Source organism: Hemiscyllium ocellatum, chromosome 28, assembly GCF_020745735.1.
Source record: "Hemiscyllium ocellatum isolate sHemOce1 chromosome 28, sHemOce1.pat.X.cur, whole genome shotgun sequence".
In the NCBI taxonomy this organism is placed as follows: Eukaryota; Metazoa; Chordata; class Chondrichthyes; order Orectolobiformes; family Hemiscylliidae; genus Hemiscyllium; species Hemiscyllium ocellatum.
Genome location: NC_083428.1, coordinates 1,519,875 through 1,808,232, shown reverse-complemented (window position 1 = coordinate 1,808,232; position 288,358 = coordinate 1,519,875). Strand labels below are relative to the sequence as shown.

At 47.3% G+C, this 288,358-nt stretch overlaps 6 protein-coding genes across 14 annotated transcripts; 4 read left to right on the top strand and 2 right to left on the bottom strand.

Annotated features, from left to right (window-relative positions):
- Positions 1–20,297: 20,297 nt before the first annotated feature.
- lsm4 (LSM4 homolog, U6 small nuclear RNA and mRNA degradation associated) lies at positions 20,298–47,521 on the bottom strand. 2 transcript variants are annotated; one of them, XM_060846212.1, is made up of 5 exons: positions 47,376–47,521; positions 33,559–33,600; positions 24,387–24,485; positions 21,653–21,845; positions 20,298–20,555 (listed from the first exon to the last, which is right to left on the bottom strand). In XM_060846212.1, the coding sequence occupies exons 1-5, from the start codon at positions 47,376–47,378 to the stop codon at positions 20,464–20,466; spliced, it is 429 nt and encodes a 142-aa protein (XP_060702195.1). In that variant the 5' UTR covers positions 47,379–47,521; the 3' UTR covers positions 20,298–20,463. The 2 variants fall into 2 exon arrangements, with proteins under 2 accessions (XP_060702195.1, XP_060702197.1); XM_060846214.1 differs by lacking the exon at positions 33,559–33,600.
- Positions 47,522–77,422: 29,901 nt separating this feature from the next.
- Positions 77,423–112,034, top strand: shc2 (SHC (Src homology 2 domain containing) transforming protein 2). 3 transcript variants are annotated; one of them, XM_060845978.1, is made up of 13 exons: positions 77,423–77,964; positions 86,498–86,568; positions 88,207–88,267; positions 88,656–88,775; positions 89,234–89,287; positions 90,000–90,051; positions 92,118–92,244; positions 93,971–94,148; positions 95,742–95,814; positions 96,366–96,542; positions 97,475–97,761; positions 98,106–98,243; positions 111,193–112,034. In XM_060845978.1, the coding sequence occupies exons 1-12, from the start codon at positions 77,479–77,481 to the stop codon at positions 98,235–98,237; spliced, it is 1,818 nt and encodes a 605-aa protein (XP_060701961.1). In that variant the 5' UTR covers positions 77,423–77,478; the 3' UTR covers positions 98,238–98,243; positions 111,193–112,034. The 3 variants fall into 3 exon arrangements, with proteins under 3 accessions (XP_060701961.1, XP_060701960.1, XP_060701962.1); XM_060845977.1 differs by having other exon boundaries at positions 111,189–112,034; XM_060845979.1 differs by lacking the exon at positions 88,656–88,775 and having other exon boundaries at positions 111,189–112,034.
- A 5,113-nt stretch (positions 112,035–117,147) lies between these two features.
- Positions 117,148–123,370, top strand: tpgs1 (tubulin polyglutamylase complex subunit 1). Its single transcript, XM_060846485.1, has 3 exons — positions 117,148–117,275; positions 117,551–117,875; positions 122,113–123,370. Exons 1-3 carry the CDS (start codon positions 117,214–117,216, stop codon positions 122,689–122,691), a joined length of 966 nt encoding a protein of 321 aa, XP_060702468.1. The 5' UTR covers positions 117,148–117,213; the 3' UTR covers positions 122,692–123,370.
- A 12,611-nt stretch (positions 123,371–135,981) lies between these two features.
- Positions 135,982–145,985, top strand: LOC132828913 (ubiquitin-conjugating enzyme E2 R2-like). Its single transcript, XM_060846109.1, has 5 exons — positions 135,982–136,457; positions 137,841–137,927; positions 138,102–138,199; positions 138,360–138,494; positions 143,477–145,985. The coding sequence occupies exons 1-5, from the start codon at positions 136,281–136,283 to the stop codon at positions 143,691–143,693; spliced, it is 714 nt and encodes a 237-aa protein (XP_060702092.1). The 5' UTR covers positions 135,982–136,280; the 3' UTR covers positions 143,694–145,985.
- A 9,753-nt stretch (positions 145,986–155,738) lies between these two features.
- sin3b (SIN3 transcription regulator family member B) lies at positions 155,739–232,003 on the top strand. Of its 3 annotated transcripts, none has more exons than XM_060846622.1 (20): positions 155,739–155,819; positions 163,201–163,409; positions 164,813–164,931; positions 171,777–171,936; positions 174,059–174,379; positions 175,284–175,436; positions 185,207–185,335; positions 186,199–186,288; positions 190,106–190,224; positions 191,722–191,932; positions 199,596–199,712; positions 200,020–200,258; positions 201,975–202,158; positions 203,102–203,696; positions 204,346–204,515; positions 205,377–205,550; positions 206,038–206,130; positions 216,543–216,637; positions 224,223–224,427; positions 225,277–232,003. In XM_060846622.1, the coding sequence occupies exons 2-20, from the start codon at positions 163,233–163,235 to the stop codon at positions 225,505–225,507; spliced, it is 3,582 nt and encodes a 1,193-aa protein (XP_060702605.1). In that variant the 5' UTR covers positions 155,739–155,819; positions 163,201–163,232; the 3' UTR covers positions 225,508–232,003. The 3 variants fall into 3 exon arrangements, with proteins under 3 accessions (XP_060702605.1, XP_060702606.1, XP_060702604.1); XM_060846623.1 differs by having other exon boundaries at positions 155,755–155,819; positions 163,233–163,409; positions 164,825–164,931; XM_060846621.1 differs by having other exon boundaries at positions 155,755–155,819; positions 163,233–163,409.
- An 11,596-nt stretch (positions 232,004–243,599) lies between these two features.
- LOC132828802 (protein S100-A1-like) lies at positions 243,600–283,476 on the bottom strand. Of its 4 annotated transcripts, none has more exons than XM_060845903.1 (3): positions 283,359–283,476; positions 250,446–250,619; positions 243,600–243,876 (listed from the first exon to the last, which is right to left on the bottom strand). In XM_060845903.1, exons 1-3 carry the CDS (start codon positions 283,464–283,466, stop codon positions 243,712–243,714), a joined length of 447 nt encoding a protein of 148 aa, XP_060701886.1. In that variant the 5' UTR covers positions 283,467–283,476; the 3' UTR covers positions 243,600–243,711. The 4 variants fall into 4 exon arrangements, with proteins under 4 accessions (XP_060701886.1, XP_060701887.1, XP_060701888.1 ...); XM_060845904.1 differs by having other exon boundaries at positions 250,446–250,616; XM_060845905.1 differs by lacking the exon at positions 283,359–283,476 and adding an exon at positions 250,917–250,996.
- Between the last annotated feature and the right edge of the window lie 4,882 nt (positions 283,477–288,358).

Below are 288,358 nucleotides of genomic sequence, written 5' to 3'. Positions count from 1 at the left end.
GTTGGGTCACGGGGCAGTGTGGTTGATTGGTGCGGGTGTCCCGGGGATGTTCCCTAAAGCACTCTGCTAGGAGGCGCCCAGTCTCCCCAATGTAGAGGAGACCGCATCGGGAGCAACGGATACAATAAATGATATTAGAGGATGTGCAGGTAAAACTTTGATGGATGTGGAAGGCTCCTTTAGGGCCTTGGATAGAGGTGAGGAAGGAGGTGTGGGCACAGGTTTTACAGTTCCTGTGGTGGCAGGGGAAAGTGCCAGGATGGGAGGGTGGGTTGTAGGGGGGCGTGGACCTGACCAGGTAGTCACAGAGGGAACGGTCTTTGCGGAAGGTGGAAAGGGGTGGAGAGGAAAATATATCCCTGGTGGTGGGGTCTTTTTGGAGGTGGCGGAAATGTCAGCGGATGTAGGGTGGAAGGTGAGCACCAGGGGCGTTCTGTCCTTCTGATGGTTGGAGGGGTGGGGTCTGAGGGCGGAGGTGCGGGATGTGGACGAGATGCATTGGAGGGCATCTTTAACCACGTGGGAAGGGAAATTGCGGTCTCTAAAGAAGGAGGCCATCTGGTGTGATCTATCGTGGAACTGGTCCTCCTGGGAGCAGATACGGCGGAGGCGGAGGAATTGGGAATACGGGATGGCATTTTTGCAAGAGATAGGATGGGAAGAGGGGTAATCCAGGTAGCTGTGGGAGTCGGTGGGTTTGTAAAAAATGTCAGTGTCAAGTCAGTCGTCATTAATGGAGATGGAGAGGTCCAGGAAGGGGAGGGAGGAGTCAGAGATGGTTCAGGTAAATTTAAGGTCAGGGTGGAATGTGTTGGTGAAGTTGATGAATTGCTCAACCTCCTCGCGGGAGCATGAGGTGGTGCCAATGCAGTCATCAATGTAGCGGAGGAAGAGGTGGGGAGTGGTGCCGGTGTAACTACGGAAGATGGACTGTTCTATGTAGCCAACAAAGAGACAGGCATAGCTGGGGTCCATACGGGTGCCCATGGCTACCCCTTTGGTCTGGAGGAAGTGGGAGGATTCAAAGGAGAAATTGTTAAGGGTGAGGACCAGTTCGGCCAAATGAATGTGTGTGTCGGTGGAAGGGTACTGATGGGGATGTCAGGAGAGGAAAAAATGGAGGGCTTGGAGGCCCTGGTCATGGTGGATGGAGGTGTAGAGGGATTGGATATCCATGGTGAAGATGAGGCATTGAGGGCCGGGGAAACGGAAGTCTTGGAGGAGGTGGAGGGCGTGGGTGGTGTCTCGAATGTATGTTGGGAATTCCTGGACTGGGGGGGATAGGACAGTGTCGAGGCAGGTAGAGACAACTCTTCCTACTGCCCCCTTGACCATGACCCCACCCCCCCCATCACCAAACCATCATCTCCCAGACCATACAGAACCTCATCACCTCAGGAGATCTCCCACCCACAGCTTCCAACCTCATAGTCCGGGAACCCTGCACTGCCCGGTTCTACCTCATTCCCAAGATCCACAAGCCTGACCACCCTGGCCGACCCATTGTCTCAGCATGCTCCTGCCCCACTGAACTCATCTCTACCTACCTCAACACTGTCCTATCCCCCCAGTCCAGGAATTCCCCATATACGTTCGAGACACCATCCACGCCCTCCACCCCCTATGACCCACCCTCCCATCCTGGCACTTTCCCCTGCCACCGCAGGAACTGTAAAACCTGTGCTCACACCTCCTCCCTCATCTCTATCCAAGGCCTTAAAGGAGCCTTCCACATCCATCAAAGTTTTACCTGCACATTCACTAATATCATTTATTGTATCCGTTGCTCCCGGTGCGGTCTCCTCTACATTGGGGAGACTGGGCGCCTCCTAGCAGAGCGCTTTAGGGAACATCTCCAAGATACCCGCACCAATCAACCACACCGCCCCGTGGCCCAACATTTCAACTCCCCCTCCCACTCTGCCGAGGACATGGAGGTCCTGGGCCTCCTTCACTGCCGCTCCCTCACCACCAGACGCCTGGAGGAAGAACGCCTCATCTTCCACCTCGGAACACTTCAACCCCAGGGCATCAATGTGGACTTCAACAGCTTCCTCATTTCCCCTTCCCCCACCTCATCCTAGTTTCAAACTTCCAGCTCAGCACTGTCCCTATGACTTGTCCAGACTTGTCTGACCTGCCTAGCTCCTTTTCCACCTATCCACTCAACCCTCTCCTCCCTGACCTATCACCTTCATCCCCTCCCCCACTCACCCATTGTAATCTATGCTACACTCTCCCCACCCCCACCCCCCTCTAGCTTATCTCTCCACACTTCAGGCTCACTGCCTTTATTCCTGATGAAGGGCTTTTGCCTGAAACGTCGATTTCGCTGCTCGTTGGATGCTGCCTGAACTGCTGTGCTCTTCCAGCACCACTGATCCAGAATCTCCACCAATCCCACAACCCTCTTTGACCTCTGTAATTTGCGCCAACCACACACCTCTCCCCAATATCTATAACCTCAAACTATGAACTCCAGCAGTTTCCACATTGATTTACTCCACCAGGGTCAGCTTTGCTTCTCAACTCCTGACCCAGGTACTGGAAATCCCTCATTAAACACCTCCACCCATTTCTACTGCCACTCTGCCTCACCATTTGCACATGGCTCTCAACAGCTCCTTTGTGTCAAACAACATCACATTAAACTCCTGTGAAGTCCCTATTAGGAGGCTATTTTCTATACTGAATTGGTAAATCACAGCAGGGGTCATCGGTGCACATAACAGCCATCAAATTCTGAGTTAAGGTCAACCAAGGGTCTGTATGAAACAGATAGAGAGACAGAACAAGAGGGACAGAAACAGAAAGTGTGAGACAAGAGAAACAGAACGAGAGAAAGGGAAACAACAGATAGAAGGGGAGAAATCCATCAAACTATGGACTGAACTGTGCCTTCAAAAACGCTGACTCTTCTTCCTATTTCCCTGTTGTATAACAATCACATTGTCACACTCTGTTGTGGCCTTTGATTGTAACCGTGTGGGAAAGTTTCACAATGGTGCAATTGAGAAAGCTGACATCATGAGACGAAGGACAGTGTGTGTGCCACACAGTTTAGGTCCAGGCCCTGTGGCAGTTTCACTGGAGCTGACATTATTGTTGTTTCCACACTCCTGTGCTCGGGGATTCCCAGGCAGCTGCTTAATATTCAGTTACATTTCTGTGATCAAAATAGATGTGGAAATTCATTTTTTCACAGGCAATGAGGTGATGGGAACATAGTTCGATTACACAAAAATAAACTCCTTAATGACTGAACTAGATTTGAAATAAAAGTGTGCATTTGGGTCACCTAGACACACACAGACTCTCACTGGGGTATGGAGTCACACACACACACACACACACACACACACACACACACACAGATCTGGGTTCAAATTTGAATTCTCGGGATTCCTGACATTGTTAAGTGACCAGCTTACCATAGTGACTGCTTGATTCATGGGTCTAACAGTAATTTAGTATCACCTTTTAATCTTGTAGTAGTAATGAAAGGATTAATATGGAAAGTTTTCACACGTTGATGATCTGTGCGGTTAATCTGAGGTAATCAGTCATTTCTAACATAGGGATGTGTAACTTACACACCACCTCCTACCCTCGGAGACACGTGTAGCTTGCTTGAAGTAAATGCTGACCTACGCTGTTAATTACACAACGGTTTGATCAGTCACTGATCACCATCAAAAATTATTGGAACAATGAGTAGATCCGAAGATTTGGAGATGCCGGTGTTGGACTGGCGTGTAGAAAGTTAAAAATCACACAACACCAGGTTATAGTCCAACAGGTTTAATTGGAAGCACTAGCTTTCGGAGCGACGCTCCTTCATCAGGTGGCTGTGGAGTATAAGATCGTAAAACACAGAATTTATAGCAAAGTTTACAGTGTGATGTAACTGAAATTATATATTGAAAGAGACCTGGATTGTTTGTTAAGTCTCTCATCTTTTAGAATGACAATGTTGTTTTCAGTTCTTTTGTGTGTAAATTCCAGAACTTTCTTAAAGTGACATTCTCATGTGAACTTTAACAAGAGGTGCCATGTCAGCCCAGATAATGCATTGAAGGTTTGAGGTCCCTGTGTGGGGCAGTCTGTGCCCCAATGGTCAGACTGATTCTAATCTAAACAAGGATTTACAGAACCTTACATGGATTCATGCAGTTTTGAGCAAAATAAAACGTAATTCTGCGTGTACAAATGCACCCCAAAAACTTATATGTGGGGTGTGTGCGCGTGTGTGTGTGTGCGCGTGTGTGCGGGAGGGGGTGGGGAGCGGTATGAATGTCTGTGAGAGAGTGTGTGTATGTGTATGGGTGTGAGTGTAAGGGGGTATAAGTGTGTGAGAGGGTGCATGTGTGAGTGTGGGAGTGTACGCGTGAGCGTATGAGAGAGAGCTTGTATATGAGAGATGGTCTGCGTGAGTGTATGGGTCTGGAGGATTTGTGTGTTTAATGCAGTGGGGTCACCTGTAGTGCGACATGAACCCAGGGTCCCATCTCCATGGATACCGAACTTGGCTATCAGCCTCTGCTTGGCCACTTTTTGCTGTTGGCTGTCCCGAAGGCTGGCTTGGAGGATGGTCACCCAAAGGCCATGGTCGAATGTCCTGGACCACTGAAGTGTTCTCCGACTGGGAGGGAACACTCCTGTCTGTAGATTGTTATGCAGTGTCCATTCATCCATAGCCTCTCCTAGGTTCCACCAATGTACCATGCCTCAGGGCATCCTTGCCTGCAGCGTATGAGATAGACGACGTTGGCTGAGTCGCATGAGTACCTGCCACGTACATGGTGGAAGGTGTCCCCATGTGTAATGGCGGTACCTGTGTCGACATTGTGACATGTCTTCCAGCGTCTACCGTGACAAGGTTGCCTGGTGTTGTCCTGAGAGCCGGGCAGTTTGCTACGAACAATGATCTGTTTGAGGTTTGGTTTAAAGGTGAGAATTGGAGATGTGGGGAAGGTCTTGGTGAGGTGCTCATCCTCATTGGTAATGTGTTTCAGGCCGTGAAGAACATGGCGTAGTTTTTTGGCTCCTGGGAAGTAATGGACAACGAAGGGTATCCTGTCGGTTGCAGCTCGTGTCTGTCTCCTGAGGAGGTCATTACGGTTCCTCACTGTGGCACGTCGGAACTGGCGGTTGATGGGTTGAGCATTGTACCCTATTCTCATGAGGGCATCCTTGAGCACTTCCAAGTTATCTATCTCATACGCTGCAGGCAAGGATGCCCTGAGGCATGGTACATTGGTGAGACCGAGCAGAGGCTACGTCAACAGATGAATGGACACCGCACAACAATCAATAGACGGGAATGTTCCCTCCCAGTCGGAGAACATTTCAGTGGTCCAGGACATTTGACCTCAGACCTTTGGATGACCTTCCTCCAAGCCAGACTTTGGGACAGACAACAACACAAAGCGGCCGAGCAGAGGCTGATAGCCAAGTTTGGTATCCATGGGGACGGTGTCAACCAGGACCTTGGGTTCATGTCACACTACAGGGTGACCCATATACACACACACACTCACACACACACACACATACACACACACACACACACACACACAGACTCTCACTGGGGTCCGGGCTCCCCCCCACCCCACACACACACACACAGACTCTCACTTGGGTACGGGACACACACACACACACACACAGACTCTCACTGGGGTACATTTTGTTTCGATTGACTCACTACGAGTGCACTTCACTGGTTGGTCCAGCATTTATTGCCCATCCCTAGTTGCCTTTGAGAAGGTGGTATTGCACTGCCTTCTTGAACTGCTGCAGTCCATGTGCTGTAGGGACATCCTCAGTGCCCTTAGCAAGGGAGTTCTTGGATTTTAAACCAGTAACAGTGATGTATTTCCAAGTCAGGATGGTAAATGGCTTGGAGTAGACCTTGCAGGGGCTGGTGTTACATGAATCTGCTGAGGTAGAGGTCATGGATCCGGAAGGTTCTGTTGGTTCAGCACTGGTGAGTTATTACAATTCAACTTGAGGATGATAACAGTGTTACCAATGTGTTAGTGCTGAAGGTGGTGGTTAGGCTCCTTTACCCTGGATAATGCTGGGTTATTGAGTACTGGTGAAGCTGCATTCATCCAAGTTGGGTGTATTCCATCAAAGTCCTGACTTGTGCCTTGCTGATTTAAGACAACAAAGAGGAATTTCTTCTTACAGAAGGTGGTAAATCTGTGAATTCTTTACTGCAGTCACCTACTGAAGCTGGCTCATTCACTATAGTCAGGGCTAAGATGGATAGGCATTTAATCAACAAGGGAAGCACAGGTTATGGGGACAAGGCAGGAAAATGGAGTTGAAAATTTTCAGATTGGATTCAATCTCAATGAGTGGTGAAGAAAAGTTGATGGGCTGAATGGCCTACTTCTATTCCTATATTTTATGGCCGACTATTGTTACTTGCCGCAGAATTCCTGATCTGCTCTTGCAGCCAATAGTATTTATATGACTGGTCTAGTTTACTTTCTGATCAATAGAAAGAAAGTGGGGAATTCAGTAACTGTAATCACATATAATGTCAAAAGGCGACGGTTAGATTCGCTGCATTTGAACTCGGCCTGCTTCAGTATCCGAGGAGTGGCGAATCCTGCTGAACATTGTGCAATCATCGGCGAATATCCCCCCTTTTGACCTTAGGACGGAGGGAAGGACATTGATGAAGCAGCTGAAGATGGTTGGGCCTAGGACACTCCCCTGAGGAACTCCTGCAGAGATGTCCTGGAGCTGCGATGACTCTTCTCCAACAATCGCAACCATCATGCTTTGGATCAAAACCAATTGCTGGAAAATCTCAGCAGATCTGGCAGATCAATAGAGAGAAATCAGTTAATGTTTTGGGACCAGTGACATTTCAGAACATTTTTGATTTTTAGAGATTCTCTGGAGCAGATTTGACTCTGACCAGCAGAGAGCTTCCTGCACCCCACAACCCATGTTATGCTTCTCTTACTCAACGTGGGAGCTCAGAGACATGGCTGATAACTCTGATTCATTCACGTGCAGGAAGTGTGTCCAGCTGCAGCCTTTGTTCAACGGCTCTGGAGCTGCAGATGGACTCACTTTGGAGCATCTGCAATGCTGAGGAGGTCATGGATAGCACACTTAGTGAATTGGTCACACTGCAAATTAAGATTGCTGAGGGAGAAAGGGAATGAGTGACCAAAAGGCTGAGAAAGAGCAGGAAGACAGTGCAGGTATCCCCTGCTGGCATCTCCCTCCAAAACAGGCATACCATTTTGGGTACTGATGGAGATGGCATACCATGGAAGGCAGCAATAGCCAGGTTCATGGCGCGGTGGCTGGCTTTACTGTGTGGAAGGGCTATAGTCATAGGGGATTTAATTTATAACGGGAATAGATAGGAGGTTCTGTGGTCAAAAACAAGACTCCTGAATGGTATGTTGCCTCCCAGGTACATGAGTCAGGGATGGCTCAGATCAGTTGCAGGACATTCTGAAGGGGGAGGGTGAGCAGCCAGTTGTCGTGGTACATATAGGCATCAATGATATAAATAATAAACGGGTAAGGTCCTCCAAGCAGAATTTAGGGAGTTAGGAGCCAAGTTTAAAAAGTAGGACCTCAGGTAGTAATGTCGGGATTGCTACCAGTGCCATGTTCAAGTTGAAGTAGAAATGAAAGAATAAGCAGGATGAATGAGTGGCTTGAGAGATGGTGCAGGAAGGAGAGATTCAGATTTTTGGGACATTGAGACTGGTTCTGGGGAGGTGGGACTTTTACAAATCAGATGGTCGACACCTGGGCAGGACTGGAACCAGTGTCCTTGGGCGTGCTTTTGCTAATGCTGTTGGGGAGGGTTTAAACTAATGCGGCAGGGGAATGGGAACCAAATGAGGTGGCTAGTGAACAGTAAGGAGATAGTAACTAAAGCCTGTAAGGAATTGGATAAGAAGTTAGTATGACTAATGGGAAGAGTAGGGAGGGAGCAGATGAACGCAAAGGGACAGGTGGTTTAAGGTACACGGTTTTAATGCAAGAAGGGTAGTAGGTAAAGCAGGTGAACCTAGGGCTTGGATTAGTACCTGGGAGTATGATATTGCTATTGCCGAGACTTGGTTGAGGGAAGGGCATGATTGGCATCTGTCCACTCCAGGATGCTTCCAGTGGATAGAGATGGGGGTAAAAGAGGAGCAAGAGTTGCATTACTGGACAGTGGATATAGCAGCTGTGCTGAAAGAGGGCACTATGGAGGACTTGAGCAGTGAGGCAATATAGGCAAAGCTCAGAAATAGGAAGGGTGTGGTAACAATGTTGCAGGTGTACTACAGGCCTCCCAACAACGAATGGGAGATAGATTATGGAAAGACGTAGGAACAACAGGATGGTGATGGGAGATTTTAATTTTCCCAACATTGACTGGGATTCACTTAGTGTTAGAGGTTTAAGGACCCTCCAAGAGGGTTTTGTAGAGCAGTATGTAAGTAGTCCAACTTGGGAAGAGGTAATTACTAGCCCTGGTGTTGGGGAATGTGCCCAGCCAGGTGGTTGAAGTTTCAGTAGGGCATTACTTTGGGAACTGTGATCATGATTCCGTAAGTTTTGAAATACTCATGGACAAAGACTAGAGTGGTCCTAAAAAGTGCTAAATTGGGGGAAAGGCCAACAATAGCAAAATTTGGCAGGAGCTGGGGAATGTGGTTTGGAAGCAGCTGTTTGAGGGTAAATCCACATTTGATGTCTGGGAGGCTTTTAAAGAGAGGTTGGTGAGAATGCAGGAGAGACATGCCTCAGTGAAAATGAGGGATAGAAATGGCAAGATTAAGGAACCATGGGTGACAGGTGAAATTAAGACTAGCGAAGAGGAAAAAGGAAGCAGACATAAGGTCTAGGCAACTGAAAATAGATAAAGCTTTAGAAGAATATCAAGAAAGTAGGACCAAACTGAAAAGAGGAATTAAGCGGGCTAAAAGAGGTCATGAAATATGTGAAGATTTGTAGCTCAGGTTGAGGTTTAGGGTGTAGGTTTGCTCACTGAGCTGTAGGTTTGATATCCAGACGTTTCATTACCTGGCTAGGTAACATCATCAGTGGCGACCTCCAAGTGAAGCGAAGCTGTTGTCTCCTGCTTTCTATTTATATCTTTCTCCTGGATGGGGTTCCTGGGGTTTGTGATGATGTCATTTCCTGTTCTTTTTCTGAGGGGTTGATCGATGGCATCTAAATCTATGTGTTTATTTATGACGTTGTGGTTGGAGTGCCAGGCCTCTAGGAATTCTCTGGCATGTCTTTGCTGAGCCTGTCCCAGTCGAAATGGTGGCTTTTTTCATCCGTGTGTAGGGCTACGAGGGAGAGAGGGTCGTGTCTTTTTGTGGCTAGCTGGTGTTCGTGTATCCTGGTGGCTAACTTTCTTCCTGTTTGTCCTACGTTGAAGAGAGGTTGAGTAGATTAGGATTATTTTCATTAGTAAAGACGAGGTTGAGGGGGGACCTGATTGAGGTCTACAAAATCATGAGAGGTATAGACAGGGGGGACAGCAAGAAACTTTCTCAGAGTGGGAGACTCGATTATGAGGGGAATTATTTAGTTCAAAGTGAGAGGAGGAAAGTTTCAGAGACATTTGCATGGAAGGCTTTTTATGCAGAGGGTGGTGGGTGCCTGGAACACATTGCCAGCAGAGGTGATAGAAGCAGGCATGGTAGTGTCATTTAAGATGTATCTGGACAGAGACAAAAATGGGCAGGGAGCAGAGGGCCACAGATTCTTAGAAAATAGGTGACCGGTTTAGATAAAGGATCTGGATCAGCGCAGACTTAGAGGGCCGAAGGGCCTGTCCCTGTGCTATAATTTTCTTTGTTCTTTTAATTCCCACTGACTCATTTTGCTCAGGTGTCTTCATGCCACACAGACAAATGCTGCTATAATGTCAAGGCAGGTACTCACCTCATCTCCGGAACTCTTAATGCCCAGAGGGCATTACTTAAGAATACAACTGCATTGGCAGCTACTCAGGTTTACTCAACTAATTCCTCCGGGATGAGTGGGGTTTCTCTCATATGGAACTGCTGTCCAGGCTGGACCAGCATCCAATGGAGTTTATAAGAATGACATGATCTTGGTGTAAAGGGAGAGGAATGAGGGGTGACCTGGAGGGGCTGTTGTGGCACAGTGGTACTGCTCCTATTGCTGAACCAGGAGTCCTCCCTGTTCCAGAGGCATGCAATAAGATCTCTGAACAGTCGCATTGGGAAATACCAGGCAGATGGCCTTGTTGAAACAAATGAGATGTGAGGTGATTTGAGAGGGTGGATACGAGGTAGCTGCTTCCCTTTGTAAAAGACTCTCAAACAAGGTGTCATGGTTTAAAAATAAGGGGCCTCTACCAGGTGCGTAACCTTAACTACGACACACAGTTCCTATTTGTCGACCGTGACAGTTTGGAGGTTTCTCTCAAGACGCTGCCTACCTTTTACCAGGACCTGATCGCTGTCTGGAACATGGTTGAATCACGTCGCGCCTACCCTCCGGCAGGAGTAGCGGCTGTAGTCAGGGAGCCGTTGCTCAGGAATCCGCACCTCCGTGCTCACGGGTTCGAGTGGCTGGGGGAGGGGAAGGGCCGCGGTGGCGAGGGTGACCAGGGTCGGGGACGTGCTGGGTGCCGGGGGCCTGGGCTGGACGTTGCCGCAAGACATAGCGAGCAGGGCAGCGGTAGATGTCCTGTACGTGGCCACCAGAATCCGACACCTTAAAACGGTAGTGCTCGGACCCGACGTAGTGCACCAGTTGGAGGATGCTCAGGTGTGCGGTGGGATCCCGTCCGCGCTCACCCCTGCCCGGACGGAATTTCACATTGGCCCCAAGGTCCCGTACTTCCCGCGGGAGCCTGTGCCCCACAACCTGAGCCGCCTCCGGAATTTTAATTTGGTTTCTTTTCAGAAGGTGAAAAGGCGGGCCCTGTATCGACTGCTGCTGCACACCGTCCACCTCTTCTTCCTCATCCACCGTCCGGACACGCCCTGGCGTGCCCATTTGCCACCGGGCAGTGGGGATCCCCAGTGGAGGGCCCTCTACGCTGGAGTCCTCCCCCTTTCTCTCGGGGATCTGGGGTGGAGGGTGTTGCACGCAGCAGTCCCCTGCAACCGCAGATTGCGGTGGTTCACGGACTCCCAGCCCAACTGCTTGTTCTGTGGTGCTGTGGAGTCCGTGGACCATGTGTATGTTGGGTGTGGGCGTTTGCACTCCCTTTTTGATTTTCTGAAAAACCTTCTCCTCTGCTTTTAGTTGCACTTCAGTCCCACGCTCCTGATCTTCGGGCACCTGGTGCGGAGGAGGGAGGGCAGGTCTGAAGACCGCCTCGTGGGTCTGCTCCTGGGCCTGGCCAAACTGGCTATAAATAGGTCCAGGCAGCGGGCCGTGGAGGGGGTCGTTAGGACTGACTGCCTGCCCCTCTTCTGTGGTTACCTTAGAGCCCGGGTGTCCTTGGAGAAGGAGCATGCGGTCTCCACCAACATCCTGGAGTTGTTCAGGGAGAGGTGGGCGCCACAGGGAGTGGAGTACATCATTTCCCCCTCCACCTCTATTTTGATTTAATCCCTGCCCTCCCCTTCACTGTCTGATCACACAGCATTGCCCTTTGATGTGACGGGCACTGCTTGTCACTGGCCACCCAGGTTTTTATTTTCTTCCTGGTGGTGGAAATTGAATAAAGATTCGCGCACCTTGTTTCTTTCACTGTGTCTCACACCTGCACACACACACACCATGGGTGCTGGGGAATAAATAAGCACTACCGTAGTTAGGCAGCGGTAATGTGGGGGTAAATTTAAAATAAAAAAGAACAGAAAGGTCAGACATTCTGTTAAAAAAAAGGGGCCTCCAGGACTGAAGAAAGAAGAATTTAATTGCTCTCTGCTGTTAGTTTGTGGAATTCTCTTCCCTTGAAAGCAGTTAGCATCACTGAATATTTTGCATTTTGATTTGATTAGATTGCTGAATGACAAGTGAAAGGGTTGCTCAGCGAGTCCAGAGGTCACAATCAGACTAAGAATGATTTCTCAAACAGTGCAGCAGCACTGAGCAGCTGTATATACTCTACACTTGTTCCTAATTTGTCTGTTTGTACAAGGTTAGAAACATTTCAGCCTGACCTTTTGCAGTGATGTGCTGGGCTCACCCATCAAAACAGGGATATTTGGCAGCCCCCTCCTCCCTCCAGTCAATTGTTCACTTACACATCACCATTCACACTGAGCTGGGCAGGATAGCAAAGCTTCGAGCTGGTCTAGTGTGTGATGAGAGTTAGCTCTGTCCTGTGCACATTGTTTCCGACCTTCTCACTCTGACCGGACACCATACCCCCATTCAGCCCCTATCCTCCCCTCTGACCAGTCCACAATCTGAGGAAAGGCAGGGAACAGAGAGAAAGTGGGATCTCCATTTAACTTACAGAAATAAAATTCTCCACAAAAAGGGCAGAAATCCTTGGATCTGATCCTGATGTCAGTGTATGCAGATTCGACGTCACAAAATCACCAGCCTCACGGTTCAGCCAACCTCGCTGACGTACAACTAAAAAATAACCCGGGCCTCAGGCTGTTTGTGCTCTCTGCATCAGCACCAGTTTAACACAAACAGGCCATTCTATCGCTATGGCAACAGTGACATTGTCTGACGACAACTTCCTGCAGCAGGGGTGGGGCAGGGTCTGGAAATCTCACTTTCAGTCAAGATGTGGAATTAATCCCAGATCAGACCCCAGCCTCTGTAATTTGAACTAGAACAGCTCTCCATTCTCCAATTCTGTACCTTTCACAAAATATTTACTTAATTGTCTGCTCAGAAACATCGGTGTCAGGACAATTTCAGCTTGCCAACTCTCTGATAGCACTGGAATCTGCAGGAATGAGTGATTAAACATCAGGACATGGCCTCAAACACCACCAGGAAGAGTACACTTTCTCCAGAAATATAATTAGGTGGTTCTGATTTTATTTAAAGAAAGCTTTTTATGAATCGCAATTAGAAGTGGTCTGATGAACCAGTCAGGTTCATTTGAAAGTGAGAGGTACCAATCAAATCTTATATTTTTCATTGATTTGGCTGTAGGTGTCACAGCATTTATCACCCATTCTCACCCCTGGAGAAGGTTCTGGGTATTTGCTGACTGACCTGCTCAGGTATGTTCTGAAGCAGGCAGGACTCAAACCTGGCCTCCTGACCCAGAGGCAGCACTGTTAGGAAGGGCATTCCAGGATTTTGTCCCAGTGACACTGGAGGAAGAGTGATATATTCCCATGTCAGGATGGTGAGTGGCTTGGAGGGGAACTTGCAGGGGGTGATGTTCTCCTGTATCTGCTGCCCTTGTTGTTGTAGGGGTCATGGGTTTGGAAAGTGCTGTCTAAGGATCTTTAGCAGTGTGTTCTATTTACAAAATGAGTCCAGAAATTCACTGTCACTGTGAAGGAGGTGAATGCTACAGAGAGTGAACACAGTGTCAATCAAATAGGATGCTTTGCCCAGATGATTTCAAGCTCCAATAGTGCTGTTGGAGCTGTACTCATCCAAGCAAACGGAAAGGATTCCATCACACTTCTCCTGACTGTCCCCGACAGATAAGGGACCAGCTTTGAGGAGGCAGCAGTGAGCTACTTACCTTTGACATGCTTTTGTGGCCATGGCTGATATATACTGGTCCAGTTCAGTTTCTGATCAATGGTCATCTCCAGGTGCTCGATAGTAGGAGCATCATTAATGGCAATGCCCGAAACGTCAATTTTCCTGCTCCTCGGATGCTGCCTGACCTGCTGTGCTTTTCCAGCACCACTCTAATCTAGACCCCCGTAATGTCATTCCCTGTCATTCTGCGTTAGAGACATTTACTGGCACATAGGTGGACTGTTCCAATATCCAAGGAGCTGTGAATGTACTGAACTTGTCCTCTGATGATTGCACATCCCCACTCTGACCTTGTGATGGAGCTAATTACTGCTGGGAACACACTTCAAGTTATAGTGCCTTGGATCTTTTGTGCAAATTTAGTTTTAAACTCACTTTTTTTTAAAAAAGAAAGAACTGGAATGCAGATGTAGAAAAAAAAAGGAATTTCACTCAGTTAATTCACAAATAAATAGAGTCAGAGTCCCAACTGGAAGATCCTGTTCAGGGAGTTTGATCTTCCTTGCATACACGCCAACATTTCCCCAGACAGTTAAACTTACACTGAATGAACAAGCTTGCAGCACATGTTCAGATATGGCCATGTCTCACAAGGATGAACCAGGCAAAAGGAAGAAAATATACAACATGTTGAACAGTCACCAAAAAGACAGAAGGATTGAATTTGGCTGGATCTTGGTGTGCAGCAGTCAAGTTCAAAGTTTGCAGATGATATGAAACTTGAGAGAATTGTCAACTGTGAGGAGTACAGGTAGGCTCCTCATAGACAGGTCAGCTCTAACACAACATAAGCTTGTGGAGTGGGTGGACAGGAAGCAGATATGTTTCATGAGAAACAGGATCAGAGGGACTTGGATGCATAGGTGCACTGATCGTGAAGATGGCAGGATAAGTCAAAAGCATAATTAAGACTAGGACCCGTGGACACAGCCTTAAAATTAGAGGGGGTTAATTCAGAACAGAAATGCGGAGACATTTCTTCAGCCAGAGAGTGGTGGGCCTGTGGAATTCATTGCCACGGAGTGCAGTGGAAGTTGGGACGCTAAATGTCTTCAAGGCAGAGATTGATAAATTCTTGATGTCACAAGGAATTAAGGGCTAGGGGGAGAATGTGGGTAAGTGGAGTTGAAATGCCCATCAGCCATGATTGAATGGTGGAGTGGACTTGATGGGCCGAATGGCCTTACTTCCACTCCTATGCCTTATAGTCGTATTTAGACAAACAATGTCTTTGGCTTTATTAACACAGGAAGAGAGTACAAGAGCAAGGAGTGACACTGGATCTAAAACATTAGTTAGTTCGGATTTCTCTCCACAGATGCTGCTAGACCTTTCCAGCAATTTCTGCACTTGCTTCTGATTTCCAGCATCCATAGTTCAGTTTTTTGTTTAGCAAGGTAGTGATGTTAAACTTGAATAAGGCACCTTTGTTTCACGGAATCCCCACATTGTGGAAACAGGCCCTTTGGCTCAACAAGTCCACACCAACCCCCCAAAGAGTAACCCACCCAGACCCATTCCCCAACATTTATCCCTGGCTAATCCACCTAACCTACACATCCCTGGACACTATGGGTAATTTAGCACGGCCAATTCAACTCACCTGCACATCTTTGGATGGAGCACCTGGAGGAAACATGCAGACACGGGGAGAATGTGCAAACTCCAGACAGTTGCCCGAGGGCTGGAATTGAACCCGGGTCCCTGGCGCTGTGAGGCAGCAGTGCTAACCACCGAGTCACTTGTTAGACCTCAGCAGGGATGTTGTCTACAGTTGTAGACACCACATTATAGAAAAGGTGCATTTGAGAAACTGCAGAAACAACTTACAAGAACGGTTCAAAACTGAGAAACTTCAGCTGTGGGGATAGATTTAAGAAGTTGAGATTGCTCTCTTTGCAGACAGGAGATTTGATGCAGGCATTCAAAAGTTTGAGTGAGCATAGATTTAAAATGACATGCAAAATAACCAGAGAAAAACTCTTTCACTGAGTAGTTAGGGTATAGGATGCACTGCTACATTCTCCCCAGCCCCACCCGCCTCCCACTTATCTCTCCACTCCAGAGGCTCCCTGCCTTCATTCCTGATGAAAGGCTTTTACCCAAAAACGTTGATTTTCCTGCTCCTCGGATGCTGCCTGACCTGCTGTGCTTTTCCAGCACCACTTTAAGCTAGATTCTGATCTCCAGCATCTGCAGTCCTCACTTTCGACTAGTTGACTTTAACCTGACTGCGAATCCTCTTGCAAGGATGCCTACCTTGAAGAACCACCTGAAGAAGGTGCGGTGCTCTGAAAGCTAGTGCTCCCAATTAAACCTGTTGGACTATAATCTGGTGTTGTATGATTTTTAAACTTTGTACACCCCAGTGCAACACCAGCAGCTCCAAATCATACCTTGAAGATGTTCTCCTCCACACTCTACAAGAATCTGAGTCTCTCTCTCACTGCAAGCCCTAGGTCATCTCCTCTGCCCTGAAGCTCTTCAAGCATGTCCTGAAACAGACTCACTACCACAGTCACATCTGCTTCCTTCACCACCTGACGCCTGGAGGAAGAACGCCTCATCTTGCGCCTTGGAACAGTTCAACCTCAGGGCATCAATGTGGACTTCACCAGTTTCCTCATTTCCCCTCCCTCGCACCTTACACCAGTTCCAAACTTCCAGCTAAGTACTGCCCTCATGACCTGTCCGTCTTCCTTCCCACTTATGAAGTCCACCCTCTCCTCTGACCTATCACCTTTATACCCACTCCCATCCACCTATTGTACTCTTTGCTACCTTCTCCCCAGCCCAACCCCCCTTCCATTTATCTCTCCACCCCAAAGGCTCCCTGCCTCATTCCTGATGAAGGACTTTTGCCCAAAACGTTGATTTTCCTGCTCCTTGGATGCTGCCTGACCTGCTGTGCTTTTCCAGCACCACTCTAACCTCCAGCACCTGTAGTCCTCACTTTTGCCTGTCGGGAAATCTGGAGGGTTGCAGGTTCAATGGACGCATTCAGAACAGCCATTGGATGATTATTTAGACAAATAGCATGTAAAAGTATAAGGAAAAAGCAAGAGGTAATGATGCTGATTTGAAGAGATAATAGTCATGACAGAGTGAATGGCCTCTTCTGCGCTGTAACAGAAGTAACTGTTCCCAGGCTTTTCCCAAACACTCTTGAAACATTTACCTAATTGATTGAAACTTCTACCTGCATGTTCCCTCAGGTTCAGGAGGAACCATTTGCTTGGTTTGCAGCGTTAATAGATTTTAATCTGAAATTTTCAGCTGGCAGACACGTTCAGGCATGTGACAACACAGCCGATAGCAAAGTACCTTTTAATCTCTGACAAGATGCTAACAATATGTCTGTCAAAGGGTTCTCTCCCCAAACCGGTTTCCCCAGTACAGGCGACAAGGTGGCTGGGAGATTGAGGTCTGGGTGGGGTTTGATGTTCACCACAGGTAGTTTGCAATCTGTTTTGCTCAAATACATTGCAGACATTCAAACTGCTGAACATTTGCTTAAAAAGGGAAAGGGATGAGTTCAAAAATATGGAGAGCAAGCAGTGCACCAGAATCATTTGGAAAAATTCAGCACAATCACATAGAGATCCTTCTTTGCAGTATCATCCAATAAAGTAGCAATAATGGCCAGTTTGCACACTCAGCAGCAGCAAAACACCAGGGATACAGTACTGGTGGGGACAGGTCTGTCCCTGTATAACACTGGGGTACAGTACTGGTGGGGACAGGTCTGTCCCTGTATAACACTGGGGTACAGTACTGGTGGGGACAGGTCTGTCCCTGTATAACACTGGGGTACAGTACTGGTGGGGACAGGTCTGTCACTGTGTAACACTGGGGTACAGTACTGGTGGGGACAGGTCTGTCCCTGTATAACACTGGGGTACAGTACTGGTGGGGACAGGTCTGTCCCTGTATAACACTGGGGTACAGTACTGGTGGGACAGGTCTGTTTCTGTATAACACTGGGGCACAGCACTAGTGGGGACAGGTCTGTCACTGTATTACACTGGGGGACAGTACTGGTAGTGACAGGTCTGACACTGGGGTACAATACGGAGAGTTCATCCCCACTAGGGAAAATCCCTAGACTCTGACCCTAACGAGATTCAACACACTGATTATATGTCATGTTGATTGCTGGGCAGCACGTCTAAGAAATATGTTGTTTGGGTTTAACAATCAAGTGCTATTCAAACCAGCTGAAACACTCAGGGAATAATGGAGTTCAGGCAGTGCCCTGCAGGCTGGTCACTGTAACCTGGAGCATGTTCCAGAATGGGACAAGCTTTTCCCATGGCAGCTCAGGTTATGCCTGGGGTTTAAAAATAAATCTTTGCAGAATGTGGGCATCTCTGATTAGCCAGCATTTACTGCCCTTCCTGAGATGCCCTTGTGACGGTGGGGGTGAGCTGCTTTTGTGAACTGCAGCAGTTCCCCTGCTGTGGGCTGACTCACAAGGCCCTTGGATCTTTCTAGATGGAAGTGGTTATTGGTTTGCAAGGAGCTATCTGAGAATCTTTGGTGAATTCTGCAGTGCATCTTATGAATGGTACACACTGCTGCTGCTGAGCGTGTGGGGTCAAGGGAGTGGATGCTTGAGGATTTAGCGCTAATCATGAGGAGACTGCTTTGTCTTAAATGGTGCCAAGCTTCTTGAGTGGGGAGTATTGCACCACATTCCTGACTCGTGTCTTATAGATGGACGAAGTTAAATATCACACAACACCAGGTTATAGTCCAACAGGTTTCTTTGGAAGCACACACTGTTGGGCTATAACCCGGTGTTGTGATTTTTAACTTTGTCCATCCTAGTCCATCAGCGGTTCCTCCAAATTATGGTTTAGAGATGGAGGATAGGCTATGGGGAGTTAGGAGGGGAGCTACTCACTGCAGTATTCCTAGCCTCGGCCCTGCTCTTGTAGCCATTGTGTTTATGTGGTGAGTACACTTGAGTTTTTGGACAATGGTAACCCCCAGATAGTGATAATGGGAATTCAGTGATGGTTAGGCCAGACCTCCCTGTAAGAGAATCAAACCTGTTCCAGGAAGGTACTGCAGATTGTTCCATGTGGAACACACTGGGATCCTGACTATTGAGACACTCACTGTCTTGTTGGTTTGCTGGTGTTGTGTTGTGTGGCAGCTCGGAGGCTGATTCAGGAACCACACCCTGTGGGTGGAGTACAGAGAATGAAAAAAATCAAAACAGGATTTGCATGGAGCACCCTTGTAAAACACAGCAGACACATTTTGATATGAAGTAGCAGGAGAAAAACACAAAAGTGAAAGTTCCTCCAGTCCCAGAGGATCAGAACTGCTCTCTACTTCATATCAATGACTGGGGGGTCACCACAACTCAAACAAGGTTGCAAATTAAAGATAATTTCAATACCCTTCACGTCCAGAAGTTTGATTACTAACGTGAAACACTGGGGACAATGAAAACACTGATGGCCACACAGTGACTGACAGCTCTGCACAGCCATTCTGCTCTCCCTGCTCAGAATCACCACCAATCTTATGTTTCATTTCAGGTTCAGAATGTTTGCTGTCCCTCCTGAAAATATATCTCTAAGGAGTCAGCAAACAGCAAATCTCAGTTATAAGCGACCTTGAGAGAGCAGAGGCATCATTACAAAACAATGCCTACGGTCTCCTTCTGCTCCAAAGTATGTCGTTTAGAATATGGGAGGCAAGAGTGGTGAACTATAAGCAAAACATGAACTTCTGAAAAACTCCCTCCAATGCCCACTGCCTCTGGATTGTATAGCAGAGCCCACAATTCCTACCTCCTGAATTTTCTCAGCCCCTACACTCAACAAATCCCAACTTACAATCTACCAATTCTTGAAGACTGGTAGCAAGTGAAGACTAATTGAGCCATGACACAGCACTCTGACCCAAATTAACTACTGACCAGGCCAGAATTTAAATTCTATAATATACACGTACTGGGCTCAATGAGAACTTCAACAGCTGGAATCTCCACAGATTGCACTGTTAACTGGGGAGTCAGCTTTCTCACTGCCCTCCAAGCTGTGTGTGTGTGCGTATAGTGTGTGAGAATATGTATAGTGTGTGTGTGGGGGTGGGGTGGGAATTTGGGAGAGCAGGTAGAGAGTTAATGTGGGTGTACAGACTTGCTGACAGGGCTGTGGAATGCAGATTCCTGCCTTCAGATTGAAGGAGTGCATGAGCTCATTGTCAACATTCTTCAGTGCAGTGAAGAACGAATACAACACACCCAGCTGAATCACAAGCTGGCAGCTGCACCATCTAAAGTTCTCTTGAATAAACAGAATGTAGATATTAACAGAGAAGGTGAGATGCCGAGTGATCCCTGGGAGCAGCTATAATAACAAAACAGCGTGTGGTTTACTGCTGCATGAATACTTCTGAAGGGCCAGCCAGAACAGGGTCTCATTCAGCATAGACCACAGACATGGTCACTGACCAGCACACAGATGAGGAGAAGAAATTTCCCCATCTCAAAACCCATCTTACAAACTGTGCACATACTCACTAAACATCATCCTCCGGTCTCACTCTGGGAGCTATTCAATTTCTATTCCAGGCTTTAAACTTCAAACAAAGCTCATTCATTTACCAGTGACTCAAATGACTTTTTTTTTATTTCCCTCCGACAAAATCTATTTATATTTTACAAAACATCTAATTAAACACAACCTGTACAGAAAACAAACAGTCGGAATCTGACACACACACGCATAAACAGACAGTCGGAATCTGACACACGCATAAACAAACACACAATTCCTTTCATGGTTTCTTCATTCCTGATAACTTTCCTGGTTTCTTCTCTTGTCCTCGGTTTACTCCGGCCACTCCACGTCCACGCCCACCAAACACACCTAGCAACATGAAACAGCACCAGGTTATACTGACCCTTCAGCACTGCTGAAACCTCACTATCTGAAATCATTACTGTTTTGCTGCTCAGTGAAGCCATGCCTTTGTCCAGGGGGGTCGAGAGTGCTGACTGTTCTGTGAACAGTTGAATTGAAGGGTCTGTTTCTGTGCTGTATGACTCGAAGACTGAGCACTGAGCTTTACCTCCATGCATTTACCTAACTTGAGTTAGGAGCTTGTGTTTAAAAACTCACCCCAAACACACTAGGCCATTACCTCAGTGGACACAGCCAGTGCTGCGAGATCTCAAACTCTTGGAAGGAAGGGGGTGATGCTCTTGCTTTGGCATCGAGGGTCAGTATCTAGTCCTGAACCACTATCACAAATGAAGTCTAGGAGAAAGTGAGGATTGCAGATGCTGGAGATCAGAGCTGAAAATGTGTTGCTGGAAAAGCGCAGCAGGTCAGGCAGCATCCAAGGAGCAGAAGAGTCAACATTTCGGGCATAAGCATTCCTGAAGAAGGGCTCATGCCCAAAACGTCGATTCTCCTGCTCCTTGGATGCTGCCTGACCTGCTGCGCTTCACAAATGGAGTCTGATCATTTACCATATGACTGAGAAAACTGGCCTTCAGTAAACCGCTGTTGCATTTCCTACAACAGTTACTGCAATATAAAAACAAACAGCCAGAAGTTGTGGAAGGACTATCAAAATGCAATCTTTTTATCCAGACAATTAATAGGGATTTAGGAGCAGGCACCCTCTACCTCTACAGATTCAGGGGCAGGGACACCAGCAAATATGCAGCCCTCGGATGTACACCAACACCTTGAATGTAGGACCTTGTGTTGACATAAGGACAAGGCAAGGCCTCACTCCAACCAGGGAGATTCATGTCGACACTTTCAGATTCTGCCGTTGGCACAATCAAGATGGTATGTTCACAGAGAGGAGACAGGGAACAAAGGATTCACTGTACAACATGCATCCTGCTCAAACATCAGGCTGCAAGCTGGCTAAGTGCACACATCAGAAAGTTCCCCTCCACCTCAAACAGTTGCCTACCCGAGTCACAAGACTATCCAGAGCTAAGCATTACCTCTGCCAGCTGCGCCACCTGCACCCCGGCCTTTTTGTTGTTGCTGTTGCTTCTGTTGCTGAATGCCACGTCCTCGGCCCTTCGACAGTACCTCCTCTTTCACCATGTCGATGATTTCATCTGGGATACGGAGATACTTGATGGTGCTGCCACGAATGTAACATTCCGGCATCTTCCAGAACTTATCCCCGTCCTATGAAGCAAGCAAACAAATGAGGCAGACACCTCCAGTATAAACAATCCACTCGATTGAAGGCTGCTGGCAGCGAGCTGGGTTGGCAACCTCCAACAGTGGTACAATATTTGGCAAAACCTCACAGACTAGACCGAATTCTAACAAGAAGCCACATCAAAGCAGCCAAACCAGTTACTAATGCAGGAAGAAAAAAAATTAACACAGGTCATTAACAAATTGCAATTCATTACTTGCCTAGAGATCTTAAATCATCCCACTTAAAATGTTTCCACATCAACAATACTCAAAATACTGCAGTATTAAACAGCAACAGACATATCCCCACTAATATTGGACCCCAGTGTTATACAGCGACAGCAGTACTGAACCTGTATTTAGTGACAGACCGGAGCTGGTAAGGGGCGATTACTACTCCAGCACTGGATATCAGTGCAGACTCACTGGAATCAATGAAACCAAAGGTTCCTTTGTCAGAGCAGCCTCTGCTGCCACCCAGTGGTGAGTTTGCCCAGCCAGAGGCTTTTGGAGTTGCTCTTGTTCATCGGTCGTCATGTCTCAATAGCCAGGCAGCAGGCTTTGTTTTCTCTTGGACAAGGAGAAAACAATTCTAGGTACCAGCACCTCTCACACACTTCACCACAGTGCCCTTACTTCACAATCTATACAAGTCACTGGCCCTTCCAGTTGTTTTAGTAGCCAACCGGATAGAAATCCTTCCCACTCAACTCTTGCAAATTTTGCAACCTCAGTGTGTTTATGGATCAGCTGGTCATGCCACAAGATGTTACTGCCTGCACAGTTTCACTTGTCAAATGTTTGTCACCCTTCACCTGTGTGGTATGCTGAAAATCAAGCCCTATTGAGATTCCCAGAATCATCACAAAAATTTAAAGATTTTGAATAGTATGCAGAACTCTCCAATTTACAGTCTTTTACACTCAGACTGGCAGAAAATACAGACCAGGTTTCTATACTTAAGGTAAAATTGCTATTTAGTACAAACTAATAGATTCTAACTACAGATAAACAATAAACCATCAATATTTAGCTCTACTAGTTAAAAGTGTAACCCCCTTATGAATTCCCTCTGACACATACACACAAACAGACACAGGATGGGGAAACAAATGGGCGGGATGGACAATGGGGAAGACTGGGACGTCGGTTCAGTACTCCGTCTACAAGGTTTGCTGAAATGAATCTTTTGCTGATCAAACACTGTTTATCGATCTTCCTTCTCCAGATACTTTCACCAGTTCACAGGAAGCACAGATGGCTGGCTCACACTTACACAGGTCTCTAACATATTAATTAATAAGTCACAGTTTACAGCAAGATAAAGAACAGATCTCACTTGTTTCAGAAAATGGTGCTAAGACAGGTCATCTATGATCTAACTGAATGGTGGAGCAGACTCGAGGGGGCCAAATGGTCTCGTCTTGCTCCCATTTATAGTGAGAGGCAGGCTCAGGGGGAACGTGCAGGCTCAGGGGGAACGTGCAGGCTCAGGGGGAACGTGCAGGCTCAGGGGGATACAGATGAGGAACAGAACAGATTGGATTAAGTCAATGCCAGCTCCCTGTAGAGCAATGGGCCAAATGGCGGTCCTCTGAACTGTAAAGTCTCCAATGTTGACGTGAGGTGTTGCTACATTAACAATCCCTTCACTGTAAAATAATTCATTATGCTTGATTTATAAAATGCCTTGAATCAAACTTGTTGACATTCACATTTACGCTGTTAAGTTCCCCAAGACATGCTGGCAAGACATTGTTCACAGGAATTGTTTTCTCTCACGCTTTCCTTTCAACAAAGGGACAGGAGAAGACCATTCTGCCAGTCCCTTGAGGTTTTTTTTACCAATTAGATCTTGTTTGACCTGTATTTAAGTCCATATATCCATCTTGGTTCAATATCACTTGATGTTTTTAAAACAACTGTTCATGTTAGTTTTGACATTTTAATTTGTGCCTAGTTTTGAAGTTTTAGCCCAGGAGGATTCTGCATTTCTATTCTCCACTGTGCAACTCTGTCATATAACCTCTCCTCTCTCTGTCACAATGTCTCCTTAAAGACAAAGTTTAAAGTCACACAACACCGGGTTATACTCCAACAGGTTTAACTGGAAGCACTAGCTTTCAGAGCGACGCTCCTTCATCAGGTGGTAGTGGAGGGCTCAATCCTAACACACAGAATTTATTGCAAAAATTTACAATGTGATGTAACTGAAATTATACATTATAAAATTTTTCAATGTATAATTTCAGTTACATCACATTGTAAATTTTTGCTATAAAATCTGTGTGTTAGGATTGTGCCCTCCACTATCACCTGATGAAGGAGCGTCACTCCGAAAGCTAGTGTGCTTCCAATTAAACCTGTTGGACTATAACCTGGTGTTGTGTGACTTTAAACTTTGCCCACCCCAGTCCAACACCGGCATCTCCAAATTATCCTGAAAAACAAGTACTTATAATCAGCTTGTCACTGCTTTGCACGTTTTAGTAGTTCATTGTTACTCCAAAGAATGACACATACCCTAGATGTACAAATGACCTCTCGCAGGTTGATATTCATCCAGTTGTCACAGCTGACCAGATGACCATTGTATGTTTCTCCGTTCTTCAGCTCCACCAGCTGCAAACACAAACAGGTTTAATTAAACGGAGAGAACTTCTCAGAATATTGATTGCAACATTAGAATCTTGCTGATAAGAGGAATCGATTCTACCGCCCAGTTATTTAGAAACAAATCAGTTAATTTTACATGGAGAGGGATTCCAATCAGAGAAGTTCAGACAAATTCCATCCCTGGACTGACTCAGCCAATTGGTGAGGTCCATCCTCTATCTGGGGGCTTGGGGACAGTGGTATTTGAAATGTACCAGGAAGCAGAGATTATACTGTTCAGGGTACTTATAAGGCAGGCATGTTTGAGATAAACTTGCTGGAGATTTTTGACAGTGTAACTTGTAGCACAGAATGGATGAAGAGTGGAACTGGAAAAAGCAATGCAGGTCAAACAGCAGACATCCTGATGAAAGGTTCTTATTGGAAACGTCGATTCCCTTCTCCTCTGATGCTGCTTGAGCTGCTGTGCTTTTTCCAGCTCCAATCTGATTCTCCAGCATCTGCGGTCCTCATTTACTCCAACTTGTAGCATCGTCAAAGGACAACTAGTGGATCTCATGTATTTCATGTTTTCAGGTAACACTTGATCAGGTCTCACACAGATTAGTAAACGCAGTGCATGGAACGAGAGAAACAATATAAGACATAACAGCAGAAGGCAGCACTTCAGCCCACTGAGTCTGCTCTGCCTTTAGTGAGATTGTGGCTGATCCTCAATTCCATTTTCTCACCTTTTCCCCATCACCTTAGGTTCCTTTAGTGATTAAAAATCTATTTCGCAGCTATGAATATACTTAATGAACCAGCCTCTACAGCTCTCTGTGGTGAAGAATTCCATGGAGCTTTTAAAATGTGTGATTACATCCCGAACACATTAAGTGCTGTTTCTAAAACACAATTTTTTACAACATGGGATTGCACAAGAACACAACCTTCAGGTTATAGAAGAACGACCTGTAACTCTCCTAATCTCGGTTTTGAATGGGCGACCCCTTATTTTGAGATATGCCCTCTCGTCTCTCATAAGCAGAAACAACCATCCGCATCTGCCCTGAAAAGTTCCTCAAAAACCATGAGTGCTTCAAATAGGTCACCTATCATTCTTCTCAATCCCCAATGAGTGCAAAAAAGTACTCGCTTGTAAGAAGACCAACATTAACCTGGGAAACGTTCTGCGGACTACCTCCAACCCCAGGAGAGATCAAAACCTTTCACACTGTACCAGCTATGGTCTGACTAGTAGAAAGTGAGGACTGGCGTCTGTGTGTGTTTCTGTCTGTGTGTGCCGTGAGGGACTCACTGAGATCCTTGTGGAGGGAGGAGGAGTGCCTCATATAGTTTTAGCAAAACTTCCCTACTTTTAAAACTCATTCCCTTTGAATGAAAGGTTAACATTCTAGTTGCCTTCCTTATTACCTGCTAATCTTGAATGAACTAACTTTTTGAGATTCATACAGGAGAACCTCAAAACCTGTGTGCTGTAGCTTTCTGCAGTCTTTCCCATTTAAATAATAATGTCTTCTACTCTTTCCACTGAAGTACATAACCTCATATTTTATCCCATATTATATTCCATCTGCCAAGTTTTTGCCCACTCAAATTTGTCTACATCGCAATGCAGACCCTTTGTGTCACTCTCGCTTCAGACTTTCACCCTTTTTATATGATTCACAAACTTGGCGATAGCACGTTCATTTTCCTCTTAAAATATCTTGTGAATAATTGCAGCCCCAGTACTGATCGATGTGGCACTCCACTAGTTCTAGGCTGCCATCCTGAAAATTTCCCCTAAATCCCAATGTCTTCCCAGTATTGTTAGCCAATTCTTCATCCATATTAATACCTATCGCCAACACCATGAGCTCTTATCTTACTAAGTAGCCTTATGCATGCACCTTGTCAAATACTTTTACCTTTTGGAAATTCAAATATAATATCTATACAGGTTGCTGACTCTGCTTGATTATATCACGTCTTTCTAAATGCTCTGTCATTTCATCCTTTATAACAGACCCTAATATTTCCTGATGACAGATGTTAAGCTAATTGGCCTAGAGATACCAGTTTCTTGTCTCCTTTCCTTGATGAATAAGAGTGCGACATTGGTAATCTTCCAGCGCTCTGGAAGTCTTCCAGGAGTTAAGGATTCCTAAAAGATTACTACCCCTTTTCTTTCATTTCACTGATGGAATGTGGGCATCTATGGCTGACTGGCCATCATTTACTCATCATCTCTAACTGCCCTTGAGGAGGTGGTGGTGAGCTGCCTTCTTGAACCACTCTAGTCCATGTGCTGTAGGTTGGCTCACAATGCTGTTAGGGAGGCAATTCAAGGGTTTTGATCAAGCAATAGTGAAGGAACGGCAATATATTTCCAAGTCAGAGTGGCTTGTAGAGAAGCTTATAGGGGGTGGTGTTCTATGTATTTGCTATCCTTGTCCTTCTAGATGGAACTGCTCATGGGTTTGGAAGCTGCTGTCGAAGGATATTTGGATTGGTGGTGTACCTGCTATTTCTGTAACTATTTATTTTAAAATTCTAGGATGTAACATAAAAAGAGCCCAAATCCTTAGCAGTTTCCCTAGTACTTTTCTTATGGTGGCAGTTCTTGTGTTTGTTTCCTCTACTCTTCAACACCACTCCCACCGCCCACCTTTTACCCCATTTATTATTTAATATTTTTGGAATGCTATTAGTGTTCATTAGAGCGAAGATCGATGCAAATTATTTGTTCAACTCCACTCTTACGTACTGAATCAAACTCCCTCAAAACATTGAGAAGCTAGTCAAGACCCTAACCTTTTCTTATTTTAAAGGTCAATGGAAGATGTTGCATTCCTGATATAATTTGATCGTTCAAACTACCAGATTTACAGCAAATACACACTATTCATCCACTATGGTTAAAACACAAAAAAGGAAGGAATTGGTTTAACTTAACTCTGTTGGAAAAATTAAAAGAATAATAGATACATAACTACGACTATTTAACTGTTCCAATATAGCAACATCTTATAAATACCCCCTGGGTAAAAGGTAAATTCAGGCACAGATCGTCTCACATGGAATTCCCATAGCAGGCAGTTTATGGCTGTAACTGAGAGGGGGAAAAAAATTAGCTTCCATCTCTTGAAGATACCAATAGCAAATATTGAAATCTAAGTCCCTCAGTTCTAAGACTACTTTGACAGTATTAGGCAAGAACTTTCAAAAGCTGATTGGAGGCAGATGTTCGCAAGTAAAGGAACAGCCAGAAAATGGGAAGCCTTCAGGAATCAGATAACAAGAATCCAGAGAAAGTATATTCCTGTCAGGGTGAAAGGAAAAGGTGGTAGGTATAGGGAATGCTGGATGACTAAAGAAATTGAGGGTTTGGTTAAGAAAAAGAAGGAACCATATGTCAGGTATAGACAGGAGAGATCGAGTGAATCCTTAGAAGAGTATAAAGGCAGTAGGAGTATACTTAAGAGGGAAATCAGGAGGGCAAAAAGGAGACATGAGATCGCTTTGGCAAATTGAGTTAAGGAGAATCCAAAGGGTTTTCACAAATACATTAAGGACAAAAGGGTAACTAGGGAGAGAATAGGGCCCCTCAAAGACCAGCAAGGCGGCCTTTGTGTGGAGCCACAGAAAATGGGGGAGATACTAAATTAGTATTTTGCATCAAAAGGATATGGAAGACATAGACCGTAAGGAAATAGATAGTGACACCTTGCAAAATGTCCATATTACAGAGGAGGAAGTGCTGGATCTCTTGAAACGCATAAAGGTGGATAAATCCCCAGGACCTGATCAGATAGGTGTACCCCAGAACTCTGTGGGAAGCTAGAGAAGTGATTGCTGGGCCTCTTACTGAGATACTTGTATCATCGATAGTCACAGGTGCCGGCAGTCTGGAGGTTGGCTAATGTGGTGCCACTGTTTAAGAAGGGTGGTAAAGACAAGCCAGGGAACTATAGACCGGTGAGCCTGACGTTGGTGGTGGACAAGTTGTTGGAGGGAATCCGGAGGGACAGGATGTACATGTGTTTGGAAAGGCAAGGACTGATTAGGGATAGTCAACATGGTTTTGTACATGGGAAATCATGTCTCACAAACTTGATTGAGTTTTTTGAAGAAGTAACAAAGAGATTCTGATGCGTGGACAGGTTGGACCAAAGGGTCTGTTTCCATGCTGTACATCTCTATGACTGATGAGGGCAGAGCGGTAAACGTGATCTATATGGACTTCAGTAAGGCGTTCGAATAGGTTTCCCATGGGAGACTGGTTAGCAAGGTTAGATCTCACGGAATACAGGGAGAACTAGCCATAGAGGGTGGAGGTGGAGGGTTGTTTTTCAGACTGGAGGCTTGGGACCAATGGAGTGCCACAAGGATCAGTACTGAGTCCACTACTTTTTGTCATTTACATAGATGATTTGGATGTGAGCATAAGAGGTAGATAACACCAAAATTGGAGGTGTAGTGGATAGCGAAGAAGGTTACCTCAGATTACAACAGGACCTTGACCAGATGGGCCAAATTGCCGAGAAGTGGTAAATGGAGTCTAATTCAGATAAATGCAAGGTGCTGCATTTTGGGAAAGCAAATCTTAGCAGGACTTATACACTTAATGGCAAGGTCCTAGGGAGTGTTGCTGAACAAAGAGACCTTGAAGTGCAGGTTCATAGCTCCTTGAAAGTGGAGTCGCAGGTAGATAGGATAGTGAAGAAGGCGTTTGGTATGCTTTCCTTTATTGGTCAGAGTATTGAGTACAGGAGTTGGGAGGTCATGCTGCAGCTGGGCAGGACATTGGTTAGGCCACTGTTGGAATATTGCGTGCAATTCTGGTCTCCTTCCTATGGGAAAGATGTTGTGAAACTTGAAAGGGTTCAAAAAAGATTTACAAGGATGTTGCCAGGATTGAAGGATCTGAGCTACAGGGAGAGGCTGAACAGGCTGGGGCTGTTTTCCCTGGAGCGTCGGACGCGGAAGGGTAACCTTATAGAGATTTACAAAATTATGAGGGGCATGGATAGGATAAATAGACAAAGTCTTTTTCCTGGGGTGGGGGAGTCCAGAACTAGAGGGCATAGGTTTAGGGTGAGAGGGGAAAGATATAAAAGAGAACTAAGAGGCAACTTTTTCTGGCAGAGGGTAGTACGTGTGTAGAATGAACTGCCAGAGAGTGGTGGAGGCTGGTACAATTGTAACATATAAGAGGCATTTGGATGGGTATGTGGATAGGAAGGATTTGGAGGGATATGGGCCGGGTGCTGGCAGGTGGGACTTGACTGGGTTGGGATATCTGGTCGGCATGGACGGGTTGGACCATGCTGTACAGCTCTATGACCCTATTCCTGGCTCTATGGGAGCTCAACCGCTCCCAGTCAGGCCATTTCCTCTGTTCTCACTTTTAAAAAAAACCCCAAGGCTTCATCAGCTGTTTATTTTCTGACAGGCTACTCAGCGTGTCTCGTTCAATCGCTTTTTAAAAAATCAAGACAAAATAACCTCAAAGCCACGGCATTGTCACAGCTGCCATTTCCTAGCTCCCCATTATTGTTTTTCTAACCTTATTCTCTAAGGGGCCTATGTTCACTTTGACTTCTTTCTTGCTTTTTATATGTTTAAAGATACTCTTACCAAACACTTCTATATTACTTGCTATTTTGTCCTCAGTTTATTTTTAACCTCTCCACTATTTTTCTCATCGACTTTTGTTGGCTTGTAAAATTTGCACAATCCTCTGATTTACCATTAATCTTTGCCACATTGTATAATTTTATTCCTTTATTAACCATGGTTGGGATATCCCCTTCCTAGAATCCTCCTCCTTTACTGGTAAGCATCTTTGCTGAGAGTCAGGAACTATTTTCTTAGTCTCAACGTCATTGTTCTTCAAACACCTTTGCTGCTAAACTCGTTTCCTTGTCCAATCCAGCCAACTCTGCCCTATTCCCGATGCAATTACCCTGAAGTTCAGCACAGTCATAGCTGATGAAAATTTCTTACACTTGTTATGAAGATGCGGGTGTACTGTACCTTTAAGAGTAGTAAAAGCTGGTAGAGCTACCTGCCATCACAAGTGTTCTCAATGAGGTAACAATGTAACATTTAGTTGAAAGCTAAATTAGCTGGTTGCCTGGAAATTACAAAATAGATTTGAATTAGGCCAATCAATTTAAATTACCTAACTCCAATCCAGTTTGAACTGAGTATACTGACAATCTTAAAAGTATAACAACACGACGGCTGGAGGAAGAGCGCCTCATCTTCCGCCTGGGAACCCTCCAACCACAGGGAATGAATTCAGATTTCTCCAGTTTCCTCATTTCCCCTCCCCCCACCTTGTCTCAGTCGATTCCCTCGAACTCAGCACCGCCCTCCTAGCCTGCAATCTTCTTCCTGACCTCTCCGCCCCCACCCCACTTCGGCCTATCACCCTCACCCTGACCTCCTTCCACCTATCACATCTCCATCGCCCCTCCCCCAAGTCCCTCCTCCCTACCTTTTATCTTAGCCTGCTGGACACACTTTCCTCATTCCTGAAGAAGGGCTCATGCCCAAAACGTCGAATTTCCTGTTCCTTGGATGCTGCCTGACCTGCTGCGCTTTAACCGGCAACACATTTTCAGCTCTGACAATCTTAAAAGCCAAATGACACAATCTGATGCTTCAGGGGTATAAGACCAGGGAAAATTGAACAAATGAGAGAACTGCCAAGCTACCAGCATGTAAAAAGACCAACCGAAAAACAGCTCTATTAAACTAACTGTTATCAGTCAGTAACCTGTGAATGCAGAATCCCCAAGAAGAAGAAAAGTCAAAATGAGAGAAAACGAAAGCTGCCTGGATTTGAGATAAGAAGTTTTGTTTGGTAAATCGTAATCAAGAGTTTTATCAGACTAGGTAAAAGGTAGGTTAGAGGAAAGAATGGTAAATAGTGGTTAGTTAAGAAATAATGTTGTTAATTTTTACTTTAACTAGTTCTTGGCCGATCAAATTTTTACAGATTACTGCACGGGATAAATCTTTTCTGTGTTGCTGGTTTTAAATTAAGCAGGTGAGTTTAACCCATGTTGTGACACACTCAAACCAAATGCTTTATGATCACTGTTCCAGAAAGTATCTTTTATTCTCAGTTAATTTACCAAACTTGCTTCAATACACATGACCAGATCCAGAGGAACCTGATCCCTGATACTTTCCTCAAAGAATTTCCTGGTGAATCCAATCTCAAATATATTATGAAACTTTTGTTGCCACCTTTCAAACTTCATTCTCCCAATTTACATGAAGCTTAAAGTCACCCAAAATTTAATGTACTATCCTTTTAACATGGCTTCACTATCTCAGAATTGGTGAACTGACAGAAGGCAGAGCATAGCAACAAATGAATCATTCTCAGAATGGGAAGCTGTTGTTACTGTGCTAAGACCATAACTCTTCATAATCTAAACAAATAATTTGCATGTCAGAACCAGATGTAATATTTCCAAATTTGCTGGTGATACCAAGCTGGGTGGAAATGCAAATTACGAGGAGGGTACGGGGTGGGGTTAAGACGACTTGGACAGGCTACATGAATAGGGTGGAACATAGCAGATGGAATGGAATGTTCATTGTAATGTCATTGGAGTGAAGAACGATGAGATGACTTGACAGGTGTACAAGATGATGAGAGGCGGAGATAGAGTGAATATTCAGAGACTTTTTCCCAGGGCAGATATGACTATCACGAGGGGGCATATCTTGATGTGAGTGGAAGAAGATTTAGAGATGTCAGAGGTAGGTTCTTTATACAGAATGTGGTGGGTACGTGGAATGCACTGCCAGCAGTGGTAGGAGAGTCAGATACATTAGGGACATTTAAATGACTCTTGGAGAGGCACATGGTATACTGGTGAAACCGAGCAAAGGCTACAGCAACGGATAAATGGGCACCACAGAAGAATCAACAGACAGGAGGGATCCCCCCCCAGTTGGGGAACACTACAGCGGTCCAGGATATTCGACCTCGAACCTGCGGGTGACCATCCTCCAAGGCGGACTTCAGGACAGACAGCAGCGAAAAGTGGCTAAGCAGAGGCTGATTGCTAAGTTCTGGACCCTCGAGGAGGGCCTTAACCAGGACCTTGGGTTCATGTCACATTACAGGTGACCACTATTGCACTACACACACACATATATATTATGTATATATACATACATACAAACTCTCTCTCTCACACTCAACTCCCCACCCCAGACAGATAGACACACGCACAAAAGAAACCCCACATACACATATATGTTTGTGGGGTGGATTTGTACTTGCAGAGTTACATTGTACTTTGCTCAAAAACTACATGAATCCATGTAAGACTATGTTAACTCACTTTTTAGATTAGAATCAATCTAAACACTATGGCACGGACAGGGAACACAGGGAGCTAACACCTTCAACATCTTATGTGGCTGACACCAATTGTTACAGTTAACCTGAGAATGTAACTTTTAAAAAGCGTTTTGTGATTTACACATGAAAGAAGTGAAACTATCATGGTCATTCTAACAGATGAGAGACTCTACAAACAATCAAGGTATTTTTCAATGTATAATTTCAGTTACATCACACTGTAAACTTTTGCTATAAATTCTGTGTCTTACAATTGTATCCTCCACAATCTCCTGAAGGAGCAGTGCTCCGAAAGCTACTGCTTCCAAATAAACCTGTTGGACTATAACCTGGTGTTGGGGGATTTGTAACTTTGTACAGCCTAGAGGAGATATTCAGCCATGATCTAGAATACTGGGGCAGGTTCAACAGTATACTCGTCGCAACCTTCAATAATATTAATGCCGGTGAGTAACACTCAGGTAGGGGCTGGGGATTAAGGCATTTCAGTACAAAAATTATTTGCCATGATTGCTAACTTACTCTTTAAAAATAACGAGTTGTCAAACACGGAGATTAAAAAAACCTGCCTGCTGGCTGAGGGAGTGATAAGTGTCCTCTTGAATCACTAAGGAGCTCAATATATCCTTGTGCCAAAATGAGAGCCCTGCCTGGACCAATCATCGCACAAAATGCAGACATTTTATCAGTCTCTCTTACCATTGGGTGATTCTGCGCTGTCTTAAGTAATGAGAGGGGCAGCTGAAATAAAGAAAAAACATTTGATTAAATCAGAGAAGTAAGTTTAATTTATCAAAACAATCATTGCCAATCAGAACTGACGCTCCCCTATCAGTCAAAGCTGAAATTCAGACAGATCAATCACCTCCAGATGCGAGCGTAAGAGATACAGTTAGTAAGTTTGCAGATGACAACAAAATTGGAGGTGTAGTGGACAGCGAAGAGGGTTACCTCAGATTACAACAGGATCTGGACCAGATGGGCCAATAGGCTGAGAAGTGGCAGATGGAGTTTAATTCAGATAAATGCGAGGTGCTGCATTTTGGGAAAACAAATCTTAGCAGGACTTATACACTTAATGGTAAGGTCCTAGGGAGTGTTGCTGAACGAAGATCTTGGAGTGCAGGTTCATAGCTCCTTGAAAGTGGAGTCACAGGTAGATAGGACAGTGAAGAAGGTGTTTGATATGCTTTCCTTTATTGGTTAGAGTTGAGTACAGGAGTTGGGAGGTCATGTTGTGGCTGTACAGGACATTGGTTAGGCCACTGTTGGAATATTGCGTGCAATTCTGGTCTCCTTCCTATTGGAAAGATGTTGTGAAACTTGACAGGATTCAGAAAAGATTTACAAAGATGTTGCCATGGTTGGAGGATCTGAGCTACAGGGAGAGGCTGAACAGGCTGGGGCTTTTTCAATAGACAACAGGTGCAGGAGTAGGCCATTCTGCCCTTCGAGCCTGCACCACCATTCAATATGATCATGGCCGATCATCTTTAAATCAGTATCCTGTTCCTGCCTTATCTCTATAACCCTTGATTCCATGATCCTTGAGAGCTCTATCCAACTCTTTCTTAAATGAATCCAGAGACTGGACCTCCACTGCCCTCTGGGGCAGAGCATTCCACACAGCCACCACTCTCTGGGTGAAGAAGTGTCTCCTCATCTCTGTCCTAAATGGTCTACCCCGTATTTTTAAGCTGTGTCCTCTGGTTCGGGACTCACCCATCAATGGAAACATGTTTCCTGCCTCCAGAGTGTCCAATCCTTTCATAATCTTATATGTCTCAATCAGATCCCCTCTCAGTCTTCTAAACTCAAGGGTATACAAGCCCAGTCACTCCAATCTTTCAGTGTATGGTAGTCCCTCCATTCCAGGAATTGACCTCATGAACGTACGCTGCACTCCCTCAATAGCCAGAATGTCTTTCCTCAAATTTGGAGACCAGAACTGCACACAGTACCCCAGGTGTGGTCTCACCAGGGCCCTGTACAGTTGCAGAAGAACCTCTTTGCTTCTATACTCAATCCCTCTTGTTATGAAGGCCAGCATGCTATTAGCCTTCTTCACTACCTGCTGTACCTGCATGCTTACCTTCATTGACTGGTGTACGAGAACACCCAGATCTCTTTGTACTGCCCCTTTACCTAAACTGATTCCGTTTAGGTAGTAATCTGCCTTCCTGTTCTTGCTATCAAAGTGGATAACCATACATTTATCCACATTAAACTGCATCTGACCACTCATCTAACCTGTCCAGGTCACCCTGTAATCTCCTAATATCATCCTCACATTTCACCCTGCCACCCAGCTTAGTATCATCAGCAAATTTGCTAATGTTATTACTAATACCATCTTCTATATCATTAACATATATTGTAAAAAGCTGCGGTCCCAGCACTGATCCCTGCGGTACCCAACTGGTCACTGCCTGCCATTCCGAAATGGAGCCGTTTATCACTACCCTTTGTTTCTTGTCAGCCAACTAATTTTCAATCCAAGTTAGTACTTTGCCCCCAATACCATGCACCCTAATTTTGCTCACTAACTTCCTATGTGGGACTTTATCAAAAGCTTTCTGAAAGTCCAGGTACACTACATCTACTGGATCTCCCTCGTCCATCTTCAGAGTTACATCCTCAAAAAATTCCAGAAGATTAGTCAAGCATGATTTCCCCTTCATAAATCCATGCTGACTCTGTCCTATCCTGTTACTACTTTTCAGATGTGACGTAATTTCATCCTTTATAATAGACTCCAGCATCTTTCCCACCACTGAGGTCAGACTAACTGGTCTATAATTTCCTGCTTTCTCTCTCCCACCTTTCTTGAAAAGTGGTACAGCATTAGCCACCCTCCAATTCGCAGGAACTGATCCCAAATCTATTGAACTCTGGAAGATAATCACCATCGCATCCACAATTTCTCGAACCACCTTCTTCAGTACCCTGGGATGTAGACCATCAGGCCCCCCGGGGACTTATCAACCTTCAGACCTAACAGTCTCTCCAATACCAATTCCTGGCAAATATAAATTCCCTTAAGTTCAGGTCCTTCAGCCACTGTTACCTCAGGGAGATTGCTTGTGTCTTCCCCAGTGAACACAGATCTGAAATACCAATTCAATCCTTCTGCCATTTCTTTGTTCCCTGTAATATATTCCCCTGTTTCTGTCTTCAAGGGCCCAATTTTAGTCTTAACCATTTTTTTGCCTTTCACATACCTAAAAAAAGCTTTTACTATCCTCCTTTATATTTTTGGTCAGTTTACCTTCGTACCTCATTTTTTCTCTGCGTATTTCCTTCTAAGTAATCCTCTGTTGTTCTTTAAAAACTTCCCAGTCCTCAGTTTTCCCACTTATCTTTGCTATGTTATACTTTTTCTCTTTTAACTTTATATGTTTCTTAACTTCCCTCATCAGCCACAGCCACCCATGCTGAGAGAGGGTTGCAAGCACAAGAAATGCAAACTTGTGCCCACACCTCCCCCCTCACTTCCCTCCAAGGCCCCAAGGGATCCTTCCATATCCATCACAAATTCACCTGCACCTCCACACACATCATTTACTGCATCCGCTGCACTCGATGTGGCCTCCTCTATATTGGGGAGACAGGCCACTTACTTGCGGAACGTTTCAGAGAACACTTCTGGGACACCTGGATCAACCAACCCAACCACCCTGTGGCTCAACACTTCAACTTCCCCTCCCACTCCATCAAGGACATGCAGGTCCTCGGACATCTCCATCGCCAGACCATAGCAACACGACGGCTGGAGGAAGAGCGCCTCATCTTCCGCCTAGGAACCCTCCAACTACATGGGCTGAACTCCAGTTTCCTCATTTCCCCTCCCCCCACCTTGTCTCAGTCAAATCCCTCGAACTCAGCACCGCCTTCCTAACCTGCAATCTTCTTCCTGACCTTTCCGCCCCCACCCCCACCCCCACTCCCACTCCAGCCGATCACCCTCACCTTGACCTCCTTCCACCTATCGCATTTGCAACGCATCGCCCCCAAGTCCCTCCTCCCCACCTTTTATCTTAGCCTGCTGGACACACTTTCCTCATTTCTGAAGAAGGGCTCATGCCCAAAACGTCGAATCTCCTGTTCCTTGGATGCTGCCTGACCTGCTGCGCTTTTCCAGCAACACATTTTCAGCCCTGTCCACTTGAAGCCACGTCTCAGTTATCCCCACTATATCGTATCTGCCAATTTCCAAAAGAGCCTCAAGCTCATCCATCTTATTAATAATGCTTCGTGCATTCATATATAGTATTTTTAATTTGTTACTACCCTCACCCTTCACATCAACTCCTATTTCACTCAACCTTACAACATGATCCTTTTTGAGTTTTCTGCCTCATTGATACAGTTGTCTTTCTTGACTTCCCTTGTTCTAACTTTCCCTTCAATTTCCTTCTTAAACATTCTGTTTGTCCCCTTCCCCCCCCGCAGTTTGTCCCCTTCCTGCACCAGTTCCCCAGCCACACGTTCAAATCCATTATCTCCCCGTTTCTGGCCTCACCAGCCCGAGGAACTGGAAGCAAACCGAAGATAACCACCCTGAACGTCCTGCTTTTCAGCCTTCTTCCTAGTTCTCCGAAGTCCTGCTGTAGTATGTTCCTCCTCTTCTTCCCGACATCATTTGTGCCAACATGTACCACCACCTCTGGCTCTTCACCTTCGTCCTTGAGGATTTCCTGCACTCCTGTCTGTGATGTCTTTCACCCTGGCACCAGGAAGGCAACACACCATCCTTAAGTCCCGCCTGCTGCCACAAAAACCCCGGTCAGTTCCTCTCACTCTGGAGTCCCCTATTACCACGGTTCTGTGCGATGTCCGACTCTTCCGCTCTGCCTCCACGCCAACTTTTGATTGACAGGCCTGGCCGCATTGGAGGAGGCTGAAGGGTGACCTTATAGAGGTTTACAAAAGTATGAGGGGCATGGATAGGATAAATAGACAAAGTCTTTTCCCTGGGGTGAGGGAGTCCAGAACTAGAGGGCATAGGTTTAGGGTGAGAGGGGAAAGATCTAAAAGAGACCTAAGGGGCAACTTTTTCACGCAGAGGGTAGTACGTGTATGGAATGAGCTGCCAGAGGATGTGGTGGAGGCTGGTACAATTGCAACATTTAAGAGGCACCTGGATGGGTATATGAATAGGAAGGGTTTGAAGGGATATGGGCCGGGTGCTGGCAGGTGAGACTAGGTTAGGTTGGGATATCTGGTCAGCATGGACGGGTTGGACCGAAGGGACTGTTTTCATGCTGTACATCTCTATGACTATGTACAGGGGTCTTGTTTTGATCGAGGATATTACAATCCCATAACAATTCATCAGCAATGTCACCATCCAGGATACACAGCTTTCATTCATGCTGATCACACTAACCCATCCAGTCTAATCCCTGCCCTGCAAACTTCCCCTGAGCCTTCAAACTTTGCTTACTTTACACAATACCTATTGCCACTCATTCTATGGTCTGCAATAGAGTATTTCACACGTTCTTACATAAATACCTGCCTGTCTGAAGTTACTCATGTGACTCAGCCAACATTGTCTATCTTATACGTTGCAGGCAAGGATGCCCGGAGGCATGGTACATTGGGGAAACCGAGCAAAGATTACGACAACGGATGAATGGGCACTGCACAACAATCAACAGACAGGAGGGTTCCCTCCCAGTTGGAGAACACTTCAGTGGTCCAGGACATTCAGCCTCGGACCTTCGGGTGACCATCCTCCAAGGTGGTCCTCAGGACAGGCAGCAGAGGAAAGTGGCCGAGCAGAGGCTGATAGTTAAGTTCGGTACCCATAGGGAGGGCCTCAACCGGGACCTTGGGTTCATGTCACATTTAAAGTCTGGTTGAAGATTTGTAGCTCGGGTGTCCGTTGTTGTGGTTCTGTTCGCCGAGCTGGAAGTTTTTGCTGCAAACATTTCGTTCCCTGGCTAGGGAACATCATCAGTGTTATTGGAGCCTCCTGTGAAGCGCTGCTTTGATGTTTCTTCCGGTATTTATAGTGGTTTGTTCTTGCCGCTTCCGGGTGTCAGTTTCAGCTGTAGTAGTTTGTATGTGGGGTCCAGGTCGATGTGTCTGTTGATGGATGTTCTTGCCGCTTCCGGGTGTCAGTTTCAGCTGTAGTGGTTTGTATACGGGGTGCAGGTCCATGTGTCTGTTAATGGAGTTTGTGGATGAATGCCATGCCTCTAGTCCATTAACAGACACATGGACCTGGACCCCATATACAAACCACTACAGCTGAAACTGACACCCAGAAGCGGCAAGAACATCCATCAACAGACACATCGACCTGGACCCCACGTACAAACTACTACAGCTGAAACTGACACCCGGAAGCGGCAAGAACAAACCACTATAAATACCGGAAGAAACATCAAAGCAGCGCTTCACAGGAGGCTCCAATAACACTGATGATGTTCCCTAGCCAGGGAACGAAACGTTTGCAGCAAAAACTTCCAGCTAGGCGAACACAATCATGTCACATTACAGGTGATCACCATTACACTCCACACACATCCACACACACACACAGACAAAGACCCACATGCACACATATATTTTGTGGGGTGAATTTGTACTTGCAGAGTTACATTGTATTTTGCTCAAAACTGCATACATTCATGTAGAACTCTGAGCTCAAAAACTGTATGAATTTATGTAAAACTCTGTTATCTCACTTTTTAGATTAGAATCAATCTAAACATCAGGTCATTGACAGAGAACACAGGGGGCTAACACCTTCAACATATTGTCTAGCTATCACTATTGTTAACAGCTAACCTGAGAATGCAACTTTAAAAAAAAGGTTTTGTGATTTACACATGAAAGAAGTGAAACTATCACTGTATTCTAACAGATGAAAAGCTTAACAGACAATCAATTTTTCAATGTATAATTTCAGTTACATCACACTGTAAATTTTTGCTATAAATTCTGTGTTACGATCAAGCCCTCCACAATCACCTGATGAAGGGGCGTCGCTCCGAAAGCTAGTGTGCTTCCAATTAAACCTGTTGGACTATAAGCTGGTGTTGTGTGATTTTTAACTTTGTACACACCAGTCCAACACCGGCATCTCCAAATCATGTCTGAAGTTAAGTTTGCTTAATCTCACTGTAGCATTGAAAACAATTGCTCATGGTTCCCTGATCATCAAATCTCATCAGCTTCAGCTGTCTGTAGTCTCTCCACCTTGCTAGCTCCAGTAGCTGTACCTTATGGCAGATTTCTCAATATAATTGTCATAACTTCTTTACTGATCACTGTCCATTGAGATCAGTACAGCAGTGATTCAAAATTTCTGTATTGTTCCTATGTAGAATGCACAGACAACACAGTCAATCAAGCAATGCACAGGATCACAGTAACCTGCTTGCTTCAATACTCAATGTTATAGACACAAAGCCAAGGATCAAGTGCTTTGTAAGGCCCTCTTGAGGCACAGAGGTAGTGTCCCTAACCATGAGTCCCGGGTTCATGTCCCACCTATTCCAGGAGGTGTGTAATAACATCTCTGAACAGGTTGATTAGAAAAATAAGCTAAGCTTCAAGTGCTTTAACTACTTGTCTCAGCTTGTCAAACAACTTTAAAGAGGTATATGGTTATCAACATGTTAATGTGAAGACAATACTGCTTCCACGACAGCACAGTTATTTCATAGCATTAATGACAGAAATCCCTGAATTGAAGCATATCTATTTACATCTCCAGACATATTCTTGATGGGTTGAAGCTGTTAGCCTCTTCAATCAGCTTCCAATGTAAAGATAACACAATCATTTGGAAATAAACTGCAAGAACTATATTTATTTAAACAGGACCCTCACATTTGGTCCCTGCCAATCTGTAAAAACATTGATTAAAGGGAAACAAATTTGTATTACAGATCAGAATAATACCAAATTTAAAAATCCCCCTACCTAACATTTTAAGATTCTTAAAACCAAAGTTTGTGAGAAGATTTGTAGTTCGGGTGCTCATTGTTGTGGTTCTGTTCGCCGAGCTGGGAATTTGTGTTGCAGACGTTTCGACCCCTGTCTAGGTGACATCCTCAGTGCTTGGGAGCCTCCTGTGAAGTGCTTCTGTGATCTTTCCTCCGCTATTTGTAGTGGTTTGAATCTGCCGCTTCCGTTTGTCAGTTCCAGCTGTCCGCTGCAGAGGTCGGTATATTGGGTCCAGGTCAATGTCCTTATTGATCGAATCTGTGGAGGAATGCCTTGACTCTAGGAATTCCCTGGCTGTTCTCTGTTTGGCTTGTCCTATAATAGTAGTGTTGTCCCAGTCGAATTCATGCTGCTTGTCATCTGCGTGTGTGGTTACTAATGATAGCTGGTCATGTCATTTCGTGGCTTCACAGGAGGTTCCCAAGCACTGAAGATGTCACCTAGACATGGGACGAAACGTCTGCAACACAAATTCCCAGCTCGGCAAACAGAACCACAACATTCTTAAAACCGTTTACACTCCCTGAAAACTTTTGAAAGTACAAACTGTATTTTGTAACCAACTGACATTAACCTAACCAATCCAACACACTAAAAGCAGACTGTACAGTTAGTGGGCTAGAACATGGAACATTACAGCGCAGTACAGGCCCTTCTGCCCTCGATGTTGCACTCACCTGTGAAACCAATCTGAAGCCCGTTTAACCTACACTATTCCATTATCATCCATATGTTTATCTAATGACCATTTAATTGCCCTTAAAGTTGGCGAGTCTACTACTGTTACATGCTGTACTACTACTTTGAGTAAAGAACCTACCTCTGACATCTGTCCTTTATCTAACATCAGTTTAAAGTTTGTCCCCTCGTGCTAGCTATCATCATCTACGGGAAAAAGGTTCTCTCATTGTCCACCCTATCTCATCCTCTGATCAGCTTTTATGACTCCATTAAGTTTCCTCTCAACCTTCTTCTCTCTCACAAAAACAGAGTTTCAAAACCTTCAGCCTTTCTTCATCAGGCCTTCCCTCCATACCAGGCAACATCCTGGTAAATCTCCTCCGCATCCTTTTCAATGCTTCAACATCCTTCATATAAAATGGCGACCAGAACAGTACACAATACTCCCAAGTGCAGCCGTACCAGAGTTTTGTACAGCTGCAGCATGACCTCACGGCTCCAAAACTCAATCCCTCTACCCATAAAAGCTAACACACCATTTGCCTTCTTAACAACCCTATCAACCTGGGTGGCAACTTTCAGGGATCTATGTACATGGACACCAAGAGCTCTCTGCTCATCTACACTACCAAGGATCTTACCATTAGCCTAGTACTCTGTATTTCTGTTACTCCTTCCAAAGTGAATCCCCTCACACTTTTCCACATTAAACTCCATTTGCCAGCACTCAGCCCAGCTCTGCAGCTGATCTATGTCCCTCTATAACCTACAACATCTTCCGAACTGTCCACCACTCCACCAACCTTAGTATCATCTGCAAATTTATTAACCCATGCTTCTACACCGTTGTCCAGGTCATTTATCAAAATGACAAACAGCAGTGGCCCCAAAACAGATCCCTGCAGTACACCACCAGTAACTGAACTCTCAAGATGAACATCTCCCATCAACCACTACCATCGTTGTCTTCTTACAACAAACCAATTTCTGCTCTGAAGCTATCAGTGGACAATATCCCTATTATAAATGGGAACATAGGACTAAAATAAAAGTAAAGACAAAAGGATTGAAGTGTGTTGGGAATTACAGCTACAATTATGACCACACTCTCCTCCAGAATCAAGACAGAAACAGGATCAATTGTGCAGGTCTCTAAGCGGAAAGTCCACCAGTAGCACTCAGACTATAAAAGGCACAGTACACTGGATGGCAGTCAAGGAGTTCCCTCCTATCCCCCCCACAACACAAGGAGGATGGGAGATTCTTCCCATGCTTATATTCCTGCTATGCATCAAAAGCATATAAGCATAGGGAAAGTGGAGCCTCTAATTTATTGATATTGAATGCTGGACCCTGAAGGGACTTTATTTTTCTAGCATTCAACCAGTTTAAAAGAAGTTCAACACTGATTCAAATGAAAGTGTGCTTTGGGGACCCAGATATCCATGTTTAGCTCATTGCCATAATTATGCATATCTCCTGGTGCTGATTTCACTAGGTACAGAGCCACAATAGTTATTCAAAAAAGAAAATACACGTTAAATGATAATAGGACCTTAACCAGATGGGCCAATGGGCCGAGAAGTGGCAGATAAATGCAAGGTGCTGCATTTTGAGAAAGCAAATCTTAGCAGGAGTTATACACCTAATGGTAAGATCCTAGGGAGTGTTGCTGAACAAAGAGACCTTGGACTGCAAGTTCATAGCTCCTTGAAAGTGGAGTCGCAGGTAGATAGAATAGTGAAGGCGGTGTTTGGTATATGCTTTTCTTTATTGGTCAGAGTATGGAGTACAGGAGTTGGGAGGTCATGTTGCAGCTGTACAGGACATTGGTTAGGCCATTATTGGAATATTGTGTGCAATTCTGGTCTCCTTCCTATCGGAACGATGTTGTGAAACTTGAAAGGGTTCAGAAAAGATTTACAAGGATGTTGCCAGGGTTGGAGGATTTGAGCTATAAGGAGAGGCTGAACAGACTGAGGCTGTTTTCCCTGGAGCATCGGAGGCTGAGGGGTGACCCTAGAGGTTTACAAAATTATGAGGGACATGGATAGGATAAATAGACAAAGTCTTTTCCCTGGGGTGGGGAGTCCAGAACTAGAGGGCATAAGCTTAGGGTGAGAGGGGAAAGATATAAAAGGGACCCAAGGGGCAACTTTTTCACACAGAGGGTGGTATATGGTGCTGGGGAGACCACATCTGGAGCACTGAGAGCAGTTTTGGTCCCCTTACTTAGGGAAAGATATCCCCATTTCATTGGAGGCAGTTCAGAGAAGGCTCATTAGGATGGTCCTTGGTATGGGAGGGGTTGTTACTTGATCAAAGATTAAACAGGTTGGGACTGACTGGAGTTTTGAAGAACGAGAGGTGATCTCATTGACACATAAAGATTCCTCAGAGGTTTGACAGAGTAAACACTGCATGGGAGAGTCTAGGACAAGATGGCAAAATCTCAGGACAAAGAGGTGTCAATATAAATCTGAGATGAGGAGAGGTTTATAAAATCATGAGGTTCATGGATAGGATAAATAGACAAATTCTCTTCCCAGGTGGGGGAGTCCAGAACTAGAGGGCATAGACTTAGGGTGAGAGGGTAAAGATATAAAAGTGATCTAAGCAGCAAGATTTTCACAAGAGGGTGGTACGTGTATGGAATGAGCTGCCAGAGGATGTGGTGGAGGCTGGTACAATTGCAACATTGAAAAGGCATTTGGATGGGTATATGAATAGGAAGGGTTTGGAGGGATATGGGCCGGGTGCTGGCAGGTGGGACTAGATTGGGTTGGAATATCTGGTCGGCATGGACGAGTTGGACCGAAGGATCTGTTTCCATGCTGTACATCTTTATGACTCTAATTTTCTCTTTCAATCATTCCCCTCGCAATCTACTGGGTATATCAGCATAACGCAGACCCACACACCACGTCACCTCCCATCCCACCAGCCTCAGCATTCTCACTGCTCCCATCCACTTTCCTGGCAGTATATTACTATAACACTCTGGCTCATTCTCTCTTCCCTCACCGTCCATTCTTTCCACCCAACTCCCACCAAACCCATATATCTCTGCTATACCATAGTTCAACGTCTCTTCCCCCCCCCCCCCACAGTATATAACATTAAACATCTTCTCCCCCTTCCCATGTTGCAGTATGTAACACAATAACTCATTCTCTAACCTCTCCCTGCAACATTTCTTTTTATTATTCACTCATGGGATGTGGATATCACTGGCTGGCCAGCATTTTTATTGTCTGCCCCCAGTTGCCCTCGAGAAGGCAGTAGTGAGCTGACTTCTTGAACCGCCGCAGTCCATATGCTACAGGTTGACCCACAATGCCATTATTGAGGGAATTGCAAGATTTTGACTCAGTGACAGTGAAGGAACGATAACATATTTCCAAGTCTGGACGGTGAGTGGCTTGCAGGGGAACTTGAAGGTGCTAATGTTCCCATGTACCAGCTGCCCTTGTCCTTCTGGATGGAACTGATCCTGGGTTGGAAGGTGCTGCCTGAGGAAATCTGGTGAATTTCTGCAATGCAACTTGTAGATAGTACACACTGCTGATACTGAGCATTGTTAGTGGAGGGAGTGGATGCTTGTGGATGGGGTGCCAATCAAGCAGACTGCTTTGTTCTGGATGGTGTTGTACTTGAGTGTTGTGGGAGCTGCACCCATCCAAGCGAGGAGTATTCCATCATGCTCCTGACTTGTGCCTCGTCGATAGTGGACAGGCTTGGGGGAAATCAGGTGGTCAGTTACTTATCACAGTATTCCGAGCCTTGACCACCTTTTGTAGCTACTGCACTTGCGTGTGAGTCTAGTTGAGTTTCTGGTTAATGATAATCCCAAGGATGTTAACAGTGGGGGTTCAGTGATGGCAACAAAGTATCAAGGGGCAATGGTTAACTGTCTCTTAGTGGAGATGTCCATTGCCTGGCATTTGTATGACACAAGCATTACTTGCCACTTGTCAGTTCAAGCCTGGGTATTGCCCAAATCTTGGTGCATTTGAACAAGGACAGCTTCAGTATCAGAGGAGTAGTAAATGGTGCCAAATCCTGTACAATTAATTGGCAAACATCCCTACTTCTGATGTTATTGACGAAACATTTGAAGATGGTTGTGCCTACGACACGAACCTGACGAATTCCTGCAGAGATGTTCTGGAGCTGGGATGATTGACTTCCAACAACCACAACCATCTTCCAATGTATCAGGTATGACTGCAAACAGTGGAGAGTTTGCCCTCTGACACCCATAGATACCAGTTTTGCTCAGGCTCCTTGAAGCCACACTTGATTGATTGCAACCTTCATGTCAAGCTCTGTCACTCTTACCTCCCCTCTGGAATTCAGCTCTTGTTCCATGTTTGAACCAAGGCTGTAATTAGGTCAGAAGCTGAGTGGCCCTGGCAGAACCCAAACTGGATGTCACTGAGCAGGTTATTGGTGAACATGTGCTATTTGAATGCACTGTTAATGACACCTTCTATTACTTTACTGATGACAGAGTATATTGATAGGGCAGTAATTGGCCAAGTTGGATTTGTCCTGCCTTTAAAGCACAGAGCATACCTGGGCAATTTTCCACATTGTCAGGTAGATGCTAGTTTCATAAACATTGCCAGTGAAAGAGCTTGGCTCAGGAAGCAGTTCGTTCTGGAGCTCCAGTCTTCCGTACTTTTGCTGGAATATTGTCAAAGCCTATTGCCTTCGCAGTATTCAGTGTCTCTAGCTGTTTCTGGAGAGCATGTGGAGGGAATCAAATTGGTTGAAGACTGGCATATGTGATACTGGAAACCACTGGAGGAGGCTGAGGTAGATCATCCATTGAATGTTTCAGCTTTACCTTTTGCACTGATATGTTGGGCTCTTCCATCAAAGATGATTGGGATATTTGTGGAGCCTCCTCTTCTAGTGAGTTGTTTAATTGTCTAATTCATGATTGGAATGCAACAGGTCTGCAGAGCTTAGATATGGATCTGTTGGTTGTGGAATTGTTTCCCTCTGTCTATCATTTGCTATATGTGCTGTTTTGGCATGCAAGTAGACCTGTTTGGTGGCTTCATCAGGGTGACCTCAGGCATACCTGGTGCTGCTTCTGACATGCCCTCCTGCACTCCCCACTGAACCACAATTGATGCCCTGGTGTGATGGTAATGGTTGAGTGGGGGATATGCTGGGTCATGAGATTGCAGATTGTGCTGGAGTACAATTCTACTGCTGTTGATGGACCACAACACCTCATGGATCTCCCGTGTTGAATTGCTGTAGTCAGTCCCGTTTAGCACAACATGATGGAGATTATCCTCAATGTGAAGGCTGGACTTTGTCTCCACAAGGACAGTATGGCAGTCTCCCTTACTGATACAGTTATGGACCGATGCATCTGCAGCTGGAAGATTGGTGACGATGAGGTCAGGTATGTTTTTACCTCTTTTGGTTCCCTCACCATCTGCTGAAGGCCCGGTCTAGCAGCGGTGTCCTTTAGGACCTTGACCAACGCCATCACAGTCACAGAGATGTACAGCACCAAAACAGGCCCTTCGGTCCAACGTGTCCATGCTGACCAGATATCCCAACCCAGTCCAGTCCAATGTAACGCTGCTGCCCAGCCACTCTTGATGATGAGCATTAAAATCCCCCACACAGGCCTTGCCATCCTCAGTGCTTCCTCCAAGTGTTCTTTAACACTAGCTGAGGGAGGGAGGGAGGTATATAACATTATAATAAACTCTCTGCCTCTCGCCCCCTGCTTTATAACCCAATAACTCACCATATACCGGTATATAGTAATACATGGACATTCATACTCTCTGCCCAAGGCACCCCCCCATCACCACAGCTCACACCCTGCCCGCACTCACCATTCTCTGTCTCTCTGGGTCAGGGTCAGGGTCTGGCTCGGGGTGTCTGTGTCTGTGTCTGTGAGGGTCACTGTCGGTCGGTGTCTCTCGCTGTTTCCCGCTCCCGCGATTGATGCTGAAACCAAACTTGCGGTGCCAACCTGAGCCCGTCCCTGGGCTGATGGACAAACAAACCCTCCAATCACCAGCCGCGCTCCCTGGCGCTGCCAATCGGAGCGAGCAGCAGGTTTGGTAGTCCACAACGATGCCGTACACTGGATTTGCCAGCGCTACAGATGTCGTAAAGTGAGGCCTACGCCAGGTGGAGCAGCCTGGGATTGAGCTGAGCCCCTGTCCCTGCAGCTTTGCCCCGTTCACGGGCGGTGGGATTCATTCTTACTTCTCTTTCCTGATTATTCTGGGACTTTGTTGTCCTTTTCCATGCCCAGTTCCTGGTGCTCACCCCGGGACCTATCACTCATCGCCCCCCATCCCCCCCTCCCCCCTCCTCTCCCCCCTCCTCTCCCCCCTCCTCTCCCCCCCCTCTCCCCCTCTCCCCTCCCCCCCCTCTCCCCCTCTCCCCCCCCCTCCTCCCCCCCCTCCTCCCCCCCTCTCCCCCCTCTCCCCCCCTCCCCTCCTCCCCCCCTTCTCCCCCTCCCCCCCTTCTCCCCCTCCCCCCCTTCTCCCCCTCCCCCTCCCCCCCTTCTCCCCCTCCCCCTCCCCCCCTTCTCCCCCTCCCCCTCCCCCCCTTCTCCCCCTCCCCTCCCCCTCCCCCTCCCCCCCTTCTCCCCCTCCCCCTCCCCCCCTTCTCCCCCTCCCCCTCCCCCCCTTCTCCCCCTCCCCCTCCCCCCCTTCTCCCCCTCCCCCTCCCCCCCTTCTCCCCCTCCCCCTCCCCCCCTTCTCCCCCTCCCCCCCCCCCCCCCTTCTCCCCCTCCCCCCCTTCTCCCCCTCCCCCCCTTCTCCCCCTTCTCCCCCCCTTCTCCCCCTTCTCCCCCTCTCCCCCCCTTCTCCCCCTCTCCCCCCCTTCTCCCCCTCCCCCCCTTCTCCCCCTCCCCCCCTTCTCCCCCTCCCCCCCTCCCCCCCCTCCCCCCCTCCCCCCCTCCCCCCCTTCTCCCCCCCCCCCCCCCCCTCCCCCCCTCTCCCCCTCCCTCCCCCTCCCCCCCCTCCCCTCTCTCCCCCTCCCCCTCCCCCCCTCCCCCTCCCCCCCTCCCCCTCCCCCTCCCCCCCTTCTCCCCCTCTCCCCCTCCCCCTCCCCCCCTTCTCCCCTCTCTCCCCCTCCCCCTCCCCCCCCCCCCCCCCCTCCCCCTCCCCCCTTCTCCCCCTCTCCCCCCCTTCTCCCCCTCTCCCCCCCTTCTCCCCCTCCCCCCTTTCCCTCCCCCCCCTCCCCCCCTCCATTCCCTCTCTCCTCCCCCCTCCTCCCCTCCCCCCTCCTCCCCCCTCCTCCCCCTCCCCCCCTCTCCCCCCCCCTCCCCCCCTCCTCCCCCTCCCTTCTCCCCCCCTCCCCCCCTCCCCCCCTCCCCCCCCCTCCCCCCTCCCCCCTCCCTTCTCCCCCCTCCCTTCTCCCCCTCCCCCCCTCCCCCCTCCCTTCTCCCCCTCCCCCCTCCCTTCTCCCCCTCCCCCCTCCCTTCTCCCCCTCCCCCCTCCTCCCCTCCCCCCTCCTCCCCCCCTCCTCCCCCTCCCCCTCCCCCTCCCCCCCCCCCCCCTCCCCCCCCCCCCCCCCCCTCCCCCCTCCCCCTCCCCCCCCTCCCCCCCCTCCCCCCTCCCCCCCTCCCCCCCCCTTCTCCCCCTCCCCTTCTCCCCCTCCCCTTCTCCCCCCTCCCCCTCTCCCCCCTCCCCCCTCTCCCCCCTCCCCCCTCTCCCCCTCCCCCCTCTCCCCCCTCCCCCCTCTCCCCCCTTCCCCCTCCCCCCCTTCCCCCTCCCCCCCCTTCCCCCTCCCCCCCCTTCCCCTTCTCCCCCCCCTTCCCCTTCTCCCCCCCCTTCCCCTTCTCCCCCCCCCTTCCCCTTCTCCCCCCCCTTCCCCTTCTCCCCCCCTTCCCCTTCTCCCCCCCTTCCCCTTCTCCCCCCCTCCCCTTCTCCCCCCCTCCCCCTTCTCCCCCCCTCCCCCTTCTCCCCCCCTCCCCCTTCTCCCCCCCTCCCCCTTCTCCCCCCCTTCTCCCCCCCTTCTCCCCCCTTCTCCCCCCCTCCCCCTTCTCCCCCCCTTATCCTACCAACTGCTCACTCGCTTAACCCCCCCCCCGGAGAAAAATAATCTAGCAATAATATCCCTTGACCATCTCACCCCTACCCCTCCACTCACTCCCTATCCCCCACCCCATCAGGCCCCACACTCCCCCATTGACCACTCAGTCCCTTACCCCCCACCCCCCCTGGGGTGGGAAATAGTGTAGCAATAATATCTCTTGACCATCATATGCCCAATAACACTTATGTAAATTTAAGTGCCTTGGGATGTTTCATTCCATACAGGTGCTAAATACAACTTGTTGGTAGTCATCTAATTCCCAAACAAACATTAATAAAACAAAATAATGTTCTATAAATGCTTTCTTTGTGTCCCAAAGGCACTTCCTCAGGGTAGGTGCCAATGAAACCTTGGGGAATGCTGCACAAGCTCTTCTCCAGATTCTTAGCCGATGACAACACATGAACTATATACTGTAGTCCCTTCAAGCATAGTAAAATGTTCCAGAGCACCAACTGGAGAAACATTGCACAGGTAGAGACTATTCAGCCCATCATTACACTTCCAGCTCTTCCAGGAGCTAGCTCGGTAGTTCCAACATCTTGGATCTTACCTCTCAGCCCTGCAAATGTTTCATTTTCACGTATGTATTAGCTTTTTGATTAACATTACAGTTAAATCTGCCTCCCCAACTCCTTTTCAAATGCACATTCCATGTCACAACCCCAACAAAAATAATCTCATGGGGTCATAGAGATGTACAGCACGGAAACAGACCCATCGGTTCAACTCGTCAATGCCGACCAGATATCCTAGTCTCATGGAGTCCCAATTATTAACACTTGGCCGATACCCCACGAAACCCTTCCTATTCATATACCCATCCAGATGGCTTTTAAATGTTGTCATTGTACCAGCCTCCACCACTTCCTCTGGCAGCTCATTTCCATACATCTTCCCCTCATTCTTATGTCAATTACCTTGAATGTGTGTCCCCCTGGGTACCCCTCCTCCTGCACTGGAAACTGTTTCTCCTTATTTACTCTATCAAAGTCAATTGTGAATAAGAATATTTCCAATAAATCTCCTTTTGACTTTTTCTGCTTTAAGGAGAACCAAGCCAACTTCTCCGTTCATTCCACAGACGAAATTCTGTCAATCTGAGTACCATTTTAGTGTAGCCTCTCTAACTGTAATATAATGGCTAAAGCTCCACTAAGGACATGGTGAGATTTTGATACAGTATTGTTGAAGGTGACGTTATATACTGAATGTCCATGTATGGATGGTGTGAGAATTGGACAGTAAGGTTTTATAATAAAAATGATGTTTTTGCCCAGGCTGAACTATTAGTAGGTGGACAGTATTTTGACTTTGGGACGATTGGGTCAACTGGTGATTAGCCTGCAACATTTCTCACTCCGAGATAAGGGACACCGTTGGTTGGCTATTCAGTGCAGCACTCTACCCACCTGTGCAGCAACCTTCAGGGTACAATGGACCTGCACTCCCAGATCTCACTACCCAAGGCTCTTCCATTTACAGCATAGTTTGCTCTAGAATTAGACTTCCCAAAAGGCATCACCTTACATTTGTTGGGATTGAACTCCAGGTTTTGAAGTGAGTTCTGGTGCTTAGGGACCCAAGGAACTGAAGGTACTGCTGCTCATGATGCAGTGATTAAAGTCAAAGATGTACAAGAATTAGAAGAAGTCAAAAAGAAGGACTTTGGGACTTAAAAATATCGAAGGGTGAAGCTGAAAACAAAGCAGATGGTTTTAAAACCAAAATGTTGCTTGGTGGAGAGCCCAGTGAGTACAGGGAGGTGTTCATTATTCATGTTTAGGAGATGGGCATTGCTGGTTAGCCCATCTCCAGTCTGGGTGGTTGGGACACTGTCAATGCTGTCCCGGGAGTTGCAGGATTCTAACCCAGTGAGACTGAAGGAGCAGTGATATATTTCCAAGTCAGGATGGAAAGTGACTGGAGAGTAATTTGCAGGAAGTAGTATGGTAATGTAAACTTTAGACTTGAATTGAAAAGGTCAGCAATAACTGTGTGGAATAAACTATTAAAGACAAGCACAAACCTTTCCAGGAATTGAAAACAGTGAACCATGTTTGGTAGAAGGAGTGAACATGCCAAGAACAAAACTTTTGACATCTGCTTGATAACTGGCTGCTTTTTCCCACAAGGAGAGCTGATTGCCCTGCTGAACAATTTAAGAAGTTAATTGCAAGACAGTATGTGTTTTCAGAGTCTAGATTAGAGTGATGCTGGAAAAGCACAGCAGGTCAGGCAGCATCCGAGGAGCAGGAAAATCAATGTTTCGGGCAAAAGCCCTTCATCACTCTAATCTAGACTCTGGTTTCCAGCATCTGCAGTCATTGTTTTTACCGAATTGATTTTAATCCAGTGGGAGATTAGAAATGTTGTTTTTGCAGATGGGGGAGGGGATGTAGTGGGGGGAAGGGAAGGAGAACATTATACAAACGGTCGCGGAATTCTTGTAGCATGTAACATACTTAAGGCTAAGACTTTAATGAATATAGAGGGTCTTTTAAAGAAAATAGTTTTAAGCTAGGAAATAACTTTAAAGTGTTGTAGTTGACCGCAAAGAGAAGCAGCAGGGGCATTTCACAATAAAGCTTATAGTATGACAAGAGAAACTGGATAAAAGAACAAGCTGTAACAAACAAGGAACAAAGCATGCAGACGAGGACAGCAGGATGGCCAGGTAGGAAAATAACGAACAAGTGAGGTAATCGGCTTATGATAGGATGGGAAAAGGGAGGCGTGATTCTGCAACTTGTAAACTGAGTAAGAATGCTAACAGGCTCTGTTTTGGCGCGCATTTCTGCTTGATTGCAGAAGCGTTCGATACTTGCAAGGCTGTAATAAATTGTTCTTATTTCCAAGGCTTTGTCTCAGACTGATTTATGAGTGAGTTCTGTTTCTCACAATTGGGAGCCTCATTCCAGGATCCAAAACTCCGACCGCTCGACACTCTTGGACAACAGGGGAGAGGTGCACCTCACCGATTTCGGTGATCTCCAACTCCCTTGCTTGTCGTTCACGGTTTGGGCAAGTACAATCCGGCCTGGGAGACCCTGAAAACAAGGCGGGCAGATGCGGCGGGTTCGGCCGGGCAACCCTTGTGCACAAGACCCCGGTAGGGAAAGGTCTTAAAGGATATATCCGGGCGACCGGGGGCAGCGGTATTTGCTGCAGGAATTGCCGCGGGACGGGGCACACCAGAATGACCAGGTAACTCTGTGCACAGACCAAGGTAAGAAAAGAGACCTTTAAGTATTGCCTTGGTGGTCTGGACGTACAAAAGTACGGGGAATTGGCGATATATAAAATTAAGCATATGTCAATGGAAAATAGCCCGTGTCAGAAGGGCTAGTAGCTGAAGGGCTACTGAGGGTGCACTTCGTAAACTAACTTATGGCCAGACATCCAGGAAAATATTCAAAAGCTAGAGGAGTCGTTGCGGGAAGCTCAAAGTGTCTGTGTGACGTGTCTGTGTGACGTGTCTGTGTGACGTGTCTGTGTGACGTGTCTGTGTGTGTGATTGAATGTTTGTGCTTTGTTCCCTGGAGCTTGAGATCTGGGACTGTTTTGAATCTGATTTCTCCTATGGAAATTTTAACATGATTTCTTTTAAGGTTAAGGATTTTCCAGATTATGAATTAAAATGTTAACTCCTGTTCTTTTTACAGGTCATGACTGCCTTACTATCAGTTTCTAACTAACTATCAGTTTCTTTTACCCTTACATAAAAGTGATTTATGGAGAACAGTTGAAGTCTCAAAAAAAAGCGTATAATTGGTCAGATTAATCGGACGAGTGCAGTGTCTAGTCAGGACCCTGAAGGGGGTGTGGAAGAAGGTGACACCGGACCTCGTTAAGATTAATTAAATTAGCAACAACGGGAGGCATGGGGAGCTGCCTAGGTAACGATCGATCTGTAAGTAACGTTAAAGGGGATATATCCCGGCTGACAGTTCTTTGGGGAGAATGTTGGGTAATTGGGAACACAACTCCCGTACGCGGGAGAAAGATGAGGCTACGATGATAAACTATTGTTGTTTCGTTTGGACTAGAGAAAGTATTAAGGCACCTGGGTTTTTTTTGGCCCAAATATGGGTCCGATGAGGATTGGCTGTGTCAAGATCTTAATATATACGTCAATCGAAAAGAACTGTACAGTCAAAAAGAGTCCGATTAAGCGGCTTGTTGGATAGGCAGCGCGGGAGTAAAATTATGTCCCATGAATACGGAGGAATCCGGGAAAGAACAGAATAAAAATGAACAAGGGAAGCCACAATGGGATCCCTTAATGTGTTTGTCGTCCCCATATACTACTCCCCCGAACGAGCCGACAGCTCCCCAAGTAGAACTGAGTCCAGACACAGAAAGGGGAACAGACTCTGAACTAAAAGATGCAGAACCTGGGGGGGGGTCAGAATCACTCGAGCCACCACACGTAAAGGAGGGGCAGAGATAATGGAAAATGTAAAATTATGTCCCTTACGAGAGGTTCCGATTGGGGAAGGGACAATCGGATATGTAAACGCTCCCTTAACTAACAGTGAAGTTAGGGTCTTTAAAAAGGAAATGAAAAATTGGACTAGCCGAACAATTAGATCAATTCCTAGGGCCTAATTTATATATCTGGGAAGAACTGATTTTTTAGGAATGTTATTTCCAGGGAAGAACGAGGTATGATCAGGAGAGCGGCTTTACCGGAATGGGAAAAGAAGCGCCCAGTTGGGGAAGAAGGGGCCCCAGCAGAACAGAAATTCCCAAATGTTGACCGTCATTGGGAGAATAATGACAGAGGATAGGGAGTCAGTGTGGGAACTACGAGCAATGGTAATATTAGGAATTAAAAGAGGCAGCACCAAGATCACAAAACTTTGTTAAGGCCTTTGAAGTACGACAAGAGAAGGATGAAACCCCTTCTGCATTTCTTAAAAGGCTCAAGGAGGCCACAAGGAAGTAGTCGGGAATGGATCCCGATAATCCGATAGCACAGGGACTCTTAAAGGTCCAGTTTGTAACTAAATCATGGCCTGACATACAAAAGAAATTACAGAAATTAGATGGATGGAGTGAAAGACAGATGGAAGAATTGTTATGTGAGGCACAGAAAGTGTATGTGAAAAGGGAAGATGAGAAGCAGAAACAGAAAGCCAAAATGATGGTGGCGGCAGTAGAATAAATAACAAAAAGAAAAATGGGATCAAGGGATAACAGGAAGGGTAGGGGAGGACACGAAAGACAAGGGTCAGATACCCGGGAAATGAGGCAACAGGCAGGGTGTTACCATTGTGGGAAAGTGGGGCATTTTAAACGGGAATGCCGGAATTAGCACGAGAAAGGGAAGCCGTTTCCCTAATGAGCTTAGATGAAGATTAGGGGAGTCCTGAGACCCACCGGGAACCCTTGATAAATTTAAAGGTGGGACCTGAAGGGGAGGAGGCAGTATTTTTGGTGGACACGGGAGCGGCACGGTTATCCCTAAGTTTTAGACCTACCGGCGTTAAATTGACGAAGGAGTATCTTAAGGTTTCCAGAGTAAAAGGCGAAGAATTCTTGGAGCCTATTTTTGAACCAACTCTAATTCGAAGAAATGATGAGGAAGTGATAGGACAATTACTATATTCCTGACATTGGAAGTAATCTATTAGGTAGAGATTTGATTATATTGCTGGGCTTAAAGATTGGGTGGAGGATAGTGCAGTAACTGTAACGATGGTTAAGACAACCCAAGGAAGATGGATCCTCCTGGATGGAAGGGAGTTATTAAGTAAACCAGTCATGAGAAACATCCTAACCACCTTGCACCAAGGCAGTCACTGGGGCTCCCAAGCTATGTGTGACATAGTGTTAAGAAAGTACAGATGTAAAGGGATATACACATTAGTCAAGCAGGTATGTGCAGGATGCCCGACTTGCCAAAAGATGAATAAGAAAGTAACAAGAGGTGGGGGGGCAAGGGGTGGAAGAAACCCTGAGATAAGACCTTTTCAAAGAATACAGACAGATTACACAGAATTACCCCCAGTAGGGAAACAAAAATACTTATTAGTCCTAAAGGATCACCTAACTGGGTGGGTGGAGGCATTTCCAATGTCCTCAGCTACCTCGAAGGGAGTAGTGAAAACACTTTTAGAAAATATAATTCCTCGATATGGAGTGGTGGAAAGTATAGATTCAGACCAAGGTAGCCATTTTACCTCTAAGATCCTACAAGAAGTAATGGTGGGATTAGAAATCTCTTGGGAATTCCACACTCCTTGGCACCCGCCTTCCTCTGGACAGGTGGAACGAATGAATCAAACCTTAAAGAAGCAATTGTCTAAGCTAGTCCTAGAGACTCGATCACCATGGACAAAGTGTTTACCTATCGCGTTGCTACACATTAAGATTGTACCTAGACGTGATATAGGCCTCTCTCCTTATGAGATGATGTTTGGGTTACCTTTCTTGGGTGGAAGAGGGGAATTACCAACTGTAGAGTTCAATGATAAGTTTTTAAAGAACTATATTGTGGCGCTCGGCTCTTCTTTGTCTGTCCTTAGGAAGAAGGGTCTGTTGACCCAGACACCTCCACTTGAGTTCGCCGTACATCGAATACAACCGGGTGATTGGGTTCTGATAAAGACCTGCAAAGATACCAAACTGCACCCAACCTGGGAGGGACCGTTCCTAACCCTCCTGATGATTGAAACAGCTGTCCGAACTGCTGAGAAATGGTGGAGTGATCACACTCGTGTTAAGGGCCCGGAGGACGCTCCTTCCCCTCCAGCAGAGTGGCAAGCACATCCTCCAGACAACCCTCTGAAAATCAAGCTGAGCAAAAAGAATGGACTGAGATAAGAGACTATTAAATATTGGTTAAAAAAACTATATCCCAAAAAAATTTTAAGTGTTGCATGGACTCACTCCTCCCCGGTATTTAAAGGGTTAGGGAATAGACAGATAGGGTTGTGAGCTGAAATGAGTGGTCAGCTTTATGTTGTCATGATAATATTGGCGCAAGCTGCCAAAGGGGGGGGGGGGCGGGGTTGGGAAAAATCATTTTACCACTTTATGTCAGAATTATGCTAAACTAAAGGGGCATACCGACTGTTGGGTATGTGCGGAGATCCCACACCATGGGGAATCCGGAATTCCTCTCACGGTAATACCACTTACCAAAGAAGAAGTGTAAGATGTACAACAATTTGACTCGGGCTCAAATGATACAACGTGGAGATTTGAAAGGGGTAATTATAACTTTGCGGGATGGTTCCCTCAACCAGCCCCGAAAACTCTGAGTGCTATCGATAGCCATAGAGATTCCCCCCTGAAAGGAGCAGTAAATACCACTTGTTTCTGTAATCAGAATGATGCCGCACCCTTCCGATTAGGAAAATCATCTTGTGTCTACACCAGCCAAGCTACTCCCACACCCATTCCCCGAATATTGAATGGGACATATTGGGTGGGTGGCTTAAAGGCCTACCCATTTATCCCTGGCGAGAAGTATGTTTGGAGTGGAAGGTAACGGGAATGGGTGCTGGGACCATCCAGTTCAGACACTACCCCAAAACCAGAAAGGCTGGAGTGGCTGCTGCTACCTCGCCTGTATAATTCCCCACTTGAGGCTGTTAAACAGAGCCCCAAAAATACCTCGGAATAAACAGGGAGGAAGGCGAGTAAGCCGGAAAGTAACCGAAGGAGATCGCCTCCTCTGGACTTTGATACCCATGTATGGGACCACTCAAGCAGGAGAAGAAATACAAAAGTTGGCGGCTTCCCTGGAAGAGTTGGCCGATATTCCTGCCGATGCATTGGCCGAAACCCAATCCCAAATAGCAGCCATAACGACCGAAGTGATTGCCATTAGGCTAACGACCCTTCAGAACAGGATGGCTCTGGATTATATTCTAGCAGAGAAGGGTGGTACCTGTGCACTAAATGGAGAGGAATGTTGTACCTGAGGTCTCCTCGAACATTACTGATATCTCCAAACATGTGCGAGACAAAATCACCAAGGTAAGGGAGGCCGGTAATCGGTACCGGAACAAAAAAGGATGGGAATGGGGGAATTGGGGATTGACTGGTTGGGGAAGGTGTTAGTCAATCTAGCTATCGATGGATTATTGATATTAGTGGGTCTGGTGGTCGGGTTCAATGTCCTAAAATGGATAATGAGCTGACTGATGCCATCCCTTGGGGAAGGAACCCAAATACATCATCAGATGCTTTTATAATCAGCAGGTGATATGCAACAGAGAAAGTCAGAGAATGCTTCTAGAGTTCGAGGGACGAACAACACAAATGTAAAACGTAAGATTGTGAACCTCATCGCCAAAAGGCGTAAGAGGGCAGAAAATAAGAAAATGAATTAAAGGAGACTTAATAAGTGCAGAAACAACAATTTTTAAAAAAGAAAAAGGGGGAATTGTGGGAGATTACAAATGTTATTTTTGCAGGTGGGGGAGGGGATGTAGTGGGGGGAAGGGAAGGGGAACATTATATAAGCATTATATAAGCGGAATTCTTGTAGCATGTAGCATACTTAAGCCTAAGACTTTAATGAATATCAAGGGTCTTTTAAAGAAAATAGTTTTAAGCTAGGAAATAACCTTGAAGTGTTGTAGCTGACCACAAAAAGAAGCAGCAGGGACATTTCCCAATAAAGCTTATAGTATGATAAGAGAAACTGGATAAAAGAACAGCTGTAACAAAGAAGGAACAAAGAATGCAGACAAGGACAGCAGGATGGCCAGATAAGAAAATAACGAACAAGTGAGGTAATCGGCTTCTGATAGGATGGGAAAAGGGAGGCGTGATTCTGCAACTTGTAAACTGAATAAGAATGCTAACAGGCTCTGTTTTGGCGCGCATTTCTGCTTGATTGCAGAAGCGTCTGGTACTTGCAAGGCTGTAATAAATTGTTCTTATTTCCAAGGCTTTCTCTCAGGCTGATTGATTGATTTATGAGTGAGTTCAGTTTCTCACACCCTACTGCGAATCTTCTTGCAAGGATGCCTGCCTTGAAGAAATTTTCCTCCTCCCACTCTAATCAAGACTCTGGTTTCCAGCATCTGCAGTCCTTGTTTTTACCTAGTATGTGTTTTCAAATAGGCAGTGAATGCTAAATGTAACAGGGAATAGGGAAGCTACTTCTGATAAGAAGGCAAGCTGCAGACTTGATGGGTTCATAGGTGTAGTCAATATTTTGGAAGAAAAATTTTAAAAGGTCATCAATAATATCCATCATAGACCTGAAGGATCAAAAAACTCAAAGTTTGTGTGAAGATTTGTAGCTCAGGTGCTCATTGTTGTGGTTCTGTTCGCCGAGCTGGGAATTTGTGTTGCAGATGTTTCATCCCCTGTCTAGGTGACATCCTCAGTGCTTGGGAGCCTCCTGTGAAGTGCTTCTGTGATCTTTCCTCCTGCATTTATAGTGGTTTGAATCTGCCGCTTCCGGTTGTCAGTTCCAGCTGTCCACTGCAGTGGCCGGTATATTGGGTCCAGGTCGATGTGCTTATTGATTGAATCTGTGGATGAGTGCCATGCCTCTAGGAATTCCCTGGCTGTTCTCTGTTTGGCTTGTCCTATAATAGTAGTGTTATCCCAGTCGAATTCATGTTGCTTGTCATTCGTGTGTTTGGCTACTAAGTATAGTTGGTCGTGTCGTTTCGTGGCTAGTTGGTGTTCATGGATGCAGATCGTTAACTGTCTTCCTGTTTGTCCTATGTAGTGTTTTGTGCAGTCCTTGCATGGGATTTTGTACACTACATTGGTTTTGCTCATGCTAGGTATTGGGTCCTTTGTCCTGGTGAATTGTTGTCTGAGAGTGGCTGTTGGTTTGTGTGCTGTTATGAGTCCTAGTGGTCGCAGCAGTCTGGCTGTCAGTTCGGAAATGCTCCTGATGTACGGTAGTGTGGCTAGTCCTTTGGGTTGCGGCATGTCCTCGTTCCGTTGTCTTTCCCTTAGGCATCTGTTGATGAAATTGCGGGAGTATCCGTTTTTGGTGAATACATTGTAGAGGTGTTCTTCTTCCTCTTTTTGCAGTTCTGGTGTGCTGCAGTGTGTTGTGGCCCTTTTGAACAGTGTCTTGATGCAACTTCCTTTGTGTGTGTTGGGGTGGTTGCTTTCGTAGTTCAGGACTTGGTCTGTGTGTGTGGTTTTCCTGTATACCTTTGTGGTGAATTCTCCATTCGGTGTTCTCTGTACCATCACGTCTAGGAATGGGAGTTGGTTGTCCTTTTCTTCCTCTCTAGTGAATCTGATTCCTGTGAGTGTGTCGTTGATGATCCGGTGTGTGTTTTCTATTTCTGTTAAAAAACTGTATAAGAATAAAACACCAGGACAATTCAGCAGCAGAATTTCAAAGAAGAACCCTGCACAAGGACCAAACTCTGGACACTTCGAGTCAGACGCTGAAGTTTGCAATTGTAGATAAATTCCACCATTAATTGGGTAACAGTCAGGTTGAGTTGTGAGGCTTAAAGAACAAAGAGAACAAAGAAAATTTACAGCCCAGAAACAGGCCCTCCGGCCCTCCAAACCTGAGCTGATCCAAATGTGCTCTCTCGACCTGTCGGTCAATTCCTAAACATCGGTATCCCTCTGCTCCCCACCTACTCATGTATCTGTCCAGATGCATCTTAAATGAATCTACCGTGCCTGCCTCTACCACCTCTGCTGGCAACGTGTTCCAGATGCCCACCACCCTCTGTGTGAAGCAGTTACCACGTATATTCCCCCTTAAACTTTCCGCCTCTCATCTTGAAAGCATGACTTCTAGTTATTGAATCCTTCACCCTGGCAAAAAGCTAGTCTCTATCTATCCTGTCTATACCCTTCATGAGTTTGGAAACCTCAATCAGGTCCCCCCTCAATCTCCCTTTTTCTAATGAAAATAAACCTAACCTACTCAACCTCTCTTCATAGCCAGCACCTTCCATACCAGGCAACATCCTCGTAAACCTTCTCTGCACCCTCTCCAAAGTGTCCACATCCTTTTGGTAATGTGGCACCCAGAACTGTACACAGTATTCTAAATGCGGCCAAACCAATGTCTTGTACAATTTTAACTTGACTTGCCAGCTCTTATACTCAATACCCTGTCCAATGAAGGCAAGTATACCTTATGCCTCCTTGACCACTCTATCCACCTGTGCAGCAACCTTCAGGGTACAATGGACCTGAACTCTCAGATCTCTCTGCCCATCAACTTTTCCCAAGGCTCTTCCATTCATTGTATAATTTGCTCTAGAATTAGACTTGCCGAAATGCATCACCTCACATTTGTCTGGATTGAACTCCATCTGCCACTTTTCCGCCCAACTCTCCAGTCTCTCTATACCCTCCTGTATTCTCTGACAGTCCCTTATGCTTTCTGCTACTCCATCAATCTTCGTGACATCTGCAAACTTGCTGATCATACCAACAGTGCCCTCTTCCAGATCATTGATGTATATTACAAACAACATTGGCCCCAACACTGACCCCTGTGGAACACCACTGGGCACCTTTCTCCATTTCGAGAAACTCCCTTCAACTACTACTCTCTGTCTCCTGTTGCTCAACCAGTTCTTTATCCACCTAGCTAGAACACCCTGCACACCATGTGACTTCACTTTCTCCATTAGTCTACCATGGGGAACCTTATCAAACGCCTTACTAAAGTCCATGTATATGACATCAACAGCCCTTCTTTCATCTATCAACTTGGTCACTTCCTCAAAGAACTCTATTAAGTTAAGGCACGATCTCCCCCTGCACAAAACCATGTTGCCCATCACCGATAAGCTCATTCCTTTCCAAATATAAATAGACTTTATCCCTCAGTACCTTCTCCAGCAACTTTCCCACCACTGACGTCAGGCTCACTGGTCTGTAGTTACTCGGAATATCCCTACTACCCTTCTTGTACAGGGGGACAACATGAGCAACCCGCCAGTCCTCCGGCTGTATTTAAGGATGCTACAAAGATATCTGTCAGGGCCCCAGCTATTTCCTCTCTCGCCTCCCTCAGCACCTGGGATAGATCCCATCTGGTCCTGGGAATTTGTCCACCTTAATAACCTCTAGCCTACCCAACACATCTTCCCTACATATGTCAACGTGATCCAGACTAATCAAACTTCTATCTCTAATCTCAACATTCACCATGTTCCTCTCCTCAGTGAACACTGATGCAAAGTAATCATTCAGAATCTAACCCATTCTCTCAGGTTCAACACACAGCCTTCCTTCACTATCCTTTAGTGGACCAATCCTTTCCTTAGTTACCTGCTTGCTTCTTATATAAGAATAAAAAGCCTTGTGATTCTCCCTAATTCTGCTCACTAAAGCTATTTCATGACCCCTTTTAGCTGCTTGATTCCTTGTTTAAGACTTGTCCTGCTCTCCTGATATTCCTCCAGGGCCTGTTCTGTTCTTAGCTGCCTGGGCCTTATGTACACTTCACAAATATTGCCCTTCCTATCCTTTGCCTTCAACGGGACATGCCAATCCTGCACTATCTTTAACGTATCTTTGAAAGCCTCCCACATATCAAATGTGGACTTCCCTTCAAATAGCTGTGTCCAATCCAAGCTCCTGCCTAATTTTGATATAATTGGCCTGGGCTCAGTTTAGCACTCTTCCCTTAGGACCACTCTCTTCTTTATCTACGAGTATTGTAAAACTTACAGAATTGTGGTCACTCTTCCCAAAGAAATCCCCCACCACAACTTCTACCACCTGGCCTGGCTCATTCCCCAGTACCAGGTCCAATATGGCCCCTTCCCTCGTTGGGCTATTGACATACTGCTCTAGAAAACTGTCCTGGACGCTTCTTACAAATTCTGCCCCTTCCAGACCTCTGACACTAAGTGTACCCTAATGCTGAGAAAATTAAAATCTCCCATCACCACTATCCTGTTGCCTCAAGATATTTCCATAACCTATTTACATACATGTTCTTCTACCTCACGCTCACTGTTGGGAGGTCTGTAATACAGCCCCAACAATGTAACCGCACCCTTCTTATTTCTCAGCTCCACTCATAATGCCTCACTGCTCAAGCCCTCCATAGTGTCTTCCTTTAGCACGGCCGTGATATCGTCCCTGACCAGCAATGCAATCACCCCCCCCCCACCCACCACTCCACACTGCCCCCCCCCCCTTTACTTCCCTCCCTGTCCTGTCTGAAGCACCTATATCCTGGAACATTTAGTTGTCAATCATCATGCCCTTCCTTCAACCAAGTCTCTGATGGCAATAACGTCATACTCCCAGGCACCAATCCAAGCCCTAAGTTTATCTGCCTTACCCACTGTACTCCTTGCTTTAAAGTAAATGCACTTCAGGCCACCAGTTCTTTTGCGCTCACCTGCTCTCTGCCTACTCTTCCCCCTATTAATGCTACCTTCATGATTCTTACAGTCCCCAGTTTCCATCTTGCTGCTGACTTGTCTTCTCCTCTGGTTCCCAGCCCCCTGCCACATTCATTTAAAACCTCCCCAACAGCAGGAGCAAACACTCCCCCAACGACATTAGTTCCAGTCTGGTTCAGATGTAGACTGTCTCTTTTGTAATAGTCCCACCTTCCCCAGAATTGGTCCCAATGTCCAACAAATCTGAACCCCTCCCTCCTACACCATCTCTCAAGCCATGTGTCCACCCTGCTTATTTTTTCATTTCTACCCTGGCTAGTACATGGCACTGGTAGTAAACCCGAGATCACTACCTTTGAGGTCCTCCCCTTTAACTTCTCTCCTAGCTCCCCGAATTCTTCTTTCAGGATCTCATCTCATTTCCTACTTCTATCGTTGGTGCCTATATGCACCCAGACAACTGGCTGTTCACCCTCCCCTTTTAGAATGCTCTGCAGCCAATCGGTGACATCCCTGACCCGAGCACCTGGGAGGCAACATACCAACCAGGAGCCCCGTTTTTGACCACAGACCCACCTATCTACTCCCCTCACAATAGAATCCCCTATGACTATGGCCCTACGAGTCTTTTTCCTGCCCTTCTGAACAGCAGTGCCCACCACACTGCCATGATCTTGATAACTGCTGCCCTCCCCTGGTGAGCCATCTCCCCCAACAGTGTCCAAAACTGGTATACCTGTTTCGGAGGGAGATGACCACAGGGGACACCTGCACTGCCTTCCTACTCTTTCTCTGCCTTTTGGTCACCCATTCACTGTCTCCCTCAGCAATCCTAACCTGCAGTGTGACCAATTCACTAAACGTGCTATCCACGACCTCCTCAGCATCGTGGATGCTCCACAGTGAGTCCATCCACAGCTCCAGAGCCAACATGTGGTCAGACAAGAGCTGCAGCTGGACACACTTCCTGCAAGTGTAAGAGTCAGGGACATCAGCCACGTCCCTGACCTCCCACATCAAGCAAGAGGCACATGCCATGGGTCTGTGGTTCCCCTGCCATTGTAAGCCTTAGCTTTATATCAACTAACTAAAACCAAACAATGCACTTAAATAAATAAACTTGATGGGTTTTATTTTGGTTGCTATATGCAATAACATTTAAATCATTGTTTCAGTATTTGATGGTGTGTGAAATTTCAAAAGTAATGTCAGAAATTGAATGCAACTTACAGTGATTTACCCACAACAGTGTTCCCACAAATCTGCTGCCCTTGACCTTTTAGCTGATAGAGTTTGTGTGTTTGCAGGGTGCTGCTTAAACATCTTGGTGAGTTGCTGCTGTGAATCCTGTAGATGGCACATCCTGCTGCTGCTGCTAAAGTGGAGGAACTGGATGTCGATGGTGATGGATGTGGTGCCATTCCTGTGGGCTGTTTTGTCCTGAATGTTGTTGAGTTTTTTCAGTATTGACGTTGCACCTATGCAAGCAAGTGGAGAGTATTCCATTCCCATCCTTGTTTTATGCCTCGCAGATGGTGGACAGGCATTGAGGAGACACAAGGCGAGTCGCGGAGATTCCAGTCTCTGATCTGCTCTTTAGTCACAATATTGATGTGGCTGGTCTAGTACAATTTCTGGTCATTGGTAATCTACAGGATGTTGATAATGGGGAATTCAATGATGGTAATGCCATTGAATTTTAAGGAGAATAGAATGTCTTGTAGGAGATAATCATTGATTGGCACTTCCCTGGTATGAATGTTGTTTGTCATTATCAGCCCAAACTTAGAAATAGACCATTTCAGTATCAGAGCTACAGCTCCCATACACACTGACTCTCACTGAGATTCAGCTCCTATACACACTGACTGTCACTGGGGTACACGCTCCCATACACACTGACTGTCACTGGGGTACACGCTCCCAAACACATACACACACACACATATACACAGACTCTCACTGGGGTATGGGTCCCACACACTTACTCTCACTGGGGTATGGCTCACACACACACTGACTCTCACTGGGATACACACTCCCACACACACACACACAGACTCTCACTAGGGTATGGATCACACACACTGACTCTCACTGGGATACACACTCCCACACACACACACAGACTCTCACTAGGGTATGGGTCACACACACACACACACACACACACACTGACTCTCACTGGGATACACGCTCCCACATACACACACAGACTCTCACTAGGGTATGGGTCACACACACTCTCTCTCTCACTGGGGTATGGGTCCCACATTCACCATGACTCGGAGTTAGAATAAGATATTAGAATTAGATTTTATTGTTAAGTGTCCTCAAGTACAGGAATACAGAAGTACAGTGAAAAGTGTACAAAGTCACCATTCTCTGGCACCATCTTGATTATGAAACCATCATTTTCTAAAAATCCAGCAGACTTAAAAGAAAGCTAAAAGGTAAGAAAAACATCCAGATCTTAAGCTATAATTCTTATTTTCATAAAGTTGTTTGGAAACCACCAATGCACACCCAGCGATCTCACTGGGGTACGGCTTTCATGCTTTTAGAATCTAAACTTTTACAAGTTAAAAGTTCAAGTTCTAAATTGGAGGAAGGCTAATTTTGATGGCATTAGACAAGAACTTGGAAGAGTTAATTGGGTGCAGATGTTCGCAGATAAAGGGATGGCTGGAAAATAGGAAGCTTCAAAATGAGGTAACAGAAGTGCAGATCCAGTATGTTCCTGCGAGGATGGAAGGCAAGGCTGGTAGGTGTAGGGAATTCCGAATGACCAGAGGAATTAAGGTTTTGGCCAAGGAAAAGCAGGAAGCACATGTCAGATACAGTAAGCAGAGAGCGAGTGACTCCTTAGAGTACAAAGGCAGTAGGAGTATACCTAGTGGGAAATCAGGAGGGCAAACAGGGGACATGAGATAGCTTTGTCAGATAGGGTTAAGGAGAATCCAAAGGGATTTTATAAATACATTAAGGACAAAAGGGTAATGAGGGAGAGAATAGGACCCTTCAAAGATCAGCAAGGCAGCCTACGTGTGGAGCTGTATAAGACAGGGGAGATACTAAACAAGTATTTTGCATCATTGTTTACTGTGGAGAAGGACATAGAAGATATAGCATGTGGGGAAATAGATGGTAATATCTTGAAAATGCCCATATTACAGAGGAGGAAGTGCTGGATGTCTTAAAATGCATAAAAGTGGATAAATCTCCAGGACCTGATCAGGTGTACCCGAGAACTCTGTGGGAAGCTAGGGAAGTGATTGCTGGGCTTCTTGCTGAGATATTTGGATTACCGATAGTCACAGGTGAGGTGCTGGAAGACTGGAGGTTAGCAAACGTGGTACCACTATTTAAGAAGGGCGGTAAAAACAAGCCGGTGAGCCTGACCTCGGTGGTGGGCAAGTTGTTGGAGGGAATCCTGAGGGACAGGATGTACATGTATTTGGAAAGGCAAGGATTGATTAGGGATAGTCAACATGGCTTTGTGCGTGGGAAATCATGTCTCACAAACTTGATTGAGTTTTTTGAAGAAGTAACAAAGAGGGTTGATGAGGGCAGAGTGGTAGATGTGATCTATATGGACTTCAGTAAGGTGTTCGACAAGGTTCCCCGTGGGAGACTGATTAGCAAGGTTAGATCTCATGGAATACAGGGAGAACTAGCCATTTGGATACAGCACTGGCTCAAAGGTGAGAGAGAGAGAGGGTTGTTTTTCAGACCGGAGCAGTGGTGTCCCACAAGGATCAGTGCTGGGTCCACTTCTTTTCGCCATTTATATGAATGGCTTGGATGTGGATTTAGCAGGTATAGTTAGTAAGTTTGCAGATTTCAAAGGAAACTTGATTATCCCGCATTCGATTATCGGAATATCGGAATATCCGGCAAGGTTGCAACGTACCGATGCTTAGCTATTCCGTGAGCTGGCATTTGATTGTCTGGAATTCGATTAACTGAGTGAAATTCTCCCACCCGTGTCCTCCGGATATTCGCGGTTCCTTTGTACACCAAAATTGGAGGCGTAGCAAAGAAGGTTACCTCAGAGTAGAACGACGTCTTGATCAGATCGGCCAATGGGCTGAGGAGTGGCAGATGGAGCTTAATTTAGATAAATGTGAGGTGCTGCATTTTGGAAAGGCAAATCAGGGCAGGATTATACAATTAATTGGAAGGTCTTGGGGAGTGTTGCTAAACAAAGAAACAATGGAGTGCAGGTTCATAGCTCCTTGAAAGTGGAGTCTCAGGTAGATAGGATAGTGAAGAAGGCATTTGGTATGCTTTCTTTTATTGGTCAGAGTATTGAGTACAGGGGTTGGGAGGTCATGTTGCGGCTGTACAGAATATTGGTAGGCCACTTTTGGAATATTATGTGCAATTCTGGTCACCTTCCTATCGGAAAGATGTTGTGAAACTTGAAAGGGTTCAGAAAAGATTTACAAGGATGTTGCCAGGGTTGGAGGGTTTGAGCTACAGGGAGAGGCTGAACAGGTTGGGGCTGTTTCGCCTGGAGGCTGAGGTTATTGAGGTTATGAACCTTATCAAGGTTTATAACATCATGAGGGGCACGAAGAGGGTAAGTAGACAAAGTCTTTTCCCTGGGGTCGGGGAGTCCAGAACTAGACGTAGGTTTAGGGTGAGAGGGGAAAGGTATAAAAGAGACCTAAGAGGCAACTTTTTCACACAGAGGGTGGTGCGTGTATGGAATGAGCTGCCAGAGGATGTGGTGGAGGCTGGTACAATTGCAACATCTAAGAGGCATTTGGATGGGTATATGAATAGGAAGGGTTTGGAGGGATATGGACCAAGTGCTGGCAAATGGGACTAGATGAGTTTAGGATATCTGGTCAGCATGGACGAGTTGGACCAAAGGGTCTGATTCCGTACTGTACATCTCTATGCCTCAATGACACACACACGTTCTCTCTCTCTCTCTCTCTCTCTCACTGGAAAGGGACTTATGGATGTCTCGATCCCTCTTCATTATTTTCCGAAAGGTCTGAGGACAGTATGTTGGTAAATGATTGTACCCCAGCAGGAGGCAGCTTGATCAATGCCCATCTCCAGCATTCTTACCTCTCGGGAGAAAAAACTCATCACAGTCCTGGGCTCATTCAGGTACTCACTGTCCTTGAGCCTCTCTGCTGCAGACGTTGCTCACGTTCAGCTAACTTCACTCACTCACTGTATGTCACATCCTCAATCCCTCACACACATTCCTAAGCAGTCGGTGCTCAATGAGGTTCCCAATGTCTGATCTCTGTCTGAGACAGTCAGAAAGGCACATCAAACAGCAATATATACCTGGCCAATGAAGCAAATCAGTTGTTTGTGAAGAAGCAAAGTACTTGGGCAAGTGTTAAAAAATAGCGAGGGTAGTAGTTTGGAGGGGGTGGGGGGTGGGGGAAGGGGGATTCAAGACACTGAGGGCTTAGGCAATGGTGAAGCAATTAAAATCAGTTGCTCAAGAGGCCAGAGCTGAGAAAGCACAGATATTTGGCAGGGTGATGAGGCTGGAGTAGATTACAGAGGTAGGGATTTGGAATCAAGGTCACAGATTTCAAAATTGATGCCTTTCTGGACTAAGAATGAATTCAGGTCAGCAAGGAAACTTTTAAGGAGGTTAAGCAGGAATGTTGATAAGGGTAAGGCTTTTGATGAGGTCCGTCATGGCAGACTGATCAAGAGAATAAGAGCCCATGGGATCCAATGCAAAATGACATGTTGGATCTAAAAATTGGCTGAGAAACAGGAAGCAGAGGGTGATGGCATAGGGATGTGTTTGAGATTGGAAATCTATTTCCAGTGTGTTTCATCAGGGCTAGTGCTGCGATCCTTGCTGTTTGTGGTGAACATTAATGTGGGAAAACTAAAATGATGGGAAAGATCAAGAAGGTCTAAAATGACACAAAAAGTTGGCAGGCTGGGAAATGGTGAGGAGGATAGGTATAAACTGCAAGAGAATGTCAATGGACTGGTCAGGTGGGTCGAGCAGTGGCAAATGGAATTCAACCCAGAAAAATGTAGGGCTATACATTTAGGGAGGGCTAACATGTCAAGGGATTACACAATGAACAGTAGGACCTGGAAGGTACTGAAGATCAAACGAACCTTGGTATGTACATGCACAGATCCCTGAAGGTAGCAGTGCAGGTAAATAACCTGATTAATGGGTTACTTGTTTTTATTACCCAAGATAAAATATCCAGATTCTGCTGGATGTGTACTAGGCACTGGTTAGGCCATAATTTGAGCACTGCATGCAGTTCAAGTCACAACATTATAGGAAGAATGAGACTGCACTAGAGGAAGTGCAGAGGATATTTGCCAGGACACTGCTGAGGCTGGAGGGTCTGCGCTGAGAGGAAAGATCAGATAGGCTGGGTTTGCTTTCCTTAGAGCAGCGAAGGGTGAGAGGGAGCTTGATAGAGGCATATACGATGGGGGAGGGTATAAATAAGGTAGACTAGAAGATACTATGAGGGATCAATACCAGAGGACGTAAATGTAAGGTTTGAGGCAGGAGGTTAAAGGAGAGTTGGGGAGTAATGATTCCACACAGAGGATAGTGTAAGTCTGAGACTCTCTGCCTGAAAAGGAGTCAGAACCTTGTAACATTTAAGCAGTTTTTACATCCTCACTTTTGTTGCTATTGTCTATGGGCCAAGCACTGGAAAATGGATTAATTAGTCAGATCTTTGTCAACCAGCACAGACACAATGGACTGAACGGCCTCATTCTGTGCTCTAAATGTCTATGTGTGTAATGTGTATGTGTGTACAAGAACTACACGGGTGAGAGTTTGAGTGACAGTGAAAGGATTGAGTTGGAGGGGGAGGGAGAGATGGCAATGTTAAGAGGATGGATGAGATAATCTGAAAGGCAATCAGAAAGCACAACAGATATGAATCAAATTGCTGATGACTTGTCAACATTTCAACTAAAGGAAATCCTTAACCATTAACTCAATAAAATAGCCTCAGAAAACAGGTTTAGTGAATCACTCTCCGATGAGGAAGCAGTGATAGTTTTCAAGTCTCATTTAATGGGGTTATTATGGGCTAATTGCTGAAAAGCTGTTTGCACTCATGGAAAGGTTTTTTTTTGCTGACTCTGAACCTCAGAGTCTGGCCTGTCATGGAAGGACAGTGTTGCTCGAATAATCTACAGGGAAGGCTTCCACTGCAATAAAGCAGTGGCTGTTGTAAAGAAATAAAAACAGCATCCATCATATACACAGTCTGCAGTGACATTGTCCTGAATGGGCAGATGGGACCTTGGGTTCATGTCTCACCTGAAAAGCAGCCCCTTGGCCAGTGCAATGCTCTCACCGTGGAGCAGTCTCTCAGTTGTACAATAGGAATATCATAGTAATTATTTGTTCTCATTTTGAACAACTTTTCCTTTAACTCATCTCATTTTCTGTAAGACAAAGGCCATGGGGGTACCCACCCAGGTCAAGCTATGCCTGTTTCTATCTGGGATACGTGGAATATTTTTTGTTCCAGACCTATGTGGGCCTCCACCCAGAACTCTTTCTCCAATAATCAACATGTAATCAGTGCTATTTCCTCCTGTAGTCTGCATTTGGGAAAAAAAATCATCAGCTTTGTTTCTAATTGTCATCCTTGTTTTGCCTTCACCTCTGGTCCATCTCGGTCTCTTCCCTTTCTTGACTTCACTATTCCGATATCCACGACAAAACTCCAACTACCCCTCCTCACACCCTGCTTCCTACAAGGATCTATTCCATTCTCCCAGTTTTGTTCTGTCTCCATTGCACTGTTCTCATATAAAACAAAGTACTGCAGATACTGGAAATCTGAAACAAAGACAGAAATTTCTGGAGAACTCAGCAGGTCTGCCAATATCTCCGGAGAGAAACGTCAATATTTCAGGTCCAGTGACCCTTTGGACATTTCTGATGAAGAGTGACTGGTTTTGAAATGTTAACTCCGCTTTCTCTCTATGCATGTTGCCAAGCTTGCTGTATTCTCCAGCAATTTCTGCACCTGATCTGATGATGCCACCTTCCACTGGACTGTCTTCAACACTTCCTCCTTTATCCTCAAACAAGGATTCACCCTCACTGTGGTTGTCAGAGTCCTCAACCATTGTCTGATCCATCTCCTACACAACCCTTCCCTCCTTTCCACCCCACCTGTCTCCACATTCAAAGGAATGATTGCCATTTCTGACACCTCCTGCAAGATATCAAATAGACCTTCTCCTCCCCTCCATTGTCAGCATTCCACAGGCACTGTTCCCTTTCTGATACCCCCTGTCACTCGTCTGGCACTCCTCAGACTTCCTCCCTTCCCCATGGCATCTTCCCATGCAATTGCAGCAAGTGTAACCCTTGTGTATTCACCTCCTCGTGCCTCACTTTCCAAGACCCCAGTTGCAACTTCCAGGTGAAGCAGCATTTTATTTGAGCTTCTTCTGCATTTACCGCTCACGATGTAGTTTGCTTTACATTAGTGAGACCAAATGGGGTCTGAGTGACTGTTTTGGAGAACACTTCGACTCTGCCTGTATGAATGGCCCTGAGTTGCCAGTTGCTTGCTGCTGTTTCATTAAGCCACCTTGTTCTGGTGCTAACATCCATCCCAGTGAAGCTCAACACAAACTAAGGACCAGCATCTCATCTTCCACTGAGGCACTTCACAGGCTCAAGGACCCAACACTGAGTCTCTCAACTTCAGAGCATGACCTCTGACCTCCCGTTTGGTTACAACTCAATCACTCCTTTAGCCCATTGGTGTTCCTTTGGTCTTTTGTTGTGGACATTTCATAATCTGTTCCAAATGCTCCTCCTCCTACTCTGTTAATAACATGAAAGACAGCATTTCCCAACTCCTTCCATTTCTGAAAAAGTGTCATCTTGGAACGGAAACATGAACTCAGTCTCTCTTTTTACAGATGCTGCCAGTGTGTTGAGTTTAGAGTCATAGTGTCATAGAGATGTACCCTTCGGTCCAACCCATCCATGCCGACCAGATATCCCAATCCAATCTAGTCCCCACCTGCAGCAGCCGGTTCGGTTAGGGACAATGTTTTCACACAGAGAGTGGTATGTACATGGAATGAGCTGCTAGAGGAAGTGGTGGAGGTCGGCACAGTTGCTGGTTTTATTTCAAGGGGCTTGTCAATCTGGATTATGTGTTCAAATTCTTTGAGCCCATGATTTTCTGGCCGAGAGGAGTGAGTGCTCCTCCCGAGACATGGCTGGCAGTTTTAACCCTCAATGTACACTTTCGCACTGAAACGGAGTTGAGTAGATGGGAAGCTGGTCATTGTTGGCAGATCCATGGGAGCAGCTGAACAACAGTTGCAGATCTGCTCTTTCACACAGCTTTATGCACAGCTGTTGCAGGCTCGTTGATGGTGGGGAGAAGGAAGATGCAAATTCTCACACAAATTCCTCACCTTCCACAGAAGTATTCCAACCAAAGTGTTTACACCCTTTCTGTAAATCTCCACCTCCTGTTGCTGCAGTCAAATGGCAGCTGAAGTAGCAAAAAGGCAGTGAGCGGTCTGGGGAAATGTTTCTCAGCATCAGAATGGCAGGAGGTCCCCATCCAGGACTGAACAGTTTCCAAGCACAGAAATGAGAGCCTGAAAGTTACAGCTGTCTGCAACAGAGCAGATGGAACTGTGGCCCAAGGAGCAAAGTTCAAGAGCTGGCACTGTATTGAGGGGAGACTTAATCAGGATTGAAGCAGGATGACTAGGTTATTGCAGAGAAACTATTTCAACTGATGGCGAGTTGGGTGGGGTTGGGGGATGTCGTTAGGAAATGGCCAGAGCTAAAGGAAATCACCTTCTAATTGGAGTCAGGCTGCTCAGGGATGATGTCAGGAAGCACTTCCTCATACAAACCGGACTGGAAATCTGGCATTCACTCAGACTGGGGTTAGTTGGTTTTTGTCAGGAGTGAGACTGAAATTTTGTTGGGTTAGAATCACAAAATGGTTATAGTACAGAAAGAGGCCATTTAGCTATTGAATCTGTGCAAACCCTCCCAGGGAGCAGTGCCATTTACCATCAGTTCCCCGTAACCCTTCTCAAATAACTGTCCAATTCACTCAGGGGGGTCTCAATGGAAGCTGCCTCTGTCACACACTCAGGGGATGTGTTCCACACCCAAACCACTCACTGTACGGAAATGTGTTTCCTCATGACCACAGCATACAGCACAAATCCAACCTGGAAAATTACCGCTCTGTCATTCTGTGCAGTGAGCAAGCAGCAACCTGATGGAGGGGAAGGTTGACGATGCTCAGCAAGTAGCTGCTCACTGACAGCCAGCTTGGCATCTGCCATTCACACAGCTCCTTCCCTCGGCACAGCTTTCATCCAAACAGGGACACAGACCTGAATTCCAGATGGGAGGTAAAAGTGACGACCCTTGAAATCAAGTCAGGAGTGTGATGGAATACTCCCCACTTGTCTGGACGGGTGCAGCTCCAACAACACTCAAAAAATCTTGACACCATCGAGGACAAAGCTGAAAATGTGTTGCTGGAAAAGTGCAGCAGGTCAGGCAGCATCCAAGGAACAGAAGATTCGACGTTTTGGGCATAAGCCCAAAGAAGGGCTTACGCCCAAAACGTCGAATCTCCTGCTCCTTGGATGCTGCCTGACCTGCTGCACTTTTCCAGCAACACATTTTCAGCTCTGATCTCCAGCATCTGCAGACCTCACTTTTAACATCGAGGACAAAGTCCATTTGAATGGCACCAGACCCATTCTCTCCGTGACCAATGCTCAGTTGCAGCACTGTGTACTATCTACAAGATGCACGTGCAGAAATTCATCAAAGATTATTAGACAGCATCCAAACCCACAAAAACTTCTATCTAGAAGACCAAAGGCAGTATCTCTGGGACACATGCACTAAACAACCTCACTGCCCCGTGGCCGAACACTTTGACTCCCTATCCCACTCTGCCAAGGACATGCAGGTCCTGGGCCTCGTCCTGGGCAACTCCCTAACCACCCAGCACCTGGAGGAAGAATGCCTTATCTTCTGCCTCAGGTCCCTCCAACCACATGGGATCAATGTGGATTTCACCAGTTTCCCCATTCCCCCCTCCCGCCTGCACCTTAACCCAGATCCAACTCTCCAACCCAGCACCGCCCTCTTCAACTGTCCTACCTGTCCATCTTCCTTCCCATCTATCCACTCCACCCTCCTCTCTGACCTATCACCATCACCTCCCCACTTTCATGTACCTATCACAATACCAGCTATTTTCCCCCAACCCCACCCTCTCCCATTTATCTCTCAGCCTCCTTGGCCCAGCCCCTCATTGTTGATGAAGGGCTTATTCTCAAAGTGTTGATTCTCCTGCTCCTCAGATGCTGCCTGACCTGCTGTGCTTTTTCAGCACCACACTTTTCAACTCTGATCTCTAGCACCTTCAGTCCTCACTTTCTCCTCGCAGATACACAAGGCCTTAAGATATAAAAGCAGAATTTAGGCCATTCAGCCCATCGGGTCTGTTCCGCCATTCAGTCACAGCTGATAAGTTTCTCTCCCATTCTCCTGCTTTCTTCCTGTAACCCTTGATCCTCAAGAACCTATCTACCTTTGTCTTAAATACACTCAGTGACCTGGCCTCCACAGCCTTCTGTGGCAATGAATTTCATGTATTCCCCACTCTCTGGCTGAAGACATTTCTCCTTCCCTCCATTCTAAAGGGTCTTCCCTTTACTCTCAGGCTGTGCCCTTGGGTCCTAGTCTCTCCGGCCATTGGAAACATCCACTCTACCAGGTCATTGTGTATTCTGTACATTTCAATTAGGTCCCACCATATCCTTCCAAACTTCATCGGGTATAGACCCAACATTCCTCATATGTTGAGCTGTTCTTTCCTGGTACCATTCTGGTGAACCTCCTCTGAACCCCCTCCAGGGCCAGTCCATCCTTCCTGAGATATGGGGCCCAAAACTGTACAGGATATTCCAAATGAGAGCCTCAGAAGTACATCCTGCTTTTATATTCAAGTCCCCTCAAAATAAATGCCATCGTTGTATTTGACTTCCTAACTACTGAGAGAAAGTGAGGACTGCAGATGCTGGAGATCAGAGCTGAAAATGTGTTGCTGGAAAAGTGCAGCAGGTCAGGTCAGGAATGAATTCCTGAAGAAGGGCTCATGCCCAAAACATGGATTCTCCTGCTCCTTGGATGCTGCCTGACCTGCTGCACTTTTCCAGCAACACATTTTTCAGCTTCCTAACTACTGACTCAACCTGCAAGTTTACCTGAACAGAATCCTGGACTAGAACACCCAGCACCCTACACGTTCCTCTCCAAGCCACTCACCATCCTAACTTGGAAATATATCGCCATTCCTTCATTGCGGCTGGGTCAAAATCCTGGAACTCCCTCCCTCAGGGCACTGTGGGTCAATCTCCAGGTGGACTGCAGCGGTTCAGGAAGGCAGCTCACTCCCACCTTCTCAAGGGGGCAACTAGGGACGGGGCAATAAATGCTGGGCCCGGCCAGTAACCCCCACATCCTGTGAGTGAATAAAAACATTTTACAGCTGCTTCTTTTACGAATCACCTCAAATCTCTCTCCCCCCCCCCCCCCCTCTTGTTCTTGATCCTTTGGCCAATGGGAACAGTTTCTCTCCATCTCCTCTGCCGAGATCCCTCAGAATTTTGATCATCTCTCAACCTTCTGTCCTACAGTGTGGACTGGCGCAGCTTTCCCAACAACTCCTCATCACTGAAGGCTTTTTCTGTCCCCTCTCCAATGTTGTGATGTCCTCCCTTCGGTGTGATGCCTAGAGCTGAATATAACGGTGTGGTGGAGGCTGGATCAGTATCCGGTACAGGTTTAAAATCACTTCCTTGCCCCGAATAACAAAGCCCAGATTATTGTCAATCTGTCCTGACACACTAATGATCTCTGCACACCCCCATCCAGCTCCCACTGCTCCCGAACCCCCTGTAAACTGTGCCCTATATTTTGTATTTTCTTTCCATACTTTATACAAAAATAAATTCCGTCATGCTTGTCTGCATTAAATTGTCATCTGCCTCTTGCAGTTCCAAAACCAAAATCACTGGAGAAACTCAGCAGGTCTGGCGACATTTGCCTGAAGAAGGCAGAGTGAACGTTTCTAATGCAGTGACTGGTGGCGTTAGCGGGTTTCCCTCCCCAGACTGGGCTGGTTTTCTATCAGATCTCCAGCTCCCGCAGGTACACAGCCAGCAGTGAAAGCGGAGGCCCAAGTATGAACAGGAGAGATGGGCCGAGTGGTGGTGGCCCGGGTATATATTCTCAGTTTCACTGACAGAGGATTCTGAAAACAATCAGGGCGAGCAAATAAAGTCAGCAAAAAAAAAATGTCAGAGGCAGAGATGTTGATACATGGAACAGGAAAAATAATGCAGGAAATGTTCAGCCCAGACCGTGTGCAGCCGGCTCCCTCACACATTCCTGACTGTGTGTGAGAATGTGAGAGGGGGGATTCTCAGACTCTCTCACTGACTCCGTGTGTGTCAGAGAGAGAGCCCTGACTCTGCCCGGACTGTGTGAGAGAGAGCCTGGACCTCTGTCTCGCCCGACTCTGCCCGAGTGTCTCAGAGAGACTCCGGTCCCGGTCCCGGTGTGTGTGTGTGTGTGAGAGAGAGAGCTGGGACCCTCTGCCTCTCTCTCTCTCCTGACTGTGTGTGTGTGAGAGTCTTTCTCCCTCTCTCCTGACTGTCTCTCTCTCTTTCTCTTGACAGTGTGTGTCTCTCTCTCTCCTGACTGTGTGTGTCAGTGAGGGTGTCCCTCTCTCTCTCTGTCCTGACTGTGTCAGTGAGGGTGTCTCTCTCTCTCCCTCTCTCTGTCCTGACTGTGTCAGTGAGGGTGTCCCTCTCTCTCTCTGTCCTGACTGTGTCAGTGAGGGTGTCTCTCTCTCTCCCTCTCTCTGTCCTGACTGTGTCAGTGAGGGTGTCTCTCTCTCTCTCTGTCCTGACTGTGTCAGTGAGGGTGTCTCTCTCTCTCCCTCTCTCTGTCCTGACTGTGTCAGTGAGGGTGTCTCTCTCCCTCTCTCTGTCCTGACTGTGTGTCTGTGAGGGTGTCTCTCTCCCCCTCTCCCTCCTGACTGTGTCAGTGAGGTCTCTCTCTCTCTCTCTCTGTCCTGACTGTGTCTGTGAGGGTGTCTCTCTCTCTGTCCTGTGTGTGTCAGTGAGGGTGTCTCTCTCTCTCTCTGTCCTGACTGTGTGTCTGTGAGGGTGTCTCTCTCCCCCTCTCCCTCCTGACTGTGTCAGTGAGGTCTCTCTCTCTCTCTCTCTGTCCTGACTGTGTCTGTGAGGGTGTCTCTCTCTCTGTCCTGTGTGTGTCAGTGAGGGTGTCTCTCTCTCTCTCTGTCCTGACTGTGTCTGTGAGGGTGTCTCTCTCCCTCCCTCTCTCTCTGCTGTTTGGCTGTCGGGTAATGGGTGATTAATTCTCTAAATGACATCAGCGGCTGTGCTGGGGAGTGTGGAGCTGATCAATCAGAGAGCTGGGAGCTTTCACTGAGGGACAGCTCCGCTGATGAAGCCCAAGTATGGTCGCTTTCGGAGTGAGTCGGTGAGCAGCTCGGGGAGCGGCTTCCTGCACGGCCTGGCCATGAGCGGTCAGCTCGGTGCAGCTTCTGTGGCCGAAGAGCCGGAGGATTCCACCACCTTCTGCACCCTCATCCCCCGGATCCCGCACTGGAAGTTCTCGGCGTCTCCGGGAGGCAGGAGCCCAGCCAAGGATCAGCCTCCCGGCCGCTCTGGGGGTCTCGGGGCAGCCCCCGGGGGTCCACCTCCCGCTCTGGCCGCTGTCCTGGGATCCTGTGACTCGCTGTGTCCCCCTCCCTGCTCGGGGCAGGCTCCGGGCCGGCTGCCGGCCGGAGGGAGGAGGCTCCGGGTGGAGGGAGTCCGCTTGGCCGGAGGGGAGTGTAATCGCAAAGGCAGCTTCATCAACAAACCATCGGGAGGCTGGCTGCACCCAGATACCAGGATCCTGGGCCCGGGGGTCTCCTACATCGTCCGCGTGAGTGACACGGGCTCTGGCCAGTGGGCAGTGGGCTCTGGGCATAGCTCTGGGCAGTGGGTGCTGGGCAGTGAGCACTGGGCTCTGGGCTCTGGACTGTGTGCTCTGGGCACTGGGCATGGCTCTGGGCAGTGGGTGCTGGGCAGTGGGCAGTGGGCTGTGGGCAGTAGGCTCTGGGCAGTGGGTGCTGGGCAGTGGGCTCTGGGCGCTACACTCAGCCCCCGTGCAGCTGCTGGGGTCAGAGGACGGGGGCTACCCTCAAGCCCTACCCAGCCTCCTGTCCATTCACTGCCCTCACCAAGCTGGGGTGGACTACAGCAGGGTCCCCGCACAGGGGAGGCCAGGGGCACAGGGCAGGTCTCTGGGTAGTTGTGTTGTTGGGAACTCAGTTATTGTCAGAATGTGTCAGACAGGGGTGTATCATTGAGAAAGAGGAAGGAATAGACTCGTTAGACCCTGACATCTGCTGTGTTCCTGCTGTTGGAATCTATAACTGAATTACTTTATGAGAAAATTATTAGCATCTATATTATAGGAGCGAGATGTTGATCGCTGGCAGAAGCTGCTGCAGTTTTGAGAAAGAGGGAGTTTGTAAAGGTTAGGTCTCTCCCAAACTTGATTGAAGTTTTGCAGGAGGCAACAGGTGGAGTGTTCAGGTAAATGTTGCTGGATGCAGTTTGTATGGATGTCAAGAAAGCATTTAATTCAATAATTTTGAATGTGTACAGCAGAGAAACGGGCAATTCAGCCCATCCCATGAAGGAGTAGATGCTTGTAAGGATGTTCCCTCCCATAGGGGTCTCTGGAAGTATGGGGACTAGCAGAGAGTAGATCTGTTGGCTGTGGGATCAATTAGATCTGTTTAACACTTGCTGTTAATGATGTTTGACATTCAAGTAGTCCTCCTTCACCAGAATGACATCTCATTTTCAGGTGCACCCAGTGCTGTCCCTGGCATACCCTCCTGCACTCCTCATTGAACTAGGGTTGATCCCCTGGCTTGATGGTAATGGTTGAGTGGGGGATACGCCTGGCCATGAGGTTACAGATTGTGCTGGAGCACAGTTCTGCTGCTGTAGATAGCACACAGCACCTCCTGGATGCTCAGTCTTTAATTGCCTGATCTGCTTGAAGTATGTCTGTGGTGAAGATACCACCCAACATGATGGAGGTTATTCTCAATGTGAAGACAGGACTTTGTCTCCACAGAGACTGTGCGATGGTTACTCTCACCAATACTGTCATGAACAGACGCATCTACAGCTGGCAGATTGGGAAGGATGAGGTCAAGTATGCTTTTCCCTCTTACATGTTCCCCCACCACCCGCTGCAGACCCAGTCTAACAGCTCTGGCCATTAGGACCCGACCAGCTCCATCAGTAATGCTGCTGCCGAGCCACTCTTGGTGGTGGACAGTGAAATCCCCCACCCAGAGCACATTCTGTGTCCTTTCCAGCCTCAGTGCTTCCTCCAAGTGTTGTTCAACATGGAGCAGTATGGATTCATCAGCTGAGGGAGGATGGTAGGTGGTAATCAGGGGGAGGTTTTCTTACCCGTGATTAACCTGAAGCAGTGAGACCACCGTGGGGTCTGGAGCCAATGTCGAGTATTCCAGGGCAACTCCCTCCTGACTGTAACAATCCCTCCCCCCCAGCTGGGTCTGTCCTGCCAGTGGGACAGGATATATCCAGGGATGGTGATGGTGGGATCCGGGATCCTGTCTGTAAGGTATGATTCCGTGAGGCTGTTGCTTGACCAGCGTGTGAGACAGCTCTCCCAATTTTGGCACTAGGCCCCAGATGTTAGTAAGGAGGACTTTGCAGGATCGATAGGGCTGTTTCTGCCTGTGTCTTTTCTGGTGCCAAGGTCAATGCCAGGTGATCCACCTGTTTTCATTTCTTTTGAGAATTTGTAGAAATTGGTACAACTGTGTGGCTTTCTAGGCCATTTCAGAGGATGAATGATATTTGACCAAATTGCTGGGGGTCTGGAGTCATGTGTAGGCCAGACCAGGTGAGGACGGCAGATTTCCTTCCTTGAAGGACTTAGAAATCCTGGTGGGTTTTTCTGACAATTGGCAGTTGATTCTTACTCACAATTTTGTTAATATTGATGTCAAATTCCAACATCTCTCATGGTAGGATTTCTGGGTCCCCAGAATATTAGCTGAGTTTCTGGATTAATAACCTAATGGTAATACCACCAGGTCACAAATTTGTTGCTTGTGTCCTATAAGCCACTATTGATAAATCCCAGGATCCTATAGACCATATTAACCACCTTCTCAATAGGTTCTGCCACTCTGTAATTTGTGTGCCTGCACCCGAGCTTGCTCTGCGGCTGCTGCACCCACTTTAGAATAGTTTCCTTTCAGTTTGTGTTGTCTCTCTTTAATCTTCTGACCAAACTGATTTACTTCACGAGTGTTGGTGTTAAATTTTATTTCTGCCAAGTCCCTGTCCATTTCACCAACCAGCTCGTGTCCTCTTCGAGTCTATCACCTTATTTCTCTTCATTCACAATATTTCCAAGTTTTGTGCAATTTTGAAATTGTCCCTTGCACATCCAATTTTTAAAAATGTGTTCATGGATTGTGGCTGTCATTGTCTGGGCTAGCATTTAGTGCCCATCACCAAGTGCCCATCTTTGACATGGCTTGCCCTTGAGAAGGTGCTGGTGAATGTCTTCCCAAACTGCTTGTGCTGTAGGTACACCCACAATACCCTGAGGGAGGGAATGCCAGGATTCTAACCCTAGTGACAGTGAAGGAACGGCAATATATTTCATGTCAGGATGGTGAGTGGCTTGGAGGGGAACTTGCAGGGGCTGGTGTTCCCCTGTATCTGCTGCCCTTATCCTTCTAGATGGAAGTGGCTGTGCGTCTGGAAAAGTTGCTGTCTCGGGAACTTTGGTGAATTTCTGCAGTGCATCTTGTAGACAAAACAAACCGCTGCTACTGAGTGTCGGTAGTGGAGAGAGTGAATACTTGTGAGGGTGGTGCCAATCAAATGGGCTGCTTTATCTTGGATGGTCTCAAGCTTGGAGAAAGTGAGGACTGCAAATGCTGGAGATCAGAGCTGAAAAATGTGTTGCTGGAAAAGCGCAGCAGGTCAGGCAGCATCAAAGGAGCAGGAGAATCGACGTTTCGGGCTTATGCCTGACCTGCTGTGCTTTTCCAGCAACACATTTGTAAGCCATGGTCTCAGTGTTGTTGGAGCTGCACTGGTCTAGGCCAGTGGGGAGTATTCCATCACACTCCCTGTGCTGATGGATAGGCTTTGAAGGGTCAGGAAGTCAGTTATTTGCTGAAAGACTTGTAGCCTCTGACCTGCTATTGTAGCCATTGCATTTATATGGCTAGTCCAGTTGGGACCTTCCAACCCAAATCCTAGCCACCCGACAACGGGAGGAAGAAAGCCTCATCTTCTGCCTTGGGACCCTCCAACCGACGGAATCAATGTGGATTTCACCAGTTTCCTCATCTCCCCTCCCCCCACCTTATCCGAGATCCAACCCTCCAACTCGGCATCGCCCTCTTTAACTGTCCTACCTGTCCATCTTCCTTCCCACCCTATCCATTCCATCCTTCACTCCAACCTATCACAATCATCTCCACCTTCACCCATCTATTGCAATTCTAGCCACCTTCACCCAGCCCCAACCCCCTCCTATTTATCTCTCAGCCCCCTTGCCACACCACCTCCCTGACACATTCCTGATGAAGAGTTTATGCTTGAAAAGTTGACTCTCCTGCTCCTCGGACGCTGCCAGACTGTCTATGCTTTTCCAGCGCTGTGTGTTTTGACACTTGTCCAGTTGAATGTCAGATGTATCACCCAGAATTTTGATAATGGAGGATTTAGCAGTGTCAAGGGACAATGGTTCGATTCTCTCTCTTTATAAATAATCTTTGCCTGGCATTTATGGCATGAATACTATTTGCTACTTCCCAGCCCAAGCCTGGATATTGTCCATAAACTGAAATTGCTGGAAAAACTCAGTAGGTCAGGCAGCACTTGTGGAGTGAAAACAGTTAACGGTTTAGGTCCAGTGACCCTTCTTCAGATCCTTCCAGATTTTGTCCAGTTTTTGTTGCATTTGGACACAATCTGCTTCAGTATTTGAGGAGCTGCGAATGTTGCTGAATATTGTCCAATCATCGGCGAACATCCCCACTTCTGACCTTATGACGGAGGGAAGGTCATTGATAAAGCAGCTGAAGATGGCTGGGCCAAGAACGCTATCCTGAGGGACTCCTGCAGAGACTGGAGCTGAAATGACTGACCTCCAACAACCACAACCATCTTTCTATGTGCTAGTGAAGTAACGATGTAGTGGTATTGATTGTGGATTGGTAATCCAGAGACCCAATATTGGGATCCGATTTCAAATTCCTCTGTAACAGATTGTGGAATTTGAATTTTAAACAAAATCTGGAAATAAGTCAATCGATGACCATGATCCCATCAGTATTTGTTGTGAAAGATGGGTTTATAACTAAAGTCCTTTCACAGAGAGGTATGTGCTGTCCTGATCTGCTCACCATGTAACTCCAGACCTACAGCTAGTAGTTGACTTATACCTTTAGCCTCGGAAGTGACAAGCTAACCAGTTTAGACAGGACAAATGCAATGACCAGGGTGTCCAGAACCGGTGGTTGCAGTCTAAGGACACCGGATAATCCATTTAGGACTAATGAGGAGAAATGTCTTCACCCAGCGAGTGGTGAGCCTGCGGAACTCTGTGCCACAGAAAATAGTTGGTGCAAAAACATTGAACATTTTTATGGAGTTAGAAATAGTCCTTAGGCTAAAGGGACCAAATAGAATGGGGGAAAGCTGGAGCCTGGTACTGAGTTGGATGATCAGCCATGACTGTGTTGGATGGTGGAGCAGGCTCGAAGGGCTGAAAGGCCTCCTCCTCAAATTTTCTATGTTTGTTATACCCAACTGCTAAAGATTTTTGATTTTAGGTTGCTACCAAAAAGAACAGTTAACCACTACCCTCTGTTTCCGATGATTCAGCCACCTTCATATCCATGCTGCGTTTGTCCCTTTAACTTTATTGACAAATCTGTTGCATATTACTTTATCAAATATCTTTTCAAAGTCTATTTACATCCCATCAGCTGCAGTTAACATCATCATCATCATCATTCAAAGCTCAGTCAAATTAACTGGACACAACATATTATTAACAAATCTCTGCTGACTTTCCTTAATCAATCACATCTGTTCGGATAGCTCTTAGTTTTGCCCTGTCTAATTTCAAGTATATTTCTAAATGTATCTATATTCTATGGATTTCCTTTTGTGTTAGTTGCCGGTCTCTTCTCATACTCTTTGATCCTTTTCTTTCCAATTCCTCTTTTTGTGTTCTATGTTTAGCCTGACACTGTTGTATAATAACCTGACACCTTTTTCTGCTTCTTCTTGCTGTCTTTTGTTGTCTGGGGAGTTCTGGCTTTGTTTGTTTTTCCTCTACTTCTGATGTGTTTCTGCATATGAGACCATTGACTCAAATTAAACTTTGTGAAATTAAAGACAAAAATAGATCTGGTTAAGAGTGGGTTAGATGGTGAGGACAGGACTAGTCACCGTTGGTATGTATTTGACCTGAAAGGAGGTAATGATTGAACGATAAGGATCAGTGTTGGGGGTCTTACTAGTCCCTGCATTACTGAGCTTAAGTAACACAATCAACAGCTGTTTAATGGGTTTACCAATCACTGAGATTGATGGAACAGTGAGTAGTGTTGACAGGAATATAAATTTACAGAGACACATTAATAAAGTGAGTGAATAAGACTGTGGCAAGTAGATTTCAGTAAAGGAAAATGTCAGCTCATGGTACCGAAAAAGGGGGCAAAATCCCAGAATTATTTAAATACAGTAAAGTTTAGAAACCGTGGAAGTTCAGAGATTTGGGGATCCATGTACACTGATTGATCATTAAAGTGGAATAATGAGATTCTGCAAATAATTGAAAAAGCCAATGGAATGTTTTGCCTTTCGAGGCCCAGTATAGAAAGGGCAAGGAAGCTTCGCTCCAGCACCTGGGGTAACAAAACCATAACCGGGGTCCCTGCTCCTTGTACAATCGGCCAATAGGAACTGCTTTTCTTTCTCTCCTTTACCTAAATCTGGCTGAATCTGGTCCATCAGCAGCAAATCTCCCTTCTTCTCTGAGGAGAACATAATGGTCTTTCTATTCTAATGTTACAACTGAATCCCCACCCCAGGACCATTCTGATAAATCTCCTCTTCCCAATGACCCTCCCATCCTTCCTAAAGGATGGCATCCAGGGCTACACACCATTCTCTCACTGTGGCCTGACCAGAATTTTACAAAGACTTAGCATCACTTGTTGTTTTTGTTCTCGGTGCCTTAATTACGAAGTCCGGGATCCTATTTGTTTATTAAATTTCTCTCTTGATGTACCTGTCATCTTTTGTGATCTGTGCATGTGAATCTCAGCTCTCTGTCTTTGTACATACTTTAGAGCTGTGCCATTAACTGTATATATTTCTGCTCCTTATCCCTTCTTTCAAAAGATATCACCTCTTACTTTTATCTATTAAGTTCCATCTGTCACTATTCCCAGTTCTGCCATTCTCTCTGTTTCTTGTTGCAGTGCATTAATATCAGCCTCAATCTAGGTCACCCCATTGTCCCCTCCTTAAACGTGTTGTTGGGTCAGTGAGAGTTCCCAGTCTACATAGGCTTCTTCTGAGAGTGAGATCATTCTTTTGTATATTGGTTTGTGAGAAAGACACAGTGGGCAGAATCTAAAATGATTCAGCATTTTATCCTTTCCTGGCATTATTGTTGCCCTGTCTGACCTTGCCTCCTCGTTTAATGCAGTATGAGCTGTGATGAGCTACTTAAGAGACCAAAATGTAATTTGAGCAGCTGTGAATTCCTAAATGCAACCCCTCCTCCAGCCCATAGGATCTGAGCAGCCTCTAGGGAAATACCGCCAGCTCTTCTCTGTATGAACACATGCATCTCTCAGACACAGCCCTCAGTACGAAATGTATTTTCTTGGGTTTCAAACCTGATTATATTTGTCTGTGTGTGGACATGCTTCTTAAAAGATTTTCTCTTCTGAAGACCCGTTAACCCAATCCCCTCAAGCAGTCCCTACACTCGGCAGATTTGGCAGCATAGTCATACACATGCACACGGAAATAGACCCTTCGGTCCAACTCATCCATACCAACCAGATATCCTAAATTAATCCACTCCCATTTGCCAGTATTTAGCTCATATCCCTCTAAACCCTTCCTATACCATGTACCCATCCAGATGCCTTTTTAAATGTTTTAATTGTACCAGCCTCCACCACTTCCTCTGGCAGCTCATTCCATACACACACCACCTTCTGCATGGAAAAGATGTCCCTTAAGTCCCTTTTATATCTTTCCCCTCTCACCTTAAACCTATGCCCTATAGTTCTGGACTCCCCCAACCCAGGCAAAAGACCTTGTCTATTTATCCTATCCATGACATCATGAATTTATAAACCTGTATAGGGTCCCCTCAGCCTTAACTGTGCAGAGAAAACAGTTAATATTTTGGATTGAGTGACCCTTCCACAGACCCTTCAGTGACTAGGCAGGAACCCTGGCTATTTGTTCCTGTCTTCAGGTCTCTATGGAAGGGGCTGTTCTGTGTGAATACAGGGGGAAGACATTTCTGTCAAAAACGTGGAGAGAAACGTGGGTTTGAGTACAAAGGAAGGATCTTGAACTGAACTTTCTGAATATATGAGTGTAAATACTTAGAGTGAGTAGTCCCTCAAATTAGTCCCACAATTCTAGTTTTTTTAAATCTGGACAGAACATTACTTGGATCTCTGGATTAACAGTCCTGTGACAATGCCACTAAGCTATCTCCTGCTCCAGAGGAGTGCAGCAGTTCAAGAAGGCAGCTCACCACCACCTTTTCAAGGGCAACACCCATATCCTATGACAGAATTAAAATTAAACAAAATTGAGGAGCATGGATAGAGTAAACAGAAGAAACGTTTCTCCTCAATGCAGGGGTCAATGACGGAGGTTTAAGGGAAGGGATTGGAGGTTTGGAGAAATTGTGTGGAAAAATGTTTTCACCCAGAGGGTGGTGGGAATCTGGAACTCACTGACTGTAAGGTTGGGAGAGTTGGAAATCTTTACAACATTGAACAAGGATTTAGATGTGCACCACTGATATCCACGCAGGCAGTACTTTTGATCAAGTGCTGGAAAATGGGGTTAGAATAGTTAGGTAGTGTTTCTGACTGGTATGGACCTGATGGGCCGAAAGGCCTTTAACTGTGCTGAGGATCTCTGACTTTCTAAAATGGCAGGACAAACCGATTCAATAGGAACTTTCAAAAAGGCATTTGAATGAGCAGGGAAGTGAGCCTCATTGGAGACCTCTTTCAAAGAGCTGGCACAAGCACAATGGGCTGAATGGTCTATTTATAAAATGAAATTTGAAGATTGATCTCTGGTGTATTTATGTGTGACCCTGTATCTTCCTGTTACAGTATATGGGGTGTATTGAAGTGGTCAAATCAATGAGATCTCTTGACTTCAACACAAGAACACAGGTCACAAGGTAAGATGATGTCGTATATTATTGACAGAATCTCAATAGGAGAAAGTGAGGACTGCAGATGCTGGAGATCAGAGTCAAAGATGTAGTGCTGAAAAAGCGCAGCAGGTCAGGCAGCATCCAAGGAGCAGGAGAGTCGATGTTTCGGGCATAAGCCTGAAGAAGAGCTCATGCCCGAAACGTCGACTCTCCTGCTCCTTGGATGCTGCCTGACCTGCAGAATCTCAATAGGATTAAATCTAGTTATGGTCATTGACTGCTACTGAAGTAAAGATGATTAGAAGCCAAAGGAGTCAAAATGTAAATGCAATCAATATTTGGTTTCACTCTCAAACATGGTGTTTCTCAAAGGTAGCGCCTGCTTATTTGATTAGACTGCTTTCTCTTTGACACCGGGACACCTTCCCATCATGACATCCAGATTGAGAGGTTATGGATTCTCCTTTTTATGGTACTCCTCCTTATCTCTCTTTCTCCTTCTCTCTTTTTTTTTTCTCTCACTTCCTTCCTTGTGGAGTCTGTATCTGTTTCTCTGCCTTGCCCCCTGAACAATGTGTGTTGTGAGTGACCGTAGTTTGCACAGGGGCTTGTAGAATGGGATTGACAATTTTATATTGATGTGAACAGTTCCTCTGCAGTGATCAGCACCATAATCAGTGCAGTGATGAGAGTGGGGTAGAAATAGCAGCACCAATCGATAGGGCAAAGTGAGAGCTGACTGCAGTGCTAATCTAATATTGATGATGTTTCTTAAAGAGCCAGCTTGTTCTGAGAACGTCAGCACAGGGCCACAAACAATGAATAAAATTATCTCTCAAATTCGATTGGAAAATTGGAACTCCTTGTTGTAAAATTGTACCCAATATGTTCTTAGTAAAGAACAAGTTGGAAACATAATTTTCCACATCTGATATTAACATTGTTTGTGAAGCAGCTTCTCAATGCAACTGAAATTGTTTTAGAACATAGAAAAGTACAGAACAATGTTGTGTCGAGGTTTAATCCTAACGTAAGATATAACAACTTAACCTACGCACCCCTCAACTCACTGCTATCCATCTGCATGTCCAGCAGTCGTTTAAATGTCCCTAATGACTCTGCTCCCACCACCATCGCTGGCAACGCATTCCATACATTCACTACTCTCTGTGTAAAGAACCTCTATTCCTTTCTCCTAATTCTTTAAAAAAATCAAAAAAATTCTTATATTTTCAATACTTCCATCTGTAAATACTTGGGGCAACAATGATGATGGTCATCCTGAGATGCTCACTCAGCCTCCTGGACCATGTGATAACTTCGATTTCCCTGAGGCAACTGCTGCCAGCTGTGGAGAAAGTCACTGTTAAAAAGAATGTAAAAAGAGCTAAAAAGCTGCTGCTTCTGACTGTGGTATAGCCTGAAGTTCCCAATACAATGCAGACGGAACCCCGTGATCTCTTTGTGTGCCAGTGGGTTAGACGAGGTTCAATTTGGCCTGTGATTTAGAAATGTGTTATTGACTGTAAAGAGCTTTGGAATGCACTGGGTTAATGGAAGGTGTTTGGTCCAGGTAAAGATGGGCCTCTATATGCCCAGAGATGGGCAGTGCCTGTTATTCTAAACTGAATCTTCTCTCACCAAGTTAACCTCATTTTGCAGGGAAGCCATTAATCGGCTGCACGAAACAGTTCCAGGAGTGAAAGGGGCTTGGAAAAGGAAGGTACGAACGATGTCAGGCTGAGCTTGGATCGTGACTGATTTACTTATCTCAGACTGAGCTGCCCCTGCCCTGCCATCATCGGTTCAATGTCGTTGCAAAGTCAGTGTCTCATTCCACCTGCTAGCTGCCCGCAGCCCTGTGCCTCCTTGGACATTGCAAGTCCACAATGCCCATTGCTACAAGTGAGGCAGTCTCCCTCTGAAACCCCACACAGCGAATCCAAAACCCTGGCTCTGATCCCATTGGACGTGTGCGTGTGCGCACACACCCTCACTTTCCCTGGGGGACAGGTTGTGGGTTCGGGACTGAGACTCACTAACTGCTGACCGTTTAGTTCTTGTTGATGTCTATTCTGTGCCTGTTTGCTTTGCACCTTGACCTCCTTTAGCCTTCGAACCAATCCCTGCAATCCATCCTCGGGAGGAGTAACCTGCGGTTTGCTGGGATGAACATCACCATCAACATCTCCATTGAAGGGTTAAACCTGGCACTGCCCACAACCCGACAGGTACCCACACATTGGGTGTGGTCAGGGGTGGGGGATAAACTGGGGACAGGGAGTGGGGTTAATGTGGAATGGAGGGAGGGTGAACGGGGGATAACAGGATGGGGTGTAAGCATGAGACTGATACTACCCAGAGATCGAGGAATCACTCAGCAGCAAGCCCACACTCTCCTCCTCCTTCTCCTCTCTCTTATCCCCAAACCTCTCCACCCAACACATGCACAGCCACTCCCGTCCACAGTCCCCCACAGTCAGGGCAGTTTCAGGATATGGGATGGCAGGATATTGTGTTGGGTCCTGGAGCTTTGACAAAGGAGAGATCAACATAACCAATTCCCCTCGAGTGTGCAGTTTATGCTGGTGTCTGTGGGCCCGGGGACTTCGGGAGTGAGGGTGACTGTTTTTGTTCTCTGCCTGGGGCTGAGAGTATGAGTGAAATGTTTTGTGTGTTTTGTTCCCAGATCATCGCGAACCATCACATGCAGTCCATCTCTTTCGCTTCTGGTGGGGACACAGTAAGGAGTTACCTGACCTGACAACATCACTGTCACCACAGCTCCTTTCTAAATTGCCCCACTGGGCAGCTCTGAGGATCACCGGGTGTGGAGGAACTGCTTAGTGACTAGTTGCTGGGTTTTTGTCAGTGGGTCTATCTTTACTTTGTGATGCAGACAGTGTTCAGTGTTTGTGTTTGGTGACTCCCTCCTTCAGTTGAAGGCAGTGATCGATTGCAGTTTAGTTGATCATTGTGAGGATTCAACTGCAAGATCCAGATGAGCACCATGTAATGACTTTTACTCAGGAGCAGCAATCCTAACAGACTGATTGATGATCAGGTTTCCTGAATTAGTTGACCAACTCTCAGACCACTGGCTGAAGAAAGGACACATTATGAACAGGGTCTCCTGATCCCTTGTGTCCAGATTACCAATTTCTATAAACATGATTTCAGGAAACCTTAACTTGCAGTTTCAAATTCCTCAGATGGCTATTTTAATGCCAGTATTTGCTCATTAATGTGTAATTTTAAGTAGGTTTGTTCCTATATCAAAATACCAGAGAGGAATTATGATATCTGACAGAGCGACTGAATCTCTTCTGTTCAGATTCAGGAGGTGGTTCAGCTTATTCTCCCATCATCCCAGTCCCTGAAATGCACACAGACTGATGTTACTCCTTAATGTGAAGTGTTATTAGAAAGCGGTAAATAATTCATGTCTTCTACAGGACACTGCTGATTATGTTGCCTACGTAGCAAAAGACCCTGTAAATCAGAGAGGTGAGTATTTGCAACTATAGATGGGGTCTCTCTTCACTGGAGTATTATCAAATAAGATTTAAAACTGAGCCATTCAAGCAGCTGGGCTGACACTTACTCATAGTTTAGTTACAGATGGTTTTGAAGGAACATCTTAAAAAGAAATGCCAGAGGTGGTTTATAGTCAAGTGGCTGAAGGTCTGGTCACCAATAGCAGACCAATAAAACTTGGGGAAATGGCAGAAGCTAGAGCTGCAGATGCACCGATTGTCTTGGGATGGTTGTGTGATTAGATTAGATCCCTACAGTATGGAAACAGGCCCATCGGCCAGACAAGTCTACACCGACCCTCCAAAAAGTAGCCCACCCAGACCCATTCCCCTACCCTATATTTACCTCTGACTAATGCACCTTACACTACCGGCAATTTAGCATGGCCAATTCACCTAACCTGCACATTTTTGGACTGTGGGAGGAAATCAGAGCACCCGGAGGAAACCCATGCAGAATGTACAAACTCCACGCAGACAGTTGCCTGAGGTGGGAATTGAACTGCGTCCCTGGAGCTGTGAGGCATTTGGAAATGGGATGGGAGGTTTAAATGTTGCAGGACCAGGAGCCAATGTAGGTAAATGGCCACAGCAGGTGAAACAGGAGGAAGACTTTGTTTGAGTGAACAAAGCTTTCTCAAAAACATGATTTTCTCTTAATTTGGTTAAGATACTATCAATCAACCTATCCCAATGTTCAGCGTTGTTTGTGACTTGTCAGATTCTGAAGCATTCTACATCAAAATGCAGCAAGACCTGGACAGTATCCAGGGCTAACAAGAGGTAAATAACATTCATGTTGCACAAATACCAGGCAATGACCATCTCCAACGAGACAGAATCCAATATCGGCCCTTAATGTTTCAGTGTTACTATCACTGAGTTCACTACGATCCACACCATTGATCAGAAAATGACCTAGACTAGCCATGTAAACACAGTGATCACAAAAGCAAGTCAGAGACTTAGAACTCTCTGCAGGTAACTCATCCCCTGACTCCCCAAAGTCTGTCCACCGTCTACAAGGCATAAGTCAGGGGTGTTATGGAATACTCCCCCCTTGCAGCTCCAACAGCACACAAGAAGCCTGGCAACATCCAGGGCAAAGCAACCACTTGATTAGCACCACATCCACAAACATCCACTCCTTCCACTACTGATGCTCAGTAGCTGCAGTGGGTATTATCTATAAGATGCACTGCAGAAACTCTCCAAAGATCCTCAGATAGCATCTTCCAAACTATCCACATCTAGAAGGTCAAGGGCAACAGATACGCAGGAACAACACCTCCTGTAAGTTCCCTTCCAAGCCACTCACTGTCCTGACTTGGAAATATACTGCTGTTCCTTCATGTTCTATGGTCAGAGTTCTGGAATATCTTCCCTAAGGGCATTGTGGGTCTACCTCGAGTTTCTGGACTGCAGCAATTTAAAGAAGGCAGCTCACCCCCACCTTCTCAAGGGGCAACTAGGGACAGGCAATAAATGCTGGGCCCAGTCAGTGACACCCACATCCTGTGAATGAATAATAAAAAAAATTAAAGAAAGAGCATTCCAGGTGTGTAAATGGGTAAACATTCTGATCTGAAGATACTTAAGTTGTTTCATGTGAAATGATTTCTCAGAGTCATCTCTAGCACTCTTTGTGGTTTACAAACCACTGAACAGCGTGAGACAAATAGACTTGACATTCAAATATGGCTGTAGTCTGTTTAAATCCAAGTCTCTGAGGTTGGGGTCGGGGGAAGGTCAGGTGGGTTGCTGTCAGAGCTGGGAGAGGGATTGGGAGTTTGTGGGAGGGGCAGGGTTGCAGAATTGATTTTGGGATTATGAAGTGACATTTGGATGAATTGAATAGAAACAGGAAGACTGCAACTGACCATTTCTCCATTTCAAATCAATATATTGTCACATGTAGTTTGTTGTAGATCAAATTAGGGAAATTGGCCAGGAAATGGTCTTGGGATTGTGTTGTAATTGCGGGTATTCAATGAGGTACCACACTCGGTAATGGAGTCTCCTGTTAACATTCCACAGCCTGTCATATCCTGGAGTGTTGTGAGGGGTTAGCACAGACTGTCATCAGCACAATTGGACAGGCCTTTGAACTGAGGTTCAAACAGTATTTGCACAGTCCCCCGAAAGTAGTTGCTCCTCTTGACAGGTAAGAGGACCAAGTCTGCGTGAAACAAAATGGTGCCGTTGTGAGTTCTTCAATCTCTTTGGGGAAATCAAATAAAATGAACCTCATCACACTGATAGTTGCTCGGCCTGTCACACTTCCTGCCTTCCCCTCCTAAAGGTGCTGACTCTCACTGGGCTATGGGGTCCCCCTCCCTCTCCTGAAGGGGCTGACTCTCACTGGGCTATGGGATCCCCCTCCCTCTCCTGAAGGGGCTGACTCTCACTGGGCTATGGGATCCCCCTCCCTCTCCTGAAGGGGCTGACTCTCACTGGGCTATGGGGTCCCCCTCCCTCTCCTGAAGGGGCTGACTCTCACTGGGCTATGGGGTCCCCCTCCCTCTCCTGAAGGGGCTGACTCTCACTGGGCTATGGGATCCCCCTCCCTCTCCTGAAGGGGCTGACTCTCACTGGGCTATGGGGTCCCCCTCCCTCTCCTGAAGGGGCTGACTCTCACTGGGCTATGGGGTCCCCCTCCCTCTCCTGAAGGGGCTGACTCTCACTGGGCTATGGGGTCCCCCTCCCTCTCCTGAAGGGGCTGACTCTCACTGGGCTATGGGGTCCCCCTCCCTCTCCTGAAGGGGCTGACTCTCACTGGGCTATGGGGTCCCCCTCCCTCTCCTGAAGGGGCTGACTCTCACTGGGCTATGGGGTCTCCCTCCCTCTCCTGAAGGGGCTGACTCTCACTGGGCTATGGGGTCTCTCTCTCCAATGTCTTAGTGTGGTTCCTCAGGTTTGGTGCCCAGACCCAGACATAATCCTCTAACTGTGGCTGAACGAGTGAGCGTTTTTTACATCACCGTCTGGTTCATTCACTCAATGTCCACATTGATAAAGCTGTGGCTATTATTTGCTTTATGAACCATTCTGTCAATCTGTACGGCCACATTCAATAACCTCTGCCCCGAAGTCCCTCTGTTCCTTTAGAATTAAGCTCTTATGGTTTGCATTATCTCTCCATGATCTTCCTAAGAAAATGAATGACTTCATATTTCTCTGTTTCATCTGCAACTTGTTTGCCCATTCCTCCAGTTGTCTGTGTCCTTTTTCAAGGACCAGTGGGTGCTGGAAGAGCACAGCAGTTCAGGCAGCATCCAAAGTGCAGCGAAATCGACGTTTCGGGCAAAAGCCTGATGAAACGTCAATTTTGCTGCACTTTGGATGCTGCCTGAACTGCTGTGCTCTTCCAGCACCACTGATCCAGAATCTGGTTTCCAGCATCTGCAGACATTGTTTTTACCTCATGTCCTTTTTCAAGTCCATCACTAACTTCCTCCTGGTTGATTTGTGCTCCCAGTTTTAGTTAACTGTAAATTAATATACCTTAGCAAGGGCAGGAGTCCTGACACATAGTTATATAGCACGGAAACAGATCCTTCAGTCCAACTCATCCATGCAACCAGACATCCAATGTGACCTGGTCCCATTTGCCAGCAATTAGCCCATATTCTCTCTCAACCCTTTGTATTTATATACCCATTCTAGATGCCTTTTAAATGTTGTAATTGTACCCACTTCCACCACTTCCTCTGGGAGCTTATTCATACACGCACCACCCTCTGTGTGGAAAAAGTTGCCCTTTAGGTCCATTTTAAATCTTTTCCCTCTCACCTTTAACCTATGCCCTCTAGTTTTGCACATGATCAAAGATTTGACTGACGATCTGCTGCTTTGATTGTAATATGTATTTCTCCGCTGGATGGATGTAGGATGAATGGAGGTGAGGAGTCTGCCTGGGGTGAGGAGGAGGAGGAGGAGGAGATGTCAGAACATAATTACTATAACAGTATTCCAGGAAAGCAGCCACCTCTGGGAGGGGTTGTGGACATCAGGAGCAGACAGATGAACATTCAGGCACAGCCCCCTTGCCCAGCTGGTACTGTGCAGGTCAGTGTCTTCTCCTGATCATCTACTTTGCAGAGTGTAAGATGTAGCAACAGGTGTTGACCATTCAGCCCACTGAGTCTGCAGTGCCACTGAATGAGATCTCAGTTGATTTGGATAATCCTGAACTCGTTTCCTGTCTTTTTCCTCATAACCTTTGATTCCCTTCCTGATTTAAAAAAAGGTCTGTCTCCATTTTGCATGTGACAGGCTTCATGCCCAAAGCCCAAAGTTACATCATTCTCGTTTTGTATCATCATGTTTCCTTCTCTGTTGAGTTAGTACAGACTGCTCACGAGGTTCTGACAGTTAGAGAGTTGGCCTGGGGAGATATTACAGCCAGCAGCGTCCGTCTCTCACCTAATCCCTGGAGGTTGTCGTGTCAGAACTGGCTGGTTTAGCAATTCTTCCAAGGGTTGATGCAAGTAAATTTGAAATGCAAATGACATTCAAAACAACTTCAGTTTCTGGAATCTTCTACAACACAACTAGGATCAGGAGCAGACAATTCAGTCCCTCGAGCTTGCTCTGCCATTTAATACGATCATGGCTGATCTCATAGTTCACTTTCCTGCCCACTCCCTGTAACCCTTCAACCTGTCGTCATTAAAATCCTGAAAATGTGTTGCTGGTTAAAGCCCAGCAGGTTAGGCAGCATCTCGGGAATAGGGAATTCGACGTTTCGAGCATAAGCCCTTCATCAGGAAATAAGCCCTTCATCAGCTTATGCTCGAAACGTCGAATTCCCTATTCCTGAGATGCTGCCTAACCTGCTGGGCTTTAACCAGCAACACATTTTCAGCTGTGATCTCTAGCATCTGCAGACCTCATTTTTTACTCAGTCATTAAAATCCTGTCAATCTCCTCCTCAAATTTACTCAAATGTCCCAGTGTCCATTGTACTTTGGGTTAGGGAACTGCAGAGATTCACATGCCTTTGAGGAAAGTAATTCCTCCTCCATCTCTGTTTTAAATCTTGCACCTTATCCTAAAACCATGATCCCTTCTTCTAGATTGCGGGAAACAGCCACTTTTTCTACACTGTCAATCCCCTTCAGCATCTTTTATACCTCAATTCGATCTCCCTTCATTCCTCTAAATTATAGTGAGTATAAGCCTAAACCACTCAATCTGTCTTCATAAAATAAGCCTTTTGTCTCAGGAATTAATCGAATGAACCATCTCTCAATTGCCTCCAAAACAATTAAATCCACCCTCAAGTTGGAGGACCCAAACTGTACACAGTCCTCCAGATGAAGTCTCACCAATGCCTTGTATAGTTGCAAAACACTTTACTTTTATACAATATTCCTTTAGCAATAAATGGCAAATTTCTATTTGCCTTCCCTAGTACCCGACTCAAGGACAACTGCAGACGGGGACATGTGTCAGTCTTGTTCCCGATGCCCACGTACTGTATAAAAAATGTCAAAGCTAAGCTGATCATTGTCTTGATGTAGTGACACATTTCCAGTCTGAATTCCTGCAGTCACCTATAGACACAGATATCAGTCTGTTCTGAATCTGTCAAATGTTCCTGCACTGGGCGTCATTGCCAACTCCACACTGTCCCTTATTGAGATATCTTTATTACAGCTCAGTGAGACGGATCAGCATGGTGAAGACAACATGGTTGGTCACTGTCAAGATCTGGGACAATCCATGGCAGGTATGTCAGTCATGATCCACTTCCCCTAGTAGCCTAAATGAAGACACGTGCACAGGCTTGAGTGATGTTTCAGAGGGAGCAGATCTCATGTTGTCACTCATTTCCCATTCACAGAGACAGTCCAGCTCCTCCCTCACTCTCCCATTGAGGAGAAACACAGTCTGGCAAAACACTTCAACCAAGAAGCCATTTCTCCTGTTGGAGAATTCACTTAGTAACGCATGTTGGGAGTGGTCCCTATTTTGTTGGCAGGGTGCGACAGACTTTTTTTTTAAACCCCCTCACCCCAATCCTAGGTGCAAAGTGAGAGTTGATTCTGGGATACTGAGGGAAGCACAGAACCACATCATGTTATGCATTTATCCCTGAGACAGTGACTCTGATCAAGAAAGGGATTTTGAACAATGTCTTTGACATTTATGGTGATCATAACCTTAATCAATAGCAACCTCCCATTGTGCCAACACAGAAGCTGAGCAACTGAGACCTGTACACAGTGTATAGCTGCTGCACTGGGCCCTGACTGCAACCCTTGGAATTGTACATTGCAGGTGTGCTGAGTGATGGCTATCTCCGGCCATATGGAAGATCCACTTATGAGGAGCATATGTACGTGAACACACAGGCTCTCGATCAGCAGGACTGGACCAGCAGAGAGAGAAGCATAACAGTGAATGGAGCAGTGGCAGGCAGGATGGAGAGTCCTGAGAAAGACATGTTTGATATGAGTAAGTGTTCTCCATCACAGTCCAACACTGGAAGAAGGTACAGGGACTGAATGGGTTCCTTTAGGCACCTGAAATCTGTTAGCACTGACGACCAGGATCAGAATACGAGACTATTTTACCAAAAATCCAAAAAGGAACGGTTATTCAGATTGGGTTCGATCTGCTTCCTATTTCAAAGCCCTGGCAAACTGTTTCCCTTTCTCTCCTCCCTCTAGCATGCACAAAATTCTCTTTCCAGCTGTTCGGAATTATTTTTCAAGTCAATGTTTGCCCTGCAGTACGGAGGGGAGTGCTGCACTGTTCCATGTTTGGAGCTGGTTGGGGTGCTGCATGTCTCAGGGTCAGCACTGCATGTGGGGGTGTACCACTGCAGGCTCAGGGCAGCGGGTGTGGGGGTGTACCACTGCAGGCTCAGGGCAGCGGGTGTGGGGGTGTACCACTGCAGGCTCAGGGCAGTGCGTGTGGGGGTGTACCACTGCAGGCTCAGGGCAGCGGGTGTGGGGGTGTACCACTGCAGGCTCAGGGCAGCGGGTGTGGGGGTGTACCACTGCAGGGTCAGGGCTGGGGGTGTGGGGGTGTACCACTGCAGGGTCAGGGCTGGGGGTGTGGGGGTATACCACTGCAGGGTCAGGGCTGAGGGTGTGGAGGTGTACCACTGCAGGGTCAGGGCTGAGGGTGTACCAGGGTCAGGGCAGGGGGTGTACCACTGCAGGGTCAGGGCTGAGGGTGTGGGGGTGTACCACTGCAGGGTCAGGGCTGGGGGTGTACCAGGGTCAGGGCAGGGGGTGTACCACTGCAGGGTCAGGGCTGAGGGTGTGGGGGTGTACCACTGCAGGGTCAGGGCTGGGAGTGTGGGGGTGTACCAGGGTCAGGGCAGGGGGTGTGTGGGGTGCATTTTCAGACAGTCAGTGCTGTGTCTCTTTCTGCTGAAGGACCATTTGACGACGCCTTAAAGCTGCACGATGTCAAATCCAGCAAATGTAAAGGAACAAGAATGTCGTGCTCAAACCCCAGCTCGGCCAGGGCCATGGAGGAGGAACAGTTAAAGCGGGAGTCCTGGTACCATGGGAAGATTAGTCGGAAAGTGGCCGAGAAGCTCCTGGTGTTGGATGGAGACTTCCTGGTTCGGGAGAGCATGACGAACCGTGGACAGTACGTTCTGACTGGAATGCACAATGGCCAGGCCAAGCACCTTCTCTTGGTGGACCCAGAAGGAGTGGTGAGCTGGCGTGAGGGCTCTGGGACCGGCGGTAACTGTGGGTTCACAATGGTTCCTCTTCCTAGTGCCTGTGCATTGTCTGCTGCTATCATGTTCCTGAGGGTGGGGGCTGGGAGGGCTTTAGGCAGTTATTCGACCACAGAAGCATATCTCCTTTTGTTCATCTCCAGATGCAGCCATTCAGGGTGCCTCTTGTTCCCCCATATCAGCCCCACCCTCTTGCTGCACCACCCTGCTCCCTCCCCAATGCCCACCTCCCCCCCCCACCGACCCTACTCCGTCCCCACTGCATGCCCCCTAGCCCCACCTCCTCCATTGTGGCTCTGACTCTTGCTTCCTTCCAGGTGCGGACCAAGGATTTACTCTTTGAAAACATCACACACCTCATCAATTACCACCTTGAGAGTGAAGTACCTATTGTAGCGGCAGAGAGTGAGGTTTGTCTGAAACAGATGGTCACCAAGAGGAAGCCCTGAGCTGCTGTAAGTGTCACTAATGCTTGGGTAGAAAGCCAATTGGGAAGGACAGGCCTTTCGCATCCACTGGAACGGTGCACATGCAGCACCCTCGGAATGCATAGCAAGATCCCATACACAGCCAAGTGCTGAGAATGGCTGAACAACATATTTTTGTGATGTTTTTTAAGGGATAAATATTGTTCAGAACAGCAGGTATGATTCCTTTTGCAAAATACTGACCATGTGATTTTTGTTTTATATCCACCAGAGGGCAAACAGGACCTCTGTTTACTGTCTTAGTCACAAGACACACCTCTGACAATGTCGTACTCTCTCAGTACTGCACTGGAGTGTTCGCCTGCATTATCAGCTTTTCCTTTCCTCCTGAGACAACACCCCCATTCCAGACATTAATCTGATTAAACCTTCTCTGAATGCCTCCAATGCATTTATATCCTTCCTTAAATAAGGTGACCAATACTCCACACAGTACTGTGGACACACCAGTGCTCTGTGTAAGTAACATAACCCCCCCACTTCTGTACTCAATGAATGATACCATTCTGTTAGCTTTAATTATTTGCTGTAGCTGCACGTTAACTTTCTGCAATTCACGCACCAGGATACCCAGATAGCTGTGATGTTGCTGTTGTTTACGATGGCAGTCCTCCATGTGGAGCTGATTAGGTGGATGTAGATCTTGGCTGGAGTTTAGAATGTTTTCTCTTTGCAACATTTTGTTAGTGCTCATTTTCTTCTTCTGAGGGCGGTGGGGTGAGAATCTGGCTTGGCTTACAGGCTTTCAAAGGTCTGAATCCAAATTGTGTACTCACCTCAGTTTTGTGATAAACGGTTACTAAGAACTAACCCAGGAGATGTTGCTGGGCAGTTTTTGTTTCCAACACAAAGACACCTGGTGCCAGTTTGTCTCCAAAAGTATGAAACCCGTTTCTCAAAAAAAAATCACATTGTGTAACCAATTGGTGACTACACAGTTCCACTTTCTGAGTTGTATACAAAACTTGTTCATTCTCTGAACACAGCAGTTCAAATTTCCATTTTCTAGTTTATGTGTTGAATAAAATAAAATATGTTGGCCTTACAGTCTAACAAATAGGGTTATCTGGATTTGAACATCACAGACTAACATAAGTCAGGACCAGGTGTCGTCTTCTGCTTTTCCTTTAAATTCTGTAAACTATTGGCAGTTTCAAGAATGTTATTGAAAAGTCTTTTTATATTTACATAAAAGGCATATTCCTAAAACAAAACAATGCAAATACTGAAGATGTGAAACAAACAAATTGCTGGAGAAAGTCAGGAGGTCCGACTCCTCTTCTGAAGGAGGGTCACTGGATTTGAAACATTAACTTTTTGTCTTCTCTCCACAGATGCAGCCAGACCTGCTAAGTTTTGCCAGCAATTTCTATTTTTGTGGTTTTGATTTCTATAGTGGATTTGATCTCTGAACATTTGAGATTTTTCATTTGCTCCTGATCCTGTTGCAAATGTGTCTTATTTAATTCATTCCCTCTGTTTCCTCATTCTAAACTTCCACTTTACCTTCCCACACACTTCCCAAACCATATCCTTCCGAGTTTTCTATCAACCACTCACTTGCGTGAATTCCTACTGCTTTTAAAGTCTGGATCTTTGCTTCTGCATTACATATCTGATTTGTTTTTCATATTCTGAGTTCACAGTATTAATTGCTCTTTTCACAACCAAGTTCATCAATTTTTGATTTAAGACTAACCTTTTAAAGAACATATTTCTACAAGTTTATCATTTAGATGTTTTATATCCTGTGTCTGATGTTCAACTGTTATCTTCGAGTAAAAAATGAGGTCTGCAGATGCTGGAGATCACAGCTGCAAATGTGTTGCTGGTCAAAGCACAGCAGGTTAGGCAGCATCTCAGGAATAGAGAATTCGACGTTTCGAGCATAAGCCCTTCATCAGGAATAAGAGAGAGAGAGCCAAGCAGGCTGAGATAAAAGGTAGGGAGGAGGGACTAGGGGGAGGGGCGATGGAGGTGGGATAGGTGGAAGGAGGTCAAGGTGAGGGTGATAGGCCGGAGTGGGGTGGGGGCGGAGAGGTCAGGAAGAGGATTGCAGGTTAGGAGGGCGGTGCTGAGTTGAGGGAACCGACTGAGACAAGGTGGGGGGAGGGGAAATGAGGAAGCTGGAGAAATCTGAATTCATACCTTGTGGTTGGAGGGTTCCCAGGCGGAAGATGAGGCGCTCCTCCTCCAGCCGTCGTGTAGTTGTGTTCTGCCGGTGGAGGAGTCCAAGGACCTGCATGTCCTCGGTGGAGTGGGAGGGGGAGTTAAAGTGTTGAGCCACGGGGTGATTGGGTTGGTTGGTTCGGGCGGCCCAGAGGTGTTCTCTGAAGCGTTCCGCAAGTAAGCGGCCTGTCTCACCAATATAGAGGAGGCCACATCGGGTGCAGCGGATGCAATAGATGATGTGTGTGGAGGTACAGGTGAACTTGTGGCGGATATGGAAGGATCCCTTGGGGCCTTGGAGGGAAGTGAGTGTGGAGGTGTGGGCGCAAGTTTTACATTTCCTGCGGTTGCAGGGGAAGGTGCCGGGGGTGGAGGTTGGGTTGGTGGGGGGTGTGGATCTGACAAGGGAGTCACGAAGGGAGTGGTCCTTGCGGAACGCTGATAGGGGAGGGGAGGGAAATATATCCTTGGTGGTGGGGTCCGTTTGGAGGTGGCGGAAATGGCGGCGGATAAACTCATCTCCCAATACCTCGACACGGTGCCCCACCGAACTCATCTCCCAATACCTCGACACGGTCCTGTCCCCTTTAGTCCAAGAACTCCCCACCTACGTTCGGGACACCACCCACGCCCTCCACCTCCTCCAGGATTTTCGCTTCCCCGGTCCCCAACGCCTTATTTTCACTATGGACATCCAGTCCCTGTACACCTCCATCCCCCATCACGAAGGACTCAAAGCCCTCCGCTTCTTCCTTTCCCGCCGCACCAACCAGTACCCTTCCACTGACACCCTCCTTCGACTGACTGAACTGGTCCTCACCCTGAATAACTTCTCTTTTCAATCCTCCCACTTCCTCCAAACTAAAGGAGTTGCCATGGGCACCCGCATGGGCCCCAGCTATGCCTGCCTCTTCGTAGGATATGTGGAACAGTCCATCTTCCGCAACTACACTGGCACCACCCCCCACCTTTTCCTCCGCTACATCGATGACTGTATTGGCGCTGCCTCGTGCTCCCACGAGGAGGTTGAACAGTTCATCAACTTTACTAACACCTTCCATCCCGACCTGAAATTCACCTGGACTGTCTCAGACTCCTCCCTCCCCTTCCTAGACCTTTCCATTTCTATCTCGGGCGACCGACTCAACACAGACATCTATTATAAACCGACTGACTCCCACAGCTACCTGGACTACACCTCCTCCCACCCTGCCCCCTGTAAAAACGCCATCCCATATTCCCAATTCCTTCGTCTCCGCCGCATCTGCTCCCAGGAGGACCAATTCCAACACCGCACAACCCAGATGGCCTCCTTCTTCAAGGACCGCAGATTCCCCCCAGACGTGATCGACGATGCCCTCCACCGCATCTCCTCCACTTCCCGCTCCTCCGCCCTTGAGCCCCGCTCCTCCAACCGCCACCAAGACAGAACCCCACTGGTTCTCACCTACCACCCCACCAACCTGCGCATACAACGTATTATCCGCCGCCATTTCCGCCACCTCCAAACGGACCCCACCACCAAGGATCTATTTCCCTCCCCTCCCCTATCAGCGTTCCGCAAGGACCACTCCCTTCGTGACTCCCTTGTCAGATCCACACCCCCCACCAACCCAACCTCCACCCCCGGCACCTTCCCCTGCAACCGCAGGAAATGTAAAACTTGCGCCCACACCTCCACACTCACTTCCCTCCAAGGCCCCAAGGGATCCTTCCATATCCGCCACAAGTTCACCTGTACCTCCACACACATCATCTATTGCATCCGCTGCACCCGATATGGCCTCCTCTATATTGGGGAGACAGGCCGCTTACTTGCGGAACGCTTCAGAGAACACCTCTGGGCCGCCCGAACCAACCAACCCAATCACCCCGTGGCTCAACACTTTAACTCCCCCTCCCACTCCACCGAGGACATGCAGGTCCTTGGACTCCTCCACCGGCAGAACACAACTACACGACGGCTGGAGGAGGAGCGCCTCATCTTCCGCCTGGGAACCCTCCAACCACAAGGTATGAATTCAGATTTCTCCAGCTTCCTCATTTCCCCTCCCCCCACCTTGTCTCAGTCGGTTCCCTCAACTCAGCACCGCCCTCCTAACCTGCAATCCTCTTCCTGACCTCTCCGCCCCCACCCCACTCCGGCCTATCACCCTCACCTTGACCTCCTTCCACCTATCCCACCTCCATCGCCCCTCCCCCTAGTCCCTCCTCCCTACCTTTTATCTCAGCCTGCTTGGCTCTCTCTCTCTCATTCCTGATGAAGGGCTTATGCTCGAAACGTCGAATTCTCTATTCCTGAGATGCTGCCTGGCCTGCTGTGCTTTGACCAGCAACACATTTGCAGCTGTTCAACTGTTATCACCAGCTCACGTTTTATTTCTTTAGTAAAGTTGCCTTTTGCACGTGGAAGTTGATTCTCCACATTAATTAACTGCTCATTCTCAGCAACAAGCCTGTATTAGGCCACAGCAGTAATTGTGGGGAGTTTAGTAATGTCAGGATCAAGCAAATGCTGTAACACAGTCATCCCCATGTTACTGGCCTATACAGGTCAAATAGTTACCAAATAGAAAATCAACTCCTCCACCAGTTAATGAGGGACAATTGCCACAGCAACATCTCTGCTCACTAACTCACTTTGTAAGTGCCCCAGTATCCCTTGAAATATTAAATTAATACTTGTTTTCTTTGAGGAGTAATGAAATACATCCCCCTTGGAAACAAGGCCTCTGTAACCTCCACTACCCTGACTCAGAGTCATGCAGCACAGAAACAGGCCCTTTTGTCCAGCCAATCCAAGCCGATTATAATCCTAAACTAAACTCCTCCCACCTGCCTGCACTTGGCCCATATCCCTCCAAACATTTCCTATTCATGTACTTGTCCAAACGTATTTTAAACATTGTAACAGTTCGCATCCACCATTTCCTCTGGAGGTTTATTCCACAAACATTAGAACATAGAACATAGAAAAATACAGCGCAGTACAGGCCCTTTGGCCCTCGATGTTGCGCCGATCTAAGCCCACCTAACCTACACTAGCCCACTTTCCTCCATATGCCTATCCAATGCCCGTTTAAATGTCCATAAAGAGGCAGAGTCCACCACTGTTACTGGCAGGGCATTCCATGAACTCTCAACTCGCTGAGTAAAGAATCTACCCCTAACATCTGTCCTATACCTACCACCCCTTAAATTAAAGCTCTGCCCCCTTGTAATAGCTGACTCCATACGTGGAAAAAGGTTCTCATGGTCAACCCTATCTAAATCCCTAATCATCTTGTACACCTCTATCAAGTCACCCCTAAACCTTTTCTCCAATGAAAACATTGTATATAAAAGAAAGTTGCCCCTCATGTCTTTTTAAAATCTTTCTCCTGTCACCTTAAAAATATGACCCCTAGTTTTAAACTTCCCCACCTTAGGGAAAAGACATTTGCTATTCACCTTATCTATGCCCCTCATGATTTTATAAACTGTTATAAGGTGACCCCTCAATCTCCTATGCTCCAATGAAAAAGGTCTCAGCCTATAACTCAAACCCTCCATTCCTAGTGACATCCTGGTAAACCCTCTCTAATTTAATAATAATCTTCCTATGGTAGGGTCACCAGAACTGCACACACAAATCCAGAACAGGCCTCACCAAAGTCCTGTACAACCTCAATATGACGTCCCAACTTTTATACTCAAAGGTCTGAGCAATGAAGGCAAGTATGCTAAACGCCGCCTTAGCCACCCTGTCGACCTGTTACACAATTCTTTGAAATTTGTGTATCTGAATCCCTAGGTGTCTCTGTTCTACAACATTACCAAGGGCCCTACCAATCGTTGTATAAGTCTGTCCTTTGTGTGTTTTACCAAAATGCAATACATTGCATTTATCCAAATTTAACTCCATCTGCCACTGCCCATTAACCCAATTGATCAAGATCTCTTTGTAATCTGAGATCATCTTCTTCACTGTCCACTAAATTACCAATTTTGGTGTTATCTGTAAACTTTATAACCATGCCTTGTGTATTCTCATCAAATAGTTTATGTAAATGACAAATGCAAGCCGACCCCGTCCTGATTGCTGTGAAACACCACTGGTCACAGGCATCCAGTGTGAAAAACAGCTCTCAACCACCACCCTTTATCTCCTAACCCAATAGTGAGCTCACCCGGAATCCCATGTGATCTAACTTTACCAATTAGTCTACTATGCAGAACCTTATCAAAGGCTTTACTAAAGACTCTGTATTTAGGGAAGAATTCCCTTGATTAACCGAAGCTGCATTCCATTCTGGTATATCATGAGGGAATAAATTTCAATTCTTCCATCACTACTGTCATAACATTGACTTCCAATTCTGATACAGCCTTTCCTGAAGTATTTCCTAAGATTTCCACTGGTTTACTGTTCTGTTTCCAACAATCTATGCAAAGAGGTTCAATTGTGATGTTGTGCAAGTCCGTGGACTTTTGGGCATCACTCCGACCCACAGGACCTTCATCCTTGGCCCAATTTAAGGGATGTTCTTGCACTCCAGCTTTCTTTTCTTATCCCAGCTGTTGCCTTCCTTTCCTTTCCTTCGTTCTATCCTTGGTTAAAGCGCAGCAGGTCAGGCAGCATCCAAGAAACAGGAAATTCGATGTTTCGGGCAAAAGCCCTTCATCAGGCTTTTGCCTGAAACGTCGAATCTCCTGTTCCTTGGATGCTGCCTGGCCTGCTGTGCTTTAACCAGCAACACATTTTCAGCTCTGATCTCCAGCATCTACAGACCTCACTTTTTACTTCGTTCTATCCTTCTCAGGCATATGGGAATGGGGGTGTTGGTGTGTGTGACACACAAATTGGATTTCTCTTGGAGGAGGGGCATATGGACAAGATTGTAATCATCAACTACCTCAGCTGCTGGTGCATGTTCTCTACGTGTGTCCTTTATAGGGGTAGGGAGAGAGTTTTTAAATTCTTTGCTTTCGAAGACAGCCTCTGTTTAAGTGCCCACATTCATCAAGAAATGGTAGGATACCGGACCCCCTCAAGCTCTAAAGTCATCCTCAGAATGTTATTGGGGGATTGAAACATTTGTGCCCATGAGCTTCTGACATTAGCTCATAAGGGCTGAGGATCAGGTTGTTTAAAGCTGTCTCGAAGCACGGCTTAAACCTCATGGGCTTTGCATGTGAACCTGATTTGCATTTGCAGCTGTTTAATTTGCTTTGTAATCTTCTCAAATTAAGAGAAAAGTATCTCTCAATCCCCTGCTCTCATTTTTTGAGGTTGCCAAGGTCAGTGTAAACACCTTGCACTTATCCTGGAGTTAGGGCAGTTTTCTCCCACGCAGCGGCTTCACTGGTTTTGGAGGATCATCCCTTCTCCAGTCAAAATGTTTAAATTGAGATTTTGTTATCTTGGTTCTCCTGTAATTCCTCCCTCAAATGCTCTTTTCCTTTTCCTCTCTTTTCCCACTGAGACGTTGCCAAGGATCTGGTTTAACCCTGCTCTCTGTCTCTCCCAGTTCAATCCTGACATTGTTGGCCACTAGTTTCTTTCTTAGCTTTGTATCTAAAATTCTACCATTGATGGCAAAAGCTGAAATTTTCATTGCAACCATGGATAATGCTTTGATGTTTTTTAATCAACCACTCAGATGTTAGGACACATCTCTGGAACATGTGGGACTTGTGCACAGGCCTCCTGGCCTAGATATAGGGACATTACCATGGGAACATGGAACAGGGGTAGGCCACTCAACCCTTGTGTCTGCTCCATGAGTCAATAAATTGAGGTTAAATGATTTTAACCTCAACTCTACATTCCTGCCTCCATCCTGGCCAAACCCCCTCAGGATCTTATGTTTTGATTAAATCACTTTTGAACTTTCTAAATTCCAAAGTATACAGGCTTAGCCTGTCCAGCTGTTCCCCTCAAGGCAATCCGCTTAATCAAGGCATTAGTGTAATACATCTTCTCTGAACTCCTTTTGAAGTACAACATTATTCTGTAAGTACAGTGTCCCGTACTGGTATACACTACACCAGTTGCTGTCTCATCAATAACCTCTATAACTGAATTATTACCTCCCTACTCTTGCATTTCATTCCCTTCACAATAAAACATGACATTCTGTTAGCTTTCCTCATTACTTGCTTTACCTGAGTGATTCATGCACTAGGATGCCCAGATCACACTGCATCCCAGAGCTCTCCAACCTCTCACCATTTAGATAATATGCTGCTTTGAATTTATTTCCACCAAAATCGACAATTTCACAATTTCTCACATTGCTAGATCTTTGCTGTCATTTTATAAACAATCTACATCCCTTTGTAAGATCCTTATGTTCTCCTCCTAAGTTTGTTTCTTACCTATTTTTGTGTCATCAGCAAATGTAGCTCCGACACCTTCAGTCCCTTCTCACAGATAATTTCTATAAATTGTGAAGAGTTGAGGCCCCAGAGCTGACCCCTTTGGCACATCACTCATGACACCCTGCCAGCCTAAAAAATGTCCATTTATTCTGACTCTCTGCTTGCTGTTACCAGCCAGACATCGTATCCATTGCAATATCTTACTCCATGCCATGAGCTTTTATTATTCACAAAAACCTTTGTGACACCTTATCAAATGCCTATCAAAAATCTAAACACAGTGCCTCCACTGTTTCCCCTGTATCTACAGCACAACTAACTTCTTGAAAACGCTCCAATAAATTAGTTAAACATGATTTCCCTTTGCTAAAACCATGTAGACTCTGCTTAATTACGCTGCACCTCAAAAATCCTTCAGGGCAATGCCTTTAGATATTTTCTATGGAACCAGTTCAGAGATGGTGTTGCACATCTCTGGAGCAGATGGACTTGAACCCAGTCCTCCCAGTTCAGGGGTAGGAACACTACCATTGTGCCACAAGCGCCCGGTCCAGCCAATGTTTTTAAAACTGTTCCAATTTATTACATTCACCTGTAAAAACGTACTAACCTCACACAGGACCATTTGGATAATAAATATTACTCCAGTACACAAAGCTGTATTGGTGTTTCTAAAACTATGTCCCCATTTCCAATTACACTCGTTTGACTGTGGTTCTTTGCTGCTTGTAAGCTCTCAAATGTTTGATACAGCTTTATTTAGGAGAAGAACTGGCTCCTTTCCCTGTCTCATTCCTTGTCTGGTCTCTCAGGTTGAATGTATAAAGGGAAGAGCTATTGCTGAGGATGATATGGTATGGCATGTTTGCCCGTATCGGTGGGGAATTGAGTACAACAGTCAGAATGTCAAGTTGCAGCTTTAGAAGACTTTGGTTAGGCCATGCAGTTAGTATGCTAGTATCAGACACAGTCAGCCAGGTTCTTGAACAAATTGTTATGACGATGAAGGGAGGAACGCGCTGTCACTATTCCTCCATCTGTACTGTAAGTGTAAATGTGGTGATTCAATCACAAAAATGGCCAATTTTTAAGAAGTCCCTTCAAGAGACATTGGCATCACTAGCCAGGACAGCGTTTAGAACATGGAACAGTGCAGCACAGGATTAGGCCCTTCGGCCTATGATGTTGTGCCAAACATGACGCCAAATTAAACTAAACCCTTCTACCTGCTCTTGGTCCATATCTCTCCATGCCTCGCATATTCATGCGCTTATCTAAAAGTCCCTTGAACCTCTTTATCATATCTGCCACCACCACACCACCCCGGCAGTACCTTCCAGACTCCTAACACTATTTTAAAAAGATAACTTCCCCTCACATCTCCTTTGAACTTTTCCCCTTTCACCTTAAATGCATGCTCCCTTGTATTATGCATTTTAACTCTGGGGAAAACATTCTGACCCTCGAACCTAGCTATGAATCTCACAACTTTGTAGATTTCTATCAAATCTCCCCTCAGCCTCTGCCACTCCAGAGAAAACATGAGTTTTTCGAGCCTCTCCTTATAGCCCATACCCTCTAATTCAGGCAGCATCCTGGTAAACCTCTTCTGCAGCCTCTCCAAAGCCTCCACATCCTTCCTGTAATGTGGCGATAAGAATTCAACACAATTCAAAGTTTGTGAGAAGATTTGTAGCTCGGGTGCTCGTTGTTGTGTTTCTGTTCGCCGAGCTGGGAATTTGTGTTGCAAACGTTTCGTCCCCTGTCTAGGTGACATCTTCAGTGCTTGGGAGCCTCCTGTGAAGCGCTTCTGTGCTGATTCCTCTGGCATTTATAGTGGTTTGTCCCTGCCACTTCCGGTTGTCAGTTGCTGTCCGCTGCAGTGGCCGGTATATAGGGTCTAGGTCGATGTGTCTGTTGATAGAATTTGTGGATGAGTTCAGCTCTGATCTCCAGCATCTGCAGACCTCATTTTCTCCTCTTATACTCAATTGCCCAACAAATATAGGCAAACATACCATATACCTTCTTTACCGACCATCTACGTGCGTGGCCACTTTCAGGGATCTATGGACTTGTAAGAGGTGTCTTGGGGTTCATCAATGCTGTTCAGGGTTCCACCATTAACTGTATATTTTTCCTTAACATTTGATCTCCCAAGTGCAGCACCTCACATTTACCTGGATTAAACTCCATCTGCCATTTCTCCATCCATATCTGTAACTGATTTACATGCTGCTACATCCTTTGACAACCTCCTACACTACCCACAATTCCTGTCACCTTTGTATTGACTGTAAACTTACGAACCCAACCATCTAACTTTTCATCTAAATCATATATATGTCAAACAGCAGAGGTCCCGGCGTGGATCCCTGCGGAACACTACTGGTTACAGACTTCCAGTCTGGCAAACACCCTTCGACCACTACTCTCTGTCTTATATGGGCAAATCAATTCTGAATCTAAGTGGCCAAGTCACCATGGATCTCATGCATCTTAATCTTCTGGGTGAGGCTACCACGAGGGAACTTGTCAAAAGCCGAACTAAAATCCATCTAAACAACATCCCTACCCTTATCAGTCACTCTTGTCACCTCAAAAAATTCAATTAAGTTAGCGAGGCACGACCTAACCCCCACAAAGCCATGCTGACTTAGCCCATGCTTTTCCAAATGCACATAAATTACCCTTTGTTTACACATATCAAGTCCTTGACACTGGGCCAGCTTCCTTAGAGTCAGCTCTCGAGTGTACACAACCTCTGATACTCCTGTTCTTGGATGTGGGTTTGCTCGCTGAGCTGTTCATTTTCAGACATTTTGTCACATCATCAACAAGCCACAAAACGACATGACCCTCTCTCACTAATATCCTTACATAAAGGTAAGGAAGGACGCCACTTCAACTGGGACAACACAACCATCCCAGGACAAGCCAAACAGAGACAGACAAGAATTCCTAGAAGCATGACATTCCAATCGGAACTCTATCAACAAACACATTGACTTGGGCCCCATTTCCCACCCATCAGAAAAAGAACAGGAAATGACATCACCAACCCAAGGAAACCCAAACATTTAAATAGAAAGCAGGAAACATCAGCAGTGCTTCATCTGGAGGCCCACTGAAAATGTCACCTAGTAAGGTGATGGAACATCTGAAAATGAACCTTCCAGTTCAGTGAGCAAACCTTCACCCAGAAATTCAACCTGAGCTACAAATCTTCTCAAACCTCCTGTTTTTGTCTGTCAGTCAGGGCTCCCTGATTGCAGCAGATTAACAAGACCCAATCAGGAAACTGCTATCTATGAGGTTCGCCTGGTAGACCTTGTTGCAACCACGATAATTGGGTTTTCAACTCTCTCACTTTGTGAGGCATCTCAGGTAAAGTATAAAACGAGAGTAGGAAAAGGCTGTTTCACCGATGTTCAAAGCCAATATTTAGTTTGATTTGATTTAATATTGTCACCCATATACAGTGAAAAGTATTGTTTTGTGTGCTCAGCAGACAAATCATACCTTCCATTAGTATATCAGGGTAATAGAACAAAATGCAGAATAAAGTGTTACAGAGAAGGTGAGAGAAAGATCAACTTAATATGAGAGGTACATTTACAAAGTCTGATAATAGCAGAGAACTGTTCTTGATTCTGTTGATGTGTGTTTTCTAACTTTTGTATCTTCTGCCCACTGGAAGACGCTGTAAGAGAGTATAACCAGGGTGGGAGGGGTCTGTGATGATGTTGGCTGCTTCCCCAAGACAGTGGGAAGGGTAGACGAAGTTATTGGATGGGAGGCTGGTTTGTGTGATAGACTGGGCTGTCTTCACAACTCTCTGTAATTTCTTGTGGTCTTGGGCAGAGTAGTTGCTGTGATACATCCTGCATGGGTACTGTTTACGGCAGGAGAAAGTGAGGACTGCAGATGCTGGAGATCAGTAGCTGAAAATGTGTTGCTGGAAAAGCGCAGCAGGATCAGGCAGCATCCAAAGAGCAGGAGAATCAACGTTTCGGGCATGAGCCCTTCTTCAGGGCTAAAGAAAGGCTCATGCCCGAAATGTCGATTCTCCTGCTCTTTGGATACTGCCTGACCTGCTGAGCTTTTCTAGCAACATATTTTCAGCTACTGTTTATGGCAGCTTTCCATCCACAAGGAGTCAAATGATCCTTTCTCTGAAAGTGTTGCAAACTTGGTATCTTTATTCCATCAGCTTGTTCTTTGCAAATGCAACATTTTTGCAGTTGCAATGTGTTCTCTGTGTCCAGCTGATTATATTATAAATTAATAACTTTAGATACATTTTCATAACACTATCAATATTACTGTTGTCGCAATTCAAGCCAGCTTTAATAAATTTTGTGTTTCTCCTGCTCCTAGACAGTGGCTGATATGATTTGAACATGTTCCTGAATTCCAAAGATATCCAGAGGTTTATGATCAGGAATGGATATTTATGAGCAGACGTATTACTTCAGTTTCAGATTGGAGTCGTGGTGTTTGGGGAAGTGATTGAAATTCATGACTCTTACAGCCAGCTCTCTGTCCACTCCAGCTGCTTTACTGAGCGTGTTGCTTGTCGCAGTCAGAGACATCACCAAAATGGCAGCACTTCAGAAACAGGATTCAACTGAACTTGAAAACTAATTGTTACTATGAGAGGATACGTGCAAGACATCTTGTAATGACAAAGAATGGACTGTATGAGGGAACTGTTGGACTCTACTGCCCTGTGTGTGTAGCTCAATGGCAAGTCCCATGCACACAGTGGGTAAAGGGATGACTCACTCCTGATTGGTATTGTACAGCCCCAATGGTCCCTGTGTTATATGTAAATATAAAATTCTTAGGGTCGAGGACAACTGAACCCACGATCTGAGTGAGTAGGGCTGTGAGGTGAGTGCCAGGGAAAGATTCAACTGACACTGTATTTCTGAGATGCTGTCAGAAAAATCAAGATTCTGTCTGGGCTTTCTGTCTACAGCCTCTAAAACTCAATTCACAAACATTTCAGCAAAACTAACTTGGAGCCCAGGGGTACAGACAGTGGTGAGGGGTTTCTCTCTCTCTCTCTGACCCCCTCAGCCCCTCCTCTCTGTCTCTTCCACTCCCTTCTCTCTCTCTCTCTCTCTGCGTCCCTCTTTCTCCTCACCTCTCTCTCTCCACCACATCCCCCTACCTCCCTTTTTCTGTCTCTTCCTCTCACTGTGTTGCTGCTGGTGAAATTTGTCGATTTTTGATTTTGTGATTAAAGTTCTTTTCTCAATCTTTGAAATAAAAGTGATGGTTGGGATATATTTTGTTTTGGTCTTACTGGTTTTTGTGGTGAATAAAGTCGGTTGGACCTGCTGCCTCTGCCCAGGAGATTAAACATCTGGTTTATGTGGAACTGTAACATAGCAAAGGAGGGATGATTTTGTTCATCAACTCCCTGGCCTTCCCCTGCCTCTGTGTTCCCCAGCTTTTCCCTCCCCACGATCAGCCACATCTGTTTGTGTCATCCCAAAGCCTGCCAGTCTGTTCGGAATGTTCTGTTCATGCTGGAACTACAAGGCTATCTGTGGAATGGGGTTTGAGAGTGGGACCCTGTGTAGCTTCAGAGAGGCTTCATCTTAGAAGCCCTGTTGAAGCTCTGTTCAGTCTGAACTTCTGAGTCAAGGAGTGACCGCAAAATGTTTTCATTAAAACCCTCCCTCTCCAAAACCCCATCTCCCTACAAAGGGAGAGGGTCAGCAGCAGCACCCACCATCCCTAGGAATGGACACATTCCCAAAAGGCACTGCTGGGTCCTAACCCAGCACTCCTCCCCTTCCCCTACTCCCATGAGAGGGTACTCCTGAGGATTATCTGCAGGGATCTGTTTTCCACACACAATAATACTGGAGCTTGTATATATTGGATAACCAGCCTGTGGGAAGACAGGAAGACTCCTACTCTTGATTTCAGAGGGAGCAGGTAAATATGTACAAATCCTTAAGGTGCTGGTAATTATGTTGGCCCAAAGATATGGGCGTGTTACTGTTCTGTCAGACCAGTTACCATTGCTGAAGAAGCAGACGTTGCTATTTCCAGAAAGGAGACTAAATGATGCAGGTGGGATAACCGTTAAAAGTATAGGAATGCTCCATGTTATACTGCAACACAATGCACGTAAGGAGGTGGAAAAGATTGTCTTCACTTTAAGCCTGCATGCATGTCTTGACCCCAACTTTATCAGAAGAGCCAAAGGAAATTGACAACCTCTTAAAAACAACCATTGCAGGAACAAACTATTACTGAGCTGGAAAATGTGTTGCTGGAAAAGCACAGCAGGTCAGGCAGCATCCAAGGAACAGGAGAATCGATGTTTTGGGCATAAGCCCTTCTTCAGCAAACAATTACTGAACCAATCAAGTAACGACAGTGTGAGACGGTTGAGCTCCCAGACACTTGGCAGAACCCTGACAGAAGAAAGAATCCAGTGAGATCAATCACCTTGGTATCTGACAGTCAGTTAATGTTGTCAACACGGGAATCATAATCATGAAATGACAGGTGGAAGTGTTCCTTTTTCTTATTTATTCATTTGTGGGATGTGGATGTCTCTGGCTAGCCAGCATTTATTTATTGCCTGTCCCTCGTTGCCCCTTGCGAAGTTGGGGGGGGGAGCTGCCTTCTTGAACAGCTGCAGTCGACCTGCTGTGGGTTGACCACAATGCCCTTTGGGAGCGAGTTCCAGGATTCTGATTTAGTGACAGTGTAGGAACGGCAATATATTTCCAAGTCAGGGTGGTGACTGGTAAATCGCAGGGGGTGGTGTTCCCATGCATCTGCTGCCTTTATCCTTCTAGATGGAAGTGGTAGTGTGTGTGGAAGGTGCTGTCTGAGGATCTTTGGTGAATCTCTGCAGTGCATCTTGCAGATAGTATACACTGACGCTCCTGAGCGTCAATGGTGGAGGAAGTGGATGCTAGTGGATGTGGTGCCAATCAAGTGGGCTGCTTTGCCCAGGATGGTGTCTAGCTTCTTGAGTATTTTTGGAGATACACCCATCCAGACAACTGGGGAGTATTCCATCACATTCCTGACTTGTGCCTTGGACAGGCTCTGGGGAGTTAGGAGGTGAGTTATTTGCAATATCACAACTGAGCATCTGTAAAAGTCTCCTTCACTGTTTGAAGTGCCTCAGAGGGTTAATGAAGACATTCAACCTGGTCAAGAAACTGAGGAGATTAGCTGCATTCTATTCGAATGGGAACTAGACCAATGCTCACAGACACAGGACACAATCAAGAGGAAGAATTCTTCAGTGTTCTGGCTGTTCAAACTATGTAATTCTTCTTCTTCCAATTGGAAAGATATTGCCTGATCCTACAGTCCAGGTGACTGCAAGAAAGAAAGTCCTTGTTTCAACAGAGCAGCCATCTTCCATGATGGACGTTCCCAAGATTCAAGGCACTCCCTGATGATGTTATGTAGCTACCAGTGTTAGTAGGGAAGAGCTCCCCAGAGAGGAAATTCAAAGATTAAGAGTTCTCAGAATTTTAAAAAAGACCAATGATGAGGTCCACAAGAAACAAAGTCTTTTGCAAAGGATATCAAGAAATAAAAGCTCCCTGCTGGAGAAATGATCCACAAACCAGAAGGTCAACAATTCCAAAGTGAAAAATCTATTGTTCTCCTGAGCCTGAAGAATGCATTCTGGAAAATTTCTGATGTTGGGAGACTTTGAGGAGGAGTGGGGAAGTTACAAGGTAATATAATGGATATGATTGTGCAATGAATTAACTGGTTAATTGGAAAAAACTGGAGGAGATGTGCTGTTACAATCTGATGATGTCATACAGTCATTGTGTGGAGATTGAAATTTGACATGAACCTTGCAGGGTGCATACACACTCTCTCCAGTCGCTGAGAATCCTTACTAATTATTGAGACTAGTAATGTGAATTGCACGTATTGCTATCATGCAAGAAACCATCTTGTTGTCTCTGACAAATGCCTCATCTGTTTAGACATCCCACTGAGAGATAGAAAGGCAGCAGACAAAGGATTTACAGCAGTGATCTACTAAAACAAGCCATTCCTCGTGACACATTCTGACAGAGTGGCAGAATCCATAAGCTTGAACTGGAAATCAGGACAAATACCACAATGCTGCAGTATCAGGGGCTCACTGCTGAGGGAGTGCTACACTGTTGGAGATCAGTTCTTAGGGAATGCTACACAATCGGAAGGTCAGGGCTGAGGAAGCACATGCTACTGGAGTCTCTCCCTCAATATCATAACCTCTGAGATGTGAGTGTTATCTACTCAGTCATGACAAGACAAGCTGCAAAAGATAGTGACACAAAAATATCTTCAGTTGATTCTCACTGTAGAGCTCCACCATTTTTTGAAAGTTGGAAATCATTCTAATCCCAATTTCCAACTCCTTGGCTGCTCTCATTGTTGTTTATAAAAACAGCTTTAAACCAAAAGGTAAAGCCAACTGAACAGTTCAATGGATATAGATTTAAAATAAAAGCCTGAAATTTTCTTCATTAAGTCTTTGGTGTCATCATGGACCTGGTCCTTGGCCTCTCCAAATTCTCCACTACGTCATTCAAAGGTACAGGGTTGGCTTTCATGTATGCTGTGGAGTTCTCTCTCTCACCACCACCCTCTCAATTCCTCCACTCTCTCTAAGTGTCAGACTAGGATCTAACATCCGGTGACAGATAAGCAGAAAGTTGTCCCAATCATAAATTGGGAAAACTGAAGCCATTTTTTTCAGTCCTCAATACAAACCCTGCTCCTTGGTTACCCTCTCCATGGCAACTGTCTTCAACGGAATCAATCTGTTTGCAATATTGATCTGTTATTTGACCTTGAGATGATCATTCAACCTTATCTTTATGTTATTATTGCCCACTTTCATATCATATTGTCCAATTTGGCCACTTTCAGCTTAGGTCATTGAATCAGAGAGATGTACAAATAGCAACAGATCTTTCGATCCATACTGACCAGACATTCTAACCTAATCTCTTCCCATTTGCCAGCATTTGGCCCATTTTCCTCTAAACCTTTCTTATATCTTTTAAATGGTGTAATTGAACTAGTCTTTTTTTAACTCACTGATGTGATGAGGGCGTCACTGGATAACCAGCATTTATTGCCCATCCCAGTGAGCAGTTAAGAGTCAACCACATTGCTGTGCACCTGGAATCACATGTTGACCAGACTAGGTAAGGAAGCAGTTTCCTTCCCTAATGGACATTAATGAACCAGATGGGTTTTCCCAACAATGGTTCCCTGGCCATCACAGATGCTTGATTCCAGATATTTATTGAATTCAGATCCTACCAGCTGCTGTGGCAGGATTCAAACCCAGGTTCCCGGAACATTACCTGGGTGCTGGGTTGAGTCCAGCAAAAATATCACGAGGCCATATCCTCCACCATTTTCATTCCATATATGCACCAGCCTATGTGTGGAAAGATTGCCCCTTAGGCCCTTTTTAAATCTTTCCCATCTTACCTTAAATCTATGCCCACCAGTTTTGGGCTCTCTCATCCTGGGGAAAAGTCCTTGTCTATTACCCTATCCATGCCCATCGTGATTTTATAAACTTGTATAAGGTCACCTTGCACCCTCTGACACTCTAGGGAAACTAGCCTCAGCTTCTCCCTATACTCAAACCCTCCACCCTGGCAATATCTATCTGCCTCTCTGATCAAGGTCCTGCTGTACTCTGAAGTAACCTTCTTTGCTATCCACTACACCTCCAATTTTGGTGTCATTTACAAACTTACCTCCTGTGTGCTGTCGAAGCCCTCACTCATGCCTCTTTTTAAACCTCAGGATATGACTCTTCCAATATAAACTTGGCTACTATCCTACCTTTTACCCTTGTTAAACTTGAGACCATTTCAAACTTCCTATTGCACATGCCCCAACCTGACACTAAGTCCTACTTACTAATCACTCCCAATGTTTGCTAACCTACAACGGCTCCCGATCTGGTAATTCCACAATTCTCATTTTGACTTTGAAATCTTTCCTTGATCTTAGCCCTTCCTATCTCTTCTCCTTCCCTACTCCTCAAGAGCTCAATGCTCTTCAGTTCTGATCCCTTGACCATCCCCAATCTTAATAGCTCCACCATTTGTGGCCACGCTCATTCCGAAACTCTGAAATTTTCCAACCAAATCCTCTTTACCTTGTTGTCCTCCTTTAAGGACATCCTTAAATCTATTGCTTTGGTCAATGTCATTTTTTTATTTGTTTACATTGACAATGCTGGTGAGGCCACTGTGGGTTGCTCACTGCCTCACCGCCCTTCCACAGCTGGTGGTGAGCTTCAGCCTTGAATATAACATTGAAATGTCTTGCTCAGGGAACAATTAGGACTTGATCACTTTGCAGTGGGTTTGGGGGTCACATGGAGGCCCAGACTGGGGTAAGGACGTTCAAGACCAGGAAGATATTTTCTAAAACAAACAGGTAATTTCGTCATTACCGTCAATGATATTAATATGATTTTTAAAAATCCAATTTGTTTAAATTCACCGGCTGTTGTGACAGGAATTTAAATCTTGATTTTAGAGCAGTAGTGTAACTCTTCACATTTAAAAGATCACAAATATAACTCTATTTTACCACATTGGATCCTTAACCTGGCGAGGATTCCAACTGTATTCGATAACGCGCCTCAAACAGTTTGGAACATATCACCTTGTGTTAGGTTCTATCTAAATGTAAGTTGTTTATTTTCTCAGAGGATTTTTGTTGAAGGTGGAGACCGGAACGAAAGCTCCAATAACGACGGTTCCGGAACGAAACTCCCGCTCCCAGTTTCCGGGGGGGGCCGCCTTTCCTGGTGAACCAGGGACCAAGATGGCAGCGGCCGCGGTTTCCGGTCGTTCGGGGCCGCATTCGAGGCCTCCCGTCCCGGCCGCTCTCACATCCACGCTCCGGGAGGCGCTGCTCAAGGTCCTGGAGAACAGGCCCGAGGATCCCGTCTGTTTCCTGAGCGAATACTTCGAGAACCTGTCGGCGGCCTCGGAGGGAGCGACCGAGAAACCCGCCCCGAAACAGCAGCAGGTACCGGGCGGCGGGAGCAGCCGAGCCCCAGGCCCCGGTCCTTCACCACCCGGGGGGTGGGGGGATGGGTGGGGTTGGGTGGGTGGGGAGGGGGAGGTGGGGTTTGGGTGGGGGGGATGGAGGATGGAGGTGGGGTGGGGGGATGGAGGATGGAGGTGGGGGGTGGGGTGGGGGGATGGAGGGGGAGGTGGGGTTTGGGTGGGGGTGGGGAGCGAGGGTGGTTTACATTGGAGCCGCCGGGGGGGGGGGGGGGGGGGGCATGGTCTGAGGGCATTGACGGGGGAGAGAGGGATAAACAATACACCGCCCCCCCCCCCTCCCCTCCCGGGAGCAGGGAGCAGCAGGAGGGTGGGAGGAAATGTGAGGAAAATAGTTTTCACCCAGAAGGTGGGAATCTGGAACTCCGCCTGTAACGGTGAAAGGCAGAAACCTCATCCCCTTTCATAAATATTTAGATGTGCACTTGTGATGCCAAGGTGGAGGCTGATACAACTGCAACATTTTAAGAGGCATTTTGGATGGGTATATGAATAGGAAAGGTTTGGTGGGATATGGGCCGGGGGCTGGCAGATTGGATTGGGATATCTGGTCGGCATGGACGGGCTGGACCGAAGGATCTGATTCTATGACTATGACTCTATAGATGTTGGAAAAATGGGATGACAATAAGTGATTATTTGATGGCAAAGGAATGATGGGCCAAAAGGCCTTTTTCTGTACTGTACAGTTTCTATGACTGTGAACCTAAGTGCCTAGATTCTTGATGCAGTGATCTGGTGCCCATCCTTGATGGATTGAGCCAATTGCCCTCATGATACTTTCCCAGAGGATCTCCAGAAGACAGAGAGGGACCCAAATGGATTACTGTTTGTGGAGCTGGAAGACATCACTTATGTTTTAAATGAGTACTTTGCATCTCTACTCACAGGAGAGAAGGCAGAAAAATCAGGGAGGGGAACTATGATAAACTTGAACAAATTAGCATTGGGAGGGAGGCAATATTCACAATTTCAACAAGTTTGAATTTAGATGAACCCCAGGCCCAGAAATAATAGAATCATAGAAATCCTGTCGTGCAGAAGCAGGCAATTTAGTCTATTGGGTCTACACTGACTCTCCCAAGAGCATTCACCCGGACTAATTCCACTTCATACCACAATAACCCTGTATTTACTACGGCTAACCTCCCTCAACACTATGGGTAATTTAACATGAGTTGAGAGTGTGTTGCTGGAAAAGCACACCAGGCTAGGCAGCATCCAAGGAGCAGGAAAATCGACGTTTCTGGCCAGAGCCCTTCATCAGGAATGAGGCTGGGAGCCTCAGGGGGTGGAGAAATAATTTGGAGAGGGGTGGGGGTGGGGAAAAGGTAACTGAGAGTGCAATAGGTGAATGGAGATGGGAGTAAAGGTGATAGGTCGGAGAAGAAGGTGGAGTGGATAGGTGGGAAAGAAGATTGACAAGTGGGATAGATCATGAGAGCAGAGCTGAGCTAGAAGGTTGGAACTGGGGTAAAGTTGGGAAATGAGGAAACTGGTGAAGTCCAAATTGATGCCCTGGGGTTGGAGGATCCCAAGGAAGAAAATGAGGTGTTCTTCCTCCAGGCGTCGGGTGGTGACTTGCATGTCCTTGGCAGAGTGGGAGGGGGAGTTGAAATGTTCAGTCACGGAGTGGTTAGGTTGGTTGATGCAGGTGTCCCAGAGATGTTTTCTAAAGCGCTGTGCGAGAAGGCGTCCAGTCTCCCCAATGTAGAGGAGACTGCATCGGGACCAACGGATACAATAAATGACGTGTGGAAGTGCAGGTGAAACTTTGATGGATGTGGAAGGCTCCTTTGGGGCCTTGGACGGAGGTAAGGGTGCAGGTGTGGGCGCAGATTTTGCAATTCCTGCGGTGGCAGGGAAGGTGCCAGGATGGGAGGGTGGGTTGTTGGGGGGCATGGATCTGGCCAAATGGTCACGGAGTGAACAGTCTTTGCAGAAAGGGGTTGGGAGGGAAATATATCTCTGGTGGTGGGGTCCATGTATATGTGGAGGATGATGCGATTTATGCGGAGATTGATGGGGTGGAAAGTGAGGACCAGGGGAGTTCTGTCCTTGTTGCAGTTGGAGGGGTGGGTTTTGAGAGCGGAGGTGCGGGATGTGGATGAGATGTGTTGGAGAGCACCTTTTAATCTCATGGGAGGAGAAATTTCAGTCTTTAGAGAAGGAGGCCATCTGGTGTGTTCTGTGGTGGAACTGGTCCTCCTGGGAGCAGATACGGCAGAGGTGGAGGAATTGGGAATACGGGATAGCATTTTTGCAGGAGGTAGTGTGGGAAGAGGTGTAATCCAGGTAGTTGTGGGAGTCGGTGGGTTTGCAAAAAATGTCAGTGTTGAGTCAGTCCTTGTGGATGGAGATGGAGAGGCCCAGGAAGGGGTGGGAGCTGTCAGAGATGGTCCAGGTGAATTTAAGCTTGGGATGGAATGTGTTGGTGAAGTTGATGAACTGCTCAACCTCCTCGTGGGAGCACGAGGTGGCGCCGATGCAGGGAGGAAGCGGTGGGAAAAGGTGACAGTGTAACTCTGGATGATGGACTGTTTTACGTAGCTGACAAAGAGACAGGCATAGCAGGGGCTCATGTGGGTCCCATGGCTACCCTTTCGTCTGGAGGAAGTGAGAGGATTCGAAGGAGAAATTGTTAAGGGTGAGAACCAGTTCAGCCAAACGAATGAGAGTGTCAGTGGAAGAGTGCTGGTGGGTTGGGAGAGGAAGAAACGGAGGGCTTGGGGGGCCCTGGTCATGGTGGATGGAGGTGTAGGGGGACTGGATGCCCATGATGAAGATGAGGCGTTGGGGGCTGGGGAAACGGAAGTCTTGGAGGAGTAATTTAGCATGGCCAATCCACCTAACCAGCACATCTTTAGACTGTGGGAGGAAACCAGAGCACCTGGAGGAAATCCCCACAGACATGGGTAGAACATGCAAACTTCACACAGGTGCCCGAGGGTGGAATTGAGTCCAGGTCCCTGGTGCTGTGAGGCAGCGGTGCTAATCACTGAACCACTGTATTGTCCCTGTATCCCATGCTTTTGTTGGAGGCAAGGGAGGAGATTTCAGAGGTTTTGATATTAATATTAACATTCTATCTGGTCAGTGGAGAAGCTAATAAGGCAGTATTATTCAAGAAGAGTGGTAGAGATAAACCAGGAAACTGCATGCCAGTGAGTCTATCAGTAATAGGGAAGCTATTGGGAAAGATTCTAGGGGATAGAATTAATCTCCACTTGGAGAGGCACTAATTAATCAAGGATGGTCAATATGGTTTTGTCTTGGGAAATTCATGTCTGACAGGTTTGAATCTTTGACAAGGCGATTAGCTAAATGAGAGTAGTGCATTGGATGTCTCTTGACATGGTTTCATGTGAGAGACTTATCGAGAAGGTAAGAGTCCACGTGATTTAGAGCAATTTAGCAAACTGGATCCAAAATTGGCTTGATAGCAGATGGAGATGGTCAAAGGTTGTTTTTATGACTGGTGCTGGGTCCCTTGCTATTTATAGTATACATTGATAGTCTAGGCATGAATATAGGAGATTCGATCAGTAAGTTTGCTGATGTCACAAAATTTGGTGGTGTGGCAAATAGCAAGGAGGAAAGGCCAAGATTATAGGATAATATAGATGGGCTACTGAACAATTCCAAATGAAATTAATCCTGAAAATGATGAGGTGACGCATTGTTAGTCCTCCCAAAATGTAAGGAGGTATGTACTGATTTGTAGAACCCAGGAAGTAAAGAGGATCAGAGGGCCCTTGGTGTGCTTGCATGCAGACCATTGAAGGCAACAGCACAGGTGGATAAGGTGGCTAAGAAGGCATATGCATACTTGTTTTTAAGAGTCAAGCCATAAATACAAGAGCTTGAAGGTTTGGTAAAGAGGTCAGGGGGCACAGATTTAAGTTAAAGTACTAGAGCTTTATAGGGGATTTAAGGGAGAATCTGAATGAGCTGATGGTGAGTATCTGGAACACCTTGCCTGGCAGTGCAGCAGAGGCAGGAACTGTCGTAACATTTAAGATATATTTAGATAATTACTTGAATTACCTTAGCATACAAAGCTATGGGCTAAGTGCTGGAAAATGGGATTTGAGTAGACAGGTGATTGATGACCAGCATGGACATGATTGGCCAATGGGCCTCTTTTCACATTGTAAAACTCGATGACAGTATAAACCTCCTTTGCTCTCTATCTGTAGGAGCTGGTCTCGAGAGCCTTGAGGCAGCTGCTGCTTTGTCACTACAGCCGACCAGCCTTCAGCAGGAACCTAGCTTCAGCCTTCCAGATCCTGAGCTCCCCCATTGGCAAGAAGAAGAAAGCTGGCCTGAAGGGTAGAACCTACACTGAGCTCCTGAGACAGATCTGTGCAGGGGCCCAGCTCTCAGCCTGCTCCCTGATCCACAAGCTGCAGTGTTGGGATCACGAAGCTGTTCCTTTTGGTGTCTTCAGACATGGGGTATTGACCTGCCTCATCTTCATGGAGTTTGTGAAGATTTCTGGCCGATTGTTTGATGTGGTGGCTGACTCTGACGAAGCTGATCAGACTGTGTGTCACGTTCTGCTTGAAGCTTTGAAAGATGCAGTTAGCATTGGAGACTCTTCCAATTCTGCCGGCTACCTGGATGCTGGCTCCAAGTTAGCTCCAGACCAGCTCGGCCTGGCCATGGAAAGAGCGGTGAGGCTACGGAAAAAGGAATCGGTCACATCGATAAGCAAGGAAGAGTTTGTCCTGCTCACTGCTCCTCTCTTCATTGAGAAAGTAAAACCCATCAGTTGACTATCAATGTATAAAAACAGGCAGCAGATGTAACCTGACTTGGTCCGTGAAGTTCCTGCTCATTTGGTGGCTTGTTGTACTGTTACCTCCTTGAACAAGCGATACCGTGTCCAGTGATGCTGACTGCACAAAGGCGAGCTTCCTCAAACCCCAGCCCAGCCAATGTGTCCATTGAGACATTGATCTTTTTACATTGTGCTTCTTATACAGGAAGAATATTTTGGATTGCTGCTTGGTCTGTCTCCTCTCCCAGCTCCCATCAGCCAGGGAAAGTCTGAATCTTAATGTCAGTGCAGCAGTGTCTCCTTGTCCCAGACTTTAAACTATTCGTGTCTTGACAATTTGAGGCATAAACAGACAACACATCCAACTGTGGGGATTGTCTTCACCAACTCCCGCAGCTCAAGGCTTCAACAGGGAGTGGGAACATTGACTGGTTTTGATATTCTCCTTCTGATCACAGCAGGGCAGTCCTTACTTGTTCAGTTAGTGTTGAGATTGTAACTGAGTCTGTACCACATGGAAAGTGAGTTCCTACTCCTTGGTATTCTTTGTGTACTTATGAGTTATTGACCATTGTTGACACCTGGTTCATTTAAGGTTTGTAATAATATTGGCATTCATATTCTAATTGAATATGGCACTAAACAGTCAAATTAAACATAACCGAATCCAGTCACCATTCTTGTAATCATTCAGCTTCATTTCCTATGCTCAGTCATTGGATACCCATTCAGAGCCATAATGTGGCTGCACATTTCTTTGTGTGTCCATAGTACTGGTGTTGAAATGTGGTGACATTAGATTATTTCAGTCTGTGCCACTTAGTCAGGTGGAGGAACAGAGGGATCTTGGGGTCTATGTACATAGATCTTTGAAAGTTGCCACTCAGGTGGATAGAGCTTGTAAGGCGGCCTATGGTGTATTAGCGTTCATTAGCAGAGGGATTGAATTCAAGAGTCGTGAAGTGATGTTGCAGCTGTACAGGACTTTGGTTAGGCCACATTTGGAGTACTGTGTGCAGTTCTGGTCGCCTCACTTTAGGAAAGATGTGGAAGCTTTGGAGAGGGTGCAGAAAAGATTTACCAGGATGTTGCCTGGAATGGAGAATAGGTCGTACGAGGACAGGTTGAGAGTTCTCGGCCTTTTCTCGTTGGAACGGCGAAGGATGAGGGGTGACTTGATAGAGGTTTATAAGATGATCAGAGGAATAGATAGAGTAGACAGTCAGAAACTTTTTCCCCGGGTACAACAGAGTGTTACAAGGGGACATAAATTTAAGGCGAAGGGTGGAAGGTATAGGGGAGATGTCAGGGGTGGGTTCTTTACCCAGAGAGTGGTGGGGGCATGGAATGCGCTGCCCGTGGGAGTGGTAGAGTCAGAATCATTGGCGATCTTTAAGCGGCAATTGGATAGGTACATGGATGGGTGCTTAATCTAGGATAGATGTTCGGAACAACATCGTGGGCCGAAGGGCCTGTTCTGTGCTGTATTGTTCTATGTTCTATACTGTGTTTAAACCATGCTACAGATGATGAGAGTTGGCATGTTTCACCATAGAATATTGATAATGAAAGTTGTCCTGTGGAACAGCCTGCTGTTCGGATGCTGCCTGAACTGCTGTGCTTTTCCAGCACCACTCTACTCCAGAACAGCTTGTCTCGTCAATCTTCTACCAGAAGAATGATCTATGTTTAAAATAGTCGAGAGTGTGGTGCTGGAAAAGCACATCTGGTCAGGCAGCATCTGAGGAGCAGGGGATTCGACGTTTCAGGCATAAACCCTTTATCAGGAATGCCCAAAATGTCCATTCTCTTGCTCCTCTGATGCTGCCTGACCAGTTGTGCTTTTCCAGCATCACACTCTTGACTTTGATCTCCAGCGTCTGCAGTCCTCACTTTCTCCTACATTTAAACTAGGAAAAGATGTGGCCATTCAGCCCCTCAGGTGTGTTTGGGCATTCTGAGGTCAGGGTTGATCTGTAACCAAATTTCATATCATCACCATTGCCGAAATCCCTTTAACATTTTGGACTATTAAAGATCTATTAATCTCGGATTTAAGATTAACAATAGATCAAGCTTTATTTGCTGTTTCCAGCAGACAGTTTGAAAATTCTTTTAGCCTTTGTGTGTTTCCTAATTTTACTCCTGGACAGTCTATCTTAAATATTTAAACTTTGTCCGTTGTCATCCTCTCCCCAACCACTGTAAACTTTTTTTCTCTCTATCAACCTGATCTTGATTTCTATTAAAATCAAAATCTTTAAAATTAATCTTCCTGATCCCAGGGAATACAATTCCTAGTGGAACCTCTTGTAATTTAACTCTGGGAGACAGGAATCTCTGATAAGCCTACGGTGCGTTCCCTCCAATTGATTTAAAGAATTCGGAGTGTATTTTTAATCCACGACACAATGGCATAATACGGACATTTATTTAGGATGTACACTGGCAATAGTCCTGACATCACAACACAGATATGCTGTTAGTTTGGTGACTATTCTGCTGTCCTGGAGAGGGAACTCAGCAATGAGGCTCCATTTTTTATTTCAAACATTATATATATGTATAAAAAGATCAGTTATATGAGGCTACAGCGACCTGCCTTGCTGAAGATTTGCATTTAAGGTTTGTTGACTCTTTCTGATCATGTTGGTGGATTTGCAGACCTTGTGGTCAATTTTGACCCTGAATTTGATTTATTTCTGTCTATCCAGCATCTCATCAAACCAGTGTTGTATACGTTCCTTTCCTGATCGCCTTATGGATCTCCTGCGTCGTCCCTCACGCAGCTGCTGCACCCTGGAGAGTTGTGGTCCTCTGGAATCTAATCTACTGTTGTCCAGCATTGCTACTGATGCCCTTGGGATTTCATTTTGTACAATTCCCTTTCTGAATGCTTGCTGAACGTTTTCAATGTTTTGTGTATTCTCTCGTATGGATTCCCCTCCCCAAGAGACTCTGCGACTTGGTGGATGCATTGGAAGAACTGTTGACTCCATGGCCTGCTCAGGGAATGTTTGGGCATATGAATGTAGATCATATTTGTAAAGACTGTCTGTATCATCCAGTTCCAGACCCAGTGAAGCCAGGATGCTATCTCCAGCCCATTCCCACCAAGCCATGAATACATTAGCAACAAATATTTTCCAGCCAGGGAACAGTATTGATATTAAATCCCAAAAAGCCATCCTATGCTTTCTTCATCCATCTAGCGACATGCTGTGCTCCATCATAAGTTCACTGAAGACTTAACATGAATGAGGTGAGATTAGCTGAGTGTGAATGACCATCACTTGCTGCAGTCATAATGTTAGTGTGATGTCGTGCTACATTAAATCATTGCAGGGGAGGACATTACGAAGCTAACACTAACATTAAAAAACTGGAGGTTGATTTGAAAATGTAGGGAACAGAAAGTTTCAGAAACTCAAGAGAAAATGAGAGCGGTAGCATGAGGGCACTTGTACCCAAATTCCCAACAGGGTTGGAATCCCTCCCAGTCACTAAGGTGGAGTACACAATAGGCAGGGTAAATGGAGGCAAGCAGACAATTTTACACCAGCCTTTGAATAGGTTCAGTCTGTAACTGACTCCCAGGTGTTTGTTATTCTACATATAAACACCCTGAACCCTTCAATTAGATTGCAGTCTGTAACATACTGTTGGGTATCTGTTATTCTACGTATAAACTCCCTGAACCTCTTGTTCAGATTCCAGTCTGTAATCCACGCCCAGGTATTTGTTATTCCAAATATAAACACCTCACTCCATGGCTTAAACACCTCTCTGGAGTGTAATATTAGATTACCATCTGTAAGTTGCTCCAGTTAGACATCGTAATGATCTTAGTTGATGGTACCACTAGACATATCAGATCCGACAGTGAAATCTGGCCTGATAACTGATCATTTATTTTTAGTTGACGTGGTGATTGATAAGGCTGCAGTTTCTTTAACAGACAGACGAGAAGTCTATTATTACAGAAAAGATGAAAACAAGAAATAATCTATTATCTAAATATTGGACACCACAAACACAAAGCAAAACAAAGTCTCATCTACTTCCCAATAGCATCACTTTACAGTGATTCAAATCCAGAGACATTAACTGTCTGGAATTATCTTTCACTTTGTTGTGGCTGATTTTCCCCAATTGTTACCGGTGAAGTCTGATCAGAGAAACTGGATCAGTTTGGGTTAGATTCAGTGGAGTTTAGGAGAGTGAGGGGGATCTCATTGAAATCTATAAAATCTAACAGGACGAGACAGGGTGAACACAGGAAATATGTTCCCAATACGGGGCAGTCCAGAACCAGGAGTCATGATCTAATGATACAGGGCAGGCCAGTTCAAACTGAGGTGAGGAGAAATTTCTTCACCTGAAGAATTATGAACCTGTGAAATTCTCAACCATATTTAGTCATTGGGACCAAATACTATTTTTTTTAAGAAGGAGATATGTTTAGTTCTAAGGACTAAAGGGATCAAGGATGTGGGAGCAAGTGGGAACAGGGGACTAAGGTAGATGATTGGCGGGCTCGGAGAGCTGAATAGCCTACTCCTGTTCTTAGTTTCTGCATTTCTTTAAACATTAATACTCATAAAACTTATATGTTAGACTTTTTCAACTTTTAAATAGCTTACAGATTTTTAGCCAAACACTCCTGGTCTGGAAATTAAATTTTCTGATTGATTTTACTACTTTCTGAACGGTTTTACACTTTTCTTTAAAAGTGACCCCATCAGTATTCCTCCAAATTGCCAAAATCTTTTAATCTCTTGGTTAACATAAGACAGGAGTAGGAGTAGGCAATTCTATAGCGTCATCTCTGATCTGCTCTAGGCCTCAACTCCTCTTTCATGTCAGTTCCTCATAGCCTTCAAATCCTGTTTCAAAAATCTACCACCACCTTAAACCTCAGTGATTTTGCCTCCACTACTCTGTGGTACATCCACTACATCCAGGCAAATTGATTCCTTTGTATCTCAATTTTAAATAAGTGTCCCCTTATTTTGGAACTATGTCCTTTGGTTTGAGATTCCTTCACTAGTCGGAATCTCTTCTCAACACCTACCCTATCAGGCCTCCTCAAAACCTTATGTTTCAATAAGATCACCCTCATTCTTCTAAACTCCAATGAATAATGGCTTCACCTTTTTAGTTGTTCTTGCTAAGGCAACTCCTTCATCGTAAGGATCAAGTCTGTACACTGTGTTCCAGATACAGCCTCACCAGCACCTTGTACAGCTGTAACAAGCCTTCCCGAAAGTCTAATCCCCAGCAATAAAGGCCAAACATCCATTTGCCTTAACTGCTTTTTAAAGATAAACTCAACCCTGGGATTATTCTGAATCAAAAATGAACTCATCACCCTCAATGTTTAGACTCACTCATAACCAACACAGTCAGACATCACTTGACACCAGGTTATAGTCGAACAGGTTTATTTGAAATCACAAGCTTTCAGAGTGTTGTCCCTTCATCAGGTGAAGTGAGAGAGAAGCGCACACACAATGTATGGGGAGAGAGATCAAAAGATCATACAAATGGTGTGAATGGGGTGTCGAATAATAAGTCTCTGCAGGTAATCTAAAGTGTCAGATGGTGTGAGTAAAGTGTCAACAGCTGAATAACAAGCAAACTGTTTATAAACTGTTTAAATGAGGCAGAGAGATGGTGGTGCTGGAGACAAACCAAATGACTGGAATAACATGATAGTTATAAGAGTCACTTGCTGAGAGTCTAACCAAATTAGTAATTATTCCAAAGCTGTACAAACTAATATGGTAGGGAGATCATAAACAAGTTATCAAGATGATTGTGTCAAAACAGGACAGCAAGGACAGAACAGTGTGGTAGGGGAACATGTTTGATTAGATTCCCTACAGTGTGGAAACAGGCCCTTTGGCCCAACAAGTCTACACCGACCCTCAGAAGAGTAACCCACCCAGACCCATTTCACTCTGAATGATGCACCTAACACTACAGGTAATTTAGCATAGCCAATTCACCCTAACCTGCACCTCTTTGGACTATGGGAAGAAACTCATGCAAATGCAGGGAGAATGTGCAAACTCCACACAGACAGTCAGCCTAAGCTGGAATTGAACCTGGATCCCTGGCGCTGTGAGGCAGCAGTGCGAAACCACAAAGCCACCGTGCCGCCCCACATGTACCCAAGGTCATGATGAAGGCCGTCTTCATGGGTATGGAACTTGACTATTCGTTTCTGCTAGGCAATACTGCATTGTTGAGTATCTTGAAGGCCGCTTGGGAGGTTGCTCACCCAAAGATCGGAGGCTGAATGTCCTTAACCGCTGAAGTGTTGCCTGACTAGGAGGGAACACTCCTGTCTGGCGATTGTGCTTTCATCTGTTATCATTAGCATCTGCATGGTCTCGCCAGTATTCCATGCTTCAGGGCATTCTTGCCTGCAGCATATGAGGTAGACAATATTGGCTGAGTCTCATGAGTATGTACCATGAACGCAGTGGTTGGTGCTCCCATGTGTGATGGTAGTGTCTGTGTCGATGATCTGACATGTCTTGCAGAAGTTGCTGAGGCAGGGGTTGTATGGTGTGGTTGATGCTGTCCTGAAGGGTGGGGAATTTGCTGCGAATGATGGTCTGTTTGGCGGTTGTTTGATGGTGAGAAGTGGAGGTGTAGGGATGATCTTGGTGAGATGTTCATCATCATCAACATGTTGAAGGCTACAAAGAAAATGGCATTGTCCCTCCGCTCCAGGGATGTGGTGGATGACAAAGGGTACTCTATTGGTTGTATCCTTTCTCTTGTCGTCTGAGGAGGTTGTTGCAGTTTCTTGCTGTGGCACATCGCAACTCTCAATCAATGAGTTGAGCGCTGCATCCCGTTCTTATGAGGGTGTCCTTTGAAATCTTTAGGTGTCCGTCCCATTGCCCCTCACCTGAGCAGATCCTGAGTACACACAGGGTCTGTCTATAGGGAGTGCTTCTTTAATATGTTTAGGGTGGAAGCTAGAGAAGTGCATGATATGAGGTTGTCCGTGGCCTTGTGGTAGAGTGAGGTACTGAGGTGACCGTCCTTGATGGAGATAAGTGTGTCCGTCCAAGAATGAGACTGATTCTAAAGAGTAGTTCATGGTAAGTCTGATGGTAGGATGCAACTTGTTGATATTGCTATGTAGTCATTTCAGTGATTCCCTGCCATGAGTCCAGAGGAAGATAATGTTGTTAGTATATCTGGTGTATAGCATTGGTCGGAGGTCCTGTGCAGTAAAGAGGTCTTGCGCAAACTTGTGCACAAAATGTTGGTCCCTGTGGCTGTTCCATTTGTAGTTGTTGAAGGTGAAAATGTTGTGATCGAGAATGAAGTGGATGAGTTGTAGGATGGTGCCTGGAGATTGGCACTTGTTGGTATTGACTACCGAGGCTGTTGCAGTGATTCCATCATCGTGTGGGGTGCTAGTGTAGAGTGCCGAAACGTCCATTGTGACAAAGAATGTTCCTGGTTGACTGGTCCTTGATGCTGAGTTTCTTAAGAAATCTGTAGTGTCGCAAGAGAAGCTGGGGGTTCCTTGTACAATGGGTTTCAAGATGCCCTCGACATAGCCAGAGAGGTTCTCACACAGGGTCCATTGCCAAATACGAGGGAACATCCAGGTGTGTTGGCTTTGTGTATCTTCAGAATGCAGTAGAATTCTCCTATGTGAGAAGTACATGGGATGAGAGTACGTAGGATACTCTGAAAGTCTGGATCAAAGGACTTGTTGAGTTGACGCCTGTGTTCTTTGGTCAGATTGGCAGGTTGTTGTCTGTAGTGTTTCTGGTTTTTCAGTTGTTGGAATGCATCTTTGCAATAGTCTGTTCTATTCTGTATGACAGTGGCTTCTGCTTTGCTGGTTTGATGACAATGTTGCAATTGGTCTTGAGCATGGATGGCGTTGCGTTGTGCTTGGGTGACGTTCTGCACAGCCTTGTGCGTGCAGCTGATGGTTTGGATGTTAATGCATCTCTTGATGGCTCCAGCATACATGTTGAGCCTAGGACAGCATCTTCCAGAGGCGTCTAATATGACTCTTTAGTCGTTGCACCAAGGATCTCTCTGTCAACTGTTCCGGTTGTCTCATTGGGCTCACTGCCGAGATTTTGGGGTTCATGGAAGGATTCCCAGAGTCTTATTTGCCTGAAGAATTCCTCTGGTCTTGCAGTAGACACAATGGGTTCCATTTTGGTAGTAGGGCAGAAACTGAGCCCTTGGCTGAGAACCCTGGGTGAAGGGTGCGGTTAGACAAGTTGACAATGGTGACCCCTCCACACTTCTGTATCTGAAAAATCTCCCTTGCTGTCCTGTTTTGACATCGTCTTGATAACGTGTTATGATCTCTCTACATTCATTTGTTTGTACAGTTTTGGATTACTTACTACTTTAGTTAGATCCTCAGCAAGTGACTCTTATAACTATCATGTTATTTTGATCGTTTGGTTTGTCTCCAGCACTAAATTTATTTTTAAATTTTTGTAATCATCTCTTTGCCTTATTTAATCGGATTATAGGTCATTCTTTCAGCTGTTGACACTTTACTCACACTGTCTGACACTTTTGATCACCTGTAGACTTATTATTCGAAACTCCACTCAAGCCATTTCTTTTGATCTCTCTGCCTATAAATTCTGTGTCTCTCACTTCATCTGATGAAGGGGCAGTGCTCTGAAAGCTTGTGATTTCAAATAAACCTATTGGACAATAACCTGGTGTCATGAGACCTCTGACTTTGTCCAACACAGACACCTCCACATCATAACCAACACAGTATAAACAATCTTCCAATGGTTGCCTACGCTCTGACACTTATGGAGTTAGGTGAGTGGTCTGGAAAGACTGTCTGAACTAGTCACTCTTTACAAATGTATTTCATTAAAATGCCAATATTAGATTAGATTAGACTTACAGTGTGGAAACAGGCCCTTCGGCCCAACAAGTCCACACCGACCCGCCGAAGCGCAACCCACCCATACCCCTACATTTACCCCTTACCTAACACTATGGGCAATTTAGCTTGGCCAATTCACCTGACCCGCACATCTTTGTGACTGTGGGAGGAAACCGGAGCACCCGGAGGAAACCCACGCAGACACAGGGAGAACGTGCAAACTCCACACAGTCAGTCACCTGAGTCGGGAATTGAACCCGGGTCTACAGGCGCTGTGAGGCAGCAGTGCTAACCACCGTGCCGCCCACTTCTAAATCTCAAACTCAAAATGATATTAATACATACACATATCAGGCATCTTTCACCACAGTGAAGTCCATCTCTGCACTCCCTCTATGGCAATATTATGTTTCCTGAAATAAGGAGACTAAATCTGCATTCAGTTTTCCCGATCTAACCGTGGTCTAACCAAGCTTTCATAAAAGACCTCACCACTCTTGTACTCAAATCCTCTTGCACTATAGGTTAACACTCCATTAGCTTTCTAATTGCTCGCTGCATTTGCATGCTCGCCTTCACTGACTTATTCACAAGGTCATCTTTGTACATCTACGCTTTCCAATCTCTTACCATTTGTTTTTTCTACCAAGTGGATAACCTCACATTTTCCCACAGTATATTTGATTTGCAATCTTGTGGCCCACTGACTAATCCTCTCTAAACTCTTCTGAGAGAAAGTGAGGTCTGCAGATGCTGGAGATCAGAGCTGAAAATGTGTTACTGGAAAAGCGCAGCAGGTCAGGCAGCATCCAAGGAACAGGAGAGTCGACGTTTCGGGCATGAGCCCTTCTTCAGGAAGCTTCTGAAGCTGCTTTACGTCTTCCTCACAACATACATATTCACACTTAGCTCTGTATCATTCGCAAATTTGTAAATATTGTTTTAATCCCCATGTCCAACTCAGTGGTATATATTGTGAACAGCTAAGACCCAAGTACTGATCCTTGTAGTAACTCATGAGTCACAGTCTACAAACATGAGAATGACCTACTTATTCCTACTTTGGTTTCTGGTTTTTGGCCATTAATTAACCCGTGACAGTACATTACCTCCTATGCCAATTCGAAGTTTTGTAACCAGCATTCTGTTGAGGATTTTATCAAAAGACATTTAATAATCTTAAGCATACAATGTCCATTGACTTTCTGTCAGTTTTTGTGTGTAACATCTTAAAAAAAGACTCCAACAAGTTTGTCAAACATGATTTCCCATTCGCAAATCCATGCGGACTGTCCAATTATTAACCAGGTATCTCTTTATCCCATCCTTTATAATAAGTTCTAGTACTACTCCTTAATGTAAAGTTGTTGGGTCTGTAATTCCCTGTTTTCTCTCTTGCTTCTTTTATAGAATCCCTACACTGGGCAAACAGGCCATTTGGCCCAACAAGTCCACACCAACCCTCCTAAGAGTATCCCACCCAGACCCATTCCCCTACCCTATCACTGTACATTCCCCTGACTAATGCACCTAGCCTACACATTCCTGAACACTATGGGCAATTTAGCACAGCCAGCTCACCTGACCTGCACATCTTTGGACTATGGGAGGAAACCCACGCAGACACAGGGAGGATGTGCAAACTCCACACAGACAGTCACACCCAAGCTGGGATTGAATCTGGGTCCCTGGCGCTGTGAGGCAGCAGTGCTAACCACTGAGCCACGGAGCCAACTAAATGGGTGAGATTCTTAATGAGTACTTTGCATTGGTATTCTCTGAGGAGAGGGACATGATGGATGTTGAGGTTACAGATAGATGTTTGATTTCTCTAGGTCAAGTTGGCATAAGGAGGGAGGAAGTGTTCAGTAATCTAAAAGGCATTAAGGTGGACAAGTCCCCAGGTCCAGATGGGAACTATCCCAGGTTACTGAGGAAAGCGAGAGAGGAAATAGTTAGGGCCTTAACAGATATCTTTGCAACACAAGTGAGGTCCCAGAGGACTGGAGAATTGCTAATGTTGTCCCCTTGTTTAAGAAGGGTATCAGGGATAATTCAGGTAATTATAGACATGAGCTTGATGTCAGTGATAGGGAAGATGCTGGAGAAGATACTAGAGATAGGATCTATTTACATTTGGAAGAAAATGGGCTTATCTGTGATTGGCAGCATGGTTTTGTGCAGGGAAGGTCATGTCTTACCAAATTAATAAAATTCTTTGAGGAAGTGGTAAAGTTGATTGTGGTAAGGGCTGTTGATGTCATACACATGGACTTCAGTAAGGTGTTTGATGAGGTTCCCCATGGTAGGCTGATGGAGAATGTGAAGTTGCATGGGGTCCAGGGTGTATTTGCGAGATGGATAGAGAACGGGCTGGGCAACAGGCGAGAGTACTGGTGGAAGGGAGTTTCTCAAAATGGAAAGCTGTGAGCAGTGGTGTTCCACAGGGATCTGTGTTGGGACCACTGCTGTTTGTGATATACATCAAAGATCTGGAGGATGGTATAGGTGGTCTGATTAGCAATTTTCAGATGACAATAAGATTGATGGAGTAGCAGATAGTGAAGGGACTTACAAAGAATACAGCAGAATATAGATAGATTGGAGAGTTGGGCAGAGAAATAGCAGATGGAGTTCAATCTGGGCAAATGCGAAGATCCAATTCAAGAGCGAACTATACAGTAAATGGAAAAGTCCTGGAGAAAATTGATGCAGAGAAAGATCTTGAGTGTTCAGGTCCATTGTTCCCTGAAGGTGTCAAGAAGGCATACAGCATGCTTTCCTTCACTGGACAGGGTATTGAGTACAAGAGTTGGCAGGTCATGTTACAACTGTGTAAGACTTTGGTTCAGCCACAATTTGGAATACTGCATACAGTTTTGGTCGTCACATAACTAAAAGGATATGGATGCTTTGGAGAGAGTGCAGGAGAGTTCAGGAGGATGTTGCCTGATATGGAAGGCACTAGCTATGAAGAGAGGTTGAGTAGATTATGATTATTTTCATTAGAAAGACAGAGGTTGAGGGGGGACCTGATTGAGGTGTACAAAATCATGAGAGGTACAGACAGGGTGGATAGCAAGAAGCTTTTTCCCAGAGTGGGGGACTCAATTACTAGGGGTTACGAGTTTAAAGTGAGAGGGGAAAAGTTTTAGGGACATCTGTGTGAAAAGTTCTTTATGCAGAGGGTGGTGCGTGCCTGGAACGCATTGCCAGCAGAGGTGGTAGAGGCTGGCATAGTAGCATAATTTAAGATATATCTAGACAGATACAGGAATGGGCAGGGAGTAAAGGGATACAGATCCTTAGAAAATAGACGGCAGGTTTAGATAGAGGATCTGGATCGGGGCAGGCTTGAAGGACCGAAAGGCCTGTTCCTGTTTCTGTGCTCTAATTTTCTTTGTTCCTTCTTAAATCGTGGGGTAATGTTTGCTGCTTTCCAATCCACAAGAATTAAAGTATTCCAGAATGTATAGAATTTTGAAAATAATCAATGTGCTAGCCAGCTCTCTAACCACCTCCTTAATACTCTGGGGTGAAGGCCATCAGTTCCTGAGGATTTATTAACTGTCAGCCCCATTCTTGTTGGTAATACCAATTTCCTTCAACTCCTCATTCTCTCCCACATTTTTCAGCTGTTGCTACATAAAGTTAGGAATAAAATAGCTTGTCCTCTAGTTGGCTCCCCCCAATGTGCTGCTCTAGATAAGCATCCCTAAAATAGAGTCCATACATTGTCCTTCTGATCCCACTTGTTCTGTTCAGTGTGTCTCCAATGCCTTTTCCTCCTTATCTGTGCTTGTTAAACATCAAATGTTCTTGAATATTCAATTCCTAATCCTGGTCACCATGTACCTACTTATCTCTATTTGTGCCTTAAGACCACCTACCTTGTTGTGAATGCTGTGTGCCTTCAGAGTGTACCCAACTTTGTCTTTTAACAAGACTTGTTTTATCCATCCAATTCCAGTGCCTGCCTAGTAACTAATCCCTCTATTCTGTTGCTGAGATAAATTCAAGGCTTGTGTAAAGTGGAGAACCTCTAATTACAGCCACTGTCGAATAACTTGTGGAAGTTCCAGTAAGTCAGGTCCATGGGTATTCCCATTTAGGTGCCATTCAGTCCAACGCCGTTGGGGGAATGGTCCACTGGCCGCGGCAGAAGACTACATCTCCCACAATGCCCGGCGCTCCATTATCACGTGATTCCTTTAATTGCGTGGCAGCCCGAAGGGCCGGCTGCCTTCCGATTGGTCAAGCTTGCTACCATTGCTCGTTGACTGGTGGCGCTTGTTGTTCCGTGTGCTGATTGGTTGAGAGCGGTACCGGTCCTGATTGGACACATTGTGATTTGTTACTTTGTGGCGGTGCTGCGATTGGTCGGAGCCGGTGACGGGGGCGATTGTATCCAGAGCGCGGGGTCAGTGACTCGGAGCCGAGTCTCCGGCCACGGGCCACCCCCCACCCCCCACCCAGAGCCACAGCGGAGATCCCCACCCCCCAGCCCCCCACCCTCACAGCGGATACCCTTCCCGGATAGGCCCCGGACCTAGAGCGGATACCCCCCAGGACAGGCCCAAGACCCAGAGCGGAGACAACTCCGGACCGAACCCACAGTCAGTCTCGTCGCAGCCCGGCCCGGGGGCCCGGCTCCGGCTCCGGCCCCGGCGGCCATGGCTCACCAGCAGAGCAGCAGCTCCCAGAAGGCGCTGATGTTGGAGCTGAAGAGCCTCCAGGAGGAGCCGGTGGAGGGTTTCCGCATCACCCTGGTCGACGAGTCCGACCTCTACAACTGGGAAGTGGCGATCTTCGGGCCGCCCAACACTCACTACGAGGGCGGCTACTTCAAGGTGAGGCCGAGGCTGAGGCTGAGGCCTTGGGCTGGTCCGGGAGGGGGAGGTGGTGGTGAAGCTGACGGATGTTTGGGGGCTGTTGGGAGGGGCCTGTGTGTTCAGTGACAGTTTGGAGGGGGGTGGTTGGTGAAATGGTCCCTGGGGTGAAGGGGATAATTCTCCCCCAGATTTAGCTGGTGTTGGGCTGGGTGGGGGTGGGTGTATTTGTTCTGTCTCCAGCCCGGATGGTGCAGGATGTGGGGGTTGGGTTTGGTGCTGATTTCGTACAGACATTTGGAACTCTGGGCTCCGAGTGTGAGCCGCCAATTGGCCTGGAGATCCCTGGATCGGTGGGATCTGAGTCCTCCTCTTCTATAGACTGATTGAGATCTCCTTCGTGAGACACTGTGGTGGAGTTTTATAACGTGGAGAGGCCGTTCAGTCCATTGTGTCTGTTCCAGTCATCAAGCATCTATCTACTGTAATCCATTTGCCAGCACTTGGTCCATAGCCTTGTATGATGTGGCATCTCAAATGATTATTGAGCTACTCTTAAATGCTGTAATAATTCTTGGCTATCACCCTTTTAAGGCACTGAATTCCAGATACACAACTCTTCTGCAAATGAAATAAAATCTGCTCTGGGTTGCAGTTCCTATTAACTAGTTAAAAGTAAATTACTGCGGATGCTGGAATCTGAAACCAAAAAGAGAAAATGCTGGAAAATCTCAGCAGGTCGGCAGCATCTGTAAGGAGAGAAAAGAGCTGACGTTTCGAGTCTAACTGACTCTTTCTTAAAGCTCTTTCTTCAGAATCTCCTGATATATAGTTTGTGCTTCTTCTGGTCCTGTTCATTACAGATTTCCATCTCTACCATCACCAACTGTTCAGGGTGAAATTCTGGAGTTCCCATTTGTCCCCCTTGAAAGACTCCTTTTAAAGCTGACCTTATCTCTCCTGCACCCTCCTGTTTGACTAAATTTCTGATCACCTGCCTTAATATTATGGCTTATGTCAAGTTTTGTTTCATAATCTGGACATGTTAAAGATGTTACAAGAATACAAGTTGCTTTGCTTGGTTCCCAGTGTCAAGCCCACAATCACGCGAATTTACTCGTCAGTGTCGGCACTTATCGGATAACTACGTTTTTCTCAGGAAATTTGCAAGCTAATGTGGGTGGTGTTCTGTTTTAAATTGGTTTAAGAATGAATATTGGTTCCAGGACACGAGGAAGAACTTATTTGTTTTGCAGAAATGTACATAGGATTGTTTACAGCCAGAAGTGACAGATGAGTCTTTGAATATTTCATCAGAAAAGCAGCCCTTTTGGTAGGGGGGGTCAATATTGGAATTTGGTGTCCCTTGCTTGCCTAAATGCTGCTATTTGTTTCCTCTCCCAGGCGCAATTGACATTTCCTATGGATTATCCATACTCTCCACCCACATTCCGCTTCCTCACTAAGATGTGGCATCCCAATATCTATGAGGTAAGCTGAGCCTTTTTTTTGTGTGGGGTGCAGAAGAGTAAGTTCATGGGGCTGAGCAGTGCTTGGACCCTCCACAGGGTGGGAGAAGTGGGGAGGGGCAGTGGGTCAGAGTCAGGAGCTTTGAGATTGTCCTGTGGGAATGGGTGCTGAGGAAATCTTTCTCTCTCCCTGCAGAATGGGGACGTGTGTATTTCAATTCTGCATCCACCAGTCGATGACCCGCAGAGTGGAGAGCTCCCCTCTGAGAGATGGAATCCCACCCAAAATGTCAGGTACAAGCTCCATAAATCAGTGCAATTGTTTTCACAGGAGTCTGCTATAAGTTGTGTTTTGAGTTGCTGCTTTAATGTGCTGTGTCTCCCCTCCCCTGTCTTACCTCTAATCTCCGGTTTTTGCCTGTACTTAACACTCTCTCTTCCTGATTCACGACAGGACAATTCTCCTCAGTGTCATTTCACTGTTGAATGAACCAAACACGTTTTCTCCTGCTAATGTGGATGCTTCAGTGATGTTCAGGAAGTGGCGGGACAGTAAAGGAAAGGATCGAGAGTATGCAGAGATTATTAGGTGAGTCTAAGTCTGTCTAAAATCTGATCGATATGGAATATGATTGTGTGAGTTTCTGTGCTATGGCTAAGACTTGGTGCTGTAGCTGGCTGTTGTGGTTAATGTGATGACCTGGAGCTCTGCCTGGTGATATGTGGAGTTGCTAAAAAGGGCGAGATTGGCCAAAATGTTTCACTATTGCACTTGGACCAAATCAGAGTCAGAGTCTCGGCTACTTCAGCTGAAATAGCTATCATCACGGCTACAAACTGGTACAGTGAAGGATTGGAAGGAAATGGAGGTTGTGCTGGAGTTTATAATGAGTTGTAGTCTGGGGACAAGGGCAGGAGCCAGAGCCAGGATGATTTGAGTGTACTGTGGTATATCAGGAGATGACTGCTTGATGGTGTCTCCCAGGGACCTGCATTAGCTTTTTGTGGTTCTATAAATGGTTTGAATGAAGGAGGGGAGTTTACAGCCAAGTTTGCTAAAGACACAAAGGTAGATGCCGTGATAAAATATATCAGATGCAGCAGGAAGATTTGTTTTATTTGTTCAGGGCATGGAGTTGGAGTTGCTTGTGAAGATGGTAAGCCATAGCCTTGTAAGTAAATATCCGACACAGACGTTTCACACACAATTGACAAATCGATTATATTGCTGTGTGGTGTCTTGAGTAAGGATGACAGATTTCCATCCGTAAAGATCATTAGATGCTGACCTCATTCCAGCCTTGGTTCAAATGTTAGCATAGTTTGAGAAAATTTGTAGCTCAGGTTGAGGTTCTGGATGTAGGTTTGCTAGCTGAGCTGGAAGGTTTCGTCATCTTCAGTGAGCCTTCAAATGAAGCACTGGTGGTGTAACCTGCTTTCTATTTCTATAGAGTCATAGAGATGTACAGCACGGAAACAGACTCTTCGGTCCAACCCGTCCATGCCGACCAGATATCCCAACCCAATCTAGTCCCACCTGCCAGCCCCCGGCCCATATCCCTCCAAACCCTTCCTATTCATATACCCATCCAAATGCCTCTTTCAATGTTGCAATTGCACCAGCCTCCACCACTTCCTCTGGCAGCTCATTCCATACACGCACCACCCTCTGTGTGAAAACGTTGCCCCTTAAATCTCTTTTATATCTCTTTTTCCCCTCCCCTCACCCTAAACCTATGCCCCTCTAATTCTGGAATCCCTCCCCCCAGGGAAAAGACTTTGTTGATTTATCATATCCATGCCCTTCATAATTTTATAAACCTCTATAAGGTCACTCCTCAGCCTCCAACATTCCAGGGAAAACAGCCCCAGCCTGTTCAGCCTCTCCCTGTAGCTCAAATCCTCCGACCCTGGCAACATCCTTGTAAATCTTTTCTGAACCCTTTCAAGTTTCACAACATCTTTCCGATAGGAAGGAGACCAGAAATACATGCAATATTCCAACAGTGGCCTAACCAATGTCCTGTACAGCCATAACATGACCTCCCAACTCCTACTCTGATCAATAAAGGAAAGCATACCAAACACCGCCTTCACTATCCTATCTACCTACGACTCCACTTTCAAGGAGTTATGAACCTGCACTCCAAGGTCTTTGTTCAGCAACACTCCCTGGGACCTTACAATTAAGTGTATAAGTCCTGCTAAGATTTGCTTTCCCAAAACACAGCACCTTGCAGTTATCTGAATTAAACTCCATCTGCCACTTCTCAGCCCATTGGCCCATCTGGTCCAGATCCTGTTGTAATCTGAGGTAACCCTACTCCTACTTTCTTTAGACTCTTCTAAGGATTCACTCGATCTCTCCTGTCTGTACCTGACATATGCTTCCTTCTTTTTCTGAACCAGACCCTCAATTTCTTTAGTCATCCAGTATTCCCTATACCTACCAGTCTTCCCTTTCACCCTGACAGGAATATACTTTATATGGATTCTTGTATCTCATTTCTGAAGGCTTCCCATTTTACAGCCGTCCCTTCACCTGCGAACATCTGCCTCCAATCAGCTTTTGAAAGTTCTTGCCTAATACCGTCACAATTGGCCTTTCTCCAATTTAGAACTTCAAGTTTTAGATCTGGTCTATCCTTTTCCATCCAGAATTATGGTCGCTGGCCCCAAAGTGCTCCCTCACTGACACCTCAGTCACCTGCCCTGCCTTATTTCCCAAGATAGGCCAAGTTTTGCACCTTCTCTAGTAGGTACATCCACATTCTGAATCAGAAAATTGTCTTGTACACACTTAACAAATTCCTCTCCATCTAAACCTTTAACACTATAGCAGTCCCAATCTATGTTTGGAAAGTTAAAATCCCCAACCATAACCACCCTATTATTCTTACAGATAGCTGAGAGCTCCTTACAAGTTTGTTTCTCAATTTCCCTCTGACTATTGGGGGGTCTATAATACAATCCCAATCAGGTGATCATCCCTTTCTTATTTCTCAGTTCCACCCACATAACTTCCCTGGATGTATTACTGGAATATCCTCCCTCAGCACAGCTGTAATGCTATCCCTTATCAAAAATGCCACTCCCCCTCCTCTCTTGCCTCCCCTTCTATCCTTCCTGTAGCATTTGTATCCTGGAACATTAAGCTGCCAGTCCTGCCCATCCCTGAGCCATGTTTCTGTAATTGCTATGATATCCCAGTCCCATGTTCCTAACTATGCCCTGAGTTCATCTGCCTTCCCTGTTAGGCCCCTTGCATTGAAATAAATGCAGTTTAATTTATTAGTCCTACCTTGTCCCTGCCTGCCCTGACTGTTTGACTCACTTCTTCTCTCAGCTGTACTTGCCTCGGATCAATCACTTTCCTCACTATCTCACTGGGTTCCACCCCCCATGACCACTTTACTAGTTTAAATCTTCCCAAGCAGTTGTAGCAAATTTCCCTGCCAGTATATGTTTGGGTTCCCTTGGTTTCACTGGGACGCTTGGACCAACCAACCCAACCATCCCGTGGCTCAACACTTTAACTCTCCCTCCCACTCCACCGAGGACATGCAGGTCCTTGGACTCCTCCATCGGCAGAACATAACAACACGACGGCCGGAGGAGGAGCGCCTCATCTTCCGCCTGGGAACCCTCCAACCACAAGGAATGAACTCAGATTTCTCCAGTTTCCTCATTTCCCCTCCCCCCACCTTGTCTCAGTCGGTTCCCTCGAACTCAGCACCGCCCTCCTAACCTGCAATCTTCTTCCTGACTTCTCCGCCCCCACCCCACTCCAACCTATCACCCTCACCTTGACCTCCTTCCACCTATCACATCTCCATCGCCCCTCCCCCAAGTCCCTCCTCCCTACATTTTATCTTAGCCTGCCTGGCACATTCTCCTCATTCCTGATGAAGGGCTCTGGCCTGAAATGTCGAATTTCCTGTTCCTTGGATGCTGCCTGACCTGCTGCGCTTTAACCAGCAACACATTTTCAGCTTCAAACATCTACTGCCCCTTTGTGTATTTACAGATGTGTGCAACTGATCCCTTCAGAAGCATGCCAATCCTCTGATGTCAGCTGGGGTTTAAATACAGGGTCACTCATTTATTCTTTCACTGAATGTTTTAGGAATTTGTCTTCCTGGGAGAAGTGACAGAGATCTTTCCAGGTGTATCTTTACAAATTTTGTTGGGAAGCTGGCATTGTGAATTGTTTATAGAACTGGAAGTCTAACTGTGAGAAGTTGAGTTGGAGTGGCAGGTTTGTACTCGGGTTCAGTAAATAAATAGTTTCCTTGAATTTTGCCAACTTAATTTCAGAATCCATCATCAGTGAAAACCATTTCCTAATGACCAGTCTTATTCCATAAAGTAGTCCCTGTTTAGCATTTGAGTTTCAGTGCAACATTCAAACAACTACTCCTTTGACTCTGATGGTGTGACCATTAGAATTCTGGTTGAATTTGAAGTGTTTGCACTGCTGTTAACTTGACAAAGCATTCTAGAGAAGTTTTTGTCTGTTGTTTGGCTAGTGAACCACTTTAATCTTGCCTCTTCCTTTGCGTCATCTCGATTCTATCCCTGTCTCCAGCTGCGGTGGAGTGAAGATCACTTTTTCTCTTTTGGTTTCCTTTGACCTTTCTGTCATCTTTTTTGGCATCACTTCCCTCCTCTGTCCTGGTATCACGTATCAGTGCTCCTGTCAGCCGAAGTGTTTCTGAGAGTGACAGGGACCACCCAACAGATGTATGTAGACCTCACCAACTGTTAATCTAAGTAGTATTTCGATGTGCACAGGGCTGTGGACCAAGTGCTGGAAAATGGGGTCAGAATAGGTAGGTGGCTTTTGACGAGTGCAGGCTCTATGGGCCTAGTGCTGTTGACCTCTGATTCAGATGTGACACGTAAACTTATGAATCAGAGCCATCCAATGGATTTTTATTATTAACTGGGGAGTAAACATTGTTCATGGAGCCAGCCCCTGTTTTTCTTTTGAAAAGATCTGAGTGGCAGAACTCTGTTCACCCAGGAGAGCAGGAGGGACAACTGTGAATTGCCTGTTTCAAATGATGGTACTTTCTTGATGGTACCCCACTGACTGTACTCAGAGCTGTCCTGTGTCTGTTCCTCAATCAATGTGGATTTCTGACAATGATACCAGACTGACCGCGCGGGGAGACTGAGCAGATGGAAGTAGCGGGTTCTGGATGATGTGTGACAGGTGGAGGTTTTGGCATTGGCTCTTTCACATTAGCCACTTTTGCAGGAATGCAGAACTCGAGGGTCAGAAATGTAATTCAGGAGAAACCTCATCACTTGGCAAGTGGGCTATTGTGGGATTCACTCACACGGGGTTTAGCTGAGGTGAATGCTGCCAATAAATTGAAGGAGAGGCTGGATTGACATAGGAAACGTCAATTGGAAGGATCTGCTGATGGGGTGACATGCAAAAGGGGTGGGAGGAAGCCCATGGGCTGAATGGCCTGCGTATGGCTTTCCTGGTAAATTCTGTTGAAGCCTTGCTCGTCTGAATCTTCACTGAATCTGGAAAACCTTTTTTTTTATCTTTCTTAGAAAACAGGTTTTAGCCACCAAGGCAGAAGCAGATAAAGATGGCGTGAAGGTACCAACCACCTTGGCGGAATATTGTGTCAAGACTAAAGCTCCTCCACATGACAATAGTTCGGACTTGCTGTATGATGACCTGTACGACGATGATATGGATGATGAAGAAGATGGTGATGCTGATTACTATGATGACGATGACGACTCAGGAAATGAAGAATCATGACCATCATCGGGCAGGAGGGAGGTGACCAGCTGACCCCCTCCTCCCTGCTCCCCCCTCCCGTCCCCTCCCCCTCTCCCTCCCCTCCAGGGGCTTAATGGCTGCCCTTGCTCTGAGCCTGAGACCAGGCTGCATTGCAATATTTGTTGTCCCTCCCACCCCTTCTCCTCAGTCAATATATTTGGGGTCTGTCACGTCACTGCTGTTCCAAAATAAACTGTTTCCTGGCTGGGAGGGGGAGAAGAGGGGATTGGTTATTTTCGTTTGAGGGTTGGGTGGGGGGGGTGGGAGGGAGGGGCTGGTTTGTATTCTTGTTTCTGGCGCTGTGTCTGTTTTTGAAGCCAATGGTGAAAGGTTTATGGGGGATGTGCTGCATCACTCCATGTAACTTGCTGATAAAGATTTGCCTCTGATGATACTAACTTTCTACCTGATAGTCTGGCCCTTTCTTCCCCTCACGTCTCTCCTGGAGTGGAGTCTGTGTCCACTCTAACCGCTGCTGCCAAATCACTGTCCCAGGAGCTTTCCACTCTGATCCGATTTGTGTTGAGTCGCTCTCTTTTTCTCTCTCTCTCTTTTTTTTTTCTCTCTCTTTCTTTCTTTCTCTTTCTTTCTCTTTCTTTCTCTTTCTTTCTCTCTCTCTTTTTCTCTCTCTCTCTCTCTTTTTCTCTCTCTCTCTCTCTCTCTCTCTCTCTCTCTCTCTCTCCTGCGCAGTTTGCTGTCTCTGGCTGCAGTCGTGTAACTCTGCCCCTGAGTAACGTTGAATGACCTTTCGCCAAGACCTGGTTCCATTTCCTCGGGAGGGTATGAATTACAGGTGGCACAGGATAGAGATCCTTTCTCTCTAGGATGACCCTATGCACCCCCTACCCTAGCCCTGTCTGCAGCTTGAAGCTTCACTGCCACTGACCACCTGTTAATCTGTCGGGGCTGGTTCATGTTGGTTTTGGAGGCTGCTTCAGCAACATGCCACTGAGACTGAACACACTGATCTCGTTGCACAATCTGTCCCACAATGCTTTGCTTCCGTTCTGTCACAACGTTAAAGTTGATGTATTAATGATGGAGACATTGTGAGATGCAAGTTTTAAAAGGATGGTTTTTTTTTGGTTAAACCAAAGCCCTTGAATTGCCGCTGTCCTGACATTAGCAACTCTGAGCCACAACTCTCAAATTCCTCCCTCTGGAAGGGGGAAACAGAGAGAGTGCCAGTTCTGAGTCAGCCCAGGCCAGAGGATGAATTAATTCACAGTAATTCAGTTTTGGGTTTGTGAAGATGGCTCCAGGCACAGAAGAGAGGGATTCCTGTGCAACCTGAAAACAGGCCTTGTTGCCAAAACACAAACTTCCTGACTTGGAAGTTGAAGAATTAAGACCTGACTATTTCCATCATAATTCATTTTCAGAAGAATTTCTAAAACTGCATTGCGGGATCAGCCTAAATCCTGATTCTCCACTTGAGTGACTGATCATTATGTTTGTGCATAGCCCTAGACATTCTATGTCTTCACAGTGATTTAAAATTGCAGTGTGAGTCAGCCTGCTCAGGTGCCTGTACCCTGTGCAGAGTCACCATCTCCGGGAGGGAAATCTGCAGTTGTGGTTTTCTGTCCTGGCGTGTCTGACCAGGCTCTGAGCTGGAGGGGTTGGGCTGACGGTCATTCAGTGGTTGTCCTGCACTGGGATGTGAGCAATGTTCCTCCAATCTGATTTGGATAATTGAGAACAATGTGTAACATTGAGCTCCTTGAGAACGCATTGTGAAATGCTATGTGGTAATAGCAAACTTTGGAGCCTTTCCTGATGCCTGGATCTGGTTTCTGCACCTCTGGCTGCTGACTGTCCAAAACCATAGCCCCTCCCACCCCTACCCCCCTGCAGGGAAAGGGAGCGAGGTGGACCCTGGGCATCTGACTTTGGCAGCATTGTCTGCAGAGAACGGTTGCACGTCCCAGTGTCCCACTTGCAATCTTTGCTTGGAGGTTTTGTTTAGGATTGCGATTCCTTCGTACCCAAAACCCTTGGTCTACAATGAGCTTTGCTCTGGGATTACTCTGACTACCCAGGTGAGTGCAAGTCTCAGGTGAGGGACTTCCTTTTGATCTCCAGCAGCTGCTGTTCTTCCTGATGCTAGGCAGCTCGAAGCTAACCTCAATCTGAAACAGGAGGGATATTTATCCAGGAGCCCCGTGAACAGTGGCTTTTGTCCATGTTTGCTGCAGCCGGGAGTTAGCAGTATTTTGATTTTTAGTCGTTATTTCTTTGTTTTGAAATTGAATAAAGGACTTTTCAGGAGCCTGTCTGTGTTTGTGTCACTGTGAAGCTGTTTCTGACTTGCCCTCAGTATTGGGTGTAATCCGTGTCTCCTCCCCCACCCCGATACTGGGCTCATGCTGAAACAGTTACTGTCGTGGAAGCCTCAGGCTGACTGGAACAATTGCTGGATCTAAACGAGGCTTGTTCATGCAAAGCTTCATGTCTGAAGTCTCTAGTTTTATTTGGCTGTCTCTGAAGCCTGGATTAGCTTTTACCCACCCTCTTCCGGTCCCCAAGGTTGTATTCAAACTGAAGGGAGGTGAAGTATTTAACAAGTGGGACTGGGGCTGTGTCAGGCTCCTGCTGGGTGCTCCCCGGGACAGCAGACATGGCCCTGTATGAGAACACTCTGAAATTCATTGTAAGAATGTGCCTTCAATATGTTGCAGGAATTGCTTTGCATTTCTTTGTGTGCAATCTCAATGTCCTGAGTCACTTTAGGGCATGGCAAGATCCCACAGAAAGCCAATGAATGAGGTAATGACGGATCTTGATGTTTCTGGCAGGACTTCACAAAGTGTGGTCATAAGGCAGCAGTGGTCACCATGGAATCCCATGTTGTTTCTGTGTCCTCCGCTTGTGGATTGACTCAGCACTGATAGCAGACTACAATCCATAAATAGTGAGTCAGAAACCTGAGCAAAGCCACCACAGCAGGGCACGGATCCAGGGACGACAGCCCTTGTGCTTAAAGAGCTTGGGGTTGGACTGGAATTCAATTACCAGCCGATAGCTGTTTTGATTCCACCATTCTCTCTGGATTGTAGAATGGGTTCCCTTCCACCACCTCTCTCTTTCTTTCCCCCCCCCCCAAAAAAAAAACAACAAAAGCAATGTGTTTTGTGTGCACTTGGGGAGATGATGGCAGGGCAACATTGGCAGTGCCTATACTCGGTAGCAATTTAAATCTTTCGAGGACCATGCACCAGTCTATACCACCCACGTGACTAAAATCACCTTCATTCAAGAGAGAGTCAGTTCAAAAGAAAGAACTCGGAGGGTTACAGGCAGCGAGAGGAAAGCATCAAACCAGTGCTGTCCAATTCCGATCCAGTCACGCCGAGCGTGAGAGCACAAACCCAGTAGTTGATATTTTCCCACTTCCAAACATTGACTCAATGCGATAGGTTTTTGAGGGTCTGTGGGAAATGCTTGAAAGAGGCCACCTTTGTTGCTCATTCACAATTGCCCTGGAAAAGCTTGTGGTGAGCTTCCTCCTTGAATCAAAGATATGCAGAAGGCTTTTAGGAAGGGAGTTCCAGGATTTTGACCTGGAGACACTGGAGGAATGGGGAAATATTTCCAAGTGAGTGGCTTGGAAGAGAATTTGCCGTGTTCCCATTTACCTGCTGCTGCTGTTCTTCTAAGTGGTGATGATTGTGTGGAAGGATTGTTAGATTCTCTTATTGGAGAAGATCTTTCCCTGGCACTAAACCAAGATATTGTCTAGGTCTTACATTTGGATTTTCTGCTTCAATGTTGAAGAGTTCTGGATGTAGATTTGCTCACTGAGCTGGAAGGTTCATTTTCAGACATCCCATCACTATGCTAGGTAACATTTTCAGTGAGCCTCACGATGAAGCACTGCTGATGTTACCTGCTTTCTAATTATATGTTTGGGTTTCTTTGGGTTGGTGATACCATTTCCTATAATGATGGCATTTCCTAATCTTTTTCTCGGGATGGTAAATGGGGTCCAAGTCAATGTGTTTGTTGATAGAATTCCTGTTCTGGAGGTCAGGCAGCATCCAAGGAGCAGGAGAATCGATGTTTCGGGCATGAGCCCTTCTTCAGGAGTCCTCACTTTCTCCTAGAATTCCTGTTATGTCATGCTTCTAGGAATTCTTGTGTGTTTCTCTGTCTGGCCTGTCCTGGGATGGATGTCGTGTCCCAGTCAAAGTGGTGTCCTTCCTAATGTATGTCAGGATACTAGTGAGAGTGGGTCATGTCGTTTTGTGGCTAGTTGATGTTCATGGATCCTGGTGGCCAGTTTTCTGCCTGTTTGTCCAATATAGTGTTTGTTAGAGTCCTTGCATGGTATTTTTTAAATGACATTAGTTTTGCTTGTTGTCTGTATAGGGTCTTTCAAATTCATTAGCTGCTGTTTTAGTGTGTTGGTGGGTTTGTGGGCTACCGTGATGCCAAGGGGTCTGAGTAGTCTGGCAGTCATTTCTGAGATGTCTTTGATATAGGGGAGAGTGGCTAGGGTTTCTGGGTGAATTTTATCTGCTTGTTTGGGTTTGTTGCTGAGAAATCGGCGAACTGTGTTCATTGGGTACCTGTTCTTCTTGAATACACTGTATGGGTGATTTTCCTCTGCTCTGTGTAGTTCCTCTGCTGCAGTGTGTGGTGGCTCATTGAATTAATGTTCTAGTGCAGCTTTGTTTGTGGATGTTGGGATGATTGAAGTGCAGAAGCAATATTTGGTCCGTTTGTGTTGTTTTACCTGTAGACTGAAGAGTTGTGAATGCTGCTGGGCATTGTGGAAACATCTCCACTTGTGGTGGAGGGAAGGTCATTAATAAAGCAGCTGAAGATGGTTGGGCTTGGGACACTACCCTGAAGAACTGCAGAGATGCCCTGGAGCTGAGATGACTGACTTCTGACAGCCACAATCTTCCCATGTGCCAGCCATGACTCCAACCAGTGGAAATAATTATCCCAGTTCCTACTGATTCCACTTCTGCTTAGGGCTTCTTGATGTCATGTTCAATCACTGTGTGGGAGGCAAAGGAAGAAATTATAGAAGTCTTGACATTAATTTTAAAACTTTAGATACAGGAGAGGTGTCGGGGAAAATAACAAACATGGTAGTGATAAACCAGTAAACTAGAGGCCAGTGAGTCTGACATCAGTTAGGGAATAGTTGGAGAAATGTCTGAGGGATAGACTGTATCTCCACTTGGAAAGAATTGATCAAGGATAGCGTAGCTTTGCCTGATGGAAATCTTATCTGTCAAATTTAATTGAATTTTTTGAGATGTCTAGTTGAATCAGAGTATGCACTGGATGTAGTCTACATGGGAGACTGGTCATCAAGGGATTTGGCACAATTTGGCAAATTGAATCCACAATTGGTTTAGTGACAGAAAGCGGAAAATGATGGTAAAAGGCTTTTAATGTGACCGAAAACCTGTGTCCAGTGTCTTACCATAGAGGTTTATAAGATGATCAGGGGAATAGGTAGAGTAGACAGTCAGAGACTTTTTCCCCGGGTACAACAGAGTGTTACAAGGGGACATAAATTTAAGGTGAAGGGTGGAAGGTATAGGGGGGATGTCAGGGGTATGTTCTTTACCCAGAGAGTGGTGGGGGCATAGAAGGCGCTGCCTGTGGGAGTGGAAGAGTCAGAATCATTGGTGACCTTTAAGCAGTAATTGGATAGGTACATGGATAGGTGCTTAAGCTAGGACAAATGTTCGGCACAACATCGTGGGCCGAAGGGCCTGTTCTGTGCTGTATTGTTCTATATTGTATGTTCTATTTGGTACTGGGTCCCTTGCTGTTTGTCATGGACATCTGTGAATCATAGATTCATTAATGATTAGGACATGAATATTAAACATTTTATTAGTAAGTTTATAGGTGACACTAAAATTGGTGATGTGGTAAATAGCAAGATGGAAAACCTTGGGTTATGGGACAAGTATGGCCAGGCTGATCGGACGGGCAGAGGATTGGGAAATGGAGTTTACTCCTGAAAAATGTGAGGTGATGCATTTTGGGAGGAGTGACAGGGTAAGGTAATGTGTGATAAATTGTGGGACCCAAGGAATTAGAGAGAATTAGAGGGACTTGGTGTGCATGACCATAAATCATTGCAGGCGACAGGAATGTGGAAAGGATGGTTACGAGAGCGTATGGGATACTTGCCTTTTACTATTATTCAAGGTGTTGAATACAAAATAAAGGAAGTTATGACCGAGCTGTGTACAACTTTAGGTCACAGCTGGAGTACAGTACACAGTTCTGGTCACCCTTCTATAGGAAAGATATGCTTCCACTGGAGAGTGAAGAGGAAATTCGCCTGCGTTGCTGTCTTGGCTGAAGCGATTCAGCTCTGAAGAGTGACCAGAGAGACTGGGGCAGTTTCCCTTGGAGCAGGGAAAGCTCACGGGGAATTTGATTGAGACCCACAAAATTATAAAGAGTTTAAAGTAAAGGGCAAGAAGTTTAGGGGGAATTGAAGGAGGCTATGTCTCAGAAGGAGGTGCTAGCTTTGGAGAGGCTCCTGAGGAGATGGACCAGAATGATCCGAGGGATAAAGGACTTTCATATGAGAAGCTGTTAAGGACTTTGGGTCTGTACTTAATGGATTTTAGAAGGATGTTTGGGGATTGAAACTTACAGAATACGGACAGGCCTGGATTGAGTGGGGTAGAGAAATGTTTTCACTAATAAGGGAGACCAGGAGCAAGGGCACAGCCTCAGAGTGAAGGGACAACCCTTTAGAATGGAGTTGAGGAATTTCTTCAGCCAGAGGGTGGTGACTCTGTGGAACTCATTGCTGCAGAGGGCTGTGGAGGCCAGGCCATTGTGTGTATTTAAGACAGAAACACCCCAGGATTTGTCAGGGCATCAAAGGTAACGGTGAAAAGGCAGGAGGATGGAGTTGAGAAATGTCTCCTGGCCAATGACAGTGCAGACCCGGTGGGTCGAACAGCTTAATTCTGCTCCTATATATGAAAGTCTGATCCCTTGTGTTTTTATTTGTTCCCCTGGCTCGATGGTAACGAATGTGTGTGGGATATGCCAGGCCATGAGGTTACAGATTGTGCTGGAGTACAGTTCAGCTGCTGTTGATGGTCCATAGCACCTTATGGATGCTCTGTCTTCAGTTGCTAGACCTGCTGAAGTTATTTAGCACTGTGATAGTGCCATACAACATGATGGAGAATATCTTCAAAGTGAATCCCCACGAGGATTGTGGGGTGGTCACTCTTACTGATACGAGGAGATTATGAGAACTGCAGATGCTGGAGATATGAGTGAAGAGTGTGTTGCTGGAAAAGCGCAGCAGGTTAGGCAGCATCCGAGGGGTAGGAGAATCAACGTTTCGGGCATAAGCTCTTCATCAGGAACCATCAGGAACCATCAGGAACAAGCTTCATTGTTCCACACTCTGATACTGTCATGGACAAATGCATCTGCAACTGGAAGATTGGTGAGGATTAGGTCAAGTATGATTTTCCATCTTCTTGGCGCCCCCACCACCTGCTGCAGACCCAGTTTAGCAGCGATGTCCTTTTAAGACCTGACCAGCTCGGTCAGTAATGCTGCTGCTGAGCCCCTCTTGGTGGACATTGGAATACTCCACCCAGAGCACATCTCTGCTTCCTCTAAGTGTTGTTCAACAAAGTGGAGGTGTACTGATTCATCAGCTAAAGGAGAGTGGTGAGTGGTAATCAGTACCATGCCCATGTTTAACCTGGTCCCGTGAAACTTCCCTGTGTCAGGTCAATGTTGCAGACTTCTCAAGCAACTCTCTCCCAACTATATATGACAGTGCCTGCCCCACCCCCCGGGTCTGTCCTGCTGGTGGGACAGGACACATCCAAGGATGGGCCTTTGTTGGGTTCACAAGGATGGCTTACTTTGGTTCTGGTGTTATGGTTGGTGGAACCAGTCTGTCCAGTTATATTTCTTTCTGTAGACTTTGTCAAAGTTTGATACATATTAGTGTCTTCCTAGGGCCTTTCACAGAACAGGTAAGAGTCAGCCCCATTGTTGTGGGTCTGGAGTCATGTGAAGGCCAGACCAGGTTCTGTCCTTCTGTAAAGGGCATGAGTGAACCAGATGGGTTCTTACATTGTACAACGATGGTTACACAGTCACCATTATACCAACTTTTCATTCCAAATGTTACTGAATTCATATTTCAAACCCCTCACTGTCCCCCACTGTGAGATTTGAACCCCCTTGTCCCCAAACTATAAACCTAGATTTCGGGATTAATCTAGTGAAATAACTACAACACCACAGCTTCTCATTGGGATACAGATTCCACACATTCACTGGAGTTCAGGCTGTGCACACACTGACTCTTACTGGGGTATGGGTCTCTCACACACACACACAGACTCTCACTGGGGTATGGGTCACACACTGACTCTCACTGGGGTATGGGTCACATACGCAATGACTCTCTAGGGTCTCTCTCACACAGCCTCTCACTGGGGTATGGGTCACACACACACTGACTCTCACTGGGGTATGGGTCTCACATACACACACACACACAGTCACTCATTGGGGTATGGGTCACACACTCTCACTGGGTTATGGGACACACACACACAGACTCTCACTGGGGTACGGGCTCTCGCACGCATGCGCGCATACACAGACTCTCACTGTGGTATGGGGGTCTCTCTCACACACACACACAACATAAACCAGGAGAAACTGAGGACTGCAGGTGTGGGAGATCAGAGTGGAGAGTGTGGTGCTGGGAAAATACAGCAGGTAGGCAGCATCCGAGGAGCAGGAGAGTCCAGGTTTTGCAATCAGCCCAAATGGGCAAGATTCATGATGAAAAGCTTATGACAAAACATTGATTCTCCTGCTCCTCAGATGCCGCCTGACCAGCTGTGCTTTTCCAGCACCACACTCCCGACACACACTAGCCAACACTGTCTGATTGGTGTTAAAGGTTCACATTTGAGCACAGAGGATAAGTGCTGCTGTGTGAAATTATACGACATGTCCTTGTCCAACACCTTTATGAATATAGGAACAGGAGTAGGTCATTGAGCCCCTCAGACCTGATCTGCTGCTGCTACGTCTTCAAGAGTTAATCATGGTTGATATTTAGCCTAACTCTATATTAGGTTAGATTCCCTCCAGTGTGGAAACAGGCCCTTCAGCCCAACAAGTCCACACCGACCCTACAAAGAGTAACCCACCCAGACCCATTCCCCTGCCCTATAATTATCCCTGACTAATGCACCCAACCTACACATCATGAACGCTATGCGTAACGTGGCATAGCCAATCCACCCTAACCTACACATCTCTGAGTACTATGGGTAATTTGGCAGCATCGCTAACCACTGAGCTACTACATTTCTGTAATACTAATGTCACACTATAAAAGCTGTCTGTAACTGCAGCTCGGGGAAGAGAATCTTTGACTGAACTGAGTAGAGTGTCAGTTCTGTACCAGTCGGTCGATTTCTCTTCCCCACAATATCCGTGTTCATTAATTTCACAAGATCTATGTAACTGGACAGTTCTCCGACAGTCACCATTCACCCTATTCTGGGGTCGGGAGAGGGATGGGATGGGTGGAGGTTGGGGATCACAGCCCCATTTCGGGTCTCACCGATGGAGGTGGGGGCAGATGTTAGGTCTTTCGGCCCTTCACATCAGCCCTGCCGTTCTATCTCACTCGAGGAAGTTTCTCAATGCCTGTCCCTCCTGCTTTCCCCCCAAGTGACCCTCAATTCCTCCACCCCACCTTCCTAATCAAGAACTATCTATCTCTGTCTTAAATACACTTAACCAGCCACAGCTGTCTGCAACAGTGGGTTCCCCACCCTCCGGCTGCAGACGTTTCTCTTTGTCTCTTTTCCTTCGCTGTAAGGCTTTGCTCTCACATCCTGGTCTCTCCTACCAATGAAAACATCTTCCCAACCCATAGAACGTTACAGCACGGTACAGGCCCATTCCCACCTTTGTCCCATACTTTGTAATTCCTTTGCTTAACAAAAAATTATTTATCTCAGATTTAAAATTAACAATTGATCTAGTATGAACTGACAGCAGGACTTATACACTCAATGGTAAGGTCCTTGGAGTTCAGGTTCATAGTTCCTTGAAATTGGAGTCACAGGTAGATAGGATAGTGAAGAAGGCGTTTGGTATGCTTTCCTTTATTGGTCAGAGCATTGAGTTAGGAGGTCATGTTGCGGCTGTACAGGACATTGGTTAGGACACTTTCGGGATATTATGAGCAATTCTGGTCTCCCTCCTATAGGAAGGATGTTGTGAAACTTGAAAGGGTTCAGAAAAGATTTACAAGGATGTTGCCAGGTTTGGAGGATTTGAGCTACAGGGAAAGGCTGAACAGGCTGGGGCTGTTTTCCCTGGAGCGTCAGAGGCTGAGGGGTGACCTTATAGAGGTTTATAAAATCATGAGGGTATGGATAGTGTAAATAGACAAAGTCTTTTGCCTGGGATCGGAGAGTCCAGAACTACAGGGCATAGGTTTAGGGTGAGAGGGAAAAGATATAAAAGAGACCTAAGGGGCAACGTTTTCATGCAGAGTGTGTGCATGTATGGAATGAGCTGCCAGAGAAAGTGGTGGAGGCTGGTACAATTGCAACATTTAAGAGGCATTTGGATGGGTATATGAATAGGAAGGGTTTGGAGGGATATGGGCCGGGTGCTGGCAGGTGGGACTAGATTGGGTTGGGATATCTGGTTGGCATGGACGGGTTGGACCGAAGGATCTGTTTCCATGCTGTACATCTCTATGACTCTATAACTCCCTTAACTTTCTAAGTTCCAGAGAAGACAAGCTGAAATTGTATAATCTCTCCTCATAACTTAACCCCTGAAGTCTCAGCAGCATTCTTTTAACATCCTGTGTTTCCAGCATGAGACACTGTACAGGAATCAGAAGCATGTATTCCTATCTCGGGCCAACTGTAGCTCTGTTCAGGTTCTCTAGCCGGACCTGCTACAGAAATGAGATTAAACATGGATGTTAATTCAATGTGAACGTTTTATGTTGTGTGTTATTGGATTGTTATAGATTCATTATGGTCAACACCAGCTTAGGGAATTAAACATAAAATTTTATTAAAGTTACACCAATTTGATTTTTAAAATAATCTGACAAGGTCGCTGAGTGTTTCTTAGTATCACAAACCAGGCAACGATTCAGCCTGTTCGTAGATGTTTTACTAACCTCAGTAAGATGACCAGGAGTGGATTTCTGCTGGAGCCACCACAGTCTCAGTGGATTTGTCCCAAATGGGAAACAGTGGGGACCAGAGCAAACCTGTCCATCCACATCACCTCCTGACAGTCCCTCTTCTAGTACAACTGCTGCATTTCTTCATCTTGTCTGGGGCGGTTGGTGAGATAATGACTCAGATTAATGACTAATCTGTGAAGGATTGCTGTGAGAGGTTTTTCTGGCCGTTCTCCCCGGGAGGGTCAGACTCAGGGGGGGGGGATGCAGTGGGACCTGGAGAACCCTGAGGGACTGTTTACCAAAGATCACCCTCAGCTTTAAATTGGGAATGTGTTTGTTGGAAGAATCACGCAGTAAGACAGCCATGGACATTCGGCCCATCGACTGTGTGCTAGCTCGGAGGCAAAGTTATCCCATCTTTCTAATTTCACGTTTTTGTCTCATATCTGCATTTAATTTTGTTCCTGAAGCCGCTTTGGAAGTTACTAAAATCTGTTAAACTTCTTCCCAACCAACTTCAACTGTTTATCAAGGACCTCCGCCTGGATTGCAGTGTTTGTCTCTGAAGCCTGTGCAGGGAAGGGGGGGGGGTGTGTGGGGGCGGTTTATTCTGTATCTCAGGCCCCGCTCGTGGCGCTCACTGGCGGCCTCTGGTCCCCACCCGCCCCCGGGCCTTTAGGCCGCGCGGCCACTGCCCGGAACCATCGAGCGGCGCCCAAAGCGGCTGCCCGGGACCCTGTCTGCGAGGCACGGCCGGCGCCGGGCTCTGATTGGTTACCGGCTGGCGACGTCCCGGGGGATGGGTTTCACGGACGGACCGGAAACGGGGAGCCGCTGGGGGCGCGGAGCCGGAACCGAGAGGAAGCGCGGAGCCCGGGCTGGAGCCGCGGGTGAGGGGGAGGGGAACGTGAGGGGGAGGGGAACATGGGGTGGGGGGAGCGGCACGGCACTGCGGGGTGGGGTAGTGTGGGGCAACTCGGTGTGCCGGACACTGGACCGTCTTCCTTCCCCGTACAGCCCCGTTTCCCACCCATCGCCCCCCCTCCCCCCCCGCTCCCCCCCCGCTCCCCCCCCGCTCCCTCCCCTCTCCCCCCCCCCCCCCCCCCCCCCCCTCTTCCCCCCTCCCCTCTCCCCCCCACTCCCCCCCCCTCCCCCCCCTCCCCTCCCCCCCCTCCCCTCCTCCCCCTCCCCCCCTCCTCCCCCTCCCCCCCCCCCCCCCCCCCCCTCCCCCCCCCCCCCCCCCCCCCCCCCCTCCCCCCCTCCCCCCCCCTCCCCCCCCCTCCCCTCCCCCCCCTCCCCCCCTCCCCCCCCCTCCCCTCCCCCCCCTCCCCCCCTCCTCACCCCCTCTCCCCCTCCTCACCCCTCCCCCCCTCCTCACCCCTCCCCCCCCTCCTCTCCCCCCCCTCCTCCTCACCCCTCCCCCTCCCTCCTCCTCTCTCCCCCCTCCCCCGTCCCCCCTCTCTATCCCCCGTCCCCCCTCTCTATCCCCCCTCCCCCCTCTCTATCCCCCCTCCCCCCCTCTATCCCCCCTCCCCCCCCTCTATCCCCCCTCCCCCCTCTCTATCCCCCCTCCCCCCTCTCTATCCCCCCTCCCCCCTCTCTATCCCCCCTCCCCCCTCTCTATCCCCCCTCCCCCCTCTCTATCCCCTATCCTCTATCCCCCCTCTATCCCCCCTCTCCCCCTCCCCCCTCTCCCCCTCCCCTCCCCCTCCCCCCCCCTCTCCCCCTCCCCCCCCCCTCCCCCTCCCCCCTCTCCCCTTTCTCCCCCTGCCCCTCCCCCCCCGGGTTATTTGGGTTTCCTAATTCTGTGGTCCGTGTTAAAACAGCTGTAATGTTAACATCTAAGACTCTTGTTCTAATAAGATCTCCGTGTCCCCATCGTGTCCTGGATTGCTCATGTCTGACAGTTCAACTACAGACAAAAACTGAAATTGCTGGAGAAACTCAGCAAATCTGAGGCGAAACAGGTTGAGTCCAGTGACCCTCCTTCAGTTGTGAAGAAATTTTAACTCTGCTTTCTCTGCACAGATGTCAGAACTGCGGAGTTTCTCCAGCAATTTCTGCTTTTGTTTCAGATCTTCAGCATCTGCATTTCTTTGTTTTATTTGAACAGTGGATTTATCTCCGTACTATATGGGAGTAAGCAATTTTCTCCATGCAGGCTGAAACACTTTGTCATTTAGGGGTCCTTCTTACTCATTTGATTCACCTTGTTTAAGAAACTGTTGGGTTGAAGTTCCTTTTGGGATAATGAGAAAGTTATACTTGTTGGATTGCAATACAAGGAGAAAGTGAGGTCTGCAGATGCTGGAGATCAGAGCTGAAAATGTGTTGCTGGAAAAGCGCAGCAGGTCAGGCAGCATCCAAGGAACAGGAGATTCGACGTTTCGGGCATAAGCCCTTCTTCAGGAATGCAGGAGATTCGACGTTTCGGGCATAAGCCCTTCTTCCTGAAGAAGGGCTTATGCCCGAAACATCGAATCTCCTGCTCCTTGGATGCTGCCTGACCTGCTGCGCTTTTCCAGCAACACATTTTCAGCTCAGGATTGCAGTACAAAACTAGTTTGCATCATCACAAACACTACAATGCAAAAGTACATAATGTGTTTTTATTTGTATTAAAAGGCAGCTGTTGGCAATATTTTGAAAGTGATAACCATGCAGCAGAAAATTACTATCTTTGAAAAATATACACGCTTAATATTTATCTAGTCATTCATCTGTGTGTAGTCTGACCATAAATCATGGAGAATGGATTTTATAGAAAGCAGTATTATTCAGCTTCTCAGTAAATGCAATACATTTTGAAATGAAGTCTACGCCTAAATTGCTGCGTTTGAAGATCTGTTCCTCAGAAAGTGCATACATTTAGATCTGGCCATTTTGACCAGTGGGTGGGGCCAATGTTTGTTGGTGGAGACTTATCTGGATGAATTTCACTTCAAATTGTGTAAAAGGTTGTCACATATGCAAGTGTAAGTGAATTTGCTGTAACTTGATTTGATTTGTTTTGCCTGATTTTATTTTTGTGCTTGATGTTAGCTGAGTCCACCTGGTCTCTGGTGATAAAGCTGCTGGAATCTCTGCTTGTATGTGACACTGGGACTTTGGTTTCAAATATGATTTTTGGGAATTTTGTTTCAGAAATATTTCTTGTTTGACAAGTGAAGTTAATTTTTCACATAATTTTATGGTTTTCATGCAGATCACTGATGATCTATGCATTTATTAAATTTCACAGTGGCCTGTTTGATCTCCGAGTTCTGTTGCGGGTGAATGATGTGTTAATGGGATTTGAACACAGGTTCCCAGAACACTACTTGCTTCCCTGGATTAACACCACCAGGCCGTCACCTCCCCATGTAGTCTCAACTCCTCTTCACATAATCCTCGACACACTAATCAATCAAAAATCTATCAAACCCAACCTTGAGTACATTGAGTGAGCCAGGCCCCACACTTTCTGGGTTAGAAAACTGCAAAAAGTAATGACCTAGTAATGTATGACTGGAAGATCCCTTAATTTGAAACTCTGCCCCCCACATTTCCTTCATAGTTTCTTCGCAGTGCGGAAGCAGGCCATTCAGTCCATCGAGTTGACACCAACTCGCTCCCAGAACCACCCCTATCCCTGTAACCCTGCATTTTTGCATGGTTAATCCATCTAACCTATACATCCCTGGACACTATGGGCAGTTAGCATAGCTACTCACGTAATCTGCACAGCTTTGGACTGTGAGAAGAAAACAGAGCATCTGGAGGAAACCCAGTCAAACACAGAGAACATGCAAACTCCACACTGACAGTTGATCGACAGTGGAATCGAACCCAGATCCCTGATGCTGAGAGGCTTTGGAGCTAACCACTGAGCCACCCTCAAGAGGAAAAAAAATTCTCAGTATCTACCCTATGAAGCTGCCTCATCTGATTAGCTTGCTATTCCTGCAATTGTCACAAATGTTAAAAATTTTGAAAAGTACACAGAATTATTCAACTTACATGTCTAACTGAGGTCAGCAGAAAGCATAGACCAGGTTTCTGTGCTCAACAAGGATCACTTTGTTTGGATTGGATTACCTACTTTATATGTTATTGCTTTATTGGGGGGACAATGGTGTCGCAGTGTTATTGCTAGACTATTAATCAAGACACTCTGGCAATGATCTGGGAATCCAGGTTTGAATACTGTCATAGCAGATGGTGAAATTGAATTGCATTGATTTAAAAATCTGGAATTAAGGGTCTACTGATGACCATGAATCCATTGTTGATTGTGAGGAAAAACCCATCTGATTCACTAATGTCCTCCAGGGAAGGAGATCTGCCATCCTTACCTGAGCTGTTGAACATATGACTCCAGACCACAACAATGTGGTTGACTCTCAAATGCCTTCTGGGCAATTAAGGTTGGCCAGAAATGCTGGCCAGTGATGCGCACATTCTGTGAATGAATAAAAAATATTACAAATAAACAGACTGTAACTACAGGTAAACAATTATGAACTGTCAACATGTAACACTACTAGTTAATACTCTAACCCTTCTATAAACTTGTCCTAACGCGCACGTGGTAAGAATCATGGATGTTATGGATACTGGGAAGCAGTTCAGTGATCCCTGTTCACTGGATAAGCTGATTATTTGGGGCAGCACAGTGGCTCAATGGTTAGCACTGCTGCCTCACAGCGCCAGGGACCCGAGTTCAATTCCAGTCTTGGGCGACTCCCTGTATGGAGTTTGCACATTCTCCGCGTGTCTGCGTAAGTTTCCTCTGGGTGCTCCGGTTTCCTCCGGAGGTATGCAGGTATGGTGAATTAGCTATGCTAAATTGCCTGTAGTGTTAGTTGCATTTGTCAGAGGTAAATATAGGGCAGGGGAATGGTTGTGGGTGGATTACTTTTCGGAGGGTCGGTGTGGACTTGTTGGGCTGAAGGGCCTGTTTCCATATTGTAGGGAATCTAATCTATAGATTATGGTTCTTGTGCTGACTAGAACGCTGCTTACACTTGTTTAAAAAGAGACACAGAGTGATTGGTTCACACTTTCGAAAGGTCTCTGATACATTAATTAAATGTCACTGCTTACAGCAATTGCTGAAGGAAAGATAATCAGGCTTTCCTCAGGCTGATGGTGGTTTTGACAGAGTGCAGAGAAATTCCTGAGCTTCTGAAGGTATGATGGCTTTTCACATCTTGTTCAATGTCCCAATCCACTCACCAACCTGAGAGCCAATCACGTAGTTGTTGACCGGTAGAAGGTCTTTGACATCAGTAACTTGTCACTGTTCCACAGACCAATCAGTAGTTTGTTGCTGGCTGTGTCTCCATTTGGACACGACTTTTCACTTATTGTTTGAATGAGCACTTGTAGAAATGGTGCTTGCAATGAGTGTCAGGTTACTTATAGTAAAAAAAAGGTCAATAACCTTTCAGCAATTTGTTGATTTTTAAAGCTTACAGTGAGCGATTTGGTACCCTATCTACAGATTATAATCTTGGATTTCTGTTTCCCAAGTATAACACTGGGGTACAGTATTGATGGGGACAGGTCTGTCATTGTATAACACTGGGGTAGAGTACGGGTGAGGACAGGGTCTGTTACTGTGTAACAATGGGGTACATTATTGGTGGGCACAGGTCTGTCGCTGTATAACACTGGGGTACAGTACTGGTGGGGACAGGTCTGTTGCTGCATAACACTGGGGTACAGGACTGGTGGGGACAGGTCTGTCGCTGTATAACACTGGGGTACAGTACTGGTGGGGACAGGTCTGTCACTGTATAACACTGGGGTACAGTACTGGTGGGGACAGGTCTGTTGCTATATAACACTGGTGTACAGTACTGGTGGGGACAGGTCTGTCACTGTATAACACTGGGGTACAGTACTGGTGGGGACAGGTCTGTCACTATAACACTGGGGTACAGTACTGGTGGGGACAGGTCTGTCACTGTATAACACTGGGGTACAGTACTGGTGGGGGCAGGTCTGTCACTGTATAACACTGGGGTACAGTACTGGTGGGGGCAGGTCTGTTGCTATATAACACTGGGGTACAGTACTGGTGGGGACAGGTCTGTCGCTGTATAACACTGGGGTACAGTACTGGTGGGGGCAGGTCTGTTGCTATATAACACTGGTGTACAGTACTGGTGGGGACAGGTCTGTCACTGTATAACACTGGTGTACAGTACTGATGGGGACAGGTCTGTCACTGTATAACACTGGGGTACAGTGGTGGGGACAGGTCTGTCACTGTATAACACTGGGGTACAGTACTGGTGGGGGCAGGTCTGTTGCTATATAACACTGGTGTACAGTACTGGTGGGGACAGGTCTGTCACTGTATAACGCTGGGGTACAGTACTAGTGGGGACAGGTCTGTCACTGTATAACACTGGGGTACAGTACTGGTGGGGACAGGTCTGTCACTGTATAACACTGGGGTACAGTACTGGTGGGGACAGGTCTGTCACTGTATAACACTGGGGTACAGTACTGGTGGGGGCAGGTCTGTTGCTATATAACACTGGTGTACAGTACTGGTGGGGACAGGTCTGTCACTGTATAACACTGGGGTACAGTACTGGTGGGGGCAGGTCTGTCGCTGTATAACGCTGGGGTACAGTACCGGTGGGGACAGGTCTGTCGCTGTATAACACTGGGGTACAGTACCGGTGGGGACAGGTCTGTCCCTGTATAACACTGGGGTACAGTATGCTGGGGACAGGTCTGTCACTGTATAACACGGGTACAGTACCGGTGGGGACAGGTCTGTCCCTGTATAACACTGGGGTACAGTATGCTGGGGACAGGTCTGTCACTGTATAACACGGGTACAGTACTGATGGGGACAGGTCTGTCACTGTATAACACTGGGGTACAGTACTGGTGGGGACAGGTCTGTCACAGTATAACACTGGGGTACAGTACTGGTGGGGGCAGGTCTGTTGCTATATAACACTGGTGTACAGTACTGGTGGGGACAGGTCTGTCACTGTATAACACTGGGGTACAGTACTGGTGGGGACAGGTCTGTCACTGTATAACGCTGGGGTACAGTACTAGTGGGGACAGGTCTGTCACAGTATAACACTGGGGTACAGTACTGGTGGGGGCAGGTCTGTCGCTGTATAACACTGGGGTACAGTACTGGTGGGGACAGGTCTATTGCTGTGTAACACTGGGGTACAGTACTGGTGGGGACAGGTCTGTCACTGTATAACACGGGTACAGTACTGGTGGGGACAGGCCTGTCACTGTATAACGCTGGGGTACAGTACTGGTGGGGACAGGTCTGTTACTGTATAACACTGGTGTACAGTACTGGTGGGGACAGGTCTGTCGCTGTGTAACACTGGGGTACAGTACTAGTGGGGACAGGCCTGTCCCTGTATAACACTGGGGTACAGTACTGCTGGGGACAGGTCTGTCACTGTATAACACTGGGGTACAGTACTGGTGGGGACAGGTCTGTCCCTGTATAACACTGGGGTACAGTATGCTGGGGACAGGTCTGTCACTGTATAACATGGGTACAGTACTGGTGGGGACAGGTCTGTCCCTGTATAACACTGGGGTACAGTACTGGTGGGGACAGGTCTATTGCTGTGTAACACTGGGGTACAGTACTGGTGGGGACAGGTCTGTCACTGTATAACGCTGGGGTACAGTACTGGTGGGGACAGGTCTGTCACTGTATAACACTGGTGTACAGTACTGGTGGGGACAGGTCTGTCGCTGTGTAACACTGGGGTACAGTACCGGTGGGGACAAGTCTGTCGTTGTGTGACACTGGGGTACAGTGCCAATTTTGCATATTTGAGTATGATATTTCAGGCTCTTGTGCCTACTCCTTCATGTAATAAACTGGTGGTTGCTCTGATGGTAACGTCAAATCCATTTGCTGCCTAGCCCTCATAACTACATGTCTCTCACTTGGGTGCTATAGTTGTGGGGTCAGGCTCTGTCAGTTTGATATGGTGATATTGTGGGAGTCAGGAGAGTGTGCTCACTGAGCACAGAAAACTAACCCTATGGTTGATGCAGAATCTGGGCTGCTTGTGCTGCATTTAAGCAGCCATTTGGGATGAGAATCTAATTGGAATGAGGCGCTACAGCTCACCAGCACAACAAAGGTTCCAGTCTCTTGTTGTAATGTTGACTCCTTTCATGCCGAGCTTTATGTTCTACCTAAGAAAAGTACCTGCCTTTGTCTTCCCTTCTCTCTTGATTCCCTTACATGCTTCTCTCTTCCTCCCTGCCCTTTAGTGGAACGCCCTTTTTCTGTCTTTCTCCAATAGATGCCTGGGGTGACACAAGGCTCCGACCTGGAACCTCCACCATCCCAAATACCCCAGCGTGGAGGAGTGGCCATGGCCAAGATTCAGGCCCATCTTCAGCAGATGAACCATCAGGTTCAGGCTCAGAGTTTTGCAGTGCAGAAGCAGGCCCAACAACAGCAGTTCCAGAGGCTCAAGGTAAGACTGACTGTCAGATGAAAGGAATGTACTGACAGGCACTCTGCCAGTGTCTATTTCCCACCATATCCCTGAAATACATTTACCAGGGGCTGCTGTTCTGGTTTTAGAGAGGTCTTCAGCAAGTCCTCCCCGGTGAACGTAGGCAAAGGAACTCAATATTCCGAATTTTCAGGATTAACAACATTCCTCTCAGTTTAATGTTAAATTCGACCAAAATCTTCGACTGTGTTATCCCAGGATAAGAAGCTGTGGTTTCAGCGAACTTGCATCCTACAGGGAGACCTGAAGTGTGCACAGTCGGATGAGTGCTGAAGAGGAGGTCATTCTTATCGCTGTCTCCTGCACTCGGAATAAACACTGAACGAGTAGCTTGGGTTTGTATTGTTACAATACTTTGTAAATGCCAGTTTGGAGAAATCTCCCTGTGGATTCAAGGTGATGCGGTGAATCTAACTGGTGGTGTAACAACCATTATCAGCAATGATGGGAGGTATTAAGTGTGTTGCTGGCTGAAAGGGGATTTGCAATCATAATACTGTTTAAAAACAGTAATTAATGTTTAATTTCAACTCCCTGAGGTAAAGGTGACACTTCCTGCACTCAGTCCCAAAGGGGCATGGAAATGTTGCATTGAAAATTACCGAATATATTGAAGGAAAATGCTTGGACTGAAATCTTTGTTCGACTGTGTGCATGCTGTGTGTGTGATTATGATACTTTTGGTTTGTTTAGTGTTGATAAAGTATGCCTGGCAGAAAAGACAATCCAGTTCATTGTGCTTGCCCCAGCCCCTCTTCTGTAATGCCTGAAGCATGTTCATTTGACACTGTTTGACCAATAAATAGCCATGCCCTGAGAAAAACAAAGGAACCAAATTAAAAATCTGGACAATTCTTCAATAAGCCCTTTGAATGATTGGAATTTGTTCAGGCGATCAATCACTGACTGTAATTTTACAGACTGTTTAAGTATACTTTACCACTCTTGAATATAAGATGCAATGATTGCCACTGCTCACATTTGCCCATATGCAGATCAGCAGTCACTACAAGAGCTGACAAATTGTTCGTTGGTCCCTGAAGAACTAATTAAGTAATAACCTTGTTCTGTCTTCACCTAGTTTCTGCATGTGATTCCTGCTCTCTCCCCAGACTGAAATAATCTGTTAGGTGAAACACAGTCTGGTCCTTTTAACTATTTTATGCACCTTGATGAAACAGTCCTGAAATTTATTTCCTGTTGCAGAAACCAGAGCCAGGTACCAGGGTTTAAGCCTTAATAGCAGCCAACATTGGACAGTTAAATGCTTCTAAATATGTTCTAAGAGTTTTGTACAAAAATATGATTTTTTTTTGTTTTGTATTGAATAGTCCTGTTAATACAACCTCATGCGTTATTAGTGTGCTTTTCAGGTGGAAGATGCCTTGTCGTACCTGGACCAGGTTAAGATGCAATTCGGAAACAACCCAGCTGTTTACAATGAGTTCCTTGACATCATGAAGGAATTTAAATCACAAAGGTATGTGAATAGGCTGTGTGCACCCTCCCGTCAAACCAACAGCAGCCTGGGGATGTCTATCCCACACTCGGAGGCTGCAACAAGATGCCTTTGGCGTTTTGGCAGACTGTCCTGTCCCTTAAAGGTTGCAGGAACTGACAGTCCATGGAGTTTGGAATAAATAAAAATGTGCATTTATATTGTCAGATTAAATGATCAGACATTTCAAAGCACTCAAGTAAAACAAAGAACTATGAGTGCTGGAAATCTGAAATAAAAACAGAAATTACTGGAGAAATTCAAGGCCTGGCAGCAGCTGTAAAGGAAAAATCAAAGTTAAGTTATTGAGTCCACTAACCCTTTGTCAAAACTGAAATAACTCCGATTTTCTTTCTAGAGATGCTGCTGGACTTGCTGAGTTTCTCCAACATTTACTGATTTAATCTCAATACACTCTACAGCCAATTAAGTGTCTTTGAAATGTAACTGTTATTGTGAAATAGGAAACACATGTAGTAAGATGCACCAAACAGCTATATGTTACTGACCAAATAATCTCTTATCTGGGATGTTTACTGAGAGCTAGGTGTTGACCAGGGTACTGAGGCGAACTGTCTCGCTGTTCTTTCAATGAATTTCCTGGGATCTTCAACACAGATGAGATCTCATTAAACACCTCACCATAAACCCATGTTGCACATCCTCAGTTCTTCACTGTCAGCCTGTTTTTTTATATATATACCCCTGAGTATGTTGTTTTTCATTCTTATATGAGATGTGGCAAATTTGACAAGAGCAATATTTATTGCCATTTTTAAGTACCCTTGAAGTAAGTGACTTTCTCGGCCATTTCAGAAGAACTTGAGTCACCTGTCTGCCCGAATAGGTAAGGATGACAAATTTCCTTCCCTAAAGGGCATTAGTAAACCAGTTATGTTTTTACAGCAATCGGCAATCAGCATGGCGAGAGTGATTGTAATGAGGTGATAGAATATGAGTTCCCTGATTGGGGCTGGTAACTTAGTGCAATCAGGGAGCCCTGATAAAAAGGGGAATGTCAGAGGAACTGATACTCTGGTCCCCGATTCTGAATGAGACAGTACTGAAGTCAAGTGTTGTTCACATGTAAATAAAGGCTGACTTGGTGATGATACTGGCTTCTGTGAAGTTATTTCAATGATCACATTAGACCAGTTTTCTCTAATCATAGATTTTATTGAATTCAAGTTTTACTGTCTGCCATGGTGAGATTCGAACCCATAATGCTAGAACGTTATGTGGGGCAGTGATATTACCATGATGTCACTCTCTCCTCAAGCAAGAGGCCCTGAGCTTGTTGTGCCCTTTGCTAAAGTTATGGCTGCTCTGACTGTGGTTTCTATTCTCCTGCCGATCCCCATACCCTTAACTCCCTTGTCAGTTAAGAATTTACTTAACATCGATTTAAAGAAAAATCCAATTTAAAACAAAGTGCTAGAGGAACTCAGCAAGCTTGGCAGCATCAGTGGAGAGTGAAGCAGTGAACATTTTGTGCCTAGTATCATTATTTGGAAGAATGTATTTTATTCAATGTTTAAAATAATCAATAACCCACCACCACTGCTGTCTGGGGAAGAGATTTCCACAGATTCTGGGTTCTCTGAGATAAAGAAAATTTTCTTCAGCTCTGCCTTGAGTGAAGTGCTCTTACTTTTAAACTGTAACTTCTAGTTCTAGTCTCTCCCACCCTGTCTAGTCCCCACCCCAACTTGTTTCAACCTCCCTCCCCCTTTATCTGTTGCTCCAGTCCTGAAGAAAGGTTACACCTGAAATGTCGATGTTTCCACCTCCTGATGTTGCCTGGCTTGCTGTATCCTTCCAGCCTCCTGCTTGTCCATTTGGGTTCCAGCATCTTAAGTTTTATGTTGTCTCTCGCTCTCTCTCACTGTCTCTGTGTGTGTGTCTCTCTCTCTCTCTCTCTCTCTCTCTCTCTCTCTCTCTCTTCCCCCCTACTCCCCCCACCCCCAACAATCAAGAAATTTTGAAACAAATTTGTCAGGAAATTTCAGTTATGTGTAAGAATGATAAGGTGGTTATGGTAGGGGATTTTAACTTTCCAAACATAGACTGGAACTGCCATAGTGTTAAAGGCTTGGGTGGAGAGAAGTTTGTTAAGTGTGTACAAGAAAATCTTTTGGCTCAGTATGTGTGTGTACCTCCCAGAGAAGGTGCAAACCTTGACCTACTCTTGGGAAATAAGGCAGGGCAGGTGACTGAGGTGTCAGTGAGGAGCATTTTGGAGCCAGTAACCATAATTCTTATTAGTTTTAAACTAGTGATGAAAAAGGATAGACCAGATTTAAAAGTTTAAATTGGAGGAAGCTCAATTTTCTCAGTATTAGGCAAGAACTTTGAAAAGTTGATTGGGGGCAGATGTTTGTGGATAAACGGACGGCTAGAAAATGGGAGGTTTTCAAGACTGAGATAACAAGAGTCCAGAGACAGTATGTTTCTGTTAGGGTGAAGGGCAAGACTGGTAGGTGTCGGGAATGCTGGAGAAGACTAGAGGAATTGAGACTTTGGTCAAAAAGAACGAAGCATATGTCAGGTACCGACAGCAGAGATCGAGTAGGAGTATACTTCAGAGGGAAATCAGGAGGGCAGAAACAGAATATCAGAGAACTTTGGCAAATAGAGCTAAGAAGAGCCCAAAGGGCTTCTACAAATACATTAAGGACAAAAGAGTAACAAGGGAGAGAATAGTGCCCCTTAAAGATCAGCAAGACCACAAGGGGGGGGGGACATGCTTAACAAGTATTTTGCATCAGTGGAGAAGGATATGGAAGATAGAGAAAATGGAGAAATAAGTAGCAACATTTTGAAAAATGTTCAACTTACAGAGGAGGACATGCTGGATGTCTTAAAATGCATAACGGTGACTAAATCCCCAGGACCTGATCAGGTATACCCTGGAACCTGGTGGGAAGCTAGGGAAGTGATTACCTGGGCCCCTTGCTGAGACGTTTGTATCATCGATACCCATGGGTGAAGCGCCAGAAGCCTGGAGGTTGGCGAACATGGTGGCACTGTTTAAGAAAGGTGGTAAGGACAAGCTAGGGAACTATAGATTGGCGAGCCTGACATTGAGGTGGGCAGGTTGTTGAAGATAATCCTGAAAGACAAGATTTACATATGGAAAGGCAAGGACCAATTAGGGATAGTCCAACATAGCTTTGTGCGAGGGAAATCATATCACATTAACATAATTGAGTTTATTGAAGGAGTAACAAAGAGGATTGATAAGAGCAGAGCATTGGGCGTGCTTTTTGTGCACTTCATTAAGATGTTTGACATGTTTCCTCATCCTAGGTTGGATCACTTGGAATACAGGGCCGGCTCAGTGGTTAGCACTGTTGCCTCACAGCGCTAGGGACCCAGGTTCGATTCCAGCCTTGGGTGAGTCTGTGTGGAGTTTGCACATTCTCCCCATGTCTGCATGGGTTTCCTACGGGTGCTCTGGTTTCCTCCCATAGTCCAAAGATGTGCAGGTTAGGTGAATTGGCCATGCTAAATTGCCCATAGTGTTAGGTGTATTAGTCGGGGGAAATGAGTCTGGTGAGTTACTCTTTGGAGGGTTGGTGTGGGTTCATTGGGCAGAAGGACCTGTTTCCACACAATAAGAAATTTAAACTTGCCATTTGGATACAGAACTGGCTCGAAGGTAGAAGATAGGGTGGTAGTGGTGGAGGGTTGCTTTTCAGACTGGAGGCCTCTGACCAGTGGAGTGCCACAAGGGTCAGTGCTGGATCCACTGCTTTTCGTCATTTATATAAATGATTTGGATGTGAACATAGGAGGTATAGTTTGTAAATTTGCAGATGACACCAAAATTGGAGGTGTAGTGAACAGCAAATAAGTTTACCTCAGACTAACCTTCATCAGATGGGCCAGTGGGCCGAGGAGTGGCAGATTGAGTTTAATTTAGATAAATGAGGTGCTGCATTTTTGAAAGGAAATCAAGGCAGGACGAGTACACTTAATAGAGTCATAGAGATGTATAGCATGGAAACAGACCCTTCGGTCCAACCTGTCCATGCCGACCAGATATCCCAACCCAATCTAGTCCCACCTGCCAGCACCCAACCCATATCCCTCCAAACCCTTCCTATTCATATACCCATCCAAATGCCTCTTAAATGTCGCAATTGTACCAGCCTCCACCACTTGCTCTGGCAGCTCATTCCATACACGTACCACCCTCTGTGTGAAAAAGTTGCCCCTTAGGTCTCTTTTATATTTTTCCCCTCTCTCCGTAAGCTTATGCCCTCTAGTTCTGGACTCCCCGACCCCAGGGAAAAGACTTTGTCTATTTACCCTCTCCATGCCCCTCTTGATTTTGTAAATCTCTATAAGGTCACCCCTCAGCCTCCGATGTTCCAGGGAAAACAGCCCCAGCCTGTTCAGCCTCTCCCTGTAGCTCAGATCCTCCAACCCTGGCAACATCCTTATAAATCTTTTCTGAAACGTATAAAGTTTCACAACATCTTTCCAATAGGAAGGAGACCAGAATTGCACGCACTATTCCAAAAATGGCCTAACCAATGTACAGCCGCAACATGTACAGCCCAACTCCTGTACTCGATACTCTGACCAATAAAGGAATGCCCCCTTCATGATCCTATCTACCTGCGACTCCACTTTCAAGGAGCTAGGAACCTGCACTCCAAGGTCTCTTTGTTCAGCAACACTCCCTAGGACCTTACCATTAAGTGTATAAGTCCTGCTAAGATTTGCTTTCCCAAAATGCAGCACCTCACATTTATCTGAATTAAACTCTATCTGCCACTTCTCAGCCCATTGGCCCGTCTGGTTCAGATCCTGTTGTAATCTGAGGTAACCCTCTTCGCTGTCCACTACACCTCCAATTGCAAACTTACTAACTGTACCTCTTAAGCTCGCATCCAAATCATTTATGTAAGTGACAAAAAGTAGAGGGCCCAGCACCGATCCTTGTGGCACTCCACTGGTCACAGGCCTCCAGTCTGAAAAACAACCCTCTACCACCACCCTCTGTCTTCTACCTTTGAGCCAGTTCTGTATCCAAGTGGCTAGTTCTCCCTGTATTCCGTGAGATCTAATCTTGCTAATCAGCCTCCCATAGGGAACTTTGTTGAATGCCTTACCAAAGTCCATATTGATCACATCTACTGCTCAGCCCTCCTCAATCCTCTTTGTTACTACTTCAAAAAACTCAAATCAAGTTTGTGAGGCATGATTTCCCACGCACAAGGCCATGTTGACTATCCCTAATCGGTCCTTGCCTTTCCAAATACATGTACATCCTGTACCTCAGGATTCCCTCCAACAAGTTGCCCATCACCGAGGTCTGGCTCATAAGGTCCTGGGGACTGTTACTCAACAGAGAGACCTTGAAGTGCAGGTTCACAGTTTCTTGAAAATAGAGTCACCAGTCGATAGGATAGTGAAGAAGGCATTTGGTATTCTTGCCTTTATTGGTCAGAATATTGAGTACAGGAGTTGTTGCGGCTGAACAGTACATTGATTAGGCCACTTTTGGAACTGAGTGCAATTCTGGTCTCCCTGCTGTAGGAAAGATGTTGTGAAATTTGCAATGGCTCAGAAAAGATTTACAAGGATGCTGCTAGGTTTGGAAGGTTTGAACTACAGGGAGAGGCTGAATAGGCTGGGGCTATTTTCCCTGGATCGTCAGAGGCTGAGGGATGATCTTATAGAATTTAATAAAATCATGAGGGGCACTTATAAGATAAGTAGACAAGGTCTTTTCCCTGGGTTGGAGGAGTCCACAGCTAGAGGGCACAGGTTTAAGGTGAGAGGGAAAAGATTTAGAAGGTGGTGGTGCGTCTATGGAATGAGCTGCCGGAAGAAGTGGTGGAGGCTGGTACAATTAAAACATTTAAAAGGCATCTGGATGGGTATATGAATAGAGGAAGGGTTTGGAGGGATATGGGCCAGGTGCTGGCAGGTGGGACTAGATTGGGTTGGGATATCTGGTCGGCGTGGACGAGTTGGACTGAAGGGTCTGTTTCCATGCTGTACATCTCTATGTCTGTCAACCCTCTGGAAGAAAATGTCTCAGCTCAGTCTTAAATGTTTTTAAACAGTTTTTCTTCCCCTTATGCAATTCCAGTCTCTTTAATGAGGGGAAATATCTTTTCAACACTCACTCTGTCAAGTTCCCTCTTGTATGTTTCAGTTAGACCACCTATCATTCCTCTCAGCCCGGCCTTATTAAACGTTAACCCCCTAAGGCCAGGAATCGGTTGTAGAGAACCTTCTCTGAACTGCTTGTGGAATTGTATCCTTTCTTCAATAAGGCAACCAAAACTCTCCACAGTAGACCAGATGTTCAGTAATGCATGTCTACTTTTACATACCATTCCCCATGCAACAAATATGTTGGATTTCTGGAATGAGACTTAATTCTGTAACCTTGTGATTCAAAGCCAAGAATGCTGAGCCACAGCACACAGCTATCTAATTGGATATGGATATTGAAATTTACAGAGTAAAGGCGGATAATTATGGTTGATCTATAGTTCAACTCCAGTGTGCTGTGAGCTGCTTGAGGGGCTGAATGACCACCTGTTCATTAATGTTTGAGCTCCTCACTGCCACAGCTCCCTTTCTGTTTCCTGTCTCTCTCTCTGAATGATGGAGCAGGCAATAGCTGCATATCAGGTATTGAGTGCTGGTGAGCTATACAGACTGGCATGAAAACATAAGGCCGTTATATAAGAGTATGGATGGTTTAAATAGCTGTTATTGGCATTGGAGGGCTGTGTCGTACCAGTCACTTTGGAACCACCTTGATCATGTGGCTAAGTATTTCTCGTTCTGGATTGCAGCATCGATACACCTGGTGTGATTGACAGGGTGTCACGCCTGTTCCAGGGTCACCCTGACCTTATTTTGGGCTTCAATGCTTTCCTGCCACCCGGTTACAGGATAGAGATCCAGAAAAACAAAGCAGTGAGCGTGCATGGACCCACACAGGCTGAGACTCAGGTATGCACACTGAATTAATTTTTTGTGTGTGATGAACGTCCTCCTGCATAATTAGCTGAATGCTGTCCCTTATTAAAAAAATCACAGTGGAAGGGCCATTCATTAAGTAATTTATCACACAGAAAGGAACCCATTCCGCCTCTCCATACCAGCTGTGCTCCTGTAAGTTTAATTCCCTCAAGTGTCCATCCAATTTCCTTTTGAAATCATTGATTCATTCCGCTTGCGGGGAGTGTTCCACATTATAAGATATAGGAGCAGAAGCAGGCCATTCAGCCCATTGAGTGTTCTGCCATTCAGTGGCATCATGGCTGACCTGGCGATCCTCACCTCCACTTTCCAGCCTTTGTCTCCATAATCCTTCATTCCCTTACTGATTTAAAACTCTGTTTGTCTCAGCCTTAAATATACATAAATGATCTAGACTCTATAGCACTCTGCACGTAAGAATTCAACAAATTCCCTTCCCTCGAAGAAGGAGAAAACAATTTTCGTTAATATCTCAGGATGCATCAAATTAGTCCGGGGGTTTATCAGACTTTAGCCCAATTTCTCTGTCACTTTTCTCTAGTGACAGAAAATAAATACAGTAACTATCTTCCTTTTGTCCCATGCATATTTTTTAATTTTGGAATGTCGTGAGTGTCTTTTACTATGAAAATGAATGGAAATTATTTATTGAACCCCTCTGCTGTTTCCTGATTACCAATCATTATTCATCAGCCCTGACCCTCCGACAGCGCGGCACTCCCTCAGCACTGACCCTCCGACAGTGAGGCATTCCCTCAGCCCTGACCCTCCGACAGTGCGGCGCTCCCTCAGCCCTGACCCTCCGACAGTGAGGCATTCCCTCAGCCCTGACCCTCCGACAGTGCGGCGCTCCCTCAGCCCTGACCCTCTGACAGTGCAGCGCTCCCTCAGCCCTGACCCTCCGACAGCGTGGCACTCCCTCAGCCCTGACCCTCCGACAGTGCGGCGCTCCCTCAGCCCTGACCCTCTGACAGTGCAGCGCTCCCTCAGCCCTGACCCTCCGACAGCGTGGCACTCCCTCAGCCCTGACCCTCCGACAGCGTGGCACTCCCTCGACACTGACCCTCCGACAGTGCGGCGCTCCCTCAGCCCTGACCCTCCGACAGCGCAGCACTCCCTCAGCCCTGACCCTCCGACAGCGTGGCACTCCCTCAACACTGACCCTCTGATAGCACGGCACTCCCTCAGCACTGACCCTCCGACAGTGCGGCGCTCCCTCAGCACTGACCCTCTGACAGTGTGGCACTCCCTCAGCCCTGACCCTCCGACAGCGCAGCACTCCCTCAGCCCTGACCCTCCGACAGCGTGGCACTCCCTCAACACTGACCCTCTGATAGCACGGCACTCCCTCAGCACTGACCCTCTGACAGTGTGGCACTCCCTCAGCACAGACCCTCCGACAGCGCAACGTTCCCTCAGCCCTGACCCTCCGACAGTGTGGCACTCCCTCAGCACTGACCCTCCGACAGCGTGGCACTCCCTCAGCACTGACCCTCTGACAGCACGGGGCTCCCTCAGCACTGACCCTCCGACAGCGTGGCACTCCCCCAGGACTGACCCTCCAACAGTGCAGCGCTCCCTCAGCCCTGACCCTCCGACAACACAGCACTCCCTCCGCACTGACCTTCCGACCATGCGGTGCTCCCTCTGCACTGACCCTCTGACAGTGCGGCGCTCCCTCTGCACTGACCCTCTGACAGTGCGGCGCTCCCTCAGCTCTGACCCTCTGACAGTGCGGCGCTCCCTCAGCACTGACCCTCTGACAGTGCGGCGCTCCCTCAGCACTGACCCTCTGACAGTGCGGTGCTCCCTCTGCACTGACCCTCTGACAGTGCGGCGCTCCCTCAGCACTGACCCTCTGACAGTGCGGCGCTCCCTCAGCACTGACCCTCTGACAGTGCGGCGCTCCCTCAGCACTGACCCTCTGACAGTGCGGCGCTCCCTCAGCACTGACCCTCTGACAGTGCGGCGCTCCCTCAGCCACTAGCCATCCATCACTTTTCCTCCTCAGTCCATAATGGTAAATACTCCTGGTGTTTGTCAGATGATTTAATGGCCCAGACTGAGTCTGCTTTCTCTGTCTCTTTGGCAGCTGCTAGCTGAAGCAGTCCATGACCACACATCTGCCACTCCTACCAGTCCCGCCGCCGCTGCCATCACTCCAGTGAGCCGATCCAGTCCTGCTCAATCTCAAACGCCCCTAATGGGCCACAAGGACGAGAGTGCGGAACGCCGGGTGATCCGGGAGGAACCGACTGCACGGGTCTTGGATCACCATGATGATCCATCCTCCAACGATCCACATCCTGTGGAGTTCGACAACGCAATCAGTTATGTGAATAAAATCAAAAACAGATACCTGGAACGTCCTGAGGTCTACAAATCCTTTCTGGAGATTCTGCATACCTATCAGGTAAAGATCAAAGAAAGTGGTTTCAGGTTTACGATTGTTACATCGCTGTAACAGTTTGTATTTCTAAAGTAGCTTTAAAATGCTGAGAAGAAAACTTCCTGTGGGTAATTATAATGCAAATCCAAACACTGATCCACATTCGGGTGACATTAGCACAAGTGTCCAAACACTTGCTCCAAGAGGTCAGTTTTAAAAGAGAGAGAGCGAAGATTGGAGAGGTTTATAGAGGGAACTAGAGGGCTTTGTACTTAAAAGGTAATGATGTAGTAATGTCACAGGAGTAGTAATCCAAAACCCAGGCTAATGTTCTGGGAATGCCGGTTTGATCCCCCCATGGAAGATGGTCACCTATGATAACCTGGAGAAGAGAGCTGGCCGAATTGTAACTAGTGTTAATTGTCGTACTAACCCATCTGGCAAATCTTAACCTGAGGAAATCTGCCATCCTGACCCTAGGACAGTGTGACGCTCCCTCAGCGCTGACCCTTGGACACAAATCTACCCTCCAGCTTACATGTGACTTCAGACTCTCAGCAATGTGAATTGATTCTTACCTGCTGGATGGGCAATAACTTCTGCTTGGCCAGCAACACCCCATCATGAGAACAAATGAAAAAGAAAGAGGCTAAAAGAGGTGTGTTTGAGATTGACAGGTTTCTAAGTACCAGTGACATAAAGGAATATGATGATAATGTGGAAAATGCATTGTAATGACTAATTGACCACCTTTATATTGAATCACAGGCTGAATGTTTTAATATTCATTTGACTGTGAGAAAGCGTAGATGGAGGAAGGAGTGAAATGTGTCACTCCAGGGTGAGAAATGATTCTTGTAACCTTAAAGGTTTTCTTTGCAGGGAGTGACCAATTCTTATGTCACCATGTATCTTCTGTCCTTGTTAGAAGGAGCAGCTGATAGTGAAAGATACCAAGGGAAAGTCTTACTGTGGCATGACCGAGGATGAAGTCTTTGCGAAAGTTGCCAACTTGTTCAGAGGACAGGAGGATCTGCTGACTGAGTTTGGCCAGTTTCTGCCAGATGCCAAGCGATCTCTGGTACGTGTGTTGAAATCCGTTGTCCTCATGTATCCATTTTTATTATATATGTCAGCAAACTGTGAATATTGTGCCATTTGGGATGGTGTGTTCCATTACTGATTGGTATGTTCAGTTTGCCCAGTGATAGTGGGGTTCATTGTGAAGTTTTTAATCAGTCACTTGGAATAGTTCAGGAGTCACTGAATAGTCAGAGTTAGAACTAAGAGGAGGATGAAACAAAGAATTGGCTTCAGAGAGCATAAGTATTTTTAGCAGACTCCAGGCAGTAAGTGTCAGGAGAAATCCTGGATACATTGGGAGCGTTCAAAATAAGTTTGAGCCAGTAATAGTTCAGTGCAATAACGATTGGAGTTGAAGAGAGCCCATGAGTACCATTTGCTTGTTACAGTTGAGGAAGGTTAGAGTTTGGAGAAACCCAAGGCTGTGTATCAGCTTGGTAAAGTTCTGTATGTAGGTTTGCTCACTGAGCTGGAAGGTTCATTTTCAGACATTTTGTCACCATACTAGGTAACGTCTTCAGTGAGTCTCTGGACGAAGCACTGCTGATGATTCCAGCTTTCTATTTATATGTTTTGAGTTTTTTTCAGTTGGTGATGTCATTTCCTATTCTTTTTCTCAGAAGGTGGTAAATCGTGTCCAAGTCAATGTGGTTGTTGATAGAGTTCCATTTGGAATGCCATGCTTCTAGGAATTCTCATGTGTGTCTCTGTTTGGCTTGTCCCAGTCAAAGTAGTGTCCTTCCTCATCTGTATGTAAGGATACTAGTGAGAGTGCATCATTCTTTTTGTGGCTAGTTGATATTCATGTATGATGTTTTGTAAAGTTAACTGTCCATGGACAAACTATAAACCTGAGGCTAAGTGCTGGAATATAGGTTCTAGAATCCCGGGGAGTGTCTCGGGAAAATAAATTACTGGGACCTGAACAGTCATTAAGTCCGTGACAGGAACTTTTGATGATATTTCAAAGCTAGATCTTTGAGAGAGAAGTATAAGAATCCCTTGAAAAGTTCTGATGAGATCGATGACACACAGTGTCACTAATACCTAGAGAGTTGCTAAGCAATCCATGGTACCTGTCTTAATTATATTTGTTAATTTGTGTGCTGTATGGTTTTTGACCAGAATTAGTTTGTTACCCATGTTTGTTTTGTGATAAGTTTGGATATTCAAATGCAGATTATATACATATGTTTCGTTAAAGCATTTGTCAACGATCTTTGTATGTTCTGTTGAGTAAGTTTTATTTGTTGTGAACAAGTAAGCTAATTGTTATTTATTAGATGCCTGGCTGACCAATTTCGGATACTGAACGGAACACAGTCTGGTACAAATAGAATTGGCAATATCATTTCCGTCTTTAAAGATTCAAACTTAGACATTTGGAGGAATTGAACTAGAGTAGGAATCAGATCCCCCCTCCTCACCTGGCTGTAATATACACAACAAGAAATTGATGATAGTGGATTAGATAGAAACGATGCAGTTGCCAACCCTTCAGGATTATTCTGGACTGAACAGAAATTGAACATTAAATGACATTTGGCAACCCTACCTAAATGGGAAGCAATGGCCTAATGGTGTAATTGGTGGACTGTTAATCCAGGGACCCAGGTAATGTTCGGGGAATCCAGGTTTGAACCCCTTCATAGCTGAAAGTTAAATTTGAATTTAATAAATATCTGGAATTAAGCATCTAATGATGACCATGAATCGATTGTCAGAAAAACTCATCTAGTACACTAATTTCCTTGAGGGAAGGAAAATGCCATCCTTAGCTGGTCTGGCCTGTATACGACTCCTGACCCACAGCAATGTGGTTGACTTTTAACTGCCCTCTGGGCAATTGGGGATGGGCAATAAATGCTGCCTTGGCCAGAGACACTGCCTTGGCCAGAGACACTGCCTTGGCCAGAGACGCTGCCTGCCAGTGAAAGGATTAAAAAAAAGTTTATCATACGGATGTGCAGCTCTTGTTTGAAATCCAACGCCTTTCCTCCTCACGCTGTCACTGTGATGCAGTGACCTAGCTGTCAGGATGATTTGCAGTTCAATACAGGTGAATTTTTTGATGAGACAGGACAGTTCCTGCATGTTGTCAGCCCCAGAGTTCATTTCTGTGGGTGACTATCCTATTGATTGAGATTTAAAACTGTTTAGGAAGTCAAAGGAAGTCAAAATGATTTTATGACAAGTCATGTCACACATGTCTCTGTCTCGCGTTCTCTCTCTCACTCTCTCCATCTGATGTGGAGGCGCTGGTGTTGGACTGTAGTGGACAAAGTCAGAAGTCTCACGTCACCAGGTTATAGTCCAACAGGTTTATTTGAAAACACAAGCTTTTGGTGTGACACCCCTTTGTCAGGTGCAGTGAGAGATCACTAATAGAGAAACGGAGGAAGTGAAGTCACATGGTGTGCAGGGTGTTCGAGCTGGGTGGATAAACAACTGGTTGAGCACAGGAGACAGGGGAGTAGTAGTTGAAGGGAGTTTCTCAAAATAGAGAAAGGTGACCAGTGGTGTTCCACAGGGGTCAGTGTTGGGGCCACTGTTATAGAGATGTACAGCATGGAAATAGACCCTTCGGTCCAACCCGTCCATGCCGACCAGATATCCCAACCCAATCTAGTCCTACCTGCCAGCACCCAGCCCATATCCCTCCAAACCCTTCCTATTCATATACCCATCCAAATGCCTCTTAAATGTCGCAATTGTACCAGCCTCCACCACTTGCTCTGGCTGCTCATTCCATACACGTACCACCCTCTGCATGAAAACGTTGCCCCTTAGGTCTCTTTTATATCTTTCCCTCCTCACCCTAAACCTCTGCCCTCTAGTTCTGGACTCCCCGAACCCAGGGAAAAGACTTTGTCTATTTACCCTATCCAGGCCCCTCATAATTTTGTAAACCTCCATAAGGTCACCCCTCAGCCTCCGACGCTCCAGGGAAAACAGCCCCAGCCTGTTCAGTCTCTCCCTGTAGCTCACATCCTCCAAACCTGGCAACATCCTAATAAATCTTTTCTGAACCCTTTCAAGTTTCACAACATCTTTCCGATAGGGAGGAGACCAAAATTGCACGCAATATTCCAACAGTGGCCTAACCAATGTCCTGTACAGCTGCAACATGACCTTCCAACTGCTGCACTCAATACTCTGACCAATAAAGGAAAGCATACCAAACGCCTTCCTCACTATCCTATCTACCTGCGACTCCACTTTCAAGGAGCTATGAACCTGCACTCCATTAAGTGTATAAGTACAGCTCAGATTTGCTTTCCCAAAATGCAGCACCTCACATTTATCTGAATTAAACTCCATCTGCCACTTCTCAGCCCATTGGCCCATCTGGTCTAGATCCCATTGTAATCTGAGGTAACCCTCTTCACTGTCCACTACACCTCCAATTTTGGTGTCATCTGCAAACTTACTAACTGTACCTTTTATGCTCGCATCCAAATCATTTATGTAAATGACAAAAAATAGAGGGCCCAGCACCGATCCTTGTGGCACTCCACTGGTCACAGGCCTCCAGTCTGAAAAACTACCCTCCACCACCACCCTCTGTCTTCTACCTTTGAGCCAGTTCTGTATCCAAATGGCTAGTTCTCCCTGTATTCCATGAGATCTAACCTTGCTAATCAGTTTCCTATGGGGAACCTTGTCGAACGCCTTACTGAAGTCCATATAGATCACATCTACTGTTCTGCCCTCATGAATCTTCTTTGTTACATCTTCAGTAAACTCCAATCAAGCTTGTGAGGCATGATTTCCCACGCACAAAGCCATGTTGACTATCCCGAATCAGTCCTTGCCTTTCCAAATACATGTACATCTTGTCCCTCAGGATTGCCTCCAACAACTTGTCCATCACTGAGGTCAGGCTCACTGGTCTATAGTTCCCTGGCTTGTCTTTACCGCCCTTCTTAAACAGTGGCACCACGTTTGCCAACCTCCAGTCTTCCAGCGTCTCACCTGTGACTATTGATGATACAAATATCTCAGTAAGAGGCCCAGCAATCACACTGTAGCTTCCCACAGAGTTCTCGGGTACACCTGATCAGGTCCTGGGGATTTATCCACCTTTAAATGTTTCAAGACATCCAGCACTTCCTCCTTCGTAATCTGGACATTTTTCAAGATGTCACCATTTATTTCCCTACAGTCTATATCTTCCATATCCTTTTCCGCAGTAAATACTGATGCAAAATATTCATTTAGTATCTCCCCCATGTTCTGTGGCTCCACACAAAGGCCACCTGCTGATCTTTGAGGGGCCCTATTCTCTCCCTAGTTAATCCTTAATACATTTGTAAAAACCCTTTGGATTCTCCTTAATTCTATTTGCCAAAGCTATCTCATCTCCCCGTTTTGCCCTCCTGATTTCCCTCTTAAGTATACTCCTACTTTCTTTATATTCTTCTAAGGATTCACTCGATCTATCCTGTCTGTACCTGACATATGCTTCCTTCTTTTTCTTAACCAAACCTTTAATTTCTTTAGTCATCCAGTATTCCCTATACCTACCAGTCTTCCCTTTCACCCTGACAAGAATATACTTTCTCTGGATTCTTGTTATCTAATTTCTGAAGGCTTCCCATTTTCCATCCGTCCCTTTACCTGTGAACATCTGCCTCCAATCAGCTTTTGAAAGTTCTTACCTAATACCGTCAAAATTGGCCTTTCTCCAATTTAGAACTTCAACTTTTAGATCTGGTCTATCCTTTTCCATCAATATTTTAAAACAAATAGAATTATGGTCGCTGGCCCCAAAGTGCTTCCCTACTGACAACTCAGTCACCTGCCCTGCCTTATTTCCCAAGAGTATGTCAAGTTTTGCATCTTCTCTAGTAGGTACATCCACATACTGAATCAGAAAATCGTATTGTACACACTTAAGAAATTCCTCTTCATCTAAACCTTTAACACTATAGCAGTCCCAGTCGATCCCTGACCATAACTACCCTATTATTCTTACAGATAGCTGAGATCTCCTTACAAGTTTGTTTCTCAATTTCCCTCTGACTATTGGGGGGTCTATAATATAATCCCAATAATGTGATCATCCCTTTCTTATTTCTCAGTTCCACCTAAATAACCTCCCTGGATGTATTACGGGAATATCCTCCCTCAGCACAGCTGTAATGCAACCTCTTATCAAAAATGCCACTCCCCCTCTTCTCTTGCCTCCCATTCTATCCTTCCTGTAGCATTTGTATCCTGGAACATTAAGCTGCCAGTCCTGCCCATCCCTGAGCCATGTTTCTGTAATTGCTATGATATCCCAGTCCCATTTCCTAACCATGCCCTGAGTTCATCTGCCTTCCCTGTTAGGCCCCTTGCATTGAAATAAATGCAGTTTAATTTATTAGTCCTACCTTGTCCCTGCCTGCCCTGACTGTTTGACTCACTTCTGTTCTCAACTGTACCCGTCTCAGACCGATCTCTTTCCTCACTATCTCCCTGGGTCCCCCACCCCCCCCACCTTACTAGTTTAGATCCTCCCAAGCAGTTCTAGCAAATTTCCCTGCCAGTACATTAGTCCCCTTCCAATTTAGGTGCAATCCATCCTTCTTGTACAGGTCACTTCTACCCCAAAAGAGATTCCAATGATCCAAAAATGTGAATCCTTCTCCCATACACCAGCTCCTCAGCCATGCATTCATCTGCTCTACCTCTTATACCTGCCCTCACTGGCTCGTAGCACTGGGAGTAATCCAGATATTACTACCCTTGAGGACCTCCTTTTTAAATTTCTGCCTAACTCTCTGTAATCTCCCTTCAGAATCTCAACCTTTTCCCTTCCAATGTGGACAATGACCTCCCGCTGGCCCCTCTCCCCGTGAGAACATTCTGCACCCTCTCTGAGACATCCTTGATCCTGGCACCTGGGAAACAACACACCATTCTGCTTTTTCTCTGCTGGCCACAGAAACATCTGTCTGTACCTTGGACTACAGAATCCTCTAACACAGTTGATCTCTTGGAAGCCGACGTACCCCTCATTGCATTACAGCCAGTCTCAATACCAGAAACTTGGCTGTTTGTGCTACGTTCCCCTGAGAATCCATCACCCCCTGCATTTTCCAAAACAGCATACCTGTTTGAAATGGGTATATCCACAAAAGACTCCTGCACTAGCTGCCTACCTCTCTTACCTTTCCTGGAGTTAACCCATCTATGTGACTGTATCTGAGACTTTCCCCTCTTCCTATAACTGCCATCCGTCACATACTGTTGCTGCTGTAAATGCCTCATCGCTTCTATCTGTCTCTCCAACCGATCCACTCAATCTGATAAGATTCGCATCCAACAGCATTTAGGGCAGATATAATCCGCAGTAACCCTTAAACTCTCTTTATACTCCCACATCTGACAAGAAGTGCATATCACTTCACAATCTACAGCCCCAGAAAATAACGTCGTCTTATTCTTCTACAAACACTGCCCCAGGTTAAATTAATAGCTATGGCTTATATTTTAAGTTTAATCAAGAGAGACTTATCTCCAAAAACATATAATCAAGAAAGAATCCACTACACTCACTACTGCAGCCTCTCTCTTGGACAGACTTAAAACAACAAGTAACTTATCTGATTCTGAGCTGTGAACTTTGCCCAACAGTTCCTCCAAGACCAGTTGTAAATTTCACTGTTTGTTAATTTTCCCAGATGCACTCCGATGTCCAGCGATACACGAATTCAAACAGCAAAGGCGGGAACTGTGCAGGTTCTCTCTCTCTCTCTCTCCTGCACTGACCTCACCATGTGCTTCCTTTGTCTGCTCTTCTCCCTTTTAAACTGCTGTTGTTTTGACTTTTTTCCCAAAGTTCCAAAACAATGCAACAGCATATAAAACAGGAATTGCTGCTCCTGGAATTCGAGGAAATCCCCTCCAACGCCTAAAATACCTCAATAAAGGAGCAGCCCTTACATCCAGAACTTTTTCCCGACCTCTGTCTTGGATTACCCAGAATCCACTGTTGTTTGTGATATACATAAATAATCTAGAAGCGGGCACTGTTGGTATGATCAACAAGTTTGTAGACGACACGAAGATTGTTGGAGTAGCAGAAAGCATAGGAGACTGTCAAAGAATACAGGAGGATATAGATAGACTGGAGAGTTGAGCAGAGAAGTGGCAGATGGAGCTTAATCCTGGCAAATGTGAGGTGATGCATTTTGGGAAGTCTAATTCTAGAGCAAATTATACAGTAAGTTGATGAGCAGAGAGATCTGGGAGTGCAGGTCCATTGTTCCCTGAAGGTTGCTGCACACGTGGATAGAGTGGTCAAGAAGGCTTAAGGTATGCTTGACTTCATTGGACAGGGTATTGAGTATAAGAGCTGGCAGGTCATGTTAAAATTGTATGTGATGTTGGTTCGGCCGCATTTAGAATACTGTGTACAGTTCTGGTTGCCACATTACCAAAAGGATGTGGGCGTTTTGGAGAGAGTGCAGAGAAGGTTTACGAGGATGTTGCCTGGTATGGAAGGTGCTAGCTATGAAGAAAGGTTGAGTAGGTTAGGTTTATTTTCATTAGAAAAAAGGAGATTGAGGAGGGACCTGATTGAGGTTTACAAAATCGTGAAGGGTATAGACAGGGGGGATAGAGACAAACTTTTTCCCAGGGTGAGAGATTGAATAACGAGGGGTCACGCTTTCAAGGTGAGAGGTGAAAAGTTTAAGGGGGATACACGCGACAAATACTTCACACAGAGGGTGGTGGGTGCCTGAAACACGTTGCCAGCAGAGGTGGTAGAGGCAGGCATGGTAGATTCATTTAAGATGCATCTGGATAGATGCTTGAGTAGATGGGGAGCAGAGGGATACAGATGCTTAGAAATTGGGTGACAGGTTTAGACAGTAGATTTGGATTGGCTCAGGCTTGGAGGGCCAGAGGGCCTGTTCCTGGCTGCAAATTTTCTTTGCTCTTTGTGTTTGTTTATCAGTGCACATAGAGTTTATAAGCAGAAAGATCAAAAGATCTTACAACTGACATGAATAGAGTATCAGATAATACGTCTCTGTAGGTGACCTAGAGTGTTAGATAGTGTGTAAAGTGTTGATGGAGTCAATGTCAGTACTGTGCTGTCATGACAATCAGGCACAGCAATAGGAATGTACAAAATGTGACAGCTCAGGTCAAACACTGAATTGTACGTGTGAGGTTTTGTTCAGAATCTCCATTAGAGTTTCTCTCTCTCTCTCTGAAGGTTGACAGCTGAAAAGCCACTCCAGATCTTTGAGTCCAATGTCTATAGTAAACTGAGGAGTGCTGCATGATTGCTAGTGCCATCTGTTAGAGAAATAATTCAACTATTGAGTTATTCTCAAGAATAAAGGTTTGCGATGCAATTGGATCAGTGATCCAGGTTTAGAAGCACAAGTTCAAGGACTACCACTACAGCATTAGAATTTAAATTCAATTCATAAGATAAATCCAACATAAAAACCATTGCCATTAACAGTGATCAGATTATCATTTATTACAACTAATAACGTTCTCCAACTTGTTCCAGTTCCAGCTGGTATTCCCCAAATTGTTAAGCTTCCTGTTGAGGACAGATCTCCTGGCACCCCATAGTTATTCATGTACTCCTCAGTTCATCAAAAAAAATTCATTTAGAAAGAATCCCATCCCTTTCTCCCAGAACAAGTGAACTTGTGTTTTAAAAGGAGCAAATGGAACAAGTCCTTCTTGAATTAACAAAATATTATTAATTGTTAATGGTAATTATAAGGAACATAAACTTGAAAAATAGTGATGTAACACACAGTAGAAATGAGAGGTTAGTACAAAAAGATAAAAGTTTTAAAAAGGCATGTTAGTCTCGAAATAGTTTGAGGAGCAGGTATGAAAATGTCTTGCCTTTACTCTCTTGTACTGGTGTTGACCATTTGATTGAAATTTGTGGTTTTCTAGGTTGATTGAAATGCCTATCTCCTCATTCCTCTTCAACTGGTTGAATGAGTCTTCTCCTTTTGATGATCTGCAGCATGTGGTTGTTTAAATTGTTATTGTCAAAGCTGTGACCCTCACAGCACTCTAGTCTACACACGAGGACATGTAGCCAATAACACGGACAGATTAATGTTACAGTAACTGTTTAATCCTGTTGTTTTTTTATATTCTTGGAGGATAAAACTGACAAAAACAACAGACACATTTGCCAGGGGTAGCTTGCTGCTGTAACGTTTGGGGGGGTGGAGAGGGGAGGGGAGGGAGGAGTACTCACTTTGTTAACTCTCTCTTTGTGTCAAGTCTCTCCCTGTTTTAAGTTACTGTAGCACTGCCTTTATTATAAAAATATACTTGGATTAAATGTTGAATAAAAAGACAGTAAATACGTTGGAGTTCTGTTCTGTCATTATATCGTCGTAAAAAGTTGATCTGGTTTATAGTGCCCTTTAGGGAAGGAACTCTGCTGTCCAAAGCCAGTCAGACCTTTACTTCAGACCCAGATGATGTGATTGGACCGTACAGCCTTCTGAAATGATTGAGCCAGGGCACGCAGTTATATTTAAGAATGCGGCTCCCCACCACTGTCTCAAGGGCACATAGTGATTGGTAGTAAATTCTGGCCTTGCCAGCGATGCCCACTTGTGGATGAATGAAGACTGTCAGGCTGTGAGAAACGGCATCAAAGGCGTTATCTTCATAGGGCAGGGGATAATAGTTTGTTATACATCTAGTCTGTATTGCAGGGTCAGCAGTCTATATCTATTACTGAGGTACTGAAGTCCAAGTTTCCCTTTTGATTTCTAGTTCACTGGAAACGCTGCATCTGAGAAGGATGAGTGTAAAATGGTCGATGATGATGATGGATCAAAACACTCTCAAAGCAAGAAACGCTTGAGACCAGCCCTTCTGCCCCAGGTGCCCCCTCCGCTCAAGGTAAACACACTCTCTCTAACTATTACACGTGTTGGGAAGATACTTTCATCAGTTGTCACAGAAACACAGGCTGTTTGTCTTCGAAATGCTGCAGTTAGAAATCCAGGACTGATTTGTGATTTGTTTATTTTGTGCTCCTCAAGATGAGGGATTGAGGTACAGAGGCTCAGATACAGAGTAAAGCTTTCATTACACTGTTCCACCCTCTCATCAAACAGTCCCAGAACAGAGACAACATGGGGTTTAGATACAATGTAAAGCTCTCCCTATACTGTCCCCATCAACTATTCCCAGGACAGGGACAGCACAGCATTAAGTACAGTTTTGTTTGATCCAGGATAAATGTGTCCAGGTTGTTTGGGATACTTTGCTGTAGCGACGATTTTACTTCAGGTTTGCTACCAACTAATTGCAGTGAATTGTTGTGATGACTTTATTTTGTTTACTCCACATCAGCATGAGGTATTCCCAGGGTTAGGTGTTACCTCTATATATTCAGCCCACAGAAGTAACAACAATGACTGCAGATGCTGGAATCCAGATTCTGGATCAGTGGTGCTGGAAGAGCACAGCAGTTCAGGCAGCATCCAAAGTGCAGCGAAATCGATGTTTCAGGCAAAAGAAGGGCTTTTGCCCGAAATGTTGATTTTGCTGCACTTTGGATGCTGCCTGAACTGCTGTGCTCTTCCAGCACCACTGATCCATATTCAGTCCACAACTCAGTTTCAGTTCTGGATTCCTCTCCATTTGCTCAGGCTGAGAGTGTGTTTCAACAATAATTGCTCACGTGTTGCAGCATTTACTGAGTGCTCTGTTTATTTTTCAATTACATCTCTGTCTTTCTTGAAACAAATGTTTTTCAGAAAAAGCTCAAGTTGTCAAGCGTGAAGGACCGGTCCCTAGCCTCTGCAGGCAAGCATGGCACCCTGCGAGAGTTCAGCTTCTTTGACAGAGTGAGTTCGCTGATTACACTGGAGCATTGGTTTCTTCATCCTCAAGTGATTTTCTACATCTAGACAATATTAAAATGGCAGCAAGAAACAGTGAGACTAGGGGATATATATGTACACAAACTTTTGAAACAGACAGGGGGTGTTGAGAAGTTTAAAGTAAGACTACCTTCATTGTCGAACTGACTTCAGAGGCACAGAAGCCATCCTGTACGCAAGTAGCTCGTTGCTTGGGCCCCAATCAGAATGGCGTATCCAGGTATAGGATCACACATTGGAAGGATCCATGGCCTTGGAAAGGATGGGATCCGTTTGAGAAGGCAGGGTAAGAGCTGATGTAATGGAAGGAAGAGGGTGATGTAGTAATAAGGTCACAGGAGCAGTAATTCAGTGCCCCAGCTTAATGTTCTGAGAACATTGGTTTAAATCCCACTGTGGCAGATAGTGAATTTTTAATTCAGTTAGACATTTTACAGTTTTAAAAAGGTAGTAATTGATAATTGTAGCAAAAGTAATCTGTTCTAAGGTCCTTCTCAGTAAATAAGTTAGCTGTGGTTACCTGATCTGGGCTCCATGAACCCACAGCAATGGGGTTGACTCTTGTGTACCCTTTGAAATGGCCTCACAAGCCGCTCAGTGGTGTGGTCTGCTGCAAACTTGAAACAGAAATGAAACCGGCCTATTGTCATTGGCTGAGGCTCCCAGAAATGACCATGACAAAGCAGCCCTGTCGCCTTGCACACTCTTTACTAACATCTGGGGGCTAGTGTTAAAACTGAAAGATCTGTGTCTCAGACTAATCCACCAACAGCCTGATATAGTCACACTTACTGAATCATGCTCTATAGACTACATCCCAGATGACATCACCATCATCCCCAGTCCCACCAGAAGGAAAGGCCTAGAAGAGGTGTCAATACAATGCTAAATAGTCAGGAAGGAGTTGCCCTAACTGTGGACCCATAAAGTCTCATGGAATCATGTTCAACACGGACAACGAATGCTCCTCCTGATTGCTACAGGTTGAGGCATCAGTAGTCATCCAAGTTGATTGGGAGTGGATGTTTACAGATAAAAGGATGGCTGGAAAATAAGTAGCCTTCAAAACTGAGATAAAGAGAGTTCAGATACACACTATGTTCCTGTTTGGGTGGAAGGAATGTAGGTGTAGGACCAGAGAAATTGAGGGTTTGGTCAAGAATAAGAAGTAAGAATATGTCAGGTACAAACATTAAAAATTGAGTGATTCCTTGGAAGAGTATAAAGACAGTAGGAGTATATTTAAGAGGGAAATCTGGAGGACAAGAGGGGGATATGATACCGCTTTGGCAAATAGGGTGAAGGAAAACCTAAAGGGGTTTTATAAATACATTGAGGACAAAAGAGTAACTAAGGAGAGAATAGGGCCACTCAAAGATCAGCAAGGCAGCCGATGTATCAATGTTTGCTGTGAAGGTGGACATAGAAGATATAGAATGTGGGGGAATAGATGGTGACATCTTGAAAAATGTCCATATTACAGAGAAGGAAGTGCTGGATGTCTTAAAACATATAAAGGTAGAAAAATCCCCAGGATCTGATCAGGTGTACCCTAGAACCCGGTAGGAAACTAGGGAAGTGATTGCTGGATTCCTTGTTGAGATATTTGTATCATTGATAGTCACAGGTGAGGTGCCGGAAGACTGGGGGTTGGCTAACATGGTGCCAATATTTAAGAAAGGTGGTATGGAAAAGCCAAAGAACCATAGACCGGTGAGCCTGACACCAGGGTGGGCAAATTGTTGGAGGGAATCCTGAGGGGCAGGATTACATGTGTTTGGAAAGGCAAGGACTCATTAGGGATAGTCAGCATGGCTTTGTGTGTGGGAAATCGTGTCTCACTAACTTCACTGAATTTTTTGACAAAGTAACAAAAAGGATTGATGAGGGCAGAGCAGTAGATGTGATCTATATGGACTCCAGTAAGGCATTTGACAAGATTCCCCACGGGAGACTGATTAGCAAGGTTAGATCTCATGGAAGCTGAAAATGTGTTGCTGGTTAAAGCACAGCAGTATAGGCAGCATCCAAGGATCTCATGGAATACAGGGAGAACTAGCCATTTGGATACAGAACTGGCTCGAAGGTAGAAGACAGAGGGTGGTGGTGGTGGAGGGTTGCCTTTCAGACTGGAGGCTTGTGATCAGTGGTGTGCCACAAGGATCAGTGCTGGGTACACTGCTTTTCGTCATTTATATAAATGATTTGAATGTAAACGTAGAAGGTATAGTTCATAAGTTTGCAGATGACACCAAAATTAGAGATGTAGTGGACAATGAATAAGGTTACCTCAGAGTACAACAGGATCTAGATCAGATGTGCCAATGGGCCGTGGAGTGGCAGATGGAGTTTAATTTAGATAAATGTGAGGACCTGCATTTTGGAAAAGCAAATCAGAGCAGGACTTAGACACTTAATGGGAAGGTCCTATGGAGTGTTGCTGAACAAAGAGATCTTGGAGTGCAGGTTCATAGTTCCTTGAAAGTGGAGTCGCAGGTCAATAAGATAGTGAAGAAGGCGTTTGGTATGCTTTCCTTTATTGGTCAGAGTATTGAGTACAGGAGTTGGGAGGTCATGTTGTGGCTATACAGGACATTGGTTAGGCCACTGTTGGAATATTGCATGCAGTTCTGGTCGTCTTCCTATCGGAAAGATGTTGTGAAACATGAAAGGGTTCAGAAAAAATTTACAAGGATGTTTTCAGGGTTGGAGGATTTGAGCTGTAGGGAGAGGTTGAAAAGGCTGGGACTGTTTTCACTGGAGCATCGGGGGCTGAGGAGTGACCTTATAGAGGTTTACAAAATCATGAAGTGCATGTATAGGATAAATAGACAATGTCTCTTCTCTGCAGTGGGGGAGTCCAGAACTAGAAGATATAGGTTTAGGGTGAGAGGGGAATGATATAAAAAGGACCAAAGAGGCAACATTTTCATGCAGACGGTTGTATGTGTGGAATGAGCTGCCAGGCATCTGGGTGGATATATGAATAGGAAGGGTTTAGAGGGATATGGGCCAAATGTTGGCAAATGGGATTGGATTAATTTAAAATATCTGATGGGCATGGGCAAGTTAGACCAATGGTTCAGTTTTCGTTTTGTATATCTCTTATGACTCGATGCACATCATTTGGGAAAAACAGTGAGTGACAACAGGAGGGTTGGTCCCAAATTTGAGATAATCAACGAAAGAAACAGTGGGGGGATAGAGAGAATTTTCTTTCCGAACTGAGTTGTGAGCCACAGTGTGCTACCTGAAAGGGCTGTGTAAATGCTAACTTTCAAAAGGCAATCTAACAGTTATTTGAAGAGAAGGAAGAATTGACTGGGTCATGGGAGGAGGGCAGTGAGGCAGTAGGCTCAACTGGAAATCTCTTCAAAAACACAGCACCGACTGAATGGGCTGAATGGCCCCTCTCTGTTTTATGATGTTTATAATTACTATCTGCAGGTTTGTTACTGGTGGGGCATGATGCCTGTCACGTGCTGCTGATCAGGGAAACCCTCGACAACAGAATGCTTTGAGCTGATTACAGAACAACCTCGGTTATCTGAACATCAATTATCTGAATTTCGAATTATCCAAACAAGATCTCAAGGTCCCATAGAAATGTTATCTGAGCAATCAATTATCCAGTCAAAATACTCCCCACCCGTCTTGTTTGGATAATCGAGGTTGTTCTGTACTGAGGGATTGTACTGTGGGGTTGTTTTAGCTGAAGACAGTGGTGTCTTTTGGAGAACTGAACTCTGTGATGACTCTGCTGCTTTATTTCTTCTCTCAGGTCCGTAGGATTCTGAAAAGCCAAGAAGTTTATGAGAATTTCTTGCGTTGCATTGCCCTGTTCAACCAGGAGGTGGTATCAGGTTCTGAGCTCCTTCAGTTGGTCACTCCTTTCCTGGGGTAAGTCAGTTCAACTGATTCACCTACTGAGAAAGATAACTGCAAGGGTGTGAAATAAAATCTGGCAAATGGAGTATGAGGTGATAAACTGTGAAATTGTACATATTGGAGGAAAGAATAAAATATAATTTTATTATCTAAATGGTGAGAAGTTGAGATGCAGAGAGATCTGGGTGTTGTAGTGCATGAAGCACAGAAGCTTTGTGTGAGGGTGCTGTAAGTAATCAGGAAAGCTAATAGAATGTGATGGGTTACTGTGAGGGGAGTGGAATGTAAGAGTTCAGAATTTATGTTTCAGTTATACAGGTCATGGATGAAGTTTCACCTGGGGTACAGTGTACAGTACTGGTCACTGTACTTAACAGAAGGAGATTAATGCATTGGAAGTAGATCAGAGAAGGTTTATTAGATTAATCCCTGGAACTAGCGGATTGCCTCGTAAGGAAGTGTTAGACAGGCTGTATCCTCAGGAGTTTAAGAGTCAGAGGTGACTTAATTGAAATTTTAAGGTACTGTGGGGACCTGACCTGGAAGATGTGGAAAGGATATTTCCTCTTGTGGAAGAATCTAGAGCTAGGGGTCATAGTTTAAAAATAAGTGCTTGTTCATTTAAGACAGAGATAAGGAAGAAATATTTTCTCAGAGCGTTGAATGTCAAGGAAATTTCTTTTCTCAAAAGACAGTGGAATGCATTAGTTTAAATATTTTTAAAGTTAAGGTAGATGATTCTTAATGATCAAGGGGATGAAAGACTATAGGGATGTGCAGGAATGTGGAGTTGAGTTTAAAATCCGATCAGCCATGATCATATTGAATGACGGAGCAGGTTCAAGGGACCAAGGGGCAGCCTCTTGTTCCTTGTTCACACGTTCATATTCTTCAGTGTTTTCATTTATAGCTTTACTTTGAAGTTTGCACAATTAATGCTTGTTAACCCTGTGCATCTATCTCCCTTGAGTACAGAATAGCCAAGCTGAAAACCCCATACAGGGTACCAGGGTTGGGGTGGTGGAGTGGGTCCAGGTGGGGCGCTTTTTGGACAGTTGGTGCAGACTTGATGGGCTGAATGACCTATTTCTACACTGTAGGGATTCTGTGAATATTTTAGTTTGTGGGAAGGGAAAGTTGGGTCTGGGTTCCACTTTGATGGCCTCTGCAACCCCCTAGGCTGTGCGGTTTTCCACTGCTGAAGATGACTAATGCATGTTTTTTCAACTCTTTCACCCTGCTCTGTCAATATCCTCCCCCCCCCCCCCCCCCCCCCACCCCTTGACTCTTACTTCACTCAATCTCCCCTTGTGCTCTTTTTTTTGTCCCTCCTCTCTCTTTCTCTGTTCCTCCATCCCCTTTCGAACCCTCTCAACCCATTATTCCCCGCTCGGCCCCCTCTGTCCCCACTCTTCCCACCTCTGCCCCATCCTCACCTTTCTTTTGTTTCACTTTTTTTGCCCCTTTCATATTTATTTGCTATTTTCTTTCTGGCATTTAATCAAACAGGAAGTTCCCTGAGCTTTTTGCACGTTTCAAATTGTTCTTGGGCCAGCGGGAGCTCTCGCCCACACAGCCTGTACAGAGAGACCGGCCAGTGGATGGAATTGCCCGGGAGATTGACTATGCTTCGTGTAAGAGGCTGGGCTCCAGTTACAGAGCTTTACCCAAAACATACCAGCAACCAAAGTGCAGTGGGCGGACCGCAGTCTGCAAGGAGGTACGGAGAGTTCCTCATCCTCATGAAAAGCAAGTGTTTCTAGTTGGTGCATTGATTTATTGAAACTACAAAGATGTGTGACATGCGTGTAAGGGAATTAAAGGAACTTACTCTCAACTTCATTCTCAGTTGGTAGCTGTGTCAGTGAATATATTCAGGGCAGAATTAGGTAGAGTTTTGGTAGTCGAGGATTATGGGAGCAGGAGAAAGTGAGGTCTGCAGATGCTGGAGTATCAGAGCTGAAAATGTGTTGCTGGAAAAGCGCAGCAGGTCAGGCAGCATCCAAGGAACAGGAAATTCGACGTTTCGGGCATAAGCCCTTCATCAGGAAGCTTCCTCTGAGCAGTTCTGAAGACTGGTCACTGGGCCCAAAACTTTCACTCTGCTTTCTATCCACAAATGCTGCCAGACCTGCTGAGCTCTTCCAGCAATTTCTGATTTTGTTTCTGATTTCTAACGCTTGCAATTCTTTGTTTTTGTTGTTTAAACAATCTTTAGGGTTTGCTTTGTCTCTAATCTTCTATTCTCATTGGCATTTCAACACTTCAGGCAGCATCCTTGCTTTCAAAGCTGAATCCTGAACTTGTAGATTTTTGTCTTGCTCTGGAGACTGAGGTGGTGATCTTTCATAATGTGGGATAACACGTGTTCTGGTGAACCTATTCAAGTTTCTTCCCCAACTCCCACTTATTTTGGTATGCAGCTCATGGTTACCTGGGTAAGGTTTTTTTTTCTCTCCCCTTATTTAAATGCGTAGGCGAGTCACCCGAGGCACTACACGAGTAGTGCCTCCCACCCTTCCACCTCCTCTAACCTAATAATAAGAACAATTGTGAGTAGCGGGTAAGTGCTGCATTTTCCTTGTTTGTTTCTTTAGATTTAGTTGGTTTTTGTTGTTGTTTTTTTTAAGGAAAGCTTACTTTTAGAGGGATGGCAGTGCAGAGAGGGCAATGTTCCTCTTGCAACATGTATGAGGTGAGGGAAGCCATTAGCGTCCCTGCTGAGTACACTTGCAAGAAGTGCACCCATCTCCAGCTCCTCCAAACCCGTGTTAGGGAACTGGAGCTGGAGTTGGATGAACTGCGGATCATTCGGGAGGCAGAGGAGGTCATAGATCGGAGCTATAGGCAAGTAGTTACTCCGAAAGTTCAAGATAGATGGGTGACAGTGAGGGGGAGTGGGAGGAGGAAGCCAGTGCAGGGACCCCCTGCGGTCATTCCCCTCAAGAACAAGTATACCGTTTTGGATACGTGTGGGGGGGATGACTTACCAGGGGCAAGCAACGAGGTTCAGGCCTCTGGCACGGAGCCTGGCCCCGTTGCTCAGAAGGGTAGGGTGGAGAAAGGTAGAGCAATAGTTCTTGGGGACTCGATAGTGAGGGGTACAGACAGACGGTTTTGTGGGGGCGACAGGGACTCACGTTTGGTATGTTGCCTCCCAGGTGCAAGGGTACGTGATGTCGCTGATCGTGTTTTCCGGGTCCTTAAGGGGGAGGGGGAGCAGCCCCAGATCGTGGTCCACGTTGGCACCAACGATATAGGTAGGAAGAAGGGTGAGGATGTCAGACAGGCTTTCAGGGAGCTAGGTTGGAAGCTCAGAGTTAGAACAAACAGAGTTGTAGTCTCTGGTTTGTTACCCGTGCCACGTGATAGAGAGTCGAGGAATAGGGAGAGAGAGCAGTTAAATGCGTGGCTACAGGGATGGTGCAGGAGGGAGGGATTCCGGTTTCTGGACAACTGGGGTCCTTTCTGGGGAAGGTGGGACCTCTATAAAAAGGATGGGCTACACCTGAACCTGAAGGGCACCAGTATCCTTGGGGGGAGGTTTGCTAGTGCTCTTTGGGAGGGTTTAAACTAACTCCGCGGGGGCATGGGAACCAGGACTGTAGCTTTAGGGTACAGGACCTTGAGTGTAGGGAGGTTAGGAATAATGCAGCGATCTCTAAGGAGGGTGCCTGTAACCAGAAAGGTGGATTGAAGTGTGTATACTTCAATGCCAGAAGTATAAGGAATAAGGTAGGTGAACTTGCAGCGTGGGTTGGTACCTGGGACTTCGATGTTGTGGCCATTACAGAGACGTGGGTAGAACAGGGACAAGAATGGCTGTTGCACGTTCCAGGGTTCAAATGTTTTAGTAGGATCAGACATGGGGGTAAAAAAGGGGGAGGCGTGGCATTACTTGTCAAAGACAGTATCACAGCAGTGGAATGGACGATGGAAGAGGACTTGCCATCTGAGGTAGTTTGGGCTGAGGTTAGAAATAGGAAAGGTGAGGTCACCCTGTTAGGTGTTTTCTACAGGCCTCCTAATAGTCCTAGAGAAGTAGAGGATAATATTGCGAGGATGATTCAGGAAAAGAGTGAAGGTAGCAGGGTGGTTGTTATGGGGGACTTTAACTTCCCAGATATTGACTGGGAGAGCTATAGCTCGAGTTCATTAGATGGGTCGGTGTTTGTACAATGTGTGCAGGAGGGTTTCCTGACACAATATGTCGACAGGCCAACAAGAGGGGAGGCTATATTGGATTTGGTTCTAGGTAATGAACCAGGCCAGGTGTTAGACTTGGAGGTAGGTGAGCACTTCGGGGACAGTGACCACAACTCGGTGACTTTTACTTTAGTGATGGAGAGGGATAATCGTGCGCCGCAGGGCAAGAGCTATAGCTGGGGGCAGGGAAATTATGATGCAGTGAGGCATGACTTAGGATGTGTGGATTGGAAAAACAGGCTTCAAGAGAAGAACACTAATGAGATGTGGGGATTGTTCAAGGAGCAGCTACTGCGTGTCCTCGATAGGTATGTACCAGTCAGGCATGGTGTAAAGGGCCTTGTGAGGCAGCCGTGGTTTAGTAAGGAATTGGAATCCCTTGTGAAAGGGAAGAAGGCGGCATATGTAAAGATGAGGCGTGAAGGTTCAGTAGGGGCGATTGAGAGTTATAAGGTAGCCAGGAAGGAGCTAAAGAGGGAGCTAAGAGAAGCGAGAAGGGGACATGAAAAGTCTTTAGCTGGTAGGATTAGGGAAAACCCAAAGGCTTTCTATAGGTATGTCAAGAATAAAAGGATGACTAGGGTAGGTATCGGTCCAGTCAAGGATAGTAGTGGGAAGTTGTGTGTGGAGGTGGAGGAGATTGGAGAGACATTAAATCAGTACTTTTCATCAGTATTCACTCAGGAACAGGACACTGTTGCTGATGTGAATATGGAATCACAAATAATTAGAATGGATGCCCTGGAAATATGCAGGGAAGAGGTTTTGGGAATATTGGAAAGGATGAATATAGATAAGTCTCCTGGGCCTGATGGCATTTACCCCAGGATCCTATGGGAAGCTAGGGAGGAGATAGCAGAGCCATTGGCCTGGATTTTTATGTCGTCATTGTCAACGGGAATAGTACCAGAGGACTGGAGGATAGCGAATGTGGTCCCATTGTTCAAGAAAGGGAGTAGGGATAGCCCTAGTAACTATAGGCCAGTGAGTCTGACTTCAGTGGTGGGCAAAGTCTTAGAGAGAATGGTAAGGGATAAGATTTATGAACATCTGGGTAGGAATAACGTGATCAGGGATAGCCAGCATGGTTTTGTGAAGGGCAGGTCGTGCCTCACAAACCTTATTGAGTTCTTTGAGAAGGTGACTAAGGAAGTGGATGAGGGTAAAGCAGTAGATGTTGTGTATATGGATTTTAGTAAGGCGTTCGATAAGGTTCCCCATGGTAGGCTAATGCTAAAACTTCGGAGGTATGGCATTGAGGATACATTAGAGGTTTGGATTAGGAATTGGCTGGCTGGAAGGAGACAGAGGGTAGTAGTTGATGGATTATGTTCATCTTGGAGCGCAGTTACTAGCGGTGTACCACAAGGATCTGTTTTGGGACCATTGCTTTTTGTTATCTTTATAAATGATCTAGAGGAAGGACTTGAAAGCTGGGTAAGCAAGTTTGCGGATGACACAAAAGTCGGTGGAGTTGTGGATAGTGAGGAAGGAAGTGGTAGGTTACAGCGGGATATAGATAAGTTGCAGAGCTGGGCGGAAATGTGGCAAATGGAATTCAATGTAGCTAAGTGCGAAGTCGTTCACTTTGGTAGGAATAACAAGATGATGGATTACTGGGCTAATGGTAGGCTACTTGGTAGTGTGGATGAGCAAAGGGATCTTGGTGTCCATGTACACAGATCTCTGAAAGTTGCCACCCAGGTAAATAGTGCTGTGAGGAAGGCATATGGTGTACTGGGCTTTATTGGCAGAGGAATTGAGTTCCGGAGTCCTGAGGTCATGTTGCAGTTGTATAAGACTCTGGTGAGGCCTCATCTGGAGTATTGTGTGCAGTTTTGGTCGCCATACTATAGGAAGGATGTGGAAGCTTTAGAACGAGTGCAGAGGAGGTTTACCAGGATGTTGCCTGGAATGGTAGGAAAATCTTATGAGGAAAGGCTGAGGCACTTGGGGCTGTTCTCATTGGAGAAGAGAAGGTTTAGGGGAGATCTGATAGAAGTGTATAAGATGATTAGGGGTTTAGATAGGGTAGATACTAAGAACCTTTTACCGCTAATGGAGTCAGGTGTTACTAGGGGACATAGCTTTAAATTAAGGGGTGGTAGGTATAGGACAGATGTTAGGGGTAGATTCTTCACACAGCGGGTTGTGAGTTCATGGAATGCCCTGCCCGTATCAGTGGTGAACTCTCCTTCTTTATGGTCATTTAAGCGGGCATTGGATAGGCATTTGGAAGTTATTGGGCTAGTGTAGGTTAGGTAGGATTCGGTCGGCGCAACATCGAGGTCCGAAGGGCCTGTACTGCGCTGTATCCTTCTATGTTCTATGTTCTATAACAATATGTAAATGAAAGCAAATGCTAAGGATGCCAGAAATATGAAGGTAAAAGAGAAAGTGTGGAGCTGCAGGAGATGGGAGAGATACTAAATGAGTATTTTGCAAGAGTATTTACTGCGGAAAAGGATATGGGAGATATAGAATGTAGGGAAATAGATGGTGACATCTTGAAAAATGTCCAGATTACAGGAAGTGCTGGATGTCTTGAAACGCATAAAAGTGGATAAATCCCCTGATCAGGTGTACCAGAGAACTGTGTGGGAAGCTAGAGAAGTGATTGCTGGGCCTCTTACTGAGATATTTGTGTCATTGATAGTCACAGGTGAGGTGCCGGAAGACTGGAGGTTGGCAAACGTGGTGCCACTGTTTAAGAAGGGCGGTAAAGACAAGCCCGGGAACTATAGACCGGTGAGCCTGACCTCGGTGGTGGGTGGGAATCCTGAGGGACAAGATTTACATGTATTTGGAAAGGCAAGGACTGATTCGGGATAGTCACCATGGCTTTGTGTGTGGGAAATCATGCCTCACAAGCTTGATTGAATTTTTTGAAGAAGTAACAAAGAGGATTGAGGAGGGCAGAGCAGTAGGTGTGATCTATATGGACTTCAGTAAGGCGTTCGATAAGGTTTCCCCATTGGAGACTGATTAGTAAGGTTAGATCTCATGGAATACAGGGAGAACTAGCCATTTGGATACAGAACTGGTTGAAAGGTAGAAGACAGAGGGTGGTGGTGGAGGGTTGTTTTTCAGGCTGGAGGCCTGTGACCAGTGGAGTGCCATAAAGATCGGTGCTGGGCCCTCTACTTTTTATCATTCATATAAATGATTTGGATGTGAGCATAAGAAGTACAGTTAGTAAGTTTGCAGATGACACCAAAATTGGAGGTGTAGTGGACAGCGAAGAGGGTTACCTCAGATTACAACAGCATCTTGATCAGATGGGCCAATGGGCCGTGGAGTGGCAGACAGAGTTTAATTCAGATAAATGCGAGATGCTGCATTTGGGGAAAGCAAATCTGAGCAGGACTTAGACACTTAATGGTAAGGACCGAGGGAGTATTGCTGAACAAAGAGGCCCGCTGTCAAGGAAAGGCCACCAACATTCTCAAAAATCCATCCCACCCTGACAATGTTTTTCAACAACCTCTACCATCAGGGAGAAGGTACAGAATCCTGAACACACACACACACACAAGCCAGTTGCGAAAGTTTCTACCCTATCTTTGTTAGAGTACTGAATGGACTCTCAAACTCTTAATATTCGCCTGTCCCTGTGTTTTTGATTCTGCCGCTGTTTTCCTATTATTTACAATCTATGCTATTTAACTCTGTGAACTGTCTGTATTGCTCACTAGACAAAACTTTTCACTGTGCCTCAGTACGCCTGACAATAAATTCAATTCAATTGAAAGTGGAGTTGCAGGTAGATAGGATAGTGAAGGTGGTGTTTGGTATGCTTTCCTTTATTGGTCAGAGTATTGAGTACAGGAGTTGGGAGGTCATGTTGCGGCTGTACAGGACATTGGTTAGGCCACTGTTGGAATATTGTGTGCAATTCTGGTCTCCTTCCTGTCAGAAAGATGTTGTGAAACATGTAAGTGTTCAGAAAAGATTTACAAGGATGTTGCCAGGGTTGGAGGATCTGAGCTACAGGGAGAGGCTGAACAGGCTGGGGCTGTTTTCCCTGGAGCATCAGAGGCTGAGGGGTGACCTTATAGAGGTTTACAAAATCATGAGGGATATGGATAGGATAAATAGACAAAGTCTTTTCCCTGGGGTGGGGGAGTCCAGAAGTAGAGGGCATAGGTTTAGGGTGAGAGGGGAAAGATATAAAAGAGACCTAAGGGGCAACTTTTTCATGCAGAGGGTGGTACGTGTGTGGAATGAGCTGCCAGAGGATGTGGTGGAGGCTGGTACAATTGCAACATCTAAGAGGCATTTGGATGGGTATATGAATAGGAAGGGTTTGGAGGGATATGGACCGGGTGCTGGCAGGTGGGACTTGACTGGGTTGGGATATCTGGTCAGTATGGACAGGTTGGACCGAAGGGTCTGTTTCCATGCTGTACATTTCTATGCTGGAGAAGCTCAACAGCTCTGGTAGTCTCTGTTGAGAGAGAAACAGAGTTAACTTTTTCAAGTCCAATGCAACTCTTTGGAACTTTCTCTCCTTCTCTGCTCCATCACCTTCTCTTTTTACTTTAATGATTTACGGGTCATTCTGTATAACGCTCGTTTTGTCAATGTAAATTCGCTGTAACACAGTTGAAGAATTGGGGATGCTATTTTTAAAGCTCAAGCTTTTAAAACGTGTTGGCTGGAACACGATTACATCACTTTAAGCGCTGTTTCTAAAGCGTGATTTTTCTATCATGCAATGTTGCACAATGTAACCATCATGTTATAGAAGAACTGACCCAATGTTTGGTATCCAGATAACAGCTGAAAATGTGTTGCTGGAAAAATGCAGCAGGTCAGGCAGCATCCAAGGAACAGGAAATTCGACGTTTCGGGCATAAACCCTTCATCAGGAATCATCAGGGCTTATGCCCAAAACGTCGAATTTCCTGTTCCTCGGATGCTGCCTGACCTGCTGCGCTTTTCCAGCAACGCATTTTCAGCTCTGATCTCCAGCATCTGCAGACCTCACTTTCTCCTATCCAGATAACAGCCAGGGTGCAGCTAGTCTGGTCTTTTTCCCTGAAGGGTTTTCTGATTGTTCTTCATTTTGTTCCTTTCTTCTACAATCCTTGAGGCCACGCCTATCAGCAAGCAGCTGTCTGCCTTCACTGGTCCTGCCTCTGATCCAATCTGTTTGTGTTTCACTCTCTTTACAGGTTCTGAACGACACTTGGGTCTCGTTTCCATCTTGGTCAGAAGACTCCACCTTTGTCAGCTCAAAGAAAACTCCATATGAAGAGCAGCTTCATCGCTGTGAGGATGAGAGGTTTGAGGTAATAACTGACTTTATAAAAACTCATGCAATAAGTCAGTCACCGAAGCTTTGAACAATATTAAATGTTTCAGACATAACCTTTCACCAGAACTAGCTTTCAGTTGATGCTGGTACATGGTTCACCTGAGGGGTTCGGTTGTTTACTGTGGGATTGGTTTAGGGAAGGTTGCAACAGTTGACCTGGGGTTGGTTTGTGTTTAAGGGAGGACTCTGTTAATGTGGATTTGGAGAGGAGTGTGTTCAGGTGGATATTCTGCTCTGTTTCACCATTGGCTGTCCACTTTTGGTTGCTTCTTTACTAATAGCTTGATGTTGTCCTGGAAACCAACCTTGCTACAATTCGTGTGCTTGAAAGTGTCCAGAAAAAACTAACACGGATGTCTCCAGAGGATCAGGATAAATATCGCCTGGATAATTGTCTGGGAGGGACATCGGAGGTCATCCACCGCAGAGCCATCTATCGTATTTATGGAGATAAAGCACCTGAAATAATCGATGGACTTAAGAAAAATCCGGCCACAGCTGTCCCTGTTGTGCTGAAAAGGTGAAATGTAATGTGATGACATTTACCATCGGGTCTTTGTCACTAATTAAGCTTTCAGGGTACAAAACGCTACAGAATCCAGTGAGTCCATTTGGCCCATGCTGCCTGTTCTGACCTACTCAGGCACAAACAAAAACTAAAATAGCTCGAGCAACTCAGCATCTGTGGAGATAAAACAGAGTCAGTGTTTGAATGGCTCCGAAGAAGAGTCTCTGGACCCAAAATAGATGTCGCTATACCCTGAGTTTCTCCAATGATTTCTGTTTTTCTTTTCTAATTTTCAGCAGCTGTAGTTTTTTTTCTTTCTTTTTTACCAACTCAGCCTCCTGTTCTAATCCATTTCCAGATCGTGGTGTCAACTGATTCTATCTGGCCTGAACTGCAATCCAGTATGACACTTTTTTTTAAAAACAAGCCCTTCGGCGCAACAGGTCCATACCAACCCTCCGAAGGGTAACCCACACAGGCCCATTCCCGTTCTCTATTTCCCTATACAGTATTTATTCTTGATTAATGCAGCTAACTTACTCATCCCTCAACACTAAGGGCAACTTAGCATGGCCAATCCACCCTAACCTGCACATGCCTGGGCACTATAAGATAATTTCTCATGGCCTATCCACCCTAACCTGCACATCCTTGGACTGTGGGAGGTAACCCACGCAAACACGGGGAGAATATGTAAACTCTACACTGACAGTTGCCCAAGGCTGGAATCGAACCTTGGTCCCTGACGCTGTGAGGCAGCACTGCTAATGACTGAGCCACTGTGCCACTGTTGCTTCTCTTATATCCATATCACCTCACGTGGAAATCCCTTGGTCACAGATTTAGCAGCAAACATAGTGCCCTCACTGTTACAATGTAAATAAAAGTCCGAGTGTGTGTCTTACGGCACAGTGGTGGTGTCCCTTCCTCTGACTCAGAGGTCTTGGGTTCAAGTCCCACTTGCTCCAGAGGTGTATCGTAACATCTCTGAACAGCTTGAATAAAAAGATTTCAAGCTCCTAAAATCAGGTTGGCAGCAATATTTCTTTGGGATTGACAATGGTTGGAGCTGGTTATTTCCTTAAGGATCCTTTGCATTTGTCAACTGGATCCATTGTGGGTGGCACAGTGGTTAGCACTGCTGTCTCACAGCGCCTGAGACCCGGGTTCAATTCCCGCCTCAGGCGACTGACTGTGTGGAGTTTGCACGTTCTCCCCGTGTCTGCGTGGGTTTACTCCGGGTGCTCCGGTTTCCTCCCACAGTCCAAAGATGTGCGGGGTCAGGTGAATTGGCCGTGCTAAATTGCCCGTAGTGTTAGGTAAGGGGTAAATGTAGGGGTATGGGTGGGTTGCGCTTCGGCGGGTCGGTGTGGACTAGTTGGGCCGAAGGGCCTGTTTCCACACCGTAAGTAATCTAATCTAATCAAAATTGGGTAGTGCAATTTGAGCTGTTGTCCGAGCTTTCCAGGTTGCATGCCTGTTTTAAGTGAGAGTAGGGGCGATGGTGTTTGGGTTGTTTCGGGAGCGGGTGGGGGGGGGGGGGGGGGGGGGGGGGGGGCGCGGGGTGGTCAAGGTTTTGGTGATTCACCATAAAGAGTGAACAAAACCCTACACGTGCAGGAAGTCACTGTTATTCGCAAAGCGTATTCCTCAAACCACAGCTCACTGTAAAGGTTTGTAACTGAGCTACAGAACTTTTTAATTTTTATTAAATTCAAATTGTTACAGATTGAAAGCCAAGGAAGAGGAATGGCGGGAGGCACAGCAAGGATTCAACAAGATCTGGCGGGAGCAGTATGAGAAATCCTACCTAAAGTCGTTGGATCACCAGGGGGTTAACTTTAAGCAAAATGACACCAAGGCACTGCGCTCCAAGAGTTTGTTGAATGAGATTGAGAGTGTTTATGATGAGGTAACCTGACATTTCCCTAATGATAGACCCACGGTTTACTGACTAATTGGGGGGTTTTGTAAAAAAGAGCCTGGAGAGGTATGATAAAAGCAATGCTCAACATGATCCTTTGTTTAATTTACTGGTGGTTATTGGCATGGGGCAGGGACCTAGGTACAGGGCACAATGATGGGATTAGTACCCTTAAGAAATAATGCCAACACCCGAAGGAACTTATATGATAATCTGGTTCAATTAGGAGTGATGTGGTGGCTCAGTCATTCGAACTGCTGCCTCTCAACACCAGAGATACGGATTTGATTTCCCTTGGGTGACTGTCTGTGTGACGTTTGTAAATTCTCCCTGTTTGTGGGTTTTTACCAGGTGTCTGGTTTCCTCCCACAGTCCAAAGTTGTGCAGGTCAGGTGGATTAGCCATACTGGAATTGTCTATAGTATTCAGGGATGTGTAGGCTAGGCTGATTAACCTTGGACGATATGGAGTTACGGGATATGGCAGGGGCTGGGGCTAGGGCTGGGTGGGATGGTATTCGGTATGGACTCAATGTGCCAAATGGCTTCCTTTCGCACTGTGAGGATTCTTTGGATCTACTTTAATTATTTTAAATCTGTCACTATTTTCAAGTTTGTTTCTGCACAGAGAGTGGGTCTGTGGGCAAGGGAGAGTTTGACAGCAACAACAAGATATGGAAGTAGGCACTCTTTCAGATTTTCTTTCTAGCTCAATAGGAGGAATAATTCCCATGATTGTAATCAGCTCAAAAAGACTTCTGTCAGTCAGCTTGGGTAAGGGTACACCACCCCGGGATTAAATGTAGTTTAAGGTTAGTCGGATGGGATCCAGGTTGCGGCTGGTTGGTCTGGAACTGCAACTGTTGGTACTTTTAGGTTTGGTACAAAAGTAAAGACCTGGGATCATAACCTTTCACCTTCTTCTAATTTAGCGCCAAGAACAGAACTCTGAGGAAGGCTGTCCGGGTGTCAGCGGCCCCCACCTGATGTTCGTCTATGAGGATAAACAGATCATGGAGGATGCTGCGTCTCTGATTATTTATCATGTCAAGCGACAGCCAACCATTCAGAAGGAGGACAAGGATCACATCAAACGCATCATCTACCATTTTGTGCCCGACCTGTTCTTTACCCAGCGCGGTGAACTGAGTGAATCTGAGGATTCAACAGACGATGAGATGGAGAGTGTTCCCCGGCACAGTCAGAGTAGCAATGCTGACACTGGGCAGAAAGGAACAGCTTCTCCTCAGAGCAGCTTGGCTGAGGAGCGGCTTGACCTGCGAGACCAAGTGGCAGAATATCAGAAGAACCTGGATGACGTCTACAATCTCTTCTTTGTAAATAACAATTGGTACTTTTTCCTAAGGCTGCATCAGATTCTGTGCTACCGGCTGCTGCGTATTTACAGGCAGGCTGAGAAACAGCTGCTGGAATATCAAATGGAGAAGGAGAAGGAGAAACAGTTACAGGATGGGAGAAAAGAGAAAGCAAGTGATCCTGCCGTGGAGCTCAGGCTCAAACAACAAAGTACGGTTCCCCAAGATCTGATCCTCTCTCTGTTTGCTCCCATTTCAGCAGTACAGTTAGGGAGAGGCCATTCGCTCCCTCAAAGCAGTTCCACCATTCAGTTAGATCATATGTGTGAGCTGATGCAGGGATGCTGTCAGGCCTTTTCACAGTTTTTAATGTGGGGTGTGGGTGTTAATGACAACATTCATGACTGATCCATCATAGCCCTGAACGTGGTAGCTTGCTTAGCAACCACATTGCTGGGGGCTGGAGTGCCATGTTGGCCATGCAAGGTAAGGTTACCCTTCCCTACAGGGGACCTGTGAATCAGATCGGTTTTTGACAACAATTAATGGCAATTCTCTGGTCACTGTGACTGAGACTAGCCTAAATTTAAATGGCCGCCAGTTTTCATGGTGGAATTAAATTAGGGACCCCAGGCTATTAGCCTGAGTCTCTGGATTACTGGCCTAGAGACACTGCCACTCTGCCCCTAGCTCTCTATATTTATCGGAAGCATTGTAGCTCACCCTTGCCCCATCTGGCTGAGATCAGATGGCAGCAGAGGTTGAAGGTCATAACTGTGACCCTCTTCTTTACAGTTTCCCAAATGGCTACGTGTTGTGGTGTTTGATATATTGAAATATTCCTACGTTTGGATCTTTAGGTGAGATTGAGTTGGAGGAGTATTATCCAGCCTTTCTGGACATGGTGAGGAATTTGCTGGATGGGAACATTGAGCCCACACAATATGAAGACACGCTGCGTGAAATGTTCACCATTCATGCCTACATTGGCTTCACAGTCGATAAACTGATTCAAAACATTGTACGGCAGGTGGGTGCTGATGGTTTCTTGTGGAGGGAGTGGGACTGATTGGAGATTTGCCTTGTAGCTGTACAGAGAGTGGGAGGAGGCACAGGCTGAGGGATAGTTGAAGGATAATGTTCTGATGTTGAATCATGGGTCTAGAACATCATGACCTCAAGAATGGCTGCCTCCTGCTGCACTGTGCCCCTTCCTCCAGATCGTGTCTCCTCCGTCATCTCCTTCCTGCATTTGGCTGTATGGTTTGTAGAACCAAGCCGACTCTTCTCTCCTGACCCCACGACCTGTTGTCAGTTTATATCATATTGAATTTGTAGGGAAGTGTCATCACAAACAGTGGTTTCCTCTGCAATCTTTTCCACAGCAATATAACCGCATTTGCCTCGCACCTAGGTCACAATGCTGATTCGCTATTCTTAACTTGAGTCCTTTCTCAAGTTAGCTTACAGCACCAACTGCTTACAACCCAATGCTATTAACACTTTGGGAATTTGGGAAACTCATATTGAACACAGACTGCTGCCATTGCCTCTTAGTGTGAACACCTTACTCCATTGTCCTTGTAACAAAATCCTGATTGCCCTTTGACCTTTAATTGCCACAGGCCTGTTGAACTGGATTCAGAACAGGTCACGCAATCCCCTGTGTTTCACCTTAAAGTGAAAGACTCCATTCCAAAACACAACAATCTTGTAAACCACCAAAATGTAACAGCCATCTTTGACCATGTGGCTGTCCCTTGTTACTGCACTCGAGTGTCAGGCTGGATTTCTGGGCCTTGAATCTGTAACCTTGTGACTGTAAAATGAAGTGTAGTTCCTGCCTTGCTGCATATGACACTTGACTCTCTGCTTCTTGTTTTGTACCCAGCTGCAGCATCTGGTGAGTGATGATGTGTGTGTACAGGCGACTGAGGTTTATCTGAGTGAGAGGAAGCGAGGAGCAGCTGGAGGGAGTTTGTCCTCCCAGTGTGTCAGAGCAACCCTGGAAGCAGCCTATCAGCTGAAGACTGAACGCATCATGCCTGATGAAAATTGCTTCAAGGTAAGAGTGGCTAGCTTTCCCCATGACACTTTCATTTGAGCAGGACTGTCACCGCTGACTCCCATCGGTGAGTGGGACTGTCACCGGTAACTCCTGTCGGTGAGTGGGACCGTCGCCGGTAACTCCCGTCGGTGAGTGGGACCGTCACCGGTAACTCCCGTCGGTGAGTGGGACCGTCACCGGTAACTCCCGTCGGTGAGTGGGACTGTCGCCGGTAACTCCCGTCGGTGAGTGGGACCGTCACCGCTGACTCCCGTCGGTGAGTGGGACCGTCACCGCTGACTCCCGTCGGTGAGTGGGACCGTCGCCGGTAACTCCCGTCGGTGAGTGGGACCGTCGCGGGAGACACTCTGACCTGGGGTGGGGGTAAGGTTGAATGTGGATTGGAGTGAGTCAAAAAGATTATGGCGATGGGAGAGAGTGATAGAGGGTTTAAATCACAGTGTGATGGGACTCGTGATTTTTTTGTTTGTTATTTTTGCTACAGATTATGTTTATCCAGAGCAAAGGACGTGTTTCCATGACAATTGAACTGTTGGATACAGAGGAGGCCCCTTCTGATGACCCCCTGGAGCTGCAGGTGAGAATGTTTCACTCCTCTTTCTGCTGGGTCTGTGTGGGCTGCCCACAAACCAAAACCTCCAGATTCCCAAAGCAGTCTCTGGGAATCACAGCGAGGCTGCAGTTTAAATGCTCTTCCAGCCGTGGTGTTCTCTCATGTTTTAAAGATTCATAACAGAAGGTGGATATTAGACCATTCATGTCTGCTAACTTTAAAGAGTTGTCCTGCTTACATTTACTGATTTTGTTTGAGATTCCCAGTAGCGTCAATGATCTGGTTTCTGTTTTGAAGGAACATGTGAGTTAGAAGCAGCTGCAGGCCACTCTGCCCCTCGAATTTGCTTCATCCTTCACGAGGATCAAGACTGATCTAATTATTCCACATTCCCACCTATCCCTTTAACTTTTCACTCCATTGCTGATCAAAAATCTAGCCATCTTTTGTCTTAAAAATATTCAAGGATTTTGAAAAACTCCTCCACAAGGAAGCAAAGACCCTCAGTGAAAATAGATTTTCTTGCATCTTGGTCTTAAATGGTTGACCCCTAATTTTGAAGCAGTGACCCCGAGTTCTAGATTCTCCCACACGATGAACCATCCTCTCCATACCCACTGTGTCAAGACTCCTGGGGAACTCGCATGCTTCAATCAAGTCACTTCTACTCTGCGAAACTCCAGTGTATACAGACCCAGCCTGTCCAACCTTTCCTCGTAAGCCAACCTACCCATTCAAGGTATTAGTCTAGGAGAAAGTGAGGTCTGCAGATGCTGGAGATCAGAGCTGAAAATGTGTTGCTGGAAAAGCACAGCAGGTCAGGCAGCATCCAAGCAGCAGGAGAGTCGACGTTTTGGGCATGAGTCCTTCTTCAAAAAATTTCTGAAGAAGGGCTCATGCCTGAAACATCGACTCTCCTGCTGCTTGGATGCTGCCTGACCTGCTGTGCTTTTCCAGCAACACATTTTCAGCAAGGTATTAGTCTGGTAAACCTTCTCTCAATTATTTCCAACTCTCTTGCATCCTTTCTTAACTAAAGAGACCAGTGCAGTACACAGTGTTACAGATGTAGTCTCACCAATGACCTGTATAACTGAAGCATAACCTCCTTACATTTATAATCAACTCCCCTGGTAACAAGCCTTAACATTCTATTAGTTTTCCTAATCACTTACTGTACCTGGACACAAATATTTTGAAGTTTCTGAGGACACTTGGACCCCACGTACCATCCTCTGAGAAAACAGGAAATGACGTCACCAACCCAAGGAAACGGAAACACATAAATAGAAAGCAGGTCATTAACACCAGCGCTTCACCGGAAGCTCACTGATGATGTTCCATAATATGGTGACAAAACATCTGTAAACCCATCTTCCAGCTCAGCGAGCAAACTTACATCAAACACCCAGATCCCTCTAAGTCCCAAATATTTTTTTATCATGAAATGGACAGCTTCACATTTTCTCACTTTGGCAACCGTGCCTGTAGTTCCTTCATCCAAGTCACTTACTTAAATTATACCTGTTAGCTCTAGTCCCTTTGACACACCGTTTGTTACGTCCTGCCAGCCAGAAAATTATGCTTTTAAGCCAACTCAGTGGCTGGCCAACATGAAGAATGTCTGTCTAATATGTTACCCATCACACCATGGTATTTTGTTTTCTGTAATTGTGTGTTCCAACAGCTCCTGTAGTTGCTGTGACTTCTACCCGTTGCACCTTTTATGGGGAGACAGTGGAGTGCAGTAATTCTAATGTCAGGGTGTACCGTTGGTGTAACAGTGATCCAGTGGCCAGGCTGATGGACTTGGAGCCTAGGTTCAGATCTTTCAGTGGCAGATAGTGGCATTTGAATACAGTAGTTTGGAAGTAAAACTAGTCTAATGAACAAAGATCAGTACAGCCCAGCAACAGGCCTTTCAGCCCTTCACAACTATGCAGACATATGATGCCTTTCTAAACAACTAACCTTTGCCTGTGCAGGGTCTGTATCCCTCTCCTGCCTGCCTATTCAGGTATCTTTCAAGGTGCCTCTTAAAGATTGTTATTGTAGCCTCCTGCACCACCTCCTCTGGCAGTGCTTCCAGGCACTTACCATGTTCTCTGTAAAATAAAAAAAAACTTGCCTCTGCCTCTCATATCTCCTTTAAACTTACCCCTTTTACCTGAAACCTATGTCCCTTAGTAATTGATGTTTACATAGAACATTACAGCGCAGCACAGGCCCTTCGGCCCTCAACATTGTGCTGCCCTGTCATACCAGTCTGAAGCCCATCCCACCTACACTATTCCATGTACATCCATATGCTTGTCCAATGACAACTTAAATGTACTTAAAGTTGGCGAATCTACTACCGTTGCAGACAAAGCATTCCATACCCTTACTACTCTGAGTAAAGAAACTACATCTGACATCTGTCCTATATCTATCACCCCTCAATTTAAAGCTATGCCCCCTCGTGCTCACCGTCCCCATACTTGGAAAAAGGCTCTCCCTGTCCACCCTATCTAACCCTCTGATTATCTTATGTCTCTGTTAAGTCACCTCTCAACCTTCTTCTCTCTAATGAAAACAGTCTCAAGTCCCTTAGCCTTTCCTCATAAGACCTTCCCTCCATACCAGGCAACATCCAGTAAATCTCCTTTGAACCGTTTCCAACGCTTCCACATCCTTCCTATAATGCGGTGACCAGAGCTGTACACAATGTGCCCAGTGCGGCCGCACCAGAGTTTCGGAACTCAATCCCTCTATTAATAAAAGCTAAAACACTGGATGCCTTCTTAACAACCCTGTCAACCTGGGTGGCAACTTTCAAGGATCTGTGTACCTGGACACTGAGATCTTTCTACTCATCAACACCGCCAAGAATCTTACCATTAGCCAAGTACTTTGCATTCCGGTTACTCCGACCAAAGTGAATCACCTCACACTTGTCCGCATTAAACTTCATTTGCCACCTTTCAGCCCAGCTCTGTAGCTTACCTATGTCTCTCTGTAACCCACAATATCCTTCGTCACTATCCACAACTCCACCGATCTTAGTGTCGTCTGCAAATTTTCTAATCCACCCTTCTACACCCTCATCCAGGTCGTTTATAAAAATGACAAACAGCAATGGACCTAACACTGACCCTTGCGGTACACCACTAGTAACTGGACTCCACGATGAACATTTCCCATCAACCACCACCCTCTGTCTTCTTTCAGCTAGCCAATTACTGATCCAAACTGCTCGATCTCCCACAATCCCATTCTTTCGCATTTTGTACAATAGCCTACTGTGGGGAACCTTATCGAACGCCTTGCTGAAATCCATATACACCACATCAACCGGTTTACTCTTCATCTACCTGTTTGGTCACCTTCTCAAAGACCTCAATAAGGCTTGTGAGGCACAACCTACCCTTCACAAAACCGTGCTAACTATCCCCAATCAAATTATTATTTTCTAGATGATTATAAATCCTATCTCTTATAACCTTTTCCAACACTTTACCAACAACTGAAGTAAGGTTCACTGGTCTATAATTACCAGGATTGTCTCTACTCCCCTTCTTGAACAGCGGAACCACATTTGCTGTTCTCCAGTCTTCTGGCACTATTCCTGTAGACAATGACGATTTAAAGATCCATGCCAAAGGCTCGGCAATCTCCTCCCTGGCTTCCCAGAGGATCCTGGGATAAATCCCATCCGGCCCAGGGGACTTATCTATTTTCACACACTGCAGGATTTCTAATACTTCTTTCTTGTGAACCTCAATCCCACCTAGTCTAGTAGCCTGTATCTCAGTATTCTCAACAACATTGTCGTTTTCTAGAGTGAATACTGACGAAAAATATTCATTTAGTGCTTCCCTACCTCCTCTGGCTCTACACATAACTTCCCACTACTATCCTTGATTGGTCCTAAGCTTACTTTCGTCATTCTTTTATTCCTTAAATACCTATAGAAAGCCTTAGGGTTAACCCTGATCCTATCCGCCAACAACTTCTCATGTCTCCTCCTGGCTCTTCTGAGCTCTCTCTTTAGGTCTTTTCTGGCCACCTTGTAACCCTCAAGCGCCCTAACTGAGCCTTCACATCTCATCCTAACATAAACCTCCTTCTTCCTCTTGACCAGCGATTCCACTTCTTTCGTAAACCATGGCTCCCGCGCTCTACAGCTTCCTCCCTGCCTGACAGGTACATACTTATCTAGGACACACAGGAGCTTTTTCTTGAATAAGTTCCACATTTCTAATGTGCCCATCTCCTGCAGTTTCCCTCCCCATCCTATGCTTCCTAAATCTTGCCTGATCGCATCGTAATTGCCTTTCCCCCAGCTGTATTCCTTTCTAACACTAAAGTAAACATAAACATTTCTGTCTGGGGAGGAGGACGCCAACTATTCATTCTAAAGTCTGGTTGAAGATTTGTAGCTCGGGTGTCCGTTGTTGTGGTTCTGTTCGCCGAGCTGGAAGTTTTTGCTGCAAACGTTTCGTTCCCTGGCTAGGGAACATCATCAGTGCTATTGGAGCCTCCTGTGAAGCGCTGCTTTGATGTTTCTTCCGGTATTTATAGTGGTTTGTTCTTGCCGCTTCCGGGTGTCAGTTTCAGCTGTAGTAGTTTGTATGTGGGGTCCAGGTCGATGTGTCTGTTGATGGATGTTCTTGCCATTTCCGGGTGTCAGTTTCAGCTGTAGTGGTTTGTATATGGGGTCCAGGTCCATGTGTCTGTTAATGGAGTTTGTGGATGAATGCCATGCCTCTAGGAATTCCCTGGCTGTTCTCTGTCTGGCTTGTCCTATGATGGTAGTGTTTTCCCAGTCAAATTCATGTTCCTGGTTGTCTGAGTGTATGGCTACTAGGGATAGCTGGTCGTGTCGTTTAAACTACTAGACCTGTGCCTCACCACACACTTTACATTCAACAATCAGATATACGAACAAATCAACGGAACACCCATGGGATCACCAATCTCGGGACTCATAGCAGAGGCAGTTATGCAAAGGTTAGAACATACAGCCCTACCACAAATCCAACCCAAACTCTGGATCAGATACGTCGATGACACCTTTGTAATCATCAAAAACACAGACATAGAAAAAACACACCGAATCATCAACGCCACACTCACAGGAATACGATTCACGAGAGAAGAGGAAAAGGATAACGAACTCCCATTCCTAGACGTGTTAGTAGAGAGAACACCCAACGGAGAATTCACCACAAGGGTACACAGGAAACCAACACACACAGACCAAGTCCTTAACTATGAAAGTAACCACCCCAACACACACAAACGAAGCTGCATCAGGACACTATTCAAAAGAGCCACAACACACTGCAGTACACCAGAACTGTGAAAAGAGGAACACCTATACAAGGTATTCGCCAAAAACGGATACCCACGCAACTTTATCACCAGATGCCTAAGAGATAGACCACGGAACGAGGACATGCCACAACCAAAAGGACTAGCCACACTACCATACGTCAGGAGCGTCTCAGAACTGACAGCCAGACTACTGCGACCCTTAGGACTCATAACAGCACACAAGCCAACTTCCACACTCAGACAACAACTCACTAGAACAAAGGACCCAATAGCCAGCACGAGCCAAACTAACGTAGTCTACAAAATACCATGCAAGGACTGCACAAAACACTATATAGGACAAACAGGAAGACAGCTAACAGTCCGCATCCATGAACATCAGCTAGCCACAAAACGAACAGAACCACAACAACTATTCATTCTGTCCATGCCCCTCATAATTTTGTAAAGTTCTATCAGGTCCCCCCTCAACCTTCGCTCAAATGAAAACAGAGTAAGTTTGTCCAATCTGTCCTCCAAACTAACCTGGGATGAGGGTGTCACTTACCAGGCTAGCATTTATTGCCCATCCCTAATTGCCCAGAGGGCAGTTAAGAGTCAACCGCATTGCTGTGGGTCTGGAATCACATGGAGGCCAAACCAGGTAAGGATGGCAGTTTCCTTTCCTAAAGAACATTATGAACCAGATGGGTTTTTTCCACAAGCGACAGTGGTTTCATGGTCATAATCAGAATCTTAATTCCTTTTTTTTATTGAATGTGGAGTCCACCAACTGCTGTGGCTGGATTCGAACCCAGGTCTCCAGAATATTCCCTGTGTCTCTGAATTAACAGTCCAGTGATAATACCACTAGGCCATAGCTTTCCCATCTCCTGTACATCTAGATCCCTCTGTATGTTGATGCTACTAAGTATTCTGCCATTTACTGTAAACCTCCCTCCTGAATTAGATCTTCCAAAATGCATCACCTCGCCCTTGTCTGGATTAAACTCCAACTGCCATTTCTCAGCCCAAGTTTCCAGCTTATCGATCTATGTCCTGCTGTATCTTCTGGCAGTCTTCCTCACTATCTGCAGCTCTCCCAATCATTGTGTCGTCCACAAGTTTACTAATCAGGCTAGCTACATTCTTTTCCAGATAATTTTTATATACAGTTGGTTCTGCTATAATGTGTGTTTCTTCAATGTGAAGTGGCTTTAACAGGATTGAAAGATTTAGACCGTTATTTGTATAATGCGAACTTTCCTTACCTGGATTGACTATAACATCGATTCCAGCCCCATTAGCTTCAATGGAGGGGCTATTGCGAGTTGTTCTTATAACGTGAGAGCCCGCGAGAATCAGAAATGATAATCTGCTACAAACAACAAGAGTCCCAGTACTGAGCCCTGTTACCGTTGGTCACAGATCTCAGTCAGAAATGGTGACCATGAAACACCAATTTAGGTTTTTATAACAAGCCACCTGATTCATTAAAATCCTTCAGGAAAAGAATTCTGCCTGGTCTGACTCCTGACCCATAGCAGTGTGGTTATCTCTTAAATGCCCCCTGAAATGGCCCAGCAAGCTGCTAAGTTGAATCAAATCCCTACAGAATCGAAGGAGAGCTATCGCACAGATTAGTAGTGGCTGACAATCGTACTCATGGACTCCTAGCCTACACACCAGGCTCTGGCCCGGAACGTCAAATTTCCTGTTCCTTGGATGCTGCCTAGCCTGCTGTGCTTTAATCAGCAACACATTTTCAGCTCTAATCTCCAGCATCTGCAGACTTTTTACTCCTATCCTACACACAGTCTTAGACAGCACCATCATCCTGAGTTTGTCATGAGAGATTGCAGCACAACGATATAAAGTTGGGTTGGATTGCTCCTGAGAGTCCTCAATATTGACACCAAGTCCCACAAAGTCATATATTGTCAGGTGAGCCATAGGCACAGAAACATCCTGTTGATTACCATGTATCATCGCTGCTGCCACTCAGCACCAGAGACCTGGGCTCGATTCCAACCTTGCACGACCATCTGTGTGGAGTTTGCACATTCTCCCCATGTCTGCGTGGCTTTCCACCAGGTGCTCCAGTTTCTCCTCTCAGTCCAAAGATGTGCAAGTTAAGGTTGATTGGCCATGCTAAATTGCCCATAGTATCCAGGCATGTGCAGACTAAGTGGATTAGTTGTGCTAATTATGGAATTATCAGGATAGGGTGGGAGAGGTGCTGGGTCTGGGTGTGACCTTCTTTGGGGGGTCAGCATGGGTGTGATGGACCAAATGGCCTCTTTCTGCTCTGTGGGGATTCTATGACTCCATCACTCCTGCCAGAACTACCTGCTTCTTGGCTAATGAATGAGTACTCCATTTTAAGCATAGCTTGAAGATCCCACTGCATCTCTCCTTTTCCCAGTCTATCACCATTCAAATAGGAATCTGCCTTCCTATTTTTTGCGTTCAAAGTGGATAACCTCCCATTTATCCACATGATACTGTATCTGCTTTGTATTTACCCACTCACTCAGTTTGTCCAAAACAGGCTGAAGCATCTCCACATCCTCCTCACAGTTCCCTTTGTCACCCGGCTTTACGTAGCTTGCAGACTTGAGGATACTTTATATTTAGTTCCCTAATCTTAATTATTAATATGTATTATGAATTGCTGGGGACTGAGCTCTGATCCTTGTGGTACCCAACAAATCACTTCGTGCCATTCCGAACATGACCTGTTTGTTCCTACACTGCTCCCTGTCTGCTGGTCAGTTCTCTATCCATGTCAGTATACTGCCCCCAAACTCATGCAATTTAATTTTACTACTAATCTCAGGTAAGAATCTTATCAAAAGTCTCTGAAAATCCAAATAAACCAGCTCCACTGCCTGTCCCTTATAATCTCTATTAGTTACTTCCTTGAAACATTCCCGTAGATTTGTCAAGCATGATTTCCCTTTTTGTAAATCCATACTGACTCTATCTGAGCCTGTCACTTTTTCCCAAGTGCTCTGCTATTAAACCTTCTACGGTCAACCCCACTACCAATGTCAGGCTAACTGGCCTATAACTTCCTGTTTTCTCTCTGTCTCCTTATTTAAACAGTGGGGGTTACATTAGCTACTTTCTAATCCATAAGGCAAAGCAGTCTAATAATTTTAACATCACCACCGACACTCAGTGGCAGCAGTAAGTACCATCCACGAGGTGCACTACAGAAATTCACCAAGGCTCCCTAGACCGAACCTTCCAAATCCATGACTGCTTTCATCCAGAATGACAAGGGCAGCAGATACATGGGGACATCACCCCCTTCAAATTCCCCTCCAAGCCACTCACCATCCTGACTTCTGTTAGAACATAGAACATAGAAAAATACAGCGCAGTACAGGCCCTTCGGCCCTCGATGTTGCGCCGACCGAAGCCTACCTAACCTACACTAGCCCAATAACCTCCATATGCTTATCCAATGCCAGCTTAAATGACCATAAAGAGGGAGAGTCCACCACTGCTACTGGCAGGGCATTCCATGAACTCAACCCGCTGAGTAAAGAATCTACCCCTAACATCTGTCCTATACCTACCACCCCTTAATTTAAAGCTGTGTCCCCTAGTAACAGCTGACTCCATTAGCGGAAAAAAGTTCTCACTGTCAACCCTATCTAAACCCCTAATCATCTTGTACACCTCTATCAAATCTCCCCTAAACCTTCTTTTCTCCAATGACAACAGCCCCAAAGCAGCTGGAAATGTAGAGCTTGAAACACATGGACCATGACATTACATGCCTCCTTCACAACACTATTTACCTGGGTGGCAACTCTCAGAGATCTGTGTACATGGACACCAAGGTCCCTCTGCTCATCCACACTACCAAGTAGCCTACCATTAGCCCAGTAATCCATCTTCTTGTTACTCCTACCAAAGTGAATGACTTCACACTTAGCTACATTGAACTCCATTTGCCACCTTTCTACCCAGCTCTACAACTTATCTATATCCCGCTGTAACCTGCCACATCCTTCTTCGCTGTCCACAGCTCCACCGACTTTCGTATCATCCGCAAACTTGCTCACCCAGCCTTCAAGCCCCTCCTCTAGGTCATTTATAAAAATGACAAACAGCAATGGTCCCAAAACAGATCCTTGCGGAACACCGGTAGTAACTGCACTCCAAGATGAACCTATACCATCAACAACTACCCTCTGTCTCCTTCCAGCCAGCCAATTCCTAATCCAAACCTCTAATCCACCCTCAATGCCACACCTCCGTAGTTTTTGCATTAGCCTACCATGGGGAACCTTATCGAATGCCTTGCTAAAATCCATATACACCACATCTGTTATTAATCATTTGTGGGATGTGGGTATCACAGGCTTGGTCAGCATTTATTGCCCATCCCTGATCACCCAGAGGGGTATTCCTTGGGTCCTGATATCTTTCAATGGTAATGTTGGAGATGTGGAAAGGCTGAAATAGTTGACATATAAATTCACACATTAAGAGCAGGCGTAGGCCATTCAGCCCCTCTAGTCTGCTGCACCACTCAGTAATGTCATGGTCCGTGTGTTTCAAGCTCTACATTTCCAGCTGCCCATGAAAACCTTTCTTTCTTCCCCTGCCTCATGATTAGAGTCATTCACATTATATTCATGTTTAGGCCAGGCCAAGTAAGGGCAGCAGTTTATGTCCAGTTAAAAGGGCATTCCTAAACCAGATGGGTTTTAACTGCAATCAGCAACAGTTTATCATCTTCATTGGACTTTTCGCTCCAGATTTTTATTGAAATCAAATTTCACCCTTTACCATGGCGGGATTCAAACCGTGGTCCCCAGAGGATTATCTGGGGTCTTCCGGATTAATAGTTGAGTGATCATACCATTAGGCCATCACCTTACTGAGAAATACGTTGCTGTCCCTTCACTGTTGCTGGGTATAAAAACCTTCCTAACAGCACTGAGTGACCTTGCACCACATGGGCATCAGGGGGTTGAACAAAGCAGCTCACCACCAGCTTCTCAAGTGAACTAGGACTGGCCAATAAACGCTGGCCTTGCCAACCACATCCAAATCCCATAAACACATTTTAAAATATCAACATGGATTGTAATTCTCTTCACCTTTCTCATTGGCAGAATTTAACAAGCTATATGGAGCAGTATGCAGGCCCAGAGGCAATGCAGTTTGATCAGACAGACGGATTCTTTTACAAGCCAGTATTTTTACCCAGGTGAGTTCACTCACAGCTATCCTGGCCTTTGTCTGTGAAGGAAATTGTGTTTGTTTTCTGTCCTGTGCAGAGAATAATCAGCACGTGATTCCTGACTAATGTGTACAGTCCAAAATAAAGAGGATGTTACATTTTACTTCTGATTCTGACTTTGGAATACTGGTACAGAGGAATCTCGATTATCCGAAGGAGTTCTTGAGGTCCTGATAGAAACATCAAAGACGTGTTTTCAGCAGTGACCGCGTCTTTTGTTGACAGTGATTAAACAGGCACCGATTCGAAATGACTGACCTCCCACCCCCGGGGGTGGGGTGTGGGAGGGAGTGGGGGTGTGGGGTGTTGGAGGGGGTTGCGGAGAGGGTCGGTGTGTCGGAGGGGGTGGGGGATAGGGTGGGGTGTCGGAGGGGGTGGGGCAGTGTGTTGGAGGGGGTGGGGGGAGGGGCGGTGTGTCAGAGGGGGGGAGGGGCCGTGTGCCGGAGGGGGTTGGGGGGTGGGGCGGTATGGTGTCGGAGGGGTTTGGGGGCAGGGGCGTGTGTTGGAGGAGGTTGGGGGAGAGGGGGGTGCCGGAGGGGGTTGGGGGAGAGGGGGGTGTTATAGGGGGTCGGGGAGAGGGGGGAGAGGGGGGTTGTCGGAGGGGGTCGGGGAGAGAGGGGTTGTCGGAGGGGGTCGGGGAGAGAGGGGTTGTCGGAGGGGGTCGGGGGGAGAGGGGGGTTGTCGGAGGGGGTCGGGGGGAGAGGGGGGTTGTCGGAGGGGGTCGGGGGGAGAGGGGGGTTGTCGGAGGGGGTCGGGGGGAGAGGGGGGTTGTCGGAGGGGGTCGGGGGGAGAGGGGGGTTGTTGGAGGGGGTCGGGGGGAGAGGGGGGTTGTCGGAGGGGGTCGGGGGAGAGGGGGGTTGTCGGAGGGGGTCGGGGGGGAGAGGGGAGTTGTCGGAGGGGGGAGAGGGGGGTTGTCGGAGGGGGTCGGGGGGAGAGGGGGGTTGTCGGAGGGGGGAGAGGGGGGTTGTCGGAGGGGGTCGGGGGGAGAGGGGGGTTGTCGGAGGGGGGAGAGGGGGGTTGTCGGAGGGGGGAGAGGGGGGTTGTCGGAGGGGGGAGAGGGGGGTTGTCGGAGGGGGTCGGGGGGAGAGGGGGGTTGTCGGAGGGGGTCGGAGGGAGAGGGGGGTTGTCGGAGGGGGGAGAGGGGGGTTGTCGGAGGGGGGAGAGGGGGGTGTCGGAGGGGGTCGGGGGGAGAGGGGGGTTGTCGGAGGGGGTCGGGGGGAGAGGGGGGTTGTCGGAGGGGGTCGGGGGGAGAGGGGGGTTGTCGGAGGGGGTCGGAGGGAGAGGGGGGTTGTCGGAGGGGGGAGAGGGGGAGAGGGGGGTGTCGGAGGGGGTCGGGGGGAGAGGGGGGTTGTCGGAGGGGGTCGGGGGGAGAGGGGGGTTGTCGGAGGGGGTCGGGGGGAGAGGGGGGTTGTCGGAGGGGGTCGGGGGGAGAGGGGGGTTGTCGGAGGGGGTCGGGGGGAGAGGGGGGTTGTCGGAGGGGGTCGGGGGGAGAGGGGGGTTGTCGGAGGGGGTCGGGGGGAGAGGGGGGTTGTCGGAGGGGGTCGGGGAGAGAGGGGTTGTCGGAGGGGGTCGGGGAGAGAGGGGTTGTCGGAGGGGGTCGGGGGAGAGAGGGGTTGTCGGAGGGGGTCGGGGAGAGAGGGGTTGTCGGAGGGGGTCGGGGAGAGAGGGGGGTTGTCGGAGGGGGTCGGGGGGAGAGGGGGGTTGTCGGAGGGGGTCGGGGGGAGAGGGGGGTTGTCGGAGGGGGTCGGGGGGAGAGGGGGGTTGTCGGAGGGGGTCGGGGGAGAGGGGGGTTGTCGGAGGGGGTCGGGGGGGAGAGGGGAGTTGTCGGAGGGGGGAGAGGGGGGTTGTCGGAGGGGGTCGGGGGGAGAGGGGGGTTGTCGGAGGGGGGAGAGGGGGGTTGTCGGAGGGGGTCGGGGGGAGAGGGGGGTTGTCGGAGGGGGGAGAGGGGGGTTGTCGGAGGGGGGAGAGAGGGGTTGTCGGAGGTGGTCGGGGAGAGGGGGGTTGTCGGAGGGGGTCGGGGGGAGAGGGGGGTTGTCGGAGGGGGTCGGGGAGAGAGGGGTTGTCGGAGGGGGTCGGGGAGAGGGGGGTTGTCGGAGGGGGTCGGGGGGAGAGGGGGGTTGTCGGAGGGGGGAGAGGGGGGAGAGGGGGGTTGTCGGAGGGGGGAGAGGGGGGTTGTCGGAGGGGGTCGGGGGGAGAGGGGGGTTGTCGGAGGGGGTCGGGGGGAGAGGGGAGTTGTCGGAGGGGGGAGAGGGGGGTTGTCGGAGGGGGGAGAGGGGGGTTGTCGGAGGGGGGAGAGGGGGGTTGTCGGAGGGGGGAGAGGGGGGTTGTCGGAGGGGGGAGAGGGGGGTTGTCGGAGGGGGGAGAGGGGGGTTGTCGGAGGGGGGAGAGGGGGGTGTCGGAGGGGGTCGGGGGGAGAGGGGGGTTGTCGGAGGGGGTCGGGGGGTGAGGGGGGTTGTCGGAGGGGGTCGGGGGGTGAGGGGGGTTGTCGGAGGGGGGAGAGGGGGGTTGTCGGAGGGGGGAGAGGGGGGTTGTCGGAGGGGGGAGAGGGGGGTGTCGGAGGGGGTCGGGGGGAGAGGGGGGTTGTCGGAGGGGGTCGGGGGGTGAGGGGGGTTGTCGGAGGGGGGAGAGGGGGGTTGTCGGAGGGGGTCGGGGGGTGAGGGGGGTTGTCGGAGGGGGTCGGGGGGAGAGGGGGGTTGTCGGAGGGGGGAGAGGGGGGTTGTCGGAGGGGGGAGAGGGGGGTTGTCGGAGGGGGTCGGGGGGGTTGTCGGAGGGGGTCGGGGGGAGAGGGGGGTTGTCGGAGGGGGGAGAGGGGGGTGTCGGAGGGGGTCGGGGGGAGAGGGGGGTTGTCGGAGGGGGTCGGGGGGTGAGGGGGGTTGTCGGAGGGGGGAGAGGGGGGTTGTCGGAGGGGGGAGAGGGGGGTTGTCGGAGGGGGGAGAGGGGGGTGTCGGAGGGGGTCGGGGGGAGAGGGGGGTTGTCGGAGGGGGTCGGGGGGTGAGGGGGGTTGTCGGAGGGGGGAGAGGGGGGTTGTCGGAGGGGGTCGGGGGGTGAGGGGGGTTGTCGGAGGGGGTCGGGGGGAGAGGGGGGTTGTCGGAGGGGGTCGGGGGGAGAGGGGGGTTGTCGGAGGGGGGAGAGGGGGGTTGTCGGAGGGGGGAGAGGGGGGTTGTCGGAGGGGGTCGGGGGGAGAGGGGGGTTGTCGGAGGGGGTCGGGGGGTGAGGGGGGTTGTCGGAGGGGGGAGAGGGGGGTTGTCGGAGGGGGTCGGGGGGAGAGGGGGGTTGTCGGAGGGGGTCGGGGGGAGAGGGGGGTTGTCGGAGGGGGGAGAGGGGGGTTGTCGGAGGGGGGAGAGGGGGGTTGTCGGAGGGGGGAGAGGGGGGTTGTCGGAGGGGGGAGAGGGGGGTTGTCGGAGGGGGTCGGGGGGAGAGGGGGGTTGTCGGAGGGGGTCGGGGAGAGGGGGGTTGTCGGAGGGGGTCGGGGAGAGGGGGGTTGTCGGAGGGAGAGGGGGGTTGTCGGAGGGGGGAGAGGGGGGTTGTCGGAGGGGGGAGAGGGGGGTTGTCGGAGGGGGGAGAGGGGGGTGTCGGAGGGGGTCAGGGGGAGAGGGGGGTTGTCGGAGGGGGCAGAGGGGGGTGTCGGAGGGGGTCGGGGGGAGAGGGGGGTTGTCGGAGGGGGCAGAGGGGGGTGTCGGAGGGGGTCGGGGGGAGAGGGGGGTTGTCGGAGGGGGGAGAGGGGGGTTGTCGGAGGCGGTCGGGGGGAGAGGGGGGTTGTCGGAGGGGGGAGAGGGGGTGTCGGAGGGGGGAGAGGGGGGTGTCGGAGGGGGGAGAGGAGGGTGTCGGAGGGGGTCAGGGGGAGAGGGGGGTTGTCGGAGGGGGCAGAGGGGGGTGTCGGAGGGGGTCGGGGGGAGAGGGGGGTTGTCGGAGGGGGGAGAGGGGGGTTGTCGGAGGGGGGAGAGGGGGGTGTCGGAGGGTGTCGGGGGGAGAGGGGGGTTGTCGGAGCGGGGAGAGGGGGGTTGTCGGAGGGGGTCGGGGGGAGAGGGGGGTTTTCGGAGGGGGGGTGTCGGAGGGGGTCGGGGGAGAGGGGGGTTGTCGGAGGGTGTCGGGGGAGAGGGGGGTTGTCGGAGGGGGGAGAGGGGGGTGTCGGAGGGGGTCGGGGGGAGAGGGGGGTTGTCGGAGGGGTTCGAGGGGAGAGGGGGGGTGTCGGAGGGGGTCGGGGGGAGAGGGGGGTGTCGGAGGGGGTCGGGGGAGAGGGGGGTGTCGGAGGGGGTCGGGGGAGAGTGGGGTGTCGGAGGGGGTCGGGGGAGAGTGGGGTGTCGGAGGGGGTCGGGGGAGAGTGGGGTGTCGGAGGGGGTCGGGGGAGAGGGGGGTGTCGGAGGGGGTCGGGGGGAGAGGGGGTTGTCGGAGGGGGGAGAGGGGGGTTGTCGGAGGGGGTCGGGGGGAGAGTGGGTTTGTCGGAGGGGGTCGGGGGGAGAGTGGGGTTGTCGGAGGGGGTCGGGGGGAGAGGGGGGTTGTCGGAGGGGGGAGAGGGGGGTTGTCGGAGGGGGTCGGGGGGAGAGGGGGGTTGTCGGAGGGGGGAGAGGGGGGTGTCGGAGGGGGTCGGGGGGGGGAGAGGGGGGTGTCAGAGGGGGTCGGGGGGAGAGGGGGGTTGTCGGAGGGGGTAGAGGGGGGTGTCGGAGGGGGGAGAGGGGGGTGTCGGAGGGGGTCGAGGGGGTAGAGGGGGGTGTCGGAGGGGGGAGAGGGGGGTGTCGGAGGGGGTCGGGGGGAGAGTGGGGTTGTCGGAGGGGGGAGAGGGGGGGGTCGGGGGTTGTCGGAGGGGGTCGGGGGGAGAGGGGGGTTGTCGGAGGGGGTCGGGGGGAGAGGGGGGTTGTCGGAGGGGGGAGAGGGGGGTGTCGGAGGGGGTCGGCGGGAGAGGGGGGTTGTCGGAGGGGGGAGAGGGGGGTGTCGGAGGGGGCCGGCGGGAGAGGGGGGTGTCGGAGGGGGTCGGGGGAGAGGGGGGTGTCGGAGGGGGTCGGGGGAGAGGGGGGTGTCGGAGGGGGTCGGGGGAGAGGGGGGTGTCGGAGGGGGTCGGGGGAGAGGGGGGTGTCGGAGGGGGTGGGGGGAGAGGGGGGTGTCGGAGGGGGTCGGGGGAGAGGGGGGTTGTCGGAGGGGGGAGAGGGGGGTGTCGGAGGGGGTCGGCGGGAGAGGGGGGTTGTCGGAGGGGGGAGAGGGGGGTGTCGGAGGGGGGAGAGGGGGGTGTCGGAGGGGGCCGGCGGGAGAGGGGGTTGTCGGAGGGGGCCGGCGGGAGAGGGGGTTGTCGGAGGGGGGAGAGGGGGGTGTCGGAGGGGGCCGGCGGGAGAGGGGGTTGTCGGAGGGGGGAGAGGGGGGTGTCGGAGGGGGTCGGGGGAGAGGGGGGTGTCGGAGGGGGTCGGGGGAGAGGGGGGTGTCGGAGGGGGTCGGGGGAGAGGGGGGTGTCGGAGGGGGTCGGGGGAGAGGGGGGTGTCGGAGGGGGTCGGGGGAGAGGGGGGTGTCGGAGGGGGTCGGGGGAGGGGGGGTGTCGGAGGGGGTCGGGGGAGAGGGGGGTGTCGGAGGGGGTCGGGGGAGAGGGGGGTGTCGGAGGGGGTCGGGGAGAGGGGGGTGTCGGAGGGGGTCGGGGGAGAGGGGGGTGTCGGAGGGGGTCGGGGAGAGGGGGGTGTCGGAGGGGGTCGGGGGAGAGGGGGGTGTCGGAGGGGGTCGGGGAGAGGGGGGTGTCGGAGGGGGTCGGGGGAGAGGGGGGTGTCGGAGGGGGTCGGGGGAGAGGGGGGTGTCGGAGGGGGTCGGGGGAGAGGGGGGTGTCGGAGGGGGTCGGGGGAGAGTGGGGTGTCGGAGGGGGTCGGGGGAGAGGGGGGTGTCGGAGGGGGTCGGGGGAGAGGGCGGGGAGAGGGGGAGAGGGGGGTGTCGGAGGGGGTCGGGGGAGAGGGGGGTGTCGGAGGGGGTCGGGGGAGAGGGGTGTGTCGGAGGGGGTCGGGGAGAGGGGGGTGTCGGAGGGGGTCGGGGGAGAGGGTGGGGGTCGGGGGAGAGGGGGGGTGTCGGTGGGGGTCGGGGGAGAGGGTGGGGGTCGGGTGAGAGGGTGGGGGTCGGGGGAGAGGGTGGGGGTCGGAAGGGGTCGGGGGAGAGGGTGGGGGTCGGGGAGAGGGGGGTGTCGGAGGGGGTCGGGGGAGAGGGGGGTGTCGGAGGGGGTCGGGGGAGAGGGCGGGGAGAGGGGGAGAGGGGGGTGTCGGAGGGGGTCGGGGAGAGGGGGGTGTCGGAGGGGGTCGGGGGAGAGGGGGGTGTCGGAGGGGGTCGGGGAGAGGGGGGTGTCGGAGGGGGTCGGGGGAGAGGGTGGGGGTCGGGGGAGAGGGGGTTGTCGGTGGGGGTCGGGGGAGAGGGTGGGGGTCGGGTGAGAGGGTGGGGGTCGGGGGAGAGGGTGGGGGTCGGAAGGGGTCGGGGGAGAGGGTGGGGGTCGGAGGGGGTCGGGGGAGAGGGTGGGGGTCGGAGGGGGTCGGGGGAGAGGGGGGTGTCGGAGGGGGTCGGGGGAGAGGGGGGTGTCGGAGGGGGTCGGGGGAGAGGGTGGGGGTCGGGGGAGAGGGGGGTGTCGGAGGGGGTCGGGGGAGAGGGTGGGGGTCGGGGGAGAGGGGGGTGTCGGAGGGGGTCGGGGGAGAGGGTGGGGGTCGGGGGAGAGGGGGGTGTCGGAGGGGGTCGGGGGAGAGGGGAGTGTCGGAGGGGGTTGGGGGGAGGGGATCTGTCGGACAGGGTTGGGGGGGTGTCGGACAGAGTTGGAGGTGGGGGGCGGGGAGGGCGATGTGCCGGACGGGGTTGGAGGGGGGAGAGGGGTGTGGTTGGTGGTGGGTATTGGATGGGGTTGGGGGGAGGAGTCTCGTGCGCTGTGTGTCGCTGCAATCTCCTGAATGCAGAACCGACTTTAAAAACTCCGAGTCCCAGAGGCAAGACATTTAATTGATTTTCCGAACAGTCAGTTATCCGAATGAAATAGTGTCCGCCCATCTCTTTCGGATAATTGAGGTTCTCCTGTATTCTTGAATCCTGATGTCTTTGAATGGTCATGTTGGAGATGTGGAAAAACAGCAATAGTTAAGCACACACATTCGGGGCATAGTCGGCCATTCAGCCCCTCAAGCCCTGCTCTGCCATTCATGGCTCATATCTCAAATTCCGCATTTCTATCTGCTCCGTTAAGACCTTAGATTCCTGTGAGACAGGGCAATCCATCTACCTCCAGCTTAAAAATATCCATTGCCACCCCACTCCTCCCACCCCCACCCCCCCTCCCCCCCCCCCCCCCCCCCCCCTACCCCTACCCCTACCCCCACCCCTTCCCCTACCCCTACCCCCACCCCCCACCTCCAGTGTCTTCTGAAGCAGAGATCCAAATTCACACAACTGTATGAGAGAAAACAATTCTCCTCATCTCTATCCTAAAAGAGCAAGTCTTCATTCTTACAGTGCCCCTCAATCTAGACATAGTTTTGACAAGATGGGCATGGAAACTGTTCAGTCTGTTTTAGTTCAGCAATTTCATTGATGTTAAAATGGCTTTGATGTTTTGCAGAAACCTTCGAAAATTTCGAAAATGGCAACAGAAGCAGTTTCTGTCAATGCGAAATGAGAGTAGGAACAACAAGCAATGCTGTGTTGGGGTGGAGAACTCAAACAACATTGACTGCAAGTTTAAGCTGAACACTCACAAACTTGTGTACGTCATGAACTCTGAAGACTTCATGTATCGCTGTGGGGCGTTGCACAGGGCTCGTGAGGTAACTGTCCATCCGTCTCATGCTCTCATTCTTGCTTTCGCTCACTCACTCTCTCTCAGCATGATGTGAAGTTGGGATATAATGGATATTCTCTTTAATTCCTTCCCCTTGCAGCCTGGGTTGTAGCTGCAATGGTTAGTAGCTGCTGTCTCACTTGCTGTTATTCTCTGTTGCCAGCCCGAAATAAGAGTTAGTGTCAGGGCCACTGTTTTGGAGCAGTTTTAGAAACCAGTGAATCTCAAGATCCAATGTGTGAGGGTCCACTGAATGACTGCCCTAAATGGGGATCTGACTTAGAGACTTGTCAGAGCCATGAAAAATTCTGAGTTAGAGCCCAACACTCATCTGGACAGCTTTGCTCTGCATGTAGCCCTGTCCCAGGAGTGTTAGATGGGGACCATATAGAAGGAGCTTTACTCTGCATCCAGCCCCATGCTATCCCTGTCCTTGGACAGTGGATTATGTGAAATGGAATTTGCCCTGTTCCTGGTGCTTTCACCTCAACAAGCAGTATCTGTTATGTCTCCTGTTAGTCATGTGCATATGTGTCTGCTGTCTATAGCTCTGTCGCACTGCATGGTTATTTAGCCTGTTACAAACATTTAAAAGTGGGGTGCATGCTGTCATGATTCTGTGGTTACGGTACAACCATTAATTCATTCATGCCGTTCTCTCTGTCTTTACTTTAACTTCCTAACATCCTTACCTTGGAACTTTCTCTCTTTCCACTAACCTTGCTCCTCTCTGTTTCCCTCATCCTTCTCTATTTTCCCCCATCCCTCCCACTCTTCCCTCTCTCCTTGTGTCTCGCCTCTCTCTCCTGCCTGCCCTCTCTCTACCCTCCCCTAGTCTCAGTGCCAGGTTACCCGACACCAGCACCAGCAGTTCCTGGAATGGCATAACCGCTGGCTGGAGGATCATGTGACTGACGAAATGGGCGAGCTTGTCCAGGATTGGCTGATGGGCGAGGATGTTGAAGACCTGATCCCTTGTAAAACCATTTGTGAATCTGACACCATTCATGAGATTCCAGTCAATAGATACCGCGTGCAGTACAGTCGCTGCCCTCCGTCACCGTGAGACCTTCAGTACACACTCGTGCTTACACACTCTCACACCGCAGTCATAAGTGTACTGCGTGGCCATGTCTGCTCCATACATGATGTTTAAGGCTGGTGAGATGATTGCGTTAGCTGCTTGACTCCTGTATAAGAGAATAATCGTTGCAGCCACCAATCTGCTGACCACAGCCAGTATTATCAATGATGAAATGCACTTGGCGTGAATCTACTTGTGATTCTTGACCCCATTCTCTCCTTTTCACCTCCCTACCCATTCCCTGCCACCATTTACCGTTTTTGCATCCCCAGTATCTCGCCACAGATTGGTCAGACTTTGTTACACTGCATGATATATTTTTTGTAATGCACAGCTTGCTGATGTGTGCACTGAGATCCTATGAGCAGGATATGGACTGAAGCAACTGGGCTACAGGACAGCAGGACTGGTAAGTGATAACTCACATGGTCTCCAGCCATTGCCCCTCTTCTCTCCCTATCTCCTGAAAGAGAAACAAGCTTAAAGATGTTGTTCGCCTCTTACACATGGTATATGTCTGCTGAAACCTTTGCGAAATATACGAAAAACAGTGAGGGTTTGTGAATCTTTCAAATTGTGAGGTTCTGCATTGACCTGAACAGTCCAATTTCAGGATGAGCTGCTGTTACAGTGGAATCTGCATCCGTTGGAGGCATCACTCAATTCTGAAGCAGTTCAACTGGTATCACCAATTCAAACTCCTCCAGATCCCCCCACGGTCCAGATTTCAGTGAACCCTTGGAGTCATTAAGTCCTAAAACCTGTTGTTTTCTCAATTTGCAGCTTCAGCCTGTAGTAAACATTGGGACTGTTTGTGAGCTGTGCTGTATTAATGTGAGGCTTTGTTCTAGTCTGTACCTGGTGTTCAGCATTTCTGTACTCAATGTACAGGAGCCAAGTTATTGAGGATTGAGGCTATGAACTTACAAAACTGAGACAAAACCACAAACTGAAATGTAAATAAAAGTATCCAATGTATCTTTGTGAACTGAAGCCAGTCCAGGTTGTGTTCAAACTGCCACTCGTTCACAACTGAACTGAGTTCACTCGGGCTGCATTGAGAAGGCTCATTGAAAGGGTTCTTGGTGTCAGGAACCTGTACCTCAGTACACAAGACTGTTCTGTTTCTGTAATGTTCACAGTGACATTTGTTTGAACTCGTGTCTAACTTTCTCTGAGGCTATGTTGTGTATGAAGTGATATTGTACCTTGTCCTCTTGAGTGAGAAAGAGGAGTGGGCTAAGGATCAGATTCTAGAAAAGCAGAAACAAATGTGTTGTGTTGATGTATTAACTGCCTGATGTTCAGGGGTTTATTTTATGACAGGATTATGGAATGATTTCAAATTTCAGACTCTTTCCCTTACAAATCTATCACTGTGTTTGAATTAGTGTCTTACTGGAAATTTCAAACTGCCCTTCGGATAATATTTTATAGTTGGATTTGTATCTATAAGCATCTCCTTGGACTTTGAACTAGTTATCATCTTCATCTAAGCGATGTTTTTGTCTTGTTTAGCTTCAGGATGGTGAGTAGAGTGAGTGTGTGGGAGCTGAAACGACCGAGAGTGACCAGTGGAGGGTTTACTGGAACCATTCCCCATGCCCACATGTCAGTGCCCAGCCACCTTCCTGACAAATCCATGGTTAAAGCTATGTTAGCTGTTCTCAGTGTGGGATTTGGGGAGGGGTTGGTGATGGTGGTATTGAAGCAAATCAATAAGAGATGTAGGTTCTTGGGGACGTCTTAGGGCTGAATGTGTTGGTGCTGGTCACCTTGCTGCTGAGCTTATCGCCCCTCACTGTAGCCCAGGGCTGCATGCATTTAGCAAAGAGGCCAACAGCCTGGGGGGTTGGGAGTTTACCCCAGGGGTCACTGTGGGCAGTGGCTGTACAGCGAACCTCAGTTAGTCTGGCAGTAGGAGTCAGTGCCTGACTGGGAAAGGCTGGAGCAGCGTCAGTAAATGCTGAGCAGGCAGCGCAGTGCCCGATGTCTGCCTCCTGAGGTCACTGTTTCACTTCGTCCCGGCCGGGGGTGGGGTGAACTCGGATAGCCGTGCCCCCACCCCCCCTCCCCGGAAATGCCTCCCACTTACCCAGCCCCCTCCCCTAGGGGTAAGCCAGTCCCCCCCCAGGGGTAACCGAGCCCCCCCCCCCCCTCCCCCCCAGGGGTAGCCCAGCAACCCCCCCCCCCCGGGTAACCCAGTCCCCCCCTCCCCCAGGGGTATCCGAGCCCTAATTGTGCATTTACAGTCCCTCAGCCTGTTGCGTGCCCCATCGTCAGAGCAAGTGTTTGATGTTGCTTTTTAAATGAAGAATTAAAATGCTTGGCTGCTCAAGGCAGCAGGTTTAGTTTGAGTATGCACTGGGAGGGGTGGAGGGTGGGAGCTGCAGGGTCGATGTGAAGATTTCCCACCCTCCCTCCCCCATGCAGCAGTAGCAGGAAAACATTCTCCTTTTATTTATTTGTTTTGGGAAGAGGGCGGACATTCTGCCTGCCTGGAGTGCAGCCCCCAGCCAAGTCTGCAGCCTTACTGTTCTGGGTGGGATGCAGGGTTTCATGGACTGGAGTTATACTACAGGGTGAGAGACCATGTGAAAGCACCCCAGACTGCCGGCAGAGAGGTGGGGGGAAAGTGCTAGACATCGATTACCAACTCTTGGTAGCAGGCTAGCTGCTGCTCTGTTGCCTGGTTACAATGAGAAATGTTCATTTTGTTCTTAACGTGTGTGAAACTATTGATGTGATTTTAATTGTGATCTAAATCTATTGAATGATCAATGTTTAAAAAGAATCCTTTGGTGTCCATTCTGTGCTGAGTCTGGTTGTTTTCACAAAGTGGGAAGGGTTATTTGTGAGGTTACCTTTATCCAAATTTTCGCGACATTAAACTCTACCTCAGCCCCAGAGAGAAACTCCTTTCAGAAGGGGTGGGTCTGCCCAAGGAGGTGGGTGTCTAACTGGAGGAAGGGCTCTCCCCCTGACAGAGGGGTTTCACTGAAGAGAGGGTGCCTGATTCCTACCAGGCAGGGTCCTCTCTGGGGGAGGGAAGAGGATCCTGTGACTTTATGCTTAAGGATGCTGAGGTGAGTGCTGCCTCCTGCCCATGATTAGTTCAGACTGGGTTTGGGACTGCACGCTGTATGATGTGGCAGAGATCCACGATTCCTGTTCCTCATGTCGCACTGTCCCTCACTCTTTGGAAACAGCATTGTACTTTCACTCAAAATAATAAAAATGGATTGTTCCTGGACTTTGGAAGTTGGGTATTGGAGTTGCTGAGGTGGGAACATGGGAGGGTTGATGTTAGTGAGGCATACAATGGTTAAGAAATGAATGCTTAAGCAACTTATTTGACTATTACCTGGGAGGCCTGAGCTGGTGGAGAGGCTGTGATTTGTCTCCTGAGAGATCCTTTATCCTCAAATCAAGAATTCCCTCCCTGTGTGGGGTTTTTGCCATATCTGACCCACTTCCTGTGTTTCTGCCCGCACCCCTTCCTTTGACTCCCAGAAGCACAATCAAGTTAAGTTTGTGCTCACCAGCGTCGGCTTCAATGAATTATCCACTCTGTCACCTTCAGTATGCACATCTCCCATCACCCCATCCTTCTAAAGGCATGGCTGACTGGGAACATCCATCCTGTAATGTGGACCCTGCACATGGCCGCAACCAGTTCATCCAGAAAGTGTCACCATCTGCAGAAATTTTGAGTTCTGTGCTTCAGAGCTCTAGTCATCATGTGGAGGTGCCGATATTGGACTGGGGTGAACAATGTTAAAGTCAAACAAGGTCAGATTGTAGTCTAACAGGTTTATTTGGAAGTGCTAGCTTTTGGAACGTCCTGAATGCTTGTGCTTGTAAATAAACCTGTTAGATCATAATCTGGTGTTGTGTGATTTTAACTTAGAACTCTAGTGACAGCTGAAGTCACTGTGGTGCATCACCAAGGCAACAGAGCTCCTCAGTAGTATTGTTTAGGGAGTTGGTTGTACCTCAATTAGGATGAGAAAGGGAATGGGTGTCTACAGACAGTTTTGATGTAGTTCAGGTGTCCATTTGGTCTAATTCAGCAACTAGTTTCCCAGTTTGGAAACAAAGGGCAATGGTTTATCAGAGGCATGTGGCAATACCTACGTGTGCCCTAGCTGCGCACAAGTGCAGGGTAAGGGCAACATATGGCAGGAGCTACAATAGGGGGCAAGTTTCTGTGGTTACAGACATGGCACCAGGATGGTATGTTGCCTCCCTGATGTCACTGAGCATCTGCAGGCCAGGTGAGCAGGCAAACATCAAGGTCCATGTTAGTGCAGATCACATCCAGGAAGGCCGTGACATCTGAAAGTTGAGTTTAGAAACTAGGAAAAAATTGAAATGTAGGGCTTCTAATGCAGAAATCTTTTCATTCTTTCTTGGAATATGGATGTCACTGGCAAAGTCAGCATTCATGGTCCGTCCACAGGTACCTCAAAATGAGTGACTCGTTTTACCATTTCCCAGGGTAGTTAGGGATCAGCTACATTGCTCTGGGTCTGGAGTCACGTAGGCCCGGCCAAGTGACAGTGGCAGATTTCATTCCCTAAAATATATTGGTGAACCAGATGGGTTTTTCCTGCCAGCTGATAGTTCTTGGTCACCATTACTGTAAGATTAGCTTTACATTGTAAGTGTTATTCACTGGAGCAAGAACAGAAATTGCCGAAGGAACTCTGCAGGTTGGGCAGCATTTGTGGAGAGAAAGCAGAGCTTCGGGTCCAGTGACTGGATACTGCCAGACTTACTGAATTTCTGCAGTAATTTGTTTGGTTGTTTTGGGTTCCCAGCATCTGCAGTTCTTTGTTGCGTTTTAATTCACTGAATGTTACATTTCTCTAGCGCCCAGTGTGGGCTCTAACCCATGTTCCAAAGCATTAGCCTTGAGCTCTAGAATACGTTCATACTCCCAGTGAGATTGCACACTGTTGCCTCCCCCAAACTCAAAATTACTCCCCACATCACGTGCAAGCATGGAAAAGCAATGGAAAGATTGAGTGTGTGAACATTTGACTGGACAAATCATGTAAGACAAATGGGTTTAGATTTCTGGTGCATTAGGACCTGAACAGGAGTAGGCCATTCAGCCCTTCAAGCCTGCACAGCCATTCAATATGATCATGGCTGATCTGGCATTCATCGCGCCCCCTTCCCTGCCTTTTCCTCATAACTCTTGATTCCTCTCCTGATCAAGGATCTATCTCAGCCTAAAGTATATTCCAGGACTCTGCCTCCAAAGTCTCTATAGCAACAAGTATCATACACATAAACAAGTCATAGAGATGTACAGCACGGAAACAGACCCTTCAGTCCAACTTGTCCATGCTGACCAGATATCTCAACCCAATCTAGTCCCACCTGCCAGCACCTGGCCCATATCCCTCCAAACCCTTCCTATTCATATACCCATCCAAATGCCTTTTAAATGTTGCAATTGTACCAGCCTCCACCACATCCTCTGGCAGCTCATTCCATACACGTACCACCCTCTTGTGAAAATCTTGCCCCTTAGATCACTTTTATATCTTTACCCTCTCACCCTAAGTCTATGCCCTCCTGGGAAGAGACTTTGTCTATTTATCCTATCCATGAACCTCATGATTTTATAAACCTCTCCTCATCTCAGATTTATATTGACACCTCTTTGTCCTGAGATTTTGCCATCTTGTCCTAGACTCTCCCATGCAGTGTTTACTCTGTCAAACCTCTGAGGAATCTTTATGTGTCAATGAGATCACCTCTCGTTCTTCAAAACTCCAGTCAGTCCCAACCTGTTTAATCTTTGATCAAGTAACAACCCCTCCCATACCAAGGACCATCCTAATGAGCCTTCTCTGAACTGCCTCCAATGAAATGGGGATATCTTTCCCTAAGTAAGGGGACCAAAACTGCTCTCAGTGCTCCAGATGTGGTCTCCCCAGCACCTTGTACATTTGTAGTCAGACTTCCCTACAGTTATACACCAACTGCCTTGAAATAAGAGCCAGCATTCCATTAGCCTTGCTGATTACATGCTGCCCCTGTGTGCGAGCTTTCTGTGTTGCATGCACAAGTTCCCCCAAGTCCCTTTGTTTTGCAGCTTTTCTACATTTAAATAATACTCTTTTGTTCTCCCTTCCAAAATGAATAACTTTGCATTTTCCCACATTATTATTCCTTTTGCCAACTTTTTGCTTACTTTAACCTATCGATATTCTCTCTGTAAATTGCTAGTATCCCTGACATTTCTTGCTTTTATGCCAATTTTTGTGTATACAGTGCCTTTGCTTCCTCTCTCCAATATAATAAATATATATTGTAAATTGTTGTAATCTGAGCACTGATCCCTGTGGAACCCCACTGGTTACAGGTCACCAACCTGGAAATAAAACCCTTATCCCCACTCTTTGTTTCCTGCCCATTAGTCACTTCTCTATCCACATCAATAAACAATCTCCAACATCAAGGCCTACTGTCTTATGATTTAACCATTTGTGAGATTAAACCTTAACAGTACTGGAACTTATGGCCTGATGGTGAGAGTGGTGCTGCTATCAAGGGTTTAAATTAGTTTGGAAAGGGTGGGAACCTGAGAAAGACCTGAAATAAGACAGAAAGTTGGTTGTAGGAAGTAGACAGTTGTAACTGAAACTGGAAGGTAATAGAAATAAATGTCAGCATCAAATAGAGCAGGGGTTTTACAGCAACTTTAAGGCAAAAAAAAATCTCCTAGAGGTAAATATCTGGAACTCATTGCCTGAAAGGGTTACAGAGGCAGGAATCGTCAAGGCATTAAAGAACAATTTCGATGAGCAGTCAAAATGGCCCTAGCACAAAAGGCAATGGGCATGTGCTGGAAGATAGGATTAGAATAGATGGATGACTGGTGCAGACATGATGGGCTGAAGCGCTTCTGTAAAAATAAACCTCTGGCTCTATAATAAGGGCTGAGTGAGAGCAGATCAAGGATCAGGAGAACAATGTAGAGCCTGTTGGAGGGGCAGCCAACTCCAATGGGAGTTCTTTCTGGACCACCATGTAACAATAGTAATGTAAGACGCAGTGTCATCAGGAAATTAAAGGTGTGTGTAGCAAGGTTAATGTAGTAATTACAGGTAACTTCAGTCTGCATACAGATTGGGCAAATCTACTGAGCACTAATACTGGGGCAGCTAAATTCCTGTACACTGTGTGAGTTGGTTTTCTGTAGAGTGTTGCAAATCTCACTATCATGTCATGACAAAGAGCTACTTTTGTAACTCTGAGTGAAGAGTGACCATAATGTGAGAGAATCTTACAATAATTTTGAAAATGATATAATTCTAATCAAAATTAGAAAGTTATGCTTGACCAAAAAAAGCTGTAAAGGTATGAGGATCAATTTGTCTGAGGTGGAACAGGGGAACTTGCATTATGAGGTATGTGCAACAAACCTACCTCTCAACCCCCAGGGAAAGCCACCAAACCCCATTGAAAGGCTGATGGGCCTGATTGAGTGAATGGTGTAGGTGGAAGGATAGTGCTATGAGGGGATTATATTGGACGGGGATGTTGATGTAGGTACACACAGGAGACTATAGAGGATCTGTTTCTGTCTCCTTGTCTACCTATATCTCTCTCTATCATTTTACAAGAAATGGAAACTCTGCATCATGTTTTGAGATGAGTTTACTTGCTGTTGATGGTTACAGCGGGTGTTACTGATGACTCCACATGGCATTAATGTAGCTGCTGGGATCATTCTTGATCACTGCATACCACAATAGTCACTAACAGGCACATGAACCCTTTAAAATCGAACATTACTGCAACGTTCATCTTGCATTGACTGGAAGAAACTCTCGAAATGTGTCTCAAAGTTGGGCTGTGGAGAGAAATGAAGGTATTTGTTACTATTACAGCCCAAAGCACTGTGTCCTTGCTGTGTTCACATTTGTATCTCCCTCACGGCAAAGTCTGCCCCTAATAGGCAGTGCTTTCTCACTGCCCCTGGATCTTACCTGCAACAAGAAAGGAGGCTCATTACGGTTCAGAGTCACTTTGTCGTTGTCAAAACTCGCAGCGTTTTTGAACATTCTCAGCAAGGCTTCGAAAGCATCATTCACATTCAGCAGTTCACGCGCCATGATGCAGAATCTGGGCACAGCACACTTGGTCATTTCAAACTGAAACAGCGAAGACCAACTGCAAAAGTGTTTGAAAGGTACAAAATGAGATCAACACTTAAGACGGATCAGAAAACCACAGCTCCGTCTGTGTACAAACCAGCTCAGACCTGCTCAGGGAATAAAGGTTCTGTTTAGAATCGCTAACATCCGAGTCAGTGAAAAAGTCTCTTTTTGCCCTGAAACAACATTTCCAACAATCTCAGCTATTCACACATCAATTGCTGCTTCAATTCCTTTCCTCACTCTTTCTCCTCATTCCCTCTTTGTTTTCCTTTAATTTATTCATGGGATGGCACTGGCTAGGTCAGTATTTATTGTCCATCTCTAATTGTCCAGAGGACATTAGGAGTCATCCACATGGCTGTGGGTCTGGAGTTACATGCAAGCCAGACCAGGAAAGGATGGCAGTTTTCTTCCCTAAAGGGCATTTGTGAATCCAGTGGGTCTTTTCTGACAATCTGACATTGGATTTATGGTCATTACTCAATTCTTAATTCCAGAATATTTTAATTGAATTAAAATTCCACCATTTGCTGTGGTATGATTTGAACCAGATTCCTGAATGTTACCTGGGTCTCTGGGTTAACAGTCCAGCGATAATACCACTCGGCCATCACCACCTCACTCCCCTCTTCATTCAGGATTCCCTCTCCGTATTATGTTTCCTCCTCCTCACTGCCCCTTCCTTTCTGTTTCCCCCCTCCCTTTCCCTCTCCTCACTCCCCTTCAGTTTCCCTCCTTCCTCACTCCCCCTTTGTTTGCCCCCTTCCCCATTCCCCCTCTATTTTCCCCCCTTTCTCACTCCTCTTCTGTGTTCCCCCCAACCCTGAGTCTGGCTCCTAGCCTCTGCCTCTGTTGCTGAAAACTTCATCAACTGTTTATTCATCTGACGCTGACAGATGATCAGAATGTGAGGAATGAGAGATTCAGATCTGCAATATATACAGTTGCTTCATCTCCCACCTCCTGTTCGTCACGTCATGTTATGAATCCGATCCCAGATTTCCTGCTTGGTTGGAGGCAAGTTTCTAGTTGAATGGAATTTCTCTATAGAGAGTCATGGTTGCTAATTACAGGACCGAATCACACCTGCAGGGACACATCTGCCTGACCTCATTGACTCATCGACTCCTGATTACAGGGTTCAGGTTCTTCATATTTTTCAACCCCAAAATTCTGTGACTCTCAACAAAAGAAACCCTCTATTCCTCAGTCCTAAACTCTCCAGTCTTGAACTCCACAGCTCCAATGCCATTAGATCGGTTGCGTCTTTGGTCATCCCTGAGAATGGACACCACTCTGGGAAAGTATCCCCTGCAGAATTTCCATCGTATTCCGGTTCCTATTTTTGGTTTAGATTGTGCTGTTGTGGAGCTGGAATGGAGTCTCTGTTTGTCACGTGTGGCCACGGCCATTTTGAACTTTCTATTGAGTTCCTCTATTGGGGAATCAATGGTTATGGAGACAGGGCAGGAAAGTGGACTTGAGGCATGTTCACTCAGCCACGATTCCATTGAATGGAGGAGCCAAATGGTCTATTCCAGTTCCCATTTCTTATTATCTAATTGATATAAAGAATGTATAGCTGCAAATGAAACTTGTATAAAGATCAATTGTGATAATCCTATAATACACAGCTGAAGACAAATATTTGCAGACAGTATTGTTAGGCCAGGTGTATCCGTTATAATTTGAGGTTCTGCACACAACCTTGGAGAAATGCATTGAACTGTTTATTCAGTAATTCTGAGCAGCAATTGCTATTTCTGGTCGTAAACGATATTCCTTTGAACGTTTCACTATCTCCACAACTATTTGCTCTTGGGAAGTGAACTCTGACTGATCTTGCCTCCTCTAGGTTATAGGAGAAGGGGAGTGGGTGAATGGACAGTCGTCAGTAGCAGGAACCCTGGCTGACTTTTCCCCTCTCTCTGTCCCATGTGAATCAGGGCTTCCTGAGGCCAAGTAGAATCCTCAAATGACTATACCATTCACTATCACATCAGTGCTTTTAGTTGAACATCAGGCCCTATCTGTCCCACACAGTAGGTTGTGTTTTGAATGATATGCTTAATGCCTGCTAATGGCAGAGACAAAGGTTAAATAAACACAAAGGTCAATGCATAGTGTACATTTTTCTCTTGTAGTTAGTACCACTGCCTCTCAGTGCCAGGGACCCGAGCTCAATTCCACCCTTGGGCAATTGTGTAGAGTTTGCACGTTCTCCCCGTGTCTGTGTGGGTTTCCTCCAGGTGCTTCAGTTTTCTCCAAAGGTGTGCACATTAGGTGGATTGGCCTTGGGAATTGCAGGAGGTGGCTCTGGGTGGCATCATCTTTGAGGGATCAGTGCAGACTTAATGGGCTAAATGCACTGCTACTACACTGTAAGGATTCTGATACTGCATGCGCCATAATTTGCAGTTACACGTTACCCAATGTACATTGGAAATAAAAATTATAATTCATGAACAAAACTGTGATCATTCTGGTCAGTCGGATTTTCATCATACTCTGCACTCTCGCACATACACACCATCCATTACCTTGAGACTGTTTCTGGCCTGTTCATGATGTGTGTCATTTGTTTGTTTGTTAGGCCCTAGGGTTGAGCTCCCATCCCTTGGAGAGTGTAGTTCCAGCACTGAGCATGTTGACCTGCTGTTGTTCATTTTTTGGTTGTAAGATGCCCTTTGTACTGGCCTCCATCCTGCCACATATCCTTAACAATGTATTTGCATAGATGTTCTCACACTGATGACAAACTTGGACAAAGTTAAAAATCACACAACACCAGGTTACAGTCCAACAGGTTTAATTGGAAGCACTAGCTTTCGGAGCGCTGCTCCTTCAGGTGGTTGTGGAGGGCACAATTGTAAGGCACAGAATTTATAACAAAATTTTACAGTGTGATGTAACTGAAATTATACATTGAAAAATACCTTGATTGTTGATTCTTTCATCTGTTAGAATACAGTGATAGTTTCACTTCTTTTATGTGTAAATCACAAAACCTTTTTTTAAAAAGTTACATTCTCAGGTTAACTGTAACAATGGGTATTAGCTAGATAAGATGTTGACGGTGTTAGCCCCCTGTGTTCCCTGTCTGTGCCATAATGTTTAGACTGATTCTAATCTAAAAAGTGAGATAACAGGGTCTTGCAAGGATTCATGTAGTTTTTGAGCAAAGTACAATGTAACTCGGCAAGTACAAATTCACCCCACAAACGTGGGGGGGTTGAGTGTGTCTGTGAGAGAGTAAAAAGTGAGGTCTGCAGATGCTGGAGATCAGAGCTGAAGATGTGTTGCTGGTTAAAGCACAGCAGGTCAGGCAGCCTCCAAGGAACAGGAAATTCGACGTTTCGGGCCAGAGCCCTTCATCAGGAGATGTGAGAGAGAGTGTATATGTGTGTCTGTCTGTGTATTAGAGTGCCTGTGTGTACAGTGCAATGATGGTCACCTGTAATATGACATGAACCCAGGTCCCGGTTGAGGCCCTCCCTATGGGTGCTGAATTTAGCTATCAGCCTCTGCTTGGGCACATTCCTCTGCTGCCTGTCCCGAAGTCCACCTTGGAGGATGGTCACCCGAAGGTCCGAGGCTGAATGTCCGGGACCACTGAAGTGTTCCCCATTTGCCAGCACTCGGCCCATATCCCTCCAAACCCTTCCTATTCATATACCCATCCAAGTGCCTCTTAAATGTTGCAATTGTACCAGCCTCCACCACTTCCTCTGGCAGCTCATTCCATACACGTACCACCCTCTGCATGAAAAAGTTGCCTCTTAGGTCTCTTTTATATCTTTCCCCTCTCACCCTAAACCTATGCCCTCTAGTTCTGGACTCCCCGACCCCAGGGAAAAGACTTTGTCTGTTTATCCTATCCATGCCCCTCATAATTTTGTAAACCTCTATAAGGTCACCCCTCAGCCTCCGACGCTCCAGGGAAAACAGCCCCAACCTCTTCAACCTCTCCCTATAGCTCAAATCCTCCAACCCTGGCAACATCCTTGTAAATCTTTTCTGAACCCTTTCAAGTTTCACAACATCTTTCCGACAGGAAGGAGACGAGAATTGCACGCAATATTCCAACAGTGGCCTAACCAATGACCTCCAAACTCCTGTACTCAATACTGTGACCAATAAAGAAAAGCATACTAAATGCCTTCTTCACTATCCTATCTACCTGCAACTCCACTTTCAAGGAGGTATGAACCTGCATCCAAGGTCTCTTTGTTCAGCAGCACTCCTGTGGACCTTACCATTAAGTGTATAAATCCTGCTAAGATTTGCTTTCCCAAAATGCAGCATCTCCCATTTATCTGAATTAAACTCCATCTGCCACTTCTCAGCCCATTGGCCCATCTGGTTCAGATCCACTGCACCTCCAATTTTGGTGTCATCTGCAAACTTACTAACTGTACCTCTTATGCTCGCATCCAAATCATTTATGTAAATGATAAAAAGTGGAGGACCCAGCACCGATCCTTGTGGCACTCCACTGGTCACAGGCCTCCAGTCTGAAAAACAACTCACCACCACCACCCTCCGTCTTCTACCTTTGAGCCAGTTCTGTATCCAAATGGCTAGTTCTCCCTGTATTCCATGAGATCTAACCTTGTTAATCAGTCTCCCATGGGGAACTTTGTTGAACGCCTTACTGAAGTCCATATAGATCACATCTACTGCTCTGCCCTCCTCAATCTTCTTTGTTAATTCTTCAAAAAACTCAATCAAGTTTGTGAGACATGATTTCCCACACACAAAGCCATGTTGACTATCCCTAATCAGTCCTTGCCTTTCCAAATACATGTACATCCTGTCCCTTAGGATTCCCTCCAACAACTTGCCCACCACCGAGGTCAGGCTCACTGGTCTATAGTTCCCTGGCTTGTCCTTACCGCCCTTCTTAAACAGTGGCACCATGTTTGCCAACCTCTGGCACCTCACCTGTGACTATCGATGATACAAATATCTCAGCAAGGGCCTCGACTCTATCTCTCCAACTGGTCTTTGGGCTTTGTGGCTGTACTAATCTTTCTTCAGTAGAGTATTACCTTAGGGCATGATTGGCCACCTTCTGGCCCATGTTATATTTGGTCATTCACTTAGACCCTGTGAAATCTGAATCCTAGCAATTTGTCCTACTTTACCCCCGAGCCCTTGATAACTCATCCAGTAGAAGTCTCCATGTCAACATCAGTCTGAAGTCTCTGTCCCACTGTGCTTAGTGCCTGGGACAGTGTCTGATCTCCACTCTCTGTGGGGAAGCTTGCTTATGTTGCTGACCCCTCTCTCTTTCGGGATTGTACGCTGAGTCTTTGCTATAAAGGAAATTCCTAAACATTCCCAGCCATCTATCTATCTCAAAATCTGTGAGACACGATGTCTTTGCTGCAAGCAGTCTGAGAACCTGGATTTCCCACATTGGCAGAACCCAAATTGTTACACTGAATTCCTTCACAACCTCTGCTTTTTCTACTTAAAGTGGTGACTGCACGTTGAAAATGTTTTCCAATACAGAAACAGACCATTGGGCTCATCTGTTCTGCTGGTGTCTGCGCTCCACGTGAATCTCCTCCCACTTTCTCTTCATCTCATCCTTTGAGTTAATCCTTCCCTCTCCCTCATGGGCCTATCTTGTTTTCTTGGCTATGGGAGTGAGTTTCACGTTTTCCACATGCTGGAAGTGGAGGTTTCTCCAGGATTCCCAATTGAATTTGTATGTTACTATTTTACAGTGATGGAGTGAAGATGGCTTCCATAATTTGGACCTTGGAGCACAATTGGGAAAGTTCTATGGTAAAACCAATAGATTGTGGAAGACTTTGCAGCTTTTTTAAAAAATGAGGGGAACTCATTATTGTACGTACAATGTTGCTTCATTCAAGCTTCTTGAGTAATTTCTGGGTGAGTGGCTACAGCTTTGTGAACAATTCAGTAGAAACGTCCAGTGTGTGACAAGCTAAGCAACCCTCTGTTAGTGGGAAAGTGAAAGGACATTCCAAGTGGCTCGTCTGTCTCTCTCTCTCTCTCTGTCTCTCTCCTCCCCTCTCTGTCTCTGTCTGTCTGTCTCTCTTTCTCTCCCCCTCCCCCCCCCCCACACACACACACACGGGGTAAAGTTTAAGTTATAAAGATGTACGTTCTGTATAAATAAAGTTATACTTCACATTTCTTTTCTGCCATCGATGAAAAACATATTCTTTACAAATATATACCTGTTTTCTTATTGAAGATGAAAAACCTGATGAGGATAAATTGGGGTCTTTGTGTAAATTTGATTAATCTGTTCACATTTGTGATGATCCTGGGACTAGCATGCTGCCCCAGAGAACCATGACAACATCCTGCTTTCAGGCTTTTCCTTATTAGCAGAAACATAACTTTTACATTGATAAAAATAATTCAACAGAATCAATTTAATCAGGTCACGCGCCCGACAAACCTTTCTTTTCTGGAACTTAAGTACAAACATTTACAAACAAGCTGCAGAATTTTGGAATATTCCTTCTTATTAATTGGCATCAGCTTGTTTGAGGACAGCTGAGAGGATCATCAAGGTCTCTTTTCTCCCCCACCCCCCACACCATTACAGATATTTACTCCACAAGCTGCATCTGAAAAGCTAAGAGCATTGTGGAAGACCCCTCACTTAAACTCTTCTCCCTCCTGCCATCTGGCAGAAGATACCGGAGCATTCAGTCTCTCATGGCCAGACTGTGCAATAGTTTCTTCCCCCAAGCCATCAGGTTTCTTAACAAGGTATGGCTGGACTCTTCCACATCTGAAACTCTGCATAACTTTGAATTGCTGCTAGAAAAATGCCTATTATTTATCATTCTTCCATTACACTGTAACTTGCGTGTTTTGTGCTTCTTACGCACTTTAGGCCGTGTACAAGTGTGTAGTTTGTGCTGTCCATGTAGCACCTTCAGGTCTGGCAGAACGCTCTCAGTTTTACTGTCTCAGTTGTACATGGGAGAAATGATAAATAAAAATTACTCACTACTCACTGAAGTGTAATATTCAGGAAAGTGTTCTCAAAACGTATAGCCTGGGGGACGGGTGTGCCCATGTCTGTGCAAAACGTATAGCCTGGGGGACGGGTGTGCCCATGTCTGTGCAGTCCACACGTCACCTGTTACCACATTTAGGTGCAATGTCTCGTCTCTGACACATTCCACATCCTGAACAAAGGTTCCTGTTCATGCACACTTTTATTCTTTTGAACAAATGCAACACTTCACAACTCTTTATATTACATTTATTTTGCATTTTTCTGTATCACTTGCCAATCTCACCCTCTCCCCCTGTTCTCTCCGAGTGAATAGAATCTCTGACACTCCTGTTTATATCTGTCAGCCAGGGCTCCCTGATTAGCACAGGTCAACAGCCCAAATCAGAGAACTCAGATTCTATAAGGTCCACCCGGCTGACTTTGTTACAATCACCACAGCCTGGTCATAAACTTGAGTTCTTATCTTATTAAACCAATGTTCAGTGGGGTAGTGGTTATGCCTCGTGCTCCCGCGAGGAGGTTGAGCAATTCATCAACTTCACCAACACATTCCACCTGACCTTAAATTTACCTGGACCATCTCTGACACCTTCCTCCCCTTCCTGGACCTCTCCATCTCCATTAATGACGACCGACTTGACACTGACATTTTTTACAAACCCACCGACTCCCACAGCTACCTGGATTACACCTCTTCCCACCCTACCTTTTGCAAAAATGCCATCCCATATTCCCAATTCCTCCGCCTCTGCTGTATCTGCTCCCAGGAGGACCAGTTCCACCACAGAACATGTCAGATGGCCTCCTTCTTTAGAGACAGCAACTTCCCTTCCCACGTGGTTAAAGATGCCCTCCAACGCATCTTGTCCACATCCTGCACCTCCGCCCTCAGACCCCACCCCTCCAACCGTAACAAGGATAGAACGCCCCTGGTGCTCACCTTCCATTCTACCAACCTTTGCATAAATCAAATCATCCGCCAACGTTTCCACCACCTCCAAACAGACCCCACCACCAGGGATATATTTCCCTCCCCACCCCTTTCCACCTTCCGCAAAAACCATTCCCTCCGTGACTACCTGGTCAGGTCCACGCGCCCCAACAACCCACCCTCCCATCCTGGCACCTACCCCTGCCACCGCAGGAATTGTAAAATCTGTGCCCACACCTCCTCCCTCACCTCCATCCAAGGCCCTAAAGGAGCCTTCCACATCCATCAAAGTTTTACCTGCACATCCACTAATATCATTTATTGTATCCGTTGCTCCCGATGCGGTCTCCTCTACATTGGGGAGACTGGACGCCTCCTAGCAGAGCGCTTTAGGGAACATCTCTGGGACACCCGCACCAATCAACCACACCGCCCTGTGGCCCAATATTTCAACTCCCCCTCCCAGTCTGCCGAGGACATGGAGGTCCTGGGCCTCCTTCACCGCCGCTCCCTCACCACCAGACGCCTGGAGGAAGAACGCCTCATCTTCCGCCTCGGAACACTTCAACTCCAGGGCATCAGTGTGGACTTCAACAGTTTCCTCATTTCCCCTTCCCCCACCTCCCCCCAGTTCCAAACTTCCAGCTCAGCACTGTCCCCATGACTTGTCCTACCTGCCTATCTTCTTTTCCACCTATCCACTCCACTCGCCCCCAACCTACTACCTCCATCCCTTCCCCCACTCACCTATTGTACTCCATGCTACTTTCTCCCCACCCCCACCTTCCTCTCACTTATCTCTCCACCCTTCAGGCTCACTGCCTTTATTCCTGATGAAGGGCTTTTGTCTGACACGTGATTTTACTGCTCCTCAGATGCTGCCTGAACTGCTGTGCTCTTCCAGCACCACTGATCCAGAATCTGGCTTCCAGCATCTGCAGTCATTGTTTTTACCTATGCTCTAAAATAGTGAAGCTAAGTGAGAACCTAGAAGTACATGAATTCAAATCCAACAACAGCACATTTGATAAATTAACTTGTAAAAATTTGGTCTCCATCAAATTGTTAAATTAGCTTCAATGGTCAAAGTTACTCAATTAAACATGAATAAAGAAGATTTATGTGTCGTTTAGGGAAGGGAATCTGCCATCTCTACCCAGTCTGGGTCTTTATGTGACTCTACTCTCACAGCATTAGGCACGGACTAGGCCGTTTAAACCTGGTTCAAATTGCCCCTCTCACAGTTCACTGTTGAAAACTGGGTTGTTCCCTATTCCATAATCAATCTGAACATGATCATTTTATGATCACTGTTCCCTAAGTGTCCCCTCATTGATATTTGGTCCACTTTGCTGTGCTCCATTCCAAACAACAGCATCAGAACTTCACATTGAAAACTCTTCAAAATGAACCAGGCTACTCCCTGACATCTGATCAGTGACTTCATTACAGAAGGCTTTATAAATATTCACCAATTGTTAAAAAACTGAAACATCCACCTCACTGTATCACTGCCACCTCCTCTATCCCCTACACCCCTCATCCCTGTAACCTCCTTTATCACCTACACCCCCTCCCTGTCCAAGTAACCTCCTTCAGCAGCTACACTCCTCCCTATCCATGTAACCACCTCCAGCAGCTACACCCCCTCCCTTACCCATAACCTCTCAGCCCCTACACCCTGCCATTTCTCTGTCATCTTTTACAGCCAATACACCCCATCCCTATCTCTGAACATCCTCCAGTTGCTCCAATTCCCTCTCTGCCTTTTTCCCCATCTTCAAGATCCTCCTTAAAATCACCTGCGGTCGTATCTGAAAGCTGATAATGTTTTATTTAATTCAATTTCTTTTTGATTTTGGGAAGTGTCATGGTTATGTGTTACCGTGTTTATATAAATGCAAGTTGTTCTCAAATGTCAAACAATTAGAAAATTCTGAATGGATAAAATGATAGGAGCCATGTTTATTAAAACAGTGTCCCAGTTTCCAGGATGAACCCTGAGGTTTCTTCACCGTTTCCATCCTCAATGCCACATTCACACCATCATCCCCTGCTCAACACAACTTGCCCTGTTTCTTCAGGAACTCCACAAAGAAATCATTGCAGGCGACGGTGAGGGCCGTCACTAAGTGAACAAACTCCTGGAAGTCCACCTGGCCATCACGGTTCATATCCAAATCCTTCATGATGTTGTCCACAGAGTTGGGATCTTTCTGATACTGCAGGAAGAGAGAAGAACATTACAGCAGCCATTGTACACTTTCATCAGTTTCCTCCCTGGGGAATTACCCGAGTGAATCAAATTCACCGAATTGCTGAAGAAGTACTGAGTCTGCGGGGAGAGAGAGACTGAGTGAACATTTCGAGTCCAGGATAACACATTCTGAAGGTGCTGTCAGAATGCAGATTTTCTCAGCATTCCCTCTGTGTGGTTCAGACTTCCCACATCCATGGGAGTGGGTTGGATTTGCTGCATAAAAGCAGGCTGTCTTCACCCAAAATTGAAAAATGTGTTGCTGGAAAAGCGCTGCAGGTCAGGCAGCATCAAAGGAGCAGGAGAATCGACGTTTCGGGCATAAGTCCTTATTCAGCCCTTCTGCCCCTTGGATGCTGCCTGACCTGCTCCGCTTTTCTAGCAACACATTTTTCAACTCTGATCTCCAGCATCTGCAGTCCTCACTTTCTCCCTGTCTTCACCCAAACTCAACATCCCATTGCTCTAATCCTCTCGAAATTCAGTGAAGTCACATGTACAGCCATTTCCTAATTTAGGCCCCAACAAACCCCAGGAACACTTTCCACTGGACACAACCTTCATTTAATAACATGCAGCGCTCCCTCAGTACTGACCACATTATACATTAACATTCTGGACAAAGGAACAGAGGGCATTGTTGCTAAGTTTGTAGATGACACAAAAATAGGTGGAGGGACGGGTTGTATTGAGGAAGCAGGGAGACTACAGAAGGACTTGGGCAGGCTAGGAGAGTGGGTACAGAAGTGGCAGATGGAATACAACGTGGGAAAGTGTGAGGAAGAATAGACCATAGAGTATTTTCTAAATGGGGAAAGGCTTTGGAAATAAGAAGCATAAGGGGACTTGAGAGTTCACTTTCAGGTTAGCACGCAGATTCAGTTGGCAGTTAGGAGGGGAAATGCAATGTTCGCATTCATTTCAAGAGAGCTAGAATACCAGAGCAGAGATGTACTGCTGAGGCTGTATAAGGCTCTGGTCAGAACACATTTGAGATATTGAAAATAGTTTTGGGCTCTTTATCTAGGGAAGGATGTGCTGGTGTTGGAGGAGTTTAGCAAGAATGATCCTGGGAGTGGCGTCAAGAGTTTGTCAGATAAGGAGCTGTTGAGGACTCTGGGTTTGTACTTGATGGAGTTTAGAAGGATGAGGGGAATCTAATCAAAACTGATAGATAACTGTGGGGTCTGAATCGAGTAGACATGGAGAAGATGTTCCATCAGAAGGAGAGACTAGGACCCAAGGGCACAGCCTCAGGGTGAAGGGACGACTCTTTACAACTGAGATTAGGAGCATGATTTGGAGATGCCGGTGTTGCACTGGGGTGTACAAAGTTAAAAAGGCATACAACACCAGGTTATAGTCCAACAGGTTTAATTGGAAGCACACTAGCAATCTCTTGATGAAAGAGCAGCGCTCCGAAAGCTAGTGTGCTTTTTAATTGAGATAAGGAGGAATTTCTTCAGCCAGAGAGTGGGAAATCTGTAGAACTCATTGCTGTTGAGGGTTGTGGAGGCCAAGTCATTGAGTGTATTTAAGACCGAGATAGAGAGGTTCTTGATGAATAAGGAGATCAAGGGTCACTAGGAGAAGGCAGGAGAATGGGGTTGAGAAACACATCAGCCATGATCGAATGGTGAACCAGACTCGATGGGCCAAATGGCCTAATTCTGCTCCTTTATCTCGTGATCTTATAGTCTGTGGACTGTCTGACAGTGTTGCACTCTCAGTATTGACGCTCCGATAAACTACACGCAGAAAGTTTGTGCAGATGGGTTTATAGTCAATATTTTGTGACTCTGAAGGCAAGAGCAGACACTCAGTCATGGTGAGAAATTTAGCAGACACTTTTTGGAGACATTAATACTGTGATAATTGGGGATGAGTATTGCAGTTGCAGTCACATGTGGTAAATGGTATGAGATTGTCTAATTGATGTACACCAGAGTAGCAAGCAGGAAAGTATCTTGCAATGATAGGGCGTCTGCTGTGTGTTGTGTGTAATCAGCTTTATCTCTTGGCTGTAAACCCTGTGATTGTGAATGAGTCAGTCTGAACTTGAACAAAGAGGGAGCAGGGCTCTGGCACCTCTCCAGTGTGAGGGCTCAGGAACATGCTCCAACAGCAGCTTCCTGGGGTCTGTTCTGTGCTCTGAGCTGGCTCCTGGTTCCAGAGGATTGGGTGGAGCCGGTGCTGATTCTGTGGTAAAGATATTAAATTGTATTTGGTCATGGTTTCTGGTTACAGATTGTTTCAATGTTCAACGCAGGAGCTCTCCCAGAAACATTGGAGTAAATCAGCCCCACCCTTCCCCTCCCAACTGCTCACCAGCTTTTGGTAATTTCTAATAAAGATTCCTTCCTGCAGGAACAATAATTCGATTTCAGACAGTTTGCCATTTCAAACATTCATTCAAATCACAACCAGTAATTATGTCGGATTGTTGGTGGAGTTTTCACCTGGATATTCCTGCTGAGTACTGAGCCCAGTCTCTGGGTTTACCGCCTACATCCCCACCCTGTGCACCTTCCCCACTCTCTGCAGGGAACTCGGGACCAGCCCCTCACCCCTGGGGTAACGCAGCTGAGGGGGACCCTGCAATGTCTCAGCTACTGACTGGAATCAAAGTCTGACGTTACTGATCCCTCATTAACCATCTGCTTCCTGGATCTCTGTATGGACAACGCACAAACACTATTAAGGCAATTATTCTGGATCAGTGGTGCTGGAAGAGCACAGCAGTTCAGGCAGCATCCGAGGAGCAGCGAAATCGACGTTTTGGGCAAAAGTCGAATAAAGCTCCTTATAAATTGTTTCCAGATCAACATGAGTAACTCCAGAATCTGTCATGTCATTCCTGCCCCAATCTGACCTGCCTCCCCCCCACATCACATCGATCCCTTCATCAACCTTCTGCACCCCCTCACCCCACCCTCACTACCCCCTCACCCAAATCCCTTCCACTCTCCCCCACCCCAGCCCTACCCCCTCCTTAATTCCCTCTCCTCTTTCCCACTTCCACCCCCCCCAAAACCCCAACCTCCTCAACTCTTACCCCTTGCTCCCATTTCCAAAACCCAATGCCCCCTCCTCCATTTGGGTTTGATGTTATTTCAGTCCCTCAGAGAAGGAGGGGAGAGCATGTTAAACGGAGCCAGGGGATGGAATTGGAGGGTGGGAGAGTGAGGGAGGGAATGGGTGAGGGGGTGGGGAAGGGTGAAGGGTTTAGGGGTGAGAGGGAGAGGGGGAGAAGTTGAGCTAGGGACGATTGAGGGGATGGGAAGTGGGTGGGGTTGGGGAGGGGTGTGGGGTTTGAGAGTGGCAGTGTGGGGGAGCAGGTGAAGGGAGTAGGAGCAAGTCCCAATTCCACCACCCCCTTCTCCCACTGCCTATGAGAGTGAGTCCCACATTCTCCCACTCTCCTCAATTCCCATTTGGATTTGTTGGTGACAGTTTTATATTTAGGGTTCCTATTTCCGGTTTCCCGTATGTGGGAACATGTGAAAATAACATCTGTACATCAACGCCCCCCATGCCATTACATTATTGTGAACACATTGAGCAAAGTCAGCTTTGATCTTTGTTCCAGATGAAATACAAAACACAGAAACTGGAAGCAGGTGGAGGCCATTCGGCCTTTCGAGCCTGCTGTACCATTCAATATGATCATGGTGATCATCCAACTCCCCCAAATCCTTTGATCCCTTTAGCCTAAGAATTCTATTTAACTCCTTGAAAACATTCAAAGTTTTTGCCTCAACCACTTTCCGTGACAGAGAATTCCACAGGTTCACCACTCTCTGGGTGAAGAAATCTCTCCTCAGCTCAGTCCTAAATTATCCACCCCATGTCTTTAGTCTGAGAGCCCTGTCATCAGGAAAATCTTTCCTGCATTTACCTCTCTCTAGTCCTGTTCGAGGTTTACAGGTTTCCGTGAGACCCCCCTCAGTTTACTAATCTCCTGTGTTTTTAATCTTGACTGATTCAGCCTTTCCCCCTACATCAGTTCTACCATCCCAGGAATCCATCTGGTCAGCCTTTGCAGCATTCCCTCTGTATCAAGGACCCATCTCCAATAAGGAGACCCAATCAAAACTGCACACATTATTCCAGGTGCGGTCTCATCAAGGCCCTGGATACTTACAGCAAGACATTCCTGCTTCTGCACTCGAATCCTTTCACTATAAAAGCCAACTTATCATTCGCTGCCTTTACCCCCTGCTGCGCCTGAATGCTTACCTACAGTGACTGGGGTATAAGGGCAGCCGGGTCTGATTGCACCCCACCCCACCCTCCCACCCCCCCCCCCCCCCCCCATCTTTCCCAATCTTAAAAATCATGCAACACCAGGTTGTAGTCCAACAGCTTTAACTGGAAGCACACTAGCTTTTGGCGTGCTGTTCATTAATCAGGTGGTTGTGAAGCAGAACCGTAAGACACAGAATTTATAATAAATTTAATTACGGATCGGCCCCACAGTGCCATTATCACCCTGAAAACACAATGGCACATTCTCCAGGGTCACTGTAATGTATAAAATATGGAGACGAGAACTGCTCACCGTATTAAATTTCCACTCACCCACACACTATAATATCCCATCCAGTCTATCACTCCCACGCCTCACTCCCTACGCCCTTTAATATTTAATCCCACTCTCCCCCCTCACTCCCTGTTCCCTTTAATATCCCACCCAGTCGAATCCCACTTTCCTCCCTCGTTCCCCGCTCCCTTTAATATCCCACCCAGTCTAATCCCACTCTCCCCCCTCACTCCCTTTAATATCCTATCCAGTCGAATCCCACTCTCCCCCCTCACACCCCACTCCCTTTAATAACCCCCCCAGTCTAATCCCACTCTCCCATTTCCTGATGCAGTGTATGAACGTTGCACTGAGCTGAGGATATGAATCTCTCCAGTGATGCTTTGACAATGTTGAGGGAATGATTCCTGAGCCGGTTCACAGCCAGTCCCTTAGCCCAACCACCACGATCAGGAGCGATTTGTCACAGTGCAGTGGGCCATGGAAGTTTCCTAATCAGACATGGTGACTTCCGTTTGGGCGATACAATGGTCACACAGTGAGGATCAGAGTTCACGGGGAGCTCACACGAGGGTGTTCTCCAGTTTCTGTAATCACTCCATGATCACGCTTCGTCAGTTGTTAGCCTTGGCAGTTACTGAGTTTTGCTGCAATGTCGGAGGGTCAGTTCTGAGGGAGTGCCGCACTGTCGGAGGGTCAGTGTTGAGGGAGCGCCGCACTGTCGGAGGGTCAGTGTTGAGGGAGTGCCGCACTGTTGGAGGGTCAGTGTTGAGGGAGCGCCGCACTGTCGGAGGGTCAGTGTTGAGGGAGTGCCGCACTGTCAGAGGGTCAGTGTTGAGGGAGCGCCGCACTGTCAGAGGGTCAGCGCTGAGGGAGTGCCGCACTGTTGGAGGGTCAGTGCTGAGGGAGCGCTGCACTGTTGGGGGGGTCAGCGCTGAGGGAGCGCCACACTGTGAGAGGGTCAGTGCTGAGGGAGCGCTGCACTGTTGAGGGGTCAGTGCTGAGGGAGTGCCGCACTGTCAGGCTCAGCGCTGAGGAAGCGCAGCACTGTCAGAGGGTCAGCGCTGAGGAAGCGCAGCACTGTCAGAGGGTCAGCGCTGAGGAAGCGCCACACTGTCAGAGGGTCAGCGCTGAGGGAGCGCCGCACTGTCAGAGGGTCAGCGCTGAGGGAGCGCCGCACTGTCAGAGGGTCAGCGCTGAGGGAGCGCCGCACTGTCAGAGGGTCAGCGCTGAGGGAGCGCCGCACTGTCAGAGGGTCAGTGCTGAGGGAGCGCCGCACTGGCAGAGGGTCAGTGCTGAGGGAGCGCCGCACTGGCAGAGGGTCAGTGCTGAGGGAGCGCCGCACTGGCAGAGGGTCAGTGCTGAGGGAGTGCCGCACTGTCAGAGGGTCAGCGCTGAGGGAGTGCCGCACTGTCAGAGGGTCAGTGCTGAGGGAGTGCTGCACTGTCAGAGGATCAGCTAACCTAATGGATGACTGTAAATGATCGCACAGTGAGGACTGTGAAATGGAGAGGAATGTGTTCCTATTGTACTCGATCAGTGCTGACTTGGGACACACTCACATTCGAATTTGTGGAATCTTACTGTGTACAAAATAGCTGCTGTATTTCCCACATTACAACAACAAGGTCTGCCATTTGCAGTCGTGGGTTTGGTAATATCTGGAGTATGGAAGATGAAGTTTTTTCATCTTTCTGAGTAGCCTGGGGTTAAACTGATTACTGATTTCTCCCAAACAGTTTGTGATTTGTATCTAATTGGTGGCTTGCTAATTTTTTTTGTCCAAGTCAGAGATCACCCAATACCCTCTAACAGCCAGCTCAGAGATTCCTGAAGATACCATGAGGTTATAGTGCATCCTCTCACTGATAGGCTCACTGTATTATCACACTTCCACCCAGAGGAGAGTTCATTTGCTCAGAATGTGAAATATCTCAGTCAGTTTCTATTCACTCAGCGTTTCCAATCGAAGTTGAGATGTTGTTATTTACCTTGAGGAATGCTTCAAGTTCACCTTTCAGCAGATCCTTGAGCTCTGCCTTGGTCAGAGTGTATTTGTCACCCTCCTTCCCAGAGTATTTGTAAAAAACTTTGATGATGTTGTCCATGGCACTTTCTAACTGGGAGAGCATCTTGAGGTGGTGCCTGTGGCTGAGACGGAGCTGCTACAAACAAGAGTCAGGGGTAAGGAAGGTGTTAGATTGTAAAACAACAAACACTTTGTACCCAGAGTCAACACAAGGTTTCTTGAGCAATGGCTCTGTTTTTCAGAGCATCACATTTGAAGTCCACGCTTCCTGTTCATTCAAGCTGCATCTGACCAATTCACCAACAATTCAATTTCTTTCACTCAGTTATTTTCTTCAAGACTGCTTTTAGAATCAGGAAATCAACAATACAAGAGATGGATTTATCAAGAGGAGAGTCTGCCCACAGGCTTCAGTGAGCTCTCCTTCACTTACCAGTGAGTGGGGACTGTGCTGCCAGTTGGCTGGAGTTTATACTGAACACCTCTCAGCCTCAGTCCTCAGCCTCTCTCCCAGACAAAGTGTTGACAACCAGCAACCACACACAGTCCCCAAGTTATAGGCACTGAGCAGAGTCTGATTGGTGCAGCCATCAGTCCTGCCTCTCTTGCCCCAGTGGAAACTGTTAACAAACAAAACAAGCTGAGAATCCACCTCCCACAACTCCAACTGCAACCCCAGGGCATTCTGAACGCTACCTGCTCCCACGTGGGCGAACCCAGAACAGTAACAGAGTGTTTATATTACAGCACCCCAGTGACAAGAGTCCCAGATCCACAAATGGAAACTGGGGAATTTAAATTCAATGAAACAAATCAATCTGAAATTAAACTGCTTGAGCCAATATTGGTGACCAGGGAGTTAATGGATCATTGTAAAAACACATCCCATTCTGTCCCTTCCAGAAGAGAATCTGCCTCATCTTTATATCCAGCTCCCAGCCCTGCCGAGTTTTCACCATCCCCCCAGACCGCCCCCTCACTGACGACGAACGATCAGTCCTCAGCAAAGGTTTCACCTTCATCCCCCTCCGTCCACGCATCAATTAATTTAATACACGCCGTGACGTTGAACACATCTTCTGCCACCTCCACCTCCGAGCTTACTTTCACAATCAGGATTCCCGCCCACCTTCCGAGGACCCCTTCGCCACCTCCAACACACTGCATCCACCTGGACACCCCGCGCTGGCCTATTACCTGTCCTTGACCTCTTCATTTCCAACTGCCGCCGGGACATTAACCGCCTCAACCTGTCTACCCCCCTCCCCCACTCTAACCTCTCACTCTCACAACACGTAGCCCTTTAATCCCTCTGCTCCAATCCCAACCTCACCATCAAACCAGCGGATAAAGGGGGTGCAGTGGTAGTCTGGCGCACTGACCTCTACACTGTTGAAGCCAGACGCCAACTCGAGGACACCTCTTCCTACTGCCCCCTCAACCATGACCTACCTCCCATCACCAAACCATCATCTCCCAGACCATACAGAACCTCATCACCTCAGGAGATCTCCCACCCACAGCTTCCAACCTCATAGTCCAGGAACCCCGCACTGCCCGGTTCTACCTCCTTCCCAAGATCCACAAGCCTGACCACCCTGGCCGACCCATTGTCTCAGCATGCTCCTGTCCCACTGAACTCATCTCTACCTACCTCGATACTGTCCTATCCCCCCTAGTCCAGGAACTCCCCACATACATTCGAGACACCACCCACGCCCTCCACCTCCTCCAAGACTTCCGTTTCCCCGGCCCCCAACGCCTCATCTTCACCATGGATATCCAATCCCTCTACACCTCCATCCACCATGACCAGGGCCTCCAAGCCCTCCGTTTTTTCCTCTCCCAATGTCCCCAATAGTATCCTTCCACCGACACTCATGTGTTTGGCTGAACTGGTCCTCACCCTTAACAATTTCTCCTTCAAATCCTCCCACTTCCTCCAGACCAAAGGGGTAGCCATGGGAACCTGTATGGGCCCCAGCTATGCCTGTCTCTTTGTTGGCTACATAGAACAGTCCATCTTCCGTAGTTACACCGGCACCACTCCCCACCACTTCCTCCGCTACTTTGATGACTGCATCGGCGCCACCACGTGCTCCCGCGAGGAGGTTGAGCAGTTCATCAACTTCACCAACACATTCCACCCTGACCTTAAATTTACCTGGACCTCTGCATCTCCATTAAAGATAACTGACTTGACACTGACATTTTCTACAAACCCACCGACTCCCACAACTGCCTGGATTACACCTCTTCCCACCCTAGCTCCTGCAAAAATACTGCTCCTTATTGCCAATTCCTCCGCCTCCGCCGTATCTGCTCCCAGGCGGATCAATTCCACCACAGAACACACCAGATGGCCTCCTTCTTTAGAGACCATAATTTCCCCTCCCAAGTGGTTAAAGATGCCCTCCAATGCATCTCATCCATGTCCTGCACCTTTGTCCTCAAACCCCACCCCTCCAACCACAACAAGGGCAGAATCTGCCTGGTCCTCACCTTCCACCCCACCAACCTCCGTACACATTGCATCCTCCGACATTTTCGCCACTTTAAAATGGACCCCATCACCAGGGATATATTTCCCTCCCCATCCCTATCCCCATTCCCTCCATGACTACCTCATCAGGTCCAAACCCCCCCCACTCCTGGCACCTTCCCCTGCCACCACAGGAATTGTAAAACCTGTGCCCACACCTCCTCCCTCACCTCCATCCAAGGCCCTAAAGGAGCCTTCCACATCCATCAAAGTTTTACCTGCACATTCCCCAATGTCATTTATTGTATCTGTTGCTCCCGATGCGGTGTCCTCTACATTGGAGAGACTGGACGTCTCCTCGCAGAGCACTTTAGGGAACACCCGCACCAGTCAACCACACCGCCCTGTGGCCCAACATTTCAACTCCCCCTCCCACTCTGCCGAGGACATGCAGGTCCTGGGCCTCCTTGACTGCCGCTCCCTCACCACCCGACGCCTGGAGGAAGAACACCTCATCTTCCGCCTCGGAACACTTCAACCTCAGGGCATCAATGTGGACTTCACCAGTATCCTCATTTCCCCTTCCCCCACCTCACCCCTGTTCCAACCTTCCAGCTCAACGCCATCCCTATGACCTGTCCTACCTGTCAATCTCCCTTCCCACCTATCCACTCCACTCTCCCCTCCAACCTATCATCTTTACCCCACCCCCATCCACCCATTGTACTTTTTGCTACCTTCTCCACACCCCCACCCTCCTCCCATTTCTCTCTCCACCCTGGAGGCTCCCACCCTCATTCCTGATGAAGGTCTTTTACCCTAAATGTTGATTTTTCTGCTCCTCGGATGCTGCCTGACCTGCTGTGCTTTTCCAGCACCACTCTAATCTACACTCTGATCTGCAGCATCTGCAGTCCTCACTTTCGCCTCATCCTTATACTGTCTGGTCTACATGTAACTCCAGACCCACAGCAATGTGGGTGAGTCCTCACTGTCCTCTGAAAAGGACCGACTCAGCTGTGTCAGCTGACCATGAAAGGATGTAAGATTAAAACCAGACACCACACAGCGTCCGCCCAGGCACACGACATGACAATAGTTATATTCTGTTCTGTCGACTTTGCAAAGTTCTCCTCACTAATATCTGGAGTTTGTGTTAAAGGGGGGAGACTGACCACAGACTGGTCAAGCAACAGCCTGACATAGTTATACTCACGGAATCATACCTTACAGACAGGATCCTGGATCCCACCATCACCATCCCTGGATATATCCTGTCCCACTGGTAGGACAGACCCAGCTGGGGGGGAGGGATTGTTACAGTCAGGAGGGAGTTGCCCTGGAATACTCGACATTGGCTCCAGACCCCACGGTGGTCTCACTGCTTCAGGTTAAACACGGGCAGGAAAACCTCCCCCTGATTACCACCTACCATCCTCCCTCAGCCTCTGGTTGGAAAGCAGTGGTGAGCGGGGTGCTGCAGGGATCAGTGCTGGGCCCACAATTACCCATCAGATAGATAAATGATGTGGAAGAGGAGACCGAGTGTAATGTAGCCAAAGGCAAACTGTGCGGAGGGTGTGCAGGGTCGACAGAGTGATTTCGGTAGATTAAGTGAACGGGCAAGTGTCTGATAGATGGAGTACAATGTTGGTAAATGTGAGGTCATCCACTTTGGAGGGAAGAATAGGAGGTTAGAGTGTTATTGAAATGGTGAAAGATTGCAGCATGCTATAGTGCAGAGGGACTTAGAAATACTCGTACATAAATCACTAAAGGTTGATTTGCAGATGCATCAGGTAATCAGGAAGGGAAAGGGAATATTGGCTTTCAGGGATTGGATTGAAGAGCAGGGAGTTTCTGCTGCAGTTGTACAAGGTGTTGGTGAGGCCGCACCTGGAATATTGTGTGTAGTTCTGGTCTCTGTACCTGAGGAAGGATATAGTGGGTTTGGAGGCAGTGCACAGGAGGGTCACCAGGTTGATTCCGGAGATGAGGGGGTTACCCTGTGAGAAGAGGCTGAGTTGCCTGGGACTGCACTCGCTAGAATTTAGAAGAATGAGAGGGAATCTTATAGAAGCGTATAACATTATGCAAAGGATAGATAAAGTACAGGCAGGCAAGTTGTTTCCATTGGTGGGTGAGACTAGGACTAGGGGACACAGCCTCAAGATTAGGGGGAGTAGATTAAGGACAGAGATAAGGAGGAACCGCTTTTCCCAAAGAGTGGTGAATCTGTGGAATTCTCTGCCCAAGGAGGCAGTAGAGGCAGCTTCATTCAATATATCCCAGACCCAGTTGGATGGGTGTTTGTATGGAAGGGGAATAAAGGGTTATGGGGATAATGCAGGTCGGAGGGGCTGAGACGCTGGGTCAGCCATGATCTGAATGAATGGCAGAGCAGGCTCGACGGGGGGTTTCAGTGCCCACCATCCAGAGTGGCTCGGCAGCAGCATTACTGACTGAGCTGCTCAGGTCATAAAGGGCATCGCTGCTAAACTGGGTCTGCAGCAGGTACTGAGGGAACCAACAAGAGGGAAAAACATACCTGACCTCATCCTGACTGGCTGCAGATGCATCTGTCGACGACAGTATTGGTAAGAACGACTGTATCAGAGTCGAACTATGACAGGCTTCCCCTCGCACTTTCTATTGGTTACACAGGGCCTCCAATGGCCAGGGGCTACAGCTACTCCCACAACGGGTCTGTGTGTCTGTGTGTCTGTGTGTGTGTGTGTGTCTGTGTGTGTGTCTGTGTGTGTCTGTGTGTGTGTCTGTGTGTGTGTGTGTGTGTGTCTGTGTGTGTGTGTGTGTCTGTGTGTGTGTGTGTGTGTGTGTGCGCGCGCGCTGTTGTGAATGCTGGTGGATGACTAACCAACTGACTGGAGGAGGAAGCTCCACAAATATCCCCGCCCTCAATGATGGAGGAACCCAGCACATCAGTGTGAAAGGTAAGGGTGAAGCTCTCACGGCAATCTTCAGTCAGAAGTGCCGAGTGGATGACCCACTGAAGTGCTGGAAGGGGTCAGTAACAGCGCTATCAAACAGCACCTGCTCAGCAATAACCTGCTCAGTGACGCCCAGTCTGGGTTCCCCCAGAGCCACTCAGCTCTTGACCTCAAAAGGTCCAATTACCTCCATCTGCACCAGAATGATTCCATAATCAATGATATCTTTGTTGCGAACCTGGAGCTGAATTTGAGATGAAATGAGAGAATCATTTCCACTCCCTTTTCCCTGGACCTGAAATTTATTCCTTTTTAGATAATGATCCAAATCGATTTGAAAGGCATAGTTGAAGGAGTGTGATGGAATACTCCCCACCTGCCTGCATGGGGGCAGCTCCAACAACACTCAAGAAGCTTCACACCACCTACATCCACAAGCATCCACTCCCTCCCCCATCGACGCTCAGCAGTAGCAGTGTGTACTCTCTACAAGATGCACTGCAGAAATTCACCAAAGATCCTCAGGCAGCACCTTCCAAACCCACAACCACTTCCATCAAGAAGGACAAGGGCAGCAGATACATGGGAACACCAGCACCCTCACGTTCCCCTCCAAGTCACTGTCTTGGAAATATATCATCATTCCTTCAGCTTTGCTGGGTCATAATCCTGGAATTCCCTCCCTCAGGGCATTGTGGGTCTTCCCACAGCACACGGACTGCAGTGATTCCTCCCAACCTTCTCCACAGAGCTCAGTGATTGTGTAATGAGTACTAGCCCAGCCAGTGAGCCAGCCATAAATTAATGATAATAATTACTGTCCAATATTGCATTCCCATTGGCTCACTGTCATCAGGCTGTTTCCCCCAGTGAGAACAGGGTGGAATCCCCAGATGTAGCCTCCCTCCCCTGGGGCAATGGGAATCCCCTCCCCAATCCCACTGGGCCCTGACCCCCTGGAGGCTTTTTTTAACTGATTTCAGAGAGAATGATTTCCAATTAGTTGTGGACCTGGGGATTCCTCAGAACAAACAAAATATTCTTGAACTATGGAGATGGCTCCAGCTGCCAATCTTGTACACACACTGTTCAGTGTTCACTCTGTCCACACTCAGCAGGTCCCTCAGGGAGAATGTCCCACAGGGAGCTTCGAGGAGTCTGTGCTGCTTTCTGTTGGTGAAAGGCTGTTTCTGTTCAGAATGACTGTGACCTCACCATGACCTAAGTGCACAGTAGAGTCATGACCCTGGTTGGGTTCTGATACTGAAGAAGGCCTTTCGTCTGCTTGCCTTTATTGATGTGGAGGAGTCAGTGTTGGACTAGGGCAGACAGAGTTAAAACTCACACAACACCAAGATATCAGAGACAGTGAGGACTGCAGATGCTGGAGATCAGAGTCGAGAGTGAGGTGCTGGAACAGCACAGCAGGTCAGGCAGCATCCTTGATGAAGGGCTTATACCTAAAACGTTGATTCTCCTGCTCCTCGGATGCTGCCTGACCTGCTGTGCTTTTCCAGCACCTCACTCTCGATCGAGGTTACAGTCCAACAGGTTTATTTGGAAGTACTAACTTTTGGAGCGCTGCTCCTTTGTCGGTAACTAATGGGTCAGGATCATAGTTCACAGAATTTATAGCAAAAGGTCACAGTGTCATACAACTGCTGCAATATATTGAACAAACCGAGACTGCTGTTTCTGTTTTCTGTAGATCATTGTGTCACTCTGAAAGCTTTACTTTTAACCTGAAGGGAGTTAAATGTCTCTGTCTCTCAATATGTGTTTTCTTTGCTGGAAGACATTGTGTTTTAACAAACTTTTTTTATGAGATTGACTCAGTGAAAGTGTTTGTGGTTTCATAGCGTCATAGAGATGTACAGCATGGAAACGGACCCTTCGGTCCAACCCGTCCATGCCGACCAGATATCCCAACTCAATCTAGTCCCACCTGCCAGCACCCGGCCCATATCCCTCCAAACCCTTCCTATTCATATACCCATCCAAATGCCTCTTAAAGGTTGCAATTGTATCAGCCTCCACCACATTCTCTGGCAGCTCATTCCATACACGTACCACCCTCTGCGTGAAAAAGTTGCCCCTTAGGTCTCTTTTATATCTTTCCCCTCTCTCCCTAAACCTATGCCCTCTAGTTCTGGACTCCCCGACCCCAGGGAAAAGACTTTGTCAATTTACCCTATCCATGCCCCTCATAATTTTATAAACCTCTGTCAGGTCACCCCTCAGCCTCCGACGCTCCAGGGAAAACAGCCCCAGCCTGTTCAGCCTCTCCCTGTAGCTCAAATCCTCCAACCCTGGCAACATCCTTCTAAATCTTTTCAGAACCCTTTCAAGTTTCACAACATCTTCCCCATAGGAAGGAGACCAGAATTGCACGCATTATTCCAACAGTGGCCTAACCAATGTCCTCTACAGTTGCAACATGACCTCCCAACTCCTGTACTCAATATTCTGACCAATAAAGGAAAGCATACCAAACGCCTTCTTCACTATCCTATCTACCTGCAACTCCACTTTCAAGGAGCTATGAACCTGCACTCCAAGGTCTCTTTGTTCAGCAACACTCCCTAGGACCTTACCATTAAGTGTATAAATCCTACTAAGATTTGCTTTCCTAAAATGCAGCACCTCGCATTTATCTGAATTAAACTCCATCTGCCACTTCTCAGCCCATTGGCCCATCTGGTCCAGATCCTGTTGTAATCTGAGGTAACCCTCTTCGCTGTCCACTCCACCTCCAATTTTGGTGTCATCTGCAAACTTACTAACTGTACCTCTTATGCTCGCATCCAAATCATTTATGTAAATGACAAAAAGTAGAAGGCCCAGCACCGATCCTTGTGGCACTCCACTGGTCACAGGCCTCCAGTCTGAAAAACAACCCACCACCACCACCCTCTGTCTTCTACCTTTGAGCCAGTCCTGTATCCAAATGGCTAGTTCTCCCTGTATTCCATGAGATCTAACCTTGCTAATCAGTCTCCCATAGGGAACCTTGTCGAACGCCTTACTGAAGTCCATATAGATCACATCTACTGCTCTGCCCTCATCAATCCTCTTTGTTAGTTCTTCAAAAAACTCAATCAAGTTTGTGAGACATGATTTCCCATGCACAAAACCATGTTGTCTATCCCTAATCAGTCCTTGCCTTTCTAAATACATGTACATCTTGTCCGTCAGGATTCCCTCCAACAACTTGCCCACTACTGAGGTCAGGCTGACCGGTCTATAGTTCCCTGGCTTGTCTTTACCACCCTTCTCAAACAGTGACACCACATCTGCCAACCTCCAGTCTTCCGGCACCTCACCTGTGACTATCGATAATACAAATATCTCAGCAAGAGGTCCAGCAATCACTTCCCTAGCTTCCCACAGAGTTCTGGGGTACACCTGATCAGGTCCTGGGGATTTATCCACCTTGAACCGTTTCAAGACCTCCAGCACTTCCTCCTCTGTAATCTGGACATTTTGCAAGATGTCACCATCTATTTCCCTACAGTCTATCTCTTCCATATCCTTTTCCACAGGAACAACACAGGCTCTGCCTTCTGGCCATAATGAACGAGAAGGTTCCAATGTTGGGTGGATTCGAGGATGCTCACTTTCCTTCCCCTCACCGATGTTCTTTGTGATTGGTTGACAGTCTCAATCCTGCAATGTCACCTCGATGTTTTTATTTCCTTTTCCTTCCTGTCTAACATGGTCTGTCACTCTCCAACTCTGTCTGGTGCCCCTGTCCTGTCTAAACTTCACTGTATCACGTTGGAAAATTGAAGTTGTTCCACGTTGTATCCGTCATTTTCGATGCTTAACCCAGACCTCCCAGGAGTTGGGAGGTCATACCAGCTTTTGTTGTTTCTCAGTTTGTTTGAATAGCATTAAACCAACCACTCCCTACAATAAAGGACATTTCAACACGAGCAAATAGAGACTGCCGTTGAGAAACCGAACTGGGATCGGTCACGATACCATCAAACTGAGAGCAAGTGATTTGCAGCGCTGTCTGACTTTTAAAAATGAGTTTCTGATCGGTATCCTCTCCGTGAATAATTGGTGAAAACTGATGAGCCATAGGATCAGGAAGAGGCCATTCAGCTTTATGGACTCCATGCTATCCTATCAGATCAGGCCTGATTGAAGCCCCAGACCCATTCACTGGCTGTCATGGTTTGTCCTGAACCCAAACACTGAGCTTCAGAGAGTTACCCCGACAGAAGGCATCACTGGCCAAGGGGCAAAGGGATCCATTGCTGCTAATCAAGTGAAAGGAAGTTGATGAGAACATGGAATACAAACACAAACAGACGAGGCATCAGCTTTACCGAATGCACAGCCAAATGTTCCAGTTTCATATTTTTGTAAAACTATTCACAAGGACAGCAACCCAACTAGGCTTGAAAATAGTGATCTCGAAAGCCAACAGCGCGGCACTCCCTCAGCACTGACCCTCCGACAGTGCCCACTCCCTCAGCACTGACCCTCCGACAGTGCCTGCTCTCTCAGCACTGACCCTCCGACATTCCCTGCTCCCTCAGCACTGACCATCCGACAGTGCCTGCTCTCTCAGCACTGACCCTCCGACATTCCCTGCTCCCTCAGCACTGACCCTCCAACAGTGCCTGCTCCCTCAGCACTGACCCTCCGACAGTGCGCTACTCCCCCAGCACTGACCCTCCGACAGTGCCCACTCCCTCAGCACTGACCCTCTGACAGTGCGGCACTATCCCAGCACTGACCCTCCGACAGTGCCCACTCCCTCAGCACTGACCCTCCGACAGTGCGGCACTCCCTCAGCACTGGGTCTGCAGCAGGTACTGAGGGAACCAACAAGAGGGAAAAACATACCTGAGCTCATCCTGACTGGCTGCAGATGCATCTGTTCACGACAGTATTGGTAAGAACGACTGTATCAGAGTCGAACTATGACAGGCTTCCCCTCGCACTTTCTTATTGGTTACACAGGGCCTCCAATGGCCATGAGCTATAGCTACTTCCAGAACCAGAGTCAATGATGTACTGAAACTGAACTCCACAACAGGTGTGTGTGTGTGTGTGTGTGTGTGTGTGTGTGTGTGTGTGCGCGCGCTGTTGTGAATGCTGGTGGATGACTAACCAACTGACTGGAGGAGGAAGCTCCACAAATATCCCCGCCCTCAATGATGGAGGAACCCAGCACATCAGTGTGAAAGGTAAGGGTGAAGCTCTCACGGCAATCTTCAGTCAGAAGTGCCGAGTGGATGACCCACTGAAGTGCTGGAAGGGGTCAGTAACAGCGCTATCAAACAGCACCTGCTCAGCAATAACCTGCTCAGTGACGCCCAGTCTGGGTTCCCCCAGAGCCACTCAGCTCTTGACCTCAAAAGGTCCAATTACCTCCATCTGCACCAGAATGATTCCATAATCAATGATATCTTTGTTGCGAACCTGGAGCTGAATTTGAGATGAAATGAGAGAATCATTTCCACTCCCTTTTCCCTGGACCTGAAATTTATTCCTTTTTAGATAATGATCCAAATCGATTTGAAAGGCATAGTTGAAGGAGTGTGATGGAATACTCCCCACCTGCCTGCATGGGGGCAGCTCCAACAACACTCAAGAAGCTTCACACCACCTACATCCACAAGCATCCACTCCCTCCCCCATCGACGCTCAGCAGTAGCAGTGTGTACTCTCTACAAGATGCACTGCAGAAATTCACCAAAGATCCTCAGGCAGCACCTTCCAAACCCACAACCACTTCCATCAAGAAGGACAAGGGCAGCAGATACATGGGAACACCAGCACCCTCACGTTCCCCTCCAAGTCACTGTCTTGGAAATATATCATCATTCCTTCAGCTTTGCTGGGTCATAATCCTGGAATTCCCTCCCTCAGGGCATTGTGGGTCTTCCCACAGCACACGGACTGCAGTGATTCCTCCCAACCTTCTCCACAGAGCTCAGTGATTGTGTAATGAGTACTAGCCCAGCCAGTGAGCCAGCCATAAATTAATGATAATAATTACTGTCCAATATTGCATTCCCATTGGCTCACTGTCATCAGGCTGTTTCCCCCAGTGAGAACAGGGTGGAATCCCCAGATGTAGCCTCCCTCCCCTGGGGCAATGGGAATTCCCCCCCTCCCCAATCCCACTGGGCCCTGACCCCCTGGAGGCTTTTTTTAACTGATTTCAGAGAGAATGATTTCCAATTAGTTGTGGACCTGGGGATTCCTCAGAACAAACAAAATATTCTTGAACTATGGAGATGGCTCCAGCTGCCAATCTTGTACACACACTGTTCAGTGTTCACTCTGTCCACACTCAGCAGGTCCCTCAGGGAGAATGTCCCACAGGGAGCTTCGAGGAGTCTGTGCTGCTTTCTGTTGGTGAAAGGCTGTTTCTGTTCAGAATGACTGTGACCTCACCATGACCTAAGTGCACAGTAGAGTCATGACCCTGGTTGGGTTCTGATACTGAAGAAGGCCTTTCGTCTGCTTGCCTTTATTGATGTGGAGGAGTCAGTGTTGGACTAGGGCAGACAGAGTTAAAACTCACACAACACCAAGATATCAGAGACAGTGAGGACTGCAGATGCTGGAGATCAGAGTCGAGAGTGAGGTGCTGGAACAGCACAGCAGGTCAGGCAGCATCCTTGATGAAGGGCTTATACCTAAAACATTGATTCTCCTGCTCCTCGGATGCTGCCTGACCTGCTGTGCTTTTCCAGCACCTCACTCTCGATCTAGGTTACAGTCCAACAGGTTTATTTGGAAGTACTAACTTTTGGAGCGCTGCTCCTTTGTCGGTAACTAATGGGTCAGGATCATAGCTCACAGAATTTATAGCAAAAGGTCACAGTGTCACACAACTGCTGCAATATATTGAACAAACCGAGACTGCTGTTTCTGTTTTCTGTAGATCATTGTGTCACTCTGAAAGCTTTACTTTTAACCTGAAGGGAGTTAAATGTCTCTGTCTCTCAATATGTGTTTTCTTTGCTGGAAGACATTGTGTTTTAACAAACTTTTTTTATGAGATTGACTCAGTGAAAGTGTTTGTGGTTTCATAGCGTCATAGAGATGTACAGCATGGAAACAGACCCTTCGGTCCAACCTGTCCATGCCGACCAGATATCCCAACCCAATCTAGTCCCACCTGCCAGCACCCGGCCCATATCCCTCCAAACCCTTCCTATTCATATACCCATCCAAATGCCTCTTAAATGTTGCAATTGTACCAGCCTCCACCACATCCTCTGGCAGCTCATTCCATACATGTACCACCCTCTGCGTGAAAAAGTTGCCCCTTAGGTCTCTTTTATATCTTTCCCCTCTCACCCTAAACCTATGCCCTCTAGTTCTGGACTCCCCGACCCCAGGGAAAAGACTTTGTCTGTTTATCCTATCCATGCCCCTCATAATTTTGTAAACCTCTATAAGGTCACCCCTCAGCCTCCGACGCTCCAGGGAAAACAGCCCCAACCTCTTCAGCCTCTCCCTTTAGCTCAAATCCTCCAACCCTGGCAACATCCTTGTAAATCTTTTCTGAACCCTTTCAAGTTTCACAACATCTTTCCCATAGGAAGGAGACCAGGATTGCATACAATATTCCAACAGTGGCCTAACCAATGTCCTCTACAGTTGCAACATGACCTCCCAACTCCTGTACTCAATATTCTGACCAATAAAGGAAAGCATACCAAACGCCTTCTTCACTATCCTATCTACCTGCAACTCCACTTTCAAGGAGCTATGAACCTGCACTCCAAGGTCTCTTTGTTCAGCAACACTCCCTAGGACCTTACCATTAAGTGTATAAATCCTACTAAGATTTGCTTTCCTAAAATGCAGCACCTCGCATTTATCTGAATTAAACTCCATCTGCCACTTCTCAGCCCATTGGCCCATCTTGTCCAGATCCTGTTGTACTCTGAGGTAACACCTCCAATTTTGGTGTCATCTGCAAACTTACTAACTGTACCTCTTATGCTCGCATCCAAATCATTTATGTAAATGGCAAAAAGTAGAGGGCCCAGCACCGATCCTTGTGGCACTCCACTGGTCACAGGCCTCCAGTCTGAAAAACAACCCTCCACCACCACCACCCTCTGTCTTCTACCTTTGAGCCAGTTCTGTATCCAATGACTACTTCTCCCTGTATTCCATGAGATCTAACCTTGCTAATCAGTCTCCCATGGGGAACCTTGTCGAACGCCTTACTGAAATCCATATAGATCACATCTACCGCTCTGCCCTCATCAATCCTCTTTGTTAGTTCTTCAAAAAACTCAATCAAGTTTGTGAGACATGATTTCCCACGCACAAAGCCATGTTGTCTATCCCTAATCAGTCCTTGCCTTTCTAAATATACGTACATCCTGTCCCTCAAGATTCCCTCCAACAACTTGCCCACCACCGAGGTCAGGCTCACCGGTCTATAGTTCCCTGGCTTGTCTTTACCACCCTTCTCAAACAGTGACACCACATTAGGGGGAGCAGCCCCAGATCGTGGTCCACGTTGGCACCAACGATATAGGTAGGAAGAAGGGTGAGGATGTCAGACAGGCTTACAGGGAGCTAGGTTGGAAGCTCAGAGTTAGAACAAACAGAGTTGTAGTCTCTGGTTTGTTACCCGTGCCACGTGATAGAGAGTCAAGGAATAGGGAGAGAGAGCAGTTAAATGCGTGGCTACAGGGATGGTGCAGGAGGGAGGGATTCCGGTTTCTGGACAACTGGGGTCCTTTCTGGGGAAGGTGGGACCTCTATAAAAAGGATGGGCTACACCTGAACCTGAGGGGCACCAGTGTCCTTGGGGGGAGGTTTGCTAGTGCTCTTTGGGAGGGTTTAAACTAACTCCGCGGGGGCATGGGAACCAGGACTGTAGCTTTAGGGTACAGGACCTTGAGTGTAGGGAGGTTAGGAATAATGCAGCGATCTCTAAGGAGGGTGCCTGTAAACAGAAAGGAGGATTGAAGTGTGTATACTTCAATGCCAGAAGTATAAGGAATAAGGTAGGTGAACTTGCAGCGTGGGTTGGTACCTGGGACTTCGATGTTGTGGCCATTACAGAGACGTGGGTAGAACAGGGACAAGAATGGCTGTTGCACGTTCCAGGGTTCAAATGTTTTAGTAGGATCAGACATGGGGGTAAAAAAGGGGGAGGCGTGGCATTACTTGTCAAAGACAGTATCACAGCAGTGGAATGGACGATGGAAGAGGACTTGCCATCTGAGGTAGTTTGGGCTGAGGTTAGAAATAGGAAAGGTGAGGTCACCCTGTTAGGTGTTTTCTACAGGCCTCCTAATAGTCCTAGAGAAGTAGAGGATAATATTGCGAGGATGATTCAGGAAAAGAGTGAAGGTAGCAGGGTGGTTGTTATGGGGGACTTTAACTTCCCAGATATTGACTGGGAGAGCTATAGCTCGAGTTCATTAGATGGGTCGGTGTTTGTACAATGTGTGCAGGAGGGTTTCCTGACACAATATGTCGACAGGCCAACAAGAGGGGAGGCTATATTGGATTTGGTTCTAGGTAATGAACCAGGCCAGGTGTTAGACTTGGAGGTAGGTGAGCACTTCGGGGACAGTGACCACAACTCGGTGACTTTTACTTTAGTGATGGAGAGGGATAATCGTGCGCCGCAGGGCAAGAGCTATAGCTGGGGGCAGGGAAATTATGATGCAGTGAGGCATGACTTAGGTTGTGTGGATTGGAAAAACAGGCTTCAAGAGAAGAACACTAATGAGATGTGGGGAGTGTTCAAGGAGCAGCTACTACGTGTCCTCGATAGGTATGTACCAGTCAGGCATGGTGAAAAGGGCCTTGTGAGGCAGCCGTGGTTTAGTAAGGAATTGGAGTCCCTTGTGAAAGGGAAGAAGGCGGCATATGTAAAGATGAGGCGTGAAGGTTCAGTAGGGGCGATTGAGAGTTATAAGGTAGCCAGGAAGGAGCTAAAGAGGGAGCTAAGAGAAGCGAGAAGGGGACATGAAAAGTCTTTAGCTGGTAGGATTAGGGAAAACCCAAAGGCTTTCTATAGGTATGTCAAGAATAAAAGGATGACTAGGGTAGGTATCGGTCCAGTCAAGGATAGTAGTGGGAAGTTGTGTGTGGAGGCGGAGGAGATTGGAGAGACATTAAATCAGTACTTTTCATCAGTATTCACTCAGGAACAGGACACTGTTGCTGATGTGAATATGGAATCACAAATAATTAGAATGGATGCCCTGGAAATATGCAGGGAAGAGGTTTTGGGAATATTGGAAAGGATGAATATAGATAAGTCTCCTGGGCCTGATGGCATTTACCCCAGGATCCTATGGGAAGCTAGGGAGGAGATAGCAGAGCCATTGGCCTGGATTTTTATGTCGTCATTGTCAACGGGAATAGTACCAGAGGACTGGAGGATAGCGAATGTGGTCCCATTGTTCAAGAAAGGGAGTAGGGATAGCCCTAGTAACTATAGGCCAGTGAGTCTGACTTCAGTGGTGGGCAAAGTCTTAGAGAGAATGGTAAGGGATAAGATTTATGAACATCTGGGTAGGAATAACGTGATCAGGGATAGCCAGCATGGTTTTGTGAAGGGCAGGTCGTGCCTCACAAACCTTATTGAGTTCTTTGAGAAGGTGACTAAGGAAGTGGATGAGGGTAAAGCAGTAGATGTTGTGTATATGGATTTTAGTAAGGCGTTCGATAAGGTTCCCCATGGTAGGCTAATGCTAAAACTTCAGAGGTATGGCATTGAGGATACATTAGAGGTTTGGATTAGGAATTGGCTGGCTGGAAGGAGACAGAGGGTAGTAGTTGATGGATTATGTTCATCTTGGAGTGCAGTTACTAGCGGTGTACCACAAGGATCTGTTTTGGGACCATTGCTTTTTGTTATCTTTATAAATGATCTAGAGGAAGGACTTGAAAGCTGGGTAAGCAAGTTTGCGGATGACACGAAAGTCGGTGGAGTTGTGGATAGTGAGGAAGGAAGTGGTAGGTTACAGCGGGATATAGATAAGTTGCAGAGCTGGGCGGAAATGTGGCAAATGGAATTCAATGTAGCTAAGTGCGAAGTCGTTCACTTTGGTAGGAATAACAAGATGATGGATTACTGGGCTAATGGTAGGCTACTTGGTAGTGTGGATGAGCAGAGGGATCTTGGTGTCTATGTACACAGATCTCTGAAAGTTGCCACCCAGGTAAATAGTGCTGTGAGGAAGGCATATGGTGTACTGGGCTTTATTGGCAGAGGAATTGAGTTCCGGAGTCCTGAGGTCATGTTGCAGTTGTATAAGACTCTGGTGAGGCCTCATCTGGAGTATTGTGTGCAGTTTTGGTCGCCATACTATAGGAAGGATGTGGAAGCTTTAGAACGAGTGCAGAGGAGGTTTACCAGGATGTTGCCTGGAATGGTAGGAAGATAGTATGAGGAAAGGCTGAGGCACTTGGGGCTGTTCTCATTGGAGAAGAGAAGGTTTAGGGGAGATCTGATAGAAGTGTATAAGATGATTAGGGGTTTAGATAGGGTAGATACTAAGAACCTTTTACCGCTAATGGAGTCAGGTGTTACTAGGGGACATAGCTTTAAATTAAGGGGTGGTAGGTATAGGACAGATGTTAGGGGTAGATTCTTCACACAGCGGGTTGTGAGTTCATGGAATGCCCTGCCCGTATCAGTGGTGAACTCTCCTTCTTTATGTTCATTTAAGCGGGCATTGGATAGGCATTTGGAAGTTATTGGGCTAGTATAGGTTAGGTAGGACTCGGTCGGCGCAACATCGAGGGCCGAAGGGCCTGTACTGCGCTGTATCCTTCTATGTTCTATGTTCTATGTTCTATATCTGCCAACCTCCAGTCTTCCGGCACCTCACCTGTGACTATCGATAATACAAATATCTCAGCAAGAGGCCCAGCAATCACTTCCCTAGCTTCCCACAGAGTTCTGGGGTACACCTGATCAGGTCCTGGGGATTTATCCACCTTGAACCGTTTCAAGACCTCCAGCACTTCCTCCTCTGTAATCTGGACATTTTGCAAGATGTCACCATCTATTTCCCTACAGTCTATCTCTTCCATATCCTTTTCCACAGGAACAACACAGGCTCTGCCTTCTGGCCATAATGAACGAGAAGGTTCCAATGTTGGGTGGATTCGAGGATGCTCACTTTCCTTCCCCTCACCGATGTTCTTTGTGATTGGTTGACAGTCTCAATCCTGCAATGTCACCTCGATGTTTTTATTTCCTTTTCCTTCCTGTCTAACATGGTCTGTCACTCTCCAACTCTGTCTGGTGCCCCTGTCCTGTCTAAACTTCACTGTATCACGTTGGAAAATTGAAGTTGTTCCACGTTGTATCCGTCATTTTCGATGCTTAACCCAGACCTCCCAGGAGTTGGGAGGTCATACCAGCTTTTGTTGTTTCTCAGTTTGTTTGAATAGCATTAAACCAACCACTCCCTACAATAAAGGACATTTCAACACGAGCAAATAGAGACTGCCGTTGAGAAACCGAACTGGGATCGGTCACGATACCATCAAACTGAGAGCAAGTGATTTGCAGCGCTGTCTGACTTTTAAAAATGAGTTTCTGATCGGTATCCTCTCCGTGAATAATTGGTGAAAACTGATGAGCCATAGGATCAGGAAGAGGCCATTCAGCTTTATGGACTCCATGCTATCCTATTAGATCAGGCCTGATTGAAGCCCCAGACCCATTCACTGGCTGTCATGGTTTGTCCTGAACCCAAACACTGAGCTTCAGAGAGTTACCCCGACAGAAGGCATCACTGGCCAAGGGGCAAAGGGATCCATTGCTGCTAATCAAGTGAAAGGAAGTTGATGAGAACATGGAATACAAACACAAACAGACGAGGCATCAGCTTTACCGAATGCACAGCCAAATGTTCCAGTTTCATATTTTTGTAAAACTATTCACAAGGACAGCAACCCAACTAGGCTCAAAAATAGTGATCTCGAAAGCCAACAGCGCGGCACTCCCTCAGCACTGACCCTCCGACAGTGCCTGCTCCCTCAGCACTGACCCTCCGACAGTGCCTGCTCCCTCAGCACTGACCCACTGACAGTGCCCAGTCCCTCAGCACTGACCCTCCGACAGTGCCCACTCCCTCAGCACTGACCCTCCGACATTCCCTGCTCCCTCAGCACTGACCCTCCGACAGTGCGGCGCTCCCTCAGCACTGACCCTCTGACAGTGCCCACTCCCTCAGCACTGACCCTCCGACAGTGCCCACTCCCTCAGCACTGACCCTCCGACATTCCCTGCTCCCTCAGCACTGACCCTCCGACAGTGCGGCGCTCCTTCAGCACTGACCCTCTGACAGTGCCCACTCCCTCAGCACTGACCCTCCGACAGTGCGGCACTCCCTCAGCACTGACCCTCCGACAGTGCGGCACTCCCTCAGCACTGACCCTCCGACAGTGCCCACTCCCTCAGCACTGACCCTCTGACAGTGCGGCACTCCCTCAGCACTGACCCTCCGACAGTGCCCACTCCCTCAGCACTGACCTTCTGACAGTGCGGCACTCCCTCAGCACTGACCCTCCGACAGTGCCTGCTCCCTCAGCACTGACCCTCCGACATTCCCTGCTCCCTCAGCACTGACCCTCCGACAGTGCGGCACTCCCTCAGCACTGACCCTCCGACAGTGCCTGCTCCCTCAGCACTGACCCTCCGACAGTGCGGCACTCCCTCAGCACTGACCCTCCGACAGTGCCCACTCCCTCAGCACTGACCCTCCGACAGTGCTCACTCCCTCAGCACTGACCCTCTGACAGCGCGGCACTCCCCCAGCGCTGACCCTCCGACAGTGCTCACTCCCTCAGCACTGACCCTCCGACAGTGCGGCACTCCCCAAGCGCTGACCCTCCGACAGCGCCTGCTCTCTCAGCACTGACCCTCTGATAGTGCCCACTCCCTCAGCACTGACCCTCCGACAGTGCGGCACTCCCTCAGCACTGACCCTCCGACAGTGCCCACTCCCTCAGCACTGACCCTCCGACAGTGCTCACTCCCTCAGCACTGACCCTCCGACAGTGCAGCTCTCCCTCAGCACTGACCCTTCGATGGTGCGGCAGTCCCTCAGCACTGATCCTCTGACAGTGCGGCATCCCTTAGCACTGACCCTCTGACAGTGCGGCACTCCCTCAGCACTGACCCTCCGACAGTGCGACACTCCCTCAGCACTGACCCTCCGACAGTGCGGCACTCCCTCAGCACTGACCCTCCGACAGTGCAACACTCCCTCAGTACTGACCCTCTGACAGTGTGGCACTCCCTCAGCACTGACCCTCAGACAGTGCCCACTCCCTCAGCACTAACCCTCCGACAGTGTGGCACTCCCTCAGCACTGACCCTCAGACAGTGCCCACTCTCTCAGCACTGACCGATGGTCTGTTGCTGACCATTTTGCTGCATATTTTATACAGTAATGAGTATGTGAGGGTGAGTGGCTATAATTTATGGGTAAGGTAAAAACAGTGACTGCAGATGCTGGAAACCAGATTCTGGATCAGTGGTGCTGGAAGAGCACAGCAGTTCAGGCAGCATCCAACGAGCAGCGAAATCGACGTTTCGGGCAAAAGCCCTTCATCAGGAATAAAGGCAGTGAGTCTGAAGTGTGGAGAGATAAGCTAGAGGAGGGTGGGGGTGGGGAGAAAGTAGCATAGAGTACAATGGGTGAGTGGGGGAGGGGGATGAAGGTGGTAGGTCAGGGAGGAGAGGGTGGAGTGGATAGGTGGAAAAGGAGCTAGGCAGGTCGGACAAGTCCGGACAAGTCATGGGGACAGTGCTGAGCTGGAAGTTTGGAACTAGGGTGAGGTGGGGGAAGGGGAAATGTGGAAACTGTTGAAGTCCACATTGATGCCCTGGGGTTGAAGTGTTCCGAGGCAGAAGATGAGGCGTTCTTCCTCCAGGAAGAGGTGAGGGAGGAGGTGTGGGCACTGGTTTTACAGTTCCTGTCGCGGAGGAGGAAGTGGGAAGTGGTGCTGGTGTAATTACGGAAGATCAACTCTTCTTCCTCCGCTACATCTTCCACCTCGGAACACTTCAACCCCAGGGCATCAATGTGGACTTCAACAGTTTCCTCATTTCCCCTTCCCCCACCTCATCCCAGTTCCAAACTTCCAGCTCAGCACTGTCCCCATGACTTGTCCGGACTTGTCCGACCTGCCTATCTTCTTTTCCACCTATCCACTCCACCCTCTCCTCCCTGACCTATCACCTTCATCCCCTCCCCCACTCACCCATTGTACTCTATGCTACTCTCGCCCCACCCCCACCCCCCTCTAGCTTATCTCTCCACGCTTCAGGCTCACTGCCTTTATTCCTGATGAAGGGCTTTTGCCCGAAACGTCGATTTCGCTGCTCGTTGGATGCTGCCTGAACTGCTGTGCTCTTCCAGCACCACTGATCCAGAATATAATTAATGGGTGGTGATTGGCCGGTGTTTGAGTGATCTTTCACCCCCACCCCCACCTTCCCCAAACGGGAGTGGAGCACACATCCTTTGGGTATTGTTCAGTTTGTGATCGGAATCATGTGGCAAACATTTCCTAATGTTCCTGCAGCTCTCTCTGTGAGATATTCCAGTCTAGTTCTTTGTTAGTGGAATATTTTTCCTATTTGATGAGTCAGAGAACATTTGCTCCCTTGAGATTCAACACCCCCCCATGCTCCCTTCCCCCTCTCCCCCAGAACCCTTCCCCCACCTTTGATCTGCGTCTCACTGCGACCCTCCCCCCACCGGGAGGCTGCCATTCTGAGGACAGTCTCTCCAGCAATCTGCCTGTGGGCCCCTGTACTGTTCAGCCTGGATTCTTGTGCAGTGACACGCTGCAGGTCAGTGTGACAGCTCGCAATCTGATATGGATATTCAGACCATAACTGGGTGGCACAGTGGTTAGCACTGCTGCCTCATGGTACCAGGATCCCAGGTTCAATTCTAGCCTCAGGTGACTGTCTGTGTGGAGTTTGCACATTCTCCCCGTGCTCCCTCTTCCTCCCACAGTCACAAAGATGTGCCGGTCAGGCTGGATTGACTGTGGGAAATTACTCATAGTGTCCACGGATGAGCAGGCTAGTCGGGTTAGCTGTGGGAAATGCAGGGTTAAGGAGTGGGGAGTACGATGCTTGTTAGAGGGTTAGTGTTGTCTCAATGGGCTGAATGGCCTGTGACCAACTGCAGAATTTGATGAACAGACAACAGGAATCTCGTGTGAGTGGGCCAGTGGAAAGCATTGAATTCAGCAGGGGTTCGGAAAGAAAATATTGTTGGATTGCTGTTTGTTGGAAAGTGCTGTGTGAGAGAGTGTTTTATTTTTACATTTTTCTCCATTAGAGAGCTGGCCTGGGGCGTGGAATGGTTACTGGTGTCCCGGGGGAACAGAGGTTAATGCTGACTGTTTGTTTAAACAGGAATGAAGCAGAAAGGAGAGTTTACGGCTTTTCAAACCAGCGTCTTCTTTATAAAGGGCTGGTTTTCGGAAGCCAGAAAGACACTGTTCCTGAGCACCAGGATACCAGTCTGATTGCAATCATTCCCCGTTGGCATGGAGACAGCTGGCTGGAACTGCACAGGCTGGGCTGGGCTGGACTGGGCTGGGCTGGGCTGGGCAGGGCTGGACTGGGCTGGGTTGAGCTGGGCTGGGCTGGGCAATGCTGGGCTGGGCAGTGCTGGGTTGAGCTGGGCTGGGCTGGGCAGTGCTGGGCTGGGCTGGGCAATGCTGGGCTGGGCTGGGCAGGGCTGGGCTGGGCTGGGCAGTGCTGGGCTGGGCAGAGCTGGGCTGGGCAGAGCTGGGCTGGGCAGTGCTGGGCTGGGCTGAGCTGGGCTGGGCTGGGCTGGACTGGGCTGGGCTGGGCAGTGCTGGGCTGGACTGGGCTGGGCTGAGCTGGGCTGGGCTGAGCTGGGCTGGGCTGGGCAGGGCTGGGCTGGGCTGGACTGGGCTGGGCTGGGCTGGGCTGAGCTGGGCTGGGCTGAGCTGGGCTGGGCTGGGCAGGGCTGGGCTGGGCTGGACTGGGCTGGGCTGGGCAGTGCTGGGCTGGGCTGGGCAGGGCTGGGCTGGGCTGGGCAGAGCTGGGCTGGGCTGGGCAGTGCTGGGCTGGGCTGGGCTGGGTTGAGCTGGGCTGGGCTGGGCAGTGCTGGGCTGGGCTGGGCTGGGCTGGGCAATGCTGGGCTGGGCTGGGCAGGGCTGGGCTGGGCTGGGCAGAGCTGGGCTGGGCTGGGCAGTGCTGGGCTGGGCTGGGCAGAGCTGGGCTGGGCAGAGCTGGGCTGGGCAGTGCTGGGCTGGGCTGAGCTGGGCTGGGCTGGGCAGAGCTGGGCAGGGCTGGGCTGGACTGGGCTGGGCTGGGCAGTGCTGGGCTGGGCTGGGCAGGGCTGGGCTGGGCTGGGCAGAGCTGGGCTGGGCTGGGCTGAGCTGGGCTGGGCTGGGCAGAGCTGGGCTGGGCTGGACTGGGCTGGGCTGGGCAGTGCTGGGCTGGGCAGGGCTGGACTGGGCTGGGTTGAGCTGGGCTGGGCTGGACAGGGCTGGACTGGGCTGGGCTGGGCTGGATAGGGCTGGGCTGGGCTGGGCTGAGCTGGGTTCAAGTCCCTGCTCTTTCTCCCCTCCTTTCAAATGTTTCAGTAAATACCCTCAGCCCCAGCAGATGGATATCCATGGAGTCCAGGCCAAGGCACCCTCTCTTATCATTAAGTCTATAAGTCCTGATAAGATTTTTTTTCCCCAAACTACAGCCCCTCATATTTATCTAAATTAAACTCTATCTGCCTCTTCTCAGCCCATCGGCCCATTTAAGGAGAGCTGGAGTTGTGTTGGAGCCAGGGTCCCAGCCGACCGAGCAGCATCAGTGGAGCAGGAGAGTCGGTGTTTCGTCAGGAATGTGCTCCTCAGACTCTCCTGCTCCTCGGATGCCGCCTGACCTGCTGTGCTTTTCCAGCACCACTCTCTTGACTATGATTCCCAGCATCTGGAGTCCTCACTTTCTCCTTGAATTGGAGGAGGTTCAGAGGAGGTTCACTTGATTGATCCCAGAGATAAGGGGCTTGCTTCATAAGGAGAGATTGAGCAGTTTAGACCGATACTGTCTGGAACTCTTATTGAATTATAGAAGATGCTGAAGGAGATTAGTAAACAGATGTAGACAGGATGGTTCCTCATGTGAGGCAATCTGAACTGGGACTTTTCAAATAAGTGGTGGGGGGTGGGGGCAGATTTAAGGCAGAGATGGGGAGGACTGAGTTCTCTGAAAGTGCCATGAATCTGTGGAATTCATTCCCCTAGAGTGCAGTGGATGCTGGGACATTGAGTAAAGTTAAGGAGGTGATTGACAGGTGTTTCATTAGATCTGAGCCCAGTCTGTTTCTAGTTTAATCATTTTAACTCCGTCATTCTTTGGAGAAATTTGTGCTGCCCCCTTCAAATCCGGAGCTAATTCCTGAAGGGGCCAGGATCTAAATCTCACCATTCTGGGATGAAGCAATCTCTGTCAAACTGAAGTTTTGTTTCCAATCCCTCTTCAAATAAAGGGCCTACCCTAAGGTCCACCAATCAAAGGGATGTTTCACGTGATCATTAATCACTTTGGGACTTGGATCCCAACATCTCAATGCTTCTCCCCATTGCCCTCTTGTCATCATCTCACACTCTCAGATCTCCCTTTCTGGTGGAGCCCTGTCCCATCGTCATATTGAGCTCTATCTACCTTGAGTTTGCTCACTCTCACTCTATCTCTCTCAGTCTGTCACCCTCTGACAGCACTCACTGGCCATCTGAACTTTGAATTATCTGCAAACATTAATCTGGAGTTCTCTCTCTAGCCTTCCACATCTGCCAAGGTACAGTGCCACCTCCTGATGAAGGGCTTATGCCCGAAACGTTGACTCTCCTGTTCCTCGGATGCTGCCTGACCTGCTGTGCTTTTCCAGCACCACACTCTCGACTCTGATCTCTAGCATCTGCCCCCTCACTGTCTCCCTGTGCCACCTCTCCTCCAGTTTGTGGTTTGCTATGAGATGGAAGGATGTTTTTAGAAGTGGGTATCCCCTGTGTGGGTGACAGTGATGAGGAGGTGCTCAGTTACACGGCTGGCCCTCAGTGTTTACCTTATTAAGCTTCAATGGAAATGGAACAGAGTATTACAGCTATAACTGTCAGAGTCACTCACAGCTCCACACGCACTGGAGATAGCAAATACCAAAGGGACTTGTTCAGAGAGAATCTGAGGAAAACACCAACTGGAAATAAGTTCATTCCCACCTCCCCCCCCCCGGACTCCCGGGAGCAACCACAGAAACACTCCCAGCTGTTTCCAGACTCCTCCCACTTCATGTTAACTCATAGAATCCCTACACTCTGGAAATAGTCCATTCGGCCCAAAAAGCACCCCACGCAGACCTTAACACTGTATTTCTCAGAGCCAATCCACCCTAACCCACACATCGTTGGACTGTGGGAGGAAACTCACACAGACGCAGGGAGAACGTACAAACTCCACCCGAGGGTGGAATTGAACCTGGGTCCCAGGTGCTGGGAAGCAGCAGCACTAACCACTGAGCCACTGTACCACCCAAACCAGCCTGGTCTTCTTTGTCACACTGACACCTGCAGGAACATCCCAGTTTCAGAATCCAAATGTAATCCAATTTCCAGATAACTACTTTGAACATTCTTTGAACAGAATGCCAGGCTTGTGCAGAACCACAAGGTGAGCTGGGTGTTATTGGTGAACACATGACCACTCACTCTGTCTCAGAATGAGAACTGTCAGTCCCTTTACCACTCAAACAGACCTGCTACAGAGCTGTCTCAGGTGGGGGGACGCTCACTGGAAGTTGTATTGGTTCTGGATGGGTGGGGTGTGGGTGGGGGTGGATGGGGTGTGGGTGGGGATGGATGAGGTGTGGGTGGGGTGTGGGTGTGGGTGGGGGTGCGTGGGGTGTGGGTGGGGGTGGATGGGGTTTGGGTGGGGGTGGATGGAATGTGGGTGGGGTGTGGGTTGGGGTGGAGGGGTGTGGGTGGGGTGGATGAGGTGTGGATGGGGTGGGTGGGGTATGGGTGGGGGTGGATGGGGTGTGGGTGGGGTGCGGATGGGGGTAGGTGGGGGTGTGGGTGGGGGTGGATAGAGTGTGGGTGGGGTGTGGGTTGGGATGGATGGGGTGTGGGTGGGGTGGAAGGGGTGGGTGGGGTATGGGTGAGGGTGGATGGGGTGGGTGGGGGTATGGGTGGGGGGTGGGTGGGTGGTCTCCAGGGGAGGGCTCTCTTTTTCCCACTTTCTGTAGGGTCCTTGGGTGGATACACTGTCCCATGTAATGTCCGCTGTTTGTTCTGTGTTACTGTGGAGTCTGTGGGCCACATGGATAATGACTGGGGCTATTGCACATCTTTTAGGTTATTTTCAAACACTCGTTATCCTTTCAGTGGCAAAAGTCAGGTCCATGTTACTGATATTTGACAACCTTCCATGAGGTAACTACAAAGAGATCCTGTCACCAAATCATCCTTTATTTACACATGGCGTGTCCTTGACACTGATCCAGCTCCCTACGAGACAGCTCTCAGAGTGAGCGGAACACCAACACTCCTGATTAATTTTTTAAAATTTCTTTTTTTCTCTTTTTTTACATACTCCCACATACATGTATATACGTGGACTTTAGTAAGGCGTTTGATAAGGTTCCCCATGGTAGACTAATGGAGAAAGTGAAGTCACATGGTGTGCAGGGTGTTCTAGCTAGGTGGATAAAGAACTGGTTGAGCAACAGGAGACAGAGAGTAGTAGTTGAAGGGAGTTTCTCGAAATGGAGAAAGGTGCCCAGTGGTGTTCCACAGGGGTCAGTGTTGGGGCCAATGTTGTTTGTAATATACATAAATGATCTGGAAGAGGGCACTGTTGGTATGATCAGCAAGTTTGCAGATGACGCGAAGATTGGTGGAGTAACAGAAAGCATAAGGGACTGTCAGAGAATACAGGAGAATATAGACAGACTGGAGAGTTGGGTGGAGAAGAGGCAGATAGAAATTGATCCAGACATATGTGAGGTGATGCATTTAGGGAAGTCTAATTCTAAAGCGAATTATACAATGAATGGAAGAGCCTTGGGAAAAGTTGATGAGCAGAGAGATCTGGGAGTTCAGGTCCATTGTTCCCTGAAGGTTGCTGCACAGGTGGATAGAGTGGCCAAGAAGGCTTAAGGTATGCTTGACTTCATCGGACGGGGCATTGAGTATAAGAGCTGGCAGGTCATGTTAAAATTGTATGTGATGTTGGTTCGGCCGCATTTAGAATACTGTGTACAGTTCTGGTCGCCACATTACCAAAAGGATGTGGACACTTTGGAGAGGGTGCAGAGAAGGTTTACGAGGATGTTGCCTGGTATGGAAGGTGCTAGCTATGAAGAGAGGTTGAGTAGGTTAGGCTTGTTTTCATTAGAAAAAAGGAGATTGAGGGGGGACCTGATTGAGGTCTACGAAATCATGAAGGGTATAGACAGGGGGGATAGAGATAAGCTTTTTCGCAGGGTGAGGGATTGAATAACGAGGGGTCACGCTTTCAAGGCGAGAGGTGAAAAGTTTAAGGGGGATACACGCGGCAAGTACTTCACACAGAGGGTGGTGGGTGTTTGGAATGCGTTGCCAGCAGAGGTGGTAGAGGCAGGCACGGTCTATTCATGTAAGATGTGTGTGGACAGATGCATGGGTAGGTGGGGAGCAGAGGGATACAGATGCTTAGGAATTGGGCGACAGGTTTAGAAAGTACACTTGGATTGGCTCAGACTTGAAGGGCCGAAGGGCCTGTTCCTGGGCTGTAAATTTTCTTTGTTCTCTTTGTACCCCCGTCTAACTGCAGTAATGTTTATATTTCCCCCAGCACCACGTTGAACACTCCTGTTTTTTTCCCCTGTTTTTTCTTTCTCTTTTTTTTCTCTTTTTTTTCCTTTTTTATTCCTCAGCACCCATGGTGTGTGTGTGTGTGTGTGTGTGTGTGTGCAGGTGTGAGACACAGTGAGAGACACAAGGTGCACGAATCTTTATTCAAATTTCCACCACCAGGAAGAAAGGAAACACCCGAGTGGCCAGTGACAAGCAGTGCCCTTCACATCAAAGGGCAATGCTGTGTGATCAGACAGTGAAGGGGAGGGCAGGGACTAAATCAAAATAGAGTTGGAGGGGGAAATGATGCACTCCACTCCCTGCGGCGCCCACCTCTCCCTGAACAACTCCAGGTGTTGGTGGACACCGCGTGCTCCTTCTCCAAGGACACCCGGGCCCTAACGTAACCGCGGAAGAGGGGCAGGCAGTCGGCCCTAACAACCCCCTCCACGGCTCGCGGCCTGGACCTGTTTATGGCCAGTTTGGCCAGGCCCAGGAGCAGGCCCACGAGGAGGTCTTCAGACCTGCCCTCCCTCCTCCGCACCGGGTGCCCGAAGATCAGGAGCGTGGGACTGAAGTGCAACCAAAAGCAGAGGAGAAGGTTTTTCAGAAAATCAAAAAGGGAGTGCAAACGCCCACACCCAATATACACATGGTCCACGGACTCCACAGCACCACAGAACAAGCAGTTGGGCTGGGAGTCCGTGAACCACCGCAATCTGCGGTTGCAGGGGACTGCTGCATGCAGCACCCTCCACCCCAGATCCCCGAGAGAAAGGGGGAGGACTCCTGCGTAGAGAGCCAACGCTCCTGTTTATACCTGTCAGCCAGAGGTCCCTGACTGGACCAGGTTAACAGCCCCAACCAGGGAACTCCTATTAGATCAAACTGCTGACCTCATTATAACACTACATCCCTCACCCTCTAATTCTGGGGAGTGTTGGCCTATTTTGTTTCTTGTCACCTTTCCTGGAGGGGTCGGGCAGGTCAGAGGGCATCATGGAGGGTCTGTCAATGGGCTTGGTCAAGGAAGCAGGCAGGAGAGACGCTGGTTATTCCCAAATGCCCCCTGCTTTTCCTTGGATCACCTTGGAGAGGGAAGACATGATCCACCAACATGATTGAGACTTTCAGAGAGACCGCTCGCCCCCATGGACCCTGCAGGGCACTCTCTCCACCCGCAACTGAACAAATGGAATCTGTTGCAAACTGTCACATTGTCATGTCAGTACCTCTTCCTGTTTACACAGACACCAATGATCTATTCTCCAGGCTCTAGGCTGAGAATTGAGAAAAGAAGATTAGTGCCCAGTTCAGAATCCCGGACCTGACTGCAGAGTTGGAAACTGATGTGGTACCAATATTGGATTGTGAAGACTCCCAGGGCCCCTTGTATCAACAAGAATTAAACAGCTTCATGTTTTTGGAAACTGCTAAAAGAATCTCGAGCAGTTGCAGGGAGAGTGTGTGAGCTGGAACAATAGCTGGAACAAGATCTTAAACAGACCAACAAAGTCTGGATATATTTGTAAATTAGCAAGACCAAATGGGGTCTGAGTGACTGTTTTGGAGAACATTTCCACTCTGCCTGTATGAATGGCCCCGAGTTGCCAGTTGCTTGCTGCTGTTTCATTAAGCCACCTTGTTCTGGTGCTAACATCCATCCCAGTGAAGCTCAACACAAACTCAAGGACCAGCATCTCATCTTCCACTGAGGCACTTCACAGGCTCAAGGACCCAACACTGAGTCTCTCAACTTCAGAGCATGACCTCTGACCTCCAGTTTGGTTACAATCCACATCCTTTCCCTCCTTCATTGTTGTGTCTTATCGGCTTTTTTTGTTGGGGAGAAGGTGAGGACTGCAGATGCTGGAGATCAGAGCTGAAAATGTGTTGCTGGAAAAGCGCAGCAGGCCAGGCAGCATCCGAGAAGCAGGAGAATCGACGTTTCGGGCACGAGCCCTTCTTCAGGAATGAGGAGTGAAGTGTGATTTGTTGTCAGGAGGAAGGACTTATTTCCTCCTTTTCATACCGATCGTTAACACCCATTTTCCATCTCAATCACTCCTTTACCACCATGAACACAACCTTTGTGTGTGACTCTGGCACTCTCATCATCTGTTCCATTTGCTCCTCAGTCTCCAGCATCAAACCCAACCTATTCTGCCCCCTTTTGGTTGTGACAGTGAAAGGGCCTGAGTGAGTGGGCACATTAATGTTGCAGATATTTTGCAGTGTGATTTAGACAGGGTGAGGGACTGGGCAGATTTACGGCAGATGCAGTACAATGTGAATAAATGTGAAGTTATGCTGTTTAGTGGCAAAAATAGGAAGGCAGATTATGTTTGGCTGTAAATTGAGAAAGGAGAGTGTTCCCTGAGACCTGGGTGTATTGTACAAGAGTTGTTGAAAGGCAGTAAAGAAGCGAAACTGTACATCGGCCTCCATAGCGAGAGGGTTCGAGGACAGAAACAAAGATTTCTTGTTGCAGTTATACAGGGCATTCGTGAGGCCACGTGTGGAGTCTTGTGTGCAGTTTAGATTAGACTTACAGTGTGGAAACAGGCCCTTCGGCCCAACAAGTCCACACCGACCCGCCGAAGCGCAACCCACCCATACCCCTACATTTACCCCTTACCTAACATTACGGGCAATTTAGCGCGGCCAATTCACCTGACCCGCACATCTTTGGACTGTGGGAGGAAACCGGAGCACCCGGAGGAAACCCACGCAGACACGGGGAGAATGTGCAAACTCCACACAGTCAGTCGCCTGAGTTGGGAATTGAACCCGGGTCTCAGGCACTGTGAGGCAGCAGAGCTAACCACTGTGCCACCGTGCCGCCCAAATGTTTTGGTCTTTTCTGAGGATTGATGTTTTTGTGATAAAGGGAGTGCAGTGAAAGTTTACCAAATTGATTCCAGGGAATGGCAGGATGATAAATGAGCAATTGATTCAGTTAGGATTGTAGTCACTGGAAGTTGGAAGAATAAGTTGGGGGGTGTGGAGGGGGAGGGGAATCTCATCAAAACCTAATAAAATTCCAACTGGTCTAGACAGGTTAGATGCTGGGAAGATGTTCCTGATGGTAGGGGGACTCCAGAACCAGGGGTCTCAGTTTAAGAATAAAGGGTAAACTTTAATCAGACTGAAAAGAGGAGAAAGTTCTTCATCCAGGGATGGGTGAAATTCACGACCACAAAAAGTGGTTGAGGGCAAAATGTGATTTCTAGGAAGTGGTAGATATATCCCTTGAGTCAAAAGGGACCATGGAGTTTGGCTCAAGGTTAGGAGTTGGGGAAGGATTGTGGGGTATTTTCAGGCCAGGGTTGAGGTGGAGTCACAAAGCATTCTGCCAACTTCACAGAAAAGAGTCAGGAAGATTTTACAGAGAGATATTTCTTGTGTGATCTTTCACTCAGTTTGCTGCTAACTCTTGTGACTGCAGCAGGAACTCCGAACAATAAACAGAGCGATGACTCAATCTCCCTCTGGCCAGGAATATCCAGTTTTTCTACTTCATCGTTTCCTTGGCAACAAGAATATCTGAAACAGTTCTGGATTGGGCAAACATTCTCGAATATTTACAAAGGACACTGCAGGCTGGGGCTTGTGGATAATTTCACACCCACCAGTAGCAATGCTTGAGACATGGAACAGCCCTTCCAGCTCCAAAACACTGTTCCCTCCAGCCGCAGTACACTGTCCCTTCCCCAACACACTGTTCCCTCCAGCCCCAATATACTGTCCCCCACAACAGTGTCCCCTCCCCAATACACTGGCCCCTCCCAATACACTGTCCCTTCCCCAATACACTGTCCCCTCCAGCCCCAATACACTGTCCCTTCCCCAATACACTGGCCTTTCCACAACACACTGGCCCCTCCCCTATACACTGTCCCTTCCCCAATACACTGTCCCTTCCCCATACACTGTCCCCTCCAATCCCAATACACTGTCCCTTCCCCAATACACTGTCCCTCCCCCAACACACTGTCCCCTCCCCATACACTGTCCCCTCCAACCCCAATACACTGGTCCCATCCCAATACACTGTCCCCTCAAGCCCCAATACACTGTCCCTTCCCCAAAACACTGTCCCTTCCCCAACACACTCCCCTCCCCTATACACTGTCCTCTCCAACCCCAATACACTGGCCCCTCCCCAATACACTGTCCCTTCCCCACTACACTGTCCCCTCCACAATACACTGTCCCCTCCAGTCCGAATACACTGTCCCTTCCCCAATACACTGTCCCCTCCAGTCCCAATACACTGTCCCTTCCCCAACACACTGTCCCCTCCCCTATACAGTGTCCCCTCCAACCCCAATACACGGGCCCCATCCCAATACATCATCCCCGCCAGCCCCAATACACTGTCCCTTCCCCAATACACTGTCCCCTCCAACCCCAATACACTGGCTCCTCCCCACTACACTGTCCCTTCCCCACTACAGTGGCCCCTCCCCAATACACTGTCCCTTCCCCACTACACTGTCTCTTCCCCAACACATTGGCCCCTCCCCAATACACTGCTCCTTCCCCAACACACTGGCCCCAACCCAATACACTGCTCCTTCCCCAACACACTGGCCCCAACCCAATACACTGTCCCTTCCCCAATACACTGTCCCTTCCCCAATACACTGCTCCTTCCCCAACACACTGGCCCCTCCCCAATACACTGCTCCTTCCCCAACACACTGGCCCCAACCCAATACACTGGCCCTTACCCAATACACTCTCCCTTTCCCAATATATTGTCCCCTCCAACCCCAATACACTGTCCCTCCCCAATACACTGTCCCCTCCCCAATACACTGGCCCCATTCCAATACACTGTCCCTTCCCTAATATACTGGCCATTGCACAACACACTGACCCTTCACCAATACACTGTCCCTCCCCAACACACTCTCCCTTTCCCAACACACTGGCCCCTCCCCAATACACTCTCCCTTTCCCAATACACTGTCCCTTCCCCTATACATTGTCCCCTCCAACCCAAATACATGTCTCCTCCAACACAAATACACTGTCCCCTCCCCAATACACTGTCCCTTCCCCAATACACTGGCCCATCCCAATACACAGTCCCTTTCCCAATACACTGGCCCTTTCCCAATACACTGTCCCCTCCCCAAACACTGTCGCCTCCAGCCCCAATACACTGTCCCTTCCCCAATACACTGTCCCCTCCAGCCCCAATACACTGTCCCTTCCCCAATACACTGTCCCCTCCAGCCCCAATACACTGGCCCATCCCAATACACTGTCCCTTCCCCAATACATTGGCCCCTCCCCAATACACTGCCCTTTCCCCAATACACTGCCCCTTCCCCAATACACTGTCCCCTCCCCAACACACTGGCCCCTCCCCAATACACTGCCCTTTCCCCAATACACTGGCCCCTCACCAATACACTGTCCCATTCCCAATACATTGTCCCTTCCCCAATTCATTGTCCCCTCCCCAATACACTGTCCCCTCCCCTATACACTGTCCCTTCCCTAATACACCGTCCCCTCCAGCCCCCATGCAGGGACCCCCATGCTCCAGTGCCGTACTCCTTCTAACCTCATGCGTTGTATCGGGGAAGTCTTGTCCTGGGGCTGCTTGTTCAACCGATTTCCACTGAAGAGTTAATATTTTGAGCAGTGAATACTTTGCAAATGTAGTCACCATCTGGCAGGGAGTCAAATCGACAGCTTAAAATAAGCTGCAGCTGGACTGAGGCGGTTAGTCAGAGCTCGAGATTAAACAACAGCAGCAATGGCCGAATGGCCAGGTGTTGGGTGGGGTTGTGGTGGGAGGGGACCTGAGGAGTGAAGTGTACACATGGGTGAAGAGTTACTCAGGGGACAGATTGGATGTGAGCAGAGAAGGAGTTTACAAAAGGGAGTTTAGCAGAATGGTGCAAAGACAGAGGAAGGAACTGGATGAGATATGAACCCAGAGAATGGAGGCCAGGAGCAGTTTGGAAATGGTCTGGGATGAACAGTCAGACGCTCACTCAGCCACTCCCATCCCACAAGCCCACAGCCCCTCCAACCATTCTCCAATTCACCGGGAGTTGCTGCTTGTTCTGTATCCAATCCTGTTCTCACTGTACCTCGCTCTTTTACCCCCCTCGGCCCAGCTGATGTCTGACAATTTCAGGTTTAAAATTCAGAGTGGATTTAACACATCTGCTAGTTGCTGACAGTTATAGACAGTGAGAGAGTTACAGGCTGTGAGAGAGTTACAGACAGCGAGAGAGTTACAGACAGTGAGAGAGTTACAGACAGTGAGAGAGTTACAGACAGCGAGAGAGTTACAGACAGTGAGAGAGTTACAGGCTGTGAGAGAGTTACAGGCTGTGAGAGAGTTACAGACAGTGAGAGAGTTACAGGCAGTGATAGAGTTACAGGCTGTGAAAGAGTTACAGGCAGCGAGAGAGTTACAGACAGCGACAGAGTTACAGACAGTGAGAGAGTTACAGACAGTGAGAGAGTTACAGACATTGACGGAGTTACAGACAGTGAGAGAGTTACAGGCTGTGAGAGAGTTACAGACAGTGAGAGAGTTACAGGCAGCGACAGAGTTACAGACAGTGAGAGAGTTACAGACAGTGAGAGAGTTACAGATATTGACGGAGTTACAGACAGTGAGAGAGTTACAGGCTGTGAGAGAGTTACAGACAGTGAGAGAGTTACATACAGCGATAGAGTTACAGGCAGCGAGAGAGTTACAGACAGCGACAGAGTTACAGACAGTGAGAGAGTTACAGACAGTGAGAGAGTTACAGACATTGACGGAGTTACAGACAGTGAGAGAGTTACAGGCTGTGAGAGAGTTACAGACAGTGAGAGAGTTACAGGCAGTGATAGTTACAGGCTGTGAGAGAGTTACAGACAGTGAGAGAATTACAGGCAGCGACAGAGTTACAGACAGTGAGAGAGTTACAGACAGTGAGAGAGTTACAGACATTGACGGAGTTACAGACAGTGAGAGAGTTACAGGCTGTGAGAGAGTTACAGACAGTGAGAGAGTTACAGGCAGTGAGAGAGTTACAGGCTGTGAGAGAGTTACAGACAGTGAGAGAGTTACATACAGCGATAGAGTTACAGGCTGTGAGAGAGTTACAGACAGTGAGAGAGTTACAGACTGTGAGAGAATTACAGGCAGCGAGAGAGTTACAGACAGTGAGAGAGTTACAGGCAGTGATAGAGTTACAGGCTGTGAGAGAGTTACAGGCTGTGAGAGAGTTACAGGCTGTGAGAGAGTTACAGACAGTGAGAGAGTTACAGGCAGTGATAGAGTTACAGGCTGTGAGAGAGTTACAGACAGTGAGAGAGTTACATACAGCGATAGAGTTACAGGCTGTGAGAGAGTTACAGACAGTGAGAGAGTTACAGACTGTGAGAGAATTACAGGCAGCGAGAGAGTTACAGGCAGTGATAGAGTTACAGGCTGTGAGAGAGTTACAGACAGTGAGAGAGTTACATACAGCGATAGAGTTACAGGCTGTGAGAGAGTTACAGACAGTGAGAGAGTTACAGACTGTGAGAGAATTACAGGCAGCGAGAGAGTTACAGACAGTGAGAGAGTTACAGGCAGTGAGAGAGTTACAGACAGTGAGAGTTACAGACATTGAGAGAGTTACAGACAGTGAGAGAGTTACAGGCTGTGAGAGAGTTACAGGCAGTGAGAGAGTTACAGACAGTGAGAGAGTTACAGACATTGAGAGAGTTACAGACAGTGAGAGAGTTACAGACATTGAGAGAGTTACAGGCTGTGAGAGAGTTACAGGCAGTGAGAGAGTTACAGACAGTGAGAGAGTTACAGACATTGAGAGAGTTACAGGCTGTGAGAGAATTACAGACAGTGAGAGAGTTACAGGCAGTGATAGAGTTACAGGGTGTGAGAGAGTTACAGACAGTGAGAGAGTTACATACAGCTAGAGAGTTACAGGCTGTGAGAGAGTTACAGACAGTGACAGAGTTACAGGCAGTGAGAGAGTTACTGGCAGTGAGAGAGTTACAAGCTGTGAGAGAGTTACAAGCTGTGGGAGAGTTACAGACAGTGAGAGAGTTACAGACAGCGAGAGAGTTACGGACAGCGAGAGAGTTACATACAGCGAGAGAGTTACAGACAGTGAGAGAGTTACAGACAGTGAGAGTTACAGACATTGAGAGAGTTACAGACAGTGAGAGAGTTACAGGCTGTGAGAGAGTTACAGGCAGTGAGAGAGTTACAGACAGTGAGATAGTTACAGACAGTGAGAGAGTTACAGACATTGAGAGAGTTACAGGCAGTGAAAGAGTTACAGACAGTGAGAGAGTTACAGACATTGAGAGAGTTACAGGCTGTGAGAGAATTACAGACAGTGAGAAAGTTACAGGCAGTGATAGAGTTACAGGCTGTGAGAGAGTTACAGACAGTGAGAGAGTTACATACAGCTAGAGAGTTATAGGCTGTGAGAGAGTTACAGACAGTGAGAGAGTTACAGGCTGTGAGAGAGTTACAGGCTGTGAGAGAGTTACTGGCAGTGAGAGAGTTACAAGCTGTGAGAGAGTTACAAGCTGTGGGAGAGTTACAGACAGTGAGAGAGTTACAGACAGCGAGAGAGTTACATACAGCGAGAGAGTTACAGGCTGTGAGAGAGTTACAGACAGCGAGAGAGTTACAGATAGTGAGAGAGTTACAGACAGAGAGTTACAGACTGTGAGAGAGTTACAGGCAGTGAGAGAGTTACAGGCAGTGAGAGAGTTACAGGTTATGAGAGAATTAGAGACAGTGAGAGAGTTACAGACAGTGAGAGAGTTACAGGCTGTGAGAGAGTTACAGACAGCGAGAGAGTTACAGACAGTGAGAGAGTTACAGGCTGTGAGAGAGTTACAGACAGTGAGAGAGTTACAGACAGTGAGAGAGTTACAGGCTGTGAGAGAGTTACTGGCAGTGAGAGAGTTACAGACAGCGAGAGAGTTACAGGCTGTGAGAGAGTTACAGGCTGTGATAGAGTTACAGACAGCGAGAGAGTTACAGGCTGTGAGAGAGTTACAGGCTGTGAGAGAGTTACAGACAGCGAGAGAGTTACAGACAGCGAGAGAGTTACAGGCTGTGAGAGAGTTACAGGCTGTGAGAGAGTTACAGACAGCGAGAGAGTTACGGACAGTGAGAGAGTTACAGACAGTGAGAGAGTTACAGACAATGAGAGAGTTACAGGCTGTGAGAGAGTTACAGACAGTGAGAGAGTTACAGGCTGTGAGAGAGTTACAGACAGCGAGAGAGTTACAGACAGCGAGAGAGTTACAGGCTGTGCGAGAGTTACAGGCAGTGATAGAGTTACTGGCAGTGAGAGAGTTACAGACAGCGAGAGAGTTACAGGCTGTGAGAGAGTTACAGGCTGTGAGAGAGTTACTGGCAGTGAGAGAGTTACAGACAGCGAGAGAGTTACAGGCTGTGAGAGAGTTACAGGCTGTGAGAGAGTTACAGGCTGTGAGAGAGTTACAGACAGCGAGAGAGTTACAGACAGCGAGAGAGTTACAGGCTGTGAGAGAGTTACAGGCTGTGAGAGAGTTACAGACAGCGAGAGAGTTACGGACAGTGAGAGAGTTAGAGACAGTGAGAGAGTTACAGACAATGAGAGAGTTACAGGCTGTGAGAGAGTTACAGACAGTGAGAGAGTTACAGGCTGTGAGAGAGTTACAGACAGCGAGAGAGTTACAGACAGCGAGAGAGTTACAGGCTGTGCGAGAGGTACAGGCAGTGATAGAGTTACAGGCTGAGAGAGAGTTACAGACAGTGAGAGAGTTACAGACAGCGAGAGAGTTACAGACAGCGAGAGAGTTACAGGCTGTGACAGAGTTACAGACAGTGAGAGAGTTACAGACTGTGAGAGAGTTACAGGCAGCGAGAGAGTTACAGGCTGTGACAGAGTTACAGACAGTGAGAGAGTTACAGACTGTGAGAGAGTTACAGGCAGCGAGTGAGTTACAGGCTGTGAGAGAGTTACAGACAGTGAGAGAGTTACAGGCTGTGAGAGAGTTACAGACAGCAAGAGAGTTACAGGCTGTGAGAGAGTTACAGGCAGTGAGAGAGTTACAGACAGTGAGAGAGTTACAGACTGTGAGAGAGTTACAGGCAGCGAGTGAGTTACAGGCTGTGAGAGAGTTACAGACAGTGAGAGAGTTACAGGCTGTGAGAGAGTTACAGACAGCAAGAGAGTTACAGGCTGTGAGAGAGTTACAGGCAGTGAGAGAGTTACAGACAGTGAGAGAGTTACAGGCTGTGAGAGTTACAGACAGTGAGAGAGTTACAGACTGTGAGAGAGTTACAGACAGTGAGAGAGTTACAGACAGCGAGAGAGTTACAGACAGCGAGAGAGTTACAGGCTGTGAGAGAGTTACAAGCTGTGAGAGAGTTACAAGCTGTGGGAGAGTTACAGACAGTGAGAGAGTTACAGACAGCGAGAGAGTTACGGACAGCGAGAGAGTTACATACAGCGAGAGAGTTACAGACAGTGAGAGAGTTACAGACAGTGAGAGTTACAGACATTGAGAGAGTTACAGACAGTGAGAGAGTTACAGGCTGTG

What these genes read in the sequence shown, in the direction of transcription:
- lsm4 (XM_060846212.1), bottom strand. An exon ending in AGGTCATTTGTACATCTAGG is followed by an intron (nt 21,846 to 24,386) that starts GTATGTGTCATT and finishes CTTGCTTCATAG; the next exon opens with GACGGGGATAAGTTCTGGAA. An exon ending in AGGTGGCGCAGCTGGCAGAG is followed by an intron (nt 20,556 to 21,652) that starts GTAATGCTTAGC and finishes TCATGTTGCTAG; the next exon opens with GTGTGTTTGGTGGGCGTGGA.
- shc2 (XM_060845978.1), top strand. Translation starts at nt 77,479, where the DNA reads ATGAAGCCCAAGTATGGTCGCTTTCGGAGTGAGTCGGTGAGCAGCTCG. An exon ending in TCGCTTCTGGTGGGGACACA is followed by an intron (nt 89,288 to 89,999) that starts GTAAGGAGTTAC and finishes TGTCTTCTACAG; the next exon opens with GACACTGCTGATTATGTTGC. An exon ending in TGGTGGACCCAGAAGGAGTG is followed by an intron (nt 97,762 to 98,105) that starts GTGAGCTGGCGT and finishes GCTTCCTTCCAG; the next exon opens with GTGCGGACCAAGGATTTACT.
- tpgs1 (XM_060846485.1), top strand. Translation starts at nt 117,214, where the DNA reads ATGGAGGCCCAGACTGGGGTAAGGACGTTCAAGACCAGGAAGATATTT. An exon ending in ATATTTTCTAAAACAAACAG is followed by an intron (nt 117,276 to 117,550) that starts GTAATTTCGTCA and finishes TTATTTTCTCAG; the next exon opens with AGGATTTTTGTTGAAGGTGG. An exon ending in CCGCCCCGAAACAGCAGCAG is followed by an intron (nt 117,876 to 122,112) that starts GTACCGGGCGGC and finishes CTCTATCTGTAG; the next exon opens with GAGCTGGTCTCGAGAGCCTT.
- LOC132828913 (XM_060846109.1), top strand. Translation starts at nt 136,281, where the DNA reads ATGGCTCACCAGCAGAGCAGCAGCTCCCAGAAGGCGCTGATGTTGGAG. An exon ending in AATCCCACCCAAAATGTCAG is followed by an intron (nt 138,200 to 138,359) that starts GTACAAGCTCCA and finishes GATTCACGACAG; the next exon opens with GACAATTCTCCTCAGTGTCA. An exon ending in GAGTATGCAGAGATTATTAG is followed by an intron (nt 138,495 to 143,476) that starts GTGAGTCTAAGT and finishes TATCTTTCTTAG; the next exon opens with AAAACAGGTTTTAGCCACCA.
- sin3b (XM_060846622.1), top strand. Translation starts at nt 163,233, where the DNA reads ATGCCTGGGGTGACACAAGGCTCCGACCTGGAACCTCCACCATCCCAA. An exon ending in AGCAGTTCCAGAGGCTCAAG is followed by an intron (nt 163,410 to 164,812) that starts GTAAGACTGACT and finishes ATGCGTTATTAG; the next exon opens with TGTGCTTTTCAGGTGGAAGA. An exon ending in ATGACCCCCTGGAGCTGCAG is followed by an intron (nt 206,131 to 216,542) that starts GTGAGAATGTTT and finishes TCTCATTGGCAG; the next exon opens with AATTTAACAAGCTATATGGA.
- LOC132828802 (XM_060845903.1), bottom strand. Translation starts at nt 283,466, where the DNA reads ATGGTGACTACATTTGCAAAGTATTCACTGCTCAAAATATTAACTCTT. An exon ending in TCCCCGATACAACGCATGAG is followed by an intron (nt 250,620 to 283,358) that starts GTTAGAAGGAGT and finishes TCTTGTTTGTAG; the next exon opens with CAGCTCCGTCTCAGCCACAG. An exon ending in AACTTGAAGCATTCCTCAAG is followed by an intron (nt 243,877 to 250,445) that starts GTAAATAACAAC and finishes CTCTTCCTGCAG; the next exon opens with TATCAGAAAGATCCCAACTC.